At 44.2% G+C, this 288,358-nt stretch overlaps 1 protein-coding gene and 1 long non-coding RNA gene across 2 annotated transcripts; one reads left to right on the plus strand and one right to left on the minus strand.

The window, feature by feature from the left end:
* The first annotated feature begins 64,798 nt into the window (after nucleotides 1-64,798).
* On the plus strand, nucleotides 64,799-140,011 carry LOC119185130 (alpha-glucosidase-like). Its single transcript, XM_075866875.1, has 7 exons — nucleotides 64,799-66,287; nucleotides 125,052-125,848; nucleotides 127,624-127,941; nucleotides 133,351-133,539; nucleotides 135,011-135,376; nucleotides 136,132-136,308; nucleotides 136,887-140,011. Exons 2-7 carry the CDS (start codon nucleotides 125,063-125,065, stop codon nucleotides 137,352-137,354), a joined length of 2,304 nt encoding a protein of 767 aa, XP_075722990.1. The 5' UTR covers nucleotides 64,799-66,287; nucleotides 125,052-125,062; the 3' UTR covers nucleotides 137,355-140,011.
* LOC142765613 (uncharacterized) lies at nucleotides 139,292-201,678 on the minus strand. The gene is made up of 3 exons (XR_012884330.1): nucleotides 201,546-201,678; nucleotides 199,190-199,228; nucleotides 139,292-139,451 (listed from the first exon to the last, which is right to left on the minus strand). It is a non-coding gene; the product is annotated as an uncharacterized LOC142765613 (long non-coding RNA).
* Between the last annotated feature and the right edge of the window lie 86,680 nt (nucleotides 201,679-288,358).

Genomic DNA, 288,358 nt, shown 5'->3' on the forward strand with positions numbered 1-288,358 from the left:
TACGCACGGCTGGGGGTCATCTCATCACACCTGTGGGAAGATGTACCGCACGAATCGGAATTCAAGGCGCTACTTACGTTGCTGACTTTGTCGTACTTCCGGAATGCTCTAGAGATTTAACACTCGGAATGGATTTTCTGCTAGCAAACGGAGCTGTAATCGACCTGCTGAATTCAAGTGTCTCTTTTTCGACCAAACTGGCCATAGAGACAAATGTGCCAGAATACACTGCATTACGTGTTATAGATTGGGATGTTACCGTGCCGCCACGATGCAGCGTAATAGTCGGTGTAACAAATGAAGCATTCGTTGATTCTGAAGGTATAGCGGATGCAAACATCGAAATACTGCTCAAGAAAGGCATTTGTGTAGCTTGAGGCATTATTCAATTACGTGGTGGATGTGCCGATGTATTGCTCACGAATTTCGGAAACGAAATTCAGCACATTGCAAAGAACACTGCTATCGCCTTCCTGCACGGTTTTTAAACAGTGACGGACTTATGTGGTCTGGTGTCAGGGCCACCTACTTCGGAACCTGCGCCCGATGTCCCGATGTCGTGGCAAGAGTTGCAATCAGCCAAAATCTATCCCCAGCCGAGAAGAAAATCGTTCAAGACCTCCTAAGAGACTTCACCGGATGTTTCTCTACCTCGTCAAAAGTACGGCGGACCCAGGCTGTTAAACACCAAATAATAACAGATGAAGCTACAAGGCCGCTACACCAAAATCCGTACAGAGTATCACCGAAGGAACGTGAGATCATAAAGAGCCAAGTGAAAGACATGCTGGAGGATGATGTCATACAGCCATCCAATAGTCCGTGGGCGTCGCCTGTAGTCCTTGTGAGGAAAAAGGACAACACGCTAAGATTCTGCGTTGTTTACAGAAAGCTGAACAGCGTGACCAAGCTGGATGTCTACCCCTCATCGCGTATCGATGATACGTTGGATCGGCTACGGCACGCAAAGTATTTCTCTTCATTGGATTTAAAAAGCGGTTATTGGCAAATTGAAGTGGACGAAAGAAACCGTGAAAAGACTGCTTTCGTAACCCCTGATGGTCTATATGAGTTTAAAGCACTTCCATTCGGCCTGTGTTGTGCGCCTGCAACATTCCAGCGCATGATGGACAGCGTCCTTTCAGGCCTCAAATGGCAGTTGTGCTTAGTCTACCTGCACGACGTTGAGGTGTTTTCAGCAACGCTTGAACAGCATGTAGAGCGACTACGTTTCGTACTTCAGGCTATCCAGTCAGCCGGCTTGACGATTAAACCGGAAAAATGCCAGTTTGGATTCGAGATGCTTCGTTTCCTCGGTCATGTAATCAGCGCGCAGGGTGTTGGCCCGGACCCGGAGAAGGCTGTGGCCGTGGGGCTGTTTCCCAAGCCAAAAGACAAGGAGGATGTACGCCGAGTTTTGGGTTTATGTGCTTATTAAAGGCAGTTTGTGAAAAATTTCGCAAAAATTGCCGAACCTTTAACAAGACTCACAAGAGAGGACGTGCCATTTATTTGGTGCACTGAATAAGACAGTGCCTTCAACGAACTAAAGAAACGTTTGCAAGCTCCACCTATCCTGGCCCACTTTGACGAAACCGCAGATACGGAAGTTCATACAGATGCCAACAATCTTGGCCTAGGTGCGGTCCTGGTGCAATGGCAGAATAGAGAAGAGAAAGTAATAGCATATGCTAGCCGCACCCTCTCAAAAGCGGAATGAAACTACTCTGCAACAGAAAAAGAGTGCTTGGCAGTCATATGGGCGATCAGCGAATTCAGGCTATACCTTTACGGCAGGCCGTTCCGTGCCGTCAGCGACCACCACTCACTTTGTTGGCTGGCGAGCTTAAAAGACCCATCGGGACGGCTTGCGAGATGGAGTCTCAGGCTCCAAGAGTATGACATTACGGTCGTATATAGGTCTGGCAGAAAGCATGATGATGCTGACTGCTTATCACGTTCACCAGTCGACTCGACTCTTTCAGAAGAAGAGAACTTCCCACTCCTTTGTGTGATAAAAACCTCAGAAATCACCGAACATCAACGGACTGACACGGAACTGCTCCCATTAATAAAGTATCTCGAAGGGCACGACGAACAAGTTCCTCGCGTATTTAAGAGAGGGTTCTCCTCATTCTGCCTGCGAGATAATGCACTTTACAATAGGAATTATGAACACAACAAGAAGAAGTTCTTACTCGTTGTACCATCGGCCATGAGGCATGAAGTCTTAGAAGCCTGCCATGATGAACCGTCTGCGGGTCACTTGGGCGCGAGTCGAACTTTCATCAAAATTCTTCAGAAATACTACTGGCCCAAGTTGCTAGCGTCCATGAAGCATTACGTCAAGACATGTCGCGAGTGTCAAAGGCGAAAAACACCACCCCTTAAGACGGCCGGCCTTCTCAAGCCTATAGAACCACCTGCGACTCCGTTCCAAAAGGTTGGAATGGACCTCCTCGGACCGTTTCCAATGTCGGCATCAGGGAAAAGGTGGATAATAGTTGCGACTGACTATTTGACACGATACGCTGAAACCGGTTGCCTTGAGCGAGGAACGGCAACGGAAGTCGCGAAGTTTTTCGTTCAGAATATTGTTCTTCGCCATGGAGCCCCACTCGTCGTGATTACCGATCGAGGAGCAGCGTTCACGGCTGATTTGATGCAGTTCTTATTGACAATGACTAACACTAGCCATAGGAAGACCACTGCATACCATCCCCAAACCAACGGGTTGACAGAACGCCTGAACCGCACCATCGCTGACATGCTGTCGATGTACTTTGACATTGAACATAAATTGTGGGATGAAATCTTGCCATACGCAACTTTCGCCTACAATACGGCAGTGCAGGAGACCATCCGCGTCACACCATTTCAGCTGATCTACGGTCGCACTGTCACTACGACGCTAGATGCCATGTTGCCAGTAGACAACGACGATTTCGAGCCATCTGAACTTGACGACTTTCTGCAAAGGGCTGAAGAAGCACGCCAGTTGGCACGACATCGAATACATCAACAGCAAAACAAGGACGCAAGGCACTACAACCTGCGCCGCAGAAAAGTTCAGTACAACCCAGGTGAGTGAGTGTGGATATGGACACCACTCCGACGCCGCGGCCTACCAGAAAAGCTTCTTTGTCGATACTTTGGCCCCTATAAGGTTCTCCGACGAATTAGTAACCTAAACTACGAAGTCATCGCCGATGGACACATCGGTTCAAAGCGGCAAAACAGCGCAGAAGTCGTACACGTCGTTCGTATGAAGCCCTATTATGAGAGGGATTGAAAGCGCTCACTTTTTTTGTTTGGCTCCCTCCATCGCGCATCGGGACGATGCGTATTTCAAAGGGGTACTAATGCCACAGAGACTGTTTACAATATCCGACATTATGAAAAATCAGCGTCCACAGTCTTGTACGCACTCTTGCTTGGGGCCGCACGACTCATGCCTCTTGTTCACAGGCACGAGCCAGAGTGGGTTGGAGCTGCGAAGAAGAAGAAGGTGTGTGGGCAGAGGAACAGTTTTTGTTTTTGGAACGCTCTAGCGGACTCTTCCATCTTTTCGCACAAAATATACAGCGCACAAGTTCGTCCATAATAAACTAGTTTTTGACTTTTCCTCTCTTGCACCCGTTACAATATTACATAATACAATGATCAGCAGCTCTGGCAGTCCTTTCACTTCTACAAACCAGACGTGCCACAATTTCCTTCCGAGAAAATATTCCCAACCATAAATCATGACTGGAAGGCGAGAGTCACTTTCACTTTTCAGGTGCGCAGAACGTAGCCATTTATGCTTTAAAATTGTCCATGTCGAAGACGCTTGGCACATGTGTTACTATTACTACAGTTATGACCTCAGAAGACAACAAACGAAAAAACTGGGACAAAGGTATAAAGCATGCATGCATGGCGTAAAACTAGAAGTTGAAAAAGTACGAACATGGTGTCAAATTAGTTCATCAGGGCTCATTGGTCGTGAAACACGGAAAATTGTTCTTTTATTTCCTCTACTGACTGAAACACCCGAAATCACGGCAGATTTTGTATTTGGCAGTATGAAAGTTGTTTTAGATAAAATCGATCGTGGTGGTAAACGTGTCTGCCACAAAAATGGGTGGTTTAAGCTTCACAGTTACATTATGCGTGATACGTAATGTGCCTAGGACCCCTTTGGTCAAAGCCGCCAGCACACTCCTCCAGACTAATGTCTTCAGGGCCGAAAGGTCAGAGCACGCAATTAAGACCACTTCCCCATCATTTAGATCGGTGATAGGTTACAGTGTGATCCCGCTGCCAGACCAAGACCTTGTGGTGGGTATCTGGTGCCATTGACCATAGTTGTCGGAATGCTTCACTATAGCGCAGCAGAGTATGGTCTCAAGAGAACAACTTCATGCGCATTTTCCAAACCTACAGCAGAACTGCATTGTGAATGGTTATTAACCTTATAACAGTCTTAGATATTTCGAAATTGAGGCGTAGGCCTCCATGCTTCCTCATCGCGAGGGTTGTCGGGAAGTACCCATAATATGAGTGCGTGAAAAGACGGGACTTCGTCTTTTCACGCAGACAACTGTGCTCGCCTGCCTCAGCGTACGTGCCTTTGAGTGACCTATTACTTTGATCAAGCTATTTGTTTTTTAGTGTCTGCAAACACAGTAAAAATGCGAAAACGTAGTGCCGATCGCAGTGCGGAGCACTGAAGAAATGCTTGCTTTATAGCTAATCGTTTTATTTTGTTTTCGGGGTGGCAGGACCAATTCTGCGTGTGTGTGTGTGGTGTCGTCAATGTGCGCAGTGCGTGAAAAAATTCAAGGTCCTAGCTTGTTTTCTACGCTTTCATATAGTAGAACCACACAGTGATCAATACAGTACGATACTGAGGCTAATAATAATCAAAACCAGTGCAGAATAACCCAGCAAGGCCTGTTGAAAGTCAATTACAGAATCAATCAAGACATAAACCCTGCAGTTTACCTAAAATTGCAAAGAATGTTGGTCAAACACCGCTGATAACCACGCAACGCTAGAGAACACGCCACCACACTTCCAAGCGTACGGTTTAAAAGGAAAACACTGGCTTGCCCGCACTACGTTGTGTCTGGGATTGCACAGTAGTGCAGCTGTATTAAACAGAGGATTAAGAAACACACCATGACTTACAGAGCAACAATTAGGCGTAGATCAAGACTGCATTTACCCTAGAATTGGCGCTGGATAGGAGCGGAATCAGTTTTAGATTAAGCGTTGGACTTAGAGGGTTTGTTTCTTTTCAGACTATGCACTGGTCTTTCCTCATCGTTTTCAGGAAGCCCTGTGCACCTAACGTGTTTTTTTGTTTTTTTTGGCTGCCTCAAGATTCGGGGGCGTCGCTAGCTTTCTGTGTCCTAACTGGTTTTGCACTCCTTAAATATTAGGCCGTTCCCCGAGCCAGAGGCGCTGGCATGTGATATGGCATGCAATATGTCATCATATTTTGATGTGAGCTCGACGTTGACGAAGCCAGCAGTCAGCATCTCCTAGGTGAAACTTTTTATTTGGCCCAACTTGCGGCCAAGAAATGACAACTCAAATTACAGCAAGCAATGCACGATGAACGTGGATATTGGTGCACAGAGCGTCGGTCATTGAAAAACAGGTGATGGTTGAAATGCGTCGTCTTTTATACACCACAAATCAAAATTTCAAGCCTCATCACAGGTCGTCGCGTAAACTCTGGAATGAGCTCTAGTGTTCGCGTCTTGCGCGCAATATTAACGGAATTATCTGCTACAGTCGCGAAGCTTCTCGTGAAGTTTCACGTGAACCAGTAAAGACCGCAAAAGTGAATTGAGAAAAGCGTGTGGCAATATCACATGGTATTGTGAGATGCTGTATTAACGCCATGATTACGTTACTAACTTTGTTCACATACGGCGTTCCGGTGACGTCGTACGGTGCGATCATTATTTGAACGTATATTCGCATTAGTCTTGTTTACGCCGATGTCGAGGAAGGCTGACAGTCATTTCTCACAAACGACGAGGTATCTAAGCTTTTCGCCTCATCTAGGAGCCTAAACCTGTGCCACTGCTTTGCGTGAGAGCACTACCTGTTAACGAGTAATTCGCTCGCCTAACGCAAATGCGCCTGTACAAACTTGGAGAAAGCAGTTTAGCAAGCTGTTCTCGTGCGATGTTGTAGAAAATTCACTCACCGTGAGGTTCTCTGCGTACAGCTTTCTTGAGAACAGCGCCAGGTGTACTAGACAGGCACGCCAAGGAAAAAAAAGTAATGAGATGCAGGGTTTAGCACAAAATGTTTCAACATTGCTGTGCTATAAGGTGTACCGCCAGCTACAGACGCCGCCCGTTTAGGCCCATCATTATGTGACTCGCTGTGCGCTCGCTGTGCTTCCTGATAGTTAAGAAAAGGACGTCCCTGTTTATCCGTTCATCGTAACAAACATGTTACAAAATAAAAACGGGGCGCCGTCGCAAGTTACCGGTAAAAACGTAACTATGGGTTTTAGGCAAACAAGAATGAAACCAAAATACAGCTTTAACGTTCTGTAAATTATAGTCTCCGTGGAACTTGACATCTTAAAAATACATGAACGAAAAGTGCCTATGCCATCATGTTGACTAGCAGCATCAGAAGGTTTCGAATTGCATGTCGTAAGTTTAGTGTAGGTAAAAAGAAAACACCTATTAACAAAAAAATACACGAGTATTTTTCTTGTTAGGCTACGCTGAAGTGACTTCAATTATGGGAGCCTCAGTCACCATAAAAAAGCAGTTGAACACAATGCTAGCACGGCTGGTTCCATCAAAAACACGTATGTCAAAATATAAGCCAAACTGACATATTTACCCTGCAAGTGAAAGTGGTGCAATATGCAGAGGATACACCAGAAATCGTTATCAATTAACATTTGCAAAACCTGGAACATATCGAAAGGTGGGGTTTCTAACATTATTTTGTGATACACAAAGAGTGCACAGTGGGGTTTCTTTTTTTTTTTTGTATTCAATTAGCTCACTTAAGAGGCGCATGTTACTTTGACGCTTATGGCAGTGCCCAGGAGAGAAAGATTTGTCCCAATACCAAAGGCTAATTATAGCAACTTCTATTTCACTGGTTTGGGCAATAAGCAGCACTGAGGAGAAGTTTTGACAGGCTAAATTTCCATTTCTGTTCTTTAGAGTAAGTTGCACGATCAACCATAAGAATGTTTAAAAACGCAAAGGCTCGCTCTGAGATTACCTTTTCCACAATACTGCCTACAGCAGCGATATGCAATAATAATAAAAAATCGTGGCAGCTTCGCCTTAGTAATACAAAGCCTGAGCCAAGTGTGGAGCCTTGCGCTTTGTGAACTTCCACTAACTTTTCTGTATTCTTCCATCCTTTCTTCTCTCTGTTCCTTCAGCGCTTGTTCTGTCTCTATTTATTTCGATATGCATCATTTTTATACCTGTTTATTTCCGTTTTCGCTATTACTTTTTTTCTTCTATTCATGTCTCTCTCTTTCTATTGTAATTTCTGGCTTATTTCTTTTAGTGAAATGAAAAGTTAAAAAAAACTAGTTGTCGTTACCGTTATTTGATGATGGCCACGCCTTTACACTAGATTGTTACGAATAAAGAATTTAATTAAATAATTAATTAATATGTGGGATTTAACGTCCCAAAACCACTATATGATTATGAGAGACGCCGTAGTGGAGGGCTCCGGAAATTTAGACCACCTGGGGTTCTTTAACGTGCACTCAAATCTGAGCACACGGGCCTACAACAATTCCGCCTCCATCGGAAATGCAGCCGCCGCAGCCGGGATTCGAACCCGCGCCCTCCGGGTCAGCAGCCGAGTACCTTAGCCACTAGACCACAGCGGCGGGGCACGAATAAAGAATTGAAAACACAAAATTCTCTATATAAATACATACATTTTTATATACGTAAGTCGAAAAGCTGTCATTTGGGTAGGACAGACATGGAGCTGCCTCACTCACCTTTAAATATTTAATTATTTACTAAGTTATTAATTTGGATACCCAAAGGTCCCAGAGGACATTACATAGGTGGGGAGGGAGGCTTTATTAGGAACGAAATACGATCACATTTGAGGCATACAGCAATTGAGAAAGCAAAACTAAAATATTACGGCAGAAACAATGACATTTCACGAATAACGATAACATCTTGATTATCGTTATGTTCGTTCACTTTCTTATTTTAACCCATCTAAAGATGACATGCACTATAAAATACAATGAAGTGATCGATTCTAAAGTTTTATCGCGCTCGAGAAACCAGTGGTTCACATGGTCCGCTCAGTAGTGATTAGAAAATTATTGTCTTCCAAAAAAAAAAAAAAACGTTGCAGCACCTTCATCACATTGTGATTTATTCTAGGTGTACATGAGCGTAGTACTTTTCTCTAATGTAAACGTTCAATGAAAATATAGCGTAAATAGTTCCTGTTCGAGTCGCCGTTGGTGTAAGTTGTGTTTGAGACAGTCCACATACAGGTGATGAATATCTTTGTCGTCATGGACGCACGAACATTCTGACAATGTTGCACGCGGAATCCAAGGTGCGGATTGCTTTGTGTGAGCAGTTTCGATTCTTAGGCAATGTGCGAAAATTTCGACACACCAAAGGAGGTGAGGATTCAATTGGCATTCAAGATTACGATCAACATCATAAAGAATCGCTTCCTCTGTCTTGTCTGTAGACCAGCTAGACAAGTTCATAAAGTCATTCATAAAAAGACAAGTAGTTCTTAACAATCGTTTCACATAACACTTAAATACAGAATTCAGACAACTTTGTGTACAATGATGAGTGGTTTTTGCCTACTCTACTGGAATTCTACCTCCCTTGTTTCTGCAGTGAATGAAACCCCATTTAAGTGCCACTTATAGCTTCTGAAAGCTCTTTTATGTTGCGTATATGATACGTACATCAAAATGTCTTAAAGTGGCATTTTCCACGCATGCAAGTGCCACCAGAGAGTCTGTAATTACGATCCACCTTCGTGGCGTCATTGATGGTTTATAAAGCTCATGGTTGGGAAAATTGCTATTATTTCCGATGTTCTTGAAGAGGAGAGATGGCGCGACCGACATTCACATTCCTCATGTAACTCTGAAATGATCAAGGCTGCTCTCGCAGCCTCTATAGCGATTGAGCCAGCAGTGTACACATGAGCGTAGTCTTGGTACTCGTCAAACAGGTGATGTGACGTCAACTGCTGTGCGGCAATGATTGGCAGTTCATGTTTATTGCGAAGTCCTTCTACTGACGTTTCAATAGTTGGTTGTTCAAGTAGCCTTGGCGTGTAGTTTAGGTCCAGTGGCCAATAGGTTGACACAACGAAGCCGTGAATGGTACTGTCGGTTAACATGGTGTATTTGCACTCCGGCACGGTTGTAAATATTTGACATGAGTGTATGAGATGTGCTGCGTGACTATAGACGAAAGACGTGCTGACAGGTCTCGCCATTTCAAATTACTATGAAGTTCGGTTCCCGTGCCTCTGCCAGTGTCACCGAACTTGATGTTGCCCATGAAACCCCCAGTCGTATGCGTTAGCTTCATGCTTGTCACAGCACAAGTCGACATAGAGACGTGTCACAGATGTTGTGGAGAACTGCCGCGAACTGGGCGAGCTTACGCCTGCCAAGTTCACAATGGACGTGCATGCTTTCTACCACTCTCTTTTCATTTCTCCTCCCCTCTTTAATTCTCCGTTTTTAGGCTCCTTTCCCTACATTTCCCTTTTTCTCTTTCTTAAGAGTGCGTTACTTTCTCCAGGTTGCGCTCATGTCTTTCTCCCTCATGTTTTTCTTCCTCACTATCCAATCGTATTCCCACGCTTTTGATATACCGTAACATGATCCACTATATAAGCCGTGCTCCACTATATAAGCCGTGTTCCACTACATAAGCCATAAGCCTATATAAGTATTTTATATGCAAAGCTTCACTAGAGTGCCTGAGTACTCTGATGATTACAACGATCGCCTTCCGATTGCAGAAACATGTAATATTTTTTATTTGTTTAATCATACAATACAAAAGATCATCTGACTGCTTGGACACGTAGCCAATGGCTAGTCTTGGGTCCAAAAAGAAGATGTATGCAGTGATGCAGGCTTAATGTTACATAAAAAAAGAAACTAACACAAGAACACAGGGTTTTTTTAGTAAAGTACTATTACAAACATTTTTAGCATGCGATCTTCGTGCCAAACTACAATAAAATCTATAATCGCGATGGTGTCAAAAGGTGCCCCGACGCAAGCAAATCATTAAGGTGTACATAATAACATAAACAAGACAACTCAGAGACATATTAAGTAGCCAACAATACCAGTATCCGTATTCTCAAATGCAATACAAATACAACATTCGTTGCTAGGCCACAACAAGATTCACAATCCAGAACAGCGGCACGCATTTTGAAAATTGGACACACCAAATAACCATCCAGCTCGTATGATGTTTCTGTGACAGCAACGCGACATGCCAGGAAACACAAAACTAGCTCGCATCATTCAAGCGTAGATAAATTTTTTTATAGAAGTGTTAAAATTTCGGGCTTTCTTTATTTCAGGCGGCAAGCTGTACCATATTTTCGCTCCTATAAACGGCAACTGACGCTCTCCAAATGCGTTGTTTGTGGGGAGCAGATTGAAGTTACCCGACGCAGCATTTCTAGCGGGTCGAGAAGTAGTGTAGAACAAGGATGCATCGAAAGGGTTGTTGTGCCGTATGATATTATTTACGCAGCAGGCTGTCTTTGCTTTACGCAACGCATCAAAAGGTAAAATTTGCATGTCGTTAAACAGTGGTTTACTTGGATGATCATGCTTAGAGTATGTTATTATTTTTAGAGGTCATTTCTGTAATATTTGAATAGGTTCTAGGTAAATTTATAAGTCCATCCCCAAGATTCAATGCAGTATGTAATGTGAGAGTGGATGAATGCGAAGTATAATGTTCGTAAATTGTTTCTATCGAAGTAGTTACGGGCCTGCAGTAAAGCATAACATCCGGACGCCAACCTAGGGCAAACTTCCGTTATGTGGTCTTGCCAGTTTATGTGGTTATCGAAGTAAACGCCAAGGTACTTGTAAGAGGTGCATGGAGAAGAGAGTGGTTGTCGATAGCTATATTGATGGAGTTAACATTTGCGATCTTGTTACGAGAATGAAAAATTGTATATTTAGTTTTCTTGGTATTAATTGTTGATTTGTGTGCACAAAACCATTTGAAAATTCTTGATAACTCCGAGTTTGTTTTATATTAAACTTCCTCGATATTGTTACCTGTAATAATTATACCTGTGTCATCAGCGTACATATTCCCGCCGGGCCAAAAAAAATGTCACACGAAGAATATTTCTCTTGCTCTTTCATTTTGTGTCTTCTAGTCATTTTCTCACCCTCCAGAGCTACCAAGTTCTACGAAATTGAATTACTAATATTACACTAATACCACTGCACGTGTTCTGGGACTGTATCAGAAGATCAACATGAAGACGAAGCGAAATAGGAGAGCACATGATGGTTTATAATGATGACAGTAATAGCGTTCATTTGACTCTTCTCAAACTTCGCAACATTTCTTTTTAACATCTTTCATTCTCCTCACCCCTTTTCCCAGCACAGGGTAGCCAGCCGGTCTAAGAACTGGCTAACGTCCCTGTCTTTCCGCTTAAACTTTCTTCCTCCTCCTTCCTTCTCAAACTAACGGTCCACTTTAACAGCTCCTGTGTTTCAAGTTGACCCGTCCAGTATTATCGTGCCTAACATGGCCCAGAAACGATTGATAGCCTTCTTTCTTTTTCGATTAATTGTATCGTTGATCCCACTGAAAGCTTCAGGCAACCAACGCGGTTGCGAATGGCCTCTGGAATCGGTAACCTTATGCCTCCGGTATGTCTGGGTCTACCTTTGACGAAGTGACTTTGTCACCATATGATTTTATTGGTTGACAATAAGATAATGTCTTACGAGTGTCGTTTGACGTAATTATGAAGCAATGCGGGGTTGTGACCACGAGCCAATTTTTCTGCATTGCTCGCATTGACGCCGAGAGTCATCTTTAAAGCTGAATAAAGGATACGAGCCTTCCGCACGAATAAGAAACGACGTATGACTGATGACTGCACGTGATAGACCACATCCGCGACGTGGAATTGCCGTCCTTCTTAAACTTTGCAAGAACTCTTTTCGTGTCGGCAATTTCCTCTGGGAGAACTGAAGAGCAGAATGAAGCGGCAAGAATACAACACAGCAAGCAACTAAAAATAGACAAACAGCAAGCAACTAAATATAAACAAAAAAGATAGCGATTCATAAAATATCGGCGAAGCCACAGCTACACTTTTTGAACGGCGTAGGCGACAGACTAAGCCGGCGTGTCGCGGCACTTTGCCCGAAAGTTCGATGGAGAAGCTAGCACTGAAAACAGCCAAGAGAGCAAGTAGGAGCGCCCTTGCGAGCCTTGTGAATGGCTCCGCCACAGTGCTGCTACTCAAGGGCGGTGGCAGAAACAGAGCAGGCAGTGTTCTCGGCATCAGGCCTTCGGTTAAAAAAAAACAAGGAGAGAGAGGGGTCGGAACAGGAAAAGGGTGGGTGTTGGGGCTTTCACTTGAACAGGCGAAGAAGGCGTTTCGAGTACCCCATTTTTTCTCCGCCTGTCTCCGATGCTAGTGATGGCTTTGGTTGTAACTTTGATGGGCCTGCTTTTATTCCTTGAGAGGTTACTTTTGCTATGCTTTGAAACTTTTTCAAGATTTGTTTGGCTGTTCATTTGCTTGTTTTTTCCATGACATCTCCTAATCGTGAGGGCGTGGTCGAGTGAGTTGGTCTCGCTCGGCTTAGTGGTCATTCATAAAAATCCAGCGCTGCACGAGAATGCCACAAGACGCCTTCACGGAAGGGTTGCGGCTATTCGCCTTTATGCCTGAGCATTTATGCCTTTAGTGATAGCAATGTTTATGGTTTTTATTTTTGTTCACAATTTCTCGTCAAGCATCAGGAACAATTTGGAGTACAAATTATCTTTAGAGGTTATTTTTTATAACCAAAGTGTGACCTAGTACGAGAGTATTCAAACTTTTCTCGGAGCAGAAGGAAGACGAAGTGATTCGTTTACGGAACACATCTTGCTCGTCTTTGTGCTTTTCTGGATTTTTCGCCACAGTTGTGGGGTCAATCGCCCCATATATCGTGGTGATGGATGTTCAACCTCACAGGGCACCGTCCAGATCCAGTTCGACCGCGTGGACTGCTTCGAGGAAGCGAGGAAACGCGTCTAGTGAGAGTGAGGACACTGAGCGGTGCTCCGCATCAAGCGACGAGTCCTCGGACGACGGCTTCCAACCCGTCCTGTACCGCAAGGCTAAACGACGGATCGTCAATGCGTCTTCGGCATCAAGCACGACTACCGTGAAAACTGCCCCTCAGCGATGGCCTCACTCTATCCTGTTTGTGCCATTGAAAGCTACCGACAGTCTACGCGGGCTGAACAGGCAGTGTACGGGACTCTACAGCGACTACGACAGCGAGGGCACTCTTGTTTACTCAATGAGCAGCGAAGAGCCTTCTGACGATGACGATTATAAGCTGGTGCTGAGCCGTAAAGCGAAGAGGTGGAACGTCAGAACATCTTCGCCATCGAGTACGTTGAACGACAGAGTGCCAAGGAGACCCGTGACAAACACTGTCCTTTTTGTCCCTGAGGTACCGGACGGTAACATGAAGCGCCTGAACAGGCAATCTGTTTCGGTGATGCTGGAAGGACTTGTGCCAAACGAGATCACAGACATCAGAGTGAACACGCGTAAGAACGTATTGGCCATCGACGTTTTGCATGCTTCGGCACTTAATGTACTGCGCAACGTCAACGAGTTGGCGGAAATGAAAGTTCGCTCCTACCTTCCTGTGAGCTCTAACGTCGTCACTGGAGTCATCTACGATGTGGATACTGCCATTCCCAGCTCCGACTTTGATGTTCTGGTCAAATCGGTCAATGAAGCCAGCGTCATCGCAAAAGTTGTCCGTTTGGGAAACTCACGCTGCTTGAAGATCATGTTCAAGGGCGACTCTCTTCCTTCGCACGTAAAGGTGGGCCATTTTCGGCATTCAGAGCGACATTTCATACCGAATCCCTTACAGTGTTAGAAGTGCATGAAGATGGGCCACGTGAGAAGCGTATGCGAAAATAGGACGGTGTGTCCTCGTTGCGCAGAAGCCCATTCTGTGGATGACTGCGAAGCAACTACTCTCAAATGCTCGAATTGTCAAGGGTCACATGCAGCTTCGTCAAAAGAATGCCCCAAAATCCAAAGAGAAATAGCAGTATTGAAACAAATGGTCAGAGACAATTCGTCGCATTGAGAGGCTGCCAGGACCGTCCGAAAGAGGCGTCATCGTCGTCGCAGTTCATCAAAGAATGCCGCAGACGCTGCAACGAAAGCACCACTCCACCACCCTTCTCTTCCACCGCCCTCGCCTCCCAGACCGAAGGCAGCCAGCGCGGTCAATGAACCAACGAGCAGCACTGTTGCAGATGAATCAGTTTGACCTTCATTGCCGAAATCACGGCCACCTGCAAATCCCAAGCGCACATCGACAGTCACATCACTCCAGCCAGCCGCTGACAAGCTGCCTGAGGAGGACACAGAAGTCATCAGAATGTTCCGAACACTGCTGGATGCCATGCAAAGCTGTGCAGCAGCCTGAAGTCTCCACTCGCTCAGAGTGCACTACAAGTACTGGGTGCTCTAAGTCCAGTCTTTGCAAGTCTCCAGTAGCAACCATGACTCGACCAATTTTCTCCTTCCGCAACAATTCCGACAAGCGTCGATAATGCAGTGGAAGGCGAGAGGCCTGTGATCCCGCATCTCTTCGTTCCGTCAGTATATATTCATGAATCGTATTCCTATGATAGTTATATGTGAATCAAACGTGCAACAACCTCCTAAACTATAAGGGTATGAATATTTCGTTTCTTCAACGTGCGAGGAACGCAGCAAAGTGGTTGTTTACATTCGCACAAATTTCACTTATGTGCATCATGCAGTTCAACCGCATGATGACAATCAATATGTCTACTTACGTGTTAAAAAGGAAAAAAAGTGTCATTCACACTCATTGGTGTCTACATATCACCATCCGGACAATTCGAAAAGACCGACTACGAGACATACTGACAACAACTACTGGCCCGTGGGTTATAACTGGAGACTTCAACGCACATCACTTAATCTGGGGTAGTTCGACAATCAACGCTAAAGGAAGGAACCTCGTGTCATTCGCTTCCAAGCATGACCCATGTTTCTTGAAAGATGGCAATCCTACATACCTGCGGGGCTTTACGTACAGCAGTTGCCTCGATTTGACTCTCGTGTCCAGAAACTTCCGGTCGCAAGTGCACTGGTTTTCAGACATCAAAACGCATGGGAGTGACCACATTCCAACTTATATGCGAATAAGGGGTCTTACTAACTCCTTTCCTAAGACCACAATACGAAGAATTGATTGGTCCAAGTTTCAGCGACTCATGGAAAATGCATGCCGTGAAGACCCTGACCAGAACATGGAGGATGTAATCAAAGAGGCAATGAGAGAAGCTTCCTGTCTTTTCCCGTTCACCGGCAAGCGTTCAGATTTCGACGTTGAACTGGAAAAACTGTGCGTGCTTCGCCGAAGGGCGGAAAGGAGATACAGGCGTACGAAAGCAATATGCGACTTGAGGCTGGCACGACGCATACAGAAAAAAGTCCAACGACGTTTAGACAAACTTGAACAGGAACGCTGGGAATCAATCTGCGAATCATTGGATCCGCGAAAGCCGTTGTCACGCATCTGGAGCACTATTCGTGGCCTGCGCTCGACTCCCCAACGAAGACATCCTTTCATGGTTCTAGCCCTACATTTAGGCCACACCCAACTTGAAGTGGCAAATGAGTTTTGTACGCGAATCGCTGGTGTGCCCGCCTCGTCCGCTGGCACCATTAGGAGTGTTATCCCTGAACCCCGCATCTACGAAATGGACAATCTCTTCACTATAGAAGAACTTGACGCATCTTTGGCGGCTTCCCGACGATCATCTTCACCAGGACCCGATGGCATCACCTACGCCGCTCTTGCCAACCTTCAACAGGAGGCAAGGGGACAGTTGTTAAGCTATTACAACCACTCATGGCTGGCGGGCAATGTTCCCCAGGATTGGAAGGTAAGTCGACTTGTGCCACTACTCAAAGCAGGAAAGTCACCATTTGATTTGACATCATTTTGCCCTGTTGCCCTCGCAAGTTGCGTAGGAAAAGTCATGCAAAGGAAAATACTTACACGCCTAGAATGGTACCTTGAGCGCTACAATGTATACCCAAACTGCATGACGGGTTTTCGGCGAGGTAGGTCATCTCTTGACAACGTGATTGATCGCACAACATTTATCCAGCAACACAAGATCCTCAAGCGCATACATACCACTGGCACTCTTCCTCGACGTCAAAGCGGCTTATGATAACGTAACACATAAAGCCATCCTAGACTCGTTGGAAGCTGTTGGAATCGGTGGGCGGATGTTCCAATGGATCCAGGATTATTTGATGAGAAGGTCTTTTTTGTACAAACCTCAGATGGACCTACCACCAATTACTATACCTCTCGTGACGTCCCTCAGGGTGCCATATTAAGTCCCACTTTATTTAACCTCGTGAGTATAGGACTTCGTGAAATTTTGCCAAGTACCATCCTCATATCCATATATGCTGACGATATTTGTCTATGGACTTCGGCTGTAACTCGTCTACTAGTACGTGCAAGAGTCCAGCAGGCTGCCACTCTGACATGCTCATAACTCCGCAAGCAAGGTCTTTCCGTCTCAACGGAGAAATGTGCATTGGTTGCGTTTACCCGCAGAGCCATGACACAATACCCCGTTACCATCAATGGACAAAATATTCCATACCAGAAGAACAATCGCTTCCTGGGTGTGATTATTGACAGGGACCTTTCGTGGAGTGCCCACTGCAATTACCTGAAGAGAAGGCTAACTTCCATTGTTCATATAATGCGGTTCCTCTGCGGAAAATCTTGAAGCGCATCGATAAGGTCAATGATGCAGCTATACAGGGCACTGTTTCTGGGATTTTTGCGCTACAGCTTGCCGTTACTGGCAAATACGTGCAAGACGAACATCCGCACTCTCGAAAGTCTGCAAGGACAAGCACTACGCGTGTGCTTAGGATTGCCGCGAATGCACCTCAACCTACGGGGCAGTTATGATCGCAAGAGATCATTCAGTTCGAACATACATCACCACTGACAATTTGAAAGCCCACATAAGACACCTCTGCCGAGTTCCTGGTCACCATGTTGCAGTGTTGCCACTTCAAAGACCACACGCGATCTTTTCAACAACTATTTCTGCCCATAGAAAATGCCTCCCTTTTGGCTTCACACCCGCAACAAGACTAGCGTCACCCTCGTGGTACCTACAACAACCACAGGTGTGCCTCACTATTCCGGGAATAACGAACAAGAGCCATCATTCAACAGTGGTCCTGCAACAGGTGACATTGTCGCTACTCAACGAAAAATACGGCCAGAGGACCCACATGTACACCGAAGGATCGGTCTCGGCTGACAGCTCCACAGGTGCTGTTGTCATCCCGGCGTACGAGGTCACTATAAAGCTCAAACTGTCGCATAGGAGAACATCCACAGCAGCGGAGCTTGCCGCCTTACGTGCTGCTATACTTTATATCGCGGAAGCCCGACCTCAAAAATGGGCTGTGTTCCGTGACTCCAAGGCATCCCTTCAGAGCTTGCAATCAGCTTTACGACAGAGGGAGCATCAACAACTAGTGAATGAAATAATAGAAGTGATTTACGAAGTTTTATCAAAAGGACATGACTTGGTGTTCCAGTGGTTACCGGGACATTGTGGTATTGTCGGTAATGACCTTGCTGATAATGCTGTCCGATCCGCCCACGCGGACGCCCAGACCACCCCAATTCCAATGTCGAGAACCGACGCTGCAAGGGACCTTCACTCGTTTGCTAACACCATGTCGGAAACTTGGCTGAGTGACCCCAGTGTCAGGAACCGCCGCCTACACAAATTGGACCCATCGAGAAAGCTTCAAGTTCCATCGGACCTCTCCCGCCAGGATGCAACTTTACTGTGCCGCCTGTGGTTAGGAATAGCTTTTACAAAGGCATACTCCTTTCGCATAGGAATGGCGGATAGCTCCCGATGTGAATCGTGCGACACTGACGAGACAATAGAACATCTACTGTGTTCATGTGAACGTTTTGCGAGCGAATGCAACTTGCTACGCGAAACGTTGGAGACACTAGACAGTAGACCTTTTTCCGAAGAGAAGATACTTGGCTCATGTCTCTACGCGTCGCTGGCCAGCAAAGCGACGCGGGCTAAGTTTTCTAAAGACGACCGGACTACGCGACCGCTCATAAGCGTGCAATGGACAAGGTCACATCTACACACATGTTGCCCTTCCCTTCTCTCTCTCTTTTTCTTTATTCCTCTCACCCCTTCCCCCAGTGCAGGGTAGCAAACCGGACGTGCGTCTGGTTGACCTCCCTGCCTTTCATTTTTTCCCTTCCTCCTTCTCTTGAACAGGCAAGCGTTCTCTGTGTATCTCGAGAATGTTACGCCAAATCAGATCAAAGAAATACGTCTAAACGCAAGAAAGAACATCTTGGCAATCGATGTGCTGAACCCACGTGCGCTAAACGCGCTTCAGAAAGTAACGTAACTGGGTAACATCAATGTCAAGTCTATAATACCAGCTGATAGCACCACTTCAACAGGAGTCATTTATGACATCGCCGCTGAAATTCCAAACTCGGGTTTTTCAGTGCTAATAAAACCGGCAAATGAAGATAACGTCATTGTGAATGTCAGCCGCCTTGGTAACACACATTGTGTGAGAATTACGTTCCAAGGGGACTGTCTCCCCTCCCATGTGAAGGTTGGCCACTTTCGTCACCAGGTCCGACCATTTATTCCAAAACCTATGCGATGTCATAAGTGCCAGAAGATCGGCCATGTGCAGGGAGCGTGCAGGAACACCGAAGTGTGCCCCCGATGCTCAGAATCACACACCGAGGACAAATGCAGCGCAACCATACTAAAGAGCCCTAATTGTAAAGGTGCCCACAGTGCATCTTCCAAAGACTGTCTACGCATAAAGAAGGAGTTTACTATTCTTAGACAAATGGTGCGAGACAGCTCTACCCACAAAGAGGCCGCGGAAAAAGTCCGGCGAAGATGACGACGTCACCGTCGAGGATCTTCACGAAGAACGCAGTCAACTACAAGAAGTAAGCCAACGCATCTGGGAATGGCGCCCACTGCAGGGTACACCACGGCAAACGCAGACGATGGAAGACAGAAAACAAGTAGATCTCTCTCTACTGAAGAGTGGCCGCCACTTACGCGCACGCAACTTGTGGAAGAACCACATCAGAAGCCGCACTCATCAGAGCAAGCTGCGACAACAGAGGAGCAGCGGAACTTGGATGAGCAAGTGATTGCTCTTCTGCGACCCATAAATAATGCCATTCGCACGGTGTTAAACAACATGCGCACAACGTCAGCCAAAAGTGCACTTCAAATACTGGACGCTCTGAGTCCAGTACTGGCGGCTCTTGAGTAGATCATGGCCCACCAGCCACTGTCTGTCAGGGAAGAGGTCAAAAAAGCAACAATTTTTCAGTGGAATGCACGGGGACTGAAATCACGCATTGCAGATTTCCGTTGGTTCGTTTCCACCAATATGTTTCCCATCATCGTCATCTGCGAGCCAAATTTATCGAGCGCTATTAGACTCTCCGGATACGAATCATATATGTCGGCTTGTTATAGTGGAAACAGCAAGGTCCTGCTATTTATTCGACGTGACCTGACCTACATTATTCGGCCTGTACCACCTGACAATGATAACCAATATATAAGCTTAACAGTGAAGAAAAGGGGTCTTACTGTCACTGTTGTCGGTGCATACCTGTCACCATCAAGTAGATTTGACCACAGAAGACTAGGACACATACTATCATCCACTCCTGGCCCATGGCTGATTATCGGAGACTTCAACGCCCACCATACACTATGGGAGAGCCCAAAATCAGCGCAAAGGGTAGAAGTCTCATAACTTTTGCTTCAGACAACGAGCTGTGCTTGTTAAATGATGGCAGCCCAACATTTTTACATGGCCCTGGATACAGCAGTTGCCTTGACTTGGCTTTTGTTTCTCGAGGTCTCGTCAGATCTGCCGGATGGTTTGCGGACATAGAAACACATGGGAGCGACCACATTCCCACATATGTCAAGATCAGAGGATAATCACCTTGCAAGGTACGCGAAACTATCCAAAGAGTGGACTGCACCAAGTTTGAATCTCTCATGGAAGAACGCTGTCAAGAGAACACCTCATTTGACTTAGAAGAGGTGATCAAGTCCACAGTACAAGACAAAGTGTGCACCCTCACATGCTCTTCGAGAGTAACCGAATTTGATGTGGAATTAGAACGACTTCGGGCTCTCTGACGGCGTGCGGAACGAAGGTACCGACGCACGAAAGCAATCGACGATTCACGAATCGTTAGACGTCTTCAAAAGAAAATACAACATCGCATAGACAAGCTAGAGTCACAACGTTGGGCAGCCTTCTGCGCTTCGTTAAATCCTCCCAAGCCTTTATCACACTTGTGGAGGACAATAAGAGGGCTCCGGACATCTCCCATTCAGCGGTCTCCATTCAAGGCTTTAGCCCTCTCTCAACAGAGATCGGAGGTCGACGTGGCACAAGAGTTCTGTGCCAACTTATCTGGTCAACTCACAGATCCCAACATCCCCACGCTCTCACGTGGTGGCACGACATCACACGATCACCACATGGACCAATTTTTTTCTATTCATGAGCTTAAAGCAGCACTGGCTTTGTGTAGACGGACATCAGCACCCGGGCCTGACGGAATATCTTAGAGAGCACTGTGTCACCTTGGTGAGTGTACGAGGAGTGCCCTCCTCGAGATATACAACGATTCGTGGCGAGAGGGCACCCTCCCAGTTAACTGGAAGACGAGCCGTTTGGTTCCATTACTGAAGCCTGGCAAGTCACCATTGGTGCTCACATCATACCGCCCGATTGCACTGGCTAGTTGCTTGGGCAAAGTTATAAAGAGGATGGTACTTGGACGGCTATAATGGTTCCTGGAGCATCACAACATCTACCCGGACGCTATGACGGGATTTCGCCGTGGCCGGTCATCAATTGATAGCGTCATAGACCTGGTCAGCCACGTGCAACACGAAAAAGGCCGTAAGCGTCTCTGCGCTTCTTTATTTCTTGATGTTAAAGGGGCGTACGATAACGTCACACATGAAGCTGTCCTCACCGCTCTCAAGGAGGTAGGAGTGGGTGGTTGGATGTTTCAGTGGCTGCCCAGCTATCTCTCTGAGCGACCCTTTTTCGTGAGAACCGAGGATGGTGACACTTCGCTACATTACAGCCACCGTGGTGTTCCCCAGGGTTGCATACTTAGCCCTGTACTATTCAACCTGACGTTAATAGCTCTCAATGAACACCTGCCAAGTACTGTCAGATTGTCAATGTACGCGGACGACATCTGCGTTTGGACATCTGCAGTAACACGTCTACAGCTGCGAGAGCGAACTCAGAGAGCTGCCACTCAAGTAGCTATTTACCTCCGTCAACGAGGTCTGGAAATTTCCTCTGAGAAATGTGCACTAGTGGCATTTACGCGCAAACCAATGCATAACTACAGCGTTCCGATAAACAGCGAAGGAATACGTCACCTCCAATCATACAAGTTCCTAGGTGTTATAATTAACAGAGACCTCTCATGGAGCTCACATGTATCATACATGAAAAGGCAATTGACAGGCATCTGTCATTTGTTCAAGTTCTTCGCTGGAAAGAGCTGGGGAATGTCCACAAATGCATATGTTGCGACTATACAGGATTCTTTTCATTGGATTCCTTCGGTACAGCCTACCTGTGTTAACCAACGCAAGTAAAACAAGCATACGAATGCTTCAAAGTGTCCAGGCTCAGGCACTCCGGATATGTTTAGGCATGCCCCAAAGTGCGTCAACAGCGGCAACTATCGCCATCACAAGGGACAACCTCATCAAGACCAACATTATAGTGGAAGTGCTGAGGACACATATACGACACCTTGCTCGAACCCCTCGGCATCACCTAGCCTCTCTACCAGTGGTCCGACCATGCACATCTTACTGCAAAACAGTGACCGCACATGGTGAGTCAATCCCAACTTCGTTCTCTCCTGCCGCTAGACCTGTGACTCCGCCATGGTGCCTCGCTCAACCAATGATTAATATTAACATACCTGGCGTCCAGAAAAAGGCCAATTTGTTGTCACCGGCTCTTAAACAGCTCACACTACTTCTCTTGTTTGAGAAGTATCTAGAATCCACACATATCTGCACTGACGGATCGGTTCAGTCGGACAGCTCTACAGGAGCAGTAGTGATATCTAGGTTGGCCACGACAATTAAATTCAAGACATCTCACGCAACAACATCAACGGCAGCAGAATCGGCAGTACTTCGTGCCGCGTTGCAAGTTGTAGTTGATCAACCTACACGCAGGTGGACTATTTTCTGCGACTTGAAGGCGGCACTGCAGTCTCTACTATCAGCCTTACGCCGTGGACCACACGAGCAGCTGGTACTAGAGATAGCAGAGGTTATACACCACCTGACTGAGAAAGGGCACCAAATTACATTTCAGTGGTTGCCCAGTCACTGTGGAATCATCGGCAATGAACGGGCCGATAAAGCTGTCCGCTCAGCCCACACAGAAGATCATAAACTGCGACTACCACTTTATAGGACAGATGCTGCACGAAAGCTCCGCAGATTTGCTCGCCAGCAAACCACATCGCAATGGAATCAGCCACACTTCAAGCATGCCCGACTGTACTCGTTTGACCCTACGCTAAGTCTTCAAGTCCCGTCGAGGCTTTGCCGAGCAGACCAGACCCTGTTATGTAGGCTGTGGTTGGGCGTTGCGTAACGCCTACGCTTTCCGCATTGGGATGGCCGACACCGCAGCCTGTGGCCACTGTGGCAAAGAGGAAACCATTCAACATACTCTTTGTGAGTGCCTAGCGTATAGTAAACAATGACTATGCCTTCGCAAGGAACTCAACAAATTAGATGATAAACCTCTGTCGGAGCAGGGAATTCTGCAGTATCGTCAGGATGCGAGTTCACAGAAGAGGGCCCTGAAAGCACTACTAAAATTTTTGCGATCGACCGGCCTTACTGAACGGTTGTAGCTAGGACGCCCTTCCTGTGTGTGTTTTCGTTTTTTTATGAGTGCGCGTGCGTTTTTTTTCTCTATCTAACCCCTCTTTCTTTCCCCTACTTCCCCGCCCCCAGCGCTGGGTAGCAAACCAGATGCCAATATCCGGTTAACCTCCCGGCCTTTCCTTTCTCATTCTCTCTCTCTCTCTTTGTCGGAGCAGAATCATCCTTAAATATGCGCTAGCGTCCACTTAAAGAGAAACTCAGTGCGTGCAAGTGTGTAAAACCTTAAATCTATTAAATATAAAGGTGTAGATGCCGCATGAACTGCAAAATATTGACTATCAACGTTAAGACGAAGGAGGCGAAAAATCTCTATGGTGCGACAACCTCGTCGTGTGGCGTCGTCACAGGTTGCGAAAATTTTGGGCGACAGTACGACGATACCCTGAATACGCACAACATGATTTTTCGCGCTGACATCCTCACACGACTTCATGGCTTGGTCAAAAGTGGGTTGATTTCGGAGGCCCAGGACAAAGCCGTGGAATGCAAAAAGCTTGCAATCCTTGCAGTCTCGGAGGCCATGCAAAATACCGTCGGATGCGAAAAAACTTGCAATACTTGCATTCTGAGAGGCCGTGCAAAACCTAGTGGGATGGAAAAAAACTTGCCACCTCGGAGGCTATGCAAAACGTCGCGGGATGCAAAAAGCTTGTAATACTCGAAGTCTGGCAGGTCATGCAAGACGCTGTGAGATACAAAAAGAGTTTGCAATGCTCATAGTCAGGGGGACCAAGAAAAACACCATGGGATGCAAAAAGGTTGCATTGCCTGCAGTCTCGTAGGCAGTTAAACAGCCATGGGATGCAAAAAGCTTGCAATTCTTGCAGTCTCGGAGGCCATGCGAAATCTCTGAATACTCAGAAAGCATTTGAAGAAGGATGATTCTATATGGTGAACAGGGATGAAAATTCAATAGGTGACTCTCGATTTAAATTTTGTTTTACGTGAATGCGTAACGTGCTGTGCAAGTTTGATCGGTGTAAATATGGCAGCAGACCTCTCTGCAAGACTACAAAAAATTCAAGAGCATCACAAGGAAGTTCACACGGCATGTCACAAACGTTATGCTTTGCTGTTTGCTTTCGCTTTGTTTCAAACAACAGTACGGGATAATGAACATTTTGCGCACCTCGACCCTGACCTATATGGCTCCGCTACCGTAACGACTTATCATTTCTACAATTGCGCGTTATTTTGTATTCTTAATAACAATGAATTGCGCTTGTACATTCCTCAATGTTGGCCCTAACTTGCCCGGGGAGAACCCATAAATACTTCAAGATGAGTTTGTTCACGGTTGTGGCAAACTTCATTCGAGCCTAAATGAAAACGAATACAAATATTCAGCAACAAAACATAGGGACAACAAGGAACTTATTCACGAAAGAAGCGGAGGAGGACAAGAACAACAAGAGAGAAGGCAGGGAGGTTAACCATGAACATGCCCGGTTTGCTACACAACGCTGGGGGAATGGGAAGGGGAAGTATAAAAATGAGAGAGAGGAAAGAGAAGAAAAAGAGACAAAAGAAGGATGGTCAGTCAACGAGCTGACGCGTATGACGCGTGGCACTGCACAAAAGTTAAAGGTGTTCACATAGGCATGTAGTCCTCAAAAAGCACCAGGTGGCTTTGACTGCCTCGTGAGCCGACGTAAGATGAGAACGGTGCTCCAGTAGCATCTGTATAGAGAGTGGCCGATCGTCCAATAGTCACGATGCGTCAAAAAGCTTCTGTTTTTTAGAGGCAAATCGCGGGCAACGGCATAGCAGTTGGTCGATGTGCCGCAGACGTCGGTGCCGCAGAGGTCGCATTCCGCGTTGTCAATCAATCCAATCAGGGTTGTATATGCTTTTGTGAAGGCAGCCTCCATACAAAGGCGACAAAGAAGCAAAGCTTAACGTCGACGAAGCCCGAGTGGAGGTCGAAATTTCAGTCGAGGGTATATTTGGTGGGGTCTCGTGTGTATTATGCTTGGGGTGTTTCACTACAACAGACACAAGCTACGTGCCAGGTGACGAAATTGCTTTGCAGTGTCTGTCCTTGAGAAAGGAATGGAAAAAATGTGCTCATCTTGGTGGCATGTGCAAGCCGCGATATCTGCGGAATCATTGCCACTGATCCCACAATGACCAGGTAGCCCCTGAAAATTGACCTCGTAGCCTGTTTCTGTGGCGTGGTGTAGAAGCTTGACAACCTCCTACTTTAACTGTTCGTGGCAACCTCGTCGAAGGACTGACTGCATGCTCTGTAAGGCCGGTTTCGAGTCGGAAAATACAGCCCATTCATTTGGTCTCTGGGATTTGATGTATTCTAGGGCACTATGCAGAGCCGCAAGTTCTGCCGCCGTAGACGTTGTGACGTGTGGCAGCTTTATTCGCAAAGTGATTCTTCTAGCTGTAAGCACTACCGCACTGCCAGAACCAGAGGCTGTGGTTGAACCATCAGCGTATATGTGCGCGTGGTTATTTATTGTACATTACGTGCAAGAGGTGCAAGCTCAATTGATTTATGGCTGATTAAAGCAAATTTGATTTTTTTCGTATTCCAGCAATTGAAAGACGTACTTGCGGAAGTGTGAGGCACCATAGAGTATACACCAATTTTTCCACAGGGTCAAAACCTGACGGAAACGATGAACGATGCGCACAGACAATTGCACTAACTTTTGTGCGGGGCCTCTCAGTGGCAGTAATAAAAAGTAAGAGGTAGACGGAAGGGTATGTTCATGAATGAGAGTCCAAGACACCTCGAACTTTGAATTCGATAGGTAAAAAAGAAGAATAAACACAATAGAAAATTACATTAAACATGTTCGCATTTGCGCTTGTGAGGATTTGAGAAAAACGACTACAACGACGAAAGTGCGGGGCAAGGCGCGTGTGATTTCCAGCCAACTGTGCGCGTGCGGTCAGCCAATGAGCTGATGACCGGTGGTGGCCCATAGAGGTGGCGCGCCATAATTGGGCCATGTGTGACCTTTACGTGGCGGTAAGCTTCGTTGCTGGGGACAAGCCGAGGCAGCGGCAGACGGAAGACAGTGAGCTGAAGCTTTGGATGCAGGTGATCAAGGTTCCGGCAAGGGAACACGGCTGTCCACGCTGCTGCCGTCCAACTACCAGCTGGGGTGGCGTTGCCGGCACAAGTAATGCATCTCGGAGCGCGACCTGGCCTGCTGTTCTCTTCCTTGCCGAGGGCATCGCGGATCTCGGCGAGGCGTCCCGACGGTCAGCCGTTCAGCACAGCGACGGACGTGGCCTGGCTAATGATCACGGTTGCGCCGAGCATAGGCTTTGACGCATGCACATTTCAGGAGGACGCGGCTGGAGTGAAACGCTGTGCGGACGTGTTTCGCATAAGCTCCGGCACGGTGACCGACTATAGGCGGACGCGCTTTGTTCTGGACTTGCTGTCAGTGGGCTCGTCTGCAGGAGGTTGCCCTGTACCTACGGACACCACTTGTTTAGGGCAAGTTTGTCCCCGTTTTTGTAGTTTCATTTTCCTATCAACCCCGCGGTGGCAAGGCTAGGCCAATATCCTAGGCCAAGCCTGGGCCGCGTCGCCGGGCGTCTGGCTTGCGCCTGGTGACCGTGGGCCTTATTGGGCGGAAGATGGAATACTACGTCAAAGGGGAGACTATAACGCTCGAAGATTTTGAAGCGAGATAGTGGGTTTCAGTGCTGAAGGCACAGAACCGACTTAAGAAGACTCAGCATGGCGACAACGCCAAGAGTAAGCCTTGCAAGACGCAGGCCGGCAGCGACGGGCGCAAGACGCACGGAGCGCAGCAAGTCAAGCGGGGGAAAGCGCTGATGTGGAAAAACCGCGGACCGTTTCTCAAGTTGCCAGCCACGGATTTCAAGGTTGTGTACAGGACCCAGAACTGGGACTTGAGTGTTGTGACAGCGAAAGCAGCAGCGCGTCTAACGAGTGCGATTGCCGTGGAAGAAGACATTGTGCGGGTTAATGGCACAAACAACACGTTGACGGCGAGCACACCGTGCAGATTTCACAGTGGGGCATATGCGACTGTGAAGACGCTCAAGCTGGGTGATCGTGACCTCCTGGTTTCGGCGTTCGTGGCGCCAATGGAGAACTCTGTGCGGGGAGTGATTTACAATGCTTATGATGGATGCCCAGTGGAAGAAGTTCGGGCGGGATTCCTGAAGAAGAATGAAGGCATAGACATTCTGGAAGCGAGACCTCTGGGAAAGTCAAAGGCGATTCAGATTACGTTCGGGGGAAAACGCCTACCCCGGCAGCTTACTTACTGGAACTGTCTCTACGCTGTGATCCCGTATAGAAATTTAGTCGAGACCTTCTACAACTGAAGACGAGTTGGACATCGAGCGGACGTTTGCTCTCGTCCGAAGAGTACACTATGTCAACGTTGCGGAAAGGACCATCCTGCCCCGCCAGAAGGAGAGCCACCTACGTGCACGCCGGGCTGCATCGTGTGCCATGGTGCGCATCACACAGGGAGCAGGAACTGTAAGTTTCGCCTGGCTCGCAAGCCACCGACAGGCCGGCCACAGAGCATCGAAAGAGAGAGCGAAGCTGGCAACGATGAGCGGTCCTCGAGGGCCACAGAGCGGTCGCCGAGGGGTAAAGAAGGCACAAGAAAAAGCAGGAATCGGTCGAGTTCCTTCCCGCCATTGCCAGTGCGCGGGGGAAGCCAAGATGGTGGACGAGTATCCAGTCCCAACAGCTACGCATGCGACACCAACAAAAAGGTGAGCTTGTCAGGCACAGCCTGACAATTTTGCCTAAACGAAAGTATAAGAAGAGTCTGTTTTTACTTAAGGTGTATATTTCTCCAAAAGGTAATAGATTCGGTTTGCCACAACTCCTGATTCAAACTCAATGGTTAGCAGCTTGCGCTCCGCTTATAGTGGTAGGAGATTTCAATGTTCCTCACCCGGAGTGGGGTTATATTCGAGCCAGCCATAAGGGAAACCGGCTTTGGCAAGTTGCCCGGGATCTGCGATGGACGCTGTTAAACAATCCACAAGATCATACGAGGATAGGCAACAGCATAAGCATGGATACCTCTCCGGACCTCGTTTTTTAGAGGCATCAGTAATGCAAATTGGATTAACACGGGACAAGCCCTAGGAAAAGGTCACTATATCTTTTTCACGACGCTTAGAGCTGCGAAGCATAAAGACAAAGTGAGGGGGCATAGAATTACAGATTGGGACAGATTCAGGAAAAACAGAGCAGACCCTGTGAACGGGAAAATTAATGACCTTGATGCATGGGTAGAGGCGCTCAAGGAGGATGTAAATAATACCATGGTAGAAGTGCCAGTCGAGCAGGAGGAGTTTACCACTGACTTGGGACTATTACACATGTGGGAAGCACACGCAAGTCTCTTGAGAAGGTGGAAGAAGAAAAAACACAATGGTGTCCTTCGCACAAGGACTGCCAAGTTAGGACGTAATATCGAAAATAATACATTTGAGTTGCAAGCCAAGCAGTGGGGCCAGATTTGTGATCGCATGAACGGACAGTTTGGATGCAAAAAGACATGGCAGCTGTTAAGGCACCTTTCGGATCTGGCAGCAACAAAATCGGCGCAACGGGGACAAATGACTCGGTTAATGCATCAATATTAAGGCACAACTGGAGAGTTTATACAGGAACTCCGGAATCGGTACATAACTGATGGAGTAGATGGTTGCCTACCACACTACTCGGGGGTGGAAAACTCGGAACTAGACGAAGAGTTCACAATTGTGGAAGTTGAGTTTGCCATGGGGCAGCTGCGTACTACGTCTGCTGCAGGTCCGGATGGGGTTACTAATAAAATGCTGAGAAACCTAGATTTCAGATCGGTCAGGGCAATCACTGACTTGATAAATGAGTATTAGGTGGCTGGGGACGTCCCAGCACAATGGAAGCATGCTAGGATTATATTTATTCCAAAGCCAGGCAAGAAACTCTGCTTGGAAAACCTGCGCCACATATCGCTGACATCATGCGTGGGCAAATTAATGGAACACGTGGTTCTCAACAGGCTTCAGAATTATGCAGAGGACAGAGCCATCTTTCCCCCAACTATGATAGGTTTCAGGGCCAATTTGTCCACGGATGTCATGATACAGTTAAAACATGATGTAGTCGATCCAGGGCATGGCACGGGCACCAAAGCTATATTGGGGCTTGACCTGAATAAAGCTTTCAAAAATGTTTCGCATGAGGCAATATTGAATAACCTATCGGAAATTGGCCCAGGGGTCAGGACGTTTCGCTACATCAGCTAATTCTTGGAGGGCCGAACCGCAGAAATTTCTATAGGAGATATCTGTTCAGACTCATTCGCATTTGGAGGCAAAGGAACGCCTGAGCGTTCAGTTTTGTCGCCGTTCCTGTTTAACCTCGCCTTAATTAAAACACCGCCGAGGCTGGAGGAGATAGCGGGACTCAAACACACATTTTATGCAGATGATATAACTCTATGAGTAACCAGGGGTAGTGACGCGCATCGGGAAGAAACACTACAACAGGAAGGTAATATTGTCAAAGAGTTGGCAGGGGGAGGCAGGACTTTCATGCTCTCAGCCCAAGTCCAATCTCTTCTGGGTTCGGGAGCCCTCTGTAGCCTTCTGCGTTCGGGACAAACCCAGAAGGCTACATGCAAGACACTATATTCCGCCACCGCCGTTAGAGGTAAAGGTAGGCAGTAGGCCGGTAGCTGAAGCTCAAACGATTAGTATTCTTGGCCTATATCTGCAAACTAACAGGAAGAATAGGGTGGCCCTTTAAAACCTAAGACCACGGTCAATGCTACTGTCAGGCTAATCAGAAGAATCGCTAACCGTAAAAGCGGGGTTAAAGAAAAAAAAAACTCTATAAGCTGTTACAGGCGTTTGCGCTCAGCAGGATTACTTACGCGACACCTTATATGAAGTTGGATGCTGCAGAAAACGGTAATGTCGAGGCTATGATCCGGCAGGCTTACAAAGCAGCGCTTGGGTTGCCTAACGACGCGCCTACAGAAAGGCTGTTAAACCTAGGGGTACACAACACCCTGAATGAATTATGGGAGGCGCATCTGGTGATGCAGCACGCTAGGCTTTCGACAACCAAAGCGGGCAGGATCATATTGGAAAGGATTGGCATTGGAGCAGAGGCTCCCACTGGGGACACTAAAATTCAGGGGCGGCGATAGTTACACAAGACCCTGTACATAAAACGTTTGCCCAAAAATATGCATCCGATTAACCATACGCAGCGCAGGCAGGCAAAATCCAGAGCTTTACAGGTCGAGTACGGCGAGTACAAAGCGGCAGTCTATACAGATGTTGCGGAATATAAGAATAAAGACGCTTTTGTGATTGTGGTGGTCGACAGGCGGGGCGCTGGGTCGCCTCGGGATCGGTCAAAACCCGCTCTTCGGAAACAGCAGAGGAAGCTGCAATAGCGCTCGCTATAACTAATTCGCAGTCGGATTAGATTTTCACTGATTCAAAGACAGCCTTCCGAAATCTGGCGAGGGACAGAATATCGGCGACCGCCGCACGATTTCTGCATGGGGCCACGTGACGAGAAATTAGAGAAATGGAAATTGTCTGGGTACCAGCACACTCTGGGAACCCTAGGAACGAGGCGGCTCACCTGAATGCTCGGGGTTTCGTCAGCCGGGTAGTTGAGCCGCCAGTTCCGGGGAGGTCCGCGAAAGATGGGCTGGTGTCCTTTCATGACATAACGAATCATTATAAAATCGAGCGGAGATCTTATCCGCCCCCGCACAAGTGGTTGACTAAGGCGCAGGAATGCGTCTGGAGAAAACTGGAGACGCTATCTTTTCCCAACCCTTACGTGTTGAAGAAAATGTACCCGGAGGAGATTCAGCCGCAATGCAAATGTTGTCAGGCTGTGGCAACGTATCATCACATACTTTGGGACGTAGCATAGTGCCACCGCCTGTGGATATTATGCGTGATTCCTTTTTTGAGCACTGGGAGGCCGTGTTGACCAGCTCAGACCCAGTCGTCCAGTTGAGGGTCGTGGAGCTGGCCACACAGGTCGCCGCCAACCTTGGGTTGATGGCCATCTAACACGGAATCATCCGCAGTTGCTTTCTGACGAAATAAAGTTTTACCATCCATCCATGCGCCGAGCATAGCGTCTCGACGCAAGCAGTCCGCTGGGCGTGCTGGCCATTCCGCGCATGGAGCATCGCGTCTCCTATGCGAGTTGACTGCTCTGTAGTCGCACCCACGCCGTCAAACGCCGTCGTCACCATAGGGTCGCACATCGAGACGTATCACGCTACCGATCGCCGGTCGCTGCCTCCTGCCCTGCACTTCGGCGTTCGTCGGGCCCCGTATCTCATTAGGAGGTTTCTGGAACTCTCCGCCTTGAACTCGCGTTCATTGGTTTTCGCGTTCGATCAGACATTTTTGTTACTTCTTCGCCTTCGCGGTTTTTCTAGTTCTGTGTTCTATTTTTTTCTATCGTGCTCTGTCATAAACGTGGTGTGTGTTGTTACCACGTCATCTCAAAGTCCGTTTCTTCTCGCACGACACGCAAAACAAACATTGACGAACCTTTGCCCTGATAAAGAATATTTTCATTACCATGCTGAATGCTTTATAAGAGACGATGAGTGAGGTAAGAGGAAAAGTATTGCACAATAAATAACAGTCCACAGCGGAAAAAAAAGAGGAGGCATGCTAACAAACACAACTTTATATTTGGCATATAGTACTTTGAGTCGGTGGTTGGTAGAAAATATACGCTAGAAGAGATCGAAATAATAGTGTAGAAAACTTATAATATCTCACAAATGAATTATGCGAAGCTTCCTTTATGCTTTCGGAAAGATCCTCGGCTTGAATGGTCTCTCTTCATAAAATATAGGCCTTTCTCCTTTTAAGAAGCCTTTTTCGGTAGTTATTTTTTCTCAGCTTCATTTGCTCTGAATTCTACTATCATCCCTCGCAACATAGGTAAATGCATTTGTGGAAGCTTTTTCTCCACATATCTTTTTTTTCTTCTCATTCTTCAAACAGGCGGTCTTTCTGAACTCTACATTCGGACTCCGAATTTGCGAACGACAGCTGGGACTCGGGCTATGTTGTTCAATTTTCGACCAAAGAAAAGAACATGAAGATACGCGAACCCCATGTTGAATAGCTCAAACGTTTTCTACGACTTGGAATCTTTCTTTGTAGGTGACTGTGCGCGCTTCGTTGTGTTTTTATATGAGAACCTAATAGTGGCGCGGCCCTCTTTATCGTGTTTTTGTTTTGTTTTAAGTGTGCGTTCTTTTCTAATGAAAGGGAACTGTTGTTATTTTGCCGCCAAATTACACACTGTGCATTTTTTTTCTGCCTACTGTTCATGGTTCACACTTTTGACACCGATGCGTCAACACAAAAGAGCTCTGTTACTGTACTTTCGTGCTTTTTTTATGTTCTCCTAACGAAGTGTTTTGTTTCAGTCAATTGAATCTTTGAAATGGGCAGCGCAAAGAAGTAGGACGTAATAAGAAGTATAATATACACACAGCAGCTTTTCACATATAAATCCAGGACACTTCGCTGAAAGTTCAGGTCACTTCGCTGAAAAAAGTTCAGGTGCTAAGCTGAACTTGAATAGATGGCGCAAATGTTAGACAGGGGCGAAGATGGCACCCAAGACACGGAAAAGCGCCGAGTTCAAGTTCACCTATGCACCAACTAGCCCGACAGCAAACACTATTGAGGCGCTGAGTACGGCTAGGGACATATTCAATAGAGTTACAAATATAGCTTACAAAATGCTTACAAAAATATTGCTTACGAAATTGCTTACAAATAGAGTCATAACACTGGCGGAAAAGTGTCTGTGGTGCTGCAGATCAATGTGTGGTAATGCATAAAAAGAATATTGTCCTCAAGTTTAATTACGCGGGGAAGATAATAATTAGCGGGTGTCATAGGAGGAGAAGAAAAAAATGTACTATTTCCTCGCAGTTGTCGCAAGCCGTACAACCACCGCGGTAGTGGTTCGAGTATGATAGTCAGTTTTCAAAAGCAATCATCTTTAAACACGCACAGCACACTAGCAGCAAATGATTGTTCAGATTGCGAATTCACTAAAAGCTAAATCCATCTGGTTTCTTTATCATCCATATTTACAAGAGCAGAAATGAAATGTCACAACCAAGTGTGATCATGCGACCTCAAAAATGTCATTGACAATCTAAGAGTGCGCAACCTGGAGGATTGGCTTGGTGCCACACTCTGAATAGTTACACTTGCCGATTATGTGAATAGAAATGGACGGAAAGCTAAGAGCTTTAAAACAAAGACAACTGCTGAATAACCCAGGTATAAGCCAGAGTTATTCTATCATATGTGTTGCGAAACTGCGTTCCGAAACCCGGACACACCATTGGCCGACCTAGCGGGAGTGAGCCGATCGTCACGCCATCTAGGATAGACAATACAGAACACTGGAGCGCCACTTGTGCGTGCGCTTTTTTTTTTTGAGGGGTGAGGGGGGGGGGGGGGCTGCTCAACGCCGCACGCAACACTGGCATTGTTGCCTCAATAAATGACCTTAGCTTGCACGGCGCTCGCCTCCGCTGTGAGCTGTTTTCGCTCTTAAAAGGCGTAATCAAAGCCGGGTCATAGCGTCAAGGTTTATTTTGCTGAAGGCGGTGTTTGCAATTTCGTGCTACGATGGTTTTAACGCTGCGCCCTGACTATTTCTATTACTCCTTGTTTGCTGGTTTGAAAGTGTGCGCTTAAGATCGATTGCTCACGGGAAGTTTAACAAATCCTTTTAACTGTACCACACGATGGTAACACACTGTACCATCGTGTGTTCACGATGTGTCTCACTAACACGGAGTGATGACCGCACAAACATCTCATAGATACGGTAGAGTGCAAACCAAAGCACAACAGCACCGATCAGGACTTACCGTTAATTGGCCACTTTGTCTTGCACGCAGCGGTCTAATTTCACTAATCGCAAAATCAATGAGACACCGGCTGCGACACCGTATAATTATGAAAGCCCGATGACAAGAAAGTGGGAACATTGCACATTGCTATTTACTTGCAACTAGCACTGCAAGCGTTCTTTTATTTTCAGGTGCTATGTTCGTAGAGTCCTTCCAATGGCACCAGCGTTTGCTGCTCGGGCAACGTCGACACACTCCCAGGTTAGATCCACCCGGATCAACGCTGCATATCGCTTGCATCATGCCTTGCCGCTCACTATTTTGCCGAAATGTAAACATCGTAGGCTCGCCACATAAATCTGATAAACTACCGACATCGCTGCACCGTTCATTACGCTGTGCTAGCTGTGTACCACTCGAACATGCCGCTTATATCGACGTTGTTCTAGCGCAGTGCGGAAAACATGAAAAAGGACACAGCGTCAAGAGAACAAGCAGCCCCTCTGTTCTTTATCACGTCTCCACCACTGCGACAAAGTAACATGTCCAGCACCCTTAGGCACCAATTCACCTAGGCGCAAGTATAGTCTACTAGAATATATATAGAACAAGTTTTAGGCGCTGCCAAGCTGTTTGGCAGAATGCGGTGGCGCTCACAATCTTGCTATATGCAAAAACACAAAAATATTGCGTTTTAAGGTTAGTTTAGTTTTCAAAAAATAGTGCTACAATCTAGTCACTTCCGCCATTTCAGCCAATGCCATTTTCGGATTTTGATACATGGAGCCTATGGGGAGTTTCGCAACTCGTATGGTTGAATAACTCTGGGTAGAAGCTTTTGTATTCTCTCTCTCTCATTTTCTTCCACTCCACTCAAAATGAACAGATGCACTCCTAAAATATTTAGATCGCTCTACGAAAAGGTTGCCCCTCTGTGCTTTCCTACTCGCACGTGGCTTTCTGTTCTGACTGGTTGGCACATGCAGCAGCCTTGGCTGAACAAAGCGAATTTGGAAACAGAGTAGTGTAAAGTGGAGTTGTCGCCCTCGTGAGAAAACGTGATCGCATGAAGTAGTTTAAAAGGAAAACTGAATGCCTATGTTCGAAGCGGAGATTTGCCTTACATCGCAAAAGCAAAGCTTCAATGCTTGATGTGAGCTGGTGCACAATGAACAGTCTTTCTAAGAAGCGGACCATAAAAAACGCGCGCTGTTCTTATCACGGAGCTAACACCTGCCTCCTTACGACAACAAAATGGTAGAAGACGTTCGCAGACTCTCAATAGAATGAAAAACGTGCGTTTATTACTTTGTCTGACACTACTTCTTTAGTGCAGGCAGGGATATCACAGTTAGCGGATGGTAAGTTTATATCCGAGGGCAACGTCTGTGAGCATCGAAGTAATCATATGACAGCTGACGAGTGAAGAAAGCATATGTTCTCTGCCAAAAGAAGCAATTGAAAGACAATAGCGTATTCCTTGACAAGCTGCACACTGGTACTGGAGGTTTAGATATAACGCGAGAGAAACAATTACGAGTTCGCTCTTCCTCTGCCTATGAAAATAATGAGGTCTGAAAGCTGAGGAATGAAAGCTGGACAATAAAAAAAGAGGATTTTTTTTCTCAAATGCTACAATCACAATTATCTCTAAAACCTCAGCACCACATTTTGCCTTGTCGCCTACTGTGCTGTCTCCGTCAACGCCCATAACAATGTACAAGAAAAAATATTTCCATTAGCACTTTCACTGGCGTTGACCAGATTAGCCATGATGAAAGTTTCTGAAAAAAATATCGTTGTCCCACATGAATCGATTACTTCTCTTACTCAGGTTTCCTGAAATTATATTTTAGAAAAATAAAATACAGGAGCTGGGAGATGTAAACTTGCAGTAGAAAAAAGTGCGTAATCAGGGGTCTGCTTGGGCCAACGTTTCCAAGAGTGAACTTCTCTTCCTGGAGTCTAGACCTAGTCTTTTGGAACAGAAGTCTACTAGTCAAAACGTCATTTCTAGCACACACCAGCGCATTTTTTTCAGTGCCCAGGCGAACGCTCTTTTCAGGCTGTCGAGCGCACGCTCCTCCATCGCCTGCCCCTGCCGCATGGTGGCGCTTCGCGACTAGACTATTTCTCCCGTTTTCTCCCGCATTCTCCCGCATTCACGTGTGAGGGGCTTTGCGACGGTGGTGCTGTGGTGCGCGCGTGCTGTAATGTGGTGCGTGCTGTAATGAGCCGTTAAGCGTATCTCAGCAATCTTGCGCATCGGCGGGAGACCACCGAGACATCTCTGTGCGGTGACAGTGTGACGACGTGCTACACAAGCCTATGGGGGGGACGAGGCCTAACAGGCCGGTCTCGCTTTAGTGGCCACCGAGGCAGCGCCAAAGCCGACACGTAGTGGTACCGACTGCGGTCGACAGGTGGCGCCAGTTTGACCATAGTGCGGTGTTGTGTGGACTCGACCGAAATGAAGCACACCAAGAGGGCGAAGGCGTCAAATGGAAAGGCGTTACATGGAGAAGAGCTGGTCGATTGGGTGCAGTGTCCGAGCTGCGAGCGATAGCTCGAGCGATCCGACACACCATTTGAGACAACGCAAGAGGCGGAGGCTGATTCGTCCTTCCTTTGTCGCATATCGAGAGAATGAGGGTCATGAGAGAACAGTCTCAGTTACAATACAAACAGGAGTCGGAGAGGTGGCAGTTGGCCTTAGATAGCCTGGCGGCGCGGTTGGAAGCACATATTGTGAACGGCAAAAACGAGCGAGAGGTGCTGCTGGACAAACTTGCAGAGGAGAGAAGGCTGAGAGGAGCATTACTTGAACAAGTTGGAGCACTACAGAGAGCTTTGGACATAATAGACGCTGACAAAACCAGCAGCCACGAGAACACTAGTGCGACGAGGAGGGTAGAAGTGACCAAATCTGCAGAGGATGTAAGCGATGTGAAGAATGCGGTCAAAGCTGTGGCAGTCGATGCTGGCTGAGAGATAGTCCAATCCCAGAACAAGCCCAACAGTGATCAAGAGCTACTAGGTGGCGATGACAGGAATGCGGTCAAAGCCGCGGCCGTCGATGCTGGCAGAGTGATAGACCAATCGGTGGCTCTCCCGCGGAGGCCGTAGGATGGCAGGTCAAACGCAGCAAGCGGGCTCAGAAGCGACTGCGCAAGGAGAGAGCAGAGGATAGCCAGGCCTCCATACCATCTTCGCGCAAGAAAACAGCCAACGGCCCCCCAGAACGGCCAGCAGGACTTCCGGGTGCATTCGTCTACGGGGATGGCAATGCACGTAGACTCAAACGGGCAGTCCTCCAAGCCAGTGCATTGGACAGAGGTGTACACTGCCGTACGAAAAAAGATGCCACGCTTGTGGAAACAATGGAAGCCATCGAGACTGTGACGGACGTCTGGGATTCAGCAGAGGCCATCGTGGTTCTGCACGCCGGTCTCAGCGACATCCAAGACGACACATCTCCACATGATTCAACTGAGAAGATCAAGTCCCAAATAACTTTCTGGAAGGCAAGAGCCAAAGGCCACTTTTTCGTGGTGTACGGCGCCCCAGAAGTAGGACCCAAAGACGATACCATGCGGATAAAGTGCGAGTTGTGGAATCAAAACCTACGTCAAATTTGCTCAGACATCGGAACGCGCGTGGAGTTCGTCAGTGTCACAAAGGCTCTCCAGGATAAGATGAATGGAACTTCCTACATTGCATACGTCGCCAAGCAACTAGGACAACGATTGGGATGCAGACTATATGCTTTTTTATGGCTTCGCCCGCCGGGCAACTACAAGCACAGGGCATGGAGGGTGAAACCAACAACCTCCATGATGACTGCCCTGGGACAGGCAATCCTACAAATGGCCAATCCACAGAGGAGGCAGAAGCGCTCCTGGCGCAGGACGTAAAGAAAAAGTCGGCCCGCCGTCGCCGCAGCCGGAAGAAGAACGAGGACATACGTGTAGGCTTCCTTAATCTACATGGTGCTCGAACGGCGAGCAAATGGGAAGAACTATACCAGATGATGGGTGACGAAGACATAGAGATATATGCCGTGGCTGAAACACACCTTCGAGCCATGGAAGAGCCACCAGTACATAAAAGTTGGCAGTGGGCTGGCTTGAACCGTTCAGGTGAATCGAGGAAAAAGGGAGGAATAGGTTTCCTGTGGAAAACTAGGTCAGCTTGGAAGAAACTGGACAGCCCGTGTGTTGAACATATGTGGGTCGAGGGCTACCTGCAAGGGCTGGCAGTCGTGGTAGGGGTGGCCTACTTTGCCGTATCTGCTGGAGCCGATGCTGGAAACTCAAGAATTGCGCAGTGCATCAGGGAAGACGTGGCAAGATGGGCAAACCAGAGAGAGGTTCTCATTATGGGCGATTTTAATGGGCACCTCCAAGCTCTCGATGGCTTCCAAGATACCAATTGGGAATTACTACTGGCACTGGCACGTACACTCGCCTTAGATGTGCTAAATCTTCATCCAGAATGTGAAGGACAGTACACCTGGAGCGCCAGGAACAGTCGCAGCTGTATTCATTACGTGCTTGCGACACCTGCTTTAGCACGATGCCTCACCCACATGAACATTGATGAAAAGGGTAAATTCAGCATAGCAAGTGACCACAACCGAATCAAGTTGAGCTTTTCTTGATCCTCCTGGCGAACCATTGCGAAGGAACATCGCAACCCAGCTGAGAGGCACCTCCCGCAGTCGGAGTATGCGGCAGTCGCGGAAGCATTCGAGCAGAACTTTCAACCGACGGAACCACCAACATATGACCAATGTGTGGTCGAACTGAGACGCATCATGAAGAAGCACGAAATTCGCGTAAATTCCCACGGCAGCCTAAGTCGCAAAGGCTGGTGGGACGAAGAGGTAAAAGGGCCCTTATTGCAAGACGAACGGCGAATCGCCTACACAGAGCGGCTGTTAGGACATCACCCGGAGAGGAGTGCATGAGTACCTGGGAGGAATACCTCCGCCTCAAAAGAGACATGCGGATCCTCGTACAAAGCGAAATCGCTCAGTACAATAGCAAACAATTGCGAGCTATCACAGAGGCAGGGCGTAACGGTGCAAACAAATTTTGGAAATATGTGTCTTCGTTAGATCGCCAAACTCCAGCACCTGAAATTCGACACCACTCTAGCAACCTACCGGTCACCGACCTCGCAGCGCACCTCACGACCCACATGGAAGAGCTCTTCAATCCCACACATGACGAATTGACCTCAGCAGTAAACGGCGACACGGATGAGCCTCACCAGCCAAGTGAAGAGGACCATTGGCAGATAACGAGGATCGTTCTTGAGCGTGCACTCCCGCGTATCAGTGCAAGCACTGCTACCGGACTGGACGGCATACCGGCTGGCCTTGTGAAATGCTTGGGGAAGTCTGCTCGAGAACACCTCGTGGAAATTTTTAATACCATCCTCAACAACGACCCAATCCCACCCGCCTGGCAATGCGGCAGAGTGAGCCTCGTGTGCAAGAGAGGAGGCGACGCTGGACTGCTGGGCGACTATAGACCAATCACGGTGACGAGCGTCCTATATAGACTCTTCGCTCAAGTCTTGAAGGTGTGGATGAGCGGCTGGGTGGAGAAAAGGGGCATACTGTCGGAACTCCAGAATGGCTTCCGACGGAACCGACGCTTGGAAGACAATCTTTTCGTGCTCACCCAGACCATCGAGGTGGCTCGGAGAAAAACCAGAGGTCTGCTTGGATGCTTTCTGGATGTCGCCAAGGCTTATGATAGTGTGCCACACGAGGAGTTTTTCCACCAGTTAGACCAACGACAAATGCCGAGCGTGTGGACAGACTTTCTCCGGCGGCTCTGTGCAGATAGCTCAGTGGTAGCATGCTTCAGAGGCACCAGAACACAGCCTGTGAGAGTGACAAGAGGACTCAGGCAGGGCTGCCCTTTGTCTCCGCTGCTATACATGCTATATGTGGCGGGACTCGAGCAGGCACTCATGGAATCGGGAGTTGGCTTCGCGTTCCGCCTCGTGATTGGTGGGGTGGCTCAGACATGGACGCTGCCCGGCTTGGTGTTCGCTGATGATCCGGTATTACTGGCAGAGCGCAGGAGTGACCTTCAGAGGTTGGTAACACTGGCGGCCGACCACCTGAAGAGTCTGGGCCTTCACTTCAATGCCAAAAAAAATTGGCCATATTGCAGTTTTCAGGCGTGGAGACCATTGATGTGCAGCTTCCAGACGGAGGAAGCATTCCGGTATCAAACCAGTACCAGTATCTCGGTGTCAACCTTTGCACCTTCGCAGATATCTATGACAAGCAAGAGGAGCACGTTCGACAGGCTTCTGTGAGAGCCGCCAACGTGCTGCGACGGCGGAGTCTGTGGGGGTGCAACCGGTTTGTACTGGTGCGCGAACTGTGGAAGCCAGTACATCTGCCAGTGCTGACATTCGCCAACGCCGTCATCTGCCTGTCTGCAGCAACACGCCAGTGGTTGGAAAGAGGTCAGCGTGAGGTCGGGCGACTGGCACTGGCGTGTCATGGACGTGTGGCTGTCGAAGCTGTAGAAGGCGACCTCGGATGGTCAAGTTACGAGGCACGCGAGACAAGGATCAAGGCGGCCTACGAAGGACGTCTTCGCCTCATGAACGACCAGTGGTGGGCCCGTCGTGTATTTAGATACACAGCTATTAAGGGCATGAACACACCATGGCGCAGGCGTCTCCACAATTTGTGCCGCAAGTACTCCCTTTTTACTGACCCTGTCCAGGAGGACAGTGAGAGGAAATGGGCAGTAGGAGTACGGAATAGAGTGCAGGAAGCTGAGACGTTGATGTGGCAGGTGGCTATGGAGAAGAAACCCAGCCTGGCCCTATACAGAGCCCACAAGACCACCATCTCCGCCGAACGATTATACGACAATTATGTCGGCAGTGCGCTTCTGTTTGAGGCCCGTGCTGGAGCGCTCCGTACTCAAGTGTATCGCCGTCACTTCGACCCGTCGTTGGCCGATGGCACTGTGCAGTGCAGGACATGCGGGAAAGACGAGGAGAACATTGAACACCTGGTGCTTCACTGTGAACACCTGTGTCCCCGTCAGACAGATGGCACCACACTACCGGAGGCACTCGACTTTGTGAAAGACTGCGGCGCACCGGGAGGCGACAGCCGCGATACCAACGTGAACCCCCTGGCAGCGACAGCAATAACCAAAGCAAGGCTTCTACAGTGGTGGTCAAGGAGACAGTGAACAATTGTGATGTTCATAGACCTGGTGTGATTTTCTTTCCTTTTTTTCTCGTTCCGGCCAGGACACTAAAAGGTGCCCCCCCCCCCCCGGTATAAAGGGGAAGACCACAGAAATCATCGTCATCATCATCAACGGGATGGCAGCACTGAATGGCAGCACGTATTAGGAAGCTCACAAATTCGTGTTTTCATGCCAGTTAATTTGCAGTGGTGTTCTTGATGGCTTTCACGGATGAAGGGAGGATGAAAAGTGACACGAACATATCGGCGCGCTCTTTAAACCTAGCTCTGGCAGGCGATGCCACCTGTTCGATATATGTGTTCAAGTTTTATAGCATTCACGTTTTATTTCTTTTTCAAGCTATTAAAACCCCATTATTTGCATGCCTCAGTATATAATAATGCTGTGTGACACTCTGCATATATGAGGAAAAAAAAGAAAGGAGATTGTTTTCTTTTTCATTTCGCATTATTTACACACACACACAAACAAAAAAAACTCACCAGTCCTCTTGAGGATTCAGCTCAGACGACTTGTTTATTTGTTTGTTTTTTGTTGGTTAATTGGTTGGTTGGCTTGCAACCTGGAATCCATGGCCCATACCCACCCTACGTGGTCTGCCAAGAGAGAGAGAGAGAGATAGAGATACAAGAAAAGGCAGGAAGGTTAACCAGATGCACATCCGGTTTGCTACCCTGCACTGGGGAAAGAATAAAGGGGAGAAAAGAGGTTGAACAAAGATGAGAAGGTACACACAATCACGAGCACACTCGGGGAGCACACACAGTTCACAGGCGGTCGCTCAGGTTTGTTGACTTAAGGTAAAGTAGCAGTGCTTTAGATGCTTTCTGCGCAACTGAGGCAGATGCCCAAGGTCCTAGTATCTTCTGCACACAAAATGGTCCGGGGTCAAGTCGATTCAAAACCATCCGTAGCTGGCATCGCTGTGTGTCGTAGCAAGCGCAGCTGCAGAGGATGTGTTCGATGGTCTCTTCATCTCCACAGTAGTTGCATGTAGGAGTGTCTGCCATACCAATGCGAAAGGAGTACACCTTTGTGAATGCAACACCCAACCAAAGGCGGCATAACAGTGTCGCATCGGAGCGGGAAAGTTGTGATGGTGGCTTTAGCTTGAGCGAAAGATCCAGTTCATAAAATTGACACCTTTGGAAGCTGGTAGACGACCAGAACGTGCGTGTGAGATCTCGAGCCAGCAGGTAAAGTTGTCTTGCTGCATCATTCCTTGATAGAGGAATCGGGACTACACGGGTTTCTTCATGGGCTGAGCGGGCTGCATCATCGGCTAGTTGATTTCCGGTAATACCGATATGTCCAGGCAGCCATTGATATATAATATCATGCCCTCGTGCTAGAGCTTCATGATGGCAATGTCTTATGTTTTGTACCAGTTGGTCATGGCTCCTCCTACGCATGGCAGACTGCAAACTCTGAAGCGCTGCCTTCGAGTCAAAGAATATTACCCATTTTCCTGGACGTTCTTCAACGAGATATTGTAAAGCAGCCCTTATAGCAGCAAGCTCTGATGCCGTAGATGTAGTCATATGCGACAACTTAAACTTGATTGTCAATTCAGCAGCCGGAAATACAGCGGCACCTGATGAGCTGCCGGATGAGACGGACCCATCAGTGTATATCTGCGCTTGGTCTAAGTACAACTCATGTAATAATAGCAGTGTTGCTTGCTTCAATGCTACTCTGGAGTGACTGCTTTTCTTTTTGATTCCCGAAATTTCTAGACGTACTTGCGGCTGGTCGAGGCACCACAAAGGGCATGCCGTTCTCGCAGCTGGCGTATATCCTGATGGAATGCTGTTTAGGTGCTTGGCTATGACGTCTGAAAACGTAGCACGTGGTTTTCCGGAAGGTAGAAGGGCCAAGTGGTGGTCGGGGACACGGCTAGCATGTCGAATGTGCGCTCTGAGGCAATCCACAACTATATATGTCCTGACCGGATGGTTTTTGGCAAGCATGATTGTGGCATAAGTAGAAGCGCATCGGGGCAGTCCTAGACAGACACGCAGTGCCTGACCCTGCAAACTCTCCAATGAATGAGTATTCAATTTGCAAGGGTTAGTCAGTACCGGCTAGCTGTAGCGCAATAGACCCAGAAATAGGGCCCTGTACAGTTGTAGCATGGAGGCCACAGAAGTTCCCCATGCTTTACCGCACAAGAATTTCATGATATGCACAATATATAGCAGTCTCTTCTTCAAGTACGCACAATGTGGGCTCCACGAAAGACTTCTGTCGATTATTATGCCCAGGAAACGATGCGTCCGTGCATATTTGACACTCTGCCCATTGATGTAAACAGGGTATGGCGTCATTGGTTTGCGTGTAAACGCCATCAACGCGCACTTCACAGTTGATATATTTAGGCCTTGTTTCTGAAGGTAGGCTGTTGTGAGGGTTGCTGCCCGCTGTATTCGTGCACGCACCTGAGGGCGAGTAACTGCAGCACTCCAGAGGCAAATACCATCGGCGTGTATGGATAGGCACACCGACTTTGGCAGAACCTTCACCAGACCAATGAGGGCCACATTGAACAATGTGGGGCTTAAAACACCTCCCTGAGGTACTCCGCAGTAGGTGTAATGTTGGGCAGTTGTACGCTTATATGTTTGTACAAAGAAACCACTGCCAGTTATATAACATTTATCCATTGAAAAATTCGTCCACCAATACCCATTGCTGCGAGAGAAGTGAGGATGGCATCGTGAGCTACATTATCATATGCACCCTTCACGTCAAGAAAGAGTGCCACTGATATGCGCTTGCGACTTTTTCCTTGTTGAACAAATGTCGATAAATCAAGGACACAGTCAATGGGGGAGCGGCCCCGACGAAAGCCTGCCATGCAAGAAGGGTATTTGGTGTATCGTTCCAAGTACCACTCGAGACGAAATAGAACCATTCTTTCCATCACTTTTCCGAGGCAGCTTGCGAGGGCAATAGGGCGATACGCTGTCAAGTCCAATGGTGATTTTGCCGATTTCAAAAGTGGTATTAATCGACTAATTTTTCATTCTCGGGGAACACTGCCGCTGAGCCAGGAGTTGTTGAAGCATGTTAAAAGTTCTTTTCTAGCTTTTTGTCCAAGGTGTCCCAACGCACTATAAGTAATACCATCAGGACCTGGCGATGACATGCACTTAGAAGCGACTAACGCACCTTCCAGTTCTTCCATGGTGACCGGAATGTTCATTTCTGGTAATCGTGTCTCAAGAACGATCACGGCGTCGATGCTATCGTTGACAATATTCCCGGCAACTCTTGTGCAAAATTCTTCAGCCACCTCGAGTTCTGTTTTTTCCTGATGGAGTACCAAAGCTTTAAAAGGGTGCCGTTGTTGTGGAGAGGAGCGAAGACCACGAACTGTTCTCCAGATATATGACAGCGGTTTATGAGGGTCTAGAGATTCGCAGAATGCCTTCCAGCGTTCGCTCTCCAGTTTGTAAATGCGTCGTTGAATCTTTTTCTGGAGCCGCCTTGCTTCCCTCAGATCGTAAATTGATCTTGTGCGTCTGTATAGTCGTTCAGCACGCCTTCGTATAGCTCGTAATTTTTCCAGTTCGATGTCAAACTGTGTTACTTTAGACGAAAATGGTAATTTACATTTTGCCGCTTGCATAGCTTCCACTATGTTATTTTTCCAGGCTGCAGGTGAGGCCTTCTTGGCAAGCGTTCTCAACACGCGATGCAAACATCGACCAGTCAGTGCCAATTGCAACACCGGAAGAGAAATTTTTTATGATACCATCGATCGTCACGTAGGTGGGTATGTGATCACTCCCATGAGTCTCAATATCGCAAAACCACTTAACTTTGTGAGAGAAGCACCGTGACACCAATGTCAGGTCAAGGCAACTGCCATACGTGAGACCCCGCAGATATGTGGGGGTACCATCGTTCATGATGGAAAGGTCGTAATCGGAAGCGAGTGTAACAATGTTCCGGCCCCTGGCATTCATCCTAGTCCTCCCCCAAAGCATTTGAAGGGCGTTGAAGTCACTGGTGATGATCCAAGGCCCATCGGTTCTCATTAGGATGTCTTTTAATCTGTCGCAGTCAAATCGCGATGACGGAGATAAATATCCACCAATAAGCCTGAACGAAACTGCATTCTTCTTCACACGAAGACACACGTACTGATTGTCGTCATTTGAACTTATTGGGTGCGAAAGATAAGTCAAGTCTGTGCGAATGCAAACAATTACTTTGCTTCGTTCTTCGCAAACGGCTGAACAAAAAGCTTCATAACCGGACAATCTATAAGGCGTTGACACGTTTGGTTCACATATGACAAGTATAGGGAATTGATTGGCCCGAACAAATTGGCGAAAGTTCGAGATACGGGACTTCATGCCTCTGGCATTCCACTGAAAAATTGACGCACTTTTAACTTCAGCGCGGAAGTGGAGATTTTGTTGAGCCATTGTGCTTATACGAAGTTAGCAAGAACTGTATTCAGTGCATCCAGTATTTGCAGTGCACTCTTAGCAGACGGACATTGTATGCTGCTCAGTAGCGTGCGAATCGTGGCAATTAATGATTGCACGATTGCAGCCACTTGCCTGTCTTGGTTGGAAAGATCTCGAACCGGGACGATTGCAGTCACTTGCCTGTCTTGGTTGGGAAGATCTCGAACCGGGAGCGCGGACTGGCCGTCATGAAGCTCCTTCGGTTCGCTTGATGCTGCTTCTCTTTGAAGTGCAGGCCACTCTGTCGCAGTTAGGGTATGCTCACTGGCTTTGTCCTTTACAGCCTTTCCCACGGTATGTGGTTTGGGAGGCAAAGGAGGTGGTACTGATGAGGGATCACGCAAACGTGTCGAGGAGGTAGCGGGCGTCCTCGAAGACCGACGTCGACGTGAACGACGCCTTCTGGCTTTAGCTGCGGCTTCTCGATGAGATGAGTGATCGCGCACCATCTCCTTCAAGATGGCAATTTCCTTCTGAATCCGCGGGCAGTCCTTCGATGTGGCTTCATGGGATCCATTGCAATTAGAGCATTTCTTGACAGTTGCGACGCACTTATCCGCTTCATGGTGCTCGGCGCAGCGGTGGCATACCACCGAATTCTCGCAGACGCTGCTCACATGTCCAAGTTTCATGCATTTACGGCACTGGAGAGGCTTTGGAATGAAAGGCCGCACAGCATGTCTGAAGTACCCCACCTTCACATGAGAGGGGAGCGATGTGCTCTTAAACGCAATCTTCACACAGGGAGACTTGCCTAGCCGGGTGACATCAACAATTGTAGTATCAGTTGTTGACTTGACAAGAAGTTGTAAGTCCTTATTGGAAATAGCGACATCAATGTCGTAGATCACGCCGGTTACTACATCACATCCCAAGGGAACATGAGAGCGCACCTGGTTGCCGTCCAAGTCAGTTACACTGCGCAGAACGCCCAACGCACTTGCGTGCAAAACGTCCACAGCCAGTATATTCTTTCTGGCGTTCACTCGTATCTCCGTGATCTCATTTGGCGCGAGCGTTTCCAGAGACCTCGACCCAGACTGTCTGTTAAGGCGTTTCATGCTGACGGTAGGAAGTGCAGGCAGAAACAGGATGGTATATGTGTTCGATTTTGGCGCTTCACTTACAGTTTGAATAGTCTTCATGTTCCTTCTCTTCGCCTTGCGGCTCAGCACAGGTTGGAAACCGTCATCTGAGAAGTCCTCACTGCTGATAGTAAGCATGAGTATCTTCACTGTTGCTGTCGCTCGCTTCTCCCATCCGCTTCCTGGAGGCAGTCGCCGCTGACGCCGCTGGTGCCGGCAGGTGCCCGGGGTGGTCTACTTCCATCCCTTCCAAGGGAGCAGCGGAAACTGATCAACAGACCTAAATTACAACTGAAATACGCCGGAGTTAGCAGAAGCAGTTCCTATTCAAAACACACTTCTTCGTCTTCGTCCTGGTCTTCCAAGAAAACATAGTAACCTATAGACGGTAACTGCACTACGGCTTACAAGGAAAAAGACAAGAAAAGGATGTAGAAGGAAGACTTTATAAAGAAACAAAGATTCAGAGAGAGAAAAAAACAATAGAATAAACACAAATATATTAACTATACCTTGATTTTCAGAGCCGACGAGAGAGCTGAGTGTGCCAAAGCCGATTAATTTTTGCAATGTATTTCTCATATTTATTCACATTTCTAAAATTACTTCCTGGCTCTTCTTTTTTTAATGCTGCTTAAAGTGCGCCTTATGTTGAAATACGTGTAGTGTCTGGAATGAACTTACACACTGCATCAAATACGTCTCTGTGGCCACTTCCTAAAACGGAGGCACCAATATTTAGAGCAGTTTCTGGGGTTAAGCTTGAACCTAGCTTCGCAAACAAAATAGCTAGAAGTCTTTTTTCTATTTACTGCTTAGTTACAACATGAGATAAAACAATGTTCAATAGCTGCCGATTCTTCGCAGAACGGACAAAGAGGGGAGAGTGTCAGACCAGCTCCTTGTAAATAAATATTTATTGAAAGAACTCGGCACCGGAATCTGGAGATAATAACTTGAAGATAATGACTCTACTTAAATTTTCATGGAAATTTTAGATGACCTAAAGGCAAAAACTATCCTCGTTTTCTTACGATTAAATGCACTAAATGTCTTCTACTTCCCTCTGGGATATTTCTGCACCAACATGGTTTTCTTACTGCCTCAAGGATTGAAGGCAAAGCTAGCTTTCTGCCCCTCAGCTAGTTATGCTTTGCCCTCATGATCGGCCAAATTTAACCAAGCGAAGCTGTTATATGAGGGCGTCAAGTTATGGTACCTTCCTATAGATCACAAACATTTATGATATGTGACGTCATATGATGGCGTTTTCACATAAAGATTATTTCTTGGATCCCTCGTGTTCACGCCACCGACGCGAGAAGACGCTGGACGCCGCCGGTGGTCACTTTTCGCTTTTGATGAGGCATTTAAAGCTACCGCCCTAATGCACTGCATGGCTGTAGCTCCGTGAAATTGCAGCTTCCGCTTGTGTTCGGGGGAACGTACTTTCAGTAATCAGGCACAACAATTGGTGTCCTAATAAATCTTCGCACTACACTCTATATGTAGCCGTCATTTACAACGCGAGCATTTTATAGATTACAAGTAGTGGTGGCTGAAGACTACCCGTCACGTTTGGAAACATGCCAATTTGAATCACTAAATGGGAGCTCGCTGCATCCGAACAGTCACCAAACGATTCTTTAGTAGCAGCGCTGCTTCGGGATCGCTACCGTGTGCAACGCTGACATTACGCCCCGAAGCTGGATGGTAGCCCATGGGCACCACACGGCCATTTGGCCTCTGCACCGCTCGCTACCGAATTAGGATGGCAGAGGGATGCAGAAAGAAACAGAGCTGAGCAGCCGGATATTAAGGCTACAACATTTTGTCCACGAATACACAAATAAGCTCAAGAAACTGACCACAGGCTGCATTTTTCATGCCTGTCTCCTTGGCTCAAGTTGAGAGTCAGCATAAGACTTCCGACTTTAACCACGCCTGTTCAAAACAAAGGCGATGGTCGCAGAACGCATATGAAGCTGTGCTTGTTCATTTCACGATGATTTCATTGTTCAAGCTCTCATATGGTGAAATCACCTGTCATAGTTCCTCATTTTCTGACATGCTCAAGCGCTAAAACTGCCGATGTGTGAGATGGATAGATAGATAGATGGATAGATAGATAGATAGACAGACAGACAGACAGACAGACAGACAGACAGACAGACAGACAGACAGACAGACAGACAGACAGACAGATAGATAGATAGATAGATAGATAGATAGATAGATAGATAGATAGATAGATAGATAGATAGATAGATAGATAGATAGATAGATAGATAGATAGATAGATAGATAGATAGATAGATAGAAAGATAGATAGACAGATAGATAGATAGATAGATAGATAGATAGATAGATAGATAGATAGATAGATAGATAGATAGATAGATAGATAGATGTCATAAATATTTGCTGTGCGCGAAGGGATGCTTCGCTATATAAAAAACAACTCCTACATCTAAAATCATGCGTTTTAGTTTCTTTACATGCAGTGGCTGCTATTCGCAAGTTTAATCGCCTATAGAGGGCGCACATGGTGGTTCCATATGGAAGATTTGCAGAGATTGATGGACATCTGCGGTAATGAGGGAGATAGGTTAGATTTTAGATTTAGTAAGGAAAAATCAGCAGTCATGATTCTCAATGACAACGAAAGTAGTGAGCTTAGAATACAGGAGGTTACGCTAGAGATAACAGATAAATACAAATATCTGGGCGTATGGATAAGCAATGGGACCGAGTATCTGAGGGAACACGAAATATACGTGACGACTAAAGGTAACAGGAATGCAGCAGTCATGAAAAATAGGGCACTGTGAAATTACAATAGGTATGATGTTGTGAGAGGAATATGGAAAGGGGTCATGGTTCCTGGGCTGACGTTCGGCAATGCGGTCTTGTGCATGAGATCAGAAGTTCAAGCAAGATTAGAAATTAAGCAACGTGGAATAGGTAGGCTTGCTTTAGGAGCTCACGGGAATACACCAAATCAGGGAGTACAAGGTGATATGGGATGGACATCATTTGAGGGCAGGGAAGCTAGCAGCAAGATAAAATTTGAGAAGCGATTGAGAGAACTGGGGGAAGAGCGTTGGGCTAGGAAGGTTTTCAGCTACTTGTACATGAAGAATGTCGATACAAAATGGAGGAAGCAAACCAGGAAGTTGACTGGTAAATACTTAGAAAAAAAGCAGGTGGCCAAACCAAAAAGAACTATCGGTTAAGAAGAAAGTGAAGGAAACGGAGACTGACATGTGGAGAATGGGAATGATTGAGTAGTCCGCACTAGAAATCTATCGAACTTTTAAGCAGGAAATTGCCAAGGAAAGGATCTACGATAATACTCGGGGTAGTTCTCTACTGTTTGAGGCCAGGACGGGAGTACTGCGAACCAAGACATATCGGGCCAAATACGAAGGGGTAGACACAGTATGCAGTGCGTGTGGAGAGGAAGAAGAAACTGCCGAACACTTGATAATGTTCTGTAAAGGGCTTCACCCTATAGTTCAGGATGATGGCGCAGAGTTTTTCAAAACACTGGGATTTAGGGACATTGAGGGCAAAATAGACTTTAAGCGGGTAGACTTAACTAGAAGGAGGTTATCTGATTGGTGGCTAAACTCAAGGCACGAGTGAAAATTAAATCCTTCACTGCGAAGTACGAATCCTCAACTTCATTATTTGAAGGAAAAAAAGATAAATGTAATGGTTAGTTCCCTAAGTATTACGGCTAGGTGGCGTTAGCCGCCGCCCGATCTAAAGGGTACAGCCACATCCATCCATCCATCCATCCATCCATCCTATGGCGCCCACAGGGAGTATTGGTTAATGTCAGAATCGCGGAGCTCATATGCGGCCTGCACTGTTTTTTTTTTCTCAATGTGAAGCATTTCTTAGCAAACTTCGGCGACTTTGCGCATATCTATCTATCTCTCTACCTATCTATCTATCTCTCTATCTCTTTATCTATCTATCTATCTATCTATCTGGGCGCTTGCGCTTGGGTGCTCTCTGGTCACCCCACTTACTTGGCGTGAACGAAAATTAGCATGAGAGGGTTTGACGAATACGACATGCTTGTCAAAACATGAATAATGTCACCATCCCGTCGCGTACGCCGTCAAACACTTACCGCCAAACAGTGACACATAACCGCGCGCGGGTATGTGCCGCTGGTATGCGGGTATGTGCCACAAGTGATTGACACTTGGTATCTACCCAGGAACGACGAGAACACACGCGGGCAATTTTAACGCGTGAGTGTTAAGAAATACCCGACGTCGGTAGCGTCAACCCTACGAGCCCCAGCTGAAATCAAACCCAGGTATTCTGGGTGCTAATGAAGCATTTTACCACAGAGCTACACGCCAGGTTTCGGAACTACTTTTCAAAAAGAGGCTAATCTTCGTGAAACGTTAATAATGATTTCAGTGCTGCCTACCCAATTTTATATAAACATTACATATCAACTATTTTGATACAACCGTGACGTCGGGTTAACTTCAGATGTGGTTAGTTGCCATGCGCTGAAGTTGATTTCTGTAGCAGAGTGTAGGGCCAGCATCTTCGCGAGCATACGCACTTCATAGCAGCTTCTGGTGTTGCTAATGCGCATGTTCCAGTTGACATCGTTGCGCAAGTGCAAACAACTGGTTATATAAACATCTGCACCTATTCAACATATGTTTGTGCGTGCGACATTTGTACAATAATTTAGCGTCCTTTCATGACGTGTCCTTCAATAAAAAAATTGGAACACGATCACATTTCATCCACATGACTCACATATCGTAGATTCTCAGGTACGTGGGATCTGCCTATTTTTAAATGCGAAGCATTTCTTAGCGAACTTCGGCGGCATTGAGCTTATCTATCTATCTATCTATCTATCTATCTATCTATCTATCTATCTATCTATCTATCTATCTATCTATCTATCTATCTATCTATCTATCTATCTATCTATCTATCTATCTATCTAGCCGCCAACGATTTCTAGCTCTCCTGGCCGTTTCGATAATGGCATCGATATTAAACTTGGTATGACATAACAAGGCCATATGAAGAACATCTACGACAAGTCATAACATGAAAATCATGTCATGAAAGTCATGAATGCCACGACTTACAATTCATGGTCCTTCAGCTCTTGCGGTGGTTTTGTTTACATGACATGTTGCAAAACTGCTATGGTATGACATGATTGCATGGCGAACACAAGACCCTAAAATGAAAATCATGATATGCGTGTCATGTAACAACATGACTACATGCCAAGCTTATGATGCGCTTGCGGTCGTTTCGCGAGCGTCTCATATACCAAATTTGGGATTACGGCACGCGAATAGGTGACGAAGGTAGGGGCCTGATGCAAACATGATAATTATGAGATATGTGTCATGTAACAACATGGCTACATGCTACGCTCATGATGTGCTTGTGGCTGTTTCGCTAGCTTCACGAACACCAAACTTGCTATTACGTGATGTGAACGTATACGACATAGGTAAATGCCACATACAAACATTATAATCACGACATGCGTGTCATGTGACAACACGACTACATGCTGCGCTTATGATGCGATCACGGCTGTTTCGCTAGCTTCCCGTGTACCAAATTCGTTATTACGTGTCATGAGCTGATGACATCAGGAAATGAGACATTCAAACATCATAATCACGACATACGTGTCATGTAACAACATAACTAGATGCCACAGCCATGATGCGCTCGCGGCCGTTTCACTAGCTTTACACATGACAAATTTGGTATTACGTGACGTCAATGGATGACGAAGGTATGTGACTGGTGCAAACATGATAATCATGAGATGTGTGTCTTGTGAGAACATGACTATATGCCAAAGTCAGGCACCAATACATTTTGACCTTACGCGGTGCGCGTGCTCGCCGGCGTTCATTTCGTCGCGTCACGTCGGCGTTTTCATTCCAAACGCCGGTCCTGCCATACACTCGCAGGCGCGCGCCACGCTGCGTTGCTTTGACACATGCGCGTTTCAGCGCGTCCGGCGTCCCTCCATCACAAAAAGAGGGAGACGCAGTGTTGTTTGGGTAACGCAAGGCGCAAAATGCCGCATGTCGCATTTCGCGCCGGTTGCCGTCGGGCCGCGCTGACAGACGCTGGTCGCGCCTGCCGTGAGTGTATAGAGTGCTCGCGTTTTGCTAACGTGACGTCGCTGTGCCCAGCGTGCGCGCGCATCAACGCTACACTGGAGTATATTGGGCCCTCCATGATGCGCTCGCGGATGTTTTGCCAGCTCCGCATATATCAAATTTGGTGTCACGTGACGTCAATGTATGACGAAATATATGACTGGTGCAAACATGATAATCCTGACATCCGTGTGATGTAGGATAATGACAACATACCTCGCTCATAGCGTGCTCACGTCCGTTTCACTAGGTCAACATATACTAAACTTAGTATCACGTCACGTGAATAGATGACGAAGGTAAGCGACACATCCGAACATAATAATCATGACACGGAAGTCATGTACAGCATCATTTACCTTCACCTCGTAACGTTGTGCTGATTTTAAAGTGACATATAAACGTTTCTTATAGCTGCTTTCCATGTCATCGATTCCTACTGTAAGTGGGATCTGCCTTTTTTTTTTTTTTGCTTTGCGATGGCTTTACTCTTTTTGCAGTCGCGCGACCTAGACGCTTCAGATACTCGGATACGATGCCTCGAAGAGGTTCTGCATTCCAAACACATCACTTGCTGTGGCGTGCAGGTCTGTAGCCGATATTCTTTACTCATTTTGAAAAAACGTCACAGCTTTCCTGCAAAGGCGAAGCAATGAACGCTATAGCAACAAATCGGAATTTCAGTCCCGAATGGCAAGCAGACAAAAAATTGGCAGTATATCCACGGAAAGAATGATGGAGAGTGGGGCGAAGCATTCGTCCATCCATTCGTTCTTGCTTCCGTCCGTCCATGCGTCCACCCGCCCGTCCGTGCGTGCGTCTGTTCGAGTGCCCGTGCCTGCGTTCGTCCATGCATCCGCCCCGGCATCCGTTAATGCGTCCATCCATGCATCTGTCTGTGTGTCCGTTCGTCCATCTATTCAACACTCCAAGTCCCACCATCTCGCATCTTTTAATCATATATTCCCCATATAGAAGCACCGCCATCCAGCGGACATTCCAAGGACTATACGAGAGGTGGTACACGCACACTTTCTTACGGCTGGCGCTTCAAGTCTACTTCCCACCTTTAACCGCCTCGAGTTCATGGTATATACTAGTGCACTGTATTCATGGCACTGCGGCCTAACGTTCGCTAAACATTTCTAAAACCAAGGAGGTTACGCCCAGCGAGTATAACGTAGCCACCTTTTCCTGTCAGATAGTGCTCAATGTACATGCCAATGGCTGCTAATGGGAATCGCAGCGAGCGCGTTAACTAAAAGCCGAATGCTCCTGTCTCTCATTTCCGATTAGCAGCCATTGGCATGTACATTGGGCACTTTTTTTCATTGTTCAACAACGCACAGAAGAAATCTCTCACCGGCATCATCTTGGAGATCAAAATGTTATACTTGTTACATACTACAGTGGCTACGAGGGATGAACAAATGCCACTATAAGGAGCTTCGCCCCTAAAAACGTGCCCCACGTTTCTCACGCAAAATGAGGCACGAAACGCACTCACAAGTACAAACGAACGCGACTAAGCGTCTCAGTTGTTACTTCGCTGTGTCTACAAAACGCAACCTTTGCACCAACGAATACTGTGCAACGACTGCAGTGACATTTGTGCGCCCAGTAACTACAACAGAAACGCTCTAGTGAAAGCCCAACGACAGCCAAGACGTATATGCACATGCTATGAACTCCGCTGCGCCACCGCTACTCCAATACTCTTTGCAAAAATTACGCTGGTGGCCGCGGAGCGGCATGACAGTCTACGGAACTTGCGAGTAAGTGTGACTCGGTGTCTCTCATCACGTGTACACTATGCTATTCGCCCGCAAGACCCACCAGCTCACTTTGCGATGACGATTTCGGAACAGGGTGTTGCCAAATGTGTCTTTTCGCAACGCATCGTGACTTTACTTCTTACTTTAGCCTGGGTCTCCTATGATGCTCTTATTTGCTCAGCCGGCCAAATTCTTCCCCCATCTTGTGAGGTCAATGAAACCTGGAACGGACGTTATCAAAGAAAACATTAGGTGAGGTACAATGCACTGAAAAAGTTCTTGGGAATAAAAAGAAGAGCAGTCTATGTGCTCAAAAACAAAAGCTATCAAGGTATACAGAAAAGAGCTCGCGAATAAATCAGGACAGCCACAAAGATAAGTAGACACAAACGGGGTGTTTAAAAGCAAACGAAGAAATGAAAGACAACGAAGAAAAAATAAAAGACAGGGACAAGAAAGGGAAGCAACGGAAGAAAAAGGAATCCTTCCTTGATAGTTTATAGAACAAAGCTAGCCTGTGCCACCATTGAAAATGTCAGAGGAGCGACGGACGGGGCGCCTAGAACGTCCTCTCGAATTTTGGCGCCTGCCGAAGGCGCCTAGGCGGGCGAATTCTATGGCTTTAATTATATCACTGGAGGCGCCATTCACGCAAACAACGACGGATAAAAGATAGGTTAACGCCAGAAGAATAGAAAGCCAGGCAGCAATGAGCGTGAAAAAAGTATGTGCAGAAAAGGTGGCATGGGCTGGCCTCTCGTTAGGAGAAGAGCGAGCTAAAAGACGGAGCTCAGTCTTCTGAAGGCTGCCGTATAAAAGGAAGTGCATACCTAGGTCCTTTGAACAATGAAGAGGGTCAACTTAAATTGGCAAGGGAAAGTACTAGAACTGCACGTCTTGAAAAAGAAGGACGAAATATATTTAGACAATACCTTAGAATGCGCGAAAATATGCATATGCAAGCGTCGTAGAGATCTCACAAGGAACTCCATGGCAGAGAAAAATGGACATAGCCGTATAAGAAAGTCGAAATGAAAAAAAATGATTTTTATCTTTCTTGCGTGTTTTTTAGGCGTGCGAAAGAATAGGCGATGCCTATGCGCTTATTCGCAAATAGGAGTGTTGGAATGTACACGTGAATGCCACTATTCATTGCAAGAAACAAAACAGGAACTACAATGAAATGCTCAGATCAAGATGAAGCTGTGAATGTGAATTACTTGTGACGTCACGTAAAAACGGGACAAAGAACATTTTTTGCTGAGACATAAGCAAGATAAAGCATGAGAAAGAAGCGAAATGAACTTTCCTTTGTACTTGACGGACCCAGTGTTCCTTGAATGATCATAAACGACGCCCATCTGAACTGTGACATTAATATGTGGAGTTTAACGTCCCGAAAACACCATATGTATATAAGAGTCATATCAGTAGTGAATAACGTCCAGAATGAAAAGAGCACATTCCATTACTCTGAATAAACTCATTAGGTTTACGCTTTTCTTTTAACAGAAGCCGAAGCAGAGCAGCGGTGATTGAGGCTGATGATTCCCGGAAAAATTGCACAACCCACCACAGGGGATCGGTCACGAGGAATGCGGCAGTTCAATTTGTGAAACAATGTAAAGAAACTAAGAAAAGGTAGAGATGCAATGAGGAAAAAAAGACGAGAGAAGGGTATGTGAAAAAGGGAAGCAGCGAAATTTGTGATAATTGTTCAACCTTTAATGGAACGGTTTTTACAGTAAGCTTGAACATATGAACTGGATATTTGTTATAAGGAAGGTAAAAAATATATAACGGTAATGTTTTAGATGTACGGATAGTGTAAACGTGGTATCTATGTGATTTTTTTTCAAATAATTTGATACAGCATTCTAAATGACCCTAATGGAGTACCGCAGCTAAACCAGCAGAAATTTTGAACTACCTCGCTTCGCCTGCCAGCTGGTCCACAAGGCCGGTGGTGATACAACGCCATTTTATAATCATGATAGTATTTTTTCATAGGTTGCACAAACTCCCGCTAGTCTTAACCACCTTGCCGTTAAAAAATACAAAAAAAACAGTCAATTGAGAAAGAGGTATAGCGTAACCACATGAAGAACACACAAAAAATATTACCGATCACCACTAATGCAGCTCCTTCAATTTACTGGTTATGTACTTCAGCTATTGTTCGACAAACGTGCTGTTGACGGGAGATGAAATCGCCGTCAAGAATAGCATCTTTTCAGCCTGCGGTCAAATTTCGCAGACAAGAAACATACCTTTCTGCGCAACCAGCATCCCCCACTGCAACGACTGGTTACGAAGACCACAACACCTCAAACCTTGAGCCGCACAATAACGACAAGTCGATGACCTCCAGCATGAAGTTCTCTGATTGTGCCCCGGCTGTCGTTATCCAACTGCCCCGTAGGCGCTTTTTCTCGACTTCCACAAACGAGGACGTCAACTTTCGCCATGGTAAAGTGCCTTGGTTGGGTGAACAAACCCTGCCTCCGAAGTCATGGGAAGATTTGGCGGACATCACCATGCGTTCCATTCTGATGCCAGCCCGAGAGGTGCCCAGCAAGATTACGCAGCGCTCTACCACACAAACTATGGCGTCATTTCTCGGGTACTCTTGTGGGTCGCACCGTGTTCAGCATTGCAAATTTGGGAGCGTCGTGCCAGTTTTCGTCGCCCTCAAAAACCTCGAAGACCAGGAGACTGTGGACGTGTGGGTGACTGGGCTGTCGACAAACACCCACCGACCACCTGCCGCCACGTGTCAATCGTACTGCTCTTTTCAGCTGCAGACACCTTATCCACTGTCGTTTGGTGATTTGTTGGCAGCGTCGTGGCATTTATTGTGATCCGTGCCACCTTGTATGCCGGACTTCACTCACCCATCAAGTAGTTAGCCAAGTAAGGTGCCAGTGTTCATCCTTGACTACTATTTCAAGACACCTTGCTTGAGAACTTCCTCTTTAACGAGTTAGTCTATTTGGTGTTTTGTATCCCGGCTGCGGCGGCTGCATTTCCGATGGAGGCGGAAATGTTGTAGGCCCGTGTGCTCAGATTTGGGTGCACGTTAAAGAACCCCAGGTGGTCGAAATTTCAAGAGCCCTCCACTACGGCGTCTCTCATAATCAAATGATGGTTTTGTGACGTTAAACCCCACATAACATATTTGGTGTTTTGTTACAAATATATGTAATATTACGAAAATGACTAAGGGTTCATTTTTGTTATCTTTAACAAATGTTTACCCCATGATCTTTGATCATCTTGTTGCATTCGTTCATCGCTTGTTTTCTTCAACACTTTATGAATTAGGCCACCATTGTTCCAGCTTATGTAAAAAACACATTTCCCAAGCCTAGGCAAGACAAACTGTGGGAGAGAAGCGAAATTGCCTTTGCGCTTTATTTTCAGAACCCACTCTTTCTTAAATGTTCCTTAACACCACCCATTTGAACAGTGAATACTTTCCAAGGTGAAAAAGAAGGCACATGACATCAGTCTCCTAAAACCCATTACGTTCAAACGTTCAATCATTTCTTGTTCTTTCAACGCCGTTTTTCGACCAGTCATCGTTTACTTCTGACTGCGTTCCTTTTTTTTTTTTTTGACAATGATTCTTGATCTGCTGTATTACCAGTTCTTTTCTCAGCCGCCATCTCCTCTCCTGCTCACTTAAAGGAATTGTCCTCACATTTTTCTAACTTTAATCTTTTCTTTTTTATATTTTAGCAGTATTAACATTTAGGGGCCACAGGTTCACAATTCATGCATACACCATTTAATACACTCATTTGTTCCTTGAGCCGTTCACACTGCAATTGAGAAAAGTGTTCTAGATAGTTTTATACGCCATTACTAAGGTCATAGCGACGTGCGTAGGAAACGATGTTTTTTCTTCGTAGCCCCTCTAAGAGTGCGTTCTGGACGTCGAAGAAAAAGGTTGTCAAGGCAGCGACAACGCCAAAGTTTGAAATGAAGTGCGGTAATTTGTCAAACTAGTCATTACCTGAAAAAAATTTTCGCACTGGCGAGAAGTGTCTGAATCAAAATGACGCAGAGCTTATCGAAACTGGTGTAATGTGTTGTGGCTGTCAGGCCTCAGCACATGGTTTATACCGATAAGGCGCTGCCGCAGGACTAAGAAAATGGCATGAAATGAAGGTAAAGAAACAGTGGCGAAGCCTGTGCAACACTGCGGAAGACTTGATTGAGCCAAACTGGATAATTCCGAAGACTGTTCTGGTTATTTTATTGTTGTTTGTAGGCCTCGTTTAAATGATGCACGATTTTTCCTAGATTGCTTGTAGATCAACTTGAAGGCTCAGCTTGGTGATGCTAGGTTGTTTTCAAGTCAATTCTCAGCGCATGAAGGTTTGACGTTTACTAAAAACAGGTACAGACATGACTCGAATTTACTAACTCCTGAGCCAAAAGATATCGCTAAAATAAGTGTTCGCACTTCTGTTAGACCTTTTAGGGCCCGTCGTCCTGTGCGTAGGCCCTTGATTTCATGGGGGTCTAAAATCTTCATAATGAAACAAGCGCTAAAAATACACACACTCAGAGAGGACACAGATTTTATTTCCAAGCGAACACTAATAAATGCATATACTTTTTCTGTTTTTTTCTGTTTTACATTTTCTTTTCTTAGTTCTTGACACGTGTTTATTTTCAGTTGTGTGCCATCGTTTATGGGAGTGCATATTTTTTTATATCACGTTGTTGATGATGACAGGGGAAGTTGGGAATGACGTACATGCGTGTGATGTATTTATTAGTGTTCGCTTTTAAATAAAATTTTCAGTTGCTAGTAAGCGCTTGTCTGTGTCCTCTCTGAGTGTGTGTATTTTAGCGCTTGTTTCATCATGAACCTTTACCAACACGCCCAACTGGCAGTCATCCTAGGTCTAAAATCTAATAGCCGCTGTAGTCATTCCCGATACCGTTCTTTAGTACACGCTTGGGGGTATTCGGCTTTACGGGCATAGTAAGGGAATCATAAATGGCCATTATACATGTTTAATACGATAGCTTTTGGTAGGCCGAAGAGTAGCACTCGCCTGTTTGATGGCGATGATTCTACTAACAGCGATTACGACAGTGGTGGCGGTGGCTAATATCTATGGCTTGCATCCACTCTGGGAGATTGGCTAAAAATGAATAATTATTTAGATGGAAAACATCACAGGTGAATTGCTGATAGATTGAATTATGAAATTTTTAGAAGAAAAATAGTGTTACTGATTTATAGATTTGCGAGAAAAACCATTATGACTCTATCGAGAACTTTTCTGCGTGGAATGAAGATACCGGTGACAATTAATTAATGAGGAGGCTCCCAAGAAGAGAATAATATAAATAAGTAATTCCGTTTATTTTAAAAAAGCCGTTTTAAGAATGCTTTTTCTAGTAAACCGAAGCGGCTACATGTTTGATGACGATAGTTTTCTACATTATTATTGGGCCAGTGGAGAGTAATGACAATTACCCTTTTTACAACATTTCTGTGGAACAAACTCGTTTATGATAATGGTACCTTATTGTGCAGGCCACACAAATTCCCGCTACCCCTTAACAGCCTCACTGTTAACAAACAAAAAGTATCAATCAGGAACGAGATATTGTGTAACCTCAGGAAATACACCCGCAAAAATATTTCAGACCATTGTTAAAGTAGCTACATTATACTATCAGTTATCTTTTTTTTTCAAAAATTGTGTCACGAATGTTCGTAATATGTCAGATTAAGAATAGCGTCTCGTCAACCTGCGGTACGATTCCTTGGGGAAGAAACCTACCACTCAGTGCAACCGTCATTTCCCTCAGTAGCGACATATTACGATGAACACGAGGCCGTGAAGCTTGAGCCATACACCTTCAATTAGTATGTGACCTGCAGCTTGAAGAGCTCGGATGATGCAGCAGTCGTCGTCATCCCACCACCCCCGTAGGCGCTTGTCCTCGAATCTTTCAAGGGAGTACGTCTACCTTCGCCTCGGTAATCTGTCATGCTAGTTGAGCGAGCAGCTCCACGCGTGGACGTCGTGGGAATATTTGGTGGACACCACCATATTTTCCATCCCGATGTCAGGCCGCGCGGTGCCGAGCAGGATCCGAAAATGCTTGGGCCTCAGCCTCAACGACAATGGCGTGTCTTTCACCATGGAACTTGCGAGTTTCACCATGTTCAGCAATGCACAATTTCGAAGCTTCGTGACAGTTTGTGTGGCACTCCATATTCACGAAGACCAGGAGACCGTGGAAGTGTGGGCGACTGGGCTGTCGACAAAAAACCACTGACTGTGCGTGACCACATCAGTAGCAGGGCTACTTCTTGGCGCCGCAGTCGTTTTTTGCACCACGGTTTGATCGCTTCGTGCCGTCGTCGTGTCATTTACCAAGGCCCACGCCACCCAGCATTCTCGACTTGGCTCTTACATCAAGTAGTTTGCTAAGTGAGACACCAGCACTTAATAGTTTAAGACACCTTGTTCGCGAACTTTCATCTCTTTTAACGAATTGATAAATGCTTTTTTGTCTTGTTGTCACAAATGCATGTAAAATACGAAAATGGTTCCTGCCCCACCATCATTGTTCTCTTTGACACACTCATAATCAACGACTTCTGTGTAGATATTCCTGTCTCGTTTGTTTCCTTCGGAAATAATGAGTGACACCAGCGTGGGACCAGTGCAAGTGATATAAGAAATGACATTGTACTTGCCAGTCAAGAAAATTCAACGCTTCTAGTTTACGGCGATACTGTATACCCATGGCGTGGAAACGAAAATTTTGACACACGAAACAATGCAACTAGGCACATGGACTACAGTATATATTTATTGAGGATCATTGGGCGTCTACGCTTTGGCAGTGACCAGTGAAATTTATACTTTTCGTAAACGTCTTTGTCGTGCGAACTTAGGTTTGGTATAGCGCACATCTAAGGGGTCGTGGTATAATTTTCCAAGTAACCATAAAATAACTTCGCGATTGGAGTTTATTCTTACTAATCATTGCCGTAAACATTTTTGAAGCTGCTGGGTACAAGCTCAGTCAAAGTGTTCGTCACACGGTTTAAGAACATTCTCTCTTTTTGGGGCTCGATGAGCGTCACTATAACAAGTGGTACTGCTTAGTGACGAGATATACTGCAGACTGATTTCGCCTAAAGTCGTTTTAGCTGATAACCTTGTAGGCTGACCTTAATCCCTAAGACACCTTTCAAGGGCCCCCAAATCAGTAGGAGTTCAAAGACAGGAGAGGGGCTCCTGTCTTTCCTACGTTACCTTTTTCTAAAAGTGGTATCTTTACCTCGCAGCTCACTTCTTCGCAAAACACGTGTAAAATGCGAGAATCGATGATGATGATAACATTTGTGGGTGTAGTGGAGCATACGCACCAACGCGTATGCGCCTCCGGAAGATAACGAAAAGCCCCGTGCTTTGCTTGCGCGATAGTTTGTACCGCTTTTGCCAGACTTGCCGTACGCCCATTTTCCGTCGCGACCTCGTTGCGACTTCTCTGCTCGAATAAACGTCATCGCATTTTGTGGAGGCTGCTGAGATCCCCAAGCAGACCTGGAGCTCGGATCTCGCAAGTTGCCCGAGAGACTACCGCGTAACATGACTGACGCAGTCGCCAACCAGCCCGTCCCAACCCAGCCAGCACCATCGGCTGCCCCGTCTACCTGCCCCGGCGCTAATCGCCAGCGGGACCCACCAATCTTCAGTGGCAGTAGTGAGCAAGACGTCGAAGACTGGCTCTCCTTGTACGAACGCGTAAGCGCCTGCAGCAAGTGGGACGACGACTCTAAGCTCTCCTACGTTTTCTTTTACTTGACAGACGTAGCTAAGCTTTGGTTTACCAACCGCGAAACCGCCATCGCCAACTGGTCCTCCTTTAAGACCCTCGTAACTGAAGCGTTCGGCCGACCAGAGGTCCGCAAGCTCCGCGCTGACCAACGTCTGCGCCACGGAGCCCAGCAGCCTGGCGAGACGTTTACGAGTTAGATTGAGGATGTGCTCGACCTCTGCAGGCGTGTTAACCCATCTATGCCCGAAGAAGAGAAAATTCGGCAGATTCTCAAAGGCATTGAGGATGGCGCACTCCAGATGTTGCTAGCGAAAAGCCCGACCTCGGTGGCAATCCTCGTAAGCCTGTGCCAGAGCTTCGATGAATTTCGCCGTCAGCGTTCCATCGCCCGACAGAGTGGCTCACTACCGGGTTCGATCTCGGCTGTCGCACTCGCAAATGCCAACGTTCGGCAAGAAAGTCTGTCCAACCAGATCAAAGACTTCATCAGAGAAGAAGTCATCACATGGGGATTTAAAGCTCCAAAACAACCCTATCAGTATGAAAGACGCCGTAGTGAGGGGCTTCGGAAATTCCGACCGCGTAGGGTTCATTAACGCGTGCCCCTAACCTAAGCACATGGGCCTCAAGCAGTTTCACCGCCAACAATGTCGGAGCTAAGCATTGCCCCTGTGAGTGTTGAGATTTTCGTTTCAGGGCTGTTACCTCCGCGTTCGCAGCACAAAACAGCCAAAATAAAATCAGCTGATCGCGTGACGGTCATGCGAGACAATGTAGAACGGACATGTGACAGTATGGCAAGGCTGTGTAGCAGATAATTAACAACTGATAATCGTCGTGGCTAGACCGATCGGGAGATTATTTGCGCATGAAATCATCCGAACAGAGTGCTCGCATCACAAATTGTGCCAAAAAAGAGTGGAAGCACCACGTGAATACAGCATGAACGTTCTTGTTTTTGTTTTTTCAGTGGTTGCTCAGGCATTTTCAAACACGTTATAACTCACTACGTTGTTACATAGCTTAGCAGCAATTTTAAAACTACCTGATTGATTCGCGTTAGGCACGAGCCGTGGAGCTTCCTCAGTTATTGATGCTCCAGCAGAACGGAAAAAAAATAAAACTGCGGTTTCAGTGGATAACTGCTACCAGTAAAGAATTAAGCCTTAAATGCTGTTTCGGAGTAAATGGTTATCACTTTTCCGTACCTATGGTAACGGTGTAATAAACATACTTTCACGAAGCCTCTCCGTGAACCGTTAAGAGAAATAAGCGAGAGACGATCCACTGGATGACGGTACTTGAAGCAAAAGGGCCATAAAACGGCTACCTTAAACGTAATCGTCTAAGCGATTTCTCTGAGAGCAGCTAATCTTCCATAAACGCACTTCGAGACGTTCATACGGAGGAGAGCTGGGTCTTTAGAAGGTGCCACCAACTTAAGCGATGCTCGCTTCTCTCGAACACGCCTTCGCGAGCGGGAGATATGAAATATATAAGCGTCAGGAAAAAATAAAAAGCCACAAGTTCATTCCACAGCTCCAAAAGATGGCAAATACCACTTCACAAGTGTAAAACCAAAAAATGAAGGTTGTAGAAAAATAGGCGATAGCAGTCAACTGCGTAGGCGGACCGAGAACAGTGGACACCCAGCGCCATCTCCAGGCGCTCGCGTGAAGCTCTCAGCGTCCACTCCTTCCGTTTTGTTCTCTCCTTCTCTCTCTTCTCCGCTTCCTGCTTTGATCGTTCATCCTTTTCCACCACTATCCCTTTCTCTGCTTCTCTCTCTCATTTCAACGAACGCCGAGATCCAAGGAGGCTGGATGCCCTGCCTCCTCCGCGACCGCTCAGTGGGAGCAGTGCGGTGAAGCCATTCACACGGTTCACACACGCGCTTGCGAGTGCGTGCTCTCCAAGTTGTCAGCGGGGTGGTTGCCTCTTCATCGAAGTGCCAAGCGGAGCGCCGTCGCTTGCTCTGCCGCCTCTGTCGTTTAAAAAGACGCCGTGGCGGCTTCGCCAGTGTTGGCCGATATAGGCCGAGCTTTATATTTTTGTTTGTTTCTTCATTGCGGATTGCCCCGAGTGCTTCGCCAGTCTATCTTATTTTTTCCTGCGAAGTCGAAACTTCCCGCCCATGAAGGAGTGGCGGCCCACTTGGATGGTGACGACGTCTTGACGCCACCTTCGTGTCACCAGCTTGCCGCAGCGATTCCCCACCCACGAAACTTCCAATCTTGGTTTTTTTTTCCTTGATATACTACCGTTCCACGAACTTTGGTTCCTCCTTCAAGTCCGACGTGTCGACGAGTTCATCGAAGAGCATTCAGCAAGAGCGCTTTGTTTTCGTGGTGGCTTTGTAAGTTAAACTGCTCGAAGACCAGTTGCTTCTCGTGTACCACTGGAGTACTGTGCACCTGGCCGTCTTCGCTCGCCGATACAAGCCTTCTTGGATACTGTCACTTTTTTTTCTTTCTCTGCGCGTAAGAGAATCGCAACTTCACGAGAAACGAGTTTCTTGGACGCATTCCAGAACTACAAGCTGGTTTGTCTATCGTGCAAACAGTCATTTCCGAGACGCAAGAAGATCCCTGGGGAGACTTGTGCGCCTCTGTCCTTGTGCGACCGTTGCTTTTTCGTGACCCGCATCAACAAGACGAGTGTTGACATCGATAATGTTGTTATTTTTACAAGAGGAACATAATTCGGACCAACGGATTTTAAGACGCTCCACTTCTAGCGTGTTAACATTCGTGTGACGTTCTTTTGAAGCCGCCCCTGATATATTTTCATCGGAACTCATTTAGGCACGTGTCCCATTGAGGTACAGTAACATCGGCCAGGAAGTGATACCTTGGCGCATTTGTCTACGTGCCAATTGTACGCAAATATTTGTTGGTAAACTGTTTAGCGAGTGCTGGGAATGACTGGATAGGGCAAGCACTGGATTGATCTGGCTTCTCTGCGGCATCGGGACGGTGCAAAGGATTCGCCTTTCCTGTCTGGATTACACTGTGGATTATTAACGGCTAAGAGTGCAGCCATTGAAGAGAGTCCGATCTCTGTGTGTATTTTCAGTGTTGTGTGAGCATTACTATATTAAGCCGAATACTCGGATTCACACCCATAGAAGAATAGTGCGGCATAAGGCTACACCACTGACTGGTTCAAAACATAACACATGTGGTTTGATTGAAGAGAGAAGCCTTACTGTAAAAGAGTGAAAGGCGTCGCCTGTAGAAGGAACATTACAAAACACCACCGTATTCATCTGGCCAGCCTTTGGACCTGAGGTTTTTGAGAACGCTGAACTGGATCATCAGATAGCACCCCGATCGTTTTTACAGCTGGATAACTGTAGAGGTAAGAACTAATTGCATGTACTTTAACCAGTAAGTGTTTGAAAAATACGTCCAGTGAATCTGTTTCTTTTTATTTTCTCGGCAGTTTATTAAAAGGGAAAAGAAACTGTCACCCATCTGACTCCTTTAACAATGCACCTCTGTTTTGTGAGCGCTTTTGGCGATTGCGAGATGCGATGTCGACCACACCTTTGTCCCACCAATTAGACGTTGGCTATTAACTTAACCATGTATAACCACCACCTAGATATATATTCTCCTAAAGTATAAAAACGTCAATGTTCTAAAACAGAACAGTACCAACTTTTACGCTCCAAGAATAGCAAAAGCAAAAAAAACACCCTTATGTGTATGAATTTCGAACATTACTTGAACTGTTACTTAAGTAATTGGCCAGAAAATGTCATACCAGGCATCACGGCACAAGCGTAATAAACTAGTAATTGCCAACAAATGCCATACACCATGCGCCCTGACTTAGCCGTAAATGACGTCCGCATTACTTTCATTTAAAAATGGCATTTAATGTGTGAGAGACTTCCAGTGCTTTACAGCTACTTTGGATCAAGTGGCGTCATTTCAAAGAAACTTCATGCTAAAGTTAGTTGATGCTTTGGAAAACTGTGAACTCACTTCCTTAAGAACATTGAAAAAGAAACAATCTGAATTGTGAGAAATACATTGTGTTGAAAAATGCTGATCTCAGCATGGTGACATCGGTGCTACTGGGGCAGCCTCAACGCGAAAATTCAGATTTCATTCATGGAATCTGGTTGAAAGACACAGAGAAAGAGGCATTACCCGCGTGTCTCTCTTATTCATCTGTCGCAATAACTATGACAATGTTAACTGCTCCTTACAACCATGAAGACTGGTCAAACATGAAACAGTAAAGCTTCCACACTTCATTCGTACACGCAGTTTTTTCTATTGATAACATATGCTAAAGTTAACTGTGCAAAAAAATAATAACAACATCATTTTCAGTAAAAGCTAGCGTTTTTGCATGAACGTTTTTTTTCTGTGGGAGGTGTTTGTCATCTGTGTACGACACTAGCGCTACAAAGAAGTGCAGAAAAGCTCGGCGTCTCAGCATCCAACGCCGACATTAAAGAGCACAAATTCGTAGGCAGATGAAAGTTCCCAAATACCTCAAAGAACTACCATCCAAATAAAAATGTTAATATCTAGTACAAAAGAAACGCGGCAGTGGGAAAATACAGAGACCATACTTTTTGCATTCCCTAACAATCATCATAGAAGCGGTAAACTAGCCTCAAAGTATGTAGTCATGCCTTAAGTAACAATAGCCCAACTGTGAAAATTTACTGTTTGTTGCAGGCTCAGAGAAGTGATAACATTATGGCAGTTTTATATCTGGCATAGGACCCCAAATCATGCCCTACATTGATTACAATATTATCTACGTCTTTTGATTTACAGGAAAGAGGTACAGAAGGAAAAATAAGCTTAACGGGATTAAATAATGTTTGAAAGGGGATGTCATTAAAGTCAAATTCTTCACGTGTGGGATTGACGAAGACATATCCATTTCCTCAGCTTTGCCCCAATAACATTGCTGCTTAGCTAATTTTCATGAACCATCGCCATATTAAATGAGATCACATGGTCGTAGATGATAATACATTAAAAAAAAACATGTTCCCATGCGGAGACAAACTATAGTTTCGGAATGAATGTCTTCGTGTTCGCTTAAATTATAGCTGTTCGTTATGTGCTTTTTGTGTTTATATTTGTAATAAAAATTACACGCAAGAAGCAGACTGAAGCGTTACACGAAAAAATAGGTTAGGGAGGACACACCTTGCGGAGTAGACACGACTAGCGCAAGCGCAGTGAAGGTCATATTTTATTGGTAATACAGCCTACTTTTTTTCTTCATCCAAAAGTACGTCGTCATAGCGTCAATCGTTTCTCCCCACCTAATCCTAGATGGTGTGATTTAAGCCATTACTAGAATGGCAGCAAGAGTAAAACGATGAACATTTCTGTATGTGTAAAGTAGAATAACTAGTGTCAAAATACACTCTAAATAAAAGGAGCAGTCTATACGCGTTTTTGATTTTTTTGAATTCTAAAAAACAAAAAAGCATAATAAAGTTTTGGGGAGTACAGGCCTTGCTTTCAACGTAATTCAGATTCTTTGAAGATGCGCACAAACTATCCTTCTAGATTGGTACACTGTCTTCAGACAGTCACGGGGCTCTAAAGCGAGTTAACCTGCTTCCTAAAACAGTCGTATATGAGGCAAATCAGCAGTACCAAAAAAGGGGTGACGTATAGGCACCATTTATTTTTTCTGAAGTGTCGTCATTACGTGATTTATTCATTTACTGCAGAGAACCAACCAAATCAAGAAGCGCGCGGAACTGCTACCAAGACACACTGAGAAAATACTTTGAAAGAAAACGAATACCATCACTGTTTGAAAACGAAACTATCGATCAAATAACAATTGACATGTACATTGCTTTCAGTAATTTGGACACATACAACGTCGAATCAAAATGGTACACATACAACTTACATGGTGTCCGGGAAATATAAGGCTCTTATATTAAGACCGCATGGCAAGCATTTCTTGTAGTTCCTTGCACCATTCATGACAATAATAATTTCCAGCGAAGCTTTTGTTTTTGGCGGCAATTGATTTTTCAATAGCTTATTTCCTGTATGCCTTTCGAGGAATCTACTTATCGCAAAGGGGCCAAAAATAAGCCACAAAGGCCATCAATACCTTCATAGATGTATTTCAAAAAGTAACCGGTCATTACGCTCTCTAATTGAGGTCATGTAAAACTTCAGAATGCTAAAGTCAGTTAATTGATCGACCATGGTGGTCTCATGATTATGGTGCTCGCCTTCTCACCCGCAAATCGCAGTATAAAATCCCTGTTGCGCTGCTGAATTTTCGATGGAGGCGAAAGTGTTTGAAGCACGTGTACTTAATTTAAATGCAGGCTCAAAACCCCAGGTGCTCTCAATATCTGAAACCCTCTACTACGTCATCTGTCATATTCATATCGTGGTTTTTGGAGGAGGTTAAACCCCAACCTAATACATAAAAGGGTGGGTGCCTGTGCGTCGCTTGTATTTTATCAGCCTCGTAACACCGCTTATGGCTCAGCAATAAACTGTTGTGTATTAATTAAGTACCTATCATTTCTATGCCTTGTGACAGCTTCTGGCCTGCAAAGAGAGCCCCGAAATATGAATAAAGTATCTACAGTTTCTATGTCTCGTTAGTGAGAACTGTGTACTGACTTCTTCTAAGAGAAGCAATTGAGCTTCGAGGACTTCGCATAATTTCTAACGTCGCTTGCTAACTATCAATGATATCTGAACACCTTCCCGCCATCCATCTGCAGCATCAAGTAGTCTGAAAATATTGAAGAGCCATACTTCTAAAGCTAGAGTTGGAGTGTCTAGTGTCGGCGAAAAAACCCTTGACGACGGTACTTATCACTCGCCTTTCCTTGTCAGCCACGCCCACCGACAGAGACAGTCCGCACATCCGCTGCGCCGAGTTTCTCAGCAGAGCATGGGCTTATGATGAGTGAGGAAAGGACCGCGCTTTTATGAGAGAGCCACAACCAGCTATGCACGTCAATTTTGCTCCTGGAATTTCGATATTCTTGCAAAATCTGTGACAGGCTGTGGTTCGATTCTACTTTTTCTATGCCAAGGACCTATCATCACCCAAGAAAGCCACGTTAAGCCACAAAGATTAACCACCTTTGCTGTTCGTGCCTCCCTCTCATTGTATTTTGTCACGATGTTATACATAAATATTGTGACGTGCGAAAACGTTTCATTCATGCACGGTCATATATTGTGCCACAAAGACGGGATTCACTCTTCAGCAAGAGTTTCATAAATAAGTGTTGTCTTTTGAAGAAATTGGTGGTGGAGGCAGAAGAAGAAATAAATAAGCTCAAGGAGAGAGAGGTTGGCGAGTTCTTAGACCAGCTGGCTACCCTGGGATGAGAGGAGGTAAAAAAAAAGATGATAGAAAAAAGAGAAGCTATAATGAGAGACAGAGAATAGAAAAGAGCAAAATAACGATAATACGACATTAAATCTAGCCTGTTTTCCACAAAAGAGTAATAAACGTTTAAAGCCTTCTGGGTTGAGATTAGACTTGATCAGTGGCCAATTATTTTTTGTTACCTAAAGGCCGATCATTTTGACTGTCTAGAGTTATGTGTCTTCTCGTCTTGGTGTGTTGAAATGGGCACGTGGAAAAGGCACGTTGTCTGAATGAAAACTTACGCGGTAGTAGCACGTCGTCCTGCTTCTTCTGGTCTGCTTTTGTGGTTGCCTGCTTTCGGCTTTATGAGTACGGGACCAGAATTAGTCGCATTCGTTGAGACATAGCCTTAGACAAAAAAAATGGTAGATCCCACGTACAGTGGGAATCGATAATATGCGAAGCACGAATGAGAAATGTTGGTATGTCACTTTATATACAGACCAACGTTACGAGGTGGAGTTAGATGATGCCATACATGACTTTCGTGTCAAGATTATCATGTTTGGATGCGTCGTTTACCTTCGTCATTTATTCACGTTACGTTTTACCAAATTTAGTATATGTGGAGCTAGCGAAACAGCTGTGAGGACACTATGAGCGTGGTATGGTGTCATGTTCTTACATGAGACGCGCGTCAGAATTGTCATGTTTGCACCAGTCATATCTTTCGCTATCCATTGACGTCACGTAACCTCAAATTAGGTATATGTGAAGCTAGAAAAACGGCCGTGAGCGCCTCATCAGTGTGGCATGTAGTCATGTTGTTACATGACACGCATGCCATGATTATCATGTTTGGAGGTGTTAATTAGATGTGTCGTCCGTTCGCGTCGCGTAATACCGAGTTTGGTAATGTGAAGCTAGCGAAACGGCCACGAGCGCATCATGACGTTGCATGTAGTCATGTTGTTACATGACACGCATTTCATGTTTATTATATTTGCACTAGTATCATAAAGTATCATGCCTTTGTCATTCATTCACGTCCCGTAATACCAAATTTGGTATAAGTAGAGCTTGCGAAACGGCTGCCAGCGCATCATAAACGTGACATGTAGCCATGTTGTTACATGACACACATCTCATGATTCTCATGTTTGCACCAGTCACATATTTTCGACATCCATTCGCGTACTGTAATACCAAATTTGATATATGTGACTAGCGAAACGGCCACGAGTGCATCATGAGCATGGCATGTAGACATGTTGTTACATGATACGCATGTCAAGATTTTCATGTTAGGGTCTGTCACTTGTGTTTGTCATGTAATCATGCCATAGCATAGCAGTCTTAGAACTTGCCATGTGAACGCAACTACCGCAAGAGGTACAGGACCATGAAATGTAAATCTTGACGTTCATGACATACATGTCATGATTTTCAAGTTATTACTAGTCAAATATGATCTTCATGCAGTCATGTTATGCTATACCGAGTTTGGTATCGATACCATTATCGAAACAGCCAGGAGATCTAAACGTCGTAGGTGGCTAGATAGATAGATAGTTACGCTCAATGTCTCCGAAATTCGCTAAGAAATACTTCACATGATAAAGTGCTTTTTTACAATACAGAGCAACCTAACAGAAAAGCACGTTTTACAGAGGGCATTTCGATCAACTGGTGCAGGGAATATACCTTTGTGAGGTGACGGGTGTAACGTGAACTAAATATCAAGCAAAGGCTTCATCCATGCATAGTACAAAAAATTAGAACCTAGTAATGTTTCGCAAAAAAACTGAACTTTTATGCAAATGTAGCCGAAGGACACATAGGATGCGTCTAAATGTTCTAGGTCGCAGGTCCTTCCAAAAGACCTTTCACAGTGTTTTTTTTCTAATTTATTTTATATCTCTCTATAGCTATCCTCTTTCTGACCCTTTTCCCCACCCCCGTACAGGGTAGCTAACCAGTTCGTCTAGGTTGACCTCCATGTCTCTTCCTTTTAATTATTTCTCTCTCCCCCTCTTTCACAGTAGTAATACAGTGTCACAAATTCATCCATCACAAATTTCATTGCAGGTAATACTTTAGAGCATAATGGAGGGCTGCGTAAAGGAACGTGTAGTTTTGTTGTACATTCAGATTTTTTTTAGAGCAAGAACACACTATTACCCGCAATGGCGCTGGCTTGCGAAGTTTTAGGTACGTGAACATCGGCGTGCTACGCTAAATATGAGCAAAGGGCATGCTCTGTATTTCATGGGGCTTGTTGGTGCTCGCATCATCTGTACTCACACACACCTCTCTCTAAACACAAAGAGAACTCTACGATAAATTGGGAGAAATCTCAAATTTCCCATGGGCATCTATTTCCACAAAACCATTAAAGGCCAGGTCACTGTGCTCTTGAATGCGAAGCCACACTTGGTAGAAAAATGTCTTTGTTCATTTTGCCATTACGGTGTCATCATCTCTTTTCTGAATTTCCAAACGCATTGACGGTGGCACCAATTTACCCTCTAAGAAACCTTGTAATAAATATTATACCTTCTAGGAAAACAAAACAGTTATTCAAGGCTCTCTTTCTTTTAGTGTATAGTATTTTCTAAAAAAATTATACATTCTTCAATTTTCGTGTGCCGCATACCGGCTAATTGAATTTTTTTCTAGTGCTTATCTTTTGTGTACTTGGTGTTAATATTTTTGCAAAAGTGATGATCCTTACTTTTGAAGTTTGACTATAACAATTGGAGTCCAGTGTCATTACTTATTCGTGAAACGTTACTAAAATATAAGTTCGCCGTTTGAAATCGCATGTTGAGTGCGTACTCTCAATTTGTATGCACAATTATGACATTCCGCTTTTAATTAAACGCATTAGTTCCTAAGACCTTCAAAGCGCACATAAATAAAAAAAGGGTAGAAAGAACGAAACCATTTACCAACCCTATTTTTAGACCGAGCAGAGAGCTAAAAAATTTGACAATGCCCGATGATGACACCACAAAGAAAGTTTATTCATTCGTATTATTCATCAACGGCTGTTTTTGTTAATCCATTTAGAACAAAGTTAAAAGGACCCTAGATACATTTTGCTAAACTTTTGAAAAATCAACTGCCATTGACGTCGGAGCAATTGCCGAGATTATTGTCGTGCATCCATTTTGCCCTTTGTGTTTCTTCGCTTCCCTTTTAAATATATTCTGGCAGTTACGAAACAGTCGCGAAACGCTCGCGTTTCACCATTTAAATAGGAGCTTTAAAGACTTTCGGGACTGCTACATAGAAGTCGTTTTCGGCTCGAACTCCTGGAAGAGTTAACTCAGCTACGCTTATCTTGAGCAACAGTGTGCTGGCGCTTCGTATGTTGCTGTTCTTCTTCCTTGACTTTGGTCCTAATATCACGCACCCTACTTACAAAATCAGTTGATAGATTCTTTATCTCCTTGCAGTCTTAATATATGCAGTTTTGGCAGATTGCAACTGACCATTAGGGACACCTTATGTTTTTTTTAATATTGAAGCAGTCGTAACGAAGGAGGAAAAAAACATTTTGCTGCTTACAAGCGGAAAATTAAGTGCATATTTTATTAATCGCGCCAGAGGTATCTGAGTAATAGGGTAAAAAAATATATGACCTTGTAGGTTGTTTCAAACGAAATTTCAAAAAGTCTGTTTTTTTAATAAGGCATCATAACTCCACAAAATGACCGGCACAAATATTCAACTCTCAGGGGACGTCATATTCTTGAAGTGGTCTAGACAGGCAAGTTTATCGCATAACATAAAAGTTATATTTATTGATTCGAAGATTGGATTGAGCAGGTTTTTGAAACTGGCCACGTGAAAGCACCACGTGGAAGTGTGTCGCGAGTACATTATATCGTTTTAAAAAAATAGCGAATAATGACAATGCTTAAGCGGAAAAATCCCATACTGTAGCAAAAGCAATGTGTATCGATTCATTGAAATTTGTTCGTTAATGTAACATATACATAAAATTACCGAAAGTGGATTATTTTGCAACGACTCCACATATTTCCCACCATAGTTCGTGGTAGCTTCGGTAAGACTAAAACAGGAATTTGGCTGCGCAGCCAATCCCCGTAAGGAGTTTCATGCGCGCCGTAGGCAATGTACATTAGAATAAACTCTGAATTCAGAACTCGCAATGGTGATGCACGCCCTATTTGCAAGTAAGTCTACCGTTACTCAATATAGCAATTGCCCATGTCCTCTCTGTGGCATGTGGTAAAAAGTTTGTGTTGGTTTTATTGCTCAGTGTAAATAAGGCAGTTTGCGGAGCAACTGTGCGTATCAAGGAAGAGTGCTCAAACAGCGTAGGCTATAAAAAAGGAAAATTAAAGCGTTTACGTTATGTCAAAAGAAATCACAGTCATGCCATCTATTGTCTGAGGTAAGACTGTTTAGAGAGAGCACGGTGCTGTTGAGGGAGATTTGTGACACGGGTGTATGCGTTTAGTGTAACACGTTTTTTTTTCTGGCAAATAGAAGTATAAAACACAGCGTGCGCTAACGAGACAGAGTAACTTTACCAAACAAGAGATTATCATCTTATGATGTCCGCGTTCGTGACGTTTCAAATGGCTGCACCATTAGAACAAATCAAGCTAAGGTTTCCATGAAAACAAATTATCCTGAGGAGCGGCTATGAACAAAAGAAAAAAAGTAGCTTTATATACGATTCATAAGGTCTAGTATTCGCAAAAAAAAGAAAAAGGGATATTTATGAGTCGGAAAACTCCCGGAAAGAATTGCGACCCTGATTGCTCTACTTTCGCGAAGCACGTATTTGAAAAATACGTGAACATAAATAGAAGAAACGTTGGGGGAAGTAATCAAGAGGTCATTAATGCAAAGTGGCTTCCTTAATGTGCACCAAAATATCACGTTCGGACTCTAAAACTACATTGCCCCTATTCCTTGGGACCGTAACACACAGGCCTTGCACTCTTGCTTTGCAATGCTTGAAAGTGTGTGAATGAAATAAATCAGGAGAAAAGAAAACCGAGCAGCCCTTTCGAAAAACTATAAGAAATGTTGTGCGAAGAGTACTGCACACAGAAGTTTTGTAACTACGAGTGAAAGATGCAAGCACGTCTCATTCTTCCTTTTCTACATACGAAACGAGAGGCCTTCATACAGTACGGAATCCAAACGACCTCATTTGCAAATGTGCATTTCACCGTGAATGAAATTGGGTATTATGACATTTTTTTCTTTGCCCAACAAATACTTTGAGTATTTTCGTATAACACAAAATCATAGCCATTGGCAGATTAATTGTGAGAGTGCTGCTTTCGAGGACGCAAATGATCACGTTTCTCTCCTAATTCTTTATAGAGGTACTTTAGGCTGATAGTTGAATATTACTTTTTTTTCCTCGCATGAGATACCAGAGAAAAATTTCCGGTCTTGCAGCTGCTTCCCGTATTGTGAACATTCAAAAATACTTGTAAACAATTTAACTAACACAAAATTATGGTTCTTCCTTATCATAAGCTAACTTAGAATATTGGTCAAACAAATGTTACAGTAATGATAGAACATAATTTATTTTGGTGCAAGGAAAGATCCTATGGTTTTCTTGTGAGTAGGTGAGACCATTGCGATACCTGGTGAAACAACTCTCACATACGCGCTTATTTATACATTGCTTCGGAGATCCACTTGGGCAGATTGACGAAACAATGATAACCGAAGAAATACGCGAAATAACGCCAAGGCGGACGTGCTATAGCTCTAACTGGGCGCCGAAGTAAGGCGCTTCATCGATTTTAGAAGTGAAGCTCCTTAGGGTCGAGCCATATCCTTTGTTTGTCGGCCTGACACGCTATGAATATCCATATCCATATGAAGATCTATAAGAGTATCCATCAACATCATCATCATCATCATCCTAACTACGTCCACTGCAGGATAAAGGCCTCTCCTATGTTCTGCCAGTTAACCCGGTCCTGTGCTTGCTTCTGCCAATTTATACCCGCAAACTTCTTATTCTCATCTGCCGACCTTACCTTCTGTCTCCCCCTAACGCGCTTGCCTTCTCTGGAAATCCAGTTAGTTACCCTTAATGACCAGCGGTTATCCTGCCTACGCACTACATGCCCGGCCCATGTCCATTTCCTCTTCTTGGTTCCAACTATTATATCCTTAACCTGCGTTTGTTAACTAATCCACTCTGCTCTCTTCTTGTCTTTGAGTATCCATATGGATATCGATATGCATTTCCATATCAATGTGGCTACTATATGAATATTCATACGAAGATCTCAACAGAATATGCGCATTGTGATTATTAAACAAGTTTGCATATACTGTACACACATGTTGCACGTCTTTGCATGATACAGCGGGCAATGTACGAAAGGTAATTATCCTGCGGAGCTTCACCCACACGTCATCGTTCACTTCGGTTATATGCTGTTTTTTTTTCAACACGAAAGTAATTTATTTTTAGATAATCCACATATACGTGACGTATTTCCGTCACGTACACACGGTAAATCAAAAGCAGATCGCAAAAAAAAAACAAGAAGGAAAGATTCTACAGCGGAGAGTCGAACCAGCGAGCTCACGCTCTTCAGCGTGCGACGATAACAACTAAGCCTCAGAGCGACCCTTTTACATCACGTTAACGGCTAGTTATTTATATACGCCACGTATACCACTGTTGGTCCTCAGAGCTCGGAATTTTCAGCGCTTTTAAGTAATCAGTAGCGACATGACATTAGGGCACGCGTTGAGCATACGTGCTCTAAAGGTCGTCGTGCTGCGCCACTCCAGGCGTCGCTGTGCGTGCGCGCGCCCCCACATGGCGCGATCAAAGTGCACATAGATGTTCCCCAGCATGGTGGCCCACTCGTGCGCGCGCTTATGTCGAGATTTGGGTGCGTTGAACCTGTTGTGCTTCGACCGCGATTTCGCTTTGATATTACAGTAGTTAAAGGGAGCACGAACGTCGATTCGCTCGCTGCTTCGGCCGCGTTTACGAAAGGAGCGCGCTGCTGACACACGTAGTGAGAATTGTGGGCTATGTTTGTCGGCGCTCGCCGTGTACATTTCGTGTGCGCTGTCTGCTTGAGCAGTGCGCCGCCAGTGTCGAGCCACTTGCCGTTCTTCGCGGAACATAACAATTTTTTTCTTCGACTTTCATTCATTCGCCCATGGGGCAAAACAATGCACAATGAATGCCGAAGGACACGTTTGACTTTCGTGTTATACCGATATTTAAAAAAGAGGGATCAACCACGTTTTTAGGGGTGAATTTTTTTATGGTATGGGTCTGTCCATCCTCCATTGGTGTATGTAGCCACCAGTGGCACATACATGTTCTAGAGTGGGGATGCTACTCTGGGGATGCGAGATGGGAGATGGTGTTCACTAGATGGACGCACGGACGGACACATGAACGGACGGACAGACAGACTAGCAGACGAGCGGACGGATGGATGCACGGAGGCGGGGAGCGAAAATGTGCCACAGGGGATCTAGATGGCGGTACTTGAGTGTTCACTAGATGGACGCATGGACGGACGCATAGACGGATGGACAGACAGACTAGCAGACGGACGGACGGTGAGACGAATGCACGGAGCGGATATGTGGCACAGGGGATCGACGCACGGACGGACGGACGGACAGACTAGAAGGTGGACAGGCGCAAGAACGTATGGACAGATGGATGAACGGACTCACGGACGGATGCTTGGACAGACGGATGGACGCATGGGTGGATGCACGGATAGTCGCGCGGACGGACGGAAGCAAGAACGAACGGACGGACGGAAGCACGGACGGGATGACGGACGCTTCGCCCTAATCATCATCATTCACTCCGTGGATATGATGTGATTTTTTTAGACCTTGAGGGATTACATGATCAGTAATGAAGTGCCTCTGGCCAGCATTTCTATAGGCTGACCTGTGGTTATCAAAGGTGCTTTGCCATCCTTGAAGAGTAAGCTTTAATAGGAAAAAGTAAGCTTTACAGTTGACGTCAGTTCACGTTGTGTCACTGTCGTCACCTTTCAAATGCACGTGTTGAGATTTCAGTAACTAACCTCCAAGTCCAACACTCTAGGTTGACGAAGTGTTTTCGACTTATAGGTGTCTTTCTACCAAACGTCGGTCAGCTTTGTCTGGATTACGTTCATTGGGTATGCTAGTATCAATTCATTTCCAATATTCGCATCGCTGTATTTCTTATGAATCATTGTCGAGAAGCGCCTCAGTTCTGTACATGCACCCTTTACGATGCGTTGTGGTTTTAAACCTTGGCTTCATGTTCTACTGTTTCTTTTTCTGAGGTACCAGTATCCTACAAATCAAAACCCCGCCTCTGAGTTTTGTCACATGAAATACATTCTGCTGATTATCGGTTTTCCTGCGTCATGCAACCACGTATACGCATTCCGAGTAGACAAAAGACATATCCGACGAACTGTCTCACATTGGATTTCATTTTTGGCATAATCTTACGTTAGTGGTGTTTCGTTGCTAAGGCGGGCCATTTTGGCAGGTGTGTAAAGGATAAAAGAAACAAAGCTACGTGACAGGGCAGATGCAGGAGTGAGTTTCACTATTTTTCAAACGAATCATTAATAAACAGGCATGATATGGGCACACAGACATCAAACTTAACCTCGCTCAAGAATATAGTTTTCAACAATGAATAATGCTAATTTATGACAGCCACGTACACAATAAGCCACTTTCTCATATTTCAAGAAGCAATTTCTCCTCGCAGCTGATGACAATTGCTGGCAGACTGCTGTGCGTAGCAACAGCGCGAAAATTAAAAAAAAATTAAAACATTAACCGACTACCTCAAGAGCATCCGTATTTTATAAATGCCATTTGGTTTAAACTTGGCCTTAACTTTAATATATACGCCATCATCATCAGAAAAAAGAAAGCACAGCAACGACGCAGTCGGCAGCGTTTCATAATTATTAGAGCGATCGGAGTACTGTAAATGCGTGGGAACGAACATACCCGTCAAACACATGCCAGAAAGGAAGACGGGACGCAATTTATTAATGAAGTGCTCGTTGGTGAGACATCCCTGGAAGTATGTCCCACAGATTAGCGTGATCTTTTTTTTGCTTTAAAGGCTGTATCACTCAATTTTGCATTCATCTTTTTTTCCTGTGTCTGGAAGCCCGTGCTGTCCACCCTATATTGCAAAACTTACGACATGGTGGCGAAGACGCTCCGGTGACAGGTTCCTGCCATGATGCATACGTTATTCTCGGGCTTCGTCGAATAAAGCAGTGGCTTCGCAACAAGCCCTGAATCGGGAGGCATATCCTTCACTTTTTTCACCACACGAGCATGGATTAGTCGTCTATCTCACCGTTGCAAGAGCTCCAGTTTAAACTACTGTTGCAATGTTGAGAATAGGGAAGTAGTTGCTAAATAAAGAACACCTTCCGTGCAGCCCAGATTAATTGAGATAAAGCACGTGTACCAGTGCGGGTGATTTGGGAAGAATAGAATTTGAAAGTAATAGTTAAAAATTATTTTGTTGTAAGTGTGTTTGGACATTTAGCTCCTTCGAGGGATAAAAAAGGCAGTCTCCTAGACACATTTTTTTAATAAACAAAAAGAGCGCGTTTTCAGGAAACCCAGCGACTGTCTGCCGGTATAAAAGAAGTTGTCACAATTTTGTCATTGGCCTTTCATCTTTAAATTCCTTAGATTACGTTGTTTTCCTTCGGTGATTGATTTTCCAGCATAAAGTGTTTATGCCCTAGTAGCTGTGACCGTTTTCTGCCATTTTTATCTGTGTCTTTTTGTAGTTGGCATATTCAGCAAATACAATGATAATTATTGAAAAAAGACGTTTAAATCGGGATATTTTTGAATAACTTGGTAAGTAGAGCTTGGCGATATAACAAAAAAATGTTGCATTCTCTCAAACTCTGCTATGATGGCTTCACAATCCACGTTTCGCACCTTCCTGCCACAATTATTGAAGCTTTTGTGAATTTATTTTTTTTCAAGGTGACAAGGTGCAGGTAAATTAGGTGGCACTACGCATGATCAAAACCTGAATCACAACTACTGCTCTCAATGAGCCTGTGTTCAAATGTATAAGCGATATATTGAGCATGTGCAGCTCATTTGAACGCCTAGAAGTTGAAACAGCATATTGCGTCTTGCAGCGCATTTAGTTTCGTTATAGTAAAACCTTCAATTTCACTCACCTTGGCAGCAGCTGGTGACTGTGTGAGCTTTTTTTATACTCACTCTATTTTCTATCTTATACTTCTACAGAGCCTGGTGTCATACGGATTAAGCAGGTGCTGCTTTATTCGTAAAGAAATAGCTTCTACATAGGTACAGAACGTATTCGTTGGTAAGTGCGATAGCTTACAATAAAAAAAAACTGTTTCTGCTTGCATAAGGTAATCGAAAAACGCAGGCGTTCGGAGATTTGTATATCCCTGACAAGCTGAATATATGGCCCGTCGCTGAACAACGGCTATAACAAATACAGATTAAACGCTAACGTGACAGCGTATGAGGAAGCAATCAGAATTTCAATAGTGGTGCATACGCGGAGAAACAAAAAATAAATATGCGATGAATTTTTATAATGCAACAAGAGTACAAGTTTATGAATGAAAAAAAAAACATAATCCGGCTACTAGCGGAGGCTCTGAGAGGATCCGGTGAAAATGAATTCCAGCCCACGTTCGAGAGCCGAGTCTGGGAAGCAGGATACATTAATCTAGCTGACGGTGACGTTAATTGCCACGATGAATTCTGGCGTATAAAGCTTCAGCAGTGTGAAATAAGCAAGATTAACGTGAAAAATAACGTTAGAACGCGCTTGGGTTTCCGTGAAGTGAGCATATTGAAGAAAAATAAAAGCTATTTTACAAATTAAAAAAAAATTCTTCAATCGATTAGCGAAAGATTTTCACTGGTTTTACTGCGTTGTAGCTTTTTACGCGGAACCAAATTTTATGCCTGCACATTACACCGCATTTAGTCGTATTCTTCAAAACCTGTGAGAAAAGAGGGTAGTTTTAAATATATTGTCAGAGCGATATAATGCGTAATAATGAATTAATATTTATTATCACGCGCATTGGTACAGCCTATCTGGCATATGAGTGTGTACACAGAAAACAGGCCCCTTCCCTCTTTCCCAGCACTACGAATGATTGATTACTTGGCGAACTAATGCGTTTACGTCTCTCGTATACATAGATCACTTTAAAGTTTTAAGTTGTGTTTGATGAAATGCTGCTAATGAGACCCCCTTGAAGTTAAACGAGAGCTTGACCCATGAAGTTGGGTGTCCATTTGCAGCATCGAGGTACAACTACTAGTCAATAAATAAATTAGATAGATAGATAGATAGATAGATAGAAAGATAGATAGATAGATAGATAGATAGATAGATAGATAGATAGAAAGATAGATAGATAGATAGATAGATAGATAGATAGATAGATAGATTGATTGATAGATAGATAGATAGATAGATATGTTTAAGTCCTGAATTCATGATGTCAATAAGGTTGACGCCGTATAGTGAAGTTGATCAGGAATTCTTGAGGAGCTTGTTGGTTCGTTACCTTACAGAAAAAAATTTCGCTAATAAGTAAAAGACACCACAAAGAAGGAACTCTTAAACAGGTTGAGCTCAACCTGTATGGTGTCGCTAAACCTGTTTAAGTGTTCCTTCTTTGTGGTGTTTTTTTTTCATTAGGGCAATTTTTTCTATAAGTTATAGTGAAGTTCTCCAGAAATTTGGAACTTCTGACCTCCTTTAACAAGCGCCCAATTTTAGTACATGGGAATCCAGCGTTTCGCCTCCATTGCAATGTGACCGCCATCGGCGTGTTTCGACACCACAACCTTCGAGTCACCGGCCATGCACTCTAACGATGCGATAGAGAGAGTGAGTTAGAAAATATGAAGAGGAAAAGCACGCAAATTAGCTAAGAAAGAGTCCGGTTTGCTACGGCACTCCAGTTAAGGGAATTACGTAGCATATTGATAAAAAGGAGAAGGAAGGGTAGTACTGCACATGCGCATCGAAATATGCCTTTCAAGGGCATCCGCCTTCAGCTACCTGGCGGGGGGTGTCAGTAATCTGCGTAAGTCACTTTTTTCCGCCTTCACCAAAGTTGAGTAATCGGCTTTCAGGTGAACACGCGGCTGCCTCTAGGCTCGGTTGCCGTATTCCCCAACAAATTGAGATTGATGCAGAAGCTCATAAATATATATTTCATGTCGAATAAACCATGATCCAAAAGTAGCCATAACATCTGTCAAATTGGAGAGGCGAGCTGTAAACATCGACGCTGTGTCCTAGGTGTTTTACCCCTTACCAAATGTAAATCGACAAAGAAAGCACGGAGGTGAGAGAAAAAAATCATGAAGCGCCAAGATTGATCGTGGTAATATAGGTCGTACGAAATAGTCATAAATAGGTAGGCCACCCCGTTCCGAATTGGTTCTGCGCGGAAGGCTGTCATTCGTGTATAGGCTTTTGCTTTCTTTTTTTTTTTTTTGGCGTCAATGTTCCACCGTGAAGGGTTCCCGGTGCGCTTAGTATGAAAAGCCATTAGGTATAGCGGTTGCCGCGAGCTCTTTGGATATGCATGGACTCCCAAAGTGCGTTGATATTTGCGCTCGTGCTCCGATGCTCTTGATACGGTTCGCAGCCGTCTTGATAAATGCCGTGGTTTGCTGTAGCGCTGTGTCGTGTTTACCGGACGTGTTATTCCGTGTGTGTTAACATCTGAGCTGTTTATGCGAGATGTGCGTTGTACCTCACGAACAGAAAACTATCTTTACCAGAGCCACGTGCACCTTGAGGGGTGTCTAAAGCCTTCTTCATGCATCAACTTAATAGATAGGGAGCACTGCCACGAGCCTTCACCACCCTCACGTCACTGGTGATGGTACCCAAAAGCAAAGTTCTAATAAAGCTTTACTGAAACTACGCCACTCGAAAAAAAAAAGAACCTCAGGGTTAGCAAACATAGTCGTCACGCATATCAATCGGGGATTACAAGCGGTACAAACATCATAAGCACATGCCTGTGAAAAAATAAGATATCAATTACCGCGTAGCCTTTGCAAAGTAAAGTATAGTAGTGGCGATGAAGCGACAGCTGGCAAGTCAAATGAGAAATTATCACTTTAAATTACACTGTCATCGTTTAAAAACTATACAGATTGACTAACAGAAAGGCGAGGTTTGGCGTGCACCTAATTTCATTTCTGATTTGCAGAAGTTCTTCATACAACTGTCTCAAAAGAATCGTATAAAATCCAGCATTTTTGAAGAATTTTTTGTCATTTTCGGGAAACAGTGGTCAATACGTTCACGGAGAGACGGTTTGTATGCCTAAAGAGTGCCCTCGCTTTGCTCAACTTTCCCAAAAGAAGTTCGCAGTCGTCATGCAATAGGGTTCGCAGTCGTCTTGCTGGATGCCGTGGTTTGTGAGCGCTGAGTCGTGTTTACCGGACGTGTTATACCGTGCGTGTTAACATCTGAGCTGTTTATGCGAGCTGTGCGTAGTACCTCACGAACAGAAAACTAACTTTACCAGAGCCACGTGCACCTTGAGGGGTGTCTAAAGCCTTCTTCATGCATCAACTGAATAGGTAGGGAGCACTGCCACGAGCCTTCACCACCCTCACGTCACTGGTGACGGTACCCAAAAGCAAAGTTCTAACAAAGCTTTACTGAAACTACGCCACTCAAAAAAAAAAGAACCTCAGGGTTTGCAAACATAGTCGTCACGCATATCAAACTGGGATTACAAGCGGTACAAACATCATTAGCACATTCCTGTGAAAAAATAAGATATCAATTAACGCGTAGCCTTTACAAAGTGAAGAATAGTAGTGGCAATGACGCGACAGCTGGTAAGTCAAAGAGAGACTCACTTTAAATCACACTGCCATCATTCAAATTTTATACAGATCGACTAACAGAAAGGCGAGTTTCGGCGTGCACCTAATTTCATTTTTGACTTGCAAAAGTTCTTCATACAACTGTCTCAAAGTATTCGCATAAAATCCAGCATTTTAGAAGCTTTTTTTTTCATTTTTTTGGAAGCAGTGGCCAATACATTCACAGAGAGACGACGTGTAGGCCTAAATAGTGCCTTCGCTTTGCTCAACTTTCCCAAAAGAAGATAGGAATCTTTATTCTCTTCGAAGCTTCTGTAGTTTTGCAAAACCAAATGCGCTTCTCAATCTGATGAAAGCCCCTTTAGTACTGGCCCAAAACAAGTGCATGCATTTGAATACTTCTATCATTGCTGGAACAATCGCGTGCCTTCAAACGCTTTGTTCGAATACTCCGAATGCCGCTATTTGATCTGGCGTGAAAATGACACGTGTAAAAGGACAAAAAAAAGTGACATAAAACAGTGGTAGTATTCCACGCTTTCGCGAAAATTCCAAGCGAAAGGGGGCATTTCGGGAGAATTCGAAGCTCGCCCGTTGAACGTTCCCGGCAGTTTCACTTTGGACGTCAGAGACGGAAGAATTTCCACGAACAAAGGCTGTCTGCAACTACTTATTTTTGTTCAGCTCGGTCTCTTACAATTCGGAGGAAAAAAATAACCAATCTGTCTAGTGGTTAGGGACCTTCGATTGACAAATTAGCTTTGCGACACCTTTCACTTACACAGTTTTTTTCGTCTTCACACTAGCGCTCAGATTATCGTTAACGTAATGGCATAGCGCTTTTAACAGTCCTGCTGCACGTGTCACCCCCCTTTATGCGTTATTAGTAGATAAAGACTATTGGGTTAGTGCGAGGTACGCTATAGTTCGGTCACCTGATAACTGATTTTGGGAGTATTTTGCTTGCTATTATAGATGTATTATAGCTATGGCATAAAAGTTGCAACATCGTTACAGACAATCTGGTGTTTTAGGCGTTGTTTTGTGTAGGTTGGAGTGAAATGAGACACCGGACAAAATGTGATATTTTGTGTTTGGCGCCTCTGTAGCGAACACATAAAACACTTTTTATTCTCTCTCTTTTTGAGCAATAACTGCTGGTACTTGTCTACTTTTCCGTGTGTAAAAGTTAATAACTACTCCCATGGCAGTGTTGGCGCGGGAGAAATTACTCTGCTGGTGTCAGTGTTTCATTGACCCTTCAAAAATGAACAAAATTGCGCTCGACCGTATTTTTGGATCAATGCATGACGCAGCTCTGGTGTCAGTACAACAACTTCAGCATTTATTCCTGTTGCTTCATACTACTATCTATATGCCATCACTAGTTTAGTTCATTTGGTGCCCGGAAACAAAATGGACTACTTTTTTTTTAAATAGGGCATGTGAGAGGGGTAAATTGCCACAAAAAGGCATCTATAGTTGACTTAGAGAGTGTCTTATAAAATGAACTAATGAGTCACACTCAATAATTACATTCGTTTGTTTAGGAGGGCTCGAATGTTTGAGAGAATATCATATAGAGCTTCCTTGGAGGCAAGCAACCTAAGAAAGCCCACACTGCTGTTCAGGACAGGACTCACTCCATTCACGTAGCGTCAATGTTGCTTCGCTTTCCCAAAGATGCTCTCCACGGGCGCATGAACAAGTATAAAAAACTTCACAAGCTGCTCAGAAACGCACTGTGGGATCAAATTTAAATCACGTTTCTTGAATATCAAAATTTAAAGAAAGACCAAGCACTCAAAAAATTTAAATCTAGCACAGTGTAAGCCCTGTTGATGAAGTCGAAAGCCACAAAACACCCGTCCGTATGTAGCCGTATGTCCGTATGTAGTATTACTGAATACCCCGATGAAGCGCTAACCTTCAAAATCTGTATAAATTCTGTATTACTTTAAGGCATGGAGTGCAAGGAATGCGCTTACAAAGACATCGCGGGGGCCCAAAGAGTGAATTTTGTGTGTTTATGTTGCGAAAACTGCAGGAAAAATTTGTTTCACACTGTCTCGTTTTGCCCCGCCGGTCGGGACAAAAAAGAACATCTGGTGCATTTTTTTTATTTTTTTCAAAAGATACTTTTGAAAAGTAAATACATGGCATTACTTTTGTAGGACATACCTTGTATCCAAAGGCAAGTTCCTGAATTGAGTTTTTCCGAAAGGCAAGTTTCTGAACTGACGTTTCATGGTCATGAATGACATACAAAATATTTTCCATATTTTCACAATCTGTCGGGTTGTACAACACCCTATCCTATAAGGTTTATACTTGGAGAGTCCGGGTGCTCGATTTTGCCACCAGTTAGCCCTTTTGGTGACCACAGCTCTCGCTATTGTAGCTTATCAGTCAAATGCACTTGCAGCATTTCTACTGAACGTGCCACGGCGTTTAATGAATTTGTTTTTCCCGCAACGTATATAAAAGCGAAAATGAAGCCAGACTAGTATAATATTTATTTTTCTCTTTAAGGCTCTTTTTGTATGTGTAATTACGGCCCCTGTCTCAGTGTTCATTGCTACAAGAAAAAAACAAAACAAATAAGGACAAATATTTGGCCAAATAAGTGGCATTTTGGTGCTGCTGGAATCTTTTGCGTAACTGTGACGTAACACACAGTTCACCGTCCACTCCAGTCTGCGTGTTTCTCTTGACTACGTCCCATCAATATTGCGCAGTGCAACGTCTACCTACCCAGCTGTTATTGACAGAACATAGGTCACCGTGCAGTTGCTACCCTGGTACATAGCGAGAACGTGTGAAACGTCTAGAGACTACTTAGACGTGACGTTGTAAGTATACGTTAAGCCCGGGATTTAAAAGACAACTCACACTCGCTGTTTTCTTACGGATCAGGCTGCTTGACGTGCGGCCTGGCAGCTTTCGGACATCTACGCTTTCGAAATCATTGCATCGAAGTAAGAGCCACGTGTCGTGGACGACTCATCAGAGTTCACCTGAAAAGTCAATATTTCTGAACACACTTTATAGGCTGCGAAGTGAAGGGAGCTTACTTCACAGAAGTGGCTGTCTGGTTAGGAAACCTTCTTCGCCGACTCGAACAGCTGTCGCCATTAACTGACTCTTAAAATCAACCAAGTGGTTTCATTGACGGTGAGTGACATGCTGGACAGGACGGCAGCATAGTTCTGCCAGAATAGTTGCACCAAGGTGTTTTTCGAAAGGCAAAGGTTCTCACGTAGCAAAACCACCAGCGAGACGCGTGCGAAATGAAGTTTCTGAGATAGCTTCGTCCAATATGTGTGCGTCATGAGAACCGTGCTGACGTCAGCTGTCCTGGTGAGACTTTGCGCGTCCCGGCGTTGATACAAAAGTGTAAGGCTCACTTGCGGAGAGTTCAAGTGAGGGTAGTTTTAAAGATGCGTGTAGCGTATCACAGATGGGGCAACCGTTCTGAGTGGCATCGTCTTTCTGCGCATGCGCAGCGCTTCACTGAAGCCGGGCAAAGTAGCATAAAACAACAGTTGCATCATGTAAGAAGGACGCTACACGATACGAGACTGCCTCCTTTTTGTATTCACCGAATTTATATTTTTTTGGGCAAGTCTTCGGTGACTACAAGATCGCGATTGTAGAACAGAAATCGGCTATGGCTCATGCTTATGTTCGCGTTTCGCGTGGAAACCTATGAGAAAGTTGGTTTGCGTTTTGATATGCAAACAATAAATGAAGTCGTAAAACCTCCAAGTTCTGTTGCTTCTATCAAATGAAAAATAAAAAAATGCAATTTTTTTGCTGCTTCTGAAGGCAACCATGCCATGCCAACATATAATAAAATCAAAAGAAAGCATACACTACGTCGTTTGTGGTTCTTAATTACAGTGAAGTAATGATCACAGAAATAAAGTTAAAGTATAGCTAGAGGATGGCGAACATTAACAGATTGAGCCCCGTCAATTGCAACGCTGGCTTCCTGCGGCGAGTTTTAATTGGTTTTGTCTGACCGACTACATTTTCGAAGCACTTAATATATAATGCATATGAATTAAAAATAATAACGCCGCCCCCTATAACTTGTTTAGCTTCTACAGCTGTTGCCCTGGCGTATACATACGTTAAAAAATGCCGCTCAATTCATTGCCTTCTGTTCGCATAGGATGGGGTCTGATCAACGTAAGAATACCTTATGCACACTGACACTGGGCAGCTTGGAGCGCAATATTCAGTCATGCGTTTGAAACAGAAACAACATCGCTTCATATGGCAGACCTCGGTATTGCCTTCATTTTGCCGTGACCTACGTCTTGCTCTTGCCATACTGCTTTAAAGAGTGCACACCCAAGCTCGCAAACGACAGGCAAACAAGAAACAACTACAAAAAAAGCACAAGGAATCAAAGGAAGTCTTGAAGTGCCATTGCCACGCCTTGTAGCTCTTTGTTTTGGCTTTTCGAATGTAGGATCGAGTTCCTTTTCATAGTAGAAATGAAAACAGTCCTTTTTTATTGCTATTCTGAGACCCCTGCGTCACCGCGTCACGACCTTGTTTCCAACTTGGCCCACAGCACCGTACGTCTTCGTTTAGGCTCACCAAAAGAGCCACTCTATACATGTGCAGGTCATCTTCAACTGTCTGTTTTTTTTCTTTTCTGACCACTCAGAAAACCTATACTTTCTCGTTTGCTCTTGGCTAACACGACGATAACATCGATTCGACTGTCAGCGAAAGGTAACTGAGGTTCTCTCCGCTAGGAGGTTGTGCAATCGAGTTTGAAAACAGTGTACACGCGTTTTTTGTTTATTTTTGTTTAGTTTCTTTATCAAGAGAAAGGCCACCGAACATTTACTGGCATCATTTCCGTCACGTATGGGATTTAGGGGAAGTTCACACGAACATACCACAAAGAATAACCACGAGCAACCATTTCATTCATTCGGATGATCAAGGTGCCGAAAGCATGACCTCTCAGTTTGAGATATTAGGGGCCGGTAGCCTTCCACCCACTGCGCTGCTGACGTTCAAAAGCACTGTGTATTTTTCGCACCATCTCCTTTTCCCGTTGTCTTTAGTCGGTGGGTAAGATAGTGGGGGGCGTATTATATGAGATTTGTGACGTGAAGCAATGCACCATGGGACTAACAAAAGCCAAGACGATGCGTTACAGCCATCTCAGCATAGCGGATGCTAGGTTCTCAATTTCCACTCCATTTCGTTTTTGTACAGTTTGATTGATTGATTGATTCATTCATTCATTTCGACATTGATATGTGCGGTTATATATGAGCCCAAAAGAAACCTGCATGCGTTCAAGGCTCATGGTACGAGCTCTGCCTTTTGCCTGGCTGTAAAGCTGTGTAATGGAACATACTATCTGATCCTATATATTTTTTATGTTTTTTTTTTCTATCACACATGGTAGTAGTTACGAACTTAGGCGCCAGTGACGGTGGCGAGCAACTGTGCCACTGAAATCGTCTGTTGTGATCGCCCAGCAACTCTCGCTGTTACAAGTGTTAACCAATGGCATGAAACTGCGAGGGACACAGAACGACCATGCACACACCATCTGGCGTTGAACTTTATTCCACTAGAAAAATTATATGTCATCCTAGGTCATTCTTATCCGTACGTTGTTTTACGGCAACCTTTTACACACCGCGTTAACATTGATAATCTCCACCTGGCAGCACTTTCGAACACGACAGCATAAATAATGAAAAATAGGTTTTGCGAGAAAAATAAGAACGTTTTATTGTCCATACATTTTCAAACTATCAACGTGGGTGCCCTTTACACTTCCTGTTGAAGTACTGCAAAATATTTTCCTGGAACCTTCAATGCGAGTCATACCTTCCTGTAGCAATCTTGTCGAGAAAATTTAGTAGCGTTGCCAATTTAGGAGATTGTGTAATTAGCGCGCGTTACCGTTGCTCACGCATAAATAAATTGTATACCTAAACAGGCACGATTGTACAAATGAGCATCTAGCATTTTTTCTTTCTTAATTGCGAATACTGCAACAGAGATTAATTTTTTTCGTTTCCTTTGCCACATAGCGTAGTGCAGCCATTCTCTAAGGCGCAGCATACCAGAGCTACGAGCTTAAAAACTAACTTTGAAAACAAAGGAAACTTCAGTTCGCCACCATTTTAAACCACCAAGGCATGCACAGCTGTCGCATGTGCTGATGATGGTGATGTTTCTTGGAATATTGGCACCTTCCTATTCAGGGGAATTGGCCAAGAGTCGGTTGATCAAACATACTGTATTTATGGTTTATATTTAGTCAGGACTAAACTAATTTTGAGATGAATGCTTTAATCCAACGTGAATTGTAAATGATTGTAGTTTTAAGTCGCACTCTTTTGTGTAACTTCTCAGTTACCGAAGACCTTTCGACTAAAAAGACTGAATAAAAAATTGTTAGTAGTTTATACGCGTACAAAATCTATTCAAGTCGCATAAAAACTTTTCGACAGCTTTCAAAATATTCCTCTCTGACTACGCCAGCGCAGTGGTTCCATATTATAACATAAAGGCCGGAGTAACTGATAGCCCGCATCGCCGCAATATAAGCTCAGCTCTTCGTTTTCTGTGTAAGGGAAAAAAAACTTCGGCAGCTGAACAAGAAGTGTTCGATCTTTTCGAGTTTGTTGCATTAAGAGCAAAGAGGGGAGATCGCCAAGCCCAAACTGTGAATGTAAAAATTAAGATTTTGAATTTTACAACGTCTTCTGGTTATTACAACTTCAGCACATCTTGGTACGTACCATTTCCGTACGTACCAAGATGTGCTCCTAGGCGTTTTTTTTTCTTCTGTTTTCCGTCTTTTCTCGCAGAGCAAAATTGAAGACGGGGAATGAGGTGCCAAACACACTGTCCTACGTGGCAGTTGTGCAATGCAGAGAGTATTGACAAAAAGGCAGCAACCGTGTTGAAAAAAAAGTGTGCAGAAAACACACTACAACCGTTGTGCAACATATTGCTTCATAGAAGGCTTTAGCTGTTTTATAAAAGGTCGTTGTACGCCAAGTGTACAGACCGCGTACTAGAACCACACACTTTCCTTTTCATTGAATGAATTCACACTTCTTTTAGAGCATGTTTTAATGAATTCACACCTTTTTTTGAGCATTCTCACCTGTTTCCGAACACTTTACTTACAAAAAGTAAGTCTCGCACATTGAGCTTACATAGCATCGTCATTGGTTTAGTATCTAATAGCCAGCGAGTAAATAATATTAGCCACATAACTGTACACGCACAGTGAAAGTTGTGCGACCCTTTGTAAATGCCTGCGCCTAAAGCGGATTATCAAAGTGCACTCGAAGTGCAGCATTGTTCGGTACGCATGTTAACATTTCCTGCGAGGTTTACTGAATAGACTCGCTAGGATTTCTGGCTCCAAGAAGGCTCTTTCCTGAACTGCTTACGTCTGACACATGCCTCAAGGAGGCTCTCATTTGCGCATATTTGGTTGTTGGCTTAAAATGTCATACCTATGTAGAACGTTCACTGCGATAGTGATTCTGTATGTAATTACATTCGTCCTTTTTTTCCTTCTCATTATTAACATGGTGGGTCCATTTTTTGTTGTACGCTATTCTACTGACAGAGGAAAAAAAACATGGAATGCGCTTGAAAAAATTATGGTGGTTTTTAAACTGAAAGCGTATATTTCACAATGTATTTCCCAAAAAAAAGTTGGTATTTGTTGATAAAAACCACATATGTAAACTTTATAAGAAATATATTGATATGCTACAAAATTACAGTCAACCAAAAATTGAAGGATAGATAATTAAAAAAAAGTTCTCGAGGACACCGTTATTTTTATTCTTTCTGGTAGGTGTCTAGAAGTATCAACCGCTAGTCAGCGTTCGTTTGTGCTTGTGTGTTCTTTGAGTTATAGATGCTTTTCTGCAGTGGTGAACGAGTGCTGCAACGTTCAAACACGTGATCTAATGGCCTTCCTCTTTTCACTTTTTCACCGTCACCGATGGCCGGCTGATCGCTGCCACCGCTGCGAGTTAGAAGGTCAGCAAAGCGGGCACAGCGAGCGCATAGTCCGCGCCAGCCGCTTCTCTTCTTTTTGCTTTTAGGTACTGCGCCATGTCGCCTTACGGCTTACAGAAGTTAGGTGCTTTTTTCCGTATTCAAGAATCACTACCACCACCGTTTATCGCCGTTGGCTGTAGGGCAACGTCCACCACACGCCACACCGCAGCTGCACCGCCGAGAAGAAGGCCGTGGCGCTTTGGCGCGGTGGCGCCATTTAGTTTTGCATAGACAAAGTAGCTGCGGAAAACGGCCTCTACCTTATGTTTTGTTATGCTTTGGATTTGGGTCGAAGAGGCCACGTTGAAAAAAGTCCGTAGGTTAAATAGTCTTCACCAGGTGGCGCAACAAACCCATCTGCTCACGAAAATACCATTTCCTATCTGAAAGGGCCTATTAAAATAATACTCAATAAATAACCTCATAGTTATTTCAGATAGATATTTGGCCCTCCAGAAGGCTCAAGAAAAAGACTGCCTGCGTCGCAAAAAAGCGCGTAAAAGTGAAGAAACCAATGCAAAGAGGTCCAAGAAGATGCCTCTTCACAGTGATGCCAAAGACAATAGCCCTCGGGCATGTTAATAAAGGCGCAACATTTGCAAAGCTTTAAAAGTCATTTTCTGTGATGATCTTTTTTTGCCACCCACCTTGCTCGTGGAAAGCATTACGCGACTATGGTTGGAACGATTTTCATTGTTTGTTTTATTGCAACTCGTAGACTTTGCCATAACTGAAGGCAGTCTTCAAATATTAGTTTAGTCATCCTTTTTTTTAATTTCACAATTACTGAAAGGCAGGACTTGATGAAGCACATGCATATACAAATAATGTTCAGCAGAATATTGTAAGGGCATTAAAAATAAAACCTGGCACTGTTTTCGGCTGCAAGCATTGTGTACACATACATTACAAGTTGTTCCAGCACTTAAGCAAGTTTCCTTGCTGTGCCAGACTCTCCACGAGCAACAAATTCAAGATTCTTTTATAAAATGAGAACTAGTAAAGATATTTTTATGAAAATTTGCATTCATCTCTTTATTGTGATGTTTAGTGTGTATAGCAAATTTCATGAAGCTAGGCCAAGAAACAAAAAGTTACAAACGATGCCCACATCCTCCCTTGAGCAAAGTTTATCAGCAGAGAAAAGAAGAGAGGAAGAAAGAAGTGATAGAGGCGTATTACATTAGACAAAGTGGCGAAACCTGCGTCAGCTTGGCTTCACTATCCCTTCAAGATAGAAAGCTTAGTTTCCTTAGCAGCACGTTGCGGTTCCTTAGTTGTTAAGAAAAACTGTAATGCCTGCGCACTCATTGTGGTTCACTTGTGCTATAAAATCTTCTTCCCGTTGTGGAACAAAATTAGTTAGAATTTCGGCGCCCATCCTGTTCTTTTGTGTTATGTATCCTCGTTCAACTTGCACCAAAAGTATTATCAGTTATGAAAAATCTTATCACTCAGTAATTCATTAATGTTTGTAAACTCCCTATGGTAATCATGTTCTGCAATGTTTAGTGTCAGAAGGCAGCGATGGCGTAGTAGTTAGAGCATCCGCCTTGCATGCAAAGGGTCCGTGATTCAAATCCCGGTGCCGTGCAGTTCCCAACCGGTTAAAAAAATAAAATCCGCGTGGTGATGGAACTGCATTAAGAGGCCTGGGGTGCGGCCTCACCGGTAACCACCACCGGAAACGCACTCCCTCACCAGAGAAGGATTGGCCACCCTGGTGCAGTATCTGGCCACTACCTCCCACATGCATGCGTCCAATAACTCACGGCCCTCAGTTCCCAGAAGCTGCGAAGCAACTGACCACGGTGGCGGTCAGATCTGCTACGCAGCGGAGGGTGCTAAGAATCCCTGAATCCAGCCAGGTCGCCATTGGAACCTGAACTTGGCAACGTTTAACGCTAGAACCTTATCTACAGAGGGAAGTCTAGCTGTACTGTTGGAGAAGCTAGATGGTGTTAAATGGGCAGTAATAGGGCTCAGTGAGGTTAGGAGAACAGATGAGGCCTTTACGGTGCTACAGAATAGGCACGTCCTTTGCTATAGGGGCTTGGCTGACAGAAGAGAACTGGGGTGGAGTTCCTAATTCACATAAACATAGCTGGCAACATAGAGGAATACTATAGCAATAATGAAAGGGTTGTAGGCATCGTAATTGAACTGAATAAAAGATACAAGATGAAGGTGGCGCAGGCTTACGCGCACACATCCAGCCATAATGACGCTTCAGTTGAAAGCTTCTATGAAGACGTGGAATCGGCAATGACTAAAGTAAAAACACAGTATACTATATTGATGGGAGACTTTAATGCAAAGGTAGGGTAGAAGCAGGCTGGAGACCAGGCAATAGGAGATTATGGCATCGGTACTAGAAACGCCAGAGGAGAGCTACTAGTAGAATTTGCAGAACGCAATAATTTACGGATTTTGAATACCTTCTACCAAAAACGAGGAAACCACAAGTGGACATGGAGGATACCTAATGGCGAAAATAAAAACGAAATAGACTTTATAATGAGTACACACCCAGGCAGCGTGCAGTATGTGGAAGTGGTTGGCAAGGTAGCATGCAGTGACCATAGAATGGTACGGTCTCGAATTCGCCTAGACTTGAGGAAGGAACGACATAAACTGATACGCAAGAAGCCAATCAATGAGCTAGCACTGAGAGGGAAAGTACAGGAATTCAGAGTGTCACTGCAGAACAGGTATTCGGCTCTTAGTGAGGAAACCAACATTAGCGTAGATACAATAAATGATAATCTGACGAGTATCATTACGGAGTGTGCAGTAGATGTTGGAGGCAGGGTAGTTAGACAGGACACTGGCAAGCTTTCTCAGGAAACGAATAACTTAATTAAGAAGCGTCAAATCATGAAAGTGTCAAGTACAACAGACAAAATAGAACTGGCAGAGCTTTCGAAGTTGATTAATAGACGTGAGCTAAGCGATGTTAGAAGGTATAAGATGGAGAGAATCGAACACGCTCTGAAAAACAGAGGAAGCGTCAAAGCAGTGAAGAGGAAACCTGGGATAGGCAAAAATCGTATGTAAACTATTTACAAAAGTAATTGTTAACAGAGTAAAGAAAACATTATAATTCAATCAACCAAAGGAACAAGCAGGACTTTGAACAGGCTACTCAACAATCGACCACATTCATACTATCAATCAGGTAATAGAGAAATAATCAGAATATAACCAACCACTATACATAGTCTTCATAGATTACGAGAATTCGTTTGATTCAGTAGAAATATCAGCCGTCATGCAGACATTGCGGAATCAGGGCGTCGATGAAGTATATATAAACATCCTGGAAGAAATCTACAGGGGATCATCTGCTACCATAGTGCTTCATAAAGAAAGCAACAGAATACCAATCAAGAAGGGCGTAAGGTAGGGGGACACAATCTCCCCAATGTTATTTACCGCATGCTTACAGGAGGTTTTCAGAAGCCTAGAATAGGAACAGTTAGGGATAAGAGTTAATGGAGAGTACCTTAGGAACCTGCGCTCCGCCGATGACATTGCATTGCTGAGTAACTCAGGGGACGAATTGCAACTCATGATTACGGAGTTAGACAAGGAAAGCAGAAAGGTGGGTCTTAAAATAATCTGCAGAAAACGAGAGTAACGTACAACAACTTCGGAAAAGAGCAGCGCTTCGAGATAAGTAATAGTGCACTTCAAGTTGTAAAAGACTATGTCTACGTAGGGCAGGTAATAACCGCGGAGCCGAACCACGACATTGAAGCAACTAGAAAAATAAGAATGGGCTGGAGCACATTTGTCAAGCACTCTCAAATTATTACAGGTAGATTGCCACTTTTCCTCAAGAGGAAGGTATATAACAGCTGTATCTTGCCGGTACTTAGCTACGGAGCAGAAACCTGGAGACTTACAAAGAGGGTTTAGCTTAAATTGAGGACGATGCAAAGAGCAATGGAAAAAAAATGGTAGGTGTAACCTTAAGAGACAAGAAGAGAGCAGAGTGAGTTAGGGAACAAGCGGGGGTCAAGGATATCATAGCTGAAATTAAGAAGAAGAAATGGACATGGGCCAGGCATGTAGCGCGTAGACAGGATAACCGCTGGTCGTTAAGGGTAACTAACTGGATTCCCAGAGAAGGCAAGTGGGTTAGGGGGAGACAGAAGGTTAGGTGGGCAGATGAGATTAAGAAGTTTGCGGGTATAAATTGGCAGCAGCAAGCACAGGACCGGGTTAACTGGTGGAACATGGGAGAGGCCTTTGTCCTTCAGTGGACGTAGTCAGGCTGAGGATGATGGTGATGATGATAATGATGATATTTGACTGTTACTTTAAATAAATTCATGCTACGATTTGATATATATGCAAAAAATTTTCAGTTTAAACTAAACTATCAATGTTGTAATAGAATTTTTTGACACATTGAATATTTTCAGAATAAAAAAAGTGCTTGGCTTATAGTGGACCAAAATAAAAAAAAGTTTCACTCATTGCCCACACCATTTAGAGATAAATAAATAAATAAATTTAAATTTATAGTTAAATAAATCAATGATTAGCCATTCCTGGTTGTGCGTATAAACATCTTCATCTTGCAACACAAGTACGAATAAGGCTTATTCAATCATTGATTTGCTTATGCAGCAGGCGCAAAAGACAAAAATAAACACGAAAGAATACTTTCTCGATGGGATGCAGTGTATCCTAGATCATTTATGCAAATTGCCTACATCAGTGTTCAGAGTATCCTCAAGATCTCTGTGACTGGTGCTAATCTTACAGTTCTGCAATATAGTTAATGAGGGAGAAATTGGCTCACATGTCGCATAGCATTTCGGAAAGCACCATGCTCGTAAGGAGAGAGGCCGTGCTATAAAGGGTCCTTGGTTTCTCGAGATTACGGGAATTACTAGGAAAATAGGTTTTGGTAAACAGAGACAAGTAAAGAAAAGAAAACGTAAATGAAGTAAGCACTATCTACGCAGACACTCCTGACGCGTTTCTCTATTACTGAATCAATGGGGTGATAAAATTTATAACCCAAGGACGTGGTTTATGGGGCCTTTTTGCGGAACACAGAGCACTGTTTTAATATAAGCTACGTCCTCGTTGCAGCAATCTCGCTGAAAATAAAAATCTTGATACGTGTCGGGATTCAGTGAAAGCTAACTTTTACTGCTCATAAGATCGGTTGTGTGAAGTGATCTCATGAAGTGAAGTTAGTAAAGTCGGTTATACAACGGCGTGATATGAAGGACTGCGATATAACACTGCCGGAGTATGTAATACCAATGTAGGCATAATACTGTGTGCCCTATTTAGACCTACAGGCAAATTGTATGAAAAACCTAATTCAATTATTCCTGCCTGGAACCTTGCCAAGAGTTGAAGGTTGCTTCGATAACATGTGAACCTTAGAAAGGGCGATACAATATCCTTTTTTTACTAGCAAGAAAAGCGAGGTTGGCTGGCTGTTCTTGGACGCACAACAGATAGGGGTAGCTCAGTTGGTGAAGCATCAAACGCGTTGTGCGAGGGTTGTTGGTTCAGTCAGCATAGGCGCGGGTTGTTGTTTTCGCGCTCCTAAATATAATGTCTTTTAACGCAAAATTAGTAAACATTAACAAACAGCTGATAACAGCACAACTTCCACTTTATTTGGCCTGATTGATTGTGGAGTTTTAACGCTTTCATTTAACTAAAAGAAATTTGGGGCGTGGATTCATTTAAGTTTCTTTTTTCGAATGCTAGAATTCAGCGACTTTCACCAAAATCAATTTTTCATCTTCAACAAGGGCTACTTTTTCTTGCTGCAGGTTGCGCGTTTATTCAGATACAAGTATCAGGCTCGAAGTTTTCGCGCCAGAACGTTGTATACGCCTGCTACTTTGGGTCATGATCGTGGTATCTCCTGTGATTTCTCTTTACCTTCTGTGGATATATTTTCTATATTGATAGTTGGTTTCGCAGTTGTAAAACACTCTTTTACAAGTGTGAGAAATAAAGTTTGAAGTAGAACTTCAGTGAAAAGTTGTTTTTATAAACTTAAGAACTATATTCGGAAAGATGGTTTGCTGACAGTGGCCATTCAATTACCTGTTCAATAATATCGCAACTGAATAGATTCGTGCCATGAAACGTTCTGTTGCGTTCGGCAGAACGTTATCTCGATATCATATTTCAATGGGAATGACGCACACGCGAGTTCTCTCGCTACGGCCAACATATAAGCCATTGAGAAGCATTAAACATAAAGAATTATTTCTTCGCGCTTTTTTGTTCATTAAGGCTTAGTGAATAAGACGGCTGGCGGAGTGCCTAATCTTTCACAATGCATCGGCAGTATAGTGGGTCACGAAAATTTTCGGATGGATGGATGGATAAAAAACTTTTTAGGGGTCCTGAAGGATTCCACCCCCGTTTTATAGGGGTAGGATTGCGGGCCGCTCCCGCGTAGGGACGGGGAGGCCCAGCCACACCGCTTTTACTGGCGAGTCCCGCGTTTAGAAAAAAAAAAAAGAAGTCATCCTTCATTGTTTATCTCATTATTTTTTTTCATATTTTGCTTTTGTCGGTAAAGTATCGCAAGATGTTTGTTCTGCGAGTCGGAGCCGCTGCGCGCGTCACTGGAGCGCGCTTACAAAACATGAAAAGCAATAGACAGGCGTTCTTATACCGCCGTCAAGAGAACGAAGCCATGAACGTCGCGATCGCGGCTGTCAAAAGAAGAAAAACGGCGGAACGGCCGCAAAGGGGGCCCCCGTTGCCAATTCAATAACAAATCAACGCCCGAGTGAGACGGGTGTTTGGCGGTCGTGCAACGTTGGGTTTCACGTCGTGAGGGTGAAAAATGTCGCTTGTAGATTGCGCGGTAGTCTACGTTGTTTGCAGAGTGTTACACTGACACGTAAACAAAGCAATGACGCCTTTGTTTGTTGATGTCAGTTGACGCAGCGAGAAACGACAAATGCTGCCTTAAGCATGTTCTCCGGTGGACCTTATTCAGCAATTGTAATAAAGCTTTGCTAATTACGCATGTGTTATGATAAATGTTGCGGCAGCTTCGCGTCACAGGTGCCAAGCGGAGGTGGGCAGGTTTTTTGTTGTTCTTATTTTCTTGTTTCTTTCTTTTCTATGCTTCTTTTTTCTTTTTTCAGGTTTTTTTATTTCCGCTCTCTTTATTTTTAAATACATACATTTTCCTTCTTGTAGTTTTTTATTATTTTCTATTATTGTTTGTATTGCCTGGTACTCTTTTTTTCCCATTTTTATAAACAACTCTGTACAGCATATCCTCTTCGAGGCACTCGAAAAACGAGAGGACTTCTTCTTGTCGCGAGAACACACTCAATATGCTACAGCTGGCTACGCCACATAAGGTATTGCATGCGTTGCACCAAACGATGAAAGCTTAAAACAATATATAAGATAAACAGGGACCCTGATGTGATTCGCACTAGATTGACTAAATAAGTATCGAGGGCGAAATTGGGGAGCAAGTTTAATAACGGCAACAGGAAAAAAAAAACGCCAAGCCTGCTTGGAAAAGCGCAGCAGTCGTAGCGAAAGCTAGAAGAGTGGCCTTTTAGAGCCTTTATAAACACTCTTTGGGATGCTACAATTACACTACTGGGTAGCCACTTCGCCATAAATAATCATAAATTTTGTGTAGTAGGCCAGCATTCACTATGCTATTCGTTGTCATTCTTTTCAAAAGCGTGGTATTCCCTACACACTGGTTGGAAATTTTGTGCAATTTTTGGAGCAGGGGGCTCAGCAAACTGAAGAAATATGCTGGAAGTGGGTGGGCGCCACTATTAAAAGGTTATAAAAAAAATTCTAATGGGTTAGATAAACAAGGTTCTGGCACTCTTCATTGTTCTAGAGAAAACAATTAAAAAAAGGCGTGCCATGCAAACCTGCGACGCATAGAGGGTCTTTCATTATGAAATTTGAGTAATGAGTTTTTTTCTATTATGACTAGTGCATACTTCAATATTTAGACAACACCCGCTCCAGTCTTCCTTGACTCTAGGCGCACCTTGCGCTGCTCTTTAAATCAAAAGCAATAAAACAATACTGGCTACTTGTCTGTTGTTTTCAACTATTGTCTCGGTGGAAGCCGTATCGCAGTGAAGTTTTGGGAGCACAATCGATTCGATAAAACGGTTCACGTCGAGATACTTCTCGAAAAAAATAAAGAACTTGAACTCAACGGATTCCATTTGCCAAAATTCTTTTTCGTGAACACCACGTTCGGCTGAGATGAACTGGCAGTATTTTTTTTTTTCGTAAGCCGGAGATCTGAACTTTTATGTACGGTGTGGGTTCCTGTTTTTCTTTCCCGTTAGCTTTTTTTTTTGGAGACAGTTGTGACACAACCTTATTTATGATTATATAACAAAATTTTGCGCAAGTATTACCGTTTACGGTTGTTTCATTGCTCGTAAGAAAATTTTGCAGTGTTCCTTTGTTTGATATCATTATACATTTAACTTTGGTGCACTTACAATGAGTGAGGGAGTGACGCAACTCTACTTAGTCCAGAATAGGCACGAGTTAACTGGACGTCACGTGGGCTAAGCCCACTCGGAAATGGTCAGGTTAAACTTGACCGCCCTCGCATGGGCCCTCCGGAGGGCCAAGATTCGAGAGGTCAGGTCCTGGACCTTAGTGTTCTTCTTCATTCGTTCTTGGTGTAAAGGGGAACCACGAGAGGCGTAGCCCCACAGGACATGCTCGAAGTGCGCATAACTAGCACATAGGGGGCTGCCCGAGCTTTACAACTGGTTGCCGTATATTAGGTGTTGTCGCCGGCTTGAGTCGGTACTTGTTTGATCCACTCCGAGAGTGACAGCTCAGGCCCTGCCGAGCGAGGAATCTGGCAGGGGCAGAACTCTTCTTGAGAGATAATGATTTATGCATATTTCGTTGTAGGTCAGGAGGAAGGACAGGAAGGTTAACCAGATGAAGACTCCGGTTTGCTTCCAGGCGCTTGGGAAGGGGAAGAATGCTTGCAAAAAATAATGAAACAAAAGAGTGTGGAAGATAAAGGGCTTCTTAAACGTAAATATGAAACCTAGACAATATTCCTAAGTGAAGCTTTTTTGAATTTTGTGAATACGATTTTTTTATGAAATTTAAAAATCTGTTTTAATGAGAATTCTGCCGGAGACAGACCAAAGGCTTTTACGAAAAAATAAGTTCTACGGCGGGTTGTGAGGTGGACAATCCTTGTGCGGTTCCAGGCATGCCGAACAAAAGTTTGTGCCGAAAGAGTAAAGGAAGCAGTGGAAAAGCCAGTACCGTGAATCGGTGGGAAAAGAAACCATGGGGAGGGCAAAGGGGTGTTCTTAACATTACACGATGCTATACGATTGTTTAGGAGCACCTATCTTTCAAATGTACGCGTCGTAATAAAGGCGGCAGCTGCTAAAGTTGTGACGACGCGTTCTTGCGCACTCTATAGAAAACAAGGCCTTTGACTTTTCGTGAGCCCTTGCTTGAGACGTATACGAATTTATGCAGAAATGCTTGTAATTTTTTTCTCTTTGAAAAGTAGTGATATCCAAGAAAGTCTCATGCAATGAAATAGAACTTTCTACGCACTTCTGAAACATCAAAAATTTATCGTAATTTGTCCACAGCTAAATAAACAAGTTTATGAAGGCGTTTTCTTTTCAACTTTTCAAACAAATGACTGTGCCAACTATGCAACATGTTTCATTCTGGAACTTGAAGAGAAACACTTGCATCAATGTCACTGCAGACGGGCTCCGTTTAAAAGAAAGATTGACCCTAAAGTGAGATCTCGTAGTTGGTTGATTCAGTGAGCAAAACCAAAAGCACCACGTATACCACTGGAGGTCTTGTTTAGATTGCATTTTCCTATCCTCCCTTCGGCGATCAAGCCTCCCCGGCCGGTTCTTTGAGGACGGCTTTCTTGGCACACTGCTCTCTTGCGCTGTTCCGAACCTCTTGTTTCTGACGTGTCTTGAAGAACAATACGTCTTCGTGTACTTGAAGAAGAAACGAAAAACACAGAAAGACGCACCATTCCGAATCCGCCACGGCTACATCCTGCGTGCGTGCATCGCTTCGCAATCTTGCTTCCTTTTTTGATAACGCCTTCGAATCGATGGAATCGTCCCTAAGGGTGCGCTGTGAGCTCGCCGTGCGGAAATGATGTGAGACAGCAGGCCCTACGTGAAAGTGTTCTCGTAGTTCACGCTCCGCTGTTTCCTGTTTGCTGAGCGTGAAAGTTGTTCAGTGGACCTCCTTTCGTTGACATAGCGAGCACGATAAGGATATCCATCCCTGCCGAAACCTCTGGGGAGTGCCGAGAAACTTCTCAAACTGCGATCGTGTTTGCGAATTCCCCCTTCAACTGGGGAAAACTTTCTTCGTTTTAAGCGACGTTGGTTTGCTTAGTGTTATTTTGAACGTATAAAAATGTACGAATGTATCACTAAGGAGTAGCAATGGAACTGAAAAACTCATCGCCTAAGCACGGTGTGCAGATACCTAACGAACGGAGCTCAAGCATGTTACCCCAGTGTTTAACAAGAGCCGGAATCTACGGACTAGTCTTCTGTTGAAGATTGCAAATACGAAGCAGCTTATCGTCGAGCTCAGTCCGATGTGAGAGGCCAGCCTTACTGCAGATGCAAAACAGTTGTGCAAGGCTCTGGGTAAGACACTGTGGCCAGAACGCGCTGGCATGTGCTAACACGTTCCGCCCTGCGTAAGTGCCTGTGCAGAATCCTGCGAAACAAAAACGGACGGACAGACGGACGCACTGCCGGAAAGATGGACGAAATCTTCACGCCACTCCTCGTCGTTCTCACGTGGAAGTGCTGCGATTTTTTTGCTTCCTCTTGCAAGCACAAGCCGTATACAGAAACAAAAAAAATAAATCAACAAATGAGGAAGAAAAGCGATTGAACGTTACCGAAGTTTCTTAGTGGCATAGACCATTTATTTCAGACGTAACGCAGCAAGAGAACAAACGAGGCTGTTGGAGCAGCAAATCCATAAAAAAAACTCGCTCCTTCTTGAGCTCAGATTTGAATAAATGGAAGTGGGCGAGTGAGAGGAAGTAAGCAGATACCGTTTGAAAGGCACAAGGCCGAATGAGGAAACAAAACATTGCGTAGGCCGTGCTGAACTAAGAAACAAAAAGCATTCAAGAAGCAGCAAGAATATAAAATTTTTTGTGCAGTTGTTGTGTGATTACGTTTGGTTGCAGCATGCTTTGCTGAATTCGAAGAAGCCATTAATCTAACTGACGTAAGAATAGAGTTTAAACAATTTTAGTAAAAAAATTGTGAACCCTTTCAAAGCGGCCTCTTTTTTCTGCACACGCTTATGGGACGTTTTACACATGGACATTCTGAGGCATAAAATCATATGACATAAAGATCTTTGAATATTTTCCTTACAATTTACAATTCTCCAGTGGACGCCAGTGTGAATGTAAATCAAAGAAAACAGATAAGGTCAAAAATACCTCGCAATTTTTATCTTCAAAATGAAGATGTACTGAATGATCGAAAAATTGAAGGATGCTTGAGCTTCGCCTCTGAGAGCAGATTGTGATAGCATGATTGGCCCTTGTTGGTCACGCCTTCTTGATTTATAACGTGATTCAGTGCTCGGTGCAAGCCTCAACTATGCTGTTAGGTGACGAACGACTGTTCGTCTAACATTTTTTGTTTCGAAGTATTTTTTAGTGCCTCTTGTAAGCAGTGTTGTTATGTGCCCATTGTGCCATTATTATTTACTTTTCGAGTCAGAGAAGTTACCACAACACGTGAACTTAATAACTGTTCACTTTTTGTTCACATTGTGGGGAGGTTACGGTGTTGCTTGTGAATAAATATGTGTGAGTGCTTTGTAATTGGTGGGCCATTATCGCATCCCCTCGTTGCGCAATTCACGTTTTGACGTCTGCCACCATTCAACGCCTCTGTTACAGCGATATATGATGCATTTAGGTGACTCCTTCACTACGCGATATTAACGTTGTGTTTTTTTTCCCGGAGCAGTTCAAAAAAATTTTGTGGCTGTGTGCTAGAACAACTGCTTCCCTTGCAGACGGCTTTGGTTGACTCCTCTGTTGGACCCGGCAGTGTATTAAATATATGATTTGCGAACTTCTCAATTTTGTTGGTCATGTACAAGATGATGGCTTTTCGCTCATATCCAATGACTTCGACACTGGCGCCGATGGTAGAATTTTAGCGAGACGAGGCTCGTTAACGCTGTAACTTTAACCAGAGGCCAGCTGTGCATATCCGCGTCTTGTCTTACGGACGCATAGCCAGTATAGTGCCAATTCGGAAAAGAGATAATTACGTTGCTGTGGTCACAGAGAAACTGTGCTTGCTGTAGGGAACTTAGAATAGCTTTAAAGCATTAGTTGCAGGTGCAAAGGCATACTTTTTTGATGATACGACTTAGTTTTCTACTAAACAGCAAAGCCAGTGTTTTGACTGAGATGGTGAATGAAGTTTTAGCGTTCTCCATGATTTTATAGTACGACATCGGGGCCCTTCAAGAATGCCAACAAAATATTGGAAAATAAGATAGTGCACACCGTCGGGCCTCCATGCAGAGAAACAAACGCGGTACGACTCTATCTCGACATCCCGCAGACGATCCGGTACCGAGGATAACAGAAAGCCCTTGTTTGGACACGAAAAAGGCGTGGTTGAGAGGCCAGGCTTGAGCGCCGGACAGATCGCTGATGTCTAGAAAGAGATACCACCCCACCTACGTGACGGATAGCGCTTGACGTAGCTGACACAGATAAAAAAAATTGAAAATAAAAACGATCAAAAACTCAGAAAATGAAAGTAAGGAACGAAAGATGCCTTCGAATCCTACAAACCGGACGAGTTACACTTCTTCCTAGCATCTAACAGAAGGTTTTTTTCGTCTCTATACTGTGGCTCCTGTTCAATCCAGGAAGACAATTGGGATCACTCGCTGTCGCTTTGTGATGGGCGGAATGAGCGATTCCATTAATGCTGTTTTATTACTGATTTCATTCATTACATCTGCATTAGCGAGATTCGTTTTCCTAATATGCTCAAATCAGATTAACCGATAATGAGGAAAATATAGGAACCGTTTTACGGCAGTAAAAATGCATTCATGCGCAATGAAGAACGCCAGCCGCCAAGTGTTCGGAACTTTTGATTGCGTTAAGGCTTAAACTATAACGAGCCTAATGCGAACCTCTCACAATGGAACAGGACATCATCCGCTTAAACGTGCACCATAACCAGAGATGAGGGTATTTTGATTGCGTGGACGAATCTCTTCGGCACAAATCTGTGTGGGCTTCTAATTTGTTTCCCAAATTTTGTAATGCTCCGAAATTTTAGTAATCGTGAATACTGCACCATTCAGTTTGCTTGCGTGTATGGGTAGCTGTGGAAGGCATGTTTGCAGTACTTCTTACGAAAGTTTCTGATTATCGGTTTTCTACTAGCCACGCTTCGCATCTCACATTGCTTTCGTCACTAGGCATTTCCTCAGCTCTTTATTGCCCCGCATATTTAGGTGTTCTATAACGATGTAATCAAATCAATATGCGATCATTGTCATGTGTTCTGATTATGACATATATTTAATAAGTAATTAGCGGCCTATAAATGGACATGGAATTCAGCCAATGACTAAAACAGAGTTGTAGTGGTGTACTTGTGCGTAAGATCACTACAGACACGTAGCCGCGAAGATTTTTCGAAATGCTGGCGTGACATCGGAGTTACATGAATTTTATTATCGAAATTGGTTTCGCTTTTCGTCTTGTACGGTTTATTCATTGACTTGTATTTCTTCCTTCCCGAGTTATTTTCATTATACGAAAAGGAAGAGTAGGAGGCATGACGAAATACGAAGATATTGAAAGGTGTAGACAGAATGACAACACTGCTTTATTTATTAGATTTTGTGGCGCACCCGCCTCTCCTCCTCCCCAGTACGTAGCGCTGCTGATTTTGCCACTGTAGATCACGGTGACATTTTTAATATGGTGGGCGCGTTCACTGAAGATGTTGAGAAATGTAGAACCTGGTCTAAGGGCTCATTATAATTGTGAAACCAACCCGTTCTTCAAATATATTTTTTTTCTGTGCGAGTCCTCCTGCATAGCTCTGTTATTCTAATGCAGCAAATGAAATGAATATATGTACATTGCTTAATTACCAGCCCATACATGATAATAGTTAACATTGATTAAATGCTTTGAACGCACATACCCATACACGGCACTTGTTTTTGGAAACTGGGGGTCTGATGTTAGGAGAAATCGTAGAAAAGTGAAAGTCATTACTCTCAATGCGTCGAGGACAAGACAAGCTTACACTGGCTCAACCTTGCTTTTTGCGACAATTGCAGTTCGACGATTTGTCAAGAGCAACAGACAGCCCATAAATTGTTCTTGTAGTATTGACGATTAACTCCAACAATTTTTCACTGTCATATATATGGTTAAGAATGTGACGCACGTATAACGCACATGACCGAAAGTGCATACAAAGCTTCAGTGTATCCTGAATCATTGCCTAAATTTTGTTTTTTTAGTATACGAACTTGTAAATTTTCATGCGTATTACCACGAAGAAACTTTATTCATGTAAAGCTAACCATAATCCTTGCTGTATCAGCGTTGTCGCTTACCTCATTTAAAAGAAGAAATGAAGGGTCAAACTGCAAGCTTGCCAGAGTGTTCTTTTGCACATTTCACACCAAGAGATCACAAATCACCGTGCTTGGTGAGATTGAACGCACACAGCACAATGATCGTGCAGTTGGTCTTTGGCAATCGGGAGCATCTTCAAAGAGACGAGGTCATCATAAATCATCGCTGCTAAAAAAAGGTTGAGTTAGTATCCGACGTTGCGGTATGAGAGAGCCAGTATCGCAATAAACACTTCAAAGTCTTTTTGATCAAACTGCGATTCTCGGAACCGTAACTTTCAAAATGATCGAAAATATTCGAGTACTGAAATAACCCTTGATTTCCTCTATTTGAAGTAACTGGTGCACAGTGAAGGCGCACCGGCAGATTGATTCTCTCGTGTCTTGTTTTTGAAAAGTTTATCAATGATTTCGCTCACTGCCAAACCTGAATTCAGTCGTTGATTTCTCGCGTTCTGCTAAGAGGGCAGCCCACAACTATGTCGCCTTGTCGACCGAAACGCCAGCCACTTCCACATCATCCGCTTAAACTAAGCTTACTCGAAAAGTATGTTGCAGGCAGAGTACGCAAAAAGCTTCTCCATGCGGCGTAAGGCACAAACGAACGGGGCATCGCCAACTCGTCAAGACTAGAGAACCCTCCACCTCTTGTCCATCTCATTTGCTACCCCTCCAGTTACAAACAAATAAGCGAACACACATTCTTTCTCCGCTGGACTCCCGAAACGATGTCAGTTTCAAAACAGCTACGCCCCCCTAAACCCACCACATTTCCCTCCCACCCCGTGTAAGGGCCTCTTTTTTTTTCGGTAACCAGCGCACTATCCGTTTCGAACAACGCGCCCAGGAGAAGGGGGTGTGTGCGTCAGAGCCCGGTGCACAATTATAAAACGGCGCATCGGCGTTTCGCCGTTCTCGCGGGGGGCAGAGCGAGCCCTCCACCTACACTTGTGTGAACTTCCAGTCAGAAGTTTTTTTCTTTTTTAAAGAGCATCGCACGCGGGGGTCGCATGGTTCTCTAATTAAGTTAGACTCGTTTTCACTTTCTCATATGGAGCTCGCCACGACCATTTCGTGCTCGCACAACTTTTCCTAGTGTTTTCCCCGCCCAGCAGCGTTTCTCTATACACTACGTTTCAGTGAATGCGCGGCCAGTGATGGCGTTCTATACTATGGGATGAGAATGGTGTTTTGGCCCATTTTGCTTACAGAGCATGCCGCACCAATACCCCACGCGTGCCAACTGCGGGAACAATGAAAGCATTTTGCACTCCGAGCATTTCGTGGACTAGGCGCGAGCGATTCGCACCAGTTTTAGCTAGGGCAGACAATTCAAAAGCGAGAGTTATTTGGTGAGACCATTTTACAGTGCACTTTATTTACTGATTTGTTTATAAAGATACTTGAGCCCTATACATGACTATTGAAAAAGCGGAGTAATATTTCCCAAACAGTTACATAGTTCACGAGGTTGAAGCAAAGGAGAAAACAAGCGGTATGATTATCATAATACTATATTAAAAATCTAAAGTTACGATTCGCAAACACTATTGAGTATATGTTACAATATTTCAATTATTTTAGGAAGATAACTAATAAAAACGGCGGCAGATCCCACCTTAGTTAGGTATTGACGTTATCTGAAGCGTAGGGCGGCAAGGTGTAAGTTTTATTATTTAGCGTTGCGTTAAGAAAGGACGCTGAATATATGTAAAACTTTGGTATGCACAGACATATGTTCACAGTCACACATGTTGCATATAACCAGTGTTTTACACTTGCGGAACGGTGCCAGCAGCAACACCAGTATTTGAAACTCGAGAAATGGTAAGCTGACATGTACCACTTGTGCTCGCGTGGTTGGTAGCGATGGACACAGCTACATACGTGAACCTCAGTGGATGGCACTTGTCTACAACCAAAGTTAACTTGAAGAGATGGCTGTATTGCAGCAGTACATATGTGATATTCATACAGTTAGAAAGTGAGCATTGCAATCACAATGGACGTTTCACCAATATTGCACTTCCATAGTGTGTTTTCCCAAATCAATAGAGAGACCCGGCGTGGCTCTTTCGTAGCATACTTGATTGTTACACAGTATGCTTGGGTTTGATTCCTGCTGGGACCCTCAAGTTCGTCGAGTCAATGCAGTCGATATCAGTTTTTCTCAACGCTCTCACGCATATTTTACCACTGTCTGTTTTCACCGTTCCTGGATAGGTATAAACTGTCTATCACCTGTGGCGCATACCTGCATACCACTGGTACATACCCGCCCCTGGGTATGTGCCTTTATCTGGTGGAAAGTGTTTACGACATACGTGACGAGGTTGTGACATTAGTCATGACCGGCGCGTTATATTTGTCAAACCATTTCACCATGCCATACTAATTTTGGTTTCAGGCAAGTTAAGGGGGTGATTACGAGATAACAAAAGACGTAGCTGGCTGGCTGGCTGGCTGGCTGGCTGGCTGGCTAGCTAGCTAGCTAGCTAGCTAGCTAGCTAGATAGATAGATAGATAGATAGATAGATAGATAGATAGATAGATAGATAGATAGATAGATAGATAGATAGATAGATAGATAGATAGATAGATAGATAGATAGATAGATAGATAGATAGATAGATAGATAGATAGATAGATAGATAGATAGATAGATAGATAGATAGATAGATAGATAGATAGATAGATAGATAGATAGATAGATAGATAGATAGATAGATAGATAGATAGATAGATAGATAGATAGATAGATAGATAGATAGATAGATGCTCCACGCCGCGCCGCGCCAAGTGGTCGTCATTTTCTCCGTGGATATGCTGTGAATTATTTTTCAGCATTTCGACGAACAAAAAGAAAACGAACACTAATGGGTAGTAATAAAAATAAGGTTCATGCCAGTACGACATTAATTTGGGCTTAGCATACAGGCGCCTTTATTTTCAAGCTCGATCACACACCTTTTCAATGAAGGCTCAGTTTATCAAAACCCAGAGGGGTGCCTGCACAGTACCCTCTGGGCTGTCACAATTGTCGTTAACTCCCATGAATGCACTGCTGAGGTGGTGAAGTCGGCGTGCGTCAAGTAGCACACTTCTGTGCCACTTTACAGATTGGACGTGCTACCCTTCTGCTTTAAAACATTGAGTTTCCAATAAGTACACTGAAGGGGATGTTGACACTTGTCTTTTTGGGAGCTCCAATGCGTGCCGATTCAGCCAGCACTGCAATGATGAGTACTACGCAAATTTGTCTATTATTCGACCTTTCGACTTCATGTGGCTTTGCGTGGTTTGGAGCGCTTCTGCGACGAGGTAATCATTGACACACTTTCAGCTGTTTCAATTTATCTTCTTAATAATCTTGGGCTCACCAACTCAAGTCAGCTCACAAAGTTCACGATGGTCCATTTTACCTAAAACAGACATAAACACAACAAAAAACAAAGCCGCGAGTGCTTTCGAAGCCCGCAAGCACAAAGACTAGAAAGATGCATGTACGATTTGACAGATGCATGTACGTTAGGTTAGGTTAGGTTAGATTTCTGTGGTGGCTGAATGATCGCAGCGCCTTAGTTTTCTCTATTAAATATTGTAGGAAACGCTATAGCGGTGAAGGGTTGGTACGAGATCACTTGCGTCGAAGATGTGGTAATTTTTTGTAGAACAGACTCTAATTTTGTGCTGCGTGCGGTGCTCTCTTTCGGAAAACTTGCAGCGTGGGAGCGAACAAGAGCCTTCTGTGTTCTAACGAAATTGCTCAAATGGAAAATGTGGGCGTGTTCTCCCAAGAGAAGCACTACGAAGTCAGAGTAAGAAAAAAAAACTAAACAGAAGCGTCATCTTATCTTGGTATTCAACCGCGAAGTTAGTTTAAGAACCTGGATTAGGCTAACAACTGCGACATCAGCGAACTGAGATTGTTTCTCGAGAAGATTTTAGATGAAAAGAAGGTGAACCTGAAAGAGTCAGAGGGGAAGCATAGGACAATGTTACTTGAAATCCCTGGCACCAATCTCAAGTTTTTTTCTGTGTTTCTGTTTTATTTCATGATTAGACAGCCTTCTTAGGTTCTCAGTAGGACAGAGCAAAGGCGTGTTGGATGGAAAGTTACCGCAAAAACAAAACGAAACAAAAGAACAGTCATAATGCTCAGCAAATTTAAAGAAAAAAATAGGAATACCTGTTTGAACATGTGATCATGACAAGTTCACAGCAAATGATTCCTGTATGTATAATACGGTTATCAAGAGAGTTCTGATAATGTGAATCCGAAGAAATGCTGATTTCGTGCAGATAAACAGAAAATACTTCACGTCAGTGCACCTGTTCAACCATTGGCACACATGCTTCAATGTCGCACCAAAACAGCGTTCGCTAAATGGGAAAGCGGTGGTTAAGTGAGGCACGCTGTAGACTAAATAGAGAGAGATAGAGAAATGGACATGAAGGGCACGTAGGTTAATCAAGCTTCGGCTCGGTTGGCTACCTTAAAGTTGGGATGTAGAAAAAGGAGAATAATGAAGAGGCAGGATTAGTAAAGAGAGGAGAATAGTATGTAAGAGATGGATAAAGTCAGCTTGAAGCTACATAACACGGTCTCGCGCTAAGAGTGAGCACAATAGAGATGTCGAGGCTGGGTAGAAGACATCCACCGTCTTACACGTGTGTGTGGTTTAAACGTGTCATTTGAAACCGCTGATTCACGATTATGGCAGGCATAAAAGCTGTCAACATAGCTTGAATTCTTATTTTACTTAAATTGTTATAAACACTCCCCAGGCGTTATGCGAGAAATGTGAAGGTGCTACCTGTCTCGGATTACGTCTTTTTCGTCTGCGGCATTTTTCTTTCCCCTTACAAGTGCTCGACTGAGAATGGTACTCGTTATCTTGAGCCAATTCTTATCTGTTACCATTATTGAATCGTATGGTAGTGGGGCGATGGATCATATAAATGGAGTGCCGATGTCACCACTGTTGTTGCTTCATTCGATTGTTGTTTGTTGACTGCGCATTGTCTTTACCATGCAAAACGTGGGAAAGTGAGCGTGCTATGTTCTACTGTGGTTACAGTGATAAATCGCACTACCGTTCACCATTTACCTAAGCTGACATAATCACACTGCAAGCAGAGCCGTTATCCGATTCTGCAGAGTTAGTTTTAACGATCACTTTGATATATTACCCGGCTGGCGTCCCCTTACTTTCTAATTTTTTTTCTACTTTTCCAAGCCTTCAACTTTCTGGACAGAAACTTCCAACCCTTCCAAACGATTCCATTGTTTAGCGAGCACAATACAATAGAGAATCACCTTTTCCAGAGAGCTTTGTTTGAGGTTGCATAAATCAATACCCGCGTTCCCTGTTAAATAAAGAGCACCCGCGTGATGCACCCCTTTCTTTCCTGCATGTCTGCGATGGCGGTAACGTGATATTGATTCTGCCGAGAACAAGAATAAATTTATTGAATTTTTAATGCTTTGCACATTCGCTTAGGTAGGGAAACGCTTTTTCGGTGCGCAGTTCTTTGAAGGGAGGGTATTTTTTTTTTACATGGGCTTCACATATAGAAGAGGTGGACGCTCTGACGCACTGGCAGCGACTGTACTTATTGTCTTTAAAAAACCAAAGAAACAAAAAGCCATACACTAAAGAGCATGCATGACGACAAGTATTTAATTTATTACGAACTATTGACAAGAAGTATGGGCGCATAAGTTCATTATGATAAAAAATTGTCGGGCGCCTGTACACAAATATTTAGAACGTCAAATAATATATTGAACATGGTGCCTTCGTATTTACACTAAAAAAAACTAAACCGCACGATTTTAATATCAAATATGAGTAATTGGAAATAAAAAGCAATGAAAGAGTGGAAGAGAAAGTTAAGGCCGGAATGTTAACCAGTCTAGAAGGAACGGCATGCTACGTTACACTGGGGAAATGGGCGGTGGAGCTTGCAAGATGTAGAGAGAGAGAGAGAGAAACTGGACTGCACGTTCACAGAAACTTGCACTTTACAGTCGTCATAGCATGATCTGTTGTCTTCAAGAAGCTGAAAACTTCTTTTGTCACCTTCAATCGCAAAGAAAATAAACATTATCTTAGTACACTAGCTTTTGTGAAGCACTAAAATGTAAATTTTCTTATGGTATTCGCATATTCTAAAGATTGTTCATTGCAACATGGGTTTCCTCTCTTACGTGACGGTGCGCTGGTGGACATGGACCAAATACCTTATTCAGATTTTTGAACACGAAATCGCCGCTCTCTGGGATTCAAGAAGTTCTCGGGGAAGTGTTTCCGTGACCGAAATACGTCACTAATATGCACGCGGACGACAAAGAAAAAAAAACAACTTTCCTTGATTTCAATTGCAAAGAGACGAAAGCCCGATCCCTCGGTTCGCAACAATGCGAGTCAGTAGCGCCCTTCAACCAACGCGCCACCGACGCTCACACATGTACCGCTCGAAACGCGTCCTATATAATTAACATCTTCTCCCGTTCAGAACAACTTTTTCGGCGCGGGGTTCTGTTTTGCGCTAGCTAACTGTTTTGGTGTGAGGAAGTGCAGGTACATATTACCTCAGCTACTCTATATCAATAAGTTCTGCAGCAAAAAAAATAATATTAATACCAGGAAAGAACCATCAGCAAAAACAAAAACGGAAGTCACTGTTTTTTAGAGATAAAGCGAAATACTGCCCCATTACTATAACATGTGCCTATACAGGACGTGCCTCGGCAGTATCAGCGTTTTGGCCCCTTGATGCCATAGTTTCTTTGCTCAATGCTAGCTAGGAGGCGCCCTCAACAGCAGTGCGCTGGCTGGCTTCTGGATTTTCAGTGAATTTCGTTAAATACAGTTTCAATGAGTGAACTGTTGTGATGAAACATGCCAGCGGGTAGCGGAAACCTTCGCGTGTTCGAGGTGAAAGCTGCAAGCTCTGCATCTCGCGTCACTGAAGGGTTGTGTACAGCCCTTCAGCGACGCGATCCCTTCTGCGCAAGACTTTCTGCATGCAGCCCTTAGGGTAAATTATAATACCAAGTTACTGAAGGGCACACAGCTTGCCTTTACTCTCCGCAATCGACGGTGCTTTTCTTGGGTGCGTATCGAGTACTAATATTTATCATATGCTTGTCCCTGGAAAATTCGTGCGGTATTTATCGTACGCTGTGTACAGGTGTTTGTTAACTACTTCAGCTACCACAGAGGTTTGAGCTAGAAAACTGGGGCCTATAGTCGTGATGGAGATGTTAAACCCATCAACGCAAGTTCGTGCGCATGTGATGGTGATATAGCCGCAAACACCGGCAGACACTGTGGAAACCTTAATTTATCAATGTAGAGTGAGTGCTGATGTACATTTCTAACGACCCGATCCACTTTCGTCTATTACCGATTCTCATGATGGTGGGAGCAGCCCTGTTTGTTTGTTTCGCTTCTATTTCAACTGTGAGCAACGTAAATATCAGACAGTCAAATGATGTCTGGTAAAGCAAGAATAATTATACGTCTTTACACCAACATCTTGAAATATTAATAAGACAGACTTAAAAACAACGTCGGGCACCCAGAAAGTGACTTAGTTCCTTTGAATCACGCGCGCATGTTGTGAATTGTGCTACTCTGCTGCTTTTCTCCCATCCAATTTTTTTTTCAGTTTAAAATTGCAATCGACACAACTCCGCGTGCATATTTTATTTGTTTCTTGTTACTTTCATTTCTACATTATGTCTGTGTTTCGCTGAAACTAATGTTATTTGCTGTTTGTTTCGTCGGTATGTTGATTGTTCTCGCGTGACTGTGGCTACGAAGAAGTGAGGCCCCCCTTTCTCTTTTTTGGCACCAACATACATACATACATACATACATACATACATACATACATACATACACACATACAAAGTGGTAAAAATTTCTTGGACAGGGACTGTAGCTGAAGCAAGCTTTTCGAAAAAGTACTAGGAAGCGTATATCTTCGCCCTAACTATACTGTTTGATTGCATCGAACAAACGTTCCACAAAACAGAAAATATAGAACCGTCAGCAAAAAAATAAACAAAATAAGCATACTGCAGCTTTGTGAGCGAATGCTGAAGAGTTGACCATTGGTGCAGAAGGTGATTACCACTCATTGTTTCTAGTGATAAATTGCGTATTTTTCTATTTTTCGTTGAATCTCGTCGGATAATGCAGTGTAATGCATAAAAGTGCATATCACAAATGACCAAGAAATTTTAAATATCTGCAATTTTTTATAGCGATTAGTCACTTATCGTCAACAAAACATTTCGGAACGTATCACGAAAACTATTTTAACGTATTGGGCCGTGGATGAGAGAGAGAAATAAACTTTCAATGAAACCAGCGGTTTAGATGGTTGTGCCTCGGCCTGCCACGTGAGCAAGTCAAGGCCTTCATTCCAGAAAAAGACCAAATAAAAAGGACGTCATTTTGTTATCCCAGAGCAATATTCATCACATCTCTTGTGTTCCATTCCTTGCACTACTAACGCACGCCTGACGCTTTCATGTCACGAACGACACGTGCGTTATCAGAGTGACGCAGCTTTCTTGATAGGAAAGTGGCCAGCGCCGAGTTTACAAGAAACGAAGCGCAAGCAAGTCAGATGAGGATTAATGTTGTAGGACAAAAATACACCCTTTTTACAATCTTTTTTATTACCGTTTTGCCTCTTCACTGCCTCGCGGGCTTCCTGTGTAGTCCTAAGTCGATGTTCGAGGTGAAAGCTGCGCAGGGTGGTGTGCCGACTCAACTAAATGGTTTTGCTGTTAATGAACGGGTATTGGAGCCACAACAAAAAATTTGTATAGATATACAACAGCTCCCGTTCGTTCCAGTTTCTCTGCACAAACAAGAACTCCATCAAATATTTATCGAACATGCGCACGCCTTAAGGCTGCCTTTCCCTTCTCAAGTCATGACTGTAGCTCAAGAGCAATAAAAAAAGGTTTTCTTATAGCAACTTTTCATGCAAATTCATGGTGGAGTTTCCCACGCAGCACGAAACACATTTCCACTTGAATCTTTCGCTTAAAGCAAACTTAAGCATTCAACAAAAAATATCAAATGCGAAGAATCCATTAGCATTTACGAAAGTTTGCAATTCGTTCATGAATAAAGCGGCTCGATTCGTCTTAAGTAAGATCGCTTGCATAATAAATCATGACTGATGGAAGACGATGAATATCGGAGGATTTTCTTTTCATAATTTAAATAGAATACAATAACACTAATTGAAGAATAGGTGTGAAATACCGACAAAGCCGAGCCGAAAGTTGAATAAATCATGAGCACTCTAACCATGCCTCCCTTGTCTGCCAAAAAAAAAAGAAATTAAAATCTTTCTTCGCAGCTCTTCTACAGTTTGTGTGCCAACATAGGCAAACGGACTTCTTTAAGAAAAGGTTTTCACAGATAACTTGCATACATGGCGGGATTTCTTTGAGCTCAGCACACAGGTTTTAATGGCTGTGTCAAAAGAGGCAACAAAATATGTGAATAAAGTTGTATTGAGCTGGATGAATGACTGAAGACAGCGTAGTCTCAAATATAATCATATTTCCTTTAAGATAATAAGTGTCGAAGGAATTCTGGTGTAAAACAGATAACACGATTAAGCAGTAATATATCTCTAAGGTCAGTGTGATTGCCAAGGTAAAACGTTCATGAAAAAGAAAAAAAAGAGTATAAGAGACCAACGGCGTGGGACCAATAAAGTGAATAAAGTCTATACCCCGTATCTCGATTGTTATTCGATAAGCAGGACAGCGACCGAGCCTACTTTCCTTGGCAACTGCCACGCGGATAAAAGCTGTGATCGAGCGGCTTGTTAGCCGGAAAGCGTAACCTATGGTACTTATTTTGTTTTTTATGTTGTACAGAGCAGGCTTTGGAAAACGTACCATGACGAAAGAGAAATGCACTCTCTTCAGTGCGATTCTAAAAGCGCCAATCGCGTGAGACAAAGCTATTCGAATAGGCGAACCTTGCATATACGCACGCTTAGCAGACTGTCAACGAGGCTCCCATGTGGGGAGCCGAAACGTATTTTCAAGTTTTGTGACTTTCACCTTGGTCGGCGTTTTTGTTTTTGTTATTTTGCACTACGCCTAGCATGCGTGTGTGCGTGTTCTACTATTGTTTGTGTGTGTGTTATATTAAAGCGGAACACACACACATACACACACACGCACGCACACACACACACACACATGCACGCACACACACACACACACACACACACACACGCACGCGCGCGCACACACACACAGGTAGCAGACAAGCTCCCTGTGTAGTACATTATAGTAGTATACAATGTATCCATTACATTACAATGTATAGTATACATTAGTAGAAGTACAATGTAGTACATCAGGCGCGTAAGGTGTCACAAGTTACGCATTAGGAACAAAGAGAACTGGGCATTTTAGCACTGACTTAGCTATTCATTTCACAAGTTCTCTTCATCGCACAAGAGAAAGTTGACACGCGCACGAAATCAGGCGCTATCCTTCACGTAGACTCATTCGCATGTGCGCCGTTGCTGATTGTACTAGGTTTAATTTTCGTCGTTTTTAGCACGAGAGCTTGAAGAAGCTCGTTTCGAAGAAATACCGGCGTCGGCGTCAGCAATATTCGTTTGTGAGCCAATTATAACCATCTTGTTCGAGACCGAAAATATTGAGGAAGATGCAAATAAACCATTTTAGAAATCCAGATGTGAGTGAGGCTTGAAATCACGACATTTATTAGGCAAGTAGGTGTTGTACCACAGAGCCGTGTGTATGCTCAGAAATACAGTTAAAAAACGTCTCCTTGGAATTGCAGTAAAAATTTTGCTCATGTTTTACTTACCCTTGCGTCCTGTATACATGTAGGTTTTGCAATAAAACATTCAATATCGCGGTAATACTACGTGGTACAAGCGTACATTGGCATCCAGTAGCAGAACAAGTGATTCTCATAAGGACTTCGTGCGTTAAAACCAGCCCTTCATTACAAATGGCATGCGCGTTACTGCACGTATTTCCTTAAGTCAACATGACAAGCGAAAGTTGGGCTAGTTGGTGGTTCATGCTTGGGGTGTAAGAACAGCGCAACAATAGCAACAAGTACTTGCCCCTATTTTCGCATTGTTTTTACATCCCAAGCATCACCCTTAAGATCACGTAGTTGGAGCATATCAAGTTAGAAAAGATTTCATGAGAATATTTCCTAGTGGTTCAAAGCATATGTTCCCCAGACACAAAATGCAGCCTATGCGAAAGCGTCTCTGACACAGGCCATTTTCAACTTATCGACTACAATGTAGTAGTCCACCATTTAGGCTTCTTGAGTAGAATCATGCAATGAAAAAATTGGCAGAACCCACGTACAGTGAGAATCAATGACATGCGGAGTACGAATTAATGTTGATATGTTATTAAAATTAGCACAACGTTACGAGGTAGATGTAAATTACGCCTTACTTGACTTTCATTTTATGACTATCATGTTTAGACGTGTCAGTTACTTTCATCGTCTATTCGTGCACGTGATACCAAATTTGGTATATGTGGAACTATGTTTGGTATTGATACCATTATCGAAATGGCCACGAAAGCTAAAAGTTGTTTTCAGTTAGATAGATAGATAGTTAGATAGATAGATAGTTAGATAGATTGTTAGGTAGATAGATAGATAGTTAGATAGTTAGATAGATAGATAGTTAGTTAGATAGTTAGATAGATAGATAGATAGATGGTTAGATAGATAGATAGATAGATAGTTAGATAGTTAGATAGATAGTTAGATAGTTAGATAGATAGTTAGATAGTCAAATAGATAGATAGATAGATAGTTAGATAGTTAGATAGTCAAATAGATAGATAGTTATATAGATAGATAGTTAGATAGATAGATAGTTAGCTAGATAGATAGTTAGCTAGCTAGCTAGCTAGATAGATAGATAGATAGATAGATAGATAGATAGATAGATAGATAGATAGATAGATAGATAGATAGATAGATAGATAGATAGATAGATAAATAGATAGATAGATAGATAGATAAATAGATAAGAAATGCTTCGCACTCAAAAGTGTGCGCTAAGTCGTTGAAATATGCATTAAAGACAGGATATTGCTATCGCGTTCATCTCTGAAAGACGAAGCTCAAGGTCGACCACTTTTTGGAACCGAGCTGACACTGTGTCTAATGTACCAGTACTTACTGTGGTAATTGCCCTCTCGTGGCCACGCAACTGCTAGCTACGCCTTTTTAACTGTCATATCGTTGAGGCAGTCTGTGTTTTCATACTCGGAGTTCATATACTAATTGTAGAACATCCTACAAAATTCAATTTAGCGTTCTTTATTTGTGCCCTCACCGACCCGATGAAGACGTGTTTCTCGTGATTTATCAGAAGACAACCCAGAATAATCACTTCACATCAATGTCGATATCATGCACTCATGATTTTAGTGCGCTGAAACAAGCACGCGACCTTCGCCCTACACTGCGACCGAGAGGGAGTGTAGAGGAACATTCTCAGGAGCCAAGACGACGCCTCGACGACACCCAGAACAACCCAGCCCGGTTCCCAAATGGAGAGAGTGCGAGCCGAAGGCAAAGAAGAGGACGTCTGGGAATCGCAAACAATAAAAGGGACGAAAGAGGGAAGAACGGTGGTGGCAGAGAGTGCGAGAGGGGAGGTTGGGAGGATCCCGAGAGGTCTCAACACGGGAGTGCAGGCCATGCTCGGAGCAAGCCAGGGCCATAGGGAGGAAGGGGGGCGTTGAAATGCGGCGGACGCTTGGCCGAGCCGGAGAATAAGGAAGGAGTGTGGGGAGGAAAAATGGAAGACAGTAGTATAAGAGACAGAGCTCTTTCTGCTGCATCGTTCGTTTTCGGGTATTTCTTTCTGTCTTGCCTCAGGCCTAGTCAGAGAGAGTCTGATCGATTAGCGCCAGCCGCCTCTGAGGGGTCAGCCCATGCCATGCAAAGAAAAGGAAAAGCTTGTGGGTCGTCCTCGAAGGGCCATCGGGAAGTGCGGGAAAATAAGACGTACGGTCGCTGGGGAGCTGCTGTGGCCACTGAGCGTCGTAGGAATACTGAAAGGTCGGGGGCAGCAAGAGTGTGCGCGTGTGCTCCTGCTTGGAGCGTGGTTGCGGTACCTCGGGAACTGCGGCGAGTGGTACAAATGCACCCGTCTTTTGTACCGAGTGCCACAATGCGAAGGAGGAAGGAAAATGAAACCGTAGTTCTCGTTCTGTCTAGAGAATGTGTCGGAGATGCGAGTCTCCCGCGTGGAGTCCGTATTGCTGCAACTTCCGGCAGGACTCAGCAACGTTAGTACAAAAAGCGGGCTTAGTAATGAACACTACTGGGACTCCGTGTTGGGTGCATTGAAATCGGGAGGACGGGGAAGTCGCTTGATTCAACGGAAAGAGAAAGAAAAAATTGTGGATTGCATCTTCACACGGCTAAAGGATGTCGCCGCTTGGGAGGCTTCCTATTGTTGCCGTTGCATACACTTCACTCTCTGAGCTATATATAGCTCAGGCTTGGAAGTACAATCCGCATTGCGTAGACGGGCATGACATCAACATTGGTTACCAAAAATGTTGATATGATGATGAATAAAAAGGTACGCGACAATCAGAAACAACCGTCAGAGTGCTATTCTCACTTAACAGCTGGAGGATTATCACATAAAAGAATTTTGTTTGTTGTTTTTAGTAATTAAAATTCGAGCTTTGAAATACCTAAAACACCTTCTTAATGAATAGAACTAAATATTATTAAGATCGGCTTGAAGATAAAGGCGTTTACAACAGCAGTAGTGTTTAGTTTAGCGAATGAAATTTCCCAAGGGTGTTTCAATAACAAACGGCGCGAGTCACTGCACAGCAACAAAGACATATGTTCATGGCAAAATAAACAGTGGTCTGGTAGCTGGTCACCTGGCCAGCCTCACTGTGAGAACTAAGAGTGCCGGGTAGTGTCTTTAGGGGTGTATTTTCTTGTCCCATATATCACTCTCTTTTCCAGTATAAATCACGTCTTCTTGAGGTATACTACATACCCTAAAAAGGGTCATAATACTGCACCATAACAGGGTACCATAACGCTGCCCAAAGAAGCATAGCGTGACGCCACCGAAGGGAGCAGTAGTACACCTCACGAAAAAATAGCGAAAGTCGGGCCGTAATTGAGCTCCATAATGGTATGCGAGTTTTATTCGCGACAAGACCGTAATGATGGCTAGATATGAGCACGGCGACAAAATTTAAAAAAAAAAACGTTGAAGTGAGTGAAACAACCTTATTGGCAATTCGGCATAGAGGGGAAGGGGTAGGGGAATCAAAGCGAGACACTAGCACGCTTGGACGTCCCGGCGTAGCAACCTACTCGCGTCGAACCCGTGGTAGCGCCGCTTTCGGCCGCTGGCGTTCCAGGATGCTAAGTACGTGCTGGAATAACGTTGAAAATAGATTAGAGATTAAGAGTCGGGCTCTCAACCTCTGAACGCAAACAAGATCACGAGCTCGACACGGTATACCGCAACAGCGCGCTGGTACTTGGCACTTCGGTGTTCATTTGATTTGGCTGGTTGAATAAAACAAATGAAAAAGTTGTTGCTCATGAGCTGGTTCAAACAAAGGAAGAAAAAGCGATAAAAAACGATCAATTATAAGAATATATTAGGCGAAATAGTTTTGTCTATTTTATTTTATAAAACTACGCTTCACAAAAAGTGCATGCGCTGCTTCCTTAGTTGGGACGGCCAATGGCTCATGTCAGTTTTCTCGCTTGGTTCATCATCCTAATCTGCTCCTCCAAGTTCAGGGCAGAAAGCACAGCCAACCACAATTTTTCTAGACCCTTATGCGCGCACTGCCGACGTTTGTTTCTCGCTCTTTAGTTTCGCCACTAAACTGATAAAAAACTAGTAATAAACCTATTCACTGTATAAACTAAGTCATGTTCTACCAATAAGGCCAGTCGCCGACTACTCAGGATGTTCATTAAAAAAATCAGCACCTGTGTAGCCCAACACAGGGATATCAGGTGTTAGATAGAAAGATGACATTCACGTTTAAAGAATACGAGCGGTTCACAGGCTACAAGCCGTACGAACCCAATATTACTGGTGCTTTAAATAGTACTACACACTGCCAAGATGCACGAGCTACGATTAACCAGCAGCGCACTGACACACAACAAAAAAAAAAAATTGACAGATCCCATGTGCAGTGGGAATCGATGATATGCGAAGCGATTGAGAAAGGTTGATGAGTCACTTTAAATTCAGTACAACGTTACGAAGTGGAGATAAATGATGCCGTACATGATTTCAGTGTCATTATTATCATGTTTGGATGTGTCGTTTACCTTCGTAATCTATTCACGTCATGTGATACCAAATTTATTATATGTGGAGCTGGCGAAATGGACGCGAGCACACTATGAGCATGGTACGTTGCCATGTTTTTACATGACACGCGTGTCAGGATTGTCATGTTTACACAAGTTATATACCTTCGTCACCCATTGCCATCACATAACAACACACTTGGTATATGTGGAGCTAGCAAAATGGCCGCGAGCGCATCATGGGCGTGGCATGTAGTCGTGTTGCTACTAAACACGCATGTCATGATTTTCATGTTAGGGTCTGTTGCTTGTGTTCGTCATGTAATCATGCTATACCATACCTGTTTTTCAACACACCATGTAATCCGAACCACCGCAAGAGTTTCAAGACCATGAAACGTAAATCATGACATTCATGACACACATGTCATGGTTTTCATGTTACGACTTGTCAAAGATGTTCTTCATACTGTAATGTTATGCCATACCTAGTTTGGTATTGATACCATTAGAGGAACGGCCAGGAGAGCTAAAAGTCGTAGATAGATAGATAGATAGATAGATAGATAGATAGATAGATAGATAGATAGATAGATAGATAGATAGATAGATAGATAGATAGATAGATAGATAGATAGATAGATAGATAGATAGATAGATAGATACGCTCGAAGTCGTGAAAGTTTGCTAAGAAATGCTTCGCATTTAAAACACCACAATACATAGCGCTGCCAACTATACCAACTTTCACTTTTGCTGCACCAGTGGTTCCTGTCACAAATTTCGGAAAATTCAAGAAAGATTTACCATTACTTGATCTCGAATGATGAAAAGCCAACACGAACTGCAGGAACAGTACGCGCGCCCTCGTCTAATCAAAAATACATCATCTTCTTACAGTACAGCCTACTCTCAGGCAGCAAATGAACGATGGGTGTAAAAGTTTTATTATCAACTGAAAAAAAAAACATCTCCTTATATATCATATCAATAAAAAAAAGGTGTAAAAGTTCATTCCGCTGACCACTCCTCCCCTTCCTTTTAACATGCTTCCCTGTTCTTTAGTAATTGTACACCGGAGCTGCTTTTCACCACTTTCCAGCGTTCGACCACATTAATCCCCCTTGCCGCGTCAACCATGAAACAGATGGCCCAGAGCTCTGAGCGCTAAGCGTCGCCCCGATGGGAGTTAGCTGCTCATTACGATGATTAATGAAATCCTCGGACGGTCATTAGGTATTGCCCAGCAGAAGCTGCCATCCCTTCCTTCACGAAGAGAAAGAAGGCTAAGAAGGCATGCTGAAAGGTCGCTGATGATAACGCCGGTATATCGACTCTAAAGCCGGGCTATACGTTCGCGCTTGACTTGCATTGACTCTCCCGACGCCCCTTTTTCCCACCCTAATTCTTGATTTCTGGAACCTGACCTTTAAAAAACCCTCCTATCGCATTGCTTCATTAATTTTGATGCGTAATCCTTTGTTAGCGCATAATACGCTCAGATGCGACACTCAACACGTTTGTATGGTTCAAAAATTCCTGTGATTAGCAGCAGTAGAAAACTGGCACGCAAAACATTTTTCTTGAGTCTTCTTTCAATATTCGTGTTTCAATTTCCCTTAATCTTTTGTCTCGGGAAGCGAAGCCTTTTCCAAATAAGCACCCCAATTTTCGCTGACTGCAGTATAGTTATTTCACTCTATTGGTTTGATTATTGTACTTATTATTTTTAGACTCACGTTTAGAGGCCTAATGTTGTCGAGAACTTTCTGATCTATTCTTTCTGTTAGTGCTAGTTAGCCAATGTCACGAGCTATAGTGTGAATAAACAGTTCAGGTGTTCTATCTAATGCAGTGTAAGGATAATAGACCGGTGCTTTATGCGAGCGATGCAAGTGAATGTCAATTCTATACTGGGTGGCAGGGGGGGGGAGGGGGGGAGTCGCTCGAGCATCTTATGTGCAGGTAAGCTATAGTATGGTTTTAGTTGTCCTGTAGACCTGTTCTATAATGTATAATTTCGCCTGATAATTTCAGTATGGCCATAACATATTTTTACAGTTTGTTGGTAGACTATGAAAAAATTATCTGTATAATTATACAATCTTCCATAAAAATGCAGAACAATAAGTCAATTCAGTGACGTCTTCACGAAAATGTAAGGGCGAACGACACATGCCTATTTTCGCGAACGCCAGTACAATCTATCAGCGTGTCACTGACAACTCCAAAATTTGAATAGAAAAAGTGCTTTGACAAAGAAACAAGGACAGTCCACAGTTTAGGCATTTGCCATTTCGTTACTGTTTTAATTCGTGCTTTCTAGTGTCCCACGTACTAGCCAAAAGTGCAACACTAATCACAACGAAGTATATTATCTCAGCAGATTGCATAATGCTTCGTCAGAATAGCTGACGGCTTGCTTAAAACAAGAATAAAGGAATTAAAAAAAATTATGTTTGACGAGTTAGTAACATGAAACGTCCTAAAACATGACACTTCAAAGCGCAGCTTTTCAGCGACACTTTCTAGAATTTTTTGTTACATAAATAAGTACGTTTCTAGTCTTGTTTGAGAACTTTATAAACTGGTTCATCCAGTTAGTTCAGCTGTAACGGAAGCTAGGTGAAGCATTTTAACTACGCTATTTGTTTCATTTCGTTTGCAGCCTGTCAAACTATGGATACAGATGATGAGGACCACAACTACAAGCACGACGCGGGCTGCCGCAGCGGCCTCGGCATTTCCGAGCGTAGCGGTGCTGGTTGCGACATCTTCCAGATCACCGGAAACGGTCAGTCGCTGACTTCAGCCAACACAAAGCGACAGGACCACAGTAGGCACCACCATCACCACCACCTCTACCACCAAGGTTCCCACCGACAGGCCTGCGGTCGCCACTCCGTCGACGGCACCTGCCGAAACAACAACATCGTCATCTCCCCCACGAACTTCTTTCAACTGGAACAGGTGGACGACCAGTCCAAGAGGGGTCTCAGCCTGGGAAGCCTGTTCTCCACGGCAAACCACCACGCCTACACGGCGCTTACGAAGGCCCTGGACTCCGGCAGCTCGCTCAAGTCACCGCTGGACTCCTGCGGCGGTGAGTCGTGCATAGTCGACAGTGGAGGCAGTACGACGGCCCTCCTGGAGACCGTAGAGAAAAGCAGTCGAAGTGGAGGAGCAGCTGGAGCCCATAAGAGAAGGAGCCTCGGGGACGAGGAAGAGGACGACTGCTGCGACTCGGCCTTTTCCGCCGGCTGGAATTGGCCGGCAATTCGCATCGGCTGCCTTCTGCTATGCGTCTCGTGCCTGGTCGCCGTGCTGTGCATCGTCGTTGGCGTTCTGCTGCTGAGGCCTTCGTCGTGCGACCCTCCCAGGCAGTGGTGGCAGGGTGCGGTCATGTACGAGGTGTTCGTCGCGTCGTTCGTCGACTCGGACGGAGACGGGTTCGGTGACTTCCAGGTAAGCTGGGAATTACCATGCCAGTTTAACTCTGGAAAAACTGTTTGAAGTTCTCTTGCCGATAAGGACTCTAAAAAGCTAGGGGACCCGAACGCTTCACCTTTAGGAGTTGCACGTGATAGCAGTATCCTGTTACTAGTGCGTATTTCAAACACTTAGTGCATGAAACTTTTTCGAATTTGCTATGGACCTACTACACGAGGCCTTAAGGGAATAGGCGCAGTAGCGTATGTGCCTTTTCTAGTGGAGTGCCGGCTTTCAACCATGGAGACATTACGATAGTCACATATTCTGATGCCCGCTGGCAAGGGACGCTTGTACCAGGCAATATTACTGCCATATTTCATGTTGCATTGTGAAGCACGTATACAGGCCGCGTGAGCTTGTGAAGCAGGAAAGCTACTTTCACTGCATTTCTAAGCAGAGAAAGTTCTTTTCATTGTTTTCACAAGCAGAAGCGCGGTCATGGGGTAGAACATGTGCTTGTCACGCAAACGACTGGAGTTCGATTTCCAATTGGACCCAAACAACCCTGGTTTGGTTTCCACTCTGCTCCACAGTTTGTTTCCATCATTTACTTTTTTCAGTTGCATTGTTCTCAATTTTTCGGTCATGCATAAAACAATGATTCTTCACTCACAACCAATGACGCTGAGACCGACGCCAACACAGACACCGTAATTTTTGCGAAAGGAGCTTTTTAACGCTATTGTGTTAATATCCAGGGTCTGATAGCCAGAGTCTGATATCATTGTCTTTATCAATATTTTCGCCAATACAAAGAGGGGACGTACCATTACCGAATATATAAAAGAACATTAACATAAAAGCCACTCTAAATTTCAGTTTTGTACGGGACAAGTTCAAAAGTTATTTTCTCTTCAGAATTCTAGCAAATAATGTTTCATTGGGCCTTGTGTGAATGTCTGCGTGTCCGAATGTAATTGCACATTGATTGTCTTATGATTCTCGTTTCCCTTGAGACTCCTAATCATGTTTCATAAGTGTAACTATACTACAACCTAATACATACTTCAGTTTATTGCATTTTCTTGAGGCACATTCTGACACTCTCGCCCCCTCCCCCCAATAAAACGAAACTCTAGGAAGCAAACTCTGGTGAAAGGTGAGTGAACACACATGCATAAAGAACAAGGTAGGAAAATCGTAGGCTTCAGTATACGGCAGTTTCGGCGTGTTCGTTGTTTCTGCACTACTTTCGCTGTATGAACTTTATGTGTTACAGTGAAATCAATCTCCAATTGAATTCACTGCCCTGATTTATAATTCATGATGATCTGAGGTGTTGTTTCGCACTGTGTTTTTGTATGTTTAGCGTTATTCGCGGCTATAGTTTTTTTGTTCTAGTAAACTTACATTATAGTTTTATTTGTAGACTCCTCGAGCTGAATACTTTGTCTCTTTGGGTGTGAACACTGCATTGTACCTCTAACGCAACCACTCTCGTGTTGCCTACGGGTAATTCAAGTATTAACTTCAAATATATAAATGAATAAATAAATTGTATGGAGTTAGAAGAACGACGCACCGTAGTGGGCCAGCTCCTCGCACACGCATCACTTGTTTTTTGACATTAGGAACAATCTATTAGCCATCTACAGTCCAAGAACTGTTCATCACAAAAATTTTTTTCACTGAGCACACTGGTAGATACTGGTTGTGTTAGGGTCGCCAACAGTAGTTTTAACTTTCAAACAACCCACTGCCCTCTCCGCGACTTCGTCCGCTCAGGATAAGGAAACCCTTCTTCACAGGGTCTGTCTTCTCGGCTCGACTACGTCCGACACCGAATCGGGGCGTCGGCCCTGCGGCTCACGTCGGTGTTCAGCGCGCTCGACTATCCGCTCGAGTACGAGCACATCATCGACTTCGACAATGTCGATCCCCACCTGGGACACATGGATGACTTCGCGTCATTCGTCGAACGGGCCCACAAGATGGGTCTGCGAGTGGTGTTGGACATCAACCCGACGGTGACCAGCGACCAGCACTCGTGGGCTGCTCACTGGCTGCTCGACCCGTACGGAGAGTACGCCAATTACTACGTGCCCCTCAACGAGTCTGCAATAATGGTGAGTGGAAAAAAATGTATCTGCATTCACTAAGAGATAGACAACTACCATGATGTATATAGGCAGAATAGATTGGTCGGCTAGTATGTACTGCGTACCTTCATGTTTAGCGGGAGAAATCAAGTGTTTGCTGCCCTAAAAATAGGTGCATTTAGTTAGACTTTAGGGTTATTTCAATGAGTCATACTGTGTTACGTTTCAGAGTCACCGGCTTCCAATGTAGCAAGTATCTGTGCTTGTCAACCACGGTGATTTAGTGGCTACTCGGTTGCACACACGAATGTCATATTTCTATGTCGGTCGGGCGATGACACATCGATAAAGGCGAAATGATAGAGGCCCGAGTGGGTGGGATGTCATGTATGATAAAAAACAAAAAAAAAAACGGTCAACGTTTCCGGACACCTCAACCACAGCGTCCCTCACAATCATACGGTTTAGGACATAATAATAATAATAATAATAATAATAATAATAATAATAATAATAATAATAATAATAATAATAATAATAATAATAATAATAATAATAATAATAATAATAATAATAATAATAATAATAATAATAATAATAATATTAATAACTATATTATTATTATTATTATTATTATTATTATTATTATTATTATTATTATTATTATTATTATTATTATTATTATTATTATTAATATTATTAAAATTATCAATAGTGTATATTTTCGGAATTGTTGTAAGTTGACAAGACACAATCCACCATATTATGTACCTGCTAACTTTCATTATTTTGATGTTTTTCACAGTCCGCTGTTATTTTTTTTATCTCAGCTTTGCTCTTTCTAGAGATAGTTGTGATAATGTACAGAATCGTCCCTTTTCTGTTTTGGGGGAAACCTTCAACATTGTTATGCCTGTTCCTCTTCATTTTTTACTTCTTTTCCTAGATTATCGGCTCGTCTTCCAATCCTCCCATTGAGCCATTATTTCTTTTTGACTATGCATTTTCGCTATTTTTGTGTTTTTATTCAGAGATTATCTATACTGTACTGTTTATTTTATTTTTCTATTTTTGCGTGTAGCTGCATTAAGAGCTAATTGTTGTTTCAGGCAACGTCAAATATATAATGGAAGGGTTGATTGATTGAATAATGATATTCATATTCACAGATACGTGCGCATGATGACTCTCTATTAGTGAAGCGAAATAAGCGTAGCTCCCACGACCCATCGGTCGAGTGCGATGAAAAAAAAAGCTTAGAAATAAATAGTAAAATACAAATCTAGAGGCCCTGCGCTTCAAAGAATAGCCTTCTCCAGGTCCTCGGCTTTTAATAGTTATTAGACGAAGTAAACAGTTCGCGCAACGCAAGAACAGGAGTCATTCGCAACCATTTTCGTACAACACCTGCGGAGCCACAAATTTTAACATTGAACAATGAACACCTCTGATCCAACTAGCAAGGATGTGAGGTAGGCCAATGTGCTACGTAAGATGATTCAGAGATGCAACCCCTTCCCTTCTCTTCGCCAACAACGGCCCACCCTAAAGATTCCCCTTGTTCACACGTATATATGCTACTTACAACTGAAATTCAAACATTATTGCACTGATATACTAATATGCTAGTGTCTAAGCTCGTCAACACCCTTGTAAATGCAATTACGGTCTATGTAAAATGACTACTTGAATCCTAGATTCGTAAATGTAAAAAAATGTTGACTAGTACCTAAAGGTGATGGTCGCAGGAAAACGCTGCAGAATCTGAGGAATAGCTTTTTGCGTAGCAATACTTTTGAGGAAGCCTAGAAATTTTTATTGAACGAACAGAGAATATGAAAGGTTTAGCTATCACATTAATCCTGGATGCTTTCTGCATTTCCTTTAAATAGTTGGTTTAACTTTGTGCATCTGTTTATTGGAATTAAAAACATGGCTTGAATGAGGATAAGTAACGTACACATGCATTTACGTTGCACAGAAGTATCATTACCATGTTTTATAAGTAAAACAGGTTGCACTCATACACGCCCACTTTCAAATAGTTGTAGTAAAAACTAATTTTTCAAGCGACACTAATATGGAGCCTTCATAAGCACTAGAAAAAAAAACTAGCGATGTTGACATTCGACGTATGCACCAATGCAAAATGGTAGTTACGCTGTAAGAAGAAATCCTGCAACGAAAGTTAAAATATGGCACACCAAAAAAAAATTAATTGCTACTTTTCGAATTCTTCTATTCTCAGGCAATCTAAGAACTGTGTTCGTGGCATCTAGTCTAATGTATTTTCTGTACGCTGACAGACGTTTTCTATCTGAAACGAAAACAATCCGCTAACCACGCAAACCTGTTCCTAAACCGTACGTCGTCTCTCACCGCTTCGAAAGCGAGAGACAATCCGGCTGTCAGTGGCTGCTACGGTCGTTACGCTTTTCAATTAGCCCGAGCTGGACGGTACAGGCTACATCGTCCGAAAAAAAATTCTCTAGGGACGCCGGGTGTGAATGACACGTCCCCGTGGAATTACGGTGCAAACGCGCTCGTACGCGAATAGCTAATGACGCCTAAAAATCTCGTTAGTGTCGTAGCCGGGCGAAGTACTCCTCCAGGATATCCAGGAGGCTTTCCATTTCATTATCAGTTGCGATTCGGCCGCATTTCAATTAGTTCCCAGGCCCTGTATTCGGCTGCACCATGCGTGCGTTACCTCGTCAGTGTGTTATTGTACACCAGATTGCTTTCATGACACGCGCAGTATTTCTTCTCTCAGTTTCGCACTGTCCCTAACTACAGGTCACTCTCACGCTAGTCGCGCCTACAAGTTAACTTGATTTCGAGTAAGCTATCTGGGACGTGGCTGCGACGACAAATCTACCACGTTCATGTTTCGACGAATTGACCAGGCTCATCTCTGAGTTCACCACATCACTATCTATGGTGATACGTGGTGAGCTCATAGATTCTCTGAGAAAAGCTGAGTTTCAAAAGTAGGATGATGATATATGGTGTTTTTTGGCGCAAGGGCCATTTGTTGGCCAAAGAGCGCCATTTCATCTTACTAAAAATATGGACAATGATTGTGATAAGCGGCTGTATAAGGGCCATAAAATTCCTCGCGATAAGGCTGGTAAGAACATACAAGTAATAAAATGATGACCATGCCGTGAAAGATGTGTGTGGTGTGAATGATGACAAAAGTTGGTGATAATAAGACGATGGTGGATATGTATGGCATTAGCACAAGTGCCTCACTCGTTCATACCCTTGCGTCCAAGGGCCGTGAGGCAAGTGCTTTCCTGTGTAGCCACCGCAGCAAAAACCTCTCTAGAGAGGTCGTGCTACGGTATTCCAGGGTATATGATATGAAAATTATGAATTTCCTTTAAAAACGCTAATAATGATTTGTGACTAAAAAGCGGTTCCCTACCGACGAACATTGCAGGGTGTAAAGGTATATGTTGTCGGTAGGGTAGAGGGAAGTGGTGTCTTCTTAGAGTGTCTAAATGTTTACATTGAATTAAAACGTGAAGAACTGTTAATGTCTCACCACATTTATCACACAATGGTGGATCACCACCAGATAAAAGATGTGTGTGTGTCGTGTATGTGTGTCCTATCCTGAGTCTTGTTAGTGTTACCTCTGTTAGACGTGATTTTGATACTGGTGGCCAATGGCCAAGGTGTGGCTTGATAACGTGTAGTTTGTTTTGTGTGTGTGTATCCCACTTGCTCTGCCAGTAGTCCCCGAGGTTTCGTTTGAGAGACGGCTTAAGATCAAGGGCCGGGATCGATATAGATGTAATGGCGGTGCTCTCATGGACGGATGCAGCGAGCTGATCCGCCCTCACGTTGCCTTGGATCTCACGGTGCCCTGGCACCCAGCACACTACATGTTGTTTGTGTGTGTAGAGTGTGCACAGAATGGAGTAAAGTGAGACAAGGACTGGGTTTTTTTGTTTTTTAAGACTGTGCAGAGCCGTTACCACACTGAGGGAGTCTGTATAAATTACTGCTTTTTGTATTTGTAATTGTTTGGTGTGTTTAGCTGCCACCAGTATCGCGTAAGCTTCCGCTGTGAAGATACTTGTGCGTGGATGTAGAGGGCCAGCGTCCGAAAAGGATGGGCCGACAGCAGCGTAGGACACAGAGGAGTTAGTCTTGGAGGCATCTGTGAAGAACTCAGGACGTGTGTATTTGTGTTGAAGTTCCAGAAAGTATGTTCGGATATGGGCAAAGGGTGCATGTTTTGTAACCTCTAGGAAAGACACATCGCAGTCTATAGTCTGCCACAGTGGACGGTGGCGGGTATGCTACAGGAGCCATTAAACTGTGTTCGAGTGACACTCCAGTGTCCTCAGCTAGACCCTTCAGGCGAACTGAGAAGGGCTGCCTCATTGAAGGCCTGTTTTGAAAAAGAATGGAGCTCGCCAAGTCATTAATAGTAGAGTATGAGGGGTGCCTCTTGTCTGCTTTCACCTTAAGGAAATATACAAAGGACATGTAGGTTCTTTGCAGATGAAGCGACCACTCATTTGACTCAACGTAAAGGCTTTCTACGGGGCTGGTGCGAAAAGCACCCGTAAAAAGGCGGATGCCCAAATGGTGCACGGGGTCCAGCATTTTCAAGGCACTTTGAGTGGCAGACTGATAGACAACGGCCCCATAATCTAAGCGGGTACGAATAAGGCTTCTATAGAGGTTCAAGAGGCATTGCCTATCACTACCCCACGTAGTACGTGACAACACTTTTATAACATTCATGGCTTTTAAACATTTTGTTTTTAAATACTTTATGTTTGGTACGAAAGTCAACTTGTTGTCCAAGATTAAGCCTAGGAATTTATGCTCCGCATTCACAGACAGACGTTGGCCGTTTAGTTCAATGTCGGGTTCTGAGTGCATGCCTCTCTTTCGGGAGAACAAGACCCACGAGCTTTTTCCTGGGTTCAGCCGGAATCCGTTTTCCTCTGCCCATTTGGAGACCTTGTTTAAACCTAACTGAACCTGTCGCTCACACATTTTTCAAAAGTAGGAATTCATTTTCTTTGGTGTGCTATGTTTCAACTTACAATGCAAGATTCATTCTTGCAGTGTAAATACCACTGTGCACCAAAGAACACTTGAAATCTTTCAGCATAGCGCGCTTGCACATCACAATAGCCCCCATGCTCGTCGTGGCAGTTATCAGAGCGTTGTAGCTCGTGTTACGTTAAAGTCGGTTGAGTGGCGGATTATGGGGGCGGCCTTTGTCCTGCAGTGTACGTAGCCAGGCTGATGATGAATTATGACGTTAAAGTAGAGTGGCAACCGTGTGTATGCTGCAATCGCGCAATTAAACAAGTAGTTGCAGAAAGTTTTTGTTCGTGTTGAACCAACACTTCCTGAGAGTATGTTAATCATACATTTGTACACTTTCATCGCCTACTCTCGCAGAGCAATGGCGTCGACGAGTGGGAGGACTCTGACGATGACGATCGGCGTGACCCTCAGCGGCCCTTCGGAAACCAGCTTTATCTGAACTGGTCTCACCCTGAAGTGCGGCAGCAAGTCATGAGGTCACTTGCAGTGTGGATCGAAAAAGGAGTGGATGGATTCTACCTGAAACACGTGGACAGGTTGCAGGTGAATACGTCATACGGTGGTACAACTATACTTTTTCGCTTCATTAGCAGATCCCGGCGATAATGAACAAGGCACTTTGGATGATGAAAGAGAAAGGCAACGAAGGAAAGACGGAAGCTTGCGATGAGAAATTCGTAAGGAGGAGGTGTGTGCTAGAATGGATGCTTCGACAAGTAGAGTTCAATTTTTAAGGCCGGAACGAAACAATTCTACTGGTAGCCTCGGATCCATGACACTTCCCGCTTACGAATTTCCCATAACCAAATGGGAGGTTTACTATCCCGACACGCCCTGAATCAGCCTATTCCTAGACAGGATCAGTTGAAAATGGCGCATAGCTTGATGTTGCCAATGTCAGGTTAAGCGTTCCTTTTTGCGTGCAAGCAGCTCAGGATCGAGCTCAATCCGGTGTGCGGCGCCACAACCCTTGCAGCGCATGCACGTCCACTAACCTACGCTGGCTCCCGCTCTCTTTCTTCTGGGCTTTCCTCCCCATGGCGTTTACACTGTCATTGCGCATGCGCGTTTCCTCTCACTCTATATCCTCTCCTACGCTTCCCCATCTCTCGGTTGGCAATGCTAACGCAGGCAGCGTCTGCCAACGAGTTTAATTGCAAAAAAAAAAGACTGCCAGCGTCAACGTCACCGCCAGTGTAAGCGTCAGCGCCCGCTGCTTTGCATATACACATAGTTCTCTCCAGCAGCAGATGGTCCAACTTTTTCTTCTAATCTGTCTTATTTGTCTTGAAGGTTATAAGTGAACACTTCATGGTCTTCGTACACCTTCAGAAATGTTTCGAAGTAAAGAAGTTTTTGTACAGGATATAGAATAAAAAGTACAATTCTTCTGATTTCAGTTCAACGTATGTAATGCTATTACTTCTAAGTGCAAATACAGATGAGTGACTCTTACTTAGCTCACAGCCTGAAGCCTCTGATGCTTACTGGGAAGTGAATTTTCAGTGACCAGCAGCCTCTTGCTTGGCAGTCCAACTACTGAAGCGTAATTACCCTACTGAAGTGTTTAGTATGTAATTTGATCATTTTCACATGCTTCCAAAATGTACTTATGAAAACGTCGCATATATATGGGGAACATAGGATACATATCTGGATTCCGAACGGAGATCATTGGATCTATTGGAATGACGTGCACAGCATAATGTAGGGGGGCTCCACTGTTCAGCATTTGCCTGACCTTCAAGCTAGTACTCTGATAAGGTGTTGTAGTGAGTGAGCTTCAATAAACTGAAGATGCGACATCCAGGGCTAGAACATAGGAGACCCAGCCAGTGCCGATGCATGTGGTCGGCCTGTGTTTAGCTGTTCAAACAGGTAGAGCAAGTTATTAATGATTATGGGGCTCTTGACTAAAGATTCCTCTATAAATGATTTTTTGAAGGTTTCATTTTCGGTTTTCCTCAAGCTTTCGCATCTAAATATGTTTTTATCATTTCCCACGTCCTATCAGGTTTCCGACGACCGGGAACTCTACGAGGTACTGCTAGAATGGCGACGACTGCTGGATGAGCATGACTATCTGGACGAGCGTGGACGCATCCTCATGACGTCGGTGAACCTGGCCCAGGAGTTGGCTGACAGGGACTCACTCTTCATCCAGCCAATCGTGGCCCTGTTTGACCTTCTAGACGTCCACGTGCCACTCGAGGGTGGTCCTGATAACGTGACGCAAATTATGGCGTCACGGTTCGCACAGATGACGCGACAGACGAGACTTGACGCGCGCACTACCGCTGGAGTCAGCACCGACGAGAACATCACTGGCGGGTCTAGCGGTGAAAGAAGCCACTGTGGTGGAGTTGCCAATATGGCAATGGTCAGTATAGCAGACAAATCTCTTTGTTTTTGTTCTACCTTGATAATCGCTTATGGTTTCTTCATGTTGGTATAACTGCACTATTTTTTTACGTTGAAGAAATATAAAAGAACGCTGAAATAGAAGCGAAAGTACTATATACTTGAGTATCTTGTGTAGCGTTGCAGAAGGGTATATTAGTGACAGTCTTGTAGAATACGAAGAAATTTCATTTGGAAGGTAAAACAGTGTGCAGGGAAGTGAGACCTATAGCTCGTAAGAGAAACATTGTGTCAAAAGCGAAATGAATCTGCATAAAAAGCCGTATAAATCTTGCATCGTGATGCCAGTTATACATTATAGGTGTGTAAAATGCACACAATAGGTTTTTTTTGCGTAAGTCACATTATAATTGCAACTATAAAAGAGGCCATTCTCCGAATAAAAGTCTGAAGCTAACCATTTATAAATGGATTCGTAGGAATTCTGCATTGCCAACATAATCAGCACTTTTGTATGTGTCAGTTTTGCTTTTCTGCGTTTAGATTATGTCTTTATTCATGAAGGGAAATGTTTTGCATTAATTATTGACATTTGAATGCTTGATCGGTGTATCTGGATGCAGTTTCACACCTTACTATAGATATAAGTGTCATATTAGAAAGCAAGAATGCTATGCCTTAGCAATAACTATTTCGGCAATACTTGTCACCTCAGTAAGGTTGCTCTCGTTAAACATCAGTTATGAATTGCTTTTGATTCTGCTTCTTATTCAGGATCCATGGTTGAGTTGGAACCTCGGCGACTCAGAAAGTCCACGACTTGCATCACGACTCGTGGATGTCGACCCACTAGCTGCACTCTTCACCCTCTGGGGCATGCCAGGCACGGTGTCTCTGTTCTACGGGGACGAAATTGGCATGAAGGACTCTGTAGACCAATCAACTGGACGAGTAAGTGAACTCGCTTTTAAAAAGCGACATAGAAAAATACTGTGTTCTGAATATGTTTCAAAGTACTCTAATATGTACCATCCATGATTATTCCACCTGTTTGTTTTGTTATACTAGGAGGAGCCTTAGCGTCACGTGATTTGAAGGTACCGAGTCATTACATTGTTTCAAGTGGTAGTAATAAGGCAAATATGGGATGACACATAGCGCTCCTAAAATTTTTTCACGTGGATTTTTCCTAGTTTCTAGTATATGAGGAAGGAAGGAAGGAAAATAGAGGGAAAAGAAAGGCAGGGAGGCTAACCAGCCTATAGGCAGCCGGTTTGCTACCCTGCGCATGTGAGAGGGATGGGGGAGATGAAAGAGAGCAGATAGGGAAGAGAGACACAGCACAATCGGCAGCGCACGCGCACACTGAGTCATAGTGTGTATTACCAGGTAACACATTACTTCCCGCCTAACTGTAGCGCTTTGATATCATGCACATGTGCTCTCCCAAATAACAAACAGTATCATTGCCAAAGGTCAAGGTAATATGATTATTGCAAAATAAACGAAAATTTCCATCCGTTGTGCAGCCTTTCCGGACGGGACAGTTGGGTCCCATGCAGTGGAGTGACGCGACCCACGCAAACTTCTCATCTCCCGCCTCACGACCCTGGATGCCGGCCCATCCCGATCACGTCATCAGGAATGTAGACAATTCCAGTGAGATCATCGACACATTGGCCAGGGCGGCTGAGCTGAGGAGCAGCGTGGTTACGTTGTATATATCGGGCGTGCCATCACATCGACACCGACGATGCAACACGAAGCTAGTGCGCAAGTGCGGAGAGATCTTCGCTATGGAACGCTTCTACCCACGTCGCGCTCGCTACGCCGTGGTAGCAAATTTTGCGCCGCGAGGCGTAACCAGCGACCTCTCAGACTTCGGCTTCGAAGGCAACGTCGTTGCTGGAACCTGTTCAAGCCTCCCGACACGAGTAAACTTCCGCGAGCTTTACCTCGAACCCGGTGAAGCGCTCTATGTTGAGATCACCAGTTGAATGAGAGAAAGAAGAAGCGCCTAAGGTGATGTCACGTGACGATCATTAGGACATTCACAGCATGCGTTTGTAATGCCGGACGTTATCACCGGGCGTCGTCATCCAGGCGTGATCACCCAAACAAACGTTATCATCTGAGGAGTAGCAGGACGAGCAACACCTTCTCGACGCCTCATTACACCGAGAAGTGTGCTACGAGACAGTTATCAGAGCTAACTATATCGGATTCTTCGTAATGTGACTCGACCGTACTTCCATGTTGAAGTTCCACCCACTCCGAACCAACGCTCCACGAGCCGTCAGCTGTGAAGCGAGTGCGCTGTCTTCGCACAAGTATTTGATAAGAAAAACAGTTGCTTGTGACCCGGCGTAGTGAACATTGCTTTGACGAGGAGTGTAAGTGCTCGTAAGCACTTGCCCGTTTTATCACATGTGCGTGCTCTTGGCCAAACTCAGGACAGAGTTCCATCGTGTCATGGTGTTTTTCATAACGACTATTTGACGACGGCAGTCACTCGTGGTAAGATGTTACCGAGATCAAACTGTGCCCTGTGCTGTGAAGCTTCCATCTAGGAGACCCCTTCCGGCGTAGCAGCCAACGTTGACTCCTGTCAACAGTTGAACGCAGCTCCTGAGCTGACGTTTTTGGTGTGTGGCATACGGAGAACTCTAGTGTATCGAAGCAAAGCGTCCTACCCTGGCTGTCAGCAATATTTCTGATGGGACATTTGTAGTTCGGTGCAACTGTTTACCTTTCGCTCTCAAATTCTCTCCTCCGGATTGCATATTGACTCACTGAAAAAAACGTCATCTGAGCATTTATTGAATTCGACATAGAGAGGAGTTGTGTTATGCGAACAAGTGCCATGAATAAGAGAAATGTGTGAGTGCGTGACAAGCCGGAATGTATTACCAGTGCGAAGCATATACATTCCTTCCCTGAGCTGTTGGTATGCGGTCATAGGAATTGCGAGGTGTACGACGCGCCGTATTATGGTAAAAGGACTACTGAAAGAGCAAACGTGTTCTGAAAATTAGTAATTCTATACATATCGACACATCCGTAACGCCATTTACCACTTGGCTACAAAGCAGATCACCTAACAGTGCACCGAAAGAGTTGCATGGAAGTGTCATGTTTGGAGGTAAACGCTTGGCGCAATATTAATTAAACGGTGGGTCGTTTAAAATGCCATGCAGGCGGTACAATAGAATTAATTTGTTATTAGTGCCATAACAGCAGACCCAAAATAACGAGAGAGTTCATGTGCGGGCATTGAATAAAATTCCCTTCTACTCGGCATAAGATAGCCTTCCACGTGGTAAGTATAGTTTAGAGACCCGGAGAAAGTGTTTTGTGACTTCAGGAGTTTTATGTAAAGCAGAACGCAAAGAAACCTGCCTCGTGTCTACACATATGTGCCATATCAAGTGTCCACCACTCAATGCTTGAATGGTACAGCCAACACTCATAAAAGCCGTCGTATTTCCATGGGGAGGAAGTTCGCTCCAAGGATGTGTTTTTTCAGCGGCGCACTTCAGAGATGCCTAGAAGGAGCTGCTTTGGCAAGTGTCCAGAAATCTTCCCACTGTAGGGGGCAGAGATGACATAATAGCAATTTGACAAATTTTTGAAGCTAACTTGAGGAGAGACATTCACCTTTTCTCCTGTACAAAGAACGCTATTGAAGTTACGAATGATTGTAGGGGCAGCGGATTATCTTCTTTATATTATTGTACTTTCTGTTTGTGTTCATTTTGTATGCCAATACTGTCACAAGTTTGGATAGTGGAGTTCGTTTGTCATAATACGGTTTGAGCACACAAGGAGATCTACTTGCGCATAAAGAAGCTTTCGTGAAAAAAATGTTTGAAACTCGTGCAGGGGAATGTAGTTATGTGAAGTATAAAATGTCAGGTGGTTCAATCAATCACAGTTCTCATTTTTTCGAAGAACACATGATTCCGCGAGGCATTTCTTCATCAAACTTCATATGTTCAAACAGTTCACAGACTGATGTGCACTTAAAACTATCATTCGCAGAGTCCACTTGTGGCTTCTTCCATTGCTTTTTTTACTGAACAATCGAGCTTGTTCTGAAAAAAAACAGACATGGAAGAATCATGTTTATCTTGCTGTTGGATTAAATCCAGCTTATATATCATTCACAAAACCAGGGCACATTGGTTTTAACACAAGGGTTCCATAGGTGTTACTGCACTGGTTTCTTTGACCGACAAAAAAAAATGTTCACTTTCGTTCATGCTCATATTAGCCGGAGTTGAAGCCGTATAGCATTTTCTGAGTCTTTATTCCAACTGTATGTAAAAGAAAATTTACTGAAAAAAACGGGAGGCTATAATTAGAACAAATTTGTTTTTTGTGCATTTCTAACTATCTGCGAAAAACGCCCATTGTGCATACCTTCAACAAACAACACGCAGGAAGCTTTGTTCAGTATGCCTACCTAATGCATGACATATAAATTGAGTGTAAGCCTTTGTATATTAAGAGCTAGAGCCCAGCACGCACCTTTCAACACAACAGTATTCAAGGTGCATAATATTGTGTTAATGTCCTAATTTCGTTCTTAACAAACAAGTGCTGTCTGAATTCACGAAAATAACTTGCAGAAATAAACGTCCTATTTATTGTACAGTCTTGTTTTATTCTTTTTTTGCCCGTGTTTCTTGTTTTAGTTTTGTTATAGATGAAACAGCGATATGTAACTGTGTTTGTGAGGCTCACGTAACAACTTCTAGCTTTCCCGGTACTGAGTGTCGCTGCAGTTCTACGAAACTGAAAATTCTGAGCGTATAAGAAAATATCGCGTCCGGCGAAGTTATATGGTTCGACTGGAGTCTTTCACGCCGCCTGCTAAAGTGACCCTTGCGTAAAGTTGATGGCAGTGATTGGTACCTTGGATTTATAGGACTAAATTTTTTCATAGGCGGTAAAGTCATTAATTTAGGTATTGTTCTGCAATTGGTGGTTTTCTTGAAATTACAGAATTTCATGATGAGTTAGTCAACTCTCATGAATCCGCGGATGGGTCCCCAGGTTCTTTCAAAGCTGGTGGATAGGCCTGTGCTCTTTAATTTCCACAAGACGCGTTAGTGAAGTTTGAGTTTTAATAATTACAACCTTATCCCTAATAAATGCGAGTCCTTTTGACCAGTCATGGCATTAAAATAATAAAGCACGTATTTTTGATATTATACACTTCTTGAATAGCTAATTACATGTGAAGTGTCTAAAGATGAAAAATGAAAAAATATATCAAGTAATTTTTTCCTCTAACTATACACAGGAGCTTCCTAGATTCCATGAACCTTGAAAGGCCTTACCACACCTTTTTGTTAACTCTAAAGTGCCAAAAAATACCTAGATTTCCTTTGAATGGAATGTATGTACCCAACTTAGCTAGCTTCAACAACCTATCAGCCCTGCCAAGAGGCTTCAATGGGATATAAAAAAATGTATTATAAAAAAAAAAAGATGACATTCTTGAGGTTCAGCAACAAATGAAGCTTGTGGTAACTGAAATAATGCAATTTTTTGAAGGACATGTAACAGTAATATTCACTGCCAGTTTCTTCTAAAAGAACGCCACCTGTAACAAATACTATGCCTATTTAGCACAACACCCATGGCTAAGAAAAAATCCTATGTGTAGGCCCCTTTAATCATAAAATTAATCATCATCATAATCATCATCATCATCATCATCATCATCATCATCAACCTGACTACGTCCACTGCAGGACCAAGGCCTCTCCCATGTTCCGCCAGTTAACCCGGTCCTGTGCTTGTTGCTGCCAATTTACTGTGGTGCATGTGCGTCCAGCACTGAACTGCTTCAACTTGGGTATTCGATTGGCCCACACGCAGTACTATTGTTTTCGCTGAGGCAAGCTCAGTGACACCTGCGACGATGCTTATAACGAGTTATGTTTTTGTAGCTCCATAACTATTCTCGAACTAAGCTGTGGGCCTCCCTAACGATTCACTTGCTAAGGCTGACGTTTTTGCTGTGGTTGCCTATTGACCTCAAAAGAGTTTCAAAGTTTGGGTACCGCTGGGTTTCCTAAATTGTGAGTGAATTGCTTGATAACAAAAGATGTGGTTGAGCACACCAAACACGTGAATAACCAGAATGGGAAATTCTTACTGAGCATGCAATGTAGTGAGCACGCAATAGTAGCACGCAATGTTGCCGCAGTGCTGAAACATCTTGCTGAATGCTGTGGCAACGTCGCATCAATATTTGGTGCTACTGGCACTAACATTCGAAATACAGAGACAGGTATGTTTACAAATACACTCTTTACCATCTCACCATGTTTTTTTTTTTTTTGCGTATGCTTTAGGAATATTTTAATATCTATGCGCACACTCTACGTTTCCCAGACGAGTTTCACGACAGGATACCGTTCAGCTAGAATGCAACGCGCCTTCTCTATGCTGAGCTTGGTCGTTACGATGAGTGATCGTTTTCACGCAAGAAAGCAGAGAACACACTAATGTGAAAGAGCGTTTTTTTCAAGCAGTCCATTTTTCTTGCGAGGTTTCGCAGAACATTTATAAATAGATAGAGATGGCGGTGCCTATTACGTAGAATGGTGTCTCAGCATGATCAAAATAATAACAACCAAACGGGGTTGATTGATGGACGTTCTTCGCTTTTCGGAGCGTTTCGGCGCTCTTTTTAAACCTGTCCATAGCTTCTGTCGATGCGCTGCGTTCATGGTTTGGTAATGGCACCGGGAAGGCAAGGAGTAAGTTTCGCTAAAATAAAATATTGTATTATGGTGTTTCGGTCAGCTGGAATATACCGATAGATTAGACTTCCTATGTTCGGCTGGACATATTAACCAGAAATACCTGAGAATACCCGTAGATAACCTCAACTTACAGAAATAAGGAGCGGCATGTTACAAACATCTGAACGTATACAAATGAATTGTCACGAAACGCATTTGAAGTGACAAGTTCAGCTTTGCAATGTCGGTACGTTTAGGCTGGCACGCTTTGTACACTTGCATCTATAAGGTGACATGGCGTGACACATTCATACTGAGCATACTAAGCGCCCAATTATGTATCCCTTGCCCAAGGCCTGACTATAATAGGTGATGCACTTAGTGGAGCCTTTGGTTCCATTTGGAGACGAATACATGGCGTAAGCTTGGAACAAAAGCAATAAAGCATCGCTGCGATGTACCAACTCATCAGAGTCAAGGTATTGTTCCCAGAAAATATTCTTATGCCTATAGCTGGAGATTAAAAGGCTATATGACCCATTTTAAAAAGGAGTGCTGTCCAACTATAAATTAGGGGTCACAGTTGAAAGTTGAAAGCGCAAAATCTTGTTTTCGTGGAGACGAAAAAGCGGAGGCACGGCGCGAATTTTTAAACACACAAACAAAACATGTTCTATCTAAGACACGGGAGCCGTGTTCTCAAAAATGAAAATATGTGTCCGAGCAGATCGCCTTAAATACAATATATCACGAAGGCACCATGCGTACACTGACGGCAGATCGCCATCGTTCCTGTCGAGGGTACGCGGGGAGGTCTGTGTCATGGGCGACTAAAGGTAAAGTCGTCTCGGCAGTCCTTTTTCTCCAAGAACACCTAGTCGACTGGGGAAGGGATGTGCTCCTGATAGAGAGAGGAGTGTCACGACGCTTTATTTTGAGTTGCTCATGACACAGACCGCCCCACGTTTCCTCAACATGAACTATTGTAATCTACTGTCAGTGCATGTGTACCTGATTTGCTTGATATATTCAAGCGCACATAACAAGGAAAATACTGAAGAACGATGGGATGCAGCTTTACGCTGTCGTACTTTAGAAGTGTGGCAGTTTGGGCTAGTTGGTATGACATGACGATTGTTATAGCGGAATACCAAAACGACGACAAAGAGAGAAGAAGTACACGAGCGCTTCTTGTCCCTTTGTGGTCGTTCTGCTCTCGTGCTATAACTATCGTCATGCATACTTTAGAGGAGCAATGGGGCCCACAAAGCGGCTGAAAGGCTAGCTGTTTTGGTCCCAACGTGGGAGCGGCCCGCTTCTGGAAATTAGCGCGACCTATAGAGCTTTAATAAAGTTATCTCAGCCATACATCTCTAAGGTAATCAGCTCGAAAATGCGTTTCTGTGTGAGTTATGAACAAGATGTTGGAGCCAAAACGTTTTTGTGAGTGTTTATATTTTTTTTTTTTGGTGGCGCAGATCCTACGCCTTTTCACCTTCACTGTGTATCTCATGCCGACCACATGCGCTTCCGTAAAGCCTTGATTTTCAGAAGACGTTTTGTCGCTCTTCTGCAACTCATAGAAACTAAGTTTAATAACAGAAGTTTACCAACTTTCTGTTTTTGTTTCGTGCACGTATCTTTTATTTTGCTCATTTAAAGATTGCCTCTCTCTAACCAGAAAAAGCAAGTAAAAGAACCTAGTTGCTTCATAATACTGCAGTTTCAGGAGAGGAACCTAAAACAATGATCAAAAAGAAGACGGACAGCGAAGTCACTGTCTGTCTCCTCGGTGCCTGCTTCACGGTTTCGCGACTCGTTACAAGACTGCTAAATACTTTTGTCGACATATGCTATGTAGATTCGCATATTTGTGACAGCAAATATGACAAAAACGCGAGCGACAACTTTCATGTGGTTTATATGCTGGTGGCGTTTCTCTCGTATGACTCCCTATTTTATCATGGCAAGTCCAGCTGGGAACTGTTTGAGAATGGGCGGTCAAGAAGAAATATACACAGGCTGAAACACACATACGCGAACGCATTTCCCGACTGTTTACTTCATATTGTTCAACAAACAAAAAAGAGATATGGTCGAGAAGTTTGCAAATGACGTTCTGAATGATGATTCTTCCATGGTAACTATGTATGTAGAGGCCGTCGACGTGAATGGATATTCGCAGCTGTCTCGCGCATCACAAGCCCCGAATCCAGCGCCTTCTCGGAGGACAAAACAAAAATCCATTCGTGAAGGGACAGAGGAGAGGGCTTGATGCGAATCTAGAAGCATCGCAAGCATGCGGCAGCTGTCCCTGACGTTGACCAGCCGGACGCATGCTACTGCCATTACGGCGTACGTGTCCAGCGTTCAAACGACCCTCGGACCATCGTTTAGATTCATGCTTATGCCATTGCTGATTCTCTAGAGTCACCATTTTGCCTTCTCATTATGTGTGTACCCGGAACATTCCGACGAAGAACGAGTACCTTCCATGGCTGTGGAGGTCACGTTCAGCTAACAATCACACGCACGCTTGAAAAGTGGAATGTTCGGTTCCGGTCTGCCTTGAACTTGGTTTATATTCTGCTGACAGTTGCGTGTCGGACGCGCTTTAGAATAGCTGTATGCGGCATTTTATAAAATTCTTTTACTCTAACATTTAAGTTATATACAAAAAATAATGCGCTTTTTTTCTTGTGTGGTAGAAAGGATTACCTAAAGTTATCCTTAAAAGTTGCAAACACAAAAGTGCGTTTTTTCCATGCGGTCTAGCTAATGGTATATGGCAGGACAAGAAGATTGAAAAAAAAACGTGCTGGTGATTTCCAGTGGAGTGGCTTAGTAAACTTGACTATAAAAAGAGCAAGTTTATAGTATAGCAAGTTTATAGTAGTAAACTTGACTATAAAAAGAGCAAGCAAAGAGCAAAGAGCAAAGCCAAGTCAAAATACTGTAGGTTGCAAAAACATGGAGGAATACAAACAATCGCAAAAGGGATCCATGGTTAGTTCTTTGCAGTCATGAACAGCTAGAACTTTGTATTGAGTCTTTTTTCCTTCATTTGATGGCGATGGCTCTGTCTGACTTCTTCACCTGTTCCGAAGGACCAGATGCTTATTTGAACAACTAGGCGTTACGATTTTAACAACATTGTTTTTGTCGAGACGTAGTATCTCTTTTTAGAGCCTTTTCGTTTGGCGACAAAGTCGTCTTCTTTCTTTTTCTTTGCAAATTGAATATTATAATGTGAACGTTTCAGCCATCCCAATAATATAGTACTTTTCAAGCAAGCGTTTTAAGCCTGGCCGTCATAGTGTATTAGGATGAAGGTAACTGGATGAAGGATGAAGGTAACATAACCGGCAATGTCTACGTGCTTGTTGAAGGCACGGACCATCTTTATGTAGGCTCGTGTAAAACATATTCTAATAAAGTAGAGTGCAAGCTCGCCAACACGCCCGTGTCACAACACACAGTCACTGAAAATATTCACACACCTCCACGAGCGAAATGTCACTTCAACATGCGATAGCCTCCTCTAAATGATCATCCTACAGCGAGTACGTTACTACAAGTGACACTAAGATAAATATTTCCCAGCTTCGTTTGAACCTCTGCTAGAAATTGATGTGATTAATAAAACGTATTGGTGCCAATATCTTTTACTCCACAAAAAGCTTTAAATCCTGCAAGAGGTAGCTCATCGCATTCTACAAACGAGATCGTACCCATCACAAAGCCGACTCAGCCGTTGCAACTCTGACATAAATTCACAATGCCCAGACTGCTCAGAAGTGCACTGTTCACTCGAACACATGCTCTGGCAATGTCCCGAGTTACCTCGAGAACCTCTCACCAGTGAGTCCGACTGGGCGGAAGCCCTCAGGAGATCCAGTCTCACAAACCAACAAAAGGCAGTCCAGAGGGCCCAAGAACTGGCGGAACGCCCCCACATTCCCACCCATACTCGGGTGACGCCTACAGTCACGGCTGCTAGAATGTCCCTCATGAACACCCTGGTGGCTTAAACTATTCAGGACCATTTAAGAAAGTTCTTAACTGACTGACTGCCACCAGGGTCACCGGCCTTTTCAGACCCCTTTTTAACCCTTCTGATGCAGTGACTGGAAGTATACTCGCATCCCACCAACCACGCCATAAACATTTATAACCTTCGTGAAGTAGGGAAGCACTCAACATGTGATCATTCACTACTCTAGGTAGAAGCGTGATATCCGCTACACACTGTGGATGCGGTGGCTCATGAAGATACAGAGTTATGGCTGAGCCTCTCGTAATAAATTCCGAAACCTCAATCACCCACTTGTTACGCCATTCCCACCATGTGCCATTTGGTTGCCACCATGCTCTTCTAAAACGTTATATTACACATGTTACCGCGATTCTTCGCGTGACATAAAGCCAGCGAAGGCTTTGTTTGCAACATATTTCCAAGTGCTCATATGACTGTGTGGAAGAAAAGTGAGTTGTTGCGCAGAGAGCCCTGGTTTTAATCGCGTTGAATATTCAATATTGTTTTATTTATTGCATTTGTTTCGCCTTCGTACGATAGAGGTTACGGCCGCTGGCGGTGGCGGCGATGGACAACTATGGCACCAAAATCATACTTTTTTGACATTACATAGAAGGTTTCGCTCTAGAGTGCTGCTCTGATTACAATTGCGATGCCAGCTAATCATCAAAGCCAGTATCATGACAATGTGCCGAACTCTGTTCCCATGCTTGTTTTTTTCTTGTCACGTAGGAAAAAAAATTACTTTCGCTGACACTATCTGCGTTATATGACGATTCGTCAGTCTTAGAGACGTGTTTCCCAATTGTTTTTAATTCGATCACGAATGGTACTGAAAGGTTACTTGGCTATATCTCATTTGACTGTTTTCTTTCATCTGTTCTTCACGCTCGTTTGTTGAATTCTATCTCACGTTTTTTTTCTTTACTTCCTAATGTTCATTTCCTTTCGTTGCCCTTGTTTACGATCGAATTTCGAAAAAAGGCTACCACGTTCCCTCTACGTAATAGGGTGCTGTTTAATTGAGAGATAATGGGCTTTATCCGAAATTGAGAGTTCCTGAAACTTCCTTTCCTAGGAACAGCTATTTCAAGCTAGTTTCAATGTGATTGCTTACGCTTTCGCATCTACAAGCATATCAATATATTTGTTGGTGCTTTATGTCGTAAAAAAACGGTATGTTTGCATAGAACACCACTGCTGAAGCATCCAGGAAGTTCGACCTCTCTGGGTTCACGAACATGCACCTAAATTGAAGTACGTGGGCTCGAAGCATTTTTAGCTGCATCAAAAGTGCGGTCGCCGCAGCCGAAATCAGCAGCCTCAATGTCGGGCCGCTATTTGAGCACCATAACATTTGAACCACCGTAGCAGGCTTCCATCTACACAGAATGTGCCATAACTGAACGAGGAGGTACAACACAGCTTCAAGCAGAAACTAGTAGCAGAAGAGACGAAATAAATTCAGCGGGCAGACAATAAATACTACATAAGCCACCGCGGTGTTACGCACTAGGTGCTATCAAATAAAAAGGAGGTACAACCCGATACGAGTCAAATAGGAACTAGAAGCTTAAAAGGCGACATCGATTCGGCATGCAGACAATGAATACCACAGAGGCTACCGCAGTGTAATTTTTTACTGTGTTGCTTACAAAACATGCGAAATGGAACAACTTCCATAAGAAACAAGAATCGGAAACATGTCTGGGAACATGATGTTGAAACACGCCTAGGAACCATCATTTCGTCTAGTGACGAAGAAACTCTGGTGGCTCAGTGTATGCGTAACATGAAAGTAAATTAGAGAATATTGCACACTGAAATTTCATAGTTGAACGTTACTTCATGTTCGAAGATTAAAAAAGATAACGGCATAAGTTGGGCCTACGTGGGCGAAACTTGTACATAGCGGTTGCATGATCGTCCACTCTGCTTTTATGGTTTAAATAATCTTGCATAAACGACAGCTTATGGCCGTGGTGGGCCGCAATAATTAGCCCAGGGTCCTGATAAAGTAACGTGCCACTTCAAGCCTGTAAGCCTAAATTGTAATGTATGATAGGTTTCTGACCCCTAATCTCTGCCTCGAGAGCCTCTAATACACCCTAATCCTCTTACTAACCTCAACAAATAGGAAAAAAAACTGCATCGAGGTGCATCTCCTCGTAACCGATGTATTCGGTTTGAGGGGATCTTCCAGTGGCTGACAAAAAGCTCCAATTAAGGCCTGTGTTCTTGCAAGCCGGAAGCTCTCCGGTCATTGCGGAACTTTTAATTACATCAGAGGAGGAGTATAAAAATAGCGGTGGGATTAATACGACTACATTTCGAGAGAAATATTCCAGACTTCTCTTTCTTTGCACAAAAAATTAGAAATTTTCAATGTGACACAGACAATAAAGTAATGAATGATTGAAACGCAGATCAACGTACAGTCTTTGTTTTTTTCCCCTTGCCTTTCTCTACTTACTGCATTTAAGGTGGTTTGTTGCTTTTCATTTTTACTTAATCCATAGTGCCACTTTGATACATTGAGTTGGCGTTTCACTTTCTAAGCACTACTGCAAAGCTGGACTTCAAAAAAAGTTATTTCGTGATCATTGGTAAAAGCTATAATTATTTCCGTGGTGATGCTAGTGAATTTGCATCGCCAGATTTTGTAGAACCACTGTAACTCTATTATCGATGTTACTTTTCATTTTCGTGTTTATGTGAATCTTGTAAGCTGCCTTTTTTTTTGCTTCTTGTAAAAATGTACTACACTCTTGCCCTATTCCTACACAGGACAGATGTATTTAGAATTTTATACCTAAATATATGAATAAATAAATAAAATAGAAGACATATTCAACACACTCATAAAAATGAACTATTAGGAAATGACACAAGGACAGTAAAAACTTAAAACTGCTATTGCCAAAAATTAAGTGGTCAGCTATTCGTGCACTTTGTGTCTGTGTCTCTGTGTGTCTGTCTGTGTGTGTCTGTGTGTCTGTGTGCATGTCTGTGTGTGTCTGTTTGTCTGTCTTTGTGTGTCTGTCTGTGTGTGTCTGTCTGTGTGTGTCTGTCTGTGTGTGTCTGTGTGTCTGTCTGTGTCTGTGTGTCTGTGTGTGTCTGTGTCTGTGTGTGTCTGTGTCTGTGTGTGTCTGTGTCTATGTGTGTTTGTGCCTGTCTGTCTGTCTGTCTGTGTGTGTGTACGTGTGCGTGTGCGTGTGTGCGTGTGTGCGTGTGTGTGTGTGCGTGTGTGTGTGTGTGTGTGTGTGTGAATTTGGGAGTATTCCACAAACAAATAAACAATCACAAAAGAAATCATGTAAGCTTGAGAATGAATCAATAATATTCCCCTTTGTTGCATGAAGTGTTTCCATCAATTCGTTACCTGTGTTCGTAGACAACGCTTTCTTTTCGGCAAAATTCAGCTAACAAACCAAAAGAAGCAAGCCGCTAACAAACCAAAAGAAGGCTTGCGCGCTTCGTTTTGCAAGATAACTGCCAGATAGCGCTCATGTCTCACGTGTTGAATGACCTGATGCGCTCGTTCGCCTCCGCTGCACGCTCAAGGCACTGTAACGCAGCGCCTCCAGACGCAAGACTATCATCTTTCGACGATATTTGCAGTGTAACATGTATATACGGGGCCAATTTGTTTTGTCATGTAAAAGTTGGATGACAGCTTCTACAAACAGATATACTAGATTCAGGCTTAGTAAGTCATTCTTGCAAAGAGGAAAACAATAATACAGCTCGAACTGGAGGTAGGGAATTCCGTAGCAAGCAAAATGTTTATTCGAGTAACTTATTCAGACTCTCAGTTGTCTTCTTACTTTTCTCTACGTTGTCGACCATTACGAGCTCAAAAAAAGTACATGTGGCTTAGCTCGGCTGCGCCATAATATAAGTAGCATGAGCTGCAAACACAGGGATGGACAGAAGAACCATGAATCAATGACTGAACTGACGTATGATTCACAGATGAACGTACGGACGGACGAACCGCAAACGCACGCACGGACGGACAGAATAGTGAGTGGGCTATCTGTTAAGAAACACGCGCCAGCCCACTATAGTGAAACGGCACTCGAGGATCTTCCAGGACTTCTCCGGCGCTGCAGCTGCGAGTTGTGTCCTCACTGTTGCGAAGGACTGCTCCCCGTAAGCCACGAAAAACTGCCCTATCTCGGCCAGAGTAGCTTACGCTACATAAATAGCATTTGTGTTGCGAGAAATCGCACGGGTGAACGAACCATGTGTGCCGTCTTTTCTGCATTCGAATGAAACAGGAGCAGCTGCTATAGATGGGTGAGTGGTACAATTCGTGGAGGACTGAACGTAACGCCGAGCTAGGAAGCTCTACCGGCTGTATACGCTCCGGTCTACAGCGCAGTTGGCGCTGTGAATCGCTTGTGACGTGTTCCATGATGTACGCGACGGTCCAAGATGCGTCCAGAGTCGACGCAACGGTGGCATATGTTGATTATGAACGTGAAAAATGCGTTATATTTCGCTTTGCTTTAACAAGAAAGAAAATAAGCAAGTATGCACTACTCCTCAGTGGACAATCGCTAACCTATGTATGCTCAGAAAGCTTTCTGGGAATCGCCATCGACAGAAATCTTCCCTGGTCTCCTCAGGCGAAGAAACTTCGAACTAGAACAGTAGCAGCAACTCAACTCGTTCAATTCATGTCTGGGACACGATGGGGTTGTAGATGCCGTTCAATGGTACTGCTCGAGAAAGCATATATTGATGGAACAGTACGCTAGCATCTACCAGTGCTTCACCAAATATCCCCAGTAAATAAGAAAAATTGGGAAGCCACACACAACGTTGACTTGATATGTGGGGTTTAACGTCCCAAAACCACCAAATGATTATGAGAGACGCCGTAGTGGAGGGCTCCGGAAATTTCGACCACCTGGGGTTCTTTAACGTGCACCCATGTCTGAGAACACGGGCCTAAAACATTTCGGCCTTCATCGGAAATGCAGCCGCCGCAGCCGGGATTCGACCCCGCTACCTGCGGGTCAGCAGCCGAGTACCTTAGCTACTAGACCACAGCGGCGGGGCGCCGCACGCAACAGCTGCCTACGAATATGTCGATTACTCCCAAAGAGCTCATCAGCATTGGGAACTGTAGCGGAAGCTTGATGTATTTCACTGAATGTCATCTTTATCCAAGAAACCATGTGTACTCATCTTCTACATATACTACACGGTAAAATGCATTTCCTGTACTAAGTTCACGTAACGCACTGCAATTCTGCGTTCGAACAAGCTGTGCGACTGCTTCAACTCTGCGTGTTAGTCAGCCACAAAATTTATTGCCTGCAACATTTCCTTCCTGGCCGCTTTCGCCTCTAGCTGTTAAACAAGTTGTATCTGGCATCAATGGGGCAAGGAGACGAATGTCACAGGCTGCGCTATTGCAGACTACTCTCCCCTTCTTAGCCGAGAACTATGCTCAGCACTCGCATATTTACACTGACGCATACACCACTCAATAAACTTCTGCTTATGCTATATCAATTCTACAAGACAAACGCTATCCTGTCGAATGCAAAGAAAAACACCCTTGACGGCAGCAGAACTTCATGGAATCAAAGAAGCTGTCCTTTACATCTTGCGTCAAGTGCCGGACCGATGCGTAATTTTCACCGACTCCAAGGGAGCACTACAGATATTGTCCAACCTCGTGAACCCTGTTTCATTCGACATAGCATACCTGCATCACCCGCGTATTACCATAGGGAACTATCACATTTCTGTGGATATTGGCTATCACATTTCTGTGGATTTGGCGTAGTATTGTCAATTTTGTTCGTGCTGACGGAAAGTCATTGACGTATAGAGAGAACCCTATGGGCTAAATTACTGCACCTTGAAGAACGTTTCTTAACAATACTGGTACATTGAAGGAAAAGGAAAACAAGGAGCCAGAACCTGAACACTGTTTTCGACTGTTTAGACAGCGTGAAAAAAGGTTCGTTGTAGTTTTGCTAAATTCACATGTCCGCAATATGTTGGAGGTCGAAGACCCACTTTGCAATGAACGAACAGGCACAAAGGCCGTACATTTTAATCTTTTACGGAAAACCACAATTGGTTGGTTGGCCGTGTCATGGCCCCTTCAAGGAAGAGGGCCGTTTGTGTATTTGGTAGCATATAATAAACCATGAAAGATACCATATTTAGGTTGGTGAGATCATTACAGACTTACCTTATGACGATAACCTATTTAGGTGTGTGTTAGTCGTTGAAAGCACTCTTACCAGTTCGAAACTTGGACAAAAAAAGCAACAAAATGGACCAGTACAAAAACATGTGTTAGGGACATTTTTGTCGCAATCAAATAGAAGTAAGGGGCATGGCACGACATATGGTGCATAGGTGAAATAACTACTGGTCATCAAGAGTAACAGACAATATCCAAGATAAGGCGAACTGGTGGACAGATGAAATTAAGAAGTTTGCGGTAATAACGTTGATTGATTGCCACCATTTCATTATGAGAAACGTACGTGGTAATAGCGTGGCCGTGGCAACCAGAGGACAGAGTGGTAATAACGTGCCAATGGCTACCGAAGACAGAGATGATTTTAATTTCATGTCAACAATAACTAGGCAGCGCATCCGTTGTATTCCAGTGGGACGTGGGACGGCCAGTAAGTAATTACACGTGGTTCGGACGAATGAGTCTTCGCTTTATCTTAAACAATATTTGCCTTCCCGCATGTATTCACTCCACATTTCATTAGCGAGCCTCACCACCCACAAGCACGCGGGTGATGACGAAATCAGTGCGACCACAATCTTAATCTTCCGGGGTAGCTTATTCGTTAAATGAATTCCCATTTGAATTGAGTTCTGCAAAGCGTGGAAATTTCGTCCGATGTCCTAATCACCTATTCTCTGACACATAATTGTAGCTGCACACCCAAAATCACTTGTATCTACTTAGTTCCGCATTGTTTATATTACAAAGTATGGAGATCTTCTGTGGCAGTCTCCGCAGAAAAATGCTTCAAAATATCAAAAAAATAATATTTGGGGTAAAGTTCGGAACATTCCTCGTGCAGTACATTAGGTTAAAACGAGTCTGTGTTTAATAAAACTCTCCGCCTAGCATTAAGTGGTAATTTATCAGCGGTATACAAGAATGTGTTACTGTTAATCTATTTCTCATATTTTTTTCTTAGGTTTTTTATTATTGTGCTTTTCCCTTTTGCTGAGATAATATGAACAGGTTCTACTGACTGATTCGGGTATAATAATCCACACTTTGATTTGCGGCTATTGAGAAACGTCAAAGACACGAGCTTGTATATGCAGTCGACTAAGGTTGCACGGCGGGCTTGTTGGTTATTCATGTTGTTCGAGGTATAGCGTATCCAGGACGGGACAGAGAAGAAAACACTGAACACATACATGGCGCTACATACATACACAGCGCCGTGTATGTGTTCGGTGTTTTCTTCTCTGTCCCGTCCTGGATGGGCTTTACCTCGAACAACTTGTATATGCATTTGAGGGAAAACTTTAGAGCCAACGCTGCTGGCCTTCGAATTTTACCAGATGGTCCTTTTAAGGTTCCATATACTGTCTTGCAGGTCCTTTTACAGCCATTAGTTCACTGCCATCAAGTGAGATTTGTTGCATTATTGCCAATTTTTCGAGCATCAAGACATGTAATCTATGGCCCTACACTTTAACTATTGGTTGCGAGCGACAATCGTTTTTTTCTTGTCTTTTTATAGCGTGGCTGATTTGAGTTCGCAAAAATGTGGGGGCAGTGCAAGCCCACAAATCACATTCCCACAAGGGAATTTTCTCCAAATTCTTTCACTGATATGGCACTGGCACAAGTAAAGTCGCCGCTGTGCACGAGTTAATAATTTGAGCGACTGGAAAAATCATCAGATGAAAGCGTTAATTATGTTAAATGTGAACTATGTACTTCATTTGTTTTATTAAATTGCGAATGATTTCTTACGAAAGCCACAGCCACACGTGCGCTATTTAGATATGTTTGCTGGAAGCTTACTCTAACGAGTGTGACCGGGGGGAAGGGTAAGCGACGTTCTTCGCTGCTGTTGCGCACAAAGATACTGCGGCCGTGTTCATCAGTTCTACAACAAAGCGTGGACAAGGAACTCGAGGAAAGTGGTGAAAAAAAAAGATGGGTTGATTATTTCAAGATTCACAACAAAGTGGCATTCATGGGCTTCCTGGCCGTACAGCGAGACTCTGCGAAATCGACCGAGTTCGCTGCCAGTGGCACTAAGATTTTCAATCAGAGGGCCACAGCCGAGCACACGGACCAGAAGCCACCTGCGAGAGCAGCGTGTGAACATTTTGTGCAAACCTGAGAGTATCCGGCACTTCCAGCCAGCACCAGACAGAAGCAAGCTCATGGAAAACTTGGATCTTATACTGACAACAAATAAGAAAAGGCGATTTGTAGAGATATGTTCTAGCTTGACGTATGATGCTCGTCATCCAAATATGTCTCCGCGCCGGAAAGACCAACGCAGGATAGTTAGGTGGGCCTAAAAAAGGTTGCCAGGGTAAAGCCGCTACAACTAGCACAGGACTGAATTGATTGGTGAAACGAGACAGATGCCTCTGCCCTACAGCAGGCGCAGTTGCTTAATAAAATGATGTTGGCGCAACAGACACTTGCAGATACTAGTGTGCAAAGTGACAGTCGCTTGTGCTGCGCCCTCTCCTTGTGCGCATACTGGAAGCATATATATTTCGGTGATGCGAAGAAAATAAACGAGTTGAAAGTCTGACACTCTATTCTGTCCACTCTTTTTTGCTTGTCAGTATTTGTTGTGCCAATATCATTTTATTAAGCTATGAACCAACTCGCCCAACGTATACCGAAATCATACCAACGTATACCAATAATATGGTTAACCCAGAGAGGTTACAACAAGCTCTAGCAAGGTTCTACTAGCTTCAGACGTGATTGCGCTGCGTGTTCCTCACACGACTGGTATTTGCTAGACGTTCTCGTAACTAGGCACTTTTTATCGCGATTGCGTCAAAGAGGTCGTGTCGAAGAAAACCCACCGCTGGCGTCGGGCCCGTTGGTTGCGAGCGAAAAATCGTCTGTCCATCTGTGACCGAAAAAATCAAGTTACCGAGATAGCCATGAGAGGCTGCTACTTGTCCAAGTGTGCGCTCACGATCACACTGAAAAAGCCGCGCATTCGAAGACAGAAAAAGTGCTCAATGTCACGAGGCGCAGTAGTTTCTTTCCCTGTCAACACTCCCTCCTTAGCTTCCAGCGCTTTTGTCGTAACGAAGGAAGAGATAATGCAATTGCAGCATGCCACAAACCTTTGTAACTCTACTCGCACTGGACGGACTCTTGAGAATTCGTGGCATTGAATTCATGAGGCAATAAGCTCTTCTAGTGAATTCACTTTATGGTTACTTGAAAAAGTGTTTCATGGCCCTTTTAATGCATTTTCTTCGACAGGTTGCACGACGAAAACGAGTTCAATCGGCGATAATAGCGCGCGCTGGTCCAATAAACTGTGGGCGTGTTTGTGTGCGTGCGCGTGTATGTAACGAAACATATGAATAAGTATGCACTAAACAGTTGAAGGGTGCACAAGGGGCTGGATTTCGCTACCGCGTTCAACTCTTAAAGGCGAAGCTTGAGGGTCAACCAATTCTTTTTTTCATTCTTTGCTTTCAGTTATCCACTGAAATTAATGTTGGTTAGTAAAGCAAATATACGTATCTTTGACCATCCGGCATTTCCTCTTTTTTCTTCTCTTCGTCTTGTTCGGAAGGCTAGAAGGACCATGACCAACAGAGAGCTTTTTCCTATACATCTAAGATCCATCAATCACTCGCCACCAAATTTAAAGCCCGGAGCGCACTCAGCTGAAACGTGTTTACTTTTAGGTGTATATATTGTGCAGACAAAAAATTAAAACGCACTTAAGGTGTGCGCCTAAACTTAGTTCGTGCAGCGAGCTCAGTGGTAAGGCAAGCACGTGCTAGTATACTAGCTACTAAATCTAGTTTAGCGAGTGGCAAAGGCAACATTCAGTCTACTTCACTCAGCCCTAATTTCGCACGTCTGCTCACACGTGTCATGTTCAGTTGAGCGAGAAAGCGTGATGAAAGGTAAAGCCTGATGCCAGATTTTGTGAGCAGGTATTTTTCTTCTTTGTTGTACTCGTCGAGTTCGTGTAGCAGGGTGTGTGCTTGGAATCGTGTTTGTTGCGATGAACGTAAAGACAGTGAAATACAAAAGAAAAGACCGAGCGAAGCCAGAAGCCATACGGTGAATCGACTGAACTGCAGTGGGAAAGATGTAAGGAATACGAGAAAAAAATCTAAAGAGGGGGATCGAAGTTATTACTAGACCTGTGCGCTAGATGTCACGTTTCACAGCAGCTTATCCGAGGCCCGATCTCGGCGTGGAATGGGGCCTCAATCGTTCAATAACAACTCTCCTCTGGTAAGTACGCCCAGAGGTATGTGTCTTAAAGTACGTGCGGCAGAGCTGATCATGAAACCTTACACTCCTTTTTCCTGTATAGATCCGATGGGACCAATGCGAGGGGCAGGAGAAGTACATGGACAGGCTGCTAGAATAAGCAGCCTTTTGCGTTCATTTTTTTAGTCAACAGGAGTGCTAGGAAGAGTTTTTATTCTCACTATTTATTTCAGTCTTTTCGCAGTCACACCGAGGAAAGGTATCGCTGGAGACGAAAAACGATGCGGAGAGTACTTAGCCGTTGACCTTGTCTCTGGGTGAGGTAATAGAGACAAACACTTTAAAGGCTTATTATGCATTAGTCTTGAATGCGAAAATCATATGGTCTAGCTATTATATCGACATTATAATCAGCACTATCATCACAGGGACTCGACTTTTTGCGTGAGTAGGTGCCTACTTTGTTTTTGCTGTCGACGTATCATGACGATTAATAATTATCGCTCAAGGCTTCGTAATCGCATGGCAGCTTTCGAGCACAGGCTCGTTACGGAATGAACATGCTGGGACGTCTGGTGCAATTCTTCTTAACTGCCCCGCGATACATCTGTTAACGTGAAGCCCTGTCTCACCTGAAAACCGTAGGCTCTCCCTGTAACAAGCTTTCCAAGGCTGCCATGGATCTAATTAAGAATGCCTCACTGCCACACAGAGTACCTTGAATTATTCCCTGCAACATTTTGCTGCCTCATCTTTCACAGTAGGGCAACGTGTTTTTTTTTCAACGACACGCCAACTTTGTTATAACCAGCGTCTAATGAAGCATAAAGTTTTTTTTGCCCAGCCGATTGCAGACACCACAGAATATGGTGCAAAAGTCCGACACCAAAACAAAATTGATTGAAAGCACTCTTAGAACGCAAAAAAGAGAATTGTCATCAGTTGATGTGACAAATAAGTTAGCCCTTTTCAACCAGCAAGTTGTAGTTTTCTGGATTTGCAATTCAGAAGAATCACCAAAAGAGCAACAGTTTACCCTTGGCATCTTTCCCCACTGTGGTCTCACTGCTTCTCTCAGTGCCACCTTCAATATTCAGCTGCAGTAGCGCAATTTTCTTCTACAGGTAAAGTATTCACTTCCAGAGTTTTCTTAAAATATGGCTTAAAATCAGCGCCTCTAACCAAACAAACTCTGCATTACACTGCTATAACTACACAACATTTGCCTGCTTCGATAAAAATCTTCTGAATCACTATACCAACGAAAAAAAGATACTGTATCTCTAATTACTCGTAAAAAAAGAAATCGAGGGTGCTCTAGTTATTGAATTCAAATTTATATTTTCTGGTACTGCTAAGCGAAAAAAGAACAAAATGATATATGTGTCTGTAGTGACAGGGATACATTACTTTTTTAACTTTCTCAATACTACTGCTTCAGCTGAATGTAATAAAATGACCTTTTGATCGCTCAAGTCGTTAGCAGATTACTAGAGTGCCACGTTTGCGTGCTTTACGCGCTTTACGAGGCAGCAAGAATATGCGGGCCTTACAAGTTGTACGCTTTACAAATCCGTTAAAGTTTTTCCACTGACGGTGAGGCGTTAATTAATTAAAGGCTTGCTCTTTAATTACTGCGTCACTGGAACGTCTTCCTTGCTAAACGAAAAAGCAATCACTTTTGGGGAATCGTACTTTTTTTAATGCTACTTGTAGAATTTGTAGTCCTTGGACTCCATATACATATGGACAGGTGCGGTTCCGCTACATTACCCCGGCTGCAGAATACAGTGATGTAGCTTCATCACCTAATTCGATGGCTAGCATATGGGGGTAGTGTTTACGAAAAACCCGACATCTTAGGAATGAGCCAAGCCCTACTGTGCAGACGCATAACGTACGGAACTCTTTACCTTAAGCTGAAGACAGCTGAGACATGAAAAATATGTAGGTAAGAAATGCCACGAAGCTTGCTCTGGTGCTACCCCCAACGGCCTTCTATGACCGATTGCTTGGCATGGGAACGAACAATACAAGGGAAGAACTTCGTGAAGTGAACCTCATCAGCCAGGCCGAGGGGCTTGAAGCTTTCGCGCACGCGATGAGCAGTGCTTCAAGGCTTAGGCAATGAGCGGGTACAAGGTGGCGCTCAGGCACTCATTCTGATGATATAGTACTAACGGCCGAAAACATGGAAGATTTGCATAGATTGATGAACATCTGCCGTAATGAGGTAGATAGGTTAGATTTCAGTAAGGAAAAATCAGCAGTCATAATATTTCATGATAATGAAGATAGTGAGCTTGGAATACAGAAGGTCACGCTAGAGATAACAGATAAGTAGTAATATCTAGGCGTATGAATAAGCAATGGGGCCGAGCACCTAAGGGAACACAAAATATACGTGACGACTAAAGGTAACAGGAATGCAGTGGTGATGAAAAACAGGGGCACTGTGGAATTACAATAGATATAATGTTGTGAGAGGAATACGGAGAGGGGTCATGGTTCCTAGTCTGACGATCGGCAATGCGGTCTCGTACGGAGATCACAAGTTCAAGCAAGACTAGAAATTAAGCAACGTGGAATATGTAGGCTTGCCTTAGGAGCTCACGGGAATACGCCAAATCAGGGAGTACAAGGCGATATGGCATGGATATCATTTGAGGGCAGGAAAGCTAGCAGCAAGATGAAATCGTAGAAATGATTGAGAGAAATTAGGCAGGAGCGTTGGGCTAGGAAGACATTCAACTAATTGTACATGAAGAATGTCGATACAAAATGAAGGAAGCGAACTAGAAAATTGACAGGTAAATACGTAGAAAAGAGCAGGGGGCCAAACCAAAAAGAAACTATCGGTTAAGAAGGCGAAGGAAGCTGAGACTAATATGTGAATACTTGGCATAATTAAAAAGTCCGCACTAGAGATCTATCGAACTTTTAAGCAGAAAATTGCCAAGGAAGGGATCTCTGATAATACTCGAGGTAGTTCTTTACTGTTTGAGGCCAGGACGGGAGTATTGCGAATCAAGACATATTGGGACAAATAGAAATAGGTAGACACGGTACGCAGTGCGTGTGGAAAGGAAGAGAAAACTGCCGAACACTTGATACTGTTCTGTAAAGGGCTTCACCCTATAGCTCGGGATGATGGCGCAGAGTTTTTCGAAGCACTGGGGTTTAGGAACAGGGAGGGCAAAATAGACTTTAAGCGGGTAGAATGAACTAGAAGGAGGTTATCCGATTGGTGGCTAAAGCCAAGGCATGAGTGAAAATTGAACGTTTCACTGCAAAGTACGAGTTCTCATGCTCACTATTTAAAGAGAAAAATTAATCTAGCTTTTGGTCCACTAAATATTACGGCTTGGTGGCGCTAGCCACCTTCCGATCTAAAGGGTACAGCCATATCAATCCATCCACCCATCCATCCGGGCAACTGCTTCACCCACCGATGGCCCCTCTGAGCCGGAAAGAAACGCTCCTATGCTAAATAATAAAGATATAATTACTCACTATCGGAACTCTAGCCGCAACTTCCCTGCGCCCTGCAAAGGACTCCACAATGTGGACGATAAAATGCTATTTGATTATTTCATAATGTGTTACTGGTCCCGGGAGTGCTGAAGTATTTGGCTCTTTTTCTGCCTCTACCAGTACTGTGCAGAGGTGGCTGACGCATACTGCATGGTATGAGTGTACCAGCTCACTACTTCTTTACTCCCCGACCCCGACCCAATCGAAGGACTGGGACGTGGCCCTGCTCTCTCACGAGAACCTTTCAGCCCGACAAGTGATTGAAACAATTGCGCCTTCTTTCGCGACAGGATATGTCGAATATTTTTTTTTACTTTCATGACGCAAGAGAGATTTAGCCATCTCCAAAGATTTGTTTTTATGTTCTGCTTATTTCTTTTTATTCGTATTTCCTCAAAGAGTGCGATCCTATACATTTCTCGAAATTTTTAGTATGCAATATTTCTTATTGGTGCCACTTTAAACTATGTATTTCTGTCTGTTTAGTTGTTTCCTGGACTTTATGAATGCTGTCACTTTTTCTGCCTTGTATTGATGGGATGTGGGGCTAGTCAAGTTGCGTTTTATCGCAGCTTTTTTTCCCGCATTCCAGACCACACATTCTATGGTGTAACACTGTGAAATAAACTTCAAACTTTAAACTTCAAATTTTAAGTTACGGCACAACGCGTTAGGACAGTGGCGACGACTAGGTACTCCACCTTGTGATATTAGAAAAGTTACCCACTGGAGGCTAATTTATCATGATGTTGATGAGGATGGTGATGTGTGATTTTTTATGTCGCAAGGGTCAATGGATGGCCAAAGAACGACGTTTGAGTAGATAGTCAAGAGATGTGAACAATGATATAGTGAGTGGCTGTATGTAGGGGCCTTATAATCTCTATATATACTGTGACACTGGTAAAAAGATAGAAGTGATAATTCTATGACAGTGACGTGAAATATGTGCAGAGCAAGTGGATGGTGAAAGGTCGTGATAATAAAACCATGGCGGGGATGCAGTCACCACAGCCGCGACCTCGGTACAGAGGTCATGCTACGGATCACCTCGTAATATTGAGCGAAAACTATTTTCACGATTGAAAACTGTAAACAGGGATTGAAGTTTAAAAAGCGGAACTCTACCGATGAGAATCATAGGGTGTCGCGGGAGCTGCTGCAGTAGGGTAGTAAAAAGTGCTTTTTTCTTAGAGCATTTAACACATTGCACTGGACAAGGATGTGGAGAACCGTGGATGGCTCTCCACATGTCTCACACACTGGAGGATTGTTACCAGACAAAAGGTATGAATCTGTTGAGTGAGCGTGTCTTATTTGTAGCCTGGTAAGCATGACTTGCGCGTAGCATGATCTGGATACTGTCGGCCAATTTACAAGTCTTGGTTTGATCGCATGCAACTTGTTGTCCATTCGCCTATTCGATAGGCACTGCCAGCATGCCCTGAGCTCCCGTCAAAAAAAAGTTTCCTGTCAAGTGTAAGGATGGCCAAGGATGTATTGGCGGGTGCATGGTTGTGCGCATAACCAGCAAGCTGGTCTCCCATCACGTTTTCATCAATCTCGCGGGTCTCTGGCACCCAGCACACCACAACCTGTGGTTCGAGGGTGTATACCGTGCATGAAAGAGAGTAAGACGACAGAAAGACAGGCTTTTTATTTTTTTCAGGGTTTTCGATGCTCTTACGACGCTCAGTAAATTTGTGTATACAACCGCACGTTGCACTCGTTTCACTTGTAATTACTTGATATGCTTGACGGTCACAGATATCCCATAGGCTTCCACGGTGAAGATGCTTCTTTGCGGTTGAAGAACACCAGATATTGAAAAGAATGGGACAAATGCTGCATAGAATGCACCAGTATGAGACTTTGACGCATCTGTAAAGAATTCTGGGCAAGTGTACTTGCGTTGAAGTTAGAAGAAGTGCGTGCGGATGTGTGCAGTAGGTGCGTCCTTAGTAACTTACGCGAAGGATACAGCGCAGACAATAACCTGCCACTGTCACGGCGGCGGATATGCTGCGGGAGCCAGAAAACGGTACTCTAGAAGTGGCACGCCTGTTTCCCCAGTGAGGCTCCTCACACGGAGGCAGTAGGACTGTCTCAGTGAAGGACGGTTGTTGAACATGGCAGACTTGGACTCATCATTATTTGTGGAGTCAGTGGGATGTTCTTCGTCTGCGTTAACTTTGTAGTAGTATGTAAAGGCCATGTACCATATCTACGGATGGAGTGACCATTCATTTGATTCTATGTACATGCTTTCTACGGGACTAGTTTGAAAGGCATCCGTAGAAAGGCGAATGCCTAGTTGGTAAAGAGAGTCAAGCATTTTTAAGGCTGATGGTGTCATAGACTGATTGGTAATAGCACCGTACTCTAGGCGCGTGCGTATGAAGCTTCTCTACAAAGTCATCCTTTCGTGGTCTTCACCGACTCATAAACAGCGGCACGCAACTGCCCAACAGCCAGGGTGTCCACGATACAATAAATATAGTAAAACGCCTAGAAACTCTTCCCCACTCATCTGCATCGTTTTAATTCGCGGTTAAAATGTCTCAATTTACCGCTTTCAAAAAAAGTTACAAGATCAACAAATGTGCAGGCCTCAAGAAATATGCAGCGACACACACGACGCCTCACTAATGTGGCAACCGGACTGCCCCTCTTGAGATTCTAGGCGCCGGCCCAGCAAGAACACCCGCAGCAAGAATAGAATCGGTGCCCTTAACCTGGCACGAAATAATGCAAAGCTATGGGTTTAAACGTCGGACATACACTTCCTCGTATTGTGAATTGACAGAAGACAAATGCACCGACTATACAGGCGACTTCATTGAAATACGTTCACTCACGGCATCCCATAAAACCATGTTTGACTAACGTTGTACAGTTATGTCTCCCTAAACTGCAATGTGGAAAGCACTCGACATCCCTGCTGCTGCCGCGATAAGCAAGTGCCCCAGTGCTACAAGAAGCAGCGAGAGAGGACGACCCAAACCTTCTCAGTATCGCGTGGAAGGCAACGATCTCCGAAATAGACCTGGTCTACCAGCGCCAACTTGTTGCCCAAGCCCGGTGAGTGGTCTAGACTAGAGCCTTCCTGAAATAAGGTGCCCTCCGACCTTAATTCACAAACATTTCTACAATAAATGTTTCCATATCTCTTCTTCGATTCGGACAGCTTTTTATCAAAGCTAATGAATAGGCTCCGCGAAGAACGTGAGGACCGAAAACAAATATTTTCATAAAAATGCAAACAATCAATTTTGTTTTCCTTGCAGCAACAAGTGAAAATTGGCACGTAAGAATAGATATAACCATCACGATACCATGCAGGCACTTAAGCGACATCAATGCAATATATTTTTTTTTACTTCGGAAAGAACACGGTGCGAAAGAAGACAAAGACTAGACAGAGGAACGTACACCAGTGGCGTAGCCAAGGGAGGGGTATGGGAGTGTGAACCTTCTACACCGACGTTTTGCAATTTTGCTTGCTTAGAGGCTTCCTGAAATAAGATACCAAACGCACACATTCAAACGATTCCATGAGCATACATAAAGTATTGTTGACTCCCAATCTGAATAAAATTTGTTTTTAGGCCCCTGATTACGCACATGGCTGAGTTACAACACTTTGTTCATCGGAAGAAAGTGATAAAATTTTCGGTATTTTCTACTGAGATGCACCATAACCATGACGATCAGCCAATAAATGTTTTCAATGTTATACGTAGCGCAAACACCACTGCACATAATGGTGTGTCATTCGTGGCCTGCTTGGATATGCTATCTTATGAGATGAAAGTACTATGAATGAATACTGATGCGCCTGCAATAGAACTTTCCGATAAAGTTCACCTCAATGATTTCACGAGGTAATTCTCATCTATGCTAAGCCAGCACCTCACTTAAAAAAAAGGCACACAAACACGGTCTCTCAATGAGCCTTCCATCTCAAACAAGATCTGCCGTTTATTATTTTTTTTTTTTGATGTGGCCTCGTTCGGACGGCTGCCCACTTTAAAACACTTGAATTATGAACAAGCGCTGCTGTATAGTTTCCGGTATTATCTCGGCAGATTTATCGTCCACGATTTCCAGCATTGTATCCGAGCAGTGTATTTTCTATTGCGCAAAGTGGCTGCAATAAAGCGGTTATAGAATCTTTGAATCAAAAGCACCATGGAGGTTTAGTCTGTTGCCTGTGGTTTCTTCTGTTTATCTTGGCATTACTAAACGTTGTGGAATAAAGTAACAGAAAATAAAAACCGCTGGCACAACTGTATAGTTTAGTATGCGGACCGCTATAAATGAAAACCACGAATAAAAGCAACGGGCTGTGAAAATACGCATCTCTCCATGGATCTGGCGAAAGCGTTCTATTCTGTAAACGTTCTGCGCCGGAAGCTGTTTCCAATTCTGGGCGTGTTTTCGCGATAAAAGACGCCATGCGAGTGATCCTGCATGCGTACCAGCTATCGAAAAAGGACGTGTTTTTCTTCAAGGCTCGCAATCTGTTAGTGGTTATCTTCAAGGCGTTCCACTGAGTTGTTCTTCCCTTTTCTCTGAATTCAAAAGAACTGTTAGTTGGTGACTGCTTTATTTTGAATGCTAGCAATATACCGCGCAGAGTTCATTATCACAACTGGTGGTTTATTTCAGTCATCGTCTGTGCTCAGATTGCCTGATCTTGCTTGGTACTGTATCGATCAGAACACTGCTTCTAATATTGTAAAGACCAATCAATTAGGAAAACGTGGACATGGACAGGAAAACATATAAATTCTCGCATTAAGGCATCCCGCTAAAACATTTCAGTGCCCTGAGCCATTTTAGTGCTGGTGAGCGTATCTCGAATATAGACTTTTACTAGCGTTAACTTGGGCTAACCGTGCACGCGTTCTAAACGAAGCGCGTTCTATTATCAGAATGAACTTTCTTTCAGTGTGCTTCTCTTGCTCGAACTTTATTTTATCACACGTGATTGTTTTCTTTTACGCGACACAAAAATCAATTCAAGACTATTGAATGTCGACAAAAAACAATCGATGTGGGTTTTTACTATGCCTAAATTACCTAACTTAAGGGTCTTTGTGCAAAGTGCTACGTCTAGTAGATGGTTTTAGTGCTGAACACAACCTCATAATTTAGAAATCAGACATGTTCCCGAATTACCAGCGTCCATATCAAAATATGGATAAAGTGAATGAATTAGCTTAGAACACTGGCAAAGTAAGAGTAGTCAATATTTTCATTTCATAAAAGAGAAGTCGAAGCGTTTATTACTTCGTTAACACTGCCTAATAGTCATAAGAATTATCTTTCAGGTATTACTTGAGAAAGAGATTGTGCTGAACCCTAAATAATCCCAACGCCTTCAATGAGGCAAAGAACTATTGATTGGGTAACAGGCACCAGAAGCTTTGGGGTGGGTGATGAAGTGTCGTCTTAAAATTCGTGTCTTTTTGTACATACGTTTAGACAGGTAGCTTAAACGATCACACGAAGTACTTCTTTCATGAAATTGATGGTATATTTTTATAAATATTTAAGCAGTCATCAAACACACAAAAAATGTATTGGTAAATCGCAAAAGGTGGCAGAAAGCAGAAAATATCAGATAACGATAGGCTTAGCAGTGTTTTGAACCTTTCTGCTTGCTGTTTCGTTATTATTAGCTAGAAGATTGCAAGAATGACTTAGGTCTCAATCTAAGTATTTTTTTTTACTGAAGAAAGTGTAGTTTAAAGCACGCCTGAAGAGCTTTTTCAAAATATCTTTGAAATATTTTTCAATTCAGATGACGCTTTCCATACAAAAAGCTCTGATTAAAGTGCACACACTTTCAGTATGGAATTTCCGGTGACTTAGAAAACAACACCATTCGAATGTTTTCTTGAATTTGAATGTATAGAAGCACATCTGATGAGGCATTGACTCTATTGCTGTCAAGTCGATAGATTGGTGAAAGTTTTCGTTAGAAGTAAAGGAACATGACAATGAGTGTTCTTGTTTATCATTCAAGATTTCCGGGTATAGTGTAAATGCGCAATTTAAGTCCTAAAGTCGAAACGCCTCCATCTATTGCAGTGATAGGAGATCATTATAGCAGGAACAGCGTTATTCACATATCCACTCAACTACAACAGGCTATATAAAATGGACACCAAGAAAACATGATGCCTAAGATAACTGGGACCAGATGTGGTATGTACAGAAAATTGTCATTCATATTAAGGTTCTCGTAGGTATAGACGCGTTCGAGCAAATGGAAGGTTAACATTCCGACGTAATCTTAGCTTTTCTGAGCTCCCAAAAATTTTGTGTTGTATCATTTTTTTGGTTGAACTTAATAACAAACGTACTGCTGGTAAGCCCTCATGCTCCTTTTGTAGGCTCTGCATCACGGAGCTGCTCAACCGACATTTTATTCAAGCATGTACTGAGAAGTAGGAACATCTAAGGCTAAAAAAAGACACAATTAGTTCACCGCTTGCCCTAGTGTCTCTTGAAGAGTCTTTTCTCTTTGTCTTGAAAGCGTTCCGATGCCGTGAACGCAAAGGCAAGAAAGAACGCTTATAGTAGCACAAAAGCGCTTTCCGAGTCGTGAACTCAAATTGGTAAAAAAGTTTCTGGTCACACGCAAGCACTTTCCTTGCAAGAAGCGATTTTCACGGCGGCTTCGTTTTCAGCATTTCCGGATGCTAGTCGCCGACCGCAGTTATGCATAATTCATGGGCAAGTTCACTTCTTGTACCGAGAGGTGCTTGCGCAGCTCTCTCGAGCGCAGCGAACACAATGCCGCCAAGCGACGCGGGAGCAAAGGTGGGCGGTGAAGAGGAAACACCAGACAGAAAAGAGCAGCCATTAGGAATGCAAGCGCCTGGCAACACTGCAATGAAGTCGCAGTGCGAATCTCCCGAAGGAAGTCGCTGTTGCCGAGCGCTGTTTGACATTAGGTAGACTAGCTCCGGTAAATGGGCAGCGCCTGTCGCAATCTCTTGCCCCAGTGAACGCCTGAGGTGGTCGCAATGAGGCGCCAGGAAGTTTTATAGGGAATATGCGGCGACGTCGCTGCGGCTTTCATTATATGTTCGTCCAAAACAGTGAAAAGCGCACTTTTTTGTTTTTTTTTTCTTATTTGGTCTTCTCCAAAACATAGATGCTGCTGGCTGTACAATGAAAAGGCACGTGATTACGTCAGGTGAACACCGCCAAAAAAGGAATTTTCATTTCATGATGTGTAACATTATCTCACCGCGCAGATGGGGTTCTCAATTTTACCAACTTCACTCTCGTCGTGAACCAGAGCTTATCCCTATAGAGACCCAATTTTAGGCAAATGCATATTTTGTTCCTTGCGTTTCTATCGTGCCAGCTTGTTAAATGAACCAAGAATTTGCAGTTAAAGGTAAATTTTATTGTGTTTTTATAGCGCCTATTAGTACCTATTTTTGGTGCTCATGCCCGAATTCTCGTAAGGGCATAGAAACGGCTATACTTGAAATCGATGCCTCTATTAGGAATATTTAACCTTAAATTTTGCTTTTGATAACAGTTTGAGACCGTTTTTAACGTTAGTAGGTAAGATTGACTTTTCGGTTTTTTATGTGGTGTAACCCAGCTATAGAGTTCAACAAACTTCAGTAAGCAACTACCAGCAGCATTGAATGGGTCGCACCGGCCACTGCACGCCATCACACTAACGCGGTGAGAGACGTGGATGGAGTGGGGTGAGAAGGAAAAAGGTGGTATTTCATTCATTTCTAAATAGAAACGCCTCAACATGTACAGCAGAACGGGGGGAGGAAGAAAGGGGTGAAAAGAACAAAGAAGGAACAGGAGAGTGGTGTCCATAACCAAGAAAATGTCCAGTGGTCTCCACGCCGGCTTTCCAGGCCAGTGTTTCCGAGAAATGGAGGGACAAGAAGACAAGGGGGGCCTCTGTACAGTCGCAGGAAGACGAAGACCGAATGTGAAACCATTCAGTGCCGTCAGGGGAAAGTGCGAAACCAGATTGTATGTAAAAGAAATTCCAAAAAAAGAGAAACATGCAAAGGAATTAGGAGATTCTGGTTCCTCCTGGATGTGTCAGCTCAGGGGTGCCGTATACGTGAAGCCGGGACCAAAGAGGTGTGTAACCTCTGCCTGGGGGCCCTTCAGGTCCAATCACCCGGCATTGGTTCAAACTTACGATTCGCTTTTTCCCGAGCACGGGAAAGCCACACACGGCTATGTGTAAAAAAGAGACCCCCCCCCCCCCCCCACCTGTCAGCTTTAGCGTCCGTGGTGTCGCCACATATCTCACCACGCATGTCACCACGCACCGTGGTGGGCGCGTGGATGACAGTCATCTAAGTTTAGCGGAATAATTATGCGTCTTGTCTCATCCCTGTACAATGAAAAAAAAAACATATTCTGGGAGACAAAAAATGACAAATGTCACGTACAATGGGAATCGATGATATGCGAAGTACGAATGAGAGATGTTGATATGTCACTTTAAAATCAGCACAACGTTACGAAGTGGAGGTAAATGATGCCGTACATGACTTCCGTGTCATTATTACCATGTTTGGATGCGTCTTTACCTTCGTTATCTATCCACGTCACGTGATACCAAATTTAGTATATGAGGAGCTAGTGAAACGGCCACGAGCACGCTATGAGCGGGGTATGTTGTGTTCTTCCATGACACGCGTGTGAGGATTATCATGTTTGCACTAGTCATGTTTCGTAATCCATTGACGTCACGTGACACCAAATTCGGTATATGTGGAGCAAGCAAAACGGCCGCGAGCGCAGAATGAATGGCCCACTTTACTCCTATGAAGCGTTGATGCACGCCCACGCTGAGCACAGTGACGCTTCGTTAGCGAAACGTGAGCACTCTATCGTCTTACGCCAGGCGCGACCAGCGTACGTCGGCACGGCCCTAAGGCAACCAGCCCGGCGCGACATGCTGCATTTCGCGCCGATGCGTTACCCAGACAACACTGCGTCTCCCCCTTTTCTTGATGGAGGGACGCCGGACGCCCAGAAACGCGCATGCGTCAAAGCAACGAAGCGCGCCACGCCCCTACGAGTATATGGCAGACACGGCGCCTGGCATGGCAACGCCGGCGTGACGCGACGAAATGAACGCCGGCGAGCCCGCGCACCACGTCACGTCGAAATGTATTGGCGCCTTAATTGTGGCGTGTAGTCATTTTCTCATATGACTCGCATCTCATGATTATCATGTTTGCACCAGTCACATAGCTTCGTCATCCACTGGCGTCACGTATTACCAAATTTGGCATATGTGAAGCTAGCGAAACGGCCGCGAGCTCATCATGAGTGTTGCTTGTAGTCATGTTGGTACATGACAGGCATGTCGTGATTATCATGTTTTAAGTGTCATTTACCTATTTCATCCGTTCGCGTCACGTAATACCTAGTTTGGTGTATGTGCAGCCATTGAAATGGCCGCGAGCGCATCATGAGCGTAGAATGTTGCCATGCTGTTACATGCAACGCTTGTCATAATTTTCATGTTAGGGTCTGTACGCTGGTGTTAGCCACGCAATCATGTCATACCATACCAGTTTTGCAACATGCCACGTGAACAAAACCACCGCAAGTGCTACAGAACCTTGAAATGTAAATCATAACATTCATGACATACATGTCATAATTTTCTTGTTGTGACTAGTCAAATATATTCTTCATACAATCATGTTATGCCATACCAAGTTTGGTATCGATATCATTATTGAATGACCAGGAGAGCTAAAAGTCGTAGGTGGCTAGATAGATAGATAGATAGATAGATAGATAGATAGATAGATAGATAGATAGATAGATAGATAGATAGATAGATAGATAGGATAAGGTTGCCGAAGTTTGTCAAAAAATACTTCGCTTTTAAAAGAAACCAACCAATAAACGAGAATAAATTTAACACAGTACACTACAAACGAATGGATGCAACGAATCGAAACGATGCAACGAATCGATGACCAACGCTTCAGGAACAATTAACGTGACATGGCTGCCTTTCACTTTTCGCTGCGAACACAGTACTATGTAATTAGTTTGCGTGCCTGTGATTAAAAAAGGAATTTGGCTTCAGCTATACCAGAGCAGCAAGCACAGGACCGGTTTGACAGGCGGAACACGGGTAGGCATTTGTCCTGCAGAGGGCGTAGTCAGGCTGATGAGGATATCACGGAGAAAGAACACACTGACTTCTCATGAAATGTCAGACCACGGCTCCTGAAGGGGCACAAGTCGCCGGTATAGGAATGCAGACAGAAATGTCATCATAGAGGCCCGTTTGAGCTTTGATGCTTAGGCCTCTTTCATGTTACGCACTTATTCTTACACAGATCGTGTTCGTGTGATTCGCTTAGGCGTAGTCGACTTACGTTTTAGCAGGACGTACAGCAGAAAATTATAAAGTACAGCCTGAAAGCAATTTCGAAGATTTATCGATGCTTTGAAAACGCAAACCATTGGCTTTGTGGTATATAGGTGGGCACTGCACGTAATCTAACCAATTCACGCGTGTTGCTTGACTGGCTCAATTCGTGGCAATAGGGCGATGTCGCAGTCGAGCTGGAAATGAAGCCTTACGTGGAAAGCAGTTGTGCATCTCCTATGCGGCACGTTGACTACTAAGCCTCGTGTTGCAGTGCAGTTGCACCCTTAACAATAAGAGCGAGAAAATAAATTGAGAGAAAGGCAACGAGGTAAACCAGAATTGTAGCATCCAATTGGCTACCCTGCACTAGGAGGAGGAGAAAGAAAGAGGAGAAAGAAAGTGAAGAGAAAAATAGACGCGCGAAAAAAAAAAAGGTGGAAGTGCTATAGCCTATTCTATAGGCTGCTGCCAGGTAAAAAAGTTCAATAAGGCCTCGACTGATTTCAGTCAATTTCGAGGCTCTCAGATAAAATACCACCCTTGCCTTCAAGTTCACTCGGGCTGCTCTTTAGAGGTCTTACACAACGTGTCGAGCGCTTAAAAGGCGTAAAAGAATACCAGCTATATAATCAGTGATCCGACAAGCTTTCTTCCGTACTCGTGAGGCGTCTTCAAACGCATCAGGCGAGCTCAGCCCCAAGGTGCCGACGCGTGGTTTAAGCGAGACTTTCTAGACGTTACGTTCGGACACAGTTGCAGTGTGTGCGACAGATTGTGGTTCTCAAACATTCTAGTCACAATATCTTCCATCAAGAACGACCAGGCTTGCACCAATGCATACCATCGCCGTGCTGCCGTGCGAGTATATATACACACACAGTGTTTCTCACGTCTTTCTTGATGATGTAGTGGGCGAACTTTCACTGAAGAGTTTCACTGAACTTTCACTGAACTTTCACTGAAGAGTTTTACCGATGATTTTTTCTCAGGAGCTTCGCCCACTCATCACCATTCACCCCGTGATTATGCTGTGATTTTTTTTTCTTTTCAGTGCATAAGTTTTCTTGGCGCAAGCCACCAGAGAACTGAGCTCACGATTCAGAGCAAAGTTTCAAAGACGTCTTTCTTGGGGACCTCCGACGCAAAAATTTCTGTCTGTCTGTCTGTCTGTCTGTCTGTCTGTCTGTCTGTCTGTCTGTCTGTCTGTCTGTCTGTCTGTCTGTCTGCCTGTACATTTGTCTGTTTGTCTACTCTTAACGGCATCGTGTACTTGAAACGACCGAACCCGTCCACAGCGCCCGCCAATGTTGCTCAAGGTTGAGCGTTCATTCTTGTGCAATCGTCATTAAAAAAGCAATTATTGCGCATGTCTGAGGAACCACAACAACACGTATATATTCTGCATGTGTGTCTTTTAATAGAAATGGCATGCATAAGTAATTTTAAGGACCGTAGCGCTTATCACGCTGCTATCATGCAACGCTTGCACGGATAGGTGCATGTTTCCAATGCTTTGCTAAGACAAGACGGTGGTGGCACCTACCCATCGCCTTGCGTTCTACACCTTATCACCGCTGAGATGGGCACGCACAGCCATCTCAGAGCCACGCGCTCTGTTTTTATTTTAAAAACCGCCAGATGGCGCTCATATCTTACGTGTGACGTACCTTGATGCGTTTGTTCGCCTCTGCTGCACGCTCGAGGCACTCTGACGCAGCGCCTCCATAATACCATTCACCGATTTTCTTGCGCAGAACAGCAAATAATTGTCTTGTTCACTCTCTCCACACGCAAGACTATCGTCTTTCGACGGCATTTGCAGATTAAAATGCAAATACGGGGCCAATTTTTCTTTAGAATTTCGGCGTGTGCTTGCGTATGGTAGGAGTAATATTTGTACTAAGATATTGTTTTTCTATGTAAGGTATCGATGCCATTCCCATTCGTATCCCGGTTATATTAGGAACGAAGCACCATAGGTTTGCACGATACCCGGCCCTTATTGTCGAGGCTCACTTCGCCTTGTGTCCTAGCCGAAGCGCAGGTGTGAAACATCGGCACAACATACCATCTACAGAGTGTACAAAGCGTGCACAATTAAAGGAAATAAAAGTACACAACACTGCAAAAACAGTGACATTTACCACCCATCAATAAATTTTATGACAAAAAATTGTTAGCAAGACCAATGAAGGATGTTGACCAGAACAAAATATAAGGACTCAATTCATATTCCGAGGCGCATTGCTTTTTCCCATCTTCAGCATTCATTTCGTGGATCTGCCCAATTTTTTTCACTGGCACACACGCTTCTCTTGGAGTGCCGAACAATAGTATGGAATTTCATTTACTCCCGTTTTAAAATTCCCTGGCAAGGACAAAATAAAATCTTGCTTCCAGTCACAATAATGTGCGATTCCGTTCATTCTTAGTGCTTTTTGGACTTCCTTTTCTCTTTATGTCCTTCAGTGGTTCGTGATCTGTGAGAGTATTGCAGTGCTTTAAGTTGCATCGTGTCTTTATTCTATTGTTTGTACGTGCCACTGAAGTGATTTTGTTTCACCAGACAGTTGCAATCACCTTAAGTGTTGTATTAATATAAAATAAACTTTCCTGTTCCGTGTAATGGACTCGATTTGCGTATTCTGCTAACTCCTAATTAAATATATTGAAACAATATTCCTATTAAAAATGAAACTAGACTAATGCCTTGTTTCTTGTTGTGTAAAGACTTGCCCCGAATTCGAATGCTTGGCGTCTCTCTCAAAGATGCTACATCGTCTTAAATCTTTGGCGTTCGTATCAAAAGACACAGCACCCTGTCATCAGTTACGGGGCCAAGAAACCATAATAAATGAATAAGTTCTTGCGCTGACATTTCGCTTCAATTTATAGTAACTTCATTTACCGGACCGACGCCACATTGTGATTCATGGGGCGTATAACTCTTCCTATTGAAATATCTTGATGCTGTGACCGAGTTTCCTCGCTTGTTCCTTACCCGTTTTCTGTTGGAACAGGCACCCATTTGCGAACGTTTGGTGAGGGAATATCGCATCCCGCCCAGCAATATAAATTGCGGGGCAGTCAGAAGCCCCTTTCACTATCGATCAAGACGTGAAGTCGACGTTCGGCAATAACACTTTTCATGCTTCCTTCATCTCCCAGTCATATATCACCTCAAACGTACCGTTTAGACTGCATTTTATCAAACTGGGTTCTTCGTACATTTCACTCCACATATTGAAATACCACGGTACTATAACGGCGACAATATAGTGGCCATCTACTGGGACCCGATTTTAGCGGTCATAAATTGCATGTTCTGGCTCCTAATGTTTGACGTGGCCTATAAACAATCAGTATTGTCTAGCATCATGTACTTTATAGGCCTATACCGTGATCATGCCTTGAATTTGAACCACACACACAAACAAAACGGTGATGCTTGATGCCACTTTGTTTGGCGGAATAAACGACGGCTTTTTTTTTTCGGCGTGTCCTGTGCTTCAAATTACACTTTTTCATCTAGTGATATTACTTGTTTTCCCGATCCTGGCAATGAGCTTTCTATGGCGAATGATACAGCAGTTCAGCTTAAAACTTGGAAGTGTTCTAATAGTACAACATTTTATGTACCAATAGAGTTCCTATTTTGAAACGTTTTTGTTTTCAATAAATATGTGTAAAATACACATAAACTTGAAACATGTTTTTTAAAGTTTTCTGATAGTGCAAATACTGCAGAAAATTTATTTAAATGCTCTTTCTGTTATAGAAAACGAGAAAAAAAAAGAAAGGCAGGAAAGTTAACCAAATGCTAGTATCCGGTATTCTACCCTACACTGGGGTTTGGGAATTGGGGATTGAAAGAAACAGAAAGAGTTAAAAAATAAATAAATATAAAGACCAAAACATGAATACACACACGCACACACAAAATCAGTCCACTCAGAGGCACTCCGACAGGTCAGTAGTTCGCAAGAAGCCCGGTAGCGCTTGCACGGCCTTCTTCTGTGATGATGAGTCATGACGAATGCGCAGTATACTTTCTTCTGACAGTGGCTGGTCATGTAACACATATAGTGTATTAGAAGAGTATTGTCTTTTCAGGTTATATTCTGGGCAGGCACTCAAAACGTGCCGAATTGGCTCTTCCTTTCCACAGTGAGCACAGGCGGCGGTGTCAGCCATCCCTGTGCAGAACGCGCACGCACGAGTAAACGTGACTTCAAACCATAGTCTGCACAGAGCAGTAGCGTCACTTAATTGAACTTTTGTTGGAAGCAGTAAGGTTAACCTAGGATCAAGGGATCGTAATCTTGTATGCGCAAAAAGAGGCTCATTCCAAAGTGACATGGAGCATTGGTGAGCAAGCATGCAGAGGCACCTAGTAGTGTCCATCCTAGAGAGAGGTATTGACTGGTCGTTGTCTTCTGTATAGTCTGAACGGGCAGCTTGACCAGCCTGCTCATTACCGATAATCCACAGTGGCTTGGCAACCACAGAAATATAACGTGGTGCCCCTTTTCTGTTATATAGTGTAGCATTTCTGCCGTCTCAAATACCAACTGCTTGTGCGGGCCACGACGTAGATTTGATAGAAGTGACTGCAGTGCCGCATTGCAGTTGCAGAAGATCGTCCACCGTCACGTTCTTTCGTCGTTAATGAAACACAGCACAGCGCGAAGCGCTGCCAGCGCTGCTGCCGTCGATGTGGTTGCATGAGTTGTCCTGAATTTGATGGTTGTGGCGCGTGTTGGAAAAACGACAGCCGCTGTTGAGCTGTTTGGCAGGACGGAGTCGTCAGAGTAGACGTGGGTGCAGTCCTTGTCCTCCTCGTACGGCAGAAGTATGGCGAGTTGCTTGAGGGCTGGTATTGACGAATCTCGTTTTTTTGGATGCCTGGTATTTTCAAGTTGATGACTGGCTGTTTGAGGCACCATGGAGGAACTGAAGGTCTCGCTGCGGGCGTAAAACCAGTTTGTAGAAAGTCACCATGTGCAGTGACTGTTCGACAAAACGAAGTAGGAGGCCTATCCGCTGGTAGACAGGCTAGGTGATGGCGAGGAGTCCGGGCCACGTGAGTTATGTGTGCCCTCAGAGCTTCAATTTCAATAAGGGTCTTTGGCAAAAGCTATAGTCGCCATTGTTGAGGCACCCTGAGGCAGACCAAGAAAGATTTGAAGCGCCTGTGCCTGGACGCTTTCCTTGAATGAAAGCCAAAGAAAAGCACCTTGTACAGCCGTAAAATAGCAACGGGGCTGCATTTTCCAAGTCTTTCTAGCGAGAGTTTTGAAGAGGTGACATATACCCGTCAATCGCTTTTTCAAATATGACACATGAGGGCTCCATGATATCCCTCTGTCGATTATAACACCTAGAAATTTGTGAGATCGACAATAATGTAAGAAATATAGCAGCCTCACAACAAGCATGTCCTATTTACATGGCCTATTGAGAGCGAACTTGTACCCAAAGTGAACGACGCACAGCAATCAAGAAGATCCGAAGGTCGGTAGTCCTCATGAGCCTCCGCCTCAAGCACCCTCTATCTCTTCTTCTTCACGCGTATTGGTTGTTAGGTGGAGTACCGTGCGCATGCAGGGCCGGCTCGTGCATTGCGACTGGCTTAATCGCTCGTGGTCGTGCCGTTAGCGTTTCTCTTCGTTCCCGACGTCCGCGTTGCGTGGAGCAATGGCGATTTCGTGTGGCATTATCCCCCCTCTCAAGAGGCATCACCGGGATGCTTTCGATGATAATGTATGCAGCGTTTCCGTGCTGGAAGATGTGAAAGAATGCTATGGCTGTACAACAAGGGAATGGGGTGGCTAATCTTCGTATCGGTCGTAGCACGGTTTCATGCGCACAATGTGTACACGCTCGGTGGGGTTGCGTCGTTTGGAATGCCTATGTCCTGTAGGCTTGACTTCATAAACGAGGTCACTAAGTCGCTGTACTACCTCGTAAGGACCAAAATATTGACAAATGAGTTTTTCAGACAGGCCTCTTTGACGTACTGGGGTCCATATCTACACTTTGTCACCAACTTCATACCGTGTTTCACGTCTTACTCGGTTGTGGTGGTCAGCATCAATTCGTTGTGGGTGACATATTCGGTACCTTGCTAATTGGCGGGCCTCTTCCGCACTCTCTATATAGTCGTCAAGATCAGAACGGTAGTAATCTTGGTCTATAGGTAACATAGCATCCAGTGTTGTGCTAGCTACACGACCATAAACTGGTTGAAACGGGGTAATCTTGGTAGCCTCTTGTACGGCTGTGTTATAGGCGAAGGTGACGCATGGTACAATTTCGTCCCACTTTGTGTGTTCGACATCCACATACGTCGATATCATGTCAGCTAGAGTTCTGTTAAGGTGTTCAGTCAGGCCGTTGCATTGAGGGTGACAGGCGGTAGTTTTCCTGCGAACAGTGTCGGTCATGTTCAGCAGGCATTCCATGAGTTCTGCTGTGAAAGCCGGTCCGCGTCAGCCATAGTACTATGCTCTGTACAAAGAATTTGGCGACCTCAGCCGCCGTACCTCGATGTAAGGAGTTTGTTTCCACGAATCTTGTTAAATAATCAGGCGCTAGAACAATCCACTTCTTGCCGAGTAAAGATGTCGGGAATGGTTCAAGGAGGTCCATTTCAATTTGGTGGAAAGGTGCTTTTGGTGGGTCTATCGGTTGCAGAAGGCCCGCTGGCTTAGCACTAGGCGTTTTCGGTCTTTGGCACTCGCGGCATGTTTTAACATAGCGCTGTGCTGAAGACGATAACTCTGGCCAATAATAATGCAGACTGATTCGTGCAAGGATTTGAGTGACTACCAAATGCTTATAAGTGGCACGTTTGTAATATTTCTTTTCGCATAGTTGCAGGAACGACAAGCAGTAACTTTTCACGGTTGGGTTTAAAGTTTCTCTTGTAGAGGACATTTCATCGGAGGCAGAATGATGCGAGGCTTCGATAAATATACGAGGTACTTGTACGTCAGCTCTTTCTAGGTGTTTGATGAGCGGTAGCAATTCTTCGTCCACGTGTTGAAATTCGGCTATCTGAGAAATGTGAACAACACCTACGAATGGAAAGTCCTCCTCTGATAATGCTGTGTCTGCAGGTGCCGTGACAAACAGTCGGCATCGGCATGCTTCTTGCCAGATCGGTATACCACAAGTATATCAAATTCTTGCAGTATGAGGCTCCAACTTCCTAGTCGTCCAGGTAGGCCCTTGAGGTTGGCGAGCCAGTAAAGGGCATGGTGATCGCTAACTGCCTTGAATGGTCTACCATACAAGTAAGGCCAAAACTTACTGATGGCCCAGACGACGGCAAGGCATTCTTTCTCTGTGGCCGATTAATTGGTCTCCGCCTTTGTTAGAGTCCGGCTGGCGTATGCTATCACCTTTTCTTCGCCATTCTGCCACTGTATTAGGATGCATCCTAGGCCGATGTTGCTGGTGTCTGTGTGTATTTCCGTGCCAGCTGTTTCATCGAAATTAGAAAGGATTGGGGGATCTTGCAACCGTTTTTTTAACTCGTTGAAGGGGCTTTGTTGCTCGGTTTCCCACTCGAAAGGTACATCTTTTCTTGTAAGTTTGGTCAAGGGTTCTGCGATCTGCGACAAATTTCTGACAAATCGTCTATAGTGAGCACACAAACAAACAAACAAAAACACCCAAGCATTTCCCTGAGGGTGAACATGGTTAAGTGCGAATGCACGGGGTGATGCTATGAGGAGTATTTATTAACTCGCACTATTATATTAATTGATCGCGTTGACGATTGCGAGCGGCGTCTTGACGCCGGCCTTCATCGCCCTTCTCCGCCTGACGCTTGCGTTGTCGTTCCGCTTCTTGGGCCGCGTTCGCGGCTCGATGCTGACGCCTCATCTCGGCCTCGCGAGCGCGCAGTTCACCATCCGCTGCACGCTTCACCCGCTTGTCGTCGGCCTCGCGAGCGTGAAATTCGGCATCCTCTGCACGCTTCGCTTGCTTGTCCTCGGCCTCGCGAGCACGCAGTTCGGCATCCGCTGCACGCTTCGCCCGCTTACGTTCGGTCTCACGAGCCCTTCGCAGCGCCGCCTTGTCTTTCAACGTCGGCGAAACCACCGCGGTACCGTCACCTCCAACGACGGGTGCAGTGCTGGCATTCGGTTGTACTGCATTCGTTGTTGATGGTAGCGTTGCCTCCGGGACATCCATCGCACGACCCACTCTCGACGGGAGACTGAGAGAGAAGGCGGGCGCGCGAGAGAGAGGGGTGCGCGCGCAGCTGCAGCGAGTGAGGAGAGCGGAAGAGCGAGCGAAGGGGGAGGGGGACGCGCGCAGCGGCGTTAAAGATATAAGGCGCGTTACTGACACCGATATCAGCGTCGCGTCCGGGCCTTATTCGGTAGAGCGTCGCGCTGCGGCCCGCCAAGTCCTCTTTCTTTTAAACTAGAGAGAAGACTGCGGACGCCGCCGACAGCGGTGGATGGTTTGGGGTCGCTTATAAAGTGTATTCACACTTAAAAATTTCCGTACTGACTTTTTGTCTGCTGGCACCGGGCACCTGGCAACGGCGGCTGTCTTTTCGGGATCAGGGCGAAAAACCATGGGCGCTGACGACATGCCCAAGGAGTCGAAGTTCTTCGAAACGGAATTGGGACTTCTCTGGCTTGATGGTTAAATCTGCCGAAAGGATTGCTTTTAACACTGTTCGCAGGCGCTTGATATGGTCCTAGAATGTAGCGGCGAAGATTACCACGTCGTCAAGGTACACTAAGCAACACTGTCACTTCAATCCGGAAAGTACAGTGTTCATCATGCGTTCGAACGCTACTGGCGCACAACAGAGACCAAAAGAGAGAGCCTTAAATTCATAAAGTCCGTCCCAGGTAACAAATGAAGTCTTCTCTCCATCACGTTCATCAACTTCGATCTGCCAGTATCCACTTTTCAGATCTAGTGATGAGAAGAACTTGGCACAACGAAGTCGGTCTGATTTGTCATCAATACGCGGGAGGGGATATATATCCCGTTTAGTCACAGCATTCAATTTCCGGTAGTCGACTCAAAACATTAGCGCGTTATCATTCTTCTCGACAAATACGAGGGATGACCACGGACTGCTAGAAGGTTGAATAACATCATGTTCAAGCATGTACCGTACTTGATTCTTGATAACTTCCCTCTCTTTTGGTGAAACACGGTAAAGGTGCTGGCGTACCACCCTGGTAGTCTCATCCGTTACGATCCTGTGTTTGTAATGGTCGTGCGTCGTTACCTTGAACCATTGCAGAAACAGCTGCCAAATTGCCGTACAAGGTCGTATAGCTGTTGACGTTGGATCACTGAAAGCTTGGGATTTACAGATATTACGTCGCAGACATCACACGTTGGTTTCATATCCGTTGACGTTGTTTCAAGGCTGCATATTTCTGTGGCTTCACAAAACTCAAGAAGAAAGGCTATGGCTGTCCCCTTTGCGATGTGCTGGAATTCGTTCCCGAAATTTTTCACGAGGATGTCTGCGTACCCGTTTCGTAGCTGGATAATTCCTCGTGCCACACAAACACCTCTTTTCAGGAAAACATCCATGCCACACCTTCGTAGTCACCAAACGTGTCATTTCTGACTACAACCCAGTACACTGCTCTGCGGCGGGGCAGTCACATCATCATCGACGATGCGCTGTGGAGTGGTGTATAGCTCGTCTGCTCATGCTACCTTTATAGGTTGTTCCATCGAAAACGATACGCTGGACCTCTTTAAATAAATAATGGCACCATTTGCTTGCAAAAAATTCATTACGAGTATAACTTCTCTTGAACATACGGGCATGACAACAAAGTCACCAACGTAAGAGAAACCTCGTATTTCAACTCTTGCGGCGCATCTGCCAAGAGGCGTAATAAGGGGACCGTCTGCCATACGTGCTTGAGGTCCACTCCATTCGGTCAGAACTTGCCTGAGGCACTTCGCTAAATTGTACCTTATCACAAAGTAGTCCGCACCGGTATCGATTAAAGCCTTGAGCTCTAGCCCGTCAATTACCAACGGAAAGTCTGAAGTTATCTTCTCATTACTGCACTTCTTTACCTGGAGACAGTCGTCGTCGTCACGCTGGTGTCGCAGTGCAGGATCTTCATATTTCGAATCACCAGCGGCCTCACCTCCACAGGCCGCCCACTTCAGTTTCCCGGGTTTGGACTAGGCGAACGATGCCTAGGTGCGTTTGGAAAGGAACGTGGGCTTGGCGAGCGCTGACGTAGAGGGAATGGTGACCGCGGTTGGTGACGGCGATGCAGGTCGAAGCTCTGACTTGAGCACAGGTATTCTTTGATGTCGGACGGCCTTTTGCAGTTTCTCGGACACGGTGCGTTGATCGCAAATCCTCGAAGACCAGCTTGACGATATCGGCAAAACCGGTAAAGATGGCCAGCCTCTCCACAGTGGAAGCACAGGGGCCTACGTTCCGCATCTCGCCATACATCGCTTTTCCGAGGTCTTGTCTCTGTCGGAAGAGGTGCGCTGCGAGTTGCCTCTATGATATGGCGCGGGCTACGTGTTGTCGTTGCGTAAGTACCAAGTGTCTCGATGGGAGCACAGTTGGCAGCAGGCGGCCTGAGCACCTCAGAATAATTTACCGCGCGTCGTGTTGGTGGTGCATCACTCTGAGGCTCTCGTATGGCCAGCCAAATTTCGTCTCGGACAACATCCGCAATAGACAGTTCCGGTGAAGTGAGTGGCTGCAGCTTGCGTAGTTCTCCCTGACAACTGACCGTATGAGCTCCCGCAGAGTGCGAAGATTATCGGTAATGTTTGCCGAGAAGACTTCTGCTGATGTGCAGGCTACGTCACGATTGTATTGCCGGGATCTATGCTGTACCGTCGTTTCTATTGTTGTTGCTTCCGACCAAAACTCAGCAATATATTGTGCGCGGCGTATTGCGAACGAGTCCCGCAAACAGCTCTCGTTTTACCCCATGCATGAGATGACGCACCTTCTTGTCTTCAGTCATGTTGGGATCAGCTCGCTTGAACAGGTGGGACAGGTCTTCTATGTATATAGTGACAGTCTCGTTTGTGCGTTGATTCCGTGCACGAAGAGCTGCTTCTGCCTTTTCCCGGCGATCATTGTTGCCAAACGTACACAGTAGCGGCCGCCGGAACTCTTGCCAGGACGTCAAAGATGCGTCGTGGTTTTCGTACCACACTCGCGCTGCGTCTTCCAAAGAGACGTATACGTTGCGCAACTTGCCTGCTTCGTTCCATTGTTTTATGTTCGCTACCCTCCCGAAATGATCCAGCCAGTCTTCGGCGTCCTCGAACGGGCCACCATGGAACACCTTCGGTATGATGGGTTGGCTGACAATGAGCTGTGACGGTGCCATTTGGCTAGTCATGGTGGTGGCGTTCCTAGTCTCCGTCGCTGATGCATGCCCTTGGCACAGGGGGAAGTGGTCCAAATTTTGGTGAATCCCCTCCAATACGGCAACTGGTCTGTTGGTGTACCGGCGTAAGATCTTGTGGGGTATGGAATTGTAAGCTCTCACGGGGTATGGAATCATGGTGTACCGGCGTAAGCTCTCGTGGGGTATGGAATCATCTACCCCGGCACCTCCACCAGAAAATGTAACAAATGTAGCAGCCTCACAACAAGGATGTTCTATATACACGGTTTATTAAGGACGAACTTGTGCCCAAAGTGAACGACGCTCAGCAGTCAAAAAGATCCGAAGGTCGGTAGTCCTCGTGAGTCTCCGCCTCGATCACTCTCGTTTTCTTCTTCACGCACATTGGCTGTTCAGTGGAGTACCGTGCGCATGCAGGGCCGGCTCGTGCATTGCGGCCGGCTTAATCGCTCGTAGTCGTGCCATTAGCGTTTGCCTTCGTTCCCGTAGTCATGCAGCAATGGCAATTTCCTGTGGCAATATGGTGTATTTTGACCATTATTTGACACTTTGTAGTTCGTCATAGTTTGCGCGTAAACGCCAGAAGAGCACACTTTCCGGAGTAAATTTCCAGGCGTCGATTTCGGAGGTACAAACAAAGCAGTTACAGCAGTATCTCTCTGAATTTTCGCTCGTTACCGCAGATGTCCAGATGCAGATCTCATCTGTGTATATTGATAGGCAAATATTGCTTGGTAGGTGAGTATGGAGAGCGATCAGTGTTAGATTGAATAGCACGGGACTCAGTACACCACCCTGAGGGACGCCACGACAACTGAAATGTGCAGAAGTTTTCCCGGCCTCCGTACTCACAAAGAAAAATCACGTTTGGATGTAGCTGCGTATCCACCTAAATATTCAGCAAACAACTCCAATATATTTTATAGCGGCAAGGATGGCTTCGTGAGTAACGTTATCACAGGCTCCTTTGAAGTCAAGGATCAGAGAGGCGCAAACAGATTTATGGCGTTTTTCATGTTAAACGTATGTGATTAGGTTAACGACGCTATCGATCGATGATCGACCACGTCGAAAGCCAGCCATGGCATTTGGGTAAATCTCATGATACTCCAAGTACCACTGCAAGCAGCCGAGGATTATTCTCTTCATCGCTATACCCCCGCAACTAGCCATTGCAATCGGGCGATAAAAGGAGAGTTTCAATGGTGACTTGTCTAGCAACGGTACTAGTCGACTAGTTTTCCAACCTAAGGGGCCAGTGCCCTCTAGCCAACAATCATTATATTGAAGCAGAGCTATCTCGCGCGCTCACCCAGATGACAAAGGGCTCTGTAGGAGATTACGTCGTGTCCTGTTGCGGCGGTACGTTGGCAAGAAGCGAGTGCTGCCTTAATTTTCTGAATGGTGAACAGGAGGTCTATACAGGAATCCCGTGGTGGCGGACAACTGCTCGAAAGTGGTGAGCTGTTAGGTGCTGTAGTTTGTTCTGATAATCCGGCGCAGAACTCTTCAGCAACGTCCGCATCTGGTCGATTTTTGTAATGGGCTAAGGCTTTGAATAGTGAGCTCTGAATGAAGGATGACCGCAGACCGCGTACCGTCCTACATAACGGCGATAAAGGCTTACGAGGGTCAAGTGACTCGCAACAAGTAATCCAGCGTGGGAATTGTAGCTTGTGCGACCGACGTTGGATCTTCTTCTGCATACGTCTATCAAGTAGTCCGTAAATCTTCAATGTCCTTCATGCACGGTACCTTCTTTTAGCACGTCGTCGTAAGGCTTGAAGCCGCTCCAGCTCTAAGTGCGTGTTCATGCCTTTTACAGGGCATGAAATCGTACGCACAGTTTCTTGTACAGTGCTCTTGGTAGCCTCTTGTAAATTGGTATGTGTTCTTAGAACTGGTTTTTGATACGACACTGAATTTTTTCCAGTTCACTCTTTTAACCGTGTCGCGAACTTTAGAAGGCGACAATCTCTGATCTTGGCGTATGTTAGATTATGATCACTCACATGCGTTTCTATATCCGGAAACAATTCGGTATGCATCGCTAGGCTTCGCGAAACAGAAGCCAAGTCGAGACAGCTACGGTATGTGGAGTCAAGTAGAAATGTAGGACTGCCATCGCTTAGTAACGAAAGTTTGTTGTTGGAGGTAAAAGACACCAAGTTTCTGTCCTTAATGTTCGTCTTCTGACTTCCCCTAATGTATGATGAGCATTATATTTCTCGATGAAAACACACGGGTTAGGAGTTAATGCTATGATGTCTCGTAGTCTTTTGTGATCGAACTGACTTGATGGTGATAGGTATGCGACAACCACAGATATGTTAGGCCTCCTCATTTTCACTAATAAGCATACGAATTGATTTTCGTCATAAGGTGGTACAGGTTGAAGGATGTAAGTGAGGTCTCGGCGAATGAACACCACAACCTTGCTGCTTTCAGCAACAGTAGATGACTTAACAGGTTGGTATCCTTAGAGTCTTATTGCACTTGACAAGTTCGGCTCACAGATGACGATTACGGGGAACACATTGACGTACACAAATCGACGAAAATCAGCAATGCGCGATTTTGGTTTCCTGGCATTCCACGGCAGTATTGCTGCTTTACGAATGTCATCCATGTAAGAAAGTGGTGGGTTACGCATGGTATACTATAGGGCTGCCAGCACTGGACTCAGTGCGTCCAGTACTAGAATGTCCCTTTTGGCTGTCCAGGTATTCATGTTGATTAACAACATGTGAATGGTGTCCCCTAATGATCGCAGCAACACCATCACGCGATGATCTGGCTTCCCGACCGTTGCAATATATTGTGCTTGTTCTTGCGGCGGCTTCTGTTGAGGCTCATTAGACTATGTAGGCGGCTTCGGTTGAGGCTCAACAGATCGTGTAGGCTCAAAGAGTGGCCATTGCTTTGGTAAGAGAGGTATCCCAGTTTCTTCTCTTTCGGCGCAGATGTTTGCAGTGCGAGGAGCCACGCCTGACAATTTTACTTGAGATTCTGACTTTCTAGTTATATTTGGCACTGTCCTTCGTGAGGACCTTCAACGATGACGGCGCCTTCGCCTTACTTTTTTCGCAGCTTCTCTGTGAGTCGAGTTGCCCGGCACCGTTTGCCTTAGAATAGAAATATTCTTCTTATTCTGAAGGCAGCCATTGGAGGAAGCACTGTAAGCATCGTGGCAATTGGGGAACTTCAAAAGTTATTCGCACACAACGTGAGTTTTCCGGGCGACCAAAATTCACAATGACGTTGTTTTCACTCACTGGTTTTATCAGTACAGGAAAATATTTACTAGCAATTTTAGTATCTATATCATAGCTAACTCCTGTTACGGTGTCACAATCACTGGTATGTTGGATCAGACTGATGTTTCTCAGCTCCGACACATGCTGTAGCTTGTTCAGTGCACTCGGATTCTTCCTGTAGATTGCTGAAATATTCTTCCTCGTGTTTATCCTGATGTCCCTAATCTGCTTAGGCACAATGTTTTCCAGATACAAGGAGAGTGCTTGCCTGTTATGGACGTGTAGATTATGAGTTGTAATCTGCGGCACAAACAGAATGCAGTGAGGCCATCGCTGAGGTGCAGTTCTCACAGTGGCTGTACTTGATGCCGATGATGCGTTCATAATACTTCGTTTGGCATTGCGGTAGGATACAGATTCAGAGCAGTTTTCCAAGGACTCTTTGTCTGATGCGGAGTACTGCTCGGTGTCCTCGCTCTCATTAAGTGCATTACCACGCTTTCTTGAAGCAATGCCCATAGACGAACCGGTAACGAGCAGGACCTCCAGGGATGTAACATTCATCCTTGCGATGTAGGGGGCGGGAACCGCCGCTTTTGCACTGTGGAACGCAGAAATTCATGTAGCATCCGACACGGCAAGATGAGTTCCACAAGAGAATCACTTTCCTCTTCCTGTTATAGAGTAAAACTAAACTACTAGACCCATTCCGAGGCCACTGGAGTGCTACACACATAGGAAAATTGTAAAAGAATGAAAGAATGCGTAACCGAACTTCTATGTACAAATATAACTTACTATTTTGTGGCAATAAGCTCATAAAAGAAGTGCCTTAAAAGAAATCCAAAATAGAAAACGAATCTGGCAGTATCACTTGGCGTACTAATAGGCTTGTTCAATCAATCCTTATTTTTTCGCCCTGTATGAGGTGCTCGAAAAAACTCATGTAATGAATGCATCTACGTTGCCTTTGTTGAGCCTTCCAAACATCTGTAACAACTCAGCTAATATTCCCCCTGAAAAGGATGGTAATTTAGGTGCTGTAAAATATTTTCATAAGTTCAGAAGGTAAGGAAGAGTGCATATAGGCCGAAGAGATCAGTACATCATAAACCAGAATAAGTGGCTTAACACTTGTTGGCCTACATAGCGCACAATCAGGAAATTGGACTGATCAAGAGTTCCTGCAGACAATCGCAGCGTTTAAGCGGGCTAATAAATTTCAATGTCCATCGTGCAAAAAAATTCGCGAAGCTGTGCAATTACATCACGAAGTAATCTATATGAATTCAGATGACGCCAGCTCGACGTTGTGTCATACTGCATTGAAGCATTACGCTCGTAGCCATATTCCCATGACGCAATTGCAGGCTTCCTGTTATTTTGCTGAGCAACCTTCTGTGGTGATTATATATCACATCCACAGCTTTGGTACTTTTGAACGGGCATCTATGAATATCAAATGAGCTACTAGCATGTCGGAACAACCGAGTGGTTGCGATGCTCGCCTAAGGTTGCGAGCACGTAAATTCGAACCATGTCTCTCGAAGAAAATTCTTGCCAAAAACATTCGCTTTCTTTTTCCTTTCATCTCTATTTTCCTTCATTTCTTTTTCTCTGACCCTTTGTTCTCTTTCTCTCGTGCATAGCATTCATTGTACCTCATACCGGACAACTAGGCCTACCTGTTCTAGAAGTAAAAAGAAGAAGCAGACGACAATGGAGATGAAAAGAGACAAAAAAGGCGCGTGTCCGAACATGATGACGTTGATTTTCTATTTAAGACAGACGAACATGGCAGCTCGGCTGTAAAAAATTTAAATTAAACACATATCTTTAGCACTCACGCTTATATGGTCCCAATATATCAGTGCCTTTGCTTCACCTTGTTTTTATAGCAATTCATCTGTACCAAATCTACCAAATGTCAGTCCTTCGTTGCGTATATGTGAAGTCAAAACTTAAATTTCATTGTTTCCACTAGCCTTAGCCACACAAGATGTTCAACGAGGTGCTTTAATTATTCTCCATCTCTCACTCTCGTTTCCACGTCGTCAGTAAATACGACCACAGATTCTTCGCGTATTGGTACCAGCACCCTTCCTACGACCGATGTTGTATTGATTCCTTCTTAGACATTTTTTAAAACAAAAGTACTTTTTTTCAAACTCTGCAGAGATTGAGTAGGCGTTCATTTTTTTACTGGCATTCAAATCTGTGGTGGCGCACAATATATATGTTATGATGCACTCGTGAGAGATGGTAAAGGGTCCGTTACTTGGATTTAGCTGCACGCTAAAGAACACTCGATGGTAGAATCTTCCAGAGTATTCCAATAAGGCATGCCTCATAGTCATACCGCGGTTTCGAGAAGGTAAACATCAACCATTGAAATTAGTATTTTAAATACATCTATGCCCGTTAGCTGTACTATTTACACACCGAGGCCTCAGTTAGGAAATGTATCACACCACAGCTTACTTAAGGGAACCATGCGTAGATGCGAAGCAGAGGGCGCTCACTCCTACACTCGCAGTGGCTTTGACGGTGGCGCTCTTCGCGGCGTCGTTCGTGAGATAAATTCGGGGAGGCGCAAAGCACGCGCTGATTGTCCGGTGTTTTCTGCTGGAACGCGCGATTCACTGCTACTGGGCAATGAGAGACAGAATACTGTGATTGGAAACAGAAACCAACAATCCAAAGCAACTAATGCACACGCTGCGACGTTTGGTTGCTCAACAATGCGCAGTAGAAATTTCTCACCGGCATCTTCTCGGAGGTCATGATCAAGTGTCTATATATACAGGGTAGCCAGTGAGCGGCTGTGCAGCGGGAGCAGTTTTTTTTTTAAACAAGAAACTTGCTAGCAGATTCTACCTGCGTTGGCGTAGCGAGGTGAGAGAGGGGAAGAGGAGTCGGATATGCAATGGCGGTGTAAATGCTGAGGGGAGGATTGCCTTGAGAAGAGAGAGGGAAGCAAGTGCAGGATAGCAGACGCTCCCTGCGTCGGCCTTGCGAGTTGAGAGAGGGGGACGTAGAGAGAGAAGAGAAGGTAGAGTGGTCTTGCATGCACAGTAATAGTGGTTTGATTTGAGCCCGGCCCTAAGCTGCTTCACTGCTAAAACCGAAGTAGTTAGAATTAATTGAAAACGGGTAAGTGAAAACGAGACTAGCACACTGTCCCCAAATCTAGCAAAGGCAGTCATGTGGGCTGCTATTGGGCTGCCTAGTAGGTCTTTCTCCAAAAGATGGGGCTGGTCAACAACCTTCTTCTAAGTTAGGTATTACTGCACCCGATTCACGAGTGTGGTGCCATTCAGTTATGTCAACACCATGTGAACGAACCCGGACTCTCATTGACGAAGTCAACGGCTCCCCGTCTACCACTGTTTTTTTTAATATATCCACGATGACTCTTAAATGGCTAGAAGCGAACAGCAGCACACGATCATTTCGGTCGCTTCCTTTATTTCCTACATTCCTTTTTTCTGACTGCTTTTCGACGATAACCCATTTTGTCTCCTCGAATAGCTGCACTAATACAAACAAAAATCTTCAACACAATCACAAGTATAGCTTCCTGCTTTCCAGCATTTTGAAAAGAGCCTCAGTATATAGGAAGTCGAATGTCGTTGATTGAGACAAACAGTGAAAGCGAAACAATGTTACGATTTCGAAGATGGAGAAATGATGAACGCGGAGATGTTCGAATTTTACCGATGTGAAGTGATAAATGTGAACACACAATAAATGAGCATTCACTCCTTCTTTCTGCAGGGTATTTTGTCGCCTGTGTAACGTACATTTTCTTACTTTAGCATTCGAAAGTCACTGTCGAAGAAGTGCACAATAAACTTCAGTGAACCACATCACAGGTGTAAAAGTTTTAAATTATACACGTGATTCAATGTAGCCAGGAAGTACAGTATGGTGTACTGTCAAAAGGACCAATCGAGTGCACACCACCAATATTTCTGGCCCTCTAAGAGCAAGTGGATTAAGAAACAATCTTCATGCAAGATAATATTCTGTCAACAGGAGTCGGAACTTTTAACCACCAGTAGTCTTATGCATATATAAACAGCTATGAATTCGTAAGATAGCGAAATCTAAGCATAGTGCTCACGCAGGTGTTCCCTTTAACAGTGGACCCATCTGTAATACTACACAAAATTCAATGTTAAATTGAGAAATATATATCTTGCGCAATAAGGCGAACATGACAATTATATATACAAGTCATTTCACAGCACCTTAGAAGCAGTTTAGACGAATCCTTAGTAATTCAGCGTATAATCTTTTTTACATTTTCCAACAACCTCCTGAATTTTGTGACAATATACATGATTTGTGCAATTTCGGTGAGTGACATTATGACGGCTGTGACGACAGCACTATTCCAGCATGTGCTTCTTTGCACCAGTGATCAGCAAATCTGAAAACACCAGAGATATTGTTTTTTTGCTGTTTCTAGCACTGAGGTTCCATATATGTCATTTCTTGAAGTTCTCGAACACTAAAACGCCTTTTGCTTCGATTTGCACGCATAAACGTCGGCAAAAAAAAAAGAACATGATTTATTTATCGCAATATTTGCTTGGCAGATGGCGTATCGCTGTGGTGCTAATTAGAAACGCCCCTTCACAATTACCACTGCTGGTTCAATTTGACTTCCCTTAACCTGAATGACGCTTAGCAGGTTTTCTAGCAGTGTTGGTTGCACCTCTCGTTTCTGTTCTAATCCCCTCGTGCACACCCAAGTACATTCTCAGTTGACCCAATCGAAACATATGTACCTCAAGGATAGGCAAAAAAGCGCCGAGTGTGGACAGAGGAGTGAGCTCAAGGCAGTAGTTAGGTTGAACATATTATGAATTGTTGCTGTGAAGTGGCATAGAGTTCTCATCCCGTACAACGTCTTGTTACTTCTAGCTAATTTTCGATTCGATGATCAACACTTATGCTGATGCATGAGCAAGAGATTTAATAATACGGTTCCTACCATTTGATTGATTTAAACGTCCCTTTAGTTTATTTCCGATAGAGTGATAAAGAAATGTTCACTGCAAATGATGCCAAAGAAGAGTGGCGGTAAGATAAATGCAGAATTCAGTCTGCTCTAATTAGAATGCGTGAACATGTGTCGGGCGGCAGGAGTACATCCCCATTATGTACCAAGTGTTTCAGCGAATTAGAGCAGCGAAAGAACACGAAAAGTAAGGCATGGTAACGCAGCATTCAAACTCATGAATAATAAACGAGCCTCGTGTTCGAGAAAAATAACAACCGAAATCTGACAGATGAAACAGAGAAACGGTGAGCCAAGAACACGGCACAGTTCTGAATAATGAGATCCACTAATTGAGACGCAAACAGACGACAGTTGTCACTGGCGTTCGCTCCTTGTACGCATACCTTAATTCACTCCGCATGCTGCTCGTCGGTGACTATAGCCCAACAAAACGTACTTGGACGATTGTGTGCCGCCTTCGACTGGGCGTTATACTTACGACGATGCATCGCTATAATTTTTTTCGCCCGGGCCAACCTGATTTTTCTAAACACGGTGTACCTTCCCGGTTTGGAAACCACGACTTCGAACAAGTGGACGCTGCGCCATAACAACTTCACGTGAGAAACAGACACATATCTGTGTTTTGAATAACAAGGAATGTAAATGAAAGAGCGCGATTCACTTTCTTTGTTAATTCTCAAACTCCATGGAGGCAAATAGACAAATAACGCTAGAGCCAACGAAAAAGTTTTCATGAAGAGATGAATAGCAGAAAAGAAAATAAACAAAAAGCAATGTAATGGTGTCAATGATGTCTAGTACTTCACTAGCGACGAGATGGACCCTTTACCTAATACACACTAAAGAAATAATATTTTTTAAGTATTACACTATATTTAGGGCTAAGTAGGAAGGAAGCCATTAGGCAATGCCATCGTATTTATTTCATTTATTCACTTATTTAATTATTTATTCATATAACCTAAGGCCCATTTGGGCATTACAAGGGGGGGGGGGTAGTTACAATACAGCATGGTTATCTGCAAAACAGAAATATTTACACAGAACACGAAAAAAATAATAAAAAGGTAAATGCAGAAACAAATTTCGCACCAAAGAAGACATAGCAATGTCGCACTCAGTATAGCATGAAACGATGTGTGCGATAACTGATGTAATATTGGCACTAGACTACACGAAAGAAAGCTACAAAATGTTACGGTTCTACATTATCGAGTTATAGTCAAGTATTATTGGTAAAATAATACATCAATGCCACGTATGAGCTTGAGTCAGCTGGCAGTTTTGGTGTACCAGAGTCGCGGACACAGCGCGAATAATAAAATCTTAGCTATTCGCTTAGTTTAAGAGCTCACACAGGCTTCCAATTACATTCAAAATTTGACGAAAAATTTCTGCCAATACCGCATTTCAGTGGGTTCGAACCTTTCACTATTCGCGCCTATTAACTATATTTATGTAATTCATTCTTCCAACAAGATTTATTTACAGATTGAGGTTTCATGCTTAAAGCATGGGCATTATTACTACTGACGCCGCTAGTGGTAAAAACCTTATTTGTGTTCGTCGTGCGTAAGTTTGAAATACATCGCTAACTGTGCATCTATACTGCTCGCTGCTACCACATTTCATCTTTCGCAGCCGGAGAAATCATTACAAGTGTTAGCGTGGCTCGGAAAGCTTTGCTAATATTCCCACGATGAAAGGAGTAGATCGGAAAAAGTAATGCATTAATTTTTTGATAGTAAACGCACTGTAGCTTCTCATCATATGCAGTAAACGGTGACGTCATTAGTCGCAAAAAGCTGTGATGAGAGCGACCGTTCACGCACTTCTAAAGTCACATGTTATAGTTATTTTTTCACAAAATACCACTTCATGAAAATAAAAAAAGAGAGTTCAACATTTTAAAATCTTATAAAGTTGTAATAAAACAACACATTATTTTACGTATATATACTTCGAATACAAGGAATTGTATTGTATAAATCTGCAATTTACACAACACCACGGCATGAACAATGCAGTGGTCCACATCCACTCACACTCACAAATTATGAATTCTAAGCACCTATACGTAAACAGATAAACTAATCAGTTGAGAATCATGAAACAAAGAATATAACCGATTTTCTAGTCAAAATACAAGAGAGTTATTTTACAATGCAGCACCAAGACACTAAAACAACTAAACAAACAATGGACAGTATTGTTGTACTAAAATTTTGTTAGTGTAATGTACTGATTCCTTCCCTGCATGGCCTCATCACATTGTAGTGAAACGCTTTCTGATAAATGTATTCCATGTGTTCTTCAGTGCTTAGCATGCACCTCAGGAATATGCGTACTTTCTCAAGTAACACTTTAGGAGCTCCCAAATGCCTCAAACATTTTCGTGAAAATGTCTGTTGGCAATAAACTCTACTAAGCTAAACTAGCCTATTCAACATTAAAAAGGCGAAACTGAAAAGAGAAAAAGATCTGAGCATTTTCTATGCCTCCACCTCCAACTTCTCGAAGGCAAAGGCTACCTTCTTTGCTTTTTTTAAACTTGATGTATTAAACCTCCCACGCCTCTCTTCACAAATTTTCTGGTAATAATGGAATCGTTTTCAATGAATCTGGAGTGAAAGGCATGGCAAGCCTTCTTTCTGCACCACAGCTGGCTCCGAGTTTTGCTCAGCATCTGGGAAAGGCCCACAAAGAAACAAACAATGATGACACGTGATAACGTAAGTAATTGAAGTCACAGTGATGGCGTTATGGCGTCATATATGGACGTCACAACACGATTGCTTCCTACCACTCGTGCTGACGCCTAGGACAGAGGACGCTGCCGCGGGATGCCGGTAAATTTTCGAATTTCACGAGGCCACCAAAGAATAGTCATTGAGGTAAGTGGGAGCTAACGATCATGTTAATGAGGATGTTTTTGTTGAGAATGACTTTCCAATAGAGAAAAAGGTTCTGGCTTCTGTGTGCGACTGGGAGGATCTTTTACGCAGTTAAAAGGATGACCATTTCACATGCATTTTAGCTCGAGCGAAACGCTTATTACTACTTTGTTGAACCCTGACGGTTTTAAGATATGTTTTTGTAGACCCCTTCAAATACGTATAAAGAAAGTACAGAATATGTCGGCACAAAATTTTCATGAAGCTTGTCTAGTTAACATGCGTAAGTGGACGCAACCTATTCAAACTGAGAAACTTCACAGCACACCAGACAATTCACGAAGATTTACGTACATCATACATCGCGAAGGAGAAGACTTGAAGACTGCCGTATATATATATATATATATATATATATATATATATATATACAGAGATAAACTTACACATTTGAACGCGTCTACGTTGCCACGGAAGCATTACCATAGGTGATACAACTTTAGCTTCATGTCCTGAATGTTTCATAGCGATAACAAAAATATGTAAAACAAAGTTGTCACCAAGCTTTCGTGAGTGAAAAGGACAATAGGTGAACAGTTAGAGGAATCATTAAAAGCTCAATGAAAACTAAGGAAGGTATATAAAAGCTATCCGGGATGAAAATTATATTCACAAAAGTGGAAACATGAAAGGGCTAGTTTGTGTTGAAGTGTGCACTATATTTTTTTGAACTCTTTAAATTGAATGTGAATTGGTAATCCAAAGATTAGACCTTGATGGCTGTCCTGCATGCACACTTGTGTGAGCGTGTTTGCGCAAAAGCCTTGTGATGTGGACTGAAGCACATATTCCTAACGCATGAACCGCGACTGTTGTCTAACGCCGAGCTTCCTTCAACGACGATAGTTATAGCACGAGAACAAAACGACGACACAGAGACAAGAAGGGACGAAAGACAAGAAGGGACGAAAGACACTTCTTCTCTCTGTGTCGTCGTTTTGTTCTCGCGCTATAACTATCGTCATGCCATACCAACTAGCCGTAGCTGCCACACTTCCTTCAACGCTTGGGTTTTCGAAGGCTTAATTTACCGCACTTCCCTATGCTCAAAAGGCTTCCGTGAAGGGTGTTTGATTTCTATTATTAGGCAAACCATATTGTTCCTGCAAATAAAATACGTAATAACGTTTTATAAGCGATTAAGCATGCATATAGGAGTGGAAGTGCACGAAGCTATTCATTAGCAGAGCATAAAGAAGAAAATATCTGTGGACTCTTTTCCAAGGCTTTCAAAATTTTAGGTTGCGCAGCACTTCCAGAATTTCTTGTACGTTAGCGTTTATTTTGATACGCTTCAAACTTATGAAACGCAAATAGCGTTTTTTTAGAAAGTTTTCTGCGTATTTCTGCGAATCGAGCCCACTTTTTTAAATTCTCGAAAGGCTTCTCCTACTATTTCTTTCAAAATTACATTCACTTGCGACCTGGCGTTACTCTGGCGTATATTGCTTTCAGATTATACGTGAAAGTGTGTTGGTAAATTAAGAAAACGTTTCAGAAAAGTAGGCCCCAGTAAAAAGATCGCGTTTAAACAAAAAAAAAGACAAATAGGGGCGTGAATACATATAAAACATTGAACGAAGAGAAATGATGGACGCCTTGATATTTTTGAGAGTTTCAAGGCGTCCCGTGTACACAGTGGCGTATGAACAACATGAAACAAAAACCAAATAATGCACGATGGTGAGAAACGTAAGGTAACACTTCCGTGATTGCTGCAGCGCTACTTTAGCGAGAAGAAGTGGCCGTGAAAAAGAATTCATCAGGGTTGACCGAGCATTTGCTGCTGCGTTTTGAAAGTGATGCGACGTACGCGACGAGATTGTGACATTCATGTCGTGAGCAGCGAGTCATATTCATCTAACCATCTTACCATATCGTACTAATTTTTGGGCACGCCAGATAATTGGACAGACAGACAGACAGACAGACAGACAGACAGACAGACAGACAGACAGACAGACAGACAGACAGACAGACTCCAAAAGTGCTTGCAGTACGCGAAGAAAAGCTTCGCATATAAAACTTCAACGTGCATGAAAGAGCACGTCAGTGTAATTCGATAGGGATATGACGATGACCTTCGAGCCTATACAAACGCTCGACAAAAAGAAATATTTATTTCAGAAATTTGAAATGTGGTTTGTTTCAAATCACTTGTGCCGCCTACTTATTTCATTTGTCTTATTTCGTGCTATTTAGCACATGTGCACGTGCTCAATAGTTTAGCTTTCCTTCCTCTTTTTGTGGAAACGTTGCTCTGCTGTGCTATAGCAGAGCATTCTTTGTTTCTTCAGTTCGTGTTAGTGCCTGGTTTCGCTCATTTGAAATGATGGCATTTTCGGATTGATTCCTGTCTTATTCCGGAACGTTTCTGGATTGATTTTTGAACGCTCGTAAACTCAAAGTTGCGTTCACCAGAATGTGCAGAAACAAATTGTATGGCTATTGGAGGCGCTATGTCATATTGTTACATTATGACAGACCCTACGCGTAGGCAGACAAGCCACTGTAGATATTGCCTGCGAAGAAAACAAGGCAGTAAAGTTCGGAATATAATCTTGCCGAGGTGGTGCAAAAATGTTCCTTGCTTTTAAAATGTGATTGAATGAATCATTTTTGAATGTTAGGATCAGGCGGATCGACGTTTCACTGAGCAGGACGTTGTTGTTTTTTTTTGGCCTTTTGCAGTTCATATTTAGCATTCACCGGAACGTTGTTTTTTTTAATGTTGCTATATCAGCAATTTCTCACTTTCCTTAAATTATTCATGGGGAAATTACAGATGGTGTCCTTTAAAAGTGGACATTCTTTTTCTCGTGACGTGAACGACACTTCTTTATTGATGTCATGATGGTTTGTCACCATGCTTCAACTACTCCATAAGATTGTGCTCCCTGTTATTTCAACCATTTTCGCCCAATACGTATCAGAATTTTCCAAATAAATTGAATTTGGCCTATTCGGCAAATGGGCTCTCACATTATCCCACAAATTCTACATAACGCGGTAACTTTGTCTCAACGTCGTCCGTTACTCCGTTAAAAACACTCAATTTCCTGCAAGAAGCTTACGCCAGTGCTGGATCACTGTCTCATAGGCTTCGCCTTTTCCCCAGATCAATCACTTGCTGTGGCGTCTCCTACTGCACATGTCACAAACTTATGGAGGCCTGTTTTATTCATAGCACACAAAGTAGGCGAACATTTATACAGCTTAAGAAGTACCCCTTTTTACGTGCACACTACAAACGGCTTGCGAACCACGGGTCTTTTTCCTTTGGGGGGGGGAATAGGGGGGGGGGGGGCGTAGCGCACAACTTGGTTTAGCGCTACGCCAGTGTAGTTCCTCAGCTAATGTTTTGGTTAAGCCCAAGGGATTAAGACGGTTGGCTTGGTACGTACATCATCTGAGGTGTGAGGGTCTGCATTATTATCAAAACAGGTGCATTAATTAGTTGTTGCCACCGTATACTACAGCCGCTTAAATTATACGGGCTCACTTTCCCTTCTTTTGTGTCACGTCGTGTTTTCAAACAGAAGCTGTACGTGAGTATTTCCACAGTATAGCGCCTAATCTGAAGGAGGATCAGCGAAGCCAGAAAACTAACGATGACTGCTAAGCACATGCATGCCTTAAAAGTAATTCTGAACCACTCTCCCTACGGGAAAAAATGCAGACAAGCGAAACCTGGCGTGTGTGTCCTAAACTTCTTTATTTCTTTATATTTTTTACTTTGATCTGTATTTCTTTATTTATTATTTTTTTTCTTTTCATTGCTCTTTCTCTCCTTCGTTCTGTCGTACTTACTTTCAATCCTCATTTCTTCATTTGCTTTTTTTTGCTGTGTATATGCGCATTGCGGCTCTGCTTTCCTCTATCTCCTCTAAATTACTCCATCGCCAGCGTCTCGTTTTTCGTGTACAAGGCCGCTGCTACAGCAACTGAAATCTATGGGTATTAAAAATGGGTGCATGAGAAATAGGAATTTTTTTACAGAGTCAAATACGAATCAATTAGTGATGAAGCTGAATCGAATACAAATACAGAGAATATATTGTAAATAGCTTTTCATTAGTAAAGAAACAATTATCACTGCTGGAGTCGACAGGTACGCTAACAATTTTCGAAACAGCGTACCAATTTTGTAATATTTTATTTTCAGCAAATATTCACAAGGCCAAGAAGGGCACGATTACTTTGATTCGAGCAAAGTTTAAAATTATTTATACTCAGCAGCAAGTGGAACCTTCCAGATGCTTTGTAAATATAAACTGAAATATAGCAGTGCCTACAATATTCAAGGCGATACTTTGCGAACAGTTTTGAAATCAAACTGATACTCCAATATTAAGCAATTTACCGAAGTTAATGCTGTAATGAATACCACAGCGCGGAGAGTTGATTGCGGGCATTGTTGCATCTGCCACACTGCATCTTTAAGCAAAACGCTTTCATCTTGTGATCAATATGGCATCGATAGTAGCGTAACTACGAGGTCTCCATGGACCTGGACAATTAAATGACATCAGAGAAGTTAGCTCTCAATGTTATCACGCCCTTATGCATGCGCACAGAGGAGGGGGGAGGGCAGGAGGGCAGCCATTCTCTCTAGTCACCTAAGTAAAAGGCGGCTCAAAGTTAGCTCCACACATGAACACAGTAAAGAATGGGACGTTGTAACTAGCGGTTGGAGGAGTGCAAGGTTCGTGCCATATATTGACATAATAGAGAAGGGGGCCACTGTAAAGAACCTCACCCCCCTCAGAACGAGAATGCGCACGCATATGCCCCATTCTAATATGTTCGAGCATTTCTGTCATTGCGGAGTGTTCGAAAACTATTAGGTATTCCTAATGTACGCTGTTGATTTGGGTATCCAATCAAATACAACGCTATTAGATTCGTTAGTCGAACTTAACAAATATGGCCACACTTTTACACAAGAAGCTTCGCTTTAATTCTCGTAAAAAAGAATACCGAATTTACAAACTTATTGCCTAACTATCCGGTACACGAACAAACTATTTTCAATCATCGAGATCTGTCAATATGTGGAGATCAGTGACGCAAACTGATTGTAGCTGCTTATGAACATTCATGACGATCAAAAAAGTTATTCAAGGTTCAAATACTCAAAAGCCTAAATGAAAGTAATACACGTCCGTGTAAACTTGAAATAATTATAAACCGGCAACTTGTATGCAAATAAATAATCTGTCATTGCTCACCCCTCTGCTCTACAAATTTCTCTGAAAGTTGCTATTCATGCCACAGCATTATCTAACCCTTTAAAACACTCTGTAGTACAAAATTGTGTGCACCACTTGGTTTTGTTGTTTGCATTAGCTAAAAGTAAACAAATACCAAGATTTATTGGGGTTCTGATGAAGTAAACCTCTTGCATATTGCAATCGTCTCTATGCACCTTCATTTTTATGTGTACTGTCGTATATGGTCCTTTCTTGAAGACACTGGCACGCCCAACGAGTCGTTCGACTTGCCGCTTTCAGAGAGCCGTACACGAAAATCATACATGTTTTTTTTTTTCAAGATGGTCATTCAGAACATAAATTTACACCACAAATAAAACCTGTGGTTTAGCTGCTTATGCCCAAAGAGAGTATCAATGACCTTAGAACAAGTAGATATTTCATTTCAAAGCAGTTTGGATCGGGTACTCTAAATTACAAACACACATGTTAATACACCATGAAATTACTTTTGCTTGACTACAATACTGGGTAGATTTAAGTAATGTTGCACTGATAGGACAAATTTTTACAGTTCATCACAGGCGGAGTCTGAAAAGGCTAGCTAAACTAGGACGCAAGGCACCTGCGCCAACAACAACAACAAAACAAAGAAATCGTTACGCATACATTCACGATGTTAACTGCACAACGTTGTCGTGCCTACGGTGAAGCCTTTCAACTCCCTAAGGTGTTCGCAAGAAAGCCAGAAGTGCAAGTCTCACCGTGCATCAACGACCGCTGCAGTAAAGCCCCTTTGTCACCTAGAACAAATGAGGTTTTTGCCTTATAGACACTTTTTTTCTAACCTTTCGTCAACAAGACCGAGTTCCTAGTGTCAGCCAAACAAGAAGTAATGATACCGGAAGCGATACGAATGCGCCAGTTAACCAAGATGCAAGAAAACGTAATAAAAAAAGTGATGTTCACTAAGGCTCGCTAAGCTCAGCTTTGTTTCAGTGCTATATAGGCAGTGACAATACGTGACGTGGCGTATTTTCCTTGGAACCAGATTGTACACTTGGGGCTCAAGGCTAACAGCGCGAGAAAAACACACGCGAGCGACAGGATAGAAACAAATGAGAAAAGCGCTGCGCTTAAGTATGCACAACCAACTTGCCAGTCAGCTGCTTGACTAGTAGACGTGACCAGGTTTTGCTATCGCTACAGTAGTTTTGCTAACCTAATACTATAAAATCAAATATAATAAATAACAATCGCTGTGACTTTGCATTTCAGAAAAGCGATATGATTAGGCGAGATGGCGTAAAGAAATGCTCCTGAAATGTAGACCATCAGGCTTTTTTCTACTAGGACCGACATCTCACAGTGCATATGTGATGTACAACTTTGAACTCACCAAAATGCGGTCGCTGTAACCGGGATCAAACTTGCGACATTCGGGTCCGCCTCGGGCTCCGTAACCCCAAATGCAATGCAGCCGACAACCGACGGAAAGATATGCACAAGGTGCAAGACCCTTTCCCTGCTGATATTTTCTGAATTATTACACGCGATGCGTGACATGCATCTAATGGCAATGTTCATTTGCTCAATTTCTATAATATCTATGAAGAAAGACTCTTCGAATTTAATGGAACGAAATCATGGAACGCGATTCTCCTTGAGTATAAAACTGCACGTTATTAGGACTAGCATGAAAGTCCTTTTTTTACTCTTAAAACACTAGTAATTTTGGTCTGTCTATCTGTCTGTCTGTCTGTCTGTCTGTACATTTGTCTGTACATTTGTCTGTTTGTCCACTTTTAACAGCATTGGGTATTTGAAATGGCTGACCCCATCCACAGCGCCCACCTATGTTTCTCAAGATTTAGCGTTCGTACTTGTGCAATTGCCGATTAAAAAGCAATTATTGCGCGTGTCTGGTGCACCATAACAAAAGGTATATATTCTGCATGTGAGCCTTCTACTAGAAAAGGCATACATAAGTAATTTTAAGGACCGTAGCGCTTATCACGCTGTGCTGATCATCCAACGCTTGCACGAAAAGGCGAGTGTTTCCAACGCTTTGCTAAAACAAAATGGCTGTGGCACCTACCCGTCGCCTTGCGTTCTACACCTTATCACCTCTGCGGCGGGCGCGCACACCCGTCTCAGAGCCACGCACTTCGTTTTTGAAAAACAATTGGCTCCGTATCTGCATTAATCTGCAAATGTTGTCGAAAGCCGATAGTCTTGCGTGTGGAGAGAGTGAAAAAACGTTTATTTGATGTACTGCTGAAAAAAATCCGTGAATGGTATTATGGAGGCGCTGCGTTAGAGTGCCTCGAGCGTGCAGCGGAGGTGAACGAGCGAATCAAGTCACGTCACACGTGAGACATGATTGCTATCTGGCAGTTTTTTTCAATAACAAAGTCCGTGGCTCTGAGACCGGTGTGCGCGCCCACCTCCGAGGTGATAAGGTATAGAACGCAAGGCGACGGGTAGGTGCTACCACCGTCACGTCTTAGCAAAGCGTTGGAAACACTCGCTTTTCCGTGCAAGCGTTGGATGGTCAGCGCAGCGTGATAAGCGCTACGGTCCTTAATGTTACTTATGTATGACTTTTCTAGTAAAAGGCGCACATGCAGCCTATATACGTGTTGTTATGGCAGAGCGTCGTTTATATTAGCAGAATGCCGTTTAAACAAAAAGAGTCACCTAGGAGACAGAAATAATATCGGGCTGTCCCTCCAAGAGCTGCACAAAGACGCCACTGTTCTATAAAACAAACATTGCGTCATAATTGGCCCTACGCGATGAAGTTTTCCAATGTGACTGTTGCACCAGAATTGGAGACCTTGCGGATGAAACAAGTCAAACTTTACCATGGCTGGATATAATGCGAGTGCGACACGCCTGTCTCGCACCGCCATGAGTAAATGGGCCACCGACGCATCCACGGGTCTAATTTTCTTTGTACCCCTTGCAGTCGTACTGAGCCACACTGGGCCATGCAATGAGGCGTACGAAGTATCATCTGGCCAGTGCACAAAAAACAGAGTTACTGTCCCCTTTCTGGCCAGAACAAATACTTAGCGCCTCATTGTTATCCCAGGCATGCAAACATTGGTCTCTAACCTTTGACGTTGCTGCTTCTGTGTTGCTCCGCTTGCACAGATAAAAGAATGAGCGCTCCGGCGACTCTGGCGTTCACGGAAAAGCAAACACTGGCCTTTCAGACGTACAGTTACGACCAGGTCTGGGTAAAGCGTGCGAGCGGCCGGCTTTTCTATGCGGCGCGACACCTAACGACAGTTGCGAGTTGTGACGTCGCGTGTACAATGGCATGCACGGCCCTACAGACATGCAGGCATGCTCTACACGGCTGACAACGGTGGAAGGTGTGCTTGTTTAGCCGAAGAATCTGAACTCTCCTGGGGCGCTTTTGTCGCATATGTTCCATACGACGAAGCGCGTTTTGATTGCTAAAACGCGCCCACATAAACAATGCTCGCTATGTGGCCGTTTTGAGGCGTGATATTACATGAAGCTTTGGAGAGTATGTAAAGAGGCAAAGCTGCTGGTAAGGATCAGGTAACATAACATCTGCTAAAAGATGGAGGACAGCTTGTGTTAGAAAAACTAGCCACCCTGTTTACGAGGTGTCTCCTGACGGGAAGAGTACCAGAGTCTTGTAAGAACGCTAACATCTTCCTAATACATAAGAAAGGAGCTAACAAGGACTTGCAGAATTACAGGCCGATCAGCTTTCTCTCTGTAGTATACAAGCTATTTACAAAGGTAATTGCTAGTAGAGTAAAGAAAACATTAAAATTCAATCAACCAAACGAACAATCAGAATTTCGAACAGGCTACTCAACAATTGACCACATTCTTACTATCCATCAGGTAATAGAAAAATGCTCAAAATATAACCAACCACTATACATAGCTTTCATAGATTACGAGAAGGCGTTTGATTCAGTAGAAATATCAGCCGTCATGCAGACACGGCGGAATCAGGGCGTAGATGAAGTGTATATAAACATTCTGAAAGGAATCTACAGGGGTTCAACTGCTACCATAGTGCTTCATAAAGAAAGCAACAGAATACCAATTAAGAAGGGTGTAAGGCAGGGGGACACAATCTCCCCAATGCTATTTACCGCGTGCTTACAGGAGGTTTTCAGAAGCCTAGAATGGGAACAGTTAGGGATAAGAGTTAATGGAGAGTACCTTAGTAACCTGCGCTTCGCCGATGACATTGCATTGCTGAGTAACTCCGGGGAGGAATTGCAACTCATGATTACGGAGTTAGACAAGGAGAGCAGAAAAGTGGGTCTTAAAATTAATCTGCAGAAAACGAAAGTAATGTACAACAACCCCGGAAAGGAGCAGCGCTTCGAGATAGGTAATAGTGCACTTGAAGTTGTAAAAGACTATTTCTACTTAGGGCAGGTAACAACCGCAGAGCCTAACCATGAGATTGAAGTAACTAGAAGAATAAGAATGGGGTGGAGCACATTCGGCAAGCACTCTCAAATTATGACAGGTAGATTGCCACTATCCCGCCCCGCCGCGGTGGTCTAGTGGCTAAGGTACTCGGCTGCTGACCCGCAGGTCGCGGGTTCAAATCCCGGCTGCGGCGGCTGCATTTCCGATGGAGGCGGAAATGTTGTAGGCCCGTGTGCTCAAATTTGGGTGCACGTTAAAGAACCCCAGGTGGTCTAAATATCCGGAGCCCTCCACTACGGCGTCTCTCATAATCATATAGTGGTTTTGGGACGTTAAACCCCACATATCAATCAGATTGCCACTATCCCCCAAGAGAAAGGTATATAACAGCTGTATCTTGCCGGTACTTAGCTACGGAGCAGAAACCTGGAGACTTACAAAGAGGGTTCAGCTTAAATTGAGGACGACGCAGCGAGCAATGGAAAGAAAAATGGTAGGTATAACCTTAAGAGACAAGAAGAGAGCAGAGTGGATTAGGGGACAAACGGGGTTTAAGGATATCATAGTTGAAATAAAGAAAGAGGAAATGGACATGGGCCGGGCATGTAGCACGTAGACAGGATAACTGCTAGTCATTAAGGGTAACTAACTGGATTACCAGAGAAGGAAGGCGGGTTAAGGGGAGACAGAAGGTTAGGTGGGCAGATGAGATTAAGAAGTTTGCGGGTATAAATTGGCAGCAGCAAGCGCAGGACCGGGTTAACTGGCGGAACATGGGGGAGGCCTTTGTCCTGTAGTGGACGTAGCCAGGCTGATGATTATGATGATGATGATTACATGAAGATATGATAATGCTAACAGCTGCTTAAAGAAAATTTAAACAGTCACAAAATCTGAACGGCCACAAGGAGTGTGTCGTTTTTGCAGGCGTGTTTTACCAGTCGAAACGCGCTTCGTCTAATGAAATGGTTATGACGAGATCGCCGTCAGCAAGCGCAACTCTTTGATTAAACAAGCACACCTTCCAACGTTTCATCCGTGCAGAGCAGGCCTGCTTGTTTGTAAAGCCGCGCATGCTTCTTTGCATGTGACGTCACAATGAGCAGCAGCAGCCACCAGGCGTCGGGCCACAGAGCAAGGCCACCTGCTGGCCCGCTTACCACAGACGTGGCCGCGGCTGTATAACCTGCGTGGTTTATGAGCGACGAAAGTGAGTGACAATGATAGGGTGGAGATTTAAACAGCTCCGAATTTTCAAGAAATGAATGACAGGTCACCAATATAATAAAAGTTTTTTTTTCTGTTTTTTTTTCTGAGGTACTCATACATGCATTTCTTTCATGCCATACGAATATCTAGGATGCTAGCCGCACAAGCAGAAAAAACAAAGGCAATGTTCATAACCTGATTGATATGAATGCCAACCAAGTTACATCGGACTTTTCACATGCAATATATTTTCCCGCAATATCAAGGGCACGCTGACGCAAGAATGTGTTGTTTTTCTGTTACTTACAAAAAAACTACATTTATTTTAGATACCTATAAGGCAAATGATAAAGACCAACTTTCACTCAAGGGCTTCAGACCGACAGTTGTTTGCACTCTCGGAAATTTATAGGTACAGGAATTCGATCTATTGGGTACGGCATTGTAAAACTGTCCCCGAAAATTACAAGGACATAGGAAAAAGACAACACGAGCGCACAGTTTAGAAATTTGCTTGGCGGCGGAAAATAATCGTGTTTGTTCGCTTACTTGTCTCGCAGTACAAAAGCGAAATCGCCTTATGATTATTTGCATTATAAGACATTTAGGTGTGACAAAGGTTTGTATTTTCTTTATTCTGCGTTGTGAAAGCAATGCTCAAATGTGATGCGGAAAAACCTTTGCACTGAAATTGAAAGACTCGAAAAGGCTAGCTTCTTTGGGACAGTATCGCTTCCCGTGGCCTAGTCCTTGCTACGGAAACAGAATTGAGTACACAGGAAGAGCACTCGAGAGAACGGGAGCGTGCTAAACTACTATTGGCACAGTACGTGCACAAGGGGAAGTGCACGCTGATAAAGGTGGACACTGGACGTAAAATTCATGTTGTGTTTTCTGCCCCAGCTGAGCTGTCACAGGAGTGTCAGCAAACCACTCATGCTAGTAGCAAAGATACCAATAGAGGCCTGTGAATCCCTTCGAACGTTGTGCTGAAGGATTGTCTACGAAGTCGACCTGAGCTGTGGCTAATCATACGTAAAAAAAAACACAGGACGATGTAATAATGGCAGAGCTGAGCAAAGATCCCTCGAAATTGTATCTTGATACATTGATTGGTATTTGGGGTTTAACGTTTGACACAACCATATGTATATGAGAAACACCGTATAGTGGAGGGCCCCGGAAATGTCGACCCCCTGGGGTTCTTTAACGTGCACCCAAATCTGAGCACACGGGCCTATAGCATTTTCGTCTGCACTGAAAATGCAGCCACCACAGCCGGGATTCAATCCCGTGATGTGCGAGTCAGCAGCTGAGTACCTTAGCCAATAGACCTCCACGGTGGGGCTTGTATCTTGATACAACACAATAGAAGATAATTGGGCATAAAGTATTAAAAATTGAGAAACAAGCGCTGTGTGTGTACTTCGTAAATATTATGTCCTTTTTGCGCTGGTAAATATTGTAGCGAAACGTCGGGGTTGTTCAAGTTAGGCGCATCGGACGACCAGGGAGACGAATAAGTGGGGTTGAAACTCCGCGGAGGCAATCGATGAGAAGTCAACACGATGAATTCGGGGAGCACTCATTGGGGGTTTATTTAGCTAACACAACTTCAAGTTACAAAATGCACTGGGTTACAAAGACAAAACATAGAAAATGGTGGCATACCCCTCGGCCCGCATAGCTGGTCTCCGGTGGTGAGATCCGCCGTTGACCCCGACTCCGCTCCGCTCACTTTTCAAGTTCAAACATCCTCTTTTTAACCCTTGGTCGAACAAAGAGTCTTCACAAAAACCAATCACATGTTCGGACTCGCAGCATCTCAACCAATCACAGAAACACTTTCATAAAAGGCACTACATTTGTAAAAACCTCCTTACCAAAATGAAACACGCAAAGGGAAAGGTCCTCCGCACGTGACACTCTCTCCCATACCAGGCCGTGCTGCTTCCTTCGGCCGACTACCGTCGGCGGCCGTTCCCACGCTCGGGCCCCGTAAGTTCTTTCATTAACTGTTGCTTTCTAGAAGCGTCCTTAAGAGCGATGGGTACACCATTGCTTACCAGGTGTACATGCGACGGCGAGGCGTTCCGACATCCTAACAACAGCGCGAGAGAATATGGTCGTTTACCTGCCGCCACTATGTCTCGGTCAGGCTAAGTGGTCGCGTCCCCATGTCATTCTCAATGACACGCGTGCCTGTTAACAATGGCTTAGACTCAGACGGTGGCGCCGGACCTGCCTCCTGCTAGACGCTTTTCCTAGTAAACTTTCCCCTTCTAATCCTGAACGGGGGCGACCTTGACTGCTCCGTTTTTAAGCCGTAAATGCAGCGTGTAGGCGCCCGTCCCAGGCTGGAAAACACGATTTATCCCGCATTCCATTAAAGTCAAAAGCCGAAGCTCTGTAATGGCCAGAAAAACAAACCCAAAGGTAGAAGAGTACAAAGAAAGACTTTAAAAAGAAGCAGGGGAGTTGGTTTTGCACAAATTTCCTGAGAAGATACTGGAGCTTGAAACCTTGCTCTCGCGACACCTCCCCCCTACGAAAAAGAGTGCCCCACTCGTTTTATCTGCAAAACACGACAATAAATAGACTAAGTATACAAAAAGGTTTTGCGCTCAACAAGTGTGTGAGATGCTTTAAAAAAATTACATAAAACAGATGAAAAACAAAACAAAATCATTGGACACAGAAATATATGGGTTCACTCATCGGTACTGCAATACAATTCAGTGTCCGTTTCAAAAGCACTGACATTCTGTTGTGCGTTGTTATTACTTGAAAATGTCTTCCAGTCCGAGAAAAGTTCAGTGTCCGTGTCGTAGCTTTCGCACTGCTGTACTGGAACACGGGTCTGTGTCCCGCGCACACAATGTTGCAAACGGAGTTCCTGACCCACTCGCGAACCGCACTCGCGCACATCACCATTGGAGCCGCACTCGCGCACAACACTTTGATGCAATCCGTGGTCATCTCTCCTTGCACTGTACTCGCGCACAACACTTCGATGCAATCCGTGGTCATCCCTCCTGGCACTTCCCTCGCGCACATCACCACCGAGATCGCGCACCTCATGATTATCATCAGACTCATCGTCCGCGTCGTCGGCATCGGAGCCCAATCGAACGTGGCAGGGCTTTAAACGCGCCACATTCACAACGTCACGTTTTTTCCCAGTTTGGTCTACCACCTCCCAGTTGTTCTCGGCTACCTGGCGCACAAGACGGAAAGGTCCGTGATATTTGTGAAGAAGCTTTGTCGTCTTCCCTTTCGCCCGGGAGGGAGTCCACAAGTACACCAAGTCGCCCTGATGATAAACAACACTTCGTCGCCTAGCATCATAGCTGCGCTTGTTCTTCTCCTGCTGACGCTTCTCCCGTTCATTTACTATTTTTCGAGCCTGCCGCAGCCTGCGGGCCACTTTCATTGCATCCAGGGTGTAGTCGAATCCGCGTTGCGCGCCCGACCCTACATCCACCGGTAGTGTCGGTTCATGTCCGTGAAGAAGAAAGAAGGGAGTGAATCCAGTCGTCTCGTGGGTGAAAGAATTGTATGCAAATAGAACGTACGGTAGGAATTCATCCCAGTCGCGGTGGTGTGAGGAAACGTACATGCTGAGCATGTCAGCCAACGTGCGGTTAAAACGCTCGCACAAGCCGTTGGCCTGTGGGTGGTATGCTGTTGTGGTGGCATGCTCGCTACCCACGAGCCGGAATACTTCTTCGGTCAAGTTGGCGACAAAGTGCTGCCCACGATCGCTTATTACTTTCTCCGGGGCACCATGACGTAGGACGATTTGGTCGACGAAAGCTCTGGCTGCTTCTGCGGCAGTGGCCGCTGGACACGCGACAGCCTCGACCCATTTCGTATGGTAGTCGGTAATCACGACGATGTAGCGGTTCCCTGCTTTGGATTTAGGGAAAGGCCCAATGAAGTCCATGCCCACCTGCTGAAAAGGTCGACCTGCAGGTGGGATCGGTTGGAGGAAACCGACCGGCCTCCCCGGTGGTTGCTTTCGTGTCTGGCAGTCGGGGCAGGAGAGAACGTACTTGCTTACGTACGAGAACATCTTCGGCCAGAAATATCGGCAACGAACTTTCTCCCATGTGCGCTTGACACCTAAGTGGCCTGCCGTGGTGGCGTCATGGCAGTACCTTAAAATCTCAGATCTCAAGCACTTGGGGACAACGAGCGCAGCACGATCCTCCTGAAACCCTTTCGCCCTTCGATACAGTACACCGTCGATCAACCGAAAGCTCCGTGCCGTTCTTTTAGTTTTCCTGACAACGGGCGCATCCGGGTGCTCGAGGTGCTGCATAATTTCTTTCATCCATGGGTCTGCCCTCTGCTTTTTTCCAACATCCACCTGATCCAGAACCAGAACGGTAAGGGGTTTTCTTCGCTTACAGGCGCGGGATCATGAGGAAGGCGGGAAAGCGTGTCGGCATTTCCATTCTTGAGGCCAGGGCGGTGTCGCAACGTTATGTCGAATTCCTGAAGCAACAGGGACCATCGCATAAGACGACCGTTCGGATTCCTTACTTTCATTAGCCAAGCCAGGCTGGCTTGGTCAGTCACGACCGTGAACTTAGAACCAAAGACGTATGGCCGAAACTGTCCGCAGGCGTACACAACGGCGAGGCATTCTTTCTCAGTGGTACTGTAGTTCATCTCAGCCTTGTTAAGGTGGCGGCTGGCATAGGCGACGACTCTCTCTTGAGTTCCAATTTTCTGTACAAGCACGGCGCCAATGCCGTAATCACAGGCATCAGTGTGCACCTCTATCGGTTTTCCCGGCTCAAACTGACGCAGAATTGGGGCTGTGATCAGCTTCTCTTTGAGGGTTTGCATGGCCACATCGCATGCCGCATCCCAGACGAAAGGAACATCCTTTTTGGTTAAGTTGGTCAGAGGTCGAGAAATGCGAGAGAAATCTTTGATGAATCGCCGATAGTAGTTACAGATTCCGAGAAAGCTCTGTACACCTTTCTTGTTTCGTGGCTTTGGGAATTTTTCGATCGCTGCTACTTTGTCTGGGTCCGGCCGGATGCTTTCACCTGTGAGAATGTGTCCAAGATATTTGATCTCCTGGCGAGCGAAGCTGCATTTCTCGGACTTCAGTCGTAAGTTTGCCACGTCCAAAGCCGAAAACACACTTTCCAAATCTTGCAAATGAGTTGCCATAGTCTTCGAGAAAATAACGATGTCGTCTAAGTAGGCCAAACAAACTCTCCAGAGAAGACCACTGAGGACTTTGTTAATCATTCTCTGGAATGTGGCAGGGGCGTTGCACAGGCCGAAAGGGATAACATTGAATTCATACAGGCCGGGTCCACAGGCAAATGCGGTCTTTTGCTTATCTTCCTCCTTGATGCCCACTTGCCAGTAGCCTGATGTTAGATCAAGTGTGGTGAAGTATTTTGACCCCTGTAGCACGTCGAGAATGTCATCAATTCGTGGCAGTGGGTGTACATCTTTTTTAGTGACTTCATTGACTCTGCGAAAATCGACGCAGAAACGCCAAGTCCCATTTGGCTTCTTCACGAGGACGACAGGTGATGACCAAGGACTGTGAGACTCTCTAATTATCCCATCGCGCAGCATTTCTTCTACTTGTTGCTCAATCTGTTGTCTTTCAAAAGGGGAATGACGATATGGGTGCTGATGAATTGGTCGAGAATCACCTGTGTCGATCACATGTTCAGCGACATGAGTCTGCCGGATGGGGTTGTCACTGCTCGTAAATAGATGGCGGTATTTCTCAATGAGCGACAGCAGTTCATCCCGCTCAGATGGCTGTAGGTGATCCCCAGTCTCTATGTCAAACTCTTGAGGCACTTGATCGTTCTCGGGGGCCGTGATTGCCAGCTGTGCGTCATGAATAGATGAAGCCCATCCAAGCTTTGTTCCGCTGAGCAGGTTTACTGGCGACATGGTAGGATTAGCTATGCGAATGAGGCCTCTCCCATGCACGATCCTCGTTATTGTGCGTGCAACCTGAAGTCCATTTTTGAGCGTGCTGTTCGGTTCGACGAGGTGAATTCCGTCCCTTGCGACCTTTACTTCAATAGCGACTTCTGTGCGAGGTTCAATGCGAATTTGCTCGTGGCACCGCACTGCAAGTACATCATGATGTTCGGGGGCACTTGAGTCTATACGTAGCCGGAAAATTTCACCGTTTAGTTGCAGCTCTTTTTTGGAGAAGTCAATGAGAAGCCGGGCTGCTCGACAAAAAGGAAGACCACCGAGTAGCTCGTACTGGCAATCCTTGACCACTAAAAACGTCTCGTGAACTTTGGTGGTGCCAAATTCAAGTTTTATTTCAGCTTCGCCATTGGGGGTGAGCAAGCCTCCGCCAATTCCTCGGATGAATATGTCTTTTCTCGATTTGAATGAAGCACCTATTTTGTTAGCTAATTCTTCTGAGATGACATTTACGGCCGAGCCGGTGTCAATTACAAGTTTTGTTTCTGTACCGTTGGCTCGTGTGGGGACTGTGAGAAGCTGACCTTCCGACAATGTGCCGATGGGGCGGCCGGGCTGGCCCCCTAGGCCCGGCCGTTCTCGTTTCCCGAAGGATTAGGCTGTACATTCTGATTGCCTTGGAGCTCCGCCTGATCGTTTCTGCCATCTCGGAATCGCTGCCAGCACTGTTGTGCTATGTGACCTATGCTGCGGCAAATCTGGCATCGGGGACGCCCGTCGTTGGCACGGGAAGTTCTCTGAGGCCACGGCATTGGGGGGCGACGCACCTCGTCTTCGATGCTTTTTAGCCGGTCAGACAGCACGGCGATCGAGTCCGCAATCGCTTTTAGGTCTCTTTCGCTGTCAGCAGCCTCCCGTGGGCAACGCAATTCGGCCGCGGCGCAAGTGGCGACACACGTAGGAGGAGAGTACCCTGTCGCTGCGGTGGCTGCGAACCCTACGGGATGCGCGATGTTTTGCATCCACGACTGTAATCCGGTGGAATACTGGATGCCAATCGGTTGTGGCGCCGACGCACGGCTCATCAAAGCTGCCAGATTTATGCGTTGCAAAATTTGGAGGAATGCAGTGCAGCTCTCCGGGTTTGCGATTATCATCTTCTCCAGAATATCCGGACGCAAACCGCGCATAAGGTGCCGCAACCGATCATCTTCCGTCATGGACGGGTTCACTCTTGCACACAGCTGTACGACGTCATAGTAGTACTGCTCGGGGGTTTCGGACGGCAATTGGGTGCGGTTTTGTAGCCGCAAATGGGCGATCTCGACTGAGTGGCGACTCGTAAAGGACGTTTTAAGTAGCGTCGCCCATTCTTCCCATGTATTAGGGGCACCGGTTAGAATTTGAGTGGTGTGCCACTTTTTCGCATCTCCGTCTAAAGACAGATATAGAAATTTCACCTTCGTGGCTTGGTCCCAATTATTAAGCGACGCTACATGTTCGTAGCAAAGTAGCCACTCTGAAATAGATTCCTCCGGCACGCCTCTAAAGACTGGTGGTCCGACGAATGGTTTAACTTGGGGGGTAGACATAGCAGAGAAGAAGGTAGGGGGTTCCGTCATAGTAGAGCAGTCAGAGGTAGGTTCCTGATATTTTTTGTTGACTCGGGGCATAATTTCAGAGCGGGACTATCGTTACCCCGCACCTCCACCACTTTGTAGCGAAACGTCGGGGTTGTTCAAGTTAGGCGCATCGGACGACCAGGGAGACGAATAAGTGTGGTTGAAACTCCGCGGAGGCAATCGATGAGAAGTCAACACGATGAATTCGGGGAGCACTCATTGGGGGTTTATTTAGCTAACACAACTTCAAGTTACAAAATGCACTGGGTTACAAAGACAAAACATAGAAAATGGTGGCATACCCCTCGGCCCGCATAGCTGGTCTCCGGTGGTGAGATCCGCCGTTGACCCCGACTCCGCTCCGCTCACTTTTCAAGTTCAAACATCCTCTTTTTAACCCTTGGTCGAACAAAGAGTCTTCACAAAAACCAATCACATGTTCGGACTCGCAGCATCTCAACCAATCACAGAAACACTTTCATAAAAGGCACTACATTTGTAAAAACCTCCTTACCAAAATGAAACACGCAAAGGGAAAGGTCCTCCGCACGTGACACTCTCTCCCATACCAGGCCGTGCTGCTTCCTTCGGCCGACTACCGTCGGCGGCCGTTCCCACGCTCGGGCCCCGTAAGTTCTTTCATTAACTGTTGCTTTCTAGAAGCGTCCTTAAGAGCGATGGGTACACCATTGCTTACCAGGTGTACATGCGACGGCGAGGCGCCCCGACATCCTAACAACAGCGCGAGAGAATATGGTCGTTTACCTGCCGCCACTATGTCTCGGTCAGGCTAAGTGGTCGCGTCCCCATGTCATTCTCAATGACACGCGTGCCTGTTAACAATGGCTTAGACTCAGACGGTGGCGCCGGACCTGCCTCCTGCTAGACGCTTTTCCTAGTAAACTTTCCCCTTCTAATCCTGAACGGGGGCGACCTTGACTGCTCCGTTTTTAAGCCGTAAATGCAGCGTGTAGGCGCCCGTCCCAGGCTGGAAAACACGATTTATCCCGCATTCCATTAAAGTCAAAAGCCGAAGCTCTGTAATGGCCAGAGAAACAAACCCAAAGGTAGAAGAGTACAAAGAAAGACTTTAAAAAGAAGCAGGAGAGTTGGTTTTGCACAAATTTCCTGAGAAGATACTGGAGCTTGAAACCTTGCTCTCGCGACAATATTGTCACGGGGTCGTGACGTGGCCGAAGACAGGAGACTTCGTGTTGGGATTTAACTGTTTATTTGGGCGAACCTGTGCCCGGTAAACGGAAAGTCCAATTACAGCAGCAGTCTCGCACAGATAGCAGTCTCGGACTGATAGCGGCGAACGGAGCGTCGGCCTTCGATCAACAACTGACAAGCGGCGAAGCGCGTCGGCATTTTATACTCTTGCCGTCGAATGTTCTAGCGTTATCGCTGGCGGTGGCGTAGCTTCCAGAACAATCTGTACCGTTCGCACAGTGGGCGTGATCTTATCGAAATGATCTACTACAGTCCGGAACCTTCTAGAAAACTGCAGGTGCGGTTTGCACTGAGAATCATGTGGTGTTTTGAAACGATAACAAAAACTTGGGAAATGGAACGTGGCATTGCCCCCCTCTGAAAAAAGGCATCGTCCCGATGCTTTAACTAAAGATGAAAGTACAATAATAATGCAAGAAAGTACAATCAATAAATTCCGATACAACAATAATACAAAAAAAACACTGGTTCAGTTTGTTAACGCGCATGAAACGGCTTGAGGCGCGCGACATGTACGACTTCAGGTCGCAATCGGCGTGGTTTGAGTTCGTGATGCCGTCGGGGACAACCTCGTAATCAAGTGGGCCGAGACGTCGAACCACCCTGTACGGTCCGAAGTACCGTCGCAGAAGCTTTTCACTTAGTCCACGTCGGCGTATCGGCGTCCACACCCAAACACGTTCACCGGGCTGGTATTCCACGAAGCGTCGTCGAAGGTTGTAACGGTGGCTGTCGGTCGTCTGTTGATTCTTGATACGGAGCCGCGCCAGTGTTCGGGGCTTCTTCGGCGCGATGAAGGTATTCGCTCACATCGAGGTTTTTCTTCGTCGGTGACGTTGGGTAACATGGCATCGAGCGTCGTTGTCGGGCTCCTTCCGTAGACCAATTTGTATGGAGATATCTGCGTCGTCTCCTGCACCGCCGTGTTGTATGCGAAGGTCACATACGGAAGAATGGCGTCCCACGTCTTGTGTTCGACATCGACGTACATTGACAGCATGTCGGCGATCGTCTTGTTAAGCCGCTCGGTGAGGCCGTTGGTCTGTGGGTGGTACGCTGTCGTCCGGCGGTGGTTTGTTTGGCTGTATGCCAAGATCGCTTGAGTTAAGTCGGCAGTGAATGCGGTTCCTCTGTCGGTGATAAGGACCTCCGGGGCGCCGTGACGTAGGACGATATTTTCGACGAAGAACTTAGCTACCTCGGATGCACTGCCTTTTGGCAGGGCTTTTGTCTCGGCGTAGCGGGTGAGGTAGTCGGTAGCTACCACGATCCACTTGTTTCCGAAAGCCGACGTCGGGAACGGCCCCAGTAGGTCCATACCAATCTGCTGGAAAGGTCGGCAAGGTGGATCGATTGGCTGCAGAAGTCCCGCTGGCCTTGTTGGCGGTGTCTTGCGTCGCTGACAGTCCCGGCATGTCCTCACATAACGAGTGACGTCGGTAGTAAGACGTGGCCAGTAGTACCTTTCTTGTATCCTCGCGAGCGTGCGAGAAACACCGAGGTGCCCTGCCGTCGGGTCGTCGTGCAGGGCCTGCAGGAGTTCTGGTCGCAGAGCTGAAGGCACCACAAGGAGATACTTAGCCCGAAGCGGTGAAAAGTTTTTCTTTTGTAGAAGACCGTTTCGTAGAAAAAACGACGCAAGTGCGCGCTTGAATACCTTCGGGACTTCGGCGGTCCTGCCTTCGAGGTATTCTATTAGGGCCTTAAGTTCCGGGTCGGCCCGCTATCGTTGAGCGAAGTCGTCGGTAGTTATCGTTCCCAAGAAGTAGTCGTCATCCGGGTCGTCGGGTAGCGGTTGGTCGACAGGCGCACGGGAGAGACAGTCGGCGTCGGAGTGTTTTTTGCCGGACTTGTAAATGACAGTAATGTCATAATCTTCAAGTCTCAGGCTCCATCGTGCGAGGCGACTTAAGGGTCCTTCAAGGTGGCTAGCCAACACAAGGCGTGGTGGTCGCTCACAACTTTGAAGGGCCTGCCGTAGAGGTAGGGGCGAAATTTCGACGTAGCCCAGATGATGGCGAGGCACTCCTTTTCTGTTGTGGAATAATTTGCTTCTGCTTTGGATAGCGATCGGCTGGCGTAACTAATAACCCTTTCAAGTCCGTCGGCCCTTTGCACAAGAACGGCGCCAAGACCTACGCTGCTTGCGCCAGTATGTATTTCTGTCTCGGCGAATTCGTCGAAATGGGCAAGTAACAAAGGCGTCTGGAGGCGATGTTTAAGCTCCTGGAAAGCGTGTTCCTGTGGCGTTTCCCACTTGAACTCCACGTCGGCCTTGGTAAGGTTAGTGAGAGGATCGGCGATGCGGGCGAAGTTTTTCACGAACCGCCTGTAATAGGCGCACAGGCCCAGAAATCGGCGTACGGCTTTCTTGTCAGTGGGCGGCGGGAAGTCGGCGATGGCGTCTGCTTTCCGTGGATCGGGACGAACTCCAGACTTGCTGGTAACGTGCCCCAGAAACAAGAGCTCCTCATACGCAAATCTGCACTTTTCTGGCTTCAATGTGAGTCCGGAAGTCTTGATGGCTTGAAGTACAGCTTCAAGGCGCCGAAGATGCTCGTCGAAACTCGAGGAAAACACGACGACGTCGTCCAAATACACAAGGCAAGTCTGCCACTTCAATCCTGCCAGTACTGTATCCATAACGCGTTGAAAAGTTGCAGGCGCTGAGCAAAGGCCGAAGGGCATCACCTTAAACTCGAAGAGGCCGTCCGGTGTTATAAACGCCGTCTTCTCTCGGTCTCTTTCGTCGACTTCGATTTGCCAATAGCCAGTCTTGAGGTCCATTGACGAAAAGTACTTGGCGTTATGGAGCCGATCAAGTGCGTCGTCTATTCGTGGGAGAGGATACACGTCCTTTCTTGTAATTTTGTTCAGGCGGCGATAATCGACGCGGAAACGTAGGGTCCCATTCTTTTTCTTCACTAACACCACGGGGGATGCCCATGGGCTCTTGGACGGCTGGATAATGTCATCCCGCAGCATTTCATCAACTTGTCTCTTCATGGCCTCACGTTCTCGCGTCGAAACCCTGTACGGACTCTGACGGAGTGGTGTGGCATTTTCTTCAGTTATGATGCGATGTTTCGTGATTGGGGTCTGCCGAGTTTTCGATGACGACGAAAAGCAATCTTCGTATTGCAGGAGCAGGGCCTTGAGCTGTTCTTGCTTATCGTTCGGAAGTCTGGGATTGACGTCGAAAGCTATGGGAGGTGTTTGGTTCCTCTGAGCAGGTTCCGCAGAATCGGCGAGGGCGAAAGCACTGGTGGCTTCGGCAATTTCTTCGATGTATGCGACCGTTGATCCTTTGTTCACATGTTTGTACTCATTGCTGAAATTCGTGAGCATAACCGTTGCTTTGCCTCCCCGCAGCTCTGCAATTCCTCTTGCGACGCAAATATTTAGGGTCACCAACAGATACTGACTGCCTTCAACGACGCCTTTGAAATTAGGTGATTCAGGAGCGCCGACTGAAATAATGACGCTTGAGCGAGGCGGAATGGTGACTTGTTCTTCCAGCACATTCAAGGCATGGTGTCCAGACGGCGTGCGCAGCGGTAGTGCTTCTTCTGTGGATAACGTTATCGACTTTGTTTTTAAGTTGATGACAGCGCCATGGAGGCATGAGAAGTCCATGCCAAGGATGACATCTCTCGAGCAACGCTGTAGGACTATGAAGTCTGTAGGATAAATACGGCCGTTAATGGTGACTCTCGCTGTGCAGATTCCTGCAGGCGTTACGAGATGACCTCCGGCTGTGCGGATTTCAGGGCCTTTCCAAGCTGTCCTAACTTTCTTTAACTTCGCGGCGAACGACCCACTGATGACAGAATATTCGGCTCCAGTATCGACGAGAGCGGTCACACTGTGGCCGTCGATAAGAACGTCGAGGTCGCTAATTCGCCGTCTCGCATTACAGTTATGGCTTGGCGTCGGGTCACGGCTGCGTCGGCTTGTTCCGCTGCTTCCATGTTGCGTCGTCAGGCCACCTTCGGTAAGTGAGCTTTTGCCGTCAGGGCTTTGCCTGGTTGGCGTTGTGTTTGGAAAGCTCCGTCGCGGCGTCGTCGTCGTCGGAGGATCTTCGGTAGTTCGTCGCACAGCAACCGCACCTCCACCGGTTGCTGCCCTTAGTTTCCCGGATACGGGCTAGGAGACCGGCCCCGCGTTGGGCCAGAGTACTGTCGGTGGTGCGGTGACGTGCGGCGGCTGGGCGACGGCGAACGCGAAGGGCTTCGTGGTGTCCACCGAGTTCCTGTCAGGTAGTCGGCGATGTCACGTGGCCGTTCTCCTGGCTGCGGACGTGGTGCATCGACGGCGAAGCCACGCAGTCCCATCTGTCGGTACTGGCAACGGCGGTAAGTGTGCCCGGCCTCGCCGCAGTGGTAGCACAGTGGGCGGTGGTCAGGGGTGCGCCAAACGTCGGTTTTCCTCGGCGCACTGCGCTGGCCCGCTGGTGAATGGTAGGTCGTTGGTGGGGGTGGTGGCGGCGGTGGTGTCTGGCGACGGAAGTGCGACGGGGCGGTGTTTTGGCGTGGACGGGGAGGAGCGTTGTGGCGCACTGCAGCGGCGTAGCTCATGTTTTCTGGCTCGGGCAGCGGTGTTTGGGGAATTCGAAGTGATTGCCGAACTTCTTCTCGCACAATGTCGGCGATCGAATCCACTTGAGGTTGCGCCGAAGGCAACAGTTTGCGCAGCTCTTCCCGCACGATCGCTCGGATCGTCTCACGCAGGTTTTCGGAGTCACTGGTTCGAGCAGCAGCGCATTCTGGAGTCAGGCGACGATTATACTGTCCGGTGCGCATGTCAAGGGTTTTTTCGATGGTGGTCGCCTCGGATACAAATTCTTGGACAGTGTTCGGTGGATTCCTCATTAGTCCCGCGAAGAGCTCCTGCTTGACCCCTCGCATGAGGAAACGAACTTTCTTCTCCTCAGGCATGTCTGGGTCAGCGTGATGAAATAGGCGGGTCATCTCCTCTGTGAAAATTCCAACCTTCTCATTTTGTAGCTGAACTCGGGTCTCTAGTTGAGCAGCGGCCCTTTCTTTGCGAGCGACGCTCGCGAACGTTTGCAGAAATGCGCCGCAGAAGACATCCCACGTTCGGAGCGTGGACTCACGATTCTCTAGCCAGGTCCTTGCGGTGTCTTCCAGGTAGAAGTACACACGCCGGAGCTTTTCTTCGTTGTCCCAGTGGTTGAGGGCGGCCACACGGTCGTATGTTTCTAGCCAGGACTCCGGGTCTTCGAACGATGACCCATGGAAAATTGGTGGTTCCCTGGGTTGATGCATGACCATCGTGGGCAGGGATGCGGCGGTTGTCATTGTCGCTGCAGTCGCGGTCATGGCCTTGGTCTTCCGCACCTTGTCTTCTAGAATCCCGTACTCCGGTGGTAGCCCTTGCTGTCGGCGGCTTGTTCGCTGCTCCTGGTTGGCGTCGGTGTCTTCTCCGCGACGTGGGCTGGGTTCACGGCTTGACGGGGGCGTGCGGTACATGAACGAAGCAGCACCTCCACCAGATGTCACGGGGTCGTGACGTGGCCGAAGACAGGAGACTTCGTGTTGGGATTTAACTGTTTATTTGGGCGAACCTGTGCCCGGTAAACGGAAAGTCCAATTACAGCAGCAGTCTCGCACAGATAGCAGTCTCGGACTGATAGCGGCGAACGGAGCGTCGGCCTTCGATCAACAACTGACAAGCGGCGAAGCGCGTCGGCATTTTATACTCTTGCCGTCGAATGTTCTAGCGTTATCGCTGGCGGTGGCGTAGCTTCCAGAACAATCTGTACCGTTCGCACAGTGGGCGTGATCTTATCGAAATGATCTACTACAGTCCGGAACCTTCTAGAAAACTGCAGGCGCGGTTTGCGCTGAGAATCATGTGGTGTTTTGAAACGATAACAAAAACTTGGGAAATGGAACGTGGCAATATATCTGTCCAATTAACCAGTGTTCGCCATTTTTAATGAATAGGTAAGCGAAGCAATGCTTACACGTTTATCTCGCTATTGACGCTGAAATGTTGCACCAAATTTGTTTAGCATAGCCAGCGTTTCAAGATACACTTGAAGCGTGTGAGGAAAACAGAGCAGTCTTGTTCATTGAAACATGAACACTAGTTAAACAACTCTCTAGGGAAGGCTGAAAAGCAGCCCGCATTGGGAAGCTTCCTCTCCATTCATTACCGAAACAATTTAGAAACACTTTGTAAATTTGAAAGTGTGTTCGGTGGATGACTTGTCACATTGACACGGAGTCGGTTAGGGCGGAATGCGATGTTCACGTCATCCATTCTTGCATGACTGAATACGCTGGGCACAGCGGTACGACGCAAGCAAAACACGAGGGCTGTGGAATCCAATGCGGCTGGCGTCCGTTGGCGCATCCCAGCGACCACCTAGCACAGTGGCAGGGCGTGGACGCAGGGATGGACGAACGTACGGAGAGACATACAGACCTGAGCGTGAAAAATACATGGGTGTACACCCATGGTATGCAGAATGGTATGCACGCCTCGGCCACTAGCCGAGGCGTGCATACCATTCGTTAAGGTTTCACCTTAACGAATGGTATGCACGCCTCGGCTAGTGGCCTGGCACACACTGCTAGGAAGCATGCAGTGACTTCCTTATACCATTCTTGTATTGCTGTTAATTGGAACGCAGATGCCAGTTGATTCCCTTACGAGCCCTTCAAAAAATGTGAACTGATTACGAAAGCGAGTTTTTCTGACGCTCCTGCCGTCAATATTAAAATATGTGACATGTCCCACCGATGGCCGAATGGAGTTACCATGTTTAGCAGGAGAATAAGGAAGGACAGGGAGTTTAGTTACCATGTTTACTTGAGTAGTAGAACTAGTACATGATGACGCTCACCCACCTAATTTTAAGTAAATACCACAAAGCTTTGTTAACCTCTACTCTTTCTTTCATCCTTGTCTTTGTTAAGATTGTAGCACCAGTAGTCATGAACTCAAACAAAATGCTAGCTACTCGTACCACTGGAAGCTACGTAGTTTGTAGGCAAAGTTTGGGACAATGAATCAACGTGCTTGGTCATGGTAGCTAGTATTCAATCACAACGTAGACAGCGCAAATGAGACACGAAGACATGGGACCAATTATAGAATGGTGCGGTCTACGTGGCTATTCTAGGGGACATCATACCTACAAGCACTGGATTTGCGACAAATATGAGATACGTTACAGACCACCGTCGCAATCAATAAAGCTGTTGGAGCGCGCTGATACGCTGACGAAAACTGCCGATGAACAAGGCAAGATGACAAATCTCTTTTGTTCACATTATGAAATGTGCTTGCCGCAACCATCGCACTCTGCTACGTAACGTAGCCGCATATCATACGTGGTACACGCTATATATGCAGCTGCAAGCAAAACTCCTTTTTCCGTCATCCTATCTCTTGCAATCAAGATGCCCTTGGCGATTCTCATCGCTTTGCATTCTCGTGTACAATGCTTCATCGTAACCACAGGCACGTTTCTCTGCGATGGTTGCTACACGACGCATGCTGATGCTCGAGGGCTTTGTTAAGCGTGCGACGCACAATTATGCAACGGCCCGTCGGCATTTCGCTGAATCGTGTATATGCCAGCACCAGAGCTTAACTCGGCAAAACGTCAGCGCTTTTCGAAGAAGACGCGCAACCGCGCAGCGCGTTAGTGAAGTTGAACTCATCTTTGCCTTACTAAAAGCTCTCGCCCTAGTTCAAACAGCATTGCAGAAACAATTCAGCTGAATAATTGCAAACAACTCGTCTCACTGTAACGTACAGCATAAATGAAAATCGCAATATTTGTTTCTCTTTTTTTGTTAATGTCTGTTTGTGCTCGCTAATAATATCTTATTGCGTCTGCATCGGCTTGCGTTTTCGCTTAGAATCAACTATGACGTAAGACTTTTGCTCAGGGAATATTAAGTGGGGCAGTCTGCCTGAGTGCCGTAGTGACTTATGTTGCTCTGTCAGCTTAGTCAAATTTAAACGAGCTTTCCAGCTAGTTGCTTCGTACTGTGGTTCCACTAAACAAGTGTTACCGACAAGTCTGCTAGATAAAGAATACTTAAGGGATTGCATTTGCAGTAAAGAGTTCTCAACAGAAAAAATAAAATATATAGCACGCTCATCTTAGGAACAACTTTTTCTGAGGGCAAACAAAAGTATTTATTTAGTAGTTTTTGTCCTATCCATAATACAGCTATGTGCTGAAGCGTATAGAGTGACAAAATATGAAAATATTATAAAGATTAGAAGTAGTTTTTTCATTATTCTGCAACACTTCTATATTCGAAGAAAACTGTTGGAATAAATTATGTAGAAGCAGCGCCATGGTTTCCTTTAGTAACAGAAATCCGAGTTCTTTTTTTAATGACAGGCTTGCTATCGTTTCATGGGGCACGCAATCTAATTTACTTTTTCTTCTCATGCGGAAGTTAAAGAACTTTCTTGCCCCCCCCCCCCCCCCCCAAAAAAAAACATAAAAGGGGTCGTCTCATAACATTAGTTCCTTGTTCGTTAGCTATTAAAATATGAAGATACAGGCAGCTCAGAACATGTGAATTTTTTGTTGGTTTTTAACATTTAACACCATTGTTATTGTAAAGCCTAGCAACTTGAAGTGTCTTACACGTGAAAGGACTCGTTTTTGAGCGCGCTGTTATTAACATAACTTCAGTAATTCTTTGATTATCACAATTCTAGGGCAGCCTTAAAAATACGAGTAAGCAGGTGGTTAAAACAAGCATTAGAAAAAAAAAGTTTGAATATTCACATAATCAAATTTGCGTGGAAAAGTTAGGTTTGCTACACCATCTTATGCTTGCTGTTTCATCATTCACGGCTGGCCTGAAGTGAACATGGCGAACCGAACATATCGAATGTTGCCTTTTGATGCAAGAAAAGTTTTTATAATGTAAAAAATACATCTTGCATTCTTGACGCTGCTTCGCTTTCCCACTAGAGAGAAATAAACTTCATTTTCGACCAGGAGTGCATTCTATTTTGCCCAGAGGTGGGTGAGTTCTCCATTCCAGGTAGCCATGGCTTTCCGCTAAACGTATTAAAATGTTTGTTAAAGAAAAAGACGAGCTGTTAGAGCTAATTAAACAGCTTTATTTCTCAGGGTCATTGAAGCGCTGTGATTTAGTGTGACATGTTTGCTCACTAAAGCGCATGTCAACGTCGGAATGCAAAAAAAAAAGGAAAACCTGAATAAAAGAGAGCTAAAGTAATCTGCATAATTAATAAAGCCAGAAACCCGCAAAACGAATAGTTTAATAATAGAATAAAACGAAATACACCAACAAATACACAGGCATACCCATGAGAATTTCATAAGAAATGCTATCGCTCAGATTTCATCTAACGCAAAATTTAGCAAGGCTTACGATCCAGGGAGACAAATATCTATTTCTTGAAGCTAGAAAGGGCACTCAAAAGCAGCTTACCCAAATCTGTCCTTGATTTTATGTCACAAAAAAAGCAGTTATCGTCTTAACGTATTTTCCTGAAGAACTTGAGAGGCTAGGTATGCATGATGAAGACGAAACGAATATTAGCATGATGTGATATCAAAATAGCATTATATGAGAGCTATTGGTCTTGGTAATTAAAATCAGTGCAACTCGAAGATACCTTCCGTTCGAAAAAGAACACGAACTTCCAGAGTATAACTCGCTTTTTGGCTATACGGTATATGCGTACTGAAGTGCAAAAACGCGTAAGCATCGTATAAGGAATGCAAAACGCAATTTTGGGGGCGAGGCGTCTCAAGGTCAAGCTTCTCGGCTATCCGGCGTTGGCGTGTGCCACAGCCACCTTTGACGATGACGATGATGTTGATGACGAGATAAGAGAAGTGCGTTCCAGCCCACGCATTCTCTTCCTGCCGTCACACCACGGCACGTGCAAGGTACCCCCTGTACGCTTGAGGACAATGGCGCTGCTGACGACTAGGATGGTGACACTCATGACGACGGACAGTGAACGACTGGCGTGTGCAATAGATGACGTCTCATGCATTTTGAATGACTGGGGAGAGAGAAAAAAAGGTTTTGCAAAAAAAAGGAACGTTTACCAGATGAAATGTTCAAGTTTATACCTTGCACTGGAGAAAGGACAATTGAATAGAAAAATAAGAAGGGAAAAGAAAAGGGAAGGGTTAAAGAGAAAAAAAATCGCGCACGCACTCAAGCTAAGCAGTATCAAAGTCATTTGTGAGTCTAGTTTGCTGGAAACAACCAAGAACCACCTAGGGAGCGGCACAGATCTCCCCTTTACCAACGTCAGGCACGATTCGACACCAGAAAGAAGTAATAATGAAGAAAAAAATGAGATTCACAAGTCAACACAACATCCCAGTTATGACAAATTAACATTGTATATAACTGTACATCGCTTTGCATTTGGCACACTTGCATACGTGAATGGTCAATGTAAGGGGTAATTTACGGTTAACGTCAAAAAATCCCACTGCTTTTCCCGTTCATGATCAATGACTTCAGTGATATGCCATGAATATTTTGTGTTCTTTCATTGCTGCTTGCATGACTTTTTGTATTCTGCTCAACTTCCGTGTTGTGCTACATCTGCATCAACAGCTGCTGCGCAACTTGCCTTTGCTGGCTCACCTCCCAAGTGTTTATAAAACTGTTTTTAATACAAGCACTTTTTGCGCACGCCTTCTCTGCTACTACGCAAAAAATCATCAAGATTGCGAAACACAGAACAAAATCTCACGAACAAATGGATGATTTTTCAGCGTTGTTATTTAAGAACTGTTGGTAAGCGCATTATCTCAGCGTACAGTATAGTGTTCTTATAGCTATGAAAGGGTCATTCTTGTGGGAAATACAATACCTTTAACGCCTGTTTAGAAAAAGTTGTTAGCGATTTAGAGTACGAGTTACTCTACAATGCAGAGCATAAAGCTTACCCGCGGGCCCACTTTCATGATGAGGTCATGGAGTTGAAGCGAGGATTGAAGTGTGCAGCTTTGAACGCCTGTGTTAAGAATAAAAGATTAGCGATTTTGAGTACTGGGTACTCTACTATGGGACAGCATAAAGTCGTTTAACGTCCCAACCACAGCGAACTACTTTATGACATCGGCACTGTGATTGTACATATGATGCATATCCGCCAGATTGTGTGAACCAATATTATTCTGGAAGCCGTCAAACACGCCCGTATAAATACGTTCTTTCGATATTTACTTTTGTTATGACCAAATTACAAAACGTAGCATTTACCAGAAAGTAGAGGCAACTACAACTCTGCCTCTGTATTGTTATGCAAAAAATTTTATAAGAAAGCTCAAGTTTCAGAAATACGATACAGAAACCTCAGAAAAGAAGTTGGCGTGTCCATCAAAAAGTAAATTTTGTGGGAGCTTGTTCCGAGCGACGAAAAAAAATGGCAGCACATCCACGGGGTTAATGATAGAGAGTAGGGCGAAGCATCCTTCCGTCCATGCGTCTGTCTGTGTAACCGTCCGTGCGTCCATCCGCCCGTCCGTGCGTGTGGCTGTTCGTGGGTCCGCAGTTCCATCCGTGCGTCCATCCCTGCTTTTGTCCATGCATCGGCTCCTGCGTCTGTCCATGCGTCCGTCCGTCCAAGCAGCCATCCGTGCGTCCGTCCATGCATCTGTCTGTGTTTCCGTTCGTCCATCTAGTCAACACTCCAAGTACCACCATCTCGCATCGTTCAATCATATATTCCGCATATGGAAGCACCGCCATCCAGTGGACATTCCAAGAACCAAACCAGAGGTGGCACACGCACACTTTCTTACGGCTTGCGCTTCCTGTCCACTTCCCACCTTTAACCACCTCGAGTTCATGGTATACACTCGTTCACTGTATTCATGGCACTGCGGCCCAACGCTCGTTAAACCTTTCTAAAACCAAGGTGGTTACGCCCAGCGAGTATACCGTAGCAACACTTTCTTGTCAAATAGTGTTCAATTGACATGCGAATGGCTGCTAATGGGGAATAAAAGACAGGAGAAATTGGCTTTTAGTTAACGCGCACGCTGCGAATTTTTTTATTGCTCAACAACGCACAGGAGAAATCTCATACCGGCACCACCTTGCAGGTCAAAGCGTAAGACATGTTACGTACTACGACGAGCGACGCACGGGTGCCGCTTTAGGGAGTTTCGCCCCTAAAAAAACCAGTAATGACAGTATAGGGAAGAAAAAAAAGCTGCTCCTGAAACTTGATATTTCTTCAGAGCATAATCGTAAACAGTTAATTAACTGCCGATTACTATTACATAAACCATCAAAGTTTTATGCATGGAGCCTTAGAACAGAAAGTTTGTCGTATTATTCAGAAAAAAGTCGCTGATCACGTGGCGGCTCATTCACAGAATTTGACATAAACCAAATTTTCCGTAAGCTCTGAAGTCGCCTAACAATTGTTCACGCTTGAGTTGCCCCAGTATTGCAGTTACAAAAAGGTGATAGATGCGTGTCTTGTGGACAAAGTGAAGTTTGAAGAAACAACGCTATTACATCACATTTCCAATACGTATCAAAAATTTCTGTTTTAGGAAAGTCAGTGGTAATGAATTTTTATTCTAAATCTCGACACAAGTCAGCTGTTTCAAACATAGATGACAGACGTCCGAAATATCTGTCGAGAGATTAGTTTTGCAAAACATTCAAACGCTTTCCCTACTGTGTTTCCAAGAGACGTTGTGTTCATAAAAACGCAATACTTGGACTGATGTTTTGAATGTTGACCTTGCTTTTACGTTTCTGGAAAGTGTATGTTCCTTAGCGAATTAGTTTAGTTTTTTCTATGTGTTTGCACCTTCATATCGCAATAACTTGAAGTGCTTGTCATGTCGCTGCTCTGATTGCGCGAGGAGATGAGACCAGTCAAGCCGCCAATACGAAGCTTTTATTCCCCCGTCTTTTCTCTTTATATTTGTTTTGGACATGTGTAGCCATACATTTCCAATTTCAATTTCAAATGTACCTGTTAGCCCTAAGAAAAAATGTGCATAAGGCAGTGAACGAATCTCGACATTTTCCTAATAGTAGCGAGGCATATGTGCAAACAAAAATAATCCTGTTATCTTGCGCTTGCAGCCCTGTCCGCCCATTTCTCTTTTTTTTCTCTTTCTTTTGCAGAAACTTAAGGTAACCTAGCTGAAATCTAAATCTCCTATTCACAAAGCCTATTCGCGACATAGATCGAAGAACGGAAGCAATTTTTTCCGGTAGCAACGAAACAGAGAAAGAAAAAAATATACATGCTAAAAATGCAACGCAGATATGTAGTATGGCATGGCAAATGAATTGCTACCCTCTGCAGGAGTGGAGAAATATATGTTCGAAAGAGGACAGAGACAAAATACTAAAAGATGTGGAAAAAAAACACGGATGTCACCACTCTCACATGCCTTCCCAATCAGGGCTCTTCTGACAGACTGGTTGAACGCAGAAGCTTACGGAATTGAAATATTGCTGTAGGAAGTTCCAAATTCACTCATTTAGGCAACATCATCTCTGCCAACTGGGAGGCGGCCATCCGCAGCTCGTCCTTGGCAGATCAGCTCTGGGATGTCCACCAAGCCCGCGAGGTGCCTAAGGAGCTCGGCATCTCAGTCCCCACGTGGGAGCTGCCCGCAACACAGTGATCTGTGTTTTGGAGGACCAAATAAAAGTTTATCCAATCCAATCCACTTCATTTAGGTAAAGCGTTTCAAATGAAATAAAAAAGGTATGTATTGTTCCAGCGCAGAAAAAGAAAACAATGTAGAAAGCAGCCAATAACCTTTACAAAAATGTTACAAATGACGGATTAATCAACAGGCATTCCCCGCGACACCCATTCGAAACAGTGCACAGTTTGCGCAATAGTGGCGTAGGGCTGAAACCACCGACGGAGCTGGTGCGCAATCAGATAACTTTTGCCAGTAATATCAAGCAGGTTTTTTTTTAAACCATCTCGACTATAATACCAAGCTTTTGCTAGGGATGCTAGGTTTTCGCTAGTAGCATAAAGTTTGGTTAGACTCGTCAAGAGACGGCACGTGACTACGAGTAACACAATGTTGTGATCTTGACCACGTGAATAGCTTTCACGTGGTTTTTGCACGAGAACATGCCCCGTAACTGGCTGTGGTGATATATCGTAATTTCAGTCGAATGACTAGATTTTACTTTGTTTTCTGAAATCATGATGTAAATTATCACGCCGTGCTGCACGATTTGCGGGACGCAACACGGTTTTGCGTGACTTTTAGTGATGTCAGTAGGTGTCACTTGAAACGTGAGTATAGCTGTGAGGTGGGTAGGCGAGTGACGTGAGTGAGTAGGTAAGCCACGTACGTAGGTGTTGCATGATGTTACGTAGTTTCCAGTGACGCGAGGTGCTAAAAAATGTAATTACGGGAATGTTAGAGAATTTACAATTACGAAAGGGCTGTAGGGTACTCACTAACGTTCATACTCTCGACTACTCACAATCATGAGTACTCACTCATTGTCATACCCGGTCGTACTAACATTCACTAGTATACACTAACGTTCATACGCCTACAGCGACCCGTGAGGACTCACTTGGTTCATACAAAGATGTACTCACACATCACTTCCCTCACTAATACTCACGCTCATATCTTTCATAATATTGGCTGTCGGGGGACAAGAACAACAAGAAAGAAGGTTAACCAGGTCCGTGCCCGGTTTGCTCCGCTACGCTGAGATAATGGGAAGAAGGGCATAAAGATGAGAGGGAAAGAGAAGAGAAAAAGAGAAAAAAAAGTATTGTCAGTCGATGGGCTGACGCGTATGCAGTGGTGGCACTACACAAACGTTAAAGGTGTTCACATAGGCCTGTAATCCTCAAAAAGCACAAGATGGTTTTGACTGCTTTTTGAGCAGACGAAAGGCGAGTACGGTATTCCAGTAGCATCTGCAGAGAGAGTGGTCGGTCGTCCAATTGTCGCAATGCGTCGAAAAGCTTCTGTCTTTCAGAGGCAAATTGAGGGCAGCGACATATCAGATGGTCGATGTCTTCTTCGGTGCAGAAGACTTCGCATTCCGCATTGACGGTCAAACCGATGAGGGTTGTATATGTGTTGGTGATGGCAACCTCCAACCAAAGCCGACAAAGAAGCGAAGCTTCCCGCCGACGAAGTCTGGATGGAGGTTGAAAATCCAGTCGAGGGTTTATTTGGTAGAGTCTCGTATGTCTTATGCTTGGGGTGTTCCACTCCAGCAGACACGGACTACGTGCCAGTTGACGAAGTTGCTTTGCAGCATCTGTCCTTGACAAAGGAATCAGAAGGGTGTGCTTTTCTTGCTGCGATACGTGAGCCGCCTTTTCTTCAAAATCATTGCCACTGATCCCACAATGGCCAGGTAGCCACTGAAAATTGACCTCGTGGCCTGTTTCTGTGACGTGGTGAAGAAGCTTGACAACCTCGTAAGTTAACTATTCATGGCAAGCGCGTTGAAGGACTGACTGCATGCTCTGTAAGGCCGGTCTTGAGTAAAAAAACACAGCCCATTTAATCGGTCTTTGCGATTTGATGTAATCTAGGGCGCCACGCAAAGCCGCAAGTTCGGCCGTCGTAGACGTAGTGACGTGTGGCAGCTTGATTCGCAGAGTGATTGCTCTTGCTGGAATCACCACCGCACCTCCGGAACCAGACGCTGTGGTTAAACCATCAGTGTATATGTGCACGTGGTTATTGTACATTTCGTGCAGGAGGTGCAAGCTCAATTATTTTAGGGCTGACGAAGGCAAATTTGATTTCTTCTGTATTCCTGAAATTGAAAGGCGTACTTGCGGAAGTGTAAGGCACCACGGAAGATACACCAGTTTCTCAGCAGCTGTACAACCTGACGTAAATGATGCACGACGTGCACAGACAACTGCACTAAATTTCGTGTGGGGCCTCTTAGTAGCGAGGGTTGCCAAGTGGTGAAAGGATTCCTAGCATGTTGTCTGAGGTGCGTACGCATCGTTTCAATAGTGATGTGAGTCATGATCGAGTAGTCCTGTGCAATGGTAATTGTTTCAGCTGTCGATGCGCAGTGGGGTGAACCAAGGCATATCCTAAGCGCCTGGGCTTGAGTATTTTGCATTGTACGCAGGTTCGTTTTGCACGTGTTAGATATAGCAGGTAGGCTGTACCGCAAGAATCAAATAAATAATACCTTGTACAGCTGTAACATGAGACAGGTTTTGGTCGATTATGACTCCCATTGCAAGAACCTGTGACTCCGGCTGCATGACACCAAGTTAGTGTGAATTAATGTAGTAATGAGTGGGTATGCAAGCTATGGCCCAAACATTCATCTGTAGTCCCTTTTGGTAGGTACCTAAGGGAAATAAACTGGAATGAGATGAAGGCAAAATTCGTGCGTAATTTTATTTTCATAAGCTTCCCGTGCAGTGGCTTACAGAGGTGATTAATTATGCACATTAAAAAAAGATTCAAGAGATTGCTACGCTTAACTTCCCGTTCTCACTAACTACAATAATAAATGGCGTGCGCTTTAACAGAAATAAACCCATTTATGAATATTTAGTTGCGTTGGAACGCTCTGCCACAATGAGTCAGCGCAGATATACGCGACAGCACCTGCAGTAAAACGTCAGTACCCTTATTCACCTCTCACTACCTCCCTGTCTTTTGCAATAACTTAACGCAGTTTCATATAGAAATTGAGCTTCTCTTGCACTTTGAACAATTTTCCGGTAGCCGCTTAAGCGAGGGCCTGGTTTTTTTTCCCTAACCATGTCGGGCACCTGTAAGTTAAATTTTCTCACTGCATAGTGATAAATGCCCTGCTTGTGCGCATAGAGAAAAATATGGAAAGTTACAACGAATGTCATCAATTGTTAGGTTAGCTGTCTCTTGCTGGGCGCTCGCATCGGTGTAGTGCACAGAACCCTGGTTTTTCAATAAGTCGACATGCCTGCAATGGTTTCAAAAACAAATATAGCAAAATCATTTTTTAAAAATCGGCGCCGTGTGTGAATGTTTTACTACAAAAGTTGAAATGCGAGTCTTTGGTCTGAGAGTGAGTGAATAAAACGTTTGGTTGGTGTTCTGCACGACAAGATTGTGAAGAGGACTGAGGAAGCTTTGCGTGAGACACAATCGCCATCTGGAAGTAATCTTTAAAAGCGAAAAAATGGCCTTCGAGTGCGTGGTGCGCGGGTGATCTCGGAAGCCATACTTTGTAGAATGCAAGGCCACGGGTAGGTGATAGCGCCGTGTCGTCTTAGCAAAGCGCAGAGAACACTTTTCGTGCATAGAGTCGCATTTTGTCGGTGCCGCACAATAAACATTATGGTGCTAAAAGTTACTTGTATACTCTTCTGATAAAAAGAAACACACCAAAGAAACTATTGACGTGTTGATATTGTGCCTCAGATATGCACAATATTTGCTTTTTATTCGACAATGTGCTCACAAATGAACGCAAGAACCAGATCAAGATTGGTGAGCGTTGAGGAAGCACTTGAATTTTAGCCCAGTACCTGAGTCGTTTCAGTTGGCAGACAGACAAGTCAATGACGACAAACCAAAATTTCTGCTTTGAAGTGTTTCAAGAAAGACTGTCGTCTATAAAAAGGGAGGACTCAATAGAGGTGCTTCTTTGGTGAATAAAAGGTATCGAAGCAAGCACGCAAAGCAGCCACTTGCCACGGTGGTCTGGTGGTTATGGGGCTCGACTCCTCACCGCAGCGGATTACAATACAGGTAGTAGTATCCACATTGAGATGGAAGCGAAATGATGCCGGCCAGTGTGCTTACACACACGTGCACGTCAAAAAGCACCAGATGGTCAAAAACTTGTGGAACGCTATATGTATTTTCTCTCATAATGATGCAACTGTTTTGCATTTGGGACGCAAAACCGAATCAAAGGTTTTTGATAGTAAAGGAGGTATAGAAAGCATAGAAAGCGACATTCGGCTTCATATTCATAGTGCAAGAATTGCACCTTAAGAAGGATCAGGGTTAAAGTTAATGACAAAGTTGAAGATCAAAACTTCGAAGGGGTGATGAACCCCACTCGCGCATGACGTTAAAGAATCTCAGTATATTCAGGAGTGCATGATGATGAGTGCGGCGGAGCGTCCATCTATCCGTCCATTAGCGCATCGATCTGTGCGTCCAACCGTGTGTGCGTCCATCTGTGCATCCGTCCATTCAAGCGTCCGTCCGTCCATTTAGTGAACGCTCCATGTACCACCATCTCGCATTTTTTTCATCGGATATTCAGCATATAGATGTACCGCCATCCAGCGACAATCCAAGGACTAAACGTGAGGTGGCACTTGCGCATTCTTCTACGGCCTGCGCTTCATGACTACTTCGCACCTTTAACCGCCTCTAGTTCATGGCTATATACTAGTTCACTATATTAATGGCACTGTGGCCCAATGTTGTTCAGAAAAAGTTTATTTACACTATGTACAAAAAACAAAAGTTTCATAACAATCCAGTAATTGGCACATATACTTCGACAGATCTATGTGTGTTTAGAAAAGGTGTTCAACGATTTAGAGTACTTGGTACTCTACTATGGGAGAGGTGGAAGCCATCCCAAAAATGCGCAGTTATGGAAAGCAGCTGAGGCGCACACTGTGAAGGACTCTGTGTTTAGAAAAAGTGGTTAACGATTTACAGTACTTGGTGCTGTACTATGAGAGAGCTGAAAACCGTACCACGTGCTGGAAAGTAAATTCACACATTGAAATCATTGTCGAGCCACAGTGAATTTAAGGTTACAGTTTACTTTCAGTGAGTTTAACATGCCAACCTTTTCTGGTCAGATAGTGCTCAAAGCGCGTCCTTCTGATACTAGTTTTTTTTAGTAAGCATCAAATTAAAGGCTAGTTTGATTACAGATAAAATCACCAATAGTCGTCTCTGTAATTTAATTCATAAGAAACAACAATTTTTTTATTTAAGATTAGCGTGAGCTGGTTAATTTTCCTCCTCAATTGAAAAAGGGGCACGCGTGCTGCTCATTTAGTCTGGAGGGTCTAGAACTCTACGATCTAGAACTCTGGTACCGGTGGCTTCGTCTGACCGTGACGAACAGTGGTTATGTGTGGTACACTTCAAACGCATTGCAAACTAGCCTGATTGGCTAGTTTGCATTCGATACCAAAGTACAGGCCTATGAAAAGAGCCCACGGTAATGCATGCTGATGAAGCATGCTCTGTCAACTTGAATAAACATCCTGAAGATTTGATAGCCGAAGCCATCAAGATTTTCTTGTAATACAACCGCTGTGGTAGAGTGTGTCACATTCTGGCTGTCTCGACCCCATCAACCGGTATGTGTGTTTCGAATACCATGAGTTGCTAATGGCCCGTCGAATAAAAGAAATCTGTTGCGATTTCACGGGGTAATATTCTCATCTAATCGGTATAGACGGATCTTCTCAGAGATGAGGCGTTATTCAATAACGCCTATAACACTGTCTCAAGAGCCATTTCCAGTAAAGGCTGTTATTGTCTTCTTTTGTGCATACTATGGGTTACCTCTCGCTGCTACCAGGCAATAAAGCAATGAAAATGTTAACGCCCGTGAATACCATCACATTTCTATGTCATCGCGCAACTCTGCCAAATGTATTCGGCGTACGCCCACTCGCAATATCATTATTCCTTGTATAGCCAGTACACAGGGACACAGTGTCACCACTTGGAGCTACGAAGAAAAAGGAGTGCCGGAAGTGGGGATCTCATTTATCTCCGGTGACAGAAGACCCTCCGTAACAGTCCTCGGTATCCGTTGTGACCTGCACTTGTAGATGTGTTAGCAAACAGCGTTAGGAAATAGTGTTCAGCCCGAGGTACGTAAGCACTGTGGGAATATGTGACAGTGTAATGAATAACTTTTGTTCTCTGGACTCTTCTTTTAATACTGTACGTTCTTTTAATACTGTACGAAAAAGTTCTTTTAATACTGTACTTTTAATACTGTACAAAAAAACTAGGGGTTGTTTTTTGTTAATAATGCGCATAGCTACAGTTTTCTCTGGGTTTATGTGGATGTCCCAGCACTCTCACCAGGTATTAACTGCATCAACACTTTGGTTCAATAACACTTGGTCATCTGTGAATTTCACTGAACTAAACAGAAGGCGATCATCGGCAAACAGCCGCATTTCAACATCATATTTAGCACAGGTTGTATTTTTATTGATATAGAATAAAAATAGTAGTGGTCCCAGGACGCTACCCTGAGGAACTCCAGAGTTAACAGGAAGAGGTTTGGAGTAGGTACCGTTCTTATCAACAAACTGTGTTCAAAAATACAGATACGATGTTACCCATTAACAATGGTCGAGGAAAAACCAAGCAAGTTAAGTTTGTGAATTAAGTTGGAGTGGGATATTTTATCAAATTCCTTGCTGATCTCAAGAAAGATGACGGCAGTTTGACCGGATTTATCGAGGACTGAGGAGAAAGGATGTATACAGGACATGATTGGGTTGTCATGAATAGACCTTTACGGAAGCCATGTTCGAATGGTGATAGTACGTTGCACTCGTTTAGAAAATAATCGTATAGTTAGAAATTATGTGCTCTAGACGTTTACAACAAGTGATAGTAGGTGATATTGGTCTGTTGTTAGACAAAAAAGTCTTATTTCCTGTTTTAAGTACCGGAATTTTTCGAGCGATGCGCCAGTCTAAGGGAACGATGACTTGAGATAATGATAAACGAAAGATGACTGAAAGGAAGCGGTAAAGCGATTCAGCGTAACGACGTAAAATGTATTTGGAAGGTTATCCGGACCACAAGAAGATTTTGTTTTAAGGTTCAGAAGTATAGAAAAGACACCTTTAAACGTTATAAAGTCAGGATTAATTTCTACTGAGTTATTGCCAATAGCACTATTAAATGAGCATGAATTGGAAAAAGAGAGTGAAAGTAATGGTTAAATTCTGTGGCCATTTGTTTCTCATCTTGAATAATTTGATCCCCAAGCACAATGCAATCTGTTGTTTTCTGTTCATTAACTTTAATGTGGTGCCAAACATGGCTGGATCACTCTTAAGGAATTGGGGTAATTTAACAGAATAAAATACATGTTTGCTGAACCATATTCTTTCTGAGTGCGTTTTTTTTTTAATTTCTGAAATGGCAACCTTCCGAGGTATGCTTTCTCATACGCTTTACTTTCCGTGCAATTTTAATAATTTCTGTAGTTATTCATGGATTTTTGGGATGTTGCTTTTTAGTTTTGTTTTGCATAAAATCGTCGAGGCAATAGCTACAAAGTGATAGGAAGGTCTTCCACAGATATTTTACATCATCACCAGAAAAGCGATCAAAAGCTACATCGTGGTATTCTAGTACTGTCTCATCATGGCTCTAAAAAATTTTGAACACTTTCTGTTACCCGTGCATATTGTCAGATTGATTACAAAGACGGCATGTAAAGAAAACCAGTTTGTGATCAGACAGATCATCATCAACAGATAATAATAATAATATTAATGTATTAATAATAATAATAATATTAATAATAATAATAATGAAACAGAGGCGACCACATGCTTTTGGTAGCAGCTTGACAGTCAGAGGATGATTGGAAGCTAATACCATGAAACATTATTTATTGACGCTTGTGTACAACTGGTGACAATTTTTGTTCCGGATGCGATCAAAGAGGGGCATGTATTCACTTACATGGGCACGCTAGAGGCTGTGACAGAAATAATATTAATATGCAGCATATGCGTCACCACCGGCTTACCATGTTTACCGTGAAAACAGAAGACAAATACAAACTTTTTGTTTGGGTATAGAAAAAATGATCCAGAATTACGGTGCGTGCAGATATATTCTTGCTTCACTGCTTGGCGTCTACTTAGTTGCTTTAGCCATGAAGTTCGTTCTAGATTTGGAGACGCGGTTAGCGTTCGTAATATAAGAAGACAATCACTTTATTGACAATGAGAACTGGTTCTGGTGAGATGCCCCTCAGAGAACCCCGTATGCAGAATCACGTTACTGCTCAATAAGCAAAAGTTTTTCACTGCAATATTATACCAGCAGGCCTGTGTTCTTCACTCTATATAATAAAGGCGTTAGAAACCCACCCCTTTCAATGAAACAAGAAATCGTGCCGTAATGCTGCTGAAAAATGCGAAAACAATCTCTTTGCCCAATTTTGAGGTGCGCCACGCCACAAGGGTCTAGTGGCTAAGACACTCGGCTGCTGACCCGCATGTCACGGGATCGAATCCCGACTGTGACGGCTGCATTTTCGAGGGAGCGAAAATTGTGTAAGCCTGTGTTTGCAGGTTTGCTTGCACGTCAAAAAAACTCAAGGGGTTTATAATTCCAGAGCCCTGCAATATGGCGTCTCTTGCAATCATATGGTGGTTTTGGGATGTGAACCTCCGCATAACAATCAAATAACTACTCAGGCACAAAACAACGCACCAGGAACAATAACAATAATAAAAAATTGGCACCATATCTACGGAGTGAATGATGAAGAGTGAAGCGAAACATTCGTCCGTCCATTTGTTCTTGCTTCCGTCCGTCCATGCGTTCGTCTGTGTGACCATCCATGCGTCCATCCGCCCGTCCGTGCGTGCGTCCGTTCATGCGTCCATCCATGCATCTGTCTGTGTGTTCGTTCACCCATCTATTCAACACTCCAAGTACCCCCATCTCGCATCTTTTCTTCATATATTCCCCATATAGAAGCACGGCCATCCAGCGGACATTCCAAGGACTAAACGAGAGGTGGCACACGCACACTTTCTTATGGCTTGCGCTTCGGGTCTACTTCCCGCCTTTAACCACCTCGAGTTCATGGTATATTCTAGTTCACTGTATTCATGGCACTGCTGCCCAACGCTCGCTAAACCTTTCTAAAAAGGTTACACCCGACGAGTATAACGTAGCAACCCTTCCTTGTCAGATAGGGCTCAATGTACATGCCAATACCTGCTAAGGGGGATCGCAGTGTGCGCGTTATCTAAAAGCCGAATGCTCCTGTCTCTCATTCCCCATTAGCAATTATTCGCATGTACATTGAGCACTAATTTTTATTGTTCAACAACGCACAGAAGAAATCTCTCATCGGCACCACCTTGGAGGACAAAACGTTATACTTGTTACATACTACAACGGCTACGAGGGACGAATGGGTGTTGCTATAAGGAGTTTCGCCCCTAAAATAAAGACTATAAAAATGTGATAGCCAGGGGAAGTTTCTTAATGAGGAGTCTTCTAGAATCACACCAGACCTCAAACCTCGTGAACTGTTCAAGGAGTATGTGGTTTCAAGCTCCCCACTGATTCCAAGCGCGTAGCTGAGCAGGTGCACGTGGAAGATAGGACGCGTGGTAGGTACTTCCCCAATTTGTAATAAAAATAATTTTAACGTGGGTGATCACAACTTCACTACCAGTAGATTTTCTAGGACAGCTCTAAACGGCTAAAGTTACGCTAAGAATTGTTCCTTTCTTTTCGACGTGGCTGAAGACGATGTGAATAAAGTCCCCTTTTTCCATTTCGTTCTATATTAGTAAACACCACCACGCCCAAGCGTCTTTTAAGTTGTTCTGTTTTTATAGTGTGCTAATAGTTCCCTTACCTCACCGTTTCCTCTTTTTACTTGAACACAGCCAAGTTGAGTAGCCAATGTGTTTATACCTCAGTGCCTCCCTAGCAGGAAGAAAGGAAGGAAAAAAAAGGAAAAGGACGTCAGGGAAGTGAACCAGCCTATATGCAGCCAATTTGCTACCATGCGCATGGGAGGTGAAGGGGGGAGATGAAAGATAGAGAGGAGAGAGGGAAGATAGATAAACACAGCACATTAGGCAGCACACGCGCGCACATTCAGTCATAGACCAGGCTTGTCTTTTGCGGTGTGTGACATTGCTGTTACAGCCGCTTGTTAAATTACGTCTCGCGGAGGAATTTCAACAGTGCTTTTGTGGCCCTCTGTTGCAATGTGTTCTTTCGGGCACTTGAATGAGCAGGAAAGCTACAACAGAGCTCAACAGATGTAGAATGGGACTCAGCAAGCGACGTTGGCAAAGCAGTCGTGCCTATTCATGAATTTCTGTGCACGCAGGCTAAACTCGGTGCAGCTTTTTTTTTTTGTTTTTTGTAACGTTTGTCACGTAATTTACTGATGCTGATACATTTTTTTAACATGATAGTGTTTTACGACGGGTTACACCAAGACTTCAGTGACGTAGTTCTGTCACGGAAATGAAGTTGAAAAAAAAATGCGCACGTTCAGAAGACAAAATACAACTTCCGTCAAGCGGAGTTCCGTCAAAAATATCTTTGCGACGCCCCCTGTGTGCCTGGGTTTTACTCTACGTTCCCTACTTAACACTCATCCCGTGTATGATTGCGGGTAGCTAAAGGGACCACTCGACTGGCATTGCTTTTCCCCCTATTCGGGCGTGGCGTTAAAAATTCCAACATAGCACGACCAGGTGCCAAGTTCGGTGTCCAGGTAGTCATGCTCTCCTCACTGTCACAACTATGACCACAAGAATTCGTCTAATCTATAATAACGAATGTTAGTCGTTGGACTGGAAGTTTAAAACGAAGCGTCAACATGCTTGCATTCACGTTAAGTGGAGCTAGCAGTAAAAAAAGCCAATAGAAATTGCGCAAGCTCCGTTATGTCAGTCAACAATAAACATTCAACTACTGTTTTTGGGCCATGTTTTACTTGCGTGTTTTGCCGATGCCTATGACGGAAGCATCAAGCATTTTTTGTTACTATGCTTTTTAACGCGATCTTTGCGATCATCGTGGCGGCAATAGTAAAACTTGCACCAACTTTACGAAATATGAACAAGACTCAGAAAATCAACGCAGGAATCTGCTCGGTGTAATAAGAAGGAAAGAAATACGTGGAACGACAAGAAGATTAGCTAGTTTTTAGACCATGCAATAAAAAACTTGAATGGTGCCAAGCGCGACACAATCAATAAGTTCTTGATTAGTAAACACAAGTGAAATACAAAATTCGGCTGCAAGGCCTTAACCTAATGCTTCCTTCCCGAGATCAGTGCTGCGTTTGTTGTTCTCTGTCAACGTATTTCTATTATTCCCTTGCTGCCCAACGCTCCAGCAGCAATGCAATTTGCGCAAGTCACTGGCACGGCACTGCATGCTCCAGTTGGCAAACGAGGAATGTAATTTGCCGCTTACGTCTCCACTGTGCACGAGCACACATTAGCTTAACACGCTTAGCACCCCTCACCTCTCTGCGTGTGCGCCCGACTCGTCTTACCTGCTCATGCAAAACTTTCGTGTTCCTTTCTTTAATCTGTGGCTTGACTTCTCCGAGCTGCTTCCGTATAACTTCAGCCTGCAAGCTGGAACCATTTTCTTCCTGATCTCGTTTGCTTTCCTTAGTACGGCAGATAGCCTTATTTACTGTAGTTGAAAGTTCAGTAGCTATGGTTGTAACCACAGTAACTGCAGTACCGGCTGTTGTAACTAGAGTAACTATTATAGCTACAACAACTACAGGGTAACTACAGTTGAGTAACTACAATGTTGGCGAGGGCTGGCTCTGATAAGCTGAAGCGTGTATTAAGAAAAGCAACATGGACATGCAACAAACTTTCAATATTCCAAAATTTGTGGTGTTTCTTTCAGGAAGAGCCAAACGTAGAAACTGAAACTAGGCTGTACTTTAAGGGAGCGTAAGGCGCGGCTAAGTATATCTAACTTCTGAACCAGTTCGAAACGAAATTGGGCAAACGGTTAATGTATCATGTACTCGAAATGAAGTTTTTAATAAAAATTTGCTAAACATTTCTACTGTTTTAATCAAACTGAGCCAAATTCAGCATTGTGTCCACCGTCATGCCTAATACCACCAATGTCATCTCATCCAAAATGTTTTTTGTGTCGAAGTTGCTTTGCCATCGTGTTTACGTTCCACAATTAGTTGTCGAAGCGTGGGTTGGCACTGTCTGAAAGACATGATGTTCAATGACACAACTCAATTACAAAGATCAAAAGATCAATTTTACTACTTTTTCTGCCTTTTAGTGTTTCTTTAGAATTCAGTGCTATAGTACCGTATCCTTTGTTTGCTCGATAACACAGCAAATTTTCAATAAAATACGTACGAAGTGGACATATTCGGCAACGATTTTTTCTCTAAAAAAGAAGAAGTGGTTCAAAACGGCATGACGTAAAACAAACTGGAGCACTTTTCAAGGCCTTTAATAGATGCCAAGATCAAGTAAACACTGCTGACAGCCGAATAGTGCACCTTTTGCCAGGAAGGACCACTACACTTCAAGTCCAGTAATCGCCATTACGTCCATGCGATGAAGCACGGCACCAACGGAAACACGAACACTTTGTTCATTTTATCGCTAAATAATGATTTAGCGTATATTAAATTCGGTTAAACCTCGTTTTACGAGCTAAACTAAGCCCAAATGGGAGAGAAAGAGAGAGAGAGATGTTATGAAGAAAGGCAGGGAAGTTAACCAGAAAGCAAGTGTCTGGTTCTCATGTTTTATTGTGTATTAGCCATACACAAAATTTACTTCTCAATACGAACCTTATTGGGCTTTGTGGATTTTATCCACAATATAGCTTCGATGTATTTAGTATAGAGAAGCATACTGGCAAAAAAGTCTGAGCAGGCCCGACCATATTGCCAGAACAAAAAGTGTGTTTTCCTCGAATTGAGTTAAAGTATATTTGTTTCTTTAAAAAATTGCGACATTTATTTGCAGCACCAAGATTAAGAGGAAGCTGTAATGTATTTTTTTATTTCCTTTCATCCGCTAACTACGTTAAAAACCTATTTTCTTCTATAGTAGAATTCTAAATGTTATCTTAACTGTGCCTGAAAATTTCTACTGCATTCAAGCTGACTACCGTCGAAATGGCTGAAGTCAATTTTGAAGCTTTTAAATTTTGAAAACCCAACCTGTTGAATTATTGTTACGTAGCGAACAAGTCCAGGTTTAGATGATCGGCCTACATCAAAGTAAACTGGTTTTTGCAAATAAGTCAATTAGGAACAAATAGTAACTACAGTTGGGTATATAACTTCATTCTGCTTACAGGAGATGATGAAGAGGACTAGAAGAAGTGTGCGTGGTCTTCTCCATCTTCTTCGATGCTGTCCAAAGCGGTGTAAATACACCGGTAAACAGTCACGTCTCGTGTTCTCTGTAACAGAAAATAAAATTCAAACCGAACGAGTAATGCATAGCGTAGGTAGTGAAAAAAACAAAGTGGCGTTGGCAGATCGGGAGACAGTGTTTTACTTATGGCTTGTGTTTGCCGGCAACCTCTGATATACGATTAGCTACAATACACATAGTGTCGTTGTTTTACCTGCTGGTATTACTGGAATAATATGCAAAAGGGACACACGGAAGCGACGACACATTGCCTACTTCCCACTAACAGGTGTATGCGTGGTACAACATAGTTTTTATTAGCTATGAAAGGAGACGCCACGGTGGCGCCATTGTTCATGCGCTTGGTTGCTGGAATGAAATACAAGAGTTCAATACTAGCTTAACCGGTCGCTTTTATACGTAGGCGAAATGTTGATGCCAGGTACTGTGCGATATCAGAGCGTAGTAAGCAGATAAGGTATAGCCAGTGCCACGCCAGGGCGGCCTAGGTGGTATAAATTATTAACGTGTCTCTGTCAAGGCACCTCTAATGTACTTAGTCACCTTGAGACGCCAAAAATCGTACAGCAAAAGGAGCAGCTTGTCATCGAGCTAACGACAGGTACGTAAGGAATATTCTATCTTGCTACCATAATCACACTTTAAGTTGGATACTGTGGCACGGACTTTTTCGTACATGCCAGTGCTTCTCTTTGTTCAGAATTTCTAAGCCACTTTGAACCACCAGTTTTCGAAACCACGCCAAAAGAAAGACGCCATCCCAACTACGTCTGGCTAGCGGGGATTCAGCTGACTATACATCTATTATACATTGTCTGTCCAGAATATGGAGACTAAGTTCAGCTCTTTCGATGGAATTAGGTGAGCAGTGCGCTCAGACAAAGAAAAGAAAAACGACATTGTCGATACCCTGTCGCACGCCTTTTCGAAGTTCTGCAGACGTTGAATGTGCCTGTAGAATGTATATACAAAAGAAATAAATATTTGATAGGGGCAACAATATTAGACTATGAAAAGAGTGGCTAATGAGATTTGAATTATGCAGGTGCGGTACTTGTTCTCAATAATGTGTTTAAAGTATAGGCGGGGAAGTATGCGATCGCTGTCCTGGTAATACGAAGCGAAGTAAGTGGTGTGCAGAGACGCTTAGTTTGCATAGCATACATTAAATTGCTTTGAGGTGTTGCCTTGGTGACGAATTGTTTGGCTTCTTTAACGTTAATGTCCCTATACTCACGTATTGATGAATTCAGCCAGTATGTTCAGTCATGCATGTCGCATCAAAGTATTGTCTGCAACAATTACCGAGTCTTGGAGGTCACAGTAAATTTTTTCCCGCGTATAACATGAATTGTGTATTACTGAGTGCTATATCTGTTCAAGTAAACTATACATTTTTTCTCCACGTCCTCTAAATCATGTGCATGTCTGACATGTGTGTGCGATAATCTTGTGCTCGTGTGATATCTAGGCAGGACACCCTGAGGTAGTATGAGAGGGATTATTGGTAGGCTGCCAGCTAACAAAACGAACACGTGCTTGGTGACGCCAAAAGGTAGACAAAAGAGTGTTGCGCACTTTTCACCCTGGTTACTAGCAGTTCTGACTGGCACTCCCGGGTTTACCTGTGCATATATACCACATAAGCTGGAGCGGCGTCGGCATCGACGTCAGCGTCGATGTATGCACTGTATATGCATACGTTTCTATATATATCAAAACGCAAGAAGGAAAAATATCCAGAAAAAAACACTCCAGCTCGTGGAATCGAAGGCGGGACATCTGCGTCGTGAAAGCAAGGCGTTAACCACTGACCCACCTGGGAAACCTTCTTAAACGTTTAAACGACAAGCTACTCATATCTACCACTTACCGTTGCTGTGTTTTTGGCATTACCAGAGAGATGGCGGAATGAGCACACGTCGCCACATCGGGCCGCAGCGCCCGCTTTAATCTCCTACGCCTACTTTGCCCAGCTTAGACAAGGGAAGCGCCGCTCCCTCGCGCGCCCTTATCGCGCGGTGGTGAGGATAGATCGTATGCTTTCGCTGGCCTTGGGCTTTACGTGGGGCAATTCGGCTGCAGTTACCGGGCTCACAAAGGTCACTGCAATCATTGCAGTCTTCGTTCGCAAAAAGGGCGAGCTTTTCAGACTCAGCGAAGTAACAAATGAGACGCTTATTCGCGTGCATCCATACCTGTGAGTACGTTTCGTGCGTAGTTTGTGCGCGAGAAACGCGGGGCACGTTTCGATCTTTCTGCGCGTGACCTTTCAAATCGATGCTATTGTGTTCATTGCTTCGCCTTTGCGGCAAGGCTATGACTTTTAGTCCTCCTATTTATCCCAAGAGTAGTGAAGCCGTCTTGATATGGCTTCGTGGTGTCTACAAAAATTTCTACCCTATTTCATTATATCTTGCGCTAAATTCTGTTCCAAAGTATTATGTAGTAAACCTTCTCCCCGTAAACTACGCTTAATTTTGTTGTATTTTGTTAATTGGCCTTTCCGTAAATTTTGGCCCGGCCTATATATTTATCGCGAACCTGGGAGAACAAGCACGAGTTGTAGCATAATAATTTGTTTTCATGCCGATAAATGTGAGTGTATACGCTCCACGAAAATATGCACTTATTAAGCCAGGAAAAGAAAAACTAGCATTAAGAAATGAAACAACACAGTGGTAAGCATGGCTATTGAGAGGGTGCGTGGTATATTAGAAGTCTTTCATTATTACACATGTTAACATTTATACATCGGTAGTGCTAGAGAAGATGGCGCTAATTGGGAGTCAACAAACGAAAAACCACAGAAGTCGCTTGGAAAGTTAACTGAGTTCACCTGACCCTTCGTGTGTAAGTGTCCTCCCCCCCCCAAAAAAAAAAACAATACCAGACCTCAATTTGCCCCACCTAAGCCGCAAGACAACTACCGAGACAATAATGCATAGGTGGAGAGCATGAGCCCAAAGCTCTGCCATTAGTTTCGTCTAGTGTCTCAGTGCATAGATGCATCCTTCATAAAATTTTGCTTAGTCAAGCTGCACCAAGATGAAGTAACTGCGAATTGTACTGGCAGCAATGCAGTGGAACGCCATAACATGAAATAAACGTTCACAAAAACTTACTGAAGCTACAAGATTTCCGGATTTTCCATGGTCTTAATTTATGTATGTAAGCAGTCCGCAGCAGACGCCATGCGCTCCTTTTCGCAGCCGTTGCCACATAGCCACCTTTCAAAGGGGCAACAAATCAGTGCAGGTTTATGTAGAGAAGATAAGGCCTTGCTAATATATTTATCGAGGTAGAATATGAGATTGTGTAGGTAACTGAGGATTGGACTCATTTTAACCAGCTTGAAAAAACTCGGTTGCAATTATAGTGTTCACACCAAAACGTATATAGTTACAGTGTTGGCATTAAAGCGTATACTTTCAGCCATTATATAAAGCTGCACAACTCACAGTTACTTCGGAAAATGAGGATACGCGTTTACGTACTCCCGTAATGGCATAATGTTTACTGATTCATTATTATCAATATTCAACTTAAAACGCTTTTGAGCGTATAAAATTCTGCAGATCGTAATTTCACATTTCAACTCTAAAGCTATAGCCAAAGTGATGTTGTTCAAGCGTTTCAAGTACATCATGAACTTACTTTGTGTGAACGACCACAGCAAAGAAATAAAGAAAATAGAGGATAGTTAACATAGGCGTATAAAACTGCATCCCCTTATTAATAAGCTGAACAGGAGCTTACAGTGAGAGTACTTGTCATCATCCTATCAGGCCATTATTGATAGCAACATCGCTTTCGAAAGAAGGTCTAGCATGAAATCATTATCACCCGAAATCATTATCATCTTTACGAATTCAATAAAGAACTCGTTCGCTAGCGTATATGCTTAAACAGAGAAATTTGATTTTGATTGATATGTGGGTTTTGACGTTCCGAAACCACCGTATGATTATGAGAGACGCCGTAGTGGAGGTCTCCGAAAATTTCTACCACCTGAGGTTCTTTAACGTGCACCCAAATCTGAGCACACGGGCCTACAACATTTTCGCCTTCATCGGATATGCAGCCGCCGCAGCCAGGATTGGAACCCGCGACCTGCGGGTCAGCAGCCGAGTACCTTAGCCACTAGATCACCGCGGTGGGGCGAAAGCTGTGTCAGACTGCAATCTGTGGATGACAGCGGTTGACAAGTTTGATCAAAAGCGAAATGCCTAGACTTGGGACAGACGTTCCAAAAAATTTTGGCACCGCATCTTTCATTTTCACGTTGATGCAGCTGCCATCAACGCGTTCATGCAGCACAACTCCAACAACGACGTAAGCTATATGCGCTTTCATCTAGTGTTAGGACTACAACTGACGAATAGACATACTTTCAGGCACTACGCTAGGACGACGCCATCCCAAAAGAATAAGTAGGGGCAGAAGAATTGTCAAAAGATGGTTGGCGTCTCGGATGAAATGAGATTTACAAGAGGCGACCTTATTTCACAAAAAGGAATATTCCGGAGAAGGTGCTGATGGTGTTCAGAAACTAGAAATATGGTCTGCACAGAGTTCACATGTGGAGCTTGCAAAGTGTGGCTCTGTCCGACTTGTTTTGGTGCATTTTACTCTATGCAAACACGCAAGTGAAACCGAGAAAGTTCCTGCACGAGACAGTGGGACAGTGTTGTCTCTTTTTACAAGAGACATGGAAACACCAATGGGACATATGCATCCAACGTTTTTATAGAAAAATCTACCTATGCTATCAACCTGAAATTATTAGCTCATCATTTCTAATCTGTTAACAAGCTCAAGAAAGCAAAAAAATAGTTTCCATTCGCCTTAAAAACTATTGGAATATTGGCGAACTCAAAAAGGTTTAAGCCTAATAACAGTTTTCGCTCATTCACTGAGTTATTACACTTTCCGCGCAATATTTGGTTTCCTTGTTCATCGGCTAACCAGGAGAAAATAATCGTTTGTGAGACGCTTAGTCCTTTCACACGAGAAAGCACTGGTATTCGTTCCTTGGCTTTGATATATTTTTCACGTCTGATGAATTTTGTTTATTTTAAAGGGTTCATATGACTAAATATTTTCCTCTTCACAGGCAACGTCATTGGGAATCCTTTTGGTAAATCTGCTCACAAAGTTTGGATGAACATTTCTGCATTCAGCAAGATTAGCATGCGCAACGTGTCGATAAGACTTGGTTGCAAAAGAATGCCATTGGCCAAGATTTGTTCTGTTATGTTGAAAACTAAAGAAAATAGTGGTTAATAGGTAAAAGTAGTACACTAAGTGGGCACAGCGCGTTAATAACGCATCAGTGAACCTAAAATACTTCAAAAGACAAATAGTCATATTGTTACTATGATTGCGCAGCGGCTACTTAGAAAAATGGTGACACTGAACACTATATTAACTAGCCTCCATTCATTCAACCTGCACTTCTGCAGCTTACTTATGCAATCATTGATGACTGAGACACATTTGTATTTTTTTCGAGAACTAGAGCTGTTAACAATTTGATGCTATTAAAAATTATGTCAATATTCTGCTTTGTTTATTGCTGGGAACTCCGACTGGTCAATGCAACTGGCAATTAAGAAAAAAAGTTCATCACAAGCTTTGACGTGGTATTCAACTTCCGCAACTGTAGTCACAAGAAACAATTCATGCAAAGCCTAAATATTTTCAACTCATTTCAGGACATTATAGATGATAGAATTTTCATGTTATGGCCATATTAGCATTTTTGAAGTATTGCAGCCGCTAAAAAATCCAGATAGTGTATTCCCGTCTGCCAGTTAGTTATTTATTGTTTCAGGGGCCATTGCACACCCAACCTAAAACTGCGGTTCTTGGCATATCTCATTGTCTTAATTAATCAATCAATCAATCAATCAAAAAATCTTCTTATTTTTCGTAAACGCTACTTGTTTTAGCCATAGAAGTAAAGAATCGGAAGTTACATGACCTAATTACAAAAATTTAGCAAGGGTAATTTTCCAGGCGTGTTGGCGAGACATTTCCGTTGTTACGTATAGCCAGAACTTATACGACCCGACACCACGGGTGTGTCACTTCTTGTTTCATTCCGCATACAAGCTCTGCACTTTTCACTTCGTACGCAGATTTTTTTTAGCTTTGGTACAGGACACCTTTTTTAACAGTATACATTTTATTAAGTTGAAGTGTTTTATATACACTGATTTTCAGATGGTGGCTTCACGAAAATAAGATTAGTACTAAGCTGTAGACACTTGCACTAAAGCTTGCAATGAATACGTTTTTTTTATGATTTCCTTTCATGCTCACCATTATCACTGCAGTGAAAGCACGCGTAACATTAGACGTCGAAAGAGAGGAGGAGATCTTAATCAAAAACTTCAATTCAGTTTGCTCTCATGCATGAAAGCACGTACCTATATGCGGAATAATTATATAAAAATAACAAAACGAAAGAGAAGAAACTGAAACATAGCTCGAACACAGTCAAAATGTGTTACTACCAAAACGAAATGAGATAGTCATACACACACACATATCTTACACACACACACACACACACACACACACATATATATATATATATATATATATATATATATATATATATATATATATATATATATATATATATATATATATATATATAGGACGGTTATTTTGCCTCAAGTAGGTGTCTATTCAATCCGTTTTGAATAAGTACAGAGTTAGTTCTCTGCACCTTTTTTCCTAATTGGTGAGATATGTGTTAGTTGTTTGGGTTACACACAAACAACATTTGAGGTCATGATGTTCTTAACTACCTGTTTTTTTTTGTTACGAGGCCTTGACAAAGTGTGTTATTGAGATACGACAATTATGCAACAAGTAAAGTTTATCACTCAACTTCGCTTTTTCCCCCTCGTGTCAATATTCCGCAAGTAATGAATTTGTCCTGGATTAGGCAATAGGCATGACAGGACCTGACGCATGCACCCAACCGAGAATCCATCCTTTCGGAGGCTTAAAAGCATTACTGTTGTTGCCACCCGAAGAGTGAGATCAACCTTTCTTTTGGGCACTCTTTAGAAAGATATAAAATGTTACAGCCTTCAATAAGCTTCATGTGCTCCATACATACTGCGAAGGCAAGCTGATGCCGGAAAAAGTCAATAACTTTGTTTACCGCGTTGACAAAAACATGCACAGAGCTGCACAAAAAGAGTCGCACGAGAGCTTACGTGCCCTCTAATACCCCTCAGGGTGTTTACATTGCTTCAAGGTTTTACGCTACAAGTCAAGAAACATCATAAAATTCTTTTTTGCCCTATAGCTGAACGGGATCAATCTCTCGGCGAAATCGTTCAGGGCTCTTGCCTTGCTTTCCAAAGTAGAGGTGAAAGTTAGAGTCAACATACCTCGTGGATTAAGCTTTCAAGAACATATAGCGCCCGCTGACGGTCTGCCGTGGTTGGGTGTTTCATGCATTTCTTGAGGCACACAGAACTTGAGTTATCAATGTCAATACAAAAACAAGAAAACAATTTCACTAAATGGTAAAGTGTTGACTGTAATGACAACTCTTACTTTTGGAAAGGGATACGCGGCTTGACAAGATTCCGTATGTAAGAAGCTGTGTGTTTGCGGAAATAACCTGAGAGCCACTGCACATCTCTCAAAGCAGCCTTGATTATTAGCGATTTCAATGACTGCTGATATGTTGCGTCACCAATTCCGACTAGATGTGTTCGACGAAAAAAATCTTGCTCAAGGCATCTGCTATGAAACACGACACATGCCAAAACATGTGAATCAACAATACTCCCGGATTCCATGCTGCCACAAAAGGTGCAGTTGAGTCTTCCTTGAAAGGTTTGAGGAAAAACTTCTATCTTTTGCATTATTAAATAAGTTATCCACTCATATTTATCCTTTGTTGACAAATACGACTTTCTTACACAAGCATACATTAATCTAAAGCCTCACTTCTTGTAAATAGTATTGCACCCATAAAAGTTAGAGACCTGAGGAGGAACACAGTGAGCGTGAGAGACGCAGAAGGCAAAAACTGTTTCAAATGTATACAGTGCATAACATCAACGCCGTCACCGACACCGGCAGCGAAATTCAACCAAAAGTATCCATATATTTGCTATCACAATAAAACCGCGTGAGTTCACGGCCAAAATATATACTCCGAGACCAGGTATTATGATTCTCCCCATTATGCACTCTCGTAAATGAGAAGCATGTGACGTCACGTCACGGAGCTTCAAGCCAACGACTCTACGCTACCCCGCCAATTGCTTGGCAAACAGTGCGAACATCGGACCCCCAAGGTTGTTTGCACTTCACAAGATTACTGAGATTAGCTGCTTCGCTCTTTCGTTTGTCGGCCCGGCTTATGTGATTACCTGGTTGCTGGAGGTTCTCAGCTTTCGAAACTCGACAGAATAGATGCAACAATGCGGGAAATATAGTTGCAAAAAAACTACTCGCCTTGCCTCGTTCTCTCACCACCTTTACTAACAGGAATGCAATGTAGTACAGGATCCAATAATCGTATCACTCTCTCTACAGATAGATGCATGTGATCTGCGAGTAAGTGCGAGACAGATGATATTGAATTCTGCAAAACTTTCAACAAGTCCGAGTAGTTGTAGATAGCGAAGTTGGCTTCAATATACTGCCCAGGAAGATCAAACTTCACTCCTCTGAATGCAGAGGGATAATCGCCACTAGCTCGGTTGGTATAAAGCATCAGGCAGTCCTTTTTGGGATCCACTGCATGATTTGTGTGTAATGGTCCGCAGCATGTTGAAGATGAGGCACGTCGGACAAAGCGGTCTTCAAACGAACAACAAATGCAAAAAACAATCACTGTGTAATGTTCCACTTTAGATAAGCCCCTTTAATTGTATCTTATGCCTCGGGTGACAAATCAGCATTCGCGCTTGTACAGGTACCGAATAGTATGCTATTTTGATAATCACCCATTTTTCATATAACGAACAGTGAAGCCAGTGACTAAACCAAGACGGGCTCTTTGGCGATTACACATCTAATCAGGTAAAACGGAAACTCGTTAGAATAATTGTAAAACTGGACCTTTCATGGTTATCTCTGAAATATAGCCGTTTCCAACCAAACACATAGAGCAGCTGTTAACACTTTGTGACATTCAATAATTTATTGTTTTATGTTTGTTGAAAATTGCCCTCTGCTTGAACTGATCATGCCGGTGTTTTCTTTCGATCAAGTTTTCTTTCTGAGCTTTCACACCTAACGACGTGTCTTCAGTAAGTGCGAAAAAACACCAAGCCGGTTTCACATCGCGAAAATTACACGAACGTTGGAGCAGGGCCGCGATGTAAGATACAGCCGGGCTCAGAATTTGCCTGTATATTTGCACTTGACATGTGTCAGCTTGAGTCGAAGTGGCGGCTTTGTTAGCCCTCGGCATGCATCTTACCCCCGTATTCACAAACACTCCTCGACTCGACTTTCACCCTTGTTTGACGGAGTTGAGCACTGCGCCACTGCTTGGCTAAAAATGACGCTGCGCTACTCAAGAATAGCAGCAAAATATCACCGATATGCAGGGACTTGACCTGTCTAGAGATGGCGCTCCCATCGGCTTTCTCAAGTGAAGGTGAAGCGTTGAGTGAAGGGGCGTTTCAGAATACAGGGGTGAGTCTCTAAAAAGGACACTTATGAAAAAATGATTTTTCGCGTATCAGTAATGTCGTCTTTCACAATATGGAGAGCACCAATCGTACCACGACACAACGCCTAGTAAGCGAGAAAATGCGTGAAAAGAAAATGCGAGTAGAGACACCACCTTAAGATTCCCGCGCCAAACAACCCGACGTTTTATTTTTTGAAGGCAAGTACTAGGTCCCGCACAGCTTCTAATCAATATACTTGAAATACATTGACCTCTATGAGTGCAATAGACCTAGCGCACGAAGTTACAGAAACGTGTCTCGCACCGAAGTTGCGAAAATACGAAAAAGACCTTTTTAAATTTCCCACAGCATGCGCGGTGTTGTCGGCACCAAATTAAAAAAAAATACAACGTCCACATTTATTTTCTCTGTTAATAATACGCTTATGACAGTGAAACTCAGGTCATTTGAGTTCATAAAGTGCTGTATATCAATCTACTTCAAGTAATTGTTTTACTGTACAGTCCTTTAAAACTGGGTGTTACTTCCCTTTCGAAAGCATTTCATGTCACTTTCGCTATTCCGCCGAATTGTGTCTAATTTTCATAGCTGGTGCTTTGCTATCGCTACTCATGCCTTGGATTGACAAAATAGCTCTTTGGTGACCCTGTTTGCTACACGCATACTGATGCCGGCATTCCGAACGTGCAGCCAGCTCGAAGTAGGTGGCCGGAAAAGAAAAATTAATTTATAGTGGAGCGGTGGACTCTCTTGACATATTTTAGTATTTAATTGGTTTGGTGGCATTCTCCATTAGCCAATTTAAGCATTAGTTTGAGTGCCACGACCTTATTTGAACTTACTCTGTTGGTAACTTGGCCCAAAGTGTCTTCGTTTGATCCACGTTGGTATGAACTTGAGCTGTAGTTTGCTATATTACATTTGCACTATATTACATTTGCACTACATTTATGCCTGCATTTTAATAAAGTTCTGTCTAAAGTACAAGTTGGCATTCAAGAAGGATAACAGAAAACATTGGTTACAAATGATTTCACGAGGTTAAATACTGGCCGTACACGGCGCCTGCTACAGAATTGTTAGGCTAGACCTGCTAGTCCCGACGTGGGAGTAGTCGGGTGGCGGGGCAACGTCAGCGTCGGTGCTGGACTAATAAAGGTACACTCACTCACTCCCTCACTCACGAGGTCTTAGCAGCACACATTCAGCGAACATTTACCTATTGCCATGGTTCTTTTAATACTTACCTAAAAATATGTTCTTGTGCAGCGCTCTACCAAAGATAAAGGGCTTTTCTTCTACTAACGTAATTGCTAGCGGGAAAACTGACTAAAAGAGCACTGTGCCCAACAAAAGTATTGCGTCTAGATAAGTATTGATAAAGTGATATCAAAAATTATTTGCCACGACAATGCCGCTACTCGTGAAAACTCGTACTACTAAGAACCCCGTAGAGCATTAGATGAAGTGATTATCCTTGTTGCCATGCGCAACATCAGGCAGCATATACGAGACAATTATATGAAGGCTGGTTGCTTACTAGTAATCAGAACAGCCTCCTGCTCTCACATGGTAGAGTATGAAGTACTCGGAATCATCAAACGCTTTTTCTAAACACACTCTTCCAGACACGACAGGGGGTGGCCTATTGGTGCCCTGTAGTTGGGTGAAATTACAACCTACGTTGTTATTACGCTGTTCTAAACAAACTACAGCTCACCAATCACTCATACTAGTGTTCACTATACTCTAAATTGGCCATTGATTTTCTAAACACATGAAGAAATGCTATAAATAACGCTTCAAAATTTCATTTAAGGCAGCTTGGCCAGCTCGACAAGGAGCTTTTCCGCTTAAGGCGTTTCACTTGCTCTAGCGAATGCAGGCCTAAACGCGTTAGCAGACTTTCTTTGAAAATTACCCAAAACGTTTTTGCGAGACAAGAGCCCGCTAAGACTGAAAGACGGTTCTGCAAATCTCATTTGTTGGCGGGTATAGCGCACACAGATGAAAGTAGTAAAGAGAGACGATTCGCAAGAAGCAATGCGTAAATACATTGTCGGTAGAGAGCGCAGCGTGGCACTTGGTGCATCCCCGTGGGTGCAGCCTCGGGCAATCGCTTCTGCTACCCGGTCGATTTGATTCAGACTGACCACATCGATCCTGCCATGGAGGGCCAACTGGTAGAATGTCCACTTGCGCACTCAAATACTCCAGTTTCAGGGGTGTCAGAAAACATAATGCTTTGTGATGTTTTTAAATGCACAGAATACCTTTGAAAAGGATGTTTTGGTGTGTTGTTTGATATTTTTAATAAGAACATGCCTTTTCTGTTCAATCCCTTTTCGCTGATGCGCCATGAAATCAAACTGGAATCTTCTTTTATAAATTGACGTTTAAAAATGAAATACTTGCAATACTTTGTACCTTGTAATTGTTTTAGTTTTGCGCAATTTTTATCGTAACGTTAGAAGATTTGGCCGTGGCGTTCATATTGTCTCTAATCATGAATTCGTTGAAACACACAAGTATGACTTGGAAGTGTACCAGAGAAAAAGCTGTAAGCTGTAACGAATGAATTAAGTATTCTCGACTGCTCAACAGCCCTGTTACCTCTGTCCTTGCACGAGTGGGCCTCATTCTTAGAATTCCAACTTTGCTATCAAATCTTCCCAGTATTTAGGTATGACGTTCACTTGGCGCACCAGTAGAACGCCATTCGAAACTAAGAATGTATCAGCATTCAGTGATACTCGAACATCACCAACGATTTTGTAACAATTTTCAATCTCATCTCTACCCGTTCTCTCGGAGAAATATGTCAGGTGGTTGCATTTCTATTTGTCATACATCTGCACAGTTACCTAAACAATGATGGGACCCGGTTTTTCGCCATAATCAATATTTAATTCAAGGAAAATGCTTGTGTGCATCACTGCTACCCGTAAGTCTATATGTTATCGAAATTCTGCTTATAAATTTTCTTAGCCTGGTTGAAAAATGTCATTTAAATATCATAGTGATTTCGTTTTATGCTTTGTGCAAAGTAAGATTGCTAGGTTAGCACTGAAGCCTGCAAAAACATTGCATGACGATTGCTAGCATATCTGGCAACTCACCTTACTCTTCGGTTTTTCTGTTTCCTTGTCATTTGGTTTCCTAAAAAGATGCTAAAAACAATATCAAAACTGTAAAAATGCATCTGCTGCCACTCACGGTTAATTGAAAAACGTTTTCTGTTACGACTTCACAGCGCAAGGGCTGTTTAATACAGAATGTTTAGCAAGTCTGTCTGAGTAATTCACTTCTTAAGCCATTATTTAGGAGATAAAAACTGTAGAGTAGTGTGCTCAGAAGACAACGGTATCGAATGAATTGCCTGTACAGAAGCATTCACCCTCGATTCATGCCAAGTTTTCAAAGATATACTTACCAATAATTCTATAAGTGATCCGGGATACTGGAACAGTATCTGTCTGCTTACTTTTGCTTTTTTCATTGAAATCAAATGAAGGCGAGACATAAACACGGTGTGAAGACACACTAAAAAATAAAAGGAAGATAAAACAGGAAACCGGGGTTTCGCCGCTGCCATTCAAAAAGAAAATAAAACGCTAATTCGAAGAAAAACTTTCACCGTCTAAATCCCTGTTACAGCGTGTGCTAATTCGTAAGATGGTGACAGAAGAGGAAAAGGTTTGCCGTCTTGTCGTAGAAAAGCACTAACGCACTGTGCTCATTACACATATACGTTCAACGAGAACAAAACAAAACTAGAACGGAATAAAGAACAGCTAATTAACAACTCTGAATTCAGCCAAATCGTGATCAGAGGAAAAGGGATCAAACTTTGCCAACAGACCTAGCTACTATTAGACACAGGTAATCTAAACAAGAAAAAAACAGAGGTAGAAAGAGGAACTAGGAATATAATCTTGCGGGCAGGTAAGTAAAATTTTTTAGTAGCAATTTGATGTAGCACTCGAAACGCTCTAGTCCTTTCACGTCTGGCCTAGGAATAGAAAAATGCTTTTCCGCCTTGGGAGAATACCGTGTACGTGCTTAACTTTGAATCCTGGCATACTAAAAATTTAAATAGGAAGAATAAATTAACTGATTTAAATGAAAGACCTGGCAGCGATCCACGCGTGGCCTGTTTGGCAAATTTGTACGTTGTATGGACGTAAATGGGCAATATTAGGAGATTTTTACAAGTAACAAAATCGACAGATTGCACGTACCAGGCGAATCAATGTAAAACGAAGCGTGCATGAATATGCTTGCTATGTGGCACTTATAAAAGCAGCATAACGTTACGAGGCGGATAGATGAAGTATTCAGTAAACATACTTAGAAATTTCAATTGCATTTGCGTGTATAAAAAGCATAAGAGTGTTAGAACTTGTTTCTCATAGAAGTGTAGTGGCACCACTTCTAAAGGGCTCGCTACGAGCACCAGCTGTAGTAAGCTTAAATGTTTTTATTGAATTAGTTCGTGATCTCTGTTACGCATAGTCCAATGATGAACTGTACGCTGATTGATCTTGGCTTGGAGGCAAGTATTACGAGCTAGATCAACGTAAAGTGCAGTAGTTGTGTGCACATCAGTAATGTGTACACATCGCCACTGTAGTGCACACCAGGAACATCTACTACCCTGGCGTCAACTGGTGGAGCGTCCTAGGTCTGTTATAAAGTCTGCACCCAAGTTGGAGGACAGACGTCAGCATAATGAAATACAAGTGCACTCTTCGGAGAGACGATATGAATATCTCACGTAACTTTCTTTGCCACATTGCCGCATGATCGAGCAACTCGAGACAATAGCTTGCTTAGTCGTGGGAGTATAAATGTAATGTTTTTTCAGGCTACTGCAAAGAAGTAGCCAACATTGCAAGGATAATGGAGGAACAAACTATGGTTATCAAATGTTGTGTAATAGTCTACCTAGACTTCTCAGCTTGTACTATAGAGCAGGTTTATAATGTGGTGGTTTTCGGACGTGAAACCCCACATATCAATCAACCAATCAATCAATAAACCAATCAATTATTCAATCAATCAATTATTCAAATAATCAATCAGTCGATCGATCGATTGAACTTCGCGCAAAAACTTGGGAACACAAACAGCTGTCTGAGGTCGCAAATTTCAAAGTATTGACCGAACCGGTTTCATGAAGTGCTCTTAATCTTGCTAAGTAACCAGTGCATGTTTTTGAGGAAAGTATTGAAAATAATTTTTAGCGATTACGTAAGTTTCAGTAGACGGGCTGAAAAGTTTACGTCAAAAAGAGCTGGTGCAAGAGCTTGATGACACTCCCACTATCTGTACGTTATTTTTGAGCGTTTTCTCTTTTACTCAGCGTCCTCTCCGGGTAAGAACAGTGGCTTTAGTAATATGAAGCTTAGAGTTAGTAATACGTGAAAAATAACATTTTTTAATCTTCCTACAAGCAATGCCTAGGTCTGGACTTTAATGACCTCCTTTGTGAGTGACAAAAGTACAACGCGAAGCAGCAGTCTAAAAACCTCAATAATATTACGTAAGCTATGTGTGGCCCTTCAGCGTACCAGCAAGCTGGGGTGTCATCTGGCAAGCAGTTGTAACTCTGCCGATTCCGTAGTTATACCATGGCGGCTCCCACGCAATATCGGCAGTCTGTGCCGACAGATGGCCCATCAAACTGATCAATACATGATGACACTTTTTCGCGATATGCTTACAATATTGATGGGGCTCTTCTTCATTAGTTTGCAGGAACCATTCCGAACCAAAGAATCAATAAAAGCTATAGAGTAGCGTGCACGATAGCTCTATATATAGAAGATTCTTGTAACTACCACACAGAAGTCTTCCCATTTGAAGGGGTATCAAAACCACATAGACCTGATTGATGAAGGAGTAGTATCTTCCTCGCATTTACTATCCATTCTACAGGCATAGTCAACTGCTAGCCACTTATTGGTTCATAAAACTTCTGAGCAATGTAAGCGCTAAGCATTGAGCTTATGAGAATGTTGCGCTCTTCAGATGCGCGCTGTCATCTCCGCTTGTGTCGACGAAAATGCTCAAAAGTAGGTAAGTCAGTTTTATAGCGCACGAAAGTCACGCAAAACAAAGTAGACAGGGCGGGGTACTGCAAAGCGTAACAGAGTAAGAGAGGAGTTCTGAAGTGATATTCCGCGTTTACGGATCAATCAAGAGCTTATTTTCCCATGACGTCACGTGAACAGACTACTGGCGTCACGAACTTCACCGAGAAGACGGCAAACGTTAGGACAAAGCAACGTGTTTATTGCTCATATCATTTTAGGCTGTTTAAGGATGCTTTGAGGTCTGAATACTGTTTTGCATGTAACTACAGTATGAAAACGAAAATATTATGAAATCACAAAAAAACATGGTTGGAAAAGAAACAGAAAGAAAGCACACTCCAGCGGAATACTTTTATTAAATTAGCGGTATAAGTTATTTGTAGTATAGCTGGCAGGTTTCTTTTGTTTTATTTAAAATAACCTGTTTTCTCGCTAGGCATTCACACCTTTATTCCTACGACAGAACAGGTCTAAGCACAAACGACGAAAGTTCATTTCTCTGAAAAGAGCACCCCATTCCTCAAGAAAAGCAGCTTTTCAGGGGTGAAGCTCTTTAAGGCGGCACCCATTCGTCCCTCGTAGTAGTGCGTAACACGTCTTCCGCTTTGACCTGCAAGGTGGTGCCAGCGGGAGATCTCTCCTGTACCTTGTTGAACAATAAAAAAATTTACTGCGTGCGCGTTAACTAAAAGCCGAATTGTCCTGTCTCTCATTCCCAATTAGCAGCCATTGGCGTGCTGATTGAGCACTATCTGACAAGAAAGGGCTGCTACGTTATACTCACTGGGCGTAACCTCCTTGGTTTTAGCAAGGTTTAGCGAGCGTTGGGCCGCAGTGCCATGAATACAGTGAACTAGTATATATCATGAACTAGAAGTGGTTAAAAGAGGGAAGTAGGCACGAAACGCAAGCTGTAAGAACGTGTGCGTGTGCCACCTCTAGTTTAGTTCTTGGAATGTCCGCTGGATGGCGCTGCTTCTGTATGCAGAATATATGATGAAAATATGTGAGATGATGGTACTTGGAGTGTTGACTAGATAGACAAACCGACGCACAGACAGATGCATGGACGGACGCACGGATAACCGCATGGACGGATGTATGCATGGACAGACGCAGGGACCGATGCGTTGACAAATGCAGGGACGGACACACGGATGGACGTGTGGACGCACGAAAAGACGCATGCACGAACGGTCGCAGAGACGGACGCACGGGCGGATGGATGCTTCGCCCCACTCTCCATCATTCACCCCTTGGACATGCTGCCATTTTTTTTTTCTGAGTCCCTGTCAATCAAAAGCACCGGTATGCTCCTCCATTTCATCCAATGCCATAGTTGGTACTTTTTCACTAGCGGAATATATTTAGCTAATAGTGTTGTAGCTGTTCAGAGGAACAATAGTAATCTATTGTTCTCGCTCTAGACACAATGAGGAAATCAAATTAGTAAATGCCATCATGCTGAAATTGAATTTCGGTAATTGTATTATAAGCTCCACACTTCAAACTAATCGGCTTGCCCCAATTTTTCTTTTGATGACGTACAACATGGAGTTCTTTTCTATTATGCGTTGTTTGACGATGTGAAACACATTATATCTTTCATAAACTTCGTAACGGCAGTAAATAGCTTTGTTTAATTCAAAGTCAAGCGAAGCATATATATAAAGTGGCCGTTAGATTAAGTGCCAACAATATCTTGTGCGCTTAACGAAATTTCGACATTTGTGAACAACTGGTTTGATATAAGAAAAGTGCAGGGGAACGAAGTATCAAATACTGACGAATGAGTTTGGACGTATTCAAAAGAAACAGTTCGAGGCAATGTCGACGCACAAGTCTAAATTGGCGTCACTGAATGTTCATTTGATGAATATATTAAAATGAGGGATTTCTGTTTTCATAATTTCAAGCGCTTGGCCGCAAAAATGGGCATCTGCTTTTTCCACTTAGTGTATAAATGAAATTCGCGACATCAGGATTGTAATAAAGGGAAGCGGGAATGGAAGAATAAAGAATAGGCAGGAGATATAAATCTGCTGTCATTATATCCAACCATATAGCTCATTCGAGCTGTCCGTGTTACTAGATGATGGACATGAATTTACACTCACCGTGTCTCAAGAACGGCGTGGACCCATTTATTCGGTGGAGCTGATTCAGACGGAATAGCAAAAACTTTAGTGGTTACAAGTGACAGAAACATATATTTCTTTGTGGTAAGCATATTTTCTTTGGATAAACTAAAATCATTCGATCAATCTAAAGACAGCAATCTTTACTGACTTTACATATTTAGCAGTATGAAGGTTATGAACACGTCACCGTCAGCAGAGTGTGCCGCATAATTTTTCTCTGAATTGTACTGTTGCCATCATTTTTGCCATCATTTGCCATCATTGGATTGCCATATTTTTATGAAGCACGGGAAGGTTTCGCCAACAACACGACGACGACGGCGGCAACAAGGCGCTTGGTTGAGCATTCACCGACTTATAAGCTAGCCAAAACAAATCACTGCACCCGTTGTTGAGTACACCCGTGGAGCATGCGATGGCGCATGCTTAATCAGGCTAGCACTTCTAGTTATGCGCAAATATGAAAGGATGACTTTGTTGAGTCGCCTAGAAGTGCATCGCATACACTCTGGCCAATAGATTTTAACTCTAGTGCTTGCCTTATTAATCGAGCGAAATCTTAGCATTGTTACTGTGCTGTCGAAGGCCTAGAAGCCATTCCGGGAGTGGTGTTGGCCTGACTGAATTAAGTTACCCGAGTCAAAAGACCCGATTAGAATTTAGTACGTGTAGAAAACACAGGATTACATTTAGAGGGGTGCAAACAAGCTGCATTTCTTTCATTGCTTTACGCACTTTCTCTTCGAAGTCCACCCGAGGCGCCACTAATTTAGTAACCAAGTCAGGCTCAAGCGTTTATGTGTGATGGAAACGTAAGTTTACGGCGTGGGACAAACGTTTATTTGTTTTCTGATTCTTTTTATGGAAGCCAAGCCTTGCGGTTTTCTAACTTTTGTCGACGAGGGAATGATGTTTTTGAGCTTGCAGACTTCAGTCATTCAGCCTATATTATTAGGGTGGATGCCTTATACATGGCTCGTACTACTCTAGTCTGCTTTGATTATATACTATGGAAAAGAGAGAAAGAATGAGAACTGTAGAGAAAAGACTGGGAGTTTGATAAGGGTAAAGCTATGGTTACAATAAACAAGAATAATCCATAGCTAGAAACGTATGCCAATAGGAAAGTCTGAACAGCACTCGTGTCACGAACATTGTCACTGCACTGTTACAACGTGTTGGTTAGTCTCATGATCCAAATCGGTGTGCAGTAAAAGTTATTTCACTGTAACAATATTTGCTCGAAGGTGATGCTGCACCGGAGGGAGGGGGCGAAATCTCGTGATTATTGCCATGTTAAAGTTACAAATATACCTAGTGAGACGTTCCACTTCTCACTCCAATTTTCTATGGGTTTTCATAAGGCTGCTACAAAAATGCATGAGAGATGCGCATGAGAAACCGTTCAAAAATATTGAAATTTCAGAAGGAAACATACGAAACAATCAAAGTGACATATGGAGTGACTCAGGAGGGGCGGTAAGTTGGACTGGTATAAGAACTATACATAGGCATGGTTAATGGTTACGTTGAGTACACTTTGGATCACTCCGGGAGCTGAAAGGAAAACGTGTGCTTTTGTGAAGCATGTTCAGACCACGTACATGCAACATCCTTTAACATAATCAACAAAATGTTATTTTCCACTTTTTTTCTTTTTCTTTTCCGCACATTATCGAATGTAAAGTTAGATTGCATGAGCTTCTGTAAGTTGTGTGTTTTTGTTTCGTTCACACGCACTGCATTCGTTTGAATGAAGAATAAAAAGAAAGTTCAAAGCAGTTCGTTATTATGGTCTCAACGGCTATCTGTAGTTTACAGCAATACACTTATTTGCAACGTGAAGCATGGGAATACGGAGAACTACTGCACGTGTAAACGAGAGCATTGATAGAGGACCACTTGTAATTATCTTAGTGTTGATTTACTTCGCCAAGCATGCAAATGGACTGTCCACGTGAACAACGACAGTATGAATGATGCAAAAAAATCATCGCTACGCAATCAGACAATGAAAAATACCTTAAGGGGCTGAAACCCCTCATAGTGGGCGTCGCAATATCAGTACATTGACTGGGAAGAAAAGTGAAACTTTGGCTTCTGTGTTTGAGACGTCTTAGACAATAGCAGCAGGGAACCACATGAGCTTGTGAACCATGGCCACGTCCTAATAATAAGAAACTTCAATTGATCGTTGTTAGTGACTTTATTGAAGGGAAGTATAATAACCTGTTTGTAATGAGAAATTTAGTGTTTATTCACCATAACGATTTCCCACAATTAATACGTGCTATCATCATACTATACTTAGGTGCATAGTCTATCTGTGGGAATTCTATGCGGTGTAATATTCGTGTACGTACGAAATGAACTCTATTCTTAAAGGTACTTTTGTTACGCCAGGTACAATATGTGTTTATAAAGCTGAATATTTTTATGCAGAGAAAGCTCTTATGAGGTCACCACAGCCGCGGATTACACTGGCGTAGATCTTGGCCGCTCCCGTAAACACATAGTAGATGAAGCATTATAAAGGATCGCGAGTTTTTTTTCCCGGGCTTTTGCATGGTACACAAGTATTCCCCCGCAGATCCAAGTGAGTGCTCGAACCTCCTTCGATAGAAGATCCTATATAGGCTTGGTGTCGTGCTAGAAATCATCCTAACACATGTTTATGGCGTGTTAGAAGAGTGAAATAATTACCAGGCGTCACGTATTGCGAATGGATAGTTCCAAATCCTTACTGAGCGATAAGCCATATACTGGTTCATTGTTCTCGTACACAGCATCAAGTGCACATAGAACATTCAAGATGTCTGATAGGTACCTCGATTCTCCGCATAATGAAGCCACTATTGGCAGAGTGGCCACTTCTCTACCTCATTTTTGCAGAGCAGTGGCTAGATTGGAAGTGTAGGCTACTAGTATTAGTTATCAGAAGAGGGCTCAGTACGGGCTCTAGAAAGCCCGCTTTTGCAGCTTTCGCTGTGACTGGGCTATTTGTTCCACGCGGACCAGGACGTGTTTTTTTTTTCATTATCACTTGTTCATTTTTTGTTCGGAGTGATTTTCAGTACTATAGATATGATGATGGGAATGCGAGTACTGACGTTTTGTACTTTTTTTCTATGTTCATATTCCGTAAACAACAGAGAGAGTCTACAAATGATTCAAAGTTTTTCTCCTTGTATGCTTTAGTCAACCTAATGTACAAATTAGCTTGCTTCTGCCACGATGAAAGGAATACTTACGGAATTCCGCCACAGTCTGTGGCTTGGCTGTCAATTAGGTAAAAATAAAGGGCACGAAAACATGAGGCAGTGGCATTACCAAAACGGTCCCATTCTGACTGGGCGAGCTTGACTCGAAATGAAACTCGAACGATAAGTCGCGAGATATATCAGCGGTGAGCAGGTTCTTAGCCAATCCAAGCTACAAAAATAAAGCTGGGGTTCAGGAAAAAATGCATTAGATGACAACATTGCATGACAATTCACAACTTACCTACATCATCACTTAGGTCTAAACCTGCAAATTGACTGCATTTTTCTGGATTTTTCCAAAGCTTTCGATCATATTGCTCACTGCCACCTAATCTCTAAACTCTCTTTTTTGTGTATAGATTTTTTAACTGTGTCATGGATACGGAAATTTCTTACTAACCAGCAGAAATTCATTATTGTTAATGATTTTTTATCCTCAAATTTACATGTTTGTTCTGGTGTGCCGCAAGAGAGTGTTCTTGGTACGCTGCTTTTTTATTTATTTTAATGACTTACCAAGTAAATATCCTCTCAAATGCGCATTTTCGCTCATGACTGTATAATTTACCGAGCAATAACTAGTACTTGCGATCACGTAATAACTCAAAAAGATCTCGACCTTATCAGCAATTGGTGTGATTGTTGGCTTATGTCCCTTAATTCAAGTAAATGTAATGTCCTTCGCTCGTAAAAACTCTGAGTTTTCTTACTTTAATAAGGGCAATCACGTATCCAGTTTTAACTCTCTTAAATATTTAGGTGTAACCTTTACTTCTAACCTTTTTTAGACTACCTACATCACCAACATTTGCAGCGATGCTTCACGATCATTAGGCTAAATAAGCTGCAATATACGTAAGAAGCCCACAAATATACGTGCATTAGCATACGCAACAATTGTTCGCCTTCAGCTCAAATTCACTTGTGAAGTTTGGTCCCCTCATTTCACTTATTTGACTAACGTGCTGGAGTCAGTCCACAAAAGAGCCGCTAGATTCATCTCCCAAAACTACGATCATAGGGCAAGCATAACACAAATTAAAAAGAACTAATCCTTTTCCTTTTTTAGCAGCCGTCGTGATACAAACCTCCTTTATTATCTTATAAATACGTGCATAAAACAAAGCCATTACCAATAACACTGCAAACATCTGCATTCACATCAAAGGGACTGAATAATCATTTTTCATTCACACGCATGTACTGTCAAACATACATTTTTAACTCATCTGCACTCTCCCGTGTCATCTGCATGTGGAACAGCCTTCCAGGTGAAATCGTAGGCGAACGCTATCTAGGAAAATTCCGGAACCTTCTAACTTTCATTTCCAGGATTAACTGCTTGGGTTATTCATACCAAAATGTGCACCTACGCGTTAGTTGACTGCTAGTTTCTCGCAATTTGTTTTTCTTATTTTAAACTTCTTTTGAAGGCTTGAATATTAACATGCCATTCAGGTCTGTTGTTATTTCTTGGGCAATGTTTTTTTTTAATAATAGAAAGTCTTTTCACAGGTTGTGTTTACTTTTTAAAGCTTGTTTTACGTCATTATTTCACATGTATACTCATAAGGTATTTATTGCCGTTTTATTCCTATCAAACATATTTTTTGTCTTTTCCTATTGTTATTACTTTTGGTATTTTATATTGTTCGACAATTATTTTAGGTTATTATTTTTATGGAAGTTGTGCAAATACGTATATCTATTCCTTTTATGCTCGCCCTACACAATGCCCTGTTTGATCTGTAAGATATTTTGAATAAATAATAAATAAATAAATGTGTAATTGTACAGACGTAATCAATGAGGGCATGCCACAAATATTTGTTTGCGGCATGCCCAAAGAAGGACAGCATTGAAGGACAACTATGAATTAGGAGGAAACGCTGATTTCGCTGTTGTCATTGCGTGTGTACGTCGAACACTTTCTGGAAGCCAAGTATTTATAGCTTCCCATAAGACATGTGAAGCGACTGAAAACATTATAGTGATAGAGATATCGATGCTATCAGGTTTATCAGCATGGCATTTTTTGGTTACCAAACATGACTGATTCTGCAGACCACCCGAAATCATTATCATCTTTACGAATTCAATAAAGAACTCGTTCGCTAGCGTATATGCTTAAACAGAGAAATTTGATTTTGATTGATATGTGGGTTTTGACGTTCCGAAACCACCGTATGATTATGTGAGACGCCGTAGTGGAGGGCTCTGGAAATTTCGACCACCTGGGGTTCTTTAACGTGCACCCAAATCTGAGCACACGGGCCTACAACATTTCCGCCTCCATCGGAATTGCAGCCGCCACAGCCGGGATTCGATCCCGAGACCCATGGGTCAGCAGCCGAGTACCTTAGACACTAGACCACTTCGGCGGGGTACTGAAACAGAGTGCATCGGGGCTAGATGCTAATGACAGCCTTTGGGACGGCCAAAGCACACAATTCAGTCACAGCCACATATCTGTGAAGACAATTTGGAACATCAGGTAACTCTTGTAGAGACTTCAAAGCACATTCTAGATCGACAAGTGCCTAGGCGATCACTGAGCAAAACAAGTTCATGTTGCTGTGAATTTCACGCGATAAGTGTTTAGAAACTATACAGGTATCACAAGCACGATGTAGCAACTTCTGCATCTGAAAATCAAGATGAATTTGCATAACTCTCGCTTTATTTCGACCCTAGCTTAGCGTTATGTGCAATTACTATACTCGAAGAAATCTTATACTGCACAGCTTACGAATTGTAAGCGCGCACTGCAGGATGTACCCTCCATTGATATAAATGGAGGATGGCGTCAGCATCTAGACTTGTGATAACCGTCTTTAGCGTCACAGCCCAATTTTCGAGAAATCACATCAAGTTATAAAATGATATATCTCTGTCAAAGCTATAAATACAACTTGCATCTTCTTTGTCTTCGTGCCGCGCTAATAAAGATAGATATAACAGCCAAGCGTGAGCTGCTCGTTCAAGCCACCATTTATCAAGCTGTGCTGTACGTAGCTCAGCTGTTTGTCACCAGGGGTATGTCCGGAATGCAGCCGGCACGTGCCATATTCTAATATTATTCAGTTATTTAAACATAAATCACAGGCCTCGTGGGAAACGTTTTTGTAAGAGAGGCAAGGCCGATAGAAATACGGATATTTCAAATACGCCTCTATAGATGTTATATACCAGGAAAAATTAGCTGGCAGAAGCTGGTTGTAAAAAAGTTAAAGAAATGAGGCGGTACAGGAATGTTTATTAAGGTTATTTAAAAAAATAGCAAATACTCTCTTTTTTTCCTACAGTGTAAGAACCACTTTTTGAAATTCCTATAAAAAATATCAAACCTTCGCCCTTCACCTATCACGTGGCTCATTGAAATTCTGAATACACAATGTGCTATGGTGGCCTCATGGTGAGAGTGCTTGGCCGCTGACCCTCTGGAGGCCGGATAAAAAGTCGGCCATGGCGGCTGCATTTTTGGCGGAGGCGACGGTGCTTCAGGCCTGTGCACCTATATTAAGGTGCGCATTTAAGGAGCCCCAGGTGGTACAAATATCCAGAGCCTTCTACTACTCCTTCTGTAATCATCAGACGATAGTTTCGGGACGTTAAAGCTCGTGAAGTAATACCGATTTTGAGAAATTCTCAATGTCCCATTATGTTTTCTTAACAGTGGGAAAGGAAGATTGTATAGAGGGGGCAAGGAAGCAAACAAGGAGCCGTACAAATAGGGCACTTTTTTCCACAACTTTTTTCTGATAAGGCTGCACAAATGTATCTCCAGCGCAGATAGGCACGTTTTTTTGTCTGCATACGAAAGCCTTTATGTATATACCGAAAAGTTCTGTTACGTTTTATTTTTAGGTTTCTCGCCATCAGCAGTTACCTGGGCCGACGAGATTCAAAAGCTGTTTTCAAGATTTGCAACATAAGCGAGTCCGCACCCTTGGCAATACTTCACAGTGAATAGTGTTTGAAGATTTTGTTAATACAAGATGGAGAGATATAAAGCGAGAAGAGGGAAGACGGCAGAGTTAACAAGACGAGCATATGGTTAGCTACCCTGCGCTGGGACTTATCGAGCGAGTTATCTCCGAAACGTTTCGAGTGTTGCATGTAACCTAGTGAATACGGCGCTCTCAGTTTTCTGCCTGTTTTTAGGTGTCCCCCTGTATAGTAAACTTATTTCTTTACAAATACTGCAGGCCCTGTTGGGGCCCAAGCAGGAGTGGGTAAGAAATGTCAGTTACGAAACAGAATATAAAAATATAAGGAAATACAATACTTGGTACAAAAATAAAGAAATTCTCAACATCAGGGAAAATATAAATAATACATAGCAATAATGGCACTCATACCGAAATACAAAAAATCTCAGCACTGATGAGGAACATAATATATTGCATATTAAAAATCAAGTGTTAGGTCATTGACGAGATCGGCGAAAGATTGTGTCGATTACAAAAGGGCTTTTCATGTTCTCTACAGTGCGTCATTTTAACAAAAACATAAATCTTCCCTCTTAACGCTACGTTTGTGTTATGAAACGCTAATAGGCCACTACTGCAGACATTTGTAACCACCGCTTCAGTTGTGCGGTGCGTAATCGTAAAGTAAACCATGCTAACGGATGCAAGCCGCAAGATTTCTTTCGAGAAAGCTGCAATTAGCAGTGCTGGCAAAGCACATAAAACCAACAGATGGACAATGGGTTCATTTAACTCAATCAGTTTGCCCCTAACATATATACTGATAACAGAAAGTTGACCGTATCAACAGTTATTATAATGTATAAAGGTAATGAACGTTCAAGATCGCAGTGCGATTTTCAGGCCAGCTTTCCTGATTATCATAAGTGAGATTCATTTTTAATATCATTCGTATAACGGTCACCGTAGAAAAGGACCTAAATATGAAGAATAGAGAAGGACAATTATGGCCATTTTAAAAATGGTCAACTCGAATGAAAGATGTGGGTACGGTAGTGACCATGACTGTTCGATGTTTTCCGATTTATGAACTGTATCTTAAATACTCGAATAATAAGTTATTCCCCTCGAGGTAAAAGTTAATATGGCAAAGGTCTGAAGATCATCTCGAGGTTTCCTGTACAACGGTCTTTCGGCGTGTGTTGTGCAGAAAAAAGCCTAAAACAGCCCCGTATTATTTGCCCTTTATTGTATTTAGGATGTGAAATATACTTTAGCATTTCCAATTTCACGTATCATTGACCAGCAGTCAGAAGCAACTCATTCAAGAAACTCCTGTTTTGCGTTGTTTTGCACGAGAATATTTTTTAAACCGTAAATATGAAATTTACCTTGCACTCTCACATTTTCTTTCTGCGTTTCTCAACTTCGATTCGCATGGCTGTCGTGGCCTTTCATTTCTGCTGAATACAAAGCAAAAGCATTCACCCATTTTAGAAACAAAAATGTTACATTAAAGCCTTTGAATGAAAGACATCAAGGGCGAGGCCTTTGGTGAAGAAAGACACAGACTTGAGAAACAGTTGAAGGACTGAAGGTCAGCATCAGCAAAAAGAGAAAGAAAATGAAGAGGAGCATACAAGAGTGGAATGTGAGCTCTGAGTTCTCTGATGTCCCTAATGCTATAAAATTGGAAACAAAGTTGAAAGCACCCTTGTGTCAGTGGTGAAGGCGAAAGAGATAAGAGAAGTTGCTTCTAACAACAAGAACTATGATACGTCATTCATTTAAAGAGCAAGCAAACGGAAAACTGCTTGGGTTTTTTTAGACGGGCTTGCTTCGGAAGCGGTGACTCACATATGGGCTCGCGTTGGGGAGTCGTGAGGCTTTCCATCCCCAGACTAAGCAAACTTTTTAGTGTATTGTTTCGCGTATATGTCTTACAGTTCATTACTCTTCGCGTTTTAGTGCACTCATACTGCTGCATACCTATGGAAAGACAAAACAAAGAAAAAAACAATACGAAATGCGGTTGCTCAGTTGAATCCATTTTAGGAGCTTGCTCCTTAGGCTGGAGCCTCGTTCATTCATCCAGCCGTATTATTCATGCTTCCTCTGGTGCAAATGACAAGGTCAGAAAGCAACGCGAAGCGCGCGTATCTCATTTTGCATGAGATGGCAGGTTAAGCAAGCGACGCTACGGTAGTAAAACGCAAGCTCTGACGCGAAATGCAACCGACGCCCTTGCGTCCGTTGGCGCGCCCATATGGCACCGTTCAATTGCATGGGGCGCTCGCGACTTCCGGTTACATTCGCCGATTTTCGCAGAGTAGTGGGTGGGGGAGGCTCTGCAATGAATGTTCGCTTTAATAATAATAATAATAATAATAATAATAATAATAATAATAATAATAATAATAACTTTTGCCCTTTGACGTACTAAAACCATCGCTGCCCTTTTAGGGCACGTGTTAGTATGATGGTCGAGTGTTTGTACGGAGGACTCACTCAGTACCAGATTTAACTTCCGGAGACAGCCCTTTCATCATCAGTAACTTCGTGCATATGCTGCATTTTTTGATATTAGGTGACACCCATGCTCTCAGCCCTGTTTAAATCGTTTCATATCCATTCACAAAACTTTATTATTGTCCTGAAGCCCGGTCTTTTCAGACCGAGGTGGGCCGCGTCTACGTAGGTACTGTCAGGCCGAGTCTTGTGGCGTCATCGTGGACCTTCTGGACTGCCCGTAGTTGATCTTGACGAGCCGCGCTTCGCGCCATCGTCTGCTAGTAAAGCCATTGTTCTCTGGGGTCGGCGAGAGTCGTGGGACAGCCCGCCAGCATGTGTCTTATCCCAATGATGCCATCTCACGCCTCACACTTGTCTTGAATTTCACTATCACGGTGAAGTTTATGTAGAAAATACGGAGTGGGGTAAGTTCCGGTTTGCAGTAAATATCGTGAACTTACTTACAGCGCAACACCAGAAAAAAATACAGGACAGGGAAGGAGTAGAACAGAAAGAAAAGACGGAAAAGACGAAAAACTGTTGTTTACTCGTTCCCTGTCCTGTATTTTTTCCTGGTGTTGCGCTGTAAGTAAGGTGACGATGGATCCTAACCAACTGGCCCAACTTACCGTCTTACTGAAGTAAACGTAGCGGGACTGCCTGAGGCCTGTTCAATTTTGCGTGTGGCAGTGGGAATTGCCTACACCCCAAGTATTATTATTTTGGGATGTCGTTCTATGTGTTTAATTATCTTTATAGTCCCCGGAACGGTAGCGGGCGTCGGGTCGGGTCGGACCGGCACGGCAAGCGAGTCTTCGTGCCAGGTCATTCGTCACCTCGTTGAGGTTTACTCGAATTGTGTCCACTTGTCCAATAGCTCATGAAACCATCAGATTCCAGTATCGATAGGATTGACTTTGTTTATAGGTTTAACCACAGTCCCAGTGACATAACCCTTGTCGAAGCTCGTAATTGCTGCTTTGGAGTCGTTATATATGTATGACCATTTTCTGTTCCTGATAGCCAAAGCAATCACGGCTTGTTCCGCCACCGTAGAGTCCTTCGTGAGTATAGTCAGGGCGTCCCGTTCTTCTCCCTGGCTGTCGACCACCACAGCCATGTAAGCCTCTTGGCCTTTTACCCAGGCTGCGTTCATGACGGCCACCTGTTGTCCTACCTGTTCAATTTCTTTCAATAGAGCTTTCCCTCTCGCTTTTCGCCTGCTGACATTGTGTTCCGGATGCATGTTTCTCGGCAGGGGAGTGGTTCTGATTACGTCTCTAAGCTCTGCGTTCAGGTCGACCTCGACCTCCTTCGGGTTCTTCGATCTAATTTGGGACTGACCTTATTGCTCCGTGTTTCAGCCTACCCGCACGTGTCCTCGTAAGTCTTTCCTGCAGTGCCGTCACTTGCGCTTCAGCCATTTCTTGCATGGTATTGTGCAAGCCTAAGCTCAAGAGTTTCTCGTTCGATGAACTGTTGGTGTAAGGAAAGGACTTAAAGACGCCGAGGAGCGTCAAACCAAAACTGAAGAAGACGAGCGGAGGGCAGGTGGCACGAAGGCGACAACAAGAAATGAAGAAGAAGAGAAGAAGAAGGCACGTGCGATTACGAGGCAACTGTGCGCCAATCAGCTGATGACCAGTCGTGGCCCATAGAGGGGGCTTGCCACGATTGAGCCACGTGTGAGCATGACGTGGCAGTAGGCTTGGTGGCTGGGGACTAGCCGGAGTAGCGGCAGACGGAAGACAGCGGGCCGAAGCGTCGGACGCAGGCGTTCCAGGTTCCGGCCGGGGAACGCGGCTGTCCACGCTACTGCAGTCCAACTACCAGCTGGGGTGGCGTTGCCGGCACGAGTACTGCATCTCGGGGCGCGGCCTGGCCTGCTGTTCTCTTCCTTGCCGAGGGCATCGCGGATCTCGGCGAGGCGTCTCCGCGGTCAGCCGTTCAACACAGCGATGAACGTGGTCTGGCTAATGGTCACGGTTGCGCCGAGCATCGCGTCTCGACGCAAGCTGTTCGCTGGACGGGCTGACCATTCCCCGCATGGAGCATCGCGTCTCCGATGCGGGTTGACTGCTCCGTAGCCGCACCATGCCATCAAGCGCCGGTGTCACCAGAGTGTCGCTCATCGGCAAGGGACGAGCGAGACGTTCGGCCGGGTGAGACGCGGGCGTGTGTTCGGAGGACCACGGAGCCGGGCGAGGTTCAGGGTGGCCGAGGATCCAGGTGCCAGGGGAGTTCTGGCTGAATCGAGGATTTCCGAGTGGTGCCGAGCCGTACCGAGCGACGCGCCAGACTCGGACGTGGGCCGCGAGCTCATGAGCTGCAGTGTGCACCCGAGGGTACCTGGCGGTGCCCTGGCCAAGAAGAAGGAACGTGGGAAAAGGAGCTCGAGGGTTCAGGCCACGAAGGCAGACGAAGCGGTGCGCCGCTCGAGAGGACGAGTTCCTGGCAGCGTTCCTGAGCCGGACGTGGGACCCGTACGTGTCGGCCAGGTCGAGCTCCGGTGGGTCGGTTCGAGGTCGAGTCCTTCGGCCTGTACAAGGTCCAAGGACGGGGCCTGCTGAACGGCTCCTGCCTGAGTGCAGTGGCCGCGAGCAGGTTCCTGGGTGAGGCCTACCGGGTGTGGTCCTCGTGAGCCGTGGCGTGATCCTGGACATCGGGAGTTGCGACCCAGGCTGCTGGGTTGGTCGCGACGTCCGATTCAACGGCGCTGAACACGGTAGCGCATCCGTGTGCGGTCAGCCGTTCCAGCCGTGCCACCTTTGCCCTCGCGCACGTCGACGACCGCATCATGTCGGGACGACGGGGACCCAAACTGCGACGTTCCCATTCCTGGACCAGGAAGGGCACAACACCGAGAAGAACAAGGTGTGCCTGTTCAGGTAGGTGTTTTCGCCACACCCGACGCTGGCCTTCATCGGGCTGCTGCAGCTGCTTGGGGGCGTGTTCCCCGCGCAGGAGGCGCAGAGCCATTGGTTCGCGCAGCTCATCAACAAGAAAGTGCCACTTCCTTCTCTAGTGTGCAATATAAAGCTTCTTTTGTTCGCATCAATTGTTGATGCTAATCCTTTCTCGTCCGCTATCGACAAACATAGTGACGAACGTCCTTAACCATCACAGTTGGGTATACCTAGGGCAGCCTTGACAAACTTTCTGATAATGGTGTTGAGATTGTTCAGCTCGGCCTGCGACCCTTGGAGGAAACCTGGCACGTGGGTGATGTGATAGAGAGCGAAGGCGTGTAGTAGCCTCACAGCGCTGTCCTCACGAAAGCCCCTGAGTCGGTTGGTGATTCTCTTCAATAGCTTGAGTATTTGGTCAGTTTTTTGGAAGCATGCTGAATGGCAGTGAGGTTGCTACTTGCAGCTTCTATGTAAAAGCCTAGAACTTTCAATTTTTCGACCTATTTGATAACGTATTCGTCCTGACAGCGCAAGATAATCTTGAGTTCCTCACCTGGAACATAGCCCTTGGGCCTTCGAACCCTACCTTGATTTTTTATAACCAAAAGTTCCGAATTCGTCGCGAAAGATCTTAGCCCCGTTTCGCCGAATGTGCTTCCCACGATGTCTACACTCTCTGAAAGTCTAGTCTCTGTTTGGCCTTTGTTTTTGTTGGCACTCCATATAGTTACATCGTCGACACATATTGCGAAGTGTATACCTTCTATCCGCTCCGATTTCCCGCAACTCTGGCCATTGCTAAATTATGTAACATGGGTGAGAGCACAGCTTCTTGTGGGGTGCCTATGTTTCCCAGTATCCTCACCTTAGATTTTAGTTCTCCTAGTGTGAGGCTCGCTTGTCTACAACCAAGAAACGACTTGACTATGTGGAAAAGCCTTTCGCCCAGACCTAGCATGGATATGACTCGAGGATGACCTTGTGCTTATGCGATCAAAAGCTTTTTTGACGTCGAGATCTAGGAGCGCTCTCGTATGCACTGGGCTCACCTGTATGAGGTGGTGCTTGATCAGCAGCATGGCGTCCTGAGTCGACAGCTCGGGAGGGAAGCCGATCATGTTATATGGGAGTATGTCATGTTGCTCGACGTAGCGCGTGAGTCTGTTGAGAATGACGCGTTCCATAGCTTTACCTTGGCATGACGTCAGTGAGATTAGATGGAGGTTACCTAAGCTGAGTGGTTTACCTAGTTTGGGTATGACAATAGTACTGTCTTGCTTCTATTCCTCCGGATGTTCTCCCTTTTACCGTGAGTCGGTGAATTCATCTGTCAAGAAAGTGATGGAGGCATCATCTAGATTAATTAACAGTTTGTTAGTAATGCCGTCAGGTTCGGCTGCCGATCTGGTAAAAAGATAATAGAAGGCAGCTCGCACCTCACCCTCAATGAAATCACGGTCCATTTCCTCGCACGGTGGTCCAGAGTACTCTATGTGTTCGTAGCTAACCTCCGGTTGTTTCAGCGGGAGACATTTTTCCGCGAGCTGCGGCATGATAACCTCTTCAGTACTGAACGGGCTCACCTGATGTACTAGTTTCGCACTGGCCATTCGCTTCTTAAACTTAGTTTTTTCTCGTTCAATAGGTGTTTGAAGCTGTTCCAACTGCCCCCGTGTTTGATTCTATCATCTGTCTGGTTGCAAGCTTCGTCCCACTGTTGTTTTTTGAGGCTTTGTGAATACTCCTCTATCTGTCTATTCAGCAACGCTATCTTTTTCCTGAGCCTTCGTTTCAGTCTTTGTGTTTTCGATCTTTGCAGGATGAAATGCTTGGCCTTGATCAGATGTGCGAGCCTACTATCTATGGTCTCTATGCTGTCTTCTGTCGTAATATTTCTTGTGGCCTCCTGCAGGTCCTCTCCGAGCTTGTTGATCTAAGTCTGGAAGGGCTGTCTTCCAGTCTGTATAGGTTCCAGCTCTAGTTGTCTTGCTCTAGCTCTAAAGAAGGTCGAAGTCTGTGCATCGAAAGATTCTAGTCTGTTGTTTCGGCATTATTATACCAATGATATAGTGGTCGCTACCTAGCTCTGTCCCTGAGCTTTCCCAGCTAGCTTCGTTTAAGTTCTTCACAAAAGTAAGGTTTGGTGTAGAGCCTCTGCACGTGGACGTATCACAGCGGGTGGCAAAAGCCGGATCAGTGATCAGGCTCAGTCCGAGATCTGTGGCGAGGTCACATAGCCCTTCTCCTTTCTTTGTATTCCAAGTGTATCCTCATACCTGGTAGGAGGTAGTAAAGTAACCTCCTAATATAAGCGGGGACCTCTTGGCAATGCCGAGTGTCTTGGTGAAGCGTGCACTAAAGTTCTGTTTCTTGGCGCTGGGACTGCTGTAAATGTTTAAGCAGAAGATGCTTCGCCCCTTGTCCCCCTTCCTTTTAAGTAAGACCTCTACTAGGGTACACCCAATTTTAGTCGATTTTGCTGAATCCGAAGGAAATATGTTCGATAAAACGTAGCTTTCTCTCAACGAGGGTTGCCAATCCTCTTCCGCAATGTTTTCCTCTACATACCGATTTGTAGACGGTTAGTTTGACCTCGTGTGATAAAGTTTCCTGCAGCATAATTACTTTTGGTTTGTCCCCCACTGACCTACTTATTTGGCGCAGCCATGTCTGTTTTTTGATTAATCCGTGACAGTTTCACTGCGACACACGAAAACTGTGGGTGCTAGTTTTAATTATTGGATGAGTTTAGTTTGCTGTTACCCGCTGTCGTTCTTTTTTTTTGTACTTCTTGACGGCCCAGAGAGTGAATTTAGGCTTTCTTAGTCTGACGGCAGCACTTTGCGTCTTCGCGATATTTTGTTTAGAGTTTCTTGACTCTATTTTCTGCCGTTAACCTCCATTTTCCTAATTTGCCCACTTTAAGTTTCGTCCTTTCCGTTGTCTCTGTTTATTTTTCAGTTCGACTGCATGGGCAGAAGAAACCTAATTTTTTATACTTAAAAAAACATAACACGTGGTTTTTTCATGTCACTGCTTAGTCATGGCAGGCCATTTCAACGAATGTATACTTAAGTGATGAAGTGATATAGGGGAACAAAATATAACCTTTCGCAAAACAAGAGGCAGTAGCTGTTGATGCCACACTATATACAAAAGCCAATGTGCTGCGGTATCAGAATACTTGATAAGATAACTTGATAGTATGCCAATCTATTCTCTGCATTCTGTTTGGGCCCAAACGTGCTCACTAAGGTCAATTTTATTGTCAAAAGAATGAAGACTTCGTTTGGTGAAAGTTCCGGCATTGGTGGTGGCGTCGAACTAGAAATAAGCAGCTTCTAATCTACGGAATGGACACATGGCGAAAGATGCAGATAAAATAAATAACAAAGCACATTTAGGAACTTCCCATTCTCCATTTTTTGGTAATGAGAACGAATCCTTTAGTCAACTTTTTTGTATGCTGTGGCCGGTTCATGTCATTAGGGAAAACATGCATCGTGCTAACTCTGCGAAACCAGCGTCTTAAAGTATCAGAATCAGTTATTCTTCTTTCGATGCCTGTACTTTGGGCTACAGTCTTACAGATGTCTTTCCGCGCCATTGAGAAATTCATCGGTCATTCAAACAGAATGTACAGGCAAGTTTTCCATTCTTAAACCACTTCAATAAGAATATTTTGTACTCAAATTTGTTACATTAGTTAATTCTGCAGCTTACACAAAAATAAATAAAGAAAACAGTGAAAAACTCAACCTAATACTCAGCCAATGCCATGCATCAAGTATGACCCTCGAAATGACATGAAAAAAACTTCTGGATACCAGGTAGGATGACTAAATTCTTAGCCGATCCCCCTCTGCAGTGGGTATGAGCCACAAGAGAAGGTGAACAAGAGCAAGATCAAAGAATCCGCGGTGTTTGCGTGCAAAGCAGGTGGTATGCAATAGAGTTATGAGTATGCTTGGGAATACAATCAGAATAATCTCTTGTGCTTGCAAATGCCATAAAAAGAACCTTAACGGTCTTCATGTACACACGTCCTGTATTTACACGCTTCACAATACAACATGAAATATCGCTGTAAAATTGCGTGTTAAAAGCGTATATTTCCATGGGGTGCCGCCAGACCATGCCAATATCATTATGACTTCGGGGTTTAACGACAGTGACCCACTACAAAAGGCAAACAGGTTATTGCGAATAATCCCGTAGAATTGTGTAGACAGTGCATATAAAGCGGAAAAAGATAACAATAATAATAATACCTTTTATTTCTTCAAATAAAACAGTACATGTGACTAGGCCTGCCAATCTTAAGAACTTAAGATCTTAAGATCTTAAGAACACAATAGACCATTGGGTTGCAAGGTGCACGGAATTGCTGGAACCAAGGCGTGCATCTCCTCTTGCGCAATGTCGTTTTCATGTTTTGCTGTCACGTCTGATGTTCAATCACACATTTACAAAATGACTAGTATCGGGTGTCATCATATTACAGCCTGAATTCTGGTAGGTATGTATGTTACTACTACCGTATGTAGCTGTGAAGTAGATAGTATTTATTATCAAAAGAAACTCTCATACTGATCATCGAGGAATACAAACACGAAAGAGCGAGTTTATCAGAGAGCTCTAAGACGAGCTGGCTACTTTATGAAGAAAATGACCTTAGTAAGTAGTAGAACACGGATTATAATAGTAACTGGTGTTTTACCTTCTAAAAAACAAGATATGAATATGAGAGACACCGTAGTGATGGGCTCCGGAAATCTCGGCCTTATGGTTTTATTTAGAGTGCACTGACGTCGCACACAACACAGACCTCTATAAACTTGCTCCCCGAACACCAAAAGCACTGTTCCATCTGTGTACTCAAAAGCACAGAGAAACAAATCTTGAGCGATCTCTCAAACATTCGGCAGGAAGATCTGCTAACCGTACTGGAAAAGTGTTGCTAGAACAAGCGGTGCCGTTAACACGACAAAAAATCTGCGAATAACCAATTTTTTTCTATCAAGCCCACCGGTTCATAGTGTTTACCTAATGGAAGCTGCAATTGCTCCGAACACAACTCATTTGATGCGTATGAACATATAGCGCTCGGAGACAGTGGCAGCTGAAGCAACAATACAGGACCTGCTGGTACAGGAAAATTGACGGTAGCATTCGTCCATCATCCTGCGTCCCCTGCCCCGAAGCTCCTAGTCGCCTATTTATTTGCACGCGCACTATACTGTACCAACATCTTCACCCATTGCGCAGTACACACGACACCCCTTTAAGAAGACACCGCGCGACACACACGGGCGTACACCTACGCTGTGTTCAAACGTCGTGGCTCACACCTAGCTACGTTTATATTGCAACCAATCACACTCGCAACCTATTCGTGCTATCTCCCCGGGCCCTTTGTAGACTTCCGGCGATGACACTCAGCCTGTACCGAAAGGGCATGCAACCTCCGAAGGACACGTCTCGTTACTGAACAAACACAAAGAGTCTATTATAACCAGTCGCCTCATCTGAAAACGTTCTGTGTATATGTCCTTTACGAGGTATTCAGGCGAACAGATTACTTCGGCATAGTTATGTAGCATATGAAACATTTTATGATGGTCCAAGCTGCAATTTTTAAAGCAAAACAAGTTTTTGGATCTATATATTGGCAGTGAAGACAGTGCAGTTGGGCGCCGTTTCAATGCAGGTGTGTCCCTACGGCTGCTTCTTTTGCACCTATATGGGTGCTGGCTGGGCTGGGGTTGTTGTCAAGCGACTTGTTATGCCGAATACTCTGGGGAGCTGCCTTTTGCACGTGGAACACAACCAGGTGGATCTCTGCATTGAAGTGATGTACTTCGCTTCCCTTATTCTAGCTAGCGATGTGTGAATTAGGAAAAGCAACTTGTATTTGACGACGTCTAAGGCGTCATGTTACGTTGGACTTTACATACGCCGTCAATCTGCATAGACGCATTTGAGTACACAGTGACTTTTATCAGACTATTATAGGTTGTGTTTTGTTGTTGCTATTTTTTGCAACACATTCAATGACGTCAGAAGACTCTATTAGTTTAGTATCTATATGTCCTTTTCCCTAGGCCACAAAAATTGTCTTTGCTACAGTCGATATTCCTTCGCATGTTCAACACGGGAACATACCCCAGCCCCTTCCCTTACAGTCGTTACTCTGGCATTTCAGAAATTTGTCTGGACTGCCACGACTTCAGTGATTTTAGCTGCATGCCCTGAAGGTGCCTCTCTTCAAAAGCAAAACATCAAGAATTCTCCGAAAATGACTTTCATTTTATGCTCAAGAGTCCGGTCCTCCTACAACAACACAAGATTGTCCAGAAGGCCCACGAAATTACGTGAATGCTAGGCCTCCCCATCCCCATGGGAGCGGCCCGCGCACCTGCCCCTGTCAAGCGGGGGTGAAATACTTCAGGACCTCAACAAAGTTTTTCATTACTCCAGCCATCCATCGTTCAAATTTCACGTCGCGGTGTCTTTTCAACTATCGAAATTTCTGCACTTGATGATACCTAGAAGCTTTCGCGTTAATAAATACGCTGTTCGTGGCTAAACACATGTGCCAATAAATCTCGAAAGCAAATGACTCTGAGTCGTTTTGCAAGTCAGTGCAACGTCATGCCGTGAGCGTGGGACGGCCATATTGGGAAAGAGGCACGACATATTTAGTAAAATAGGTGAATGGCACGGGAAAACGTTTTGTGAACGGAAGCATCTTGTCGGCATGATGACAAAAAGAGAAATCGATCGACCTCATCTGCGCACTCTTCTATCAACCTGTCGCCGAGGCAACCATGCAACCACCCACGCAATAGAGGGTCCTTTCGATCAATTTGTCACGCTCCGCAGCGAAGACACGTGTCCATTGTTCTCGCTGGGAGTAATGTGGCGAAGTTTCAAAAAAGCACTATGACATCGGAACGGTTTGTTGATCTTTTGTATTTTTTTTCGTTTTTCGCACTTCACCCACGAGATGAAAAATTTATAGCGATACGTAGAGATAAGCATCCTTTCTGGAATTTCCGGAGGTGTGCACCTTGTTGATCACCCGAATTCTTACTCTAGATATCATGTGATGAATATAAATACCATGACGAAACGTACAAAAAAATTAGGTACCATATAAAAAAGTCTTTCATAATCTTTTGTTAGATTAAGTGGTTCTCGAGAACACTAGCCAAACGATAGTATAAGCCAACAAAATAAATTGCTACGATTTCGGTTTTCATGTGATAGTGTTTCACTTTTAAAGAGTACTTGATTCAAAACACTCTCGGTACTGTCCATTTGGCTGAAGTAAATACCTTTGGTTATATCCCAGTGTGTAGAACACTGGCCGATTGTAATAAAAAGCCAAGGCTGATTGGATTACTGAGCACTCGTTTCTTTACACAGCCACACAGGTCAGCAATCCGCAGAAAAACTTGAGAAAAAGATTCCAGTCGAGAAGCAACAATGCTTCAAACGGGTGGTGAACTCTATATGCCACTGGGAAAAAGTTCTATTAAGAAACGCATTAATGTTCTCAATAAAATGCCGCATCAGGGTCACGTGAATAAAAGGAAGCAGCCATGACACAATCATTGCTACTTCATTTAAAACATGAAGAATCACTGACACTAATTAGCAAAACTCTTATTCTCGTGTATTATTGGTCACAACTCTGCACAAGGTAAGAACTTTATTTCTATAAAGGATCCCCCTCTATGTATCTGGCAGTGGCGCATGTAGTTGAACGCCCGCCAGCAAACGTCGTGTACGGAAAGCTTGACTTCCATCAATGAAACATTTTGCTTTATATTTTTTTCTCGTATAGCCGCGTTAACTTTTTGCCGTATTTCTGTGACGGAAGTACGTCATGAAAATCTTGGAGCACCTCGGCATAAAACCCTTTTGCCTTGAAAAGGGAAAAAAGAGGTATATAGAGACAGAAAGATACAAATGCAAGAGCAAATACCAAAATAAATACATCAGACAGGCACAAAGAAACAGAAGAATGAAATAAAAAAGAGAAACGAGGAAGCCTACACAGCTCTGCTTTTTCTGGAGGTTCGGCATTACTAGTGCGAAGCTGCCAAAAACTTTTATTAGTGATAAATAGGCTGGGACGAATATGATATGGCGCAATAGCATATAAAAAACTGCAAAAAATCTAACAAGTCGTTTCTGTTGTTGATGGGAATAAAATAACCAAGTCTCCAAGCCAGTCAAAAAGATATGAGAGAACACCTCAATTCAATTCTCATTTACAAAGAACCCTACAGAACTTGTTAAAAATGCCATGAAATTACTACTGAAAATTCTATTGAATTTCGCGCCCTCATGAAAATCACAAATATTTTTACTTTAAAAAAAACTGAAAAGTGTTCCTTCTGTTCCACCGTGATAGCTTCACTAAAAAGAGTGAAGAATATGCAAAAACACATCTTGCTGTTTTACAGATGTGTACCATTTGTAAGTAAGTGCATTAGAGAATGATGCTGTTTTTAAAAGTCACAGCTTTACCGCAAAGGCGAATCAATGAACGGAATAGCAAGAAATTTGAAGGTCACGCGCATAATAAAAAGCAGATCGAAACGTGCACCACGTTTCTCACACACAATAGATGCACAAAACGTACTCACAGGTAATAAGCGTCTCAATTGTTACTTCTCTGAGTCTGAAAAGCATGCGCTTTTCACAAATGGAGACTGCAATGACTGCAGTGAGTTTTGTGCACCCGGTAACTGCAACAGAATTGTTCCAGGTAAAAAAGCCCGAGGCCAGCCAAGACATACGATCCTCCACTCCTCCCCACCGCAAGATGAGGATGCGCAAGGGAGCGTCACTCCCATTCTCTAAGCGGAGTGAAGTACACGTGGGAGATAAGAGTGCGCACCGCTGCGTGATGTGGTGACGCGTGCTCATTGCGCAATCTTGCTGGTAATGCTGAAACACGATAATTCCCTCCGAGATGACCGTGAGCAGCGGTAAGTGGTATATATGAATAGCTTGCCGCTCTAAAAGTGAAGAATGTACTTCTTGGTAGTTCAGTGGTTAACACCTCGTACTCACGATTGAGATGACTCAAGTTCGATTCCCCACGCCGGAGTCTTGTTCTAGCTTTTTTCTTCTTTCTTGCACTTTCATATATATAGACACGTATAAATAATCGGTGAGAGACGTCGAAGTCGACGCAGGCGCAAAAATCCAGCCGAGAGTGTCTATATAATTGTTATCGCAATAAAATACGAACAAAGCCATCTTTTATCTGCCACTCTAACACACTCGGGCCATTGTTAAACATTTGTTATATTGCAGCAAAGTAAACAAAGCACAGTAGATGTCGGAAATCTGCGCCAAAACGCGCTTTTGTAAAGTCTAGGTTAGAAAACGTACGTCTGAATTGAAGAAAGCTCTTTCTGGGAACGCGCTGTGAAATGATGTTTGGTTTTTGTTTGCACTGCTTCCAGTCTGTGTTATAAGCAGTGCCATTTTAGAACATTTTTTTTTCTACACAGACTGTTCCGCTTATTAGCTTTTCTCTAACGTTTATTACGCTCGAAGTATGCTCTTCTTGTTTGCATATTTGTGTTGCGTGGCTGTAATCGGGACGGATCAGTTCTCTCCCATAGTTGAATACAAAGTACTCAAAATTGTTAAACACTTTTAGGGGCGAAGCTCCTTATGGAATCACCCGTTTGTCGCCCGCTATCGTTTGTAACCACCGGGAGTACACACCCGAGAGAGCAGGTATGTGCCACAGGTGATAGAGTGAAGCTCCTTAATCCGTGGGTCGCGCGTCCTTGATGAATGTAGTATAGGCAGCCACTTCACGTTTATTTCTTGGAATGTCCGCTAGATGGCGGTACTTCCACATAATCAGTATATCATAAAAATATGTGAGAAGGTGGTACTAGGAGTGGTCACTAGACGGACTGGCATACACACAGACAGACGGACAGACGCTCGGACGGATAGATCGAACCGCGGCTGGATGTACGGACAGATGCACGAACGGGCGGATGAACGCTTCGCCTCACTCATCATAAATCAGTCCGTGAATATGCTGTGATTTATTTTCAAACAGATCAATCACTTGATCTTTTCACACATGTCTTTGACTTTTTCAACTTCGAGAATTTTTGAAAATGCTCAGATCTCAGACATGATTGATTGGTGTAAGTTTCTTGTACACCAGCAAATAATTGATCGTGTTGGTGCACTACGTAAATTAAGCACAGTGCAATTACAAGGTTTGTCAAGAAGAAAAGCTCGGGGTTGTGTGAACCTAACGTCAGTGGAATAGCGAACACCTGCACAGATACGGAGTAAACAATCAGGACGCTGCAAGTCTTTTTATCGTCTTAGTTATTCTGTTCCGGTCCCAGTGTGGGCTTTTTTACTCCCATGCAATGTTTGTCTCGGCATTTTGTGGAACCTCAAATTTACTTGAGTCGAAGTTTACCAGACAGTCCCCGAAACAAAAATGAACAATTTTTGCTCGCTTGACGGACTGTTGATACTCTGTGTCTCTAAACCATAATTTTATCAGACACTGATTGGTAGCCATGTTACGCAAGGCTATGTACATATATTGTCATGAACACTACTTGCTTGCCAGCTGTGTTATTCTTGGTAACATTTTGTGCTTATAAATTATCGTAGAACAATGTTGAATCGATAGGATATTTAGGGGCGCATTCTTTTTGTGGGACGCAACGATTCACGCGCTTTTGCAGCAAACTGCTTTCACTGCATGTGGTTGGCAACGAAGCCGCAGATTTTTAATTTGAAGATACCGGTGTTAAGCAGCCATTTCTGCAGTTGATTTCCACTGAGGGAGGAAAAAAAAAGGCGCTCGCATTTTGCCACAGGGGGAACTCAAATAAATGCGTCGAAGATTGGGGGGGGGGGGGGATCGCGTGATTGTTGTGTAATCGAGTATGATTTGGGATTGCTTAATTGGTATTTCGTCTTTATTATTCCTATCTATTGAATGAAGGAGAAGCGAAGAAATAGAGTGTAAAGTTAAAGTGTGTCTTGATTGCTTGGCGCCGTCATTCTATAGAACGGAGAGGAGACACCCTTGACTAAAATCCGAATGCACGCTCCACCGCTTATACACACTGCCTGCTTTCGAGGGAGAGGAAACGAGGCACGAGGCACGCGATGAGCTGAGCATGCGCAGGGGAGGTGTGGACGGCGCCGACGCCGAAGCGTGACATCGTGTGGCTAAGAAATGTTACGCATTTAGAAGCGAAGCTCACTTCGGGTTTAGCTCCACGTTACGGTGCACGCACACCCCATGTATGAGTAATTTATTAACAAATCATTCTATGGTCACTGCATCGTACCTTGCCAACCACTTCCACATCCTGGCATCGTGCAGGACGTGGAAGTGGTTGGCAAGGTACGACGCCGTGGCCATACAATGGTACGGTCTCGAATTCACCTAGACTTGAAGAAGGAACGACAGAAACTGATACGCAAGAAGCCAATCAAGAGCTAGCACTGAGAGGGAAAATACGAAAATTCACAGTCTCGCTTTAGAACAGGTACTCGGCTCTTAGTGAGGAAACCAACCTTAGCGTAGATACAACCTTAGCGCAGATACAGAGTGGGGGCGGCAGTACGCTCGCGACCATGTCGCTCACGCACGCATGGCTCTCTTTGCAGTTGATGCCGCTTATCGTCGACCAAACGTTATCAAGCTTGGAACTACCAACTTTTCCGGATCTGCCGTGTCTGCGAGCATATGACGTCACTTGGAACACCCAGTGGGACCAGCCTAGTGGGACAACGCCGGAAGCCAGCCGCAGCGTGGATATAAAGCCGTCGCCGAGCCCGCCGGACTTCAGTGGGGGCGGCAGTACGCTCGCGACCATGTCGCTCACGCACGCATGGCTCTCTTTGCAGGTTAGTTATTACTCAAAAACAAGTTATCGTTCTAACTGCATTTTCTTGTTGTGCTGCCGCTCCCACTGAGGTGTGAAATTCTGTGCTCTTTGTGGTCGTATCTAGCAGTGTTACTTTCTGGTGACGTTGAAACAAATCCGGGCCCAACCACTCAGGAACTCCTTCAAAAAATTTTAGACAACCAAAATCAAATAGAGGCCAGGCTTGCTAATATTGAGGGCAAAATTCAATCTCTGGCGGACCAGTGTGGGAGGCTCCTTGGCCTCGAAGAAACCGTCCGCAACCAAGAGCGAACTATCCAGTACCAACAGCAAAGAATAACTACAATGAAAGATAAAGCCCGACAGAACAATTTGATTGTATTCGGTATTTCGGAAGCTGAGAACGAAACGCGAGAAGATATACAGGATAAGGTGCTAAAAAGCGTATTCACTAAACGTCTTGGTGTCACTGTGTCGTCCGTAGAGCGAATCCATAGACTTGGGCGAAAAAAGGCCGATAAAGACAGACCTATTATCATGAGGCTATATGACTACAACGAAAAAATTGCGATATTCAACCAGTGTAAAAAATTGAAAGGATCAGAGATCAGTATATCCCATGATTACTCACAGGAAACTCTTGAAAAACGAAGGTTACCTTGGCAATCAGCCCAAAAAGACAAGAAAGAGGGAGCGAAAGTCAAGCTTGTTCATGACAAACTCGATATTAATGGTACAATGTACACGTGGGACAAGGAGTCGAATGCTCGGGCCAGAATTCGCAGTAATAATGGAACTGCTTCGCGGGATCGGGACTGACAGCAGGCGAGCAATGGAATTAAGCTACTAAACATAAACGCCCGAAGTGTCGTAAACAAGCTTGAAGAATTGGAGTGCGTATCGTTACAGCATGATCCACATTTAATTGCCATAACTGAGACATGGTTAAACGAAGACATTACGAATGACGAAGTATTTCCCATTTCATACAGCGTAATCCGTAAAGATAGGGCAACGAGAGGGGGTGGTGTTGCATTGCTGATTAAAGGTTCCATCAAGTATGAGCAGTTACCCCTTTTAGATGACCACGAAAGTGTTTGGTGCAAGATATTTCTTGACGAAATAGCTGTAATAATTGGCGTTATTTATCGACCCCCGGGAAGCCCAGTTGAATTCATTCAAAAAATAGATGATCACTTAACAGCCCTAACTAGTACCAAAAGCCGGATAATTATGGTTAGGGATTTCAACTTGGCTGGAATATATTGGGAGGCGCGCATTCCTGGGCCCTTAGAGAAGCCTCACGCAGAATGCACATTGGAAACTATGGCAACACACAGTCTTATTCAGGTAGTTGACAGCCCCACGCGAATACAAGGACAGTGCCAGGGTTTGCTGGACCTCGTATTTTTGTCAGAGGAAACGTTTCATTACACAGTCGAAATTGAGGAAGGGATCTCTGACCATTAGATTGTCGTGGCCACGGTTCAAATTGCGAATAAGGGCGTAGTAAAGAATCAGATCGGGAAGGTTTACAACTTCAAACGCGCTGATGACACATCCATTCTTGATCTACTAGAAACTGCTCTTGATAAGATGCCCCGAGGAAATAACGTTCATGAACTTTGGGAATACTTTACACTTACTGTGAGTGAATGCTTACCTCGTTTTGTGCCGAAAAGAAAGAAATGCTTACAAAAAACAAACCCGTGAGTTAATCGACATATAATTCATTTGAAACGACGACTGCGCCGGGCACGACAAAAAAGACCGAGAAACCCCGTTGCCATCGCTACGCTTAGTACCGACGTGCGGAAGGAGTTAAAAACTGCTAAAAAGCATCTTGTTTCAACAACGTTGGCTGATTATTTGAAAAATTCACCTCAGAAGTTCTGGAGATACTTGGTTGGGTCAAAGCCGGCTACAACCAGTGTACTTTTAAATGGAAACATTTGCAGTGATCCCGTTTCAGTTGCTGAAGCTTTTAACAATTTCTATAACAGTACATATACTAGTCCGACAGGCATGGCCTCGATAAGTCAAGAACATGGTAGCCATTGTGAAGATGACATTGTTATCTCTAAGGAAGATATAATTGAATTGCTTTTAAAATTAATGCCAAGAAGTCTTCAGGGCCTGATAAAATACCGAACGAGTTTTTGAAGCGCTATTGCGAATGGGTTGCATTATTTTTAGTCAAAATTTTTGCCTCCTCATTGGAAACTGGTGTTGTACCGAGTGCTTGGCTGCTAGCAAGGGTTGTGCCTGTGCCCAAAGTTGGAGACAAGCTGATGGTTGAAAACTATCACCCCATTTCGATTACATGTACAGTGTGTAAACTTTTAGAGCATATAATTGGTAAACATCTTGTTGCGTACTTTGAAAATAACAACCTCTTTTACAACAAACAACATCATTTTCGCCGACGCCTTTCAACTGTGACACAGTTATTCGAAACCATTCATCACTTTGCTGCAGCTATGAATTCGAAAGAACAAATAGATGTTATTTCATTAAATTTATCAAAGGCTTTCGACAGGGTATGTCATGCGAAACTTCTAAATAAGTTACATGGTTACGGTGTTAATTTACAAATTATTAGGTGGATTCAAGCTTACCTGACGAATCGTCAACATTTTGTGGAAATAGCCGGCGAACATTCATCTTTTTTGCCCATTCCTTCTGTTGTGCCGCAAGGGTCGGTTTTAGGCCCAATTTTGTTTCTGCTGTACATTAATGACATTGCAAGTGGTGTACATCCCAACAATGAAGTGCGATTGTTTGCCGACGATTGTCTTTTATTTACACGCGTCAAGACTGTCTCTGACCAAACTTGTTTAAATGACGCCTTAAACATTATTCACAATTGGTGTGCAAAATGGGATATGGAAATCAGAAGTCTGCCTGCATGACAGTCTCAAACAAGAAAACGCCTTTAATGTTTGACTATACAGTGAATACTAACCAAATCAAAAGATCCACCCAAATTAAATATCTTGGTATGACAATTACAGATACACTAAATTGGAATGCACATATTGACAATATCTGCGGATCAGCGCAGCGGAAACTTGGACTACTGGGACGTTAATTAAGAGGTGCTCCTCCTGAGGTTAAACTTCAGGTGTACAAAATTATTGTTCGGCCTACCTTAGAATACGCTAGTATGATCTGGGACCCGCATCCCCAATATCAAATAGATAAACTGGAGCGTGTTCAGAGGCTAGCAGCGCGATTTATTTTTTCCGTTTATGAGAGGAGGCTGTCAATAACAACCCTGCTCACTGAGGTGAAACTTCCCCAACTTGCCATTCGCCAAAAAATCACTCGACTAAAGTTTTTATATCAGCTTTACAACAATAAACTCAATTTAAACCCTTCTCTTTATTTGCGTCCCCCAGGAAGAGTCTCATTAAGAACCAATCACTCACACGCAATTATGCCGTACACACCGAGAATTGACACATTTAAAAACACTTTTCTTGTCAGAACGATTGTCGACCGGAACTGTCTTGCCGCCGATTTCTTTGAGAATGTAGACACAGTTGAATCTTTTGTTGGTAAATTAGAATTGTCATTGTATGATGTAGTTCCCACTCCGTAACAGCCCGACAGGGTTTACAGTATTGTGAATAAATAAATAAATATACATGATAATCTGACAAGTATCATTACGGCGTGTGCAGTGGAAGTTGGAAGCAGGGCAGTTAGACAGGACACTGGCAACCTTTCCGACGAAACGAAGAATCTCATTAGGAAGTGTCAAATCATAAAAGTCTCAAGTACAACAGACAAAATAGAACTGGCAGAGCTTTCGTAGTTGATAAATAAGCGTGAGGTATGTGATGTAAGAAGGTATAACATGGAGAGAATAGAACGCGCTCTGAAAAACGGAGGAAGCGTCAAAGCAGTGAAGAGGAAACTTGAGATAGGCAAAAATCGGATGTATGCACTAAGGAACAAAGAGGGCAAAATAACTACCAATATGGATAGGATAGTTAAAATAGAGGGGGAGTTTTACAGAGATCTGTACAACAGCCGGGACAACCACGACCTTAATGCTATAAGAGCTAGCAGTAACCAAGCTGACACCCCACCAGTAATGATAGAAGAAGTCAGAAAAACTTTGTAAAGCATGCAAGGAGGCAAAGCTGCTGGTGCGGATCAGGTAACGTGAGATCTGCTGAAATATGGAGGACAGATTGTGTTAGAAAAACTAGCCACCCTGTTTACGAGGTGTCTTCTGACGGGAAGAGTACCAGAGTCTTGAAATAACGCTAACATCATCTCAATACATAAGAAAGGAGATGACAAGGACTTGAAGAATTACAGGCCGAACAGCTTGCTCTCTGTAGTATACAAGCTATTTACAAAGGTAATTGCTAACAGAGTAAAGAAAACATTAGAATTTACTCAACCAAAGGAACAAGCACGATTTCGAACAGGCTACTCAACAATCGACCACATTCATACTATCAATCATGTAATAGAGAAATGCTCAGAATATCACCAACCACTATACATAGCCTTCATAGATTACGAGAAGGCGTTCGATTTAGTAGAAATATCAGCCATCATGCAGACACTGCGGAATCAGGGCGTCGATGGAGTATATATAAACATCCTGGAAGAAATCTACAGGGGATCAACTGCTACCATAGTGCTTCATAAAGAAAGCAACAAAATACACAAATCAAGAAAGGTGTAAGGCAGGGGCACACAATCTCCCCATTGTTGTTTACGGTGTGCTTAAAGGAGGTTTTCAGAAGCCTAGAATGGAAACAGTTAGAGATAAAAGTTAATGAAGAGTACCTTAGCAACCTGCACTTCGCCGATGATATTGCATTGCTGAGTAACTCAGGGGACGAATCGCAACTCATGATTACGGAGTTAGACAAGGAGAGAAGAAAAGTGGGTCTTAAAATTAATCTTCAGAAAACGTAAGTAATGTACAACAACCTCAGAAGAGAGCAGCGCTTCGAGATAAGTAATAGTGCACTTCAAGTTGTAAAATAATATCCCTACTTAAGGCAGGTAATAACGGCAGAGCCGAACCACGAGATTGAAGTAACTACAAGAATGGGGTGGAGCTCATTTGGCAAGCACTCTCAAATTGTGACATGTAGATTGCCACTATCCGTCAAGAGGAAGGTAAATGACAGCTGTATCTTGCCGGTACTTAGCTACGGAGCAGAAACCTGGAGACTTACAAAGAGGGTTCAGCCTAAATTGAGGACGACGCAGCGAGCAATGGAAAGAAAAATGGTAGGTATAACCTTAAGAGACAAGAAGAGAGCAGAGTGGATTAGGGAACAAACGGGGGTTAAGGATATCATAGTTGAAATTAACAAGAGAAAATGGACATGGGCCGGTCATGTAGCGCGTAGACAGGAGAACCGCTGGTCATTAAGTGTAACTAACTGGATTCCCAGAGAAGGCAAGCGAGTTAGGGGGAGACAAGGTTAGGTGGGCAGATGAGATTAAGAAGTTTGCGGGAATAAATTGGCAGCAGCAAGCACAGGAACAGGTTAACTGGTGGAACATGGGAGAGGCCTTTGTCCTGCAGTGGACGTAGCCAGGCTGATGATGATGATAATGTTGATGATGATGATGATGATGATTATTAACAAACTTTCTTCGTACTCACGTCTGAAATTATCTATCTGTGCAGTATTTCTGTCATCCATCCAAAATATTTTGTCCCACGCCGGCCAGACTGGATGACGTGTTCTGGGAGCGAAGCAAATGATTTAGAATATGAGGAAAACAATTAGGAGGACGGACAAAGCTGTGCCAGTTCATGATGATGATGATGATGTTAGTTTATGTTCAATCTGGACGGACCAACAGTCGACTTAGA

The sequence above is a fragment of the Rhipicephalus microplus genome, chromosome 6 (genome assembly GCF_043290135.1).
Source record: "Rhipicephalus microplus isolate Deutch F79 chromosome 6, USDA_Rmic, whole genome shotgun sequence".
Taxonomy (NCBI): Eukaryota; Metazoa; Arthropoda; class Arachnida; order Ixodida; family Ixodidae; genus Rhipicephalus; species Rhipicephalus microplus.

Bases quoted from the DNA above. Each gene is read 5' to 3' on its own strand.
- LOC119185130 (XM_075866875.1), top strand. From the start codon at position 125,063: ATGGATACAGATGATGAGGACCACAACTACAAGCACGACGCGGGCTGC. The intron at 125,849-127,623 runs GTAAGCTGGGAA...CCTTCTTCACAG, and splicing joins ACGGGTTCGGTGACTTCCAG to GGTCTGTCTTCTCGGCTCGA. The intron at 136,309-136,886 runs GTAAGTGAACTC...TCCGTTGTGCAG, and splicing joins TAGACCAATCAACTGGACGA to CCTTTCCGGACGGGACAGTT.